A 288,358-nucleotide genomic window follows, 5' to 3' on the forward strand; every position below is an offset into this window, starting at 1 on the left:
CAGCTATAAGTATATAATATACATCAAACCTGTCCCTTAATATGTACATACAGAATCCCTTTTCTCCATAAGCTGTCTTAATTAATCATCAAATCCCAGTATCATCATTTTATTTTGATCTTTCGACAAAAAGTCTAAGAGAGGCTTCCAATCCTTAAGGAATGTATCTGTCGATTTTTCTCTAAGTAAACACGTCAATTTATCCATTTCTACTAAGTCCATTAATTTCAGTAGCCATTCTTCCATTGTTGGTATTGATTCCATTTTCCACTTTTGTGCATATAATAATCTTGCTGCCGTAATCATATATAATAATATTCTTCCATATTTCTTTTCTATTTGTTTATCCATAAAACCCAGTAAAAAAAATTCTGGTTTTGACTGAATATTTATCTTTAAAATTTTTTGCATCTTCCTACCTATCTGTGCCCAGAATAATTTCGCCTTTTTACATGACCACCACATATGATAAAAAGATCCTTCTTGTTGTTTACATTTCCAACAAACATTAGAGACATTACTATACATTTTTGACAGCTTTTCTGGAGTCATGTACCAACGGTACATCATTTTATAAAAATTTTCTTTAAGATTATAACATAATGTAAATTTCAAGCCTTTTTTCCACATATTTTCCCATTGATCCATTTGTATGTTATGACCAAAATTTTTTGCCCACTTTACCATGCACTCTTTTACTTGTTCTTCCTCCATATCCATTTTCAATAAAAGTTTATACATTTTTGCAATTATGTTTTCATCATTTGTATACAAACCTATTTCAAAATCAGATTTACTTATTTCAAACCCATACATTTTCTTGTCCATTTTATATCTTTCTAACAATTGTAAATAGGCAAACCAATGAAAACTATATCCTTCCTTTATCAATTGTTCTCTCTCTTTCATTGTGTATTCTCCATGTACATTTTCTAATAGTTCTTGATAAGTTAACCATTTCTCTTTTCCAGACATTTCTCTTCTATAAAACGCTTCTTGACTTGAGACACATAATGGTATTTTCGAATAAAACCTTGGTTTGTATCTATTCCATATTTTCAACAGAGAACGTCTTATAAAATGATTGTTAAAGTCTACGTTTACTTTTACTTTGTCATACCATAGATATCCATGCCATCCCCACTTCAGATTGTGGCCCTCCAAATCCAATAGTCTTTTATTCCTCAATAAGATCCATTCCTTTATCCAGACTAAACAGCAGGCAGCAAAATAAAGTCTCAAATTTGGTAATCCCAGTCCTCCTCTTTCTTTAGCGTCTTGAAGTAATTTAAATTTAACTCTTGGTTTTTTTCCTTGCCATACAAATTTAGAAATATCTTTTTGCCATTGTTTAAAAGGTAAATCAGAGGATATTACAGGTATTGTTTGAAACAAAAACATCATTCTCGGTAATACATTCATTTTTATCACAGATATTCTACCCATTAATGACAGTTGTAGTTTATCCCATCTTAGCAAGTCTTTCTTAATCTCTGTCCATAATTTTTCGTAATTATTATGAAACAGCTTTGAGTTTTTATTTGTCATGATGATGCCTAGATATTTCAACTTTTTTTCTGTTGTAAAATCTGTCTTGTCCATTAACTCTTTCTGTTCCCTTAAAGTTAAATTTTTCACCAACATCTTTGTTTTTTGATTGTTGATCTTAAATCCTGCTAACGGTCCAAATTCTTTTAATTTGTCCATCAATATATGAATTCCTTCCAAAGGGTTTTCTAGTACAATTATCAAATCATCAGCAAATGCTCTCAATTTATATTCTTCTTTTTTTATTTTTAATCCCGAAATCCTTTTATCTTGCCTTATATCTCTAAGCAGCACTTCTAAAACCAGAATAAATAAAAGGGGAGATAATGGACATCCCTGTCTTGTACCCTTTTGTATTTCACATGAATCCGTTAAGTCTCCATTAACAATTATCTGGGCCTTCTGTGATGTATAAATCGATCTGATCCATTTTATAAAGTTGTCTCCAAAATCCATTTGCTCCAAAACCTGGAACATAAATTTCCAATTCAAATTATCAAATGCTTTTTCAGCATCTAAAAAAATCAAAGCTGCTTGTTTATCATTTCGTTGTTCTAAATATTCCAACACATTCAAAACATTCCTGACGTTGTCACGTAATTGTCTTTTAGGTAAAAACCCTGATTGATCTTCCTGAATAAATTGTTGCAATATTATTTTCAATCTTTCAGCCAAAATCATTGTAAAAATTTTATAGTCATTATTCAGTAGAGATATTGGCCGATAATTTTTTGTTTTAGTTAAATCTTGGTCCTCTTTAGGTATTAATGTTATATTAGCATTTTTCCAACTATCCGGTATCTTTCCCTCTTGCAAAATAGAATTCATTGTAGACTGTAAGGGTAGCAAGAGTTCTTCCTCCAAACATTTATAATACTTTGCAGATAGCCCATCTGGTCCTGGCGCCTTTCCTAATTTAATTTTATTTATAGCTTCAGATATCTCTCTTGACGTAATAGGGCCATTAATAACTTGTCTCTGAAAATCTGTAATTTTCGGCAAATTCTGTTTAGATAAATACTCTTCTATTTTTTCAGATGGAATTTCTTGACACTTATACAATGTTGAGTAATATTGATGAAAAATCTTTTTGATTTTTACATTATCTGTCAGCGTCTCATCTCCTTCTTGTATCTTTAAAATAATATTTTTTTGACGTTCTTTTCTTAATTTATATGCTAACCATTTCCCAGGTTTATTTGCAAATTCAAAAGTCCTTTGTTTAGCAAAATTTAATTTCCTTTCAATTTCTCTAACTGTCAACATTGATACTTGCTTCTGTAACATTTTAATTTGATTTACAATAGAAACTTTAGCTGGATTCTTTTTCAATTCTTCCTCTTTTTGTTTTATTTCTTCCAAAATTAATTGCATTTTCTGTTGTTTCTTTTTTTTTAATTCAGAATTACATTTAATAAAGTATCCCCTCATAAATGCCTTACTAGTATCCCAAACAATATTTTCACTTGTTCCTTTATATAAATTATATTCAAAGAACTCCTTTAATTTCTTCTTACATTCTTGTACTACTTTATCATTCTGTAATAAAGATTCATTTAGTCTCCATCTAAATCCAAGATTTTTTTTTTTTAAAGTTAATATCACAGGATTGTGGTCCGAAAAAGTTTTTGGTAATATATCCATTTTAAAAATATCCTTCGCTAAAATTTTTGACATCCAAATCATATCAATCCTCGAAAATGTTTTATGTCTTTCTGAAAAATAAGTAAATTCCTTTGCATTATCATTTATATATCTCCAGGTATCCACCAATTCTAAATGTTCCATGAGTTCAAAACAAATCTTCGGTAATTTACCTTGTGTCTCTTTGATATTTTTTTCAGAAAGCCTATCAATTTTTGGTGAGATTACCCCATTCCAGTCACCCATGACACACCAATGCTCATATGAAAACTCTGACAATTTTTCCATAAGTCCTGTATAAAACCTTGTTTTATCTTCATTGGGGGCATAAATACCCACTATCAAAATGTTTGTACCTTGTAAAGTAATTTCAACCCCCACAAATCTACCACTATCGTCCAATAATACCAATTTAGGAAGCAATTGTGGGTTAATATAGAGAACAACTCCATTTTTTTTTTTTGGTCCAGCTGAAATAAATTCTTCACCCAAATTTTTACAAATCAAATATTTGGAATCTTTCTTCTGAATATGAGTTTCTTGTAAACAAATTATATCCAATTTTAATTTTTTCAAATAATGAAACACTTTCTTTCTCTTCTGCGCCGTGTTGGCTCCATTTATATTCCAAGTTAGGTATTTGTAATCCATCATTAAGCGTGTATTTTAAAATTTGCCTGATGCTCCTTTTGATCCATCATCTTCCTTCCCCTCCTCTGCATATCCTTGTTGACTTTGTTTCCCAGGAACTATATCCATATCTTTGAGTTTATCTTCTTCCATATCTTTTGAAGCTTTTCTCAAGAAGTCCCTTGCTTTTTGAACAGTATTCAGTCTGTATTTCTGTTGTCTGAATGTAAAAATCACTCCTTCTGGAACGTCCCACCTAAATTGAATTTTGCATTGCTTAAGTTTTTCTGTAAGGAAAGCATATTCTTTTCTCTTACGTAAAAGTCTAATAGGAATTTCCTTCATCACCAGTATTTCCTTACCATCAATTTTAAAGGTATATTTAAAGTGTTGCTGTAAAACCATATCTCTGGTCGTCTTCTTTACGAAATGAACAAGCACGTCTCTTGGGATTTTTTTCATTGTTGCATATCTGGAGTTAATTCTATAAACTTTGTCTATTTCAAATTCCATCCTATCTTCATTCAAGTCCAGAAATTTTACTAAAGCATTAACAATTTTATCTCTAATGTCTTCACCTGTTTCCTCAGGGATTGCACGGAATCTCAAACAATGCTCTTTATTTCTCATTTCAGTCACAGCTAAATAGTCCAAATTTTTTTCTAGTTCCAGATTTAGTATATCTGTTCTATTCTCCAAGGTTTGTACCTTTTCTTTAGTATTTTTTGCATCTTCCTTTATTTGCCCAATTGTCCCTTTAATCTCATCCACTTGTGTTTTAATATAGTCTTTTATATCTGTCAATTCAGTTTTCATTTCCTGTTTCATTTCCTGTTTTATAGCATTAATCCCTTCCATTATTTTTTGAAACATTTCTGGGGGTATATCCTCTTCCTGTGTATCAATAGAACCTCTTCGCCCCTGGGCCTTGGTTGTTTTTTTAGTTGTCATTTTCAAAAAGAGGCCTTTAATTTCTAATATTAATCACTGTTTCAGAACCTAAGGGCAGTCTATTTCTTTTCTTTTTTTCCCTCCACCAAAAAGAAGAGTTAATATTCCAGGCCTATTATTGAAATCCAGCCAGCACAACACAGTCCTTATCTGCTTCCAAGAATGCAAAACAATTCTGGTTGCCAAGACTAAACAATTAGTAGCATATACGAGCAGCGGATTCATCCAACAAGAAATAGTCCAAAGAGAAAAATAGTCCAAAATATAATAATTACCTCTCATCCGTTTTTAAACTTTAAAAGTCCAAATTCAAGCCAGCTTTTTGTCGTAAAAAAAGTATATAAGTTGTTTATATTTTCTTTCTTCCTTAATTATATTTAAAAGAGAAAAAGTATGACTCACCCAGGTTTCTCAATTGCTGATTCATAAACAAATCCCTTTTATTGCAGTAATTTAAGCCGAATGATAAGGTTTAGGCAGAAGTGGGCTCGCTGGTTAAGAACGTTTTTTTTTTGAGAGAAGAAAAAACGCTTCGCTTTATTCCAGTTCAGCTTGCGTGGAATTCCTGACTCCATCTTCAGCCGATCGGCTTGCCTTCTTATCTCAGGAATTTCCTGATCAATTCCAGCCGCCGACAGCTCAACGAAGTCTTGTGGAAGATCTGATCGGTTCTCCTATACCTTGGAGAACATTTAAGCCAGTCCAAGATTCCTCTTGGCTGGCTTTTAACCTGAAAAAAGCTTCCTCTGAGGCAGAGCTCCCTCAGAGACAACCACCAGCCAGCACCACTTCCCGGAAGTCCTCTTACTTGATATCTCAAGTAAGTCTTTTGATGCCATTGACCATATCCTGCTGGACTGGCTTTGTGGGATGGATATTAAGGGCACTGTGCTATAGTGGTTATGTTCCTATTTGCATGGCTGTGTCCAGGATAGCATTGGAAGACTGCACCTTGGGCCCATGGCAGTTATGTTATGTGGTCCTGCAGGACACTATTTCTCCCCAGTGCAATTTAACATCTATATGATGCTGTTAGGAATAGTCATTAGGAGTTTTGGGGCAAGGTGTCATCAATATGCTGAAGATACCCAGTTCTGCTTCTCCTTTACATCTGATTCAGGAGAGGCTGTGAAAGACTAAAACTGGCACCTAGATGTAGTGGTGGACTGGATGAGGGCCAATAAGCTGAGTCTGAACCCTGGGAAGAAAGAGGCTTTCTGGGCGAGTGTGTCCTTCCCAGAGTGTTTCATTAGAGTAACATCAAAGGCAATGTGTTTCATAGACTCAGCTATGCTAACTCACTACAGTCCCTAACTAAGCTACCTACGCATACTCTGCAGCATGTGAAGAAAGTTGACTCAGCAACTGTGTCAGGGGGGCTCCGCCTTAAGTAGGGAAGGTCTTCGCCCGTAATCTCTGACTCCATCGAAGTCCCACCTTCTTACGGCATCTCGTGCGGGGCAAAGGTGGGCGAGCCTCCACCGGCTCATCTGACAGTACAGGCTCTATAGGTGCCTCAGGAGGCGGGAAGGCATTTGGAGTGCCAGGCAGGGAATCCTGGGGGGATGGAGCTGGCGCGCCCGCCCGGTCATCCCCCAATGGCTCTGTTGGGACGTCTGTAGGTGGAGCGTGGTCTGCTTCGGTGGGAGAGCTATCTGTGGGAACTGGCAGGCTGTCAACTACTCCCCCTCCCTCATTGTCCTCGAAAGCCTCGTCTACCTCTGATTCCTCTTCCTGCTGTATCTGAGGAGGCTGGGGCTTGACCAACTCCCCTCCCTGATCCCCCTGGGAGAGCTGGGGCTCCATGCACCATCCCCCTCCAACCCCGAGGTCTAGGCTTTCTCGGGTAGGCATGGAATTCTCTCACCAAGTCTGGTGCATGAACGTCCTCCGCTGTTTCCCAAGAACATTCTGATGGATCATACTCCTTCCAGTGTGTTAGATACTGGAGTCAACCCCGGCACTTCCGCAAGCCTAGGATATGTTCACTCCGCCAGGAGCAGGAAACCCAGTTATCCTGTTGGTAGTTAATGTAACAATGCAGGTATTGCTCCAACATCGCATTAACCCTCTCCGTCTGCCCATCTGTCTGCGGATGATGGGAAGAGGACAGCCGTAGTTCACTTTGCAGAATTTGCCACATCGCCCGCCAAAAACAGGCTGTGAATCGAGTTCCTCGGTCGGAGACCAGGCTGTCTGGGAATCCGTGCAAGCAGTACACATGATGCACATAGAGTCGGGCTGTCTCTTGAGCATTTGGAAGTCCTGAGCATGGAATGAAGTGTGCCATTTTCATAAAGGCATCCACTGCTACCAACATCGTGGTCTTGCCCTGTGAGGAAGGCAGATAGGTGACAAATTCCATGGTGACCATTTGCCAGGGGCCTTGGGGAGTTGGAAGGGGTTCTAGAAGCCCCGCTGGCCACCCAGTAGCATGCTTGGCCTGGGCGCAAGTGGGGCAGGATTGGACATAGTGCTCCACTTCTGATTTTATCCGAGGCCACCAGAAATCCCTGATGACGGCTTGTAGAGTTTTGGAGACTCCAAAATACCCCACAGTGGGGGGGCCATGACACTAATGCAGCACCTTGGCTCTCACCTCCCCAGGTGGCACATACACGGCCTCATGCCAGTATAGCACCCCATCCCTCAGAGCAAACCCTTCACTACTCTCTGCGGTCTGTGTTGCCAGCTTGGAGCACATCTCTTTGGCAAAGGCATCCTGCTGTTGCTCTGCTTGCAGCTCTGACACCCAGGATTCTTGACATGCCCCCACCAATATCTTTTCGGGGGGGATGATCAGTTGTGAGAGTTTTGGGAGTGGGCTCTCTAGATATTCTGGCTTGTGGGACAACGCATCTGCTTGTTTGTTCTGCGCTTGTGGGATGTAGTGGATTTTGAAATGGAAGCGAGGGAAGAACTGTGCCCAGCGCACCTGTCTCTGGTTTAGTTTGCGAGCGGTCTGCAAACTCTCCAAATTCTGATGGTTGGTGTGCACTTAGAGCTCGTGCTGCTCTCCCTCTAGATGATGCCTCCAAGTTTCAAAGGCATCCTGGATGGCCAACAGCTCCTTCTCCCACATGGTGTAGTTTTGCTCAGACCTGGTCAACTTCTGTGAGAAATAGGCACAAGGTCTCAGACCTCTCCCTTTTTGTGCTGGTTGTAAAAGCACCACTCCGATGGTGACGTCCGATGTGTCTGTCTCCACCACAAAGGGGATCTGCGTGCTGTAGGATGGGCTCCAAAGCAAACTGCCCCTTCAACTCTTCAAAAGTTTGCTGCGCAGCTTCTGTCCAGCGAAAAGGACCTGGACTCCAGTCCATGAGAGGTGCCATTTTGTCAGAGTAGTTTGCGATGAACCGGTGGTAGTAATTGGCAAACCCCAGGAAGTGCTGTAAATCCTTCTTGGTGCGAGGAGGTTGCCACGTGAGAATGCAATGAACCTTGCCTGGGTCCATCTCTTCCACCTGGTGAAATACGGTACCCTAAGAAGTCCGATGTGGCCATATCGAACCCGCACTTCTCCAACTTAGCATAGAGGCGATGTTCTCAGAGATGCTGCAACACCGCTTTCACATGTTCTTTGTGCTTCTTGGGGTAGTTCGAATATATCAGGATATCATCCAAATACACAGTCATGAATCGGTCCAAATAGTCTCTAAAGATGTCATTCATAAAACTTTGGAAGACCCCTGGTGCCCTGGAAAATCCAAAGGGCATCACTGGATACCCAAACTGTCCATAAAGGGTCTTAAAAGCGGTCTTTCATTCATCTCCTTCCTTTATTCACACCAGGTTGTAAACCCCTCTCAGATTGAGTTTCGTATAGACCTTGCCCAAGCGCAAACGTTTGAGCATTTCTGTGATGAGAGGCAGGGGGTAGCTGTTGGGGATGGTGATCTCATTTAGTGCTCTGTAGTCATTACACTGATGTAGCTCTCCATTCTTCTTCTTAACAAACAGCAGAGGTGCTCCAGCCAGGGACTGAGAGGGTTGGATGAAATCTCTCTTCAGGTTTGTGTCCAGAAACTCCCTCAGTGCCACCACCTCTGACGGAATAAATGTGCCCAGATGGAATGGGCTCTCCTGGCATCAGGTTGATGGCGCAAGCATATGGTCGGTGGGGGGACAGTTGGTCAGCTTCTCCCTTGTCAAACACATCCCGGTATTCCATGTATTTCTCGGTAGATAAACTTCCTCTGGCAATATCGCGCTGGCTACTATCTCAGGGCCAGGCTCGCCCTGGGGCTGACAGTGTTGTTGGCAGTACTTTGAGGTGAATGCCACCACAGCCTCGTCCCAGAAGATGGTCGGGTTATGCTGGACAACCAAGGCATCTCTAACACCACTGGGAAGTGTGGCAGAGAAGCCACATAGAATGACAGCTCCTCTACGTGTCCTGGGATCTCCACTTCCAACAACTTGGTCGTTCTAGTCACAGTTCCCTACTTTAAAGGCTGCCCATCAATGGTCTTGATAGACAAGGGCTGTTCCAGCATCTGAATTGGAAAGCCATGCTTGCAGGGGAAATTGCAGTCCATGAAACTTGACGATGCCCCACTGTCAATCATGGCTTTGACTTGGAAACTCTGTCCGGTGGGCAGTTTCAGTCAGACCAGCATGAGCAGGGCGGGTTGCGTTGGCAGGGGCTGTTGATGAGACCACTTTGTTGACTCCGCTCCCAGCTCTTGGGCCTCTACAAGAGCTGGGATTTGGAGTTTTCCGGTACCGAAGTCTTCTCGGTCTTGGAGGGGCAACCCCGGGCCAGCTGTCCCCCTTTCTGCAGTACAGACATAACCCTTTCCTCTTGTGCTCTTTTTCCTCTTCTGACAAGCGTAGTCGGGCCCCGCCAATTTGCATGGGCTCCTGCCCCGACGAAGTTGAGGTTCCCATGCTAGGTGAGTGACAAATGTGGGGGAGAGGAAGAGGTGCCTGGGAATGGATCAGCTCTGCACTCCAACCGACGGCCTTCAAGCTGACTGTCTATCTACAGACACAACTGGATTAGCTGGGCCAAGGTGCCTGGTGGGGAAGTATGCACCAGTTCATCTAACACCTCAGGGTTCAACCCACTTCGATAAAAATACATCAGGGCCAGGTCGTTGTATTCAGTCTCTTGGGCCAAGACTTGGCAGGTGTTAGTATAGACCCCCACGGATCCTCTCCCTTGCTTCAGGGTTCCTAGTTGGTGGGCTACCATCTCCTTCTGTTGTGGATCTCGAAACATCTCTTCCATGGCTGCAATGAAAACATTGTATTGTCCCAGGGTGGGGTCGTTTCAGATCAGATATGGGGTGACCCACATGGCAACCTCCCCTTCTAGCAGACTGATGAGAAATGCCACCTTCGAGTCCTCTGTTGGAAACTTGGCTTCCCTTACACACATGTATAATTCACACTGGGCGCGGAACATGGAGAACTGGTCACTTTGGTCACCATAGCGGGAGGGCATCCCCATGGGAGACTTGATTCTAGTGGGCAACATGCCCGCTGGTGCCACGCCTCCCTGGGCAATCAAGGCACAGAGATTCTGGTTCTCTAACTGGAAGTCCTGGGTCATGGCTTGGAGGTTCTGGAGCTCAGTGTACAAGGTCTCGAGAGTCACTGGGATTCCCCCTTCGGCAGTGCCGCTAGCCTCCATGTTCTCGGTCATGGAGTCATCGGAGAAGAGGGATGGTGGCTGAGTCAAGCTGTCCTGCCCAAAGTGTGAATCATGAGATGGAGGCGAGACTGGAATTAATTCCTGTCTTATTAGAGTAACATCAAAGGCAATGCGTTTCATAGACTTAGCTATGCTAACCAGAGCTTGGAAAAGTTACTTTTTTGAACTACAATGCCCATCAGCCCAATCCAGTGGCCATGCTGGCTGGGGCTGATGGGAGTTGTAGTTTAAAAAAGTAACTTTTCCAAGCTCTGATGCTAACTTACTACAGTCCCTATCTAAGCTACCTAAGCATACTCTGCAGCATGTGAAGAAAGTTGACTCAGCAACCGTGTCAGGGGGGCTCCGCCTTAAGTAGGGAAGGTCTTCGCCCGTAATCTCTGACTCCTTCGAAGTCCCACCTTCTTATGGCATCTCGTGCGGGGCAAAGGTGGGCGAGCCTCCACCGGCTCATCTGACAGTACAGGCTCTATAGGTGCCTCAGGAGGCGGGAAGGCATTTGGAGTGCCAGGCAGGGAATCCTGGGGGGATGGAGCTGGTGCGCCCGCCCGGTCATCCTCCAATGGCTCTGTTGGGACGTCTGTAGGTGGAGCATGGTCTGCTTCGGTGGGAGAGCTGTCTGTGGGAACTGGCAGGCTGTCAACTACTCCCCTTCCCTCATTGTCCTCGAAAGTCTCGTCTACCTCTGATTCCTCTTCCTGCTGTATCTGAGGAGGCTGGGGCTTGACCAACTCCCCTCCCTGATCCCCCTGGGAGAGCTGGGGCTCAACAGAGTGGTTCTTGGCTCTGAGACATAACCCAATTGCCTGTCCTGGGTAGGCTTGCACTTCCTCTGAAGGAGCAAATACATAGTTTGGGGGGTACTCCTTGAACCATCTTTGTTACTTGAGGAACAGATGGCCTTTGTGGTTAGGAGTTTCTTTTATAATTTCAGCTAGTACTTCAGCTACAGCTGTTCCTGGACAGGGAAAGCTTGACCACTCTTGTTCATGCACTGGTAACCTCAAGACTGGATTACTGCAATGTGCTCTCTGTGGGACTGCCTTTAGGCTTGGTCCAGAAGCTTCAGCTAGTGCAGAATGCCGCGGCTAGACAGGTGATGGGAAGAGAATACTGCCAACACATGACACTGGTGCTGAAAGACCTACACTGGCTTCCCATCTGCTACCAGCTCAGGTTCAAAGTTCTTGTACCAGGGTACAGTGCCCTGAATAACGCAGGGCTAGGATATGTTAAGAACAGCTTTAGCCCATACATCCAAGTAAATGACAGATAATCAAGGAAGCACTATCAATGCTGCATGGAGGTGGCTGGCTGCTTTTTCCTCCCTTCACCCTTTGGGCTGAGGTAATCTTTCAGCACTGCTAAGCTCAGAAAGCATTTTTGATGTTTCTTGGCAAGTTGTTGCTGTGGTCAAGTCCAGTTTAATGCTGATTTGGTGATTTGCCTTGACAACTTTCACATAAACTCATTATAAACAAAGCTACAAACCAAATAAATATTCACTATGCATTACATAGCAGACACTACTGAACAATAAAAGCAATTGACTCTACCATGTATTTTTAGGACCCACCCTATTGGGGATTCTAGGTTGTTTTAAACTTGTTTTTAATATTGTGTTTTAAAATTGTTGTAACCTGTCTTGGGACCTTTGGGTGAAGGACGGGTAATAAATGATAATGATATTATGCAAGGCCATTCCAAGCATATAATTCTGGCAGCAAATAATAATTTTACAATGCAAACCTAAACATGTCTATTCAGAAAAAAAAGTCATTGTTTTCAGTGGAGCTTATTCCCAGGCAGGTATACGCAAATAATAATAATAATAATAATAATAAATTTAATTTTTGTGTTGCCTATCTGGCCGAAGCCACTCTAGGCGACATACACGTTAAAATAGAATAAAATACAATACAATATAAATACAGCATAAAATACAATGCAGTCAACAATAACCATTTTAAATAGCAGCAGTATAAACAATGTAGGCCAATCAATAGACAATTTTAAACAATTTTAGCCCATCCCGGAGATCCCAAAGGCCTGTCCAAAGAGCCAAGTTTTTAAGGCTCGGCGAAATATATCCAGGGAAGGAGCATGGCGAAGATCGAACAGGAGGGAATTCCACAGAGTGGGGGCCGCCACTGAAAATGCCCTCTCTCTAGTCCCCACCAACCTAGCTGTTTTCGTCGGTGGGACTGAGAGAAGGCCCTGCGTGGCTGATCTAGTCAGGCGGCTTAGTTGGTGGTACTGGAGGTGCTCCTTCAGGTAAACTGGGCCGAGACCATATAGGGATTTAAAGGTTAACACCAACACCTTGAATTGGGCCCAGAAAATAGCTGGGAGCCAATGTAGATGAAATAATACTGGTGTAATATGATCACGGCGGCGGCTGTTTGTGAGCAGACGAGCCGCCGCATTCTGCACCAGTTGTAATTTCCGGACTGTTTTCAAGGGTAACCCCACGTAAAGTGCATTGCAGTAGTCTAATCGAGAGGTGACCAGAGCATGTACTACCAGTGGGAGCTGATGAATAGGGAGGTAGGGTTGCAGCCTCCGTATAAGGTGTAGCTGATACCAAGCTGCCCGGCTCACTGCCGAAATCTGAGCCTCCATGGACAGCTTGGAATCAAGAACAACCCCAAGGCTGCGGACCTGATCCTTCAGGGGTAGACTCACCCCATTAAGCCTCAGGTCAACAACACCTAACCTTCCCCTGTCACCTACAAGCAGCACCTCAGTCTTATCAGGATTGAGCTTCAGCCTGTTCCTTCCCATCCACCCACTCACGGATTCCAGGCACTTGGACAAGGTTTCCACAGCCAACTCCGGTGAGGAATTAAAAGAGAGATAGAGCTGCGTGTCATCAGCATATTGGTGACACCGCAGCCCAAAACTCCTGATGATGGCTCCCAGCGGTTTTACATAGATGTTAAATAGCATGGGAGAGAGGATAGAGCCCTGTGGCACTCCACAAATGAGGGGCCAAGGGTCTGAAACCTCATCCCCCAATGCTACCTGTTGATGCCTGTCAGAGAGAAAGGATCGGAACCACTGTAAAAATTTACGGGCCACCACTAAGAAGGCCCTCTCCCTTGTTGCCAGACTACCAGCTTCCCTCCAAGTAGGCACCCAGAGGAGGCTTTAGATGTTGAGCCTAGTGTACGGGTGGGTTCCTGTGGGGAGAGGCCGTCCATCAGGTATTGTGGTCCTAAGCTGTGTAAGGCTTTATAGGGTAAAACCAGCACCTTGAATCAAGTTCAGAAACATACAGGCAGCCAATGCAAGTGGGCCAGAATCGGTTTTATGTGTTTGAACCGTCTGGTCCCTGTTACCAATCTGGCCACTGCATTTTGCACAAGCTGCAGCTTCCGAACCATATTCAAAGGCAGCCCCACATAGAGCACATTGCAGTAATCTAACTTGGAGGTTACCAGAGCATGGACAACTGAAGTCAGGTTATCCCTGTCCAGATAGGGACATAGCTGGGCCACCAACTGAAGTTGGTAGAAGGCACTCCATGCCACCGAGGCTACATGAGTCTCAAGTGACAGAGATGGTTCTAGGAGAACCCCTAAACTATGAACCTGCTCCTTCAGGGGGAGTGCAACCCCATCCAGAACAGGTTGGACATCCACCATCCGGTCAGAAGAACCACCCACTAGCAGCATCTCAGTCTTGTCTGGATTGAGCCTCAGTTTATTAGCCCTCATCCAGTCCATTGTCACAGCCAGGCACCGGTTCAGCACATTGAAAGCCTCACCTGAAGAAGATGAAAAGGAGAAATAGAGCTGCGTGTCATCAGCATACTGATGGCAATGCACTCCAAAGCTCCGGATGACTGCACCCAATGGTTTCATGTAGATGTTGAACAGCATGGGGGACAGAACTGACCCCTGTGGAACCCCATACTGGAGAGTCCAGGGTGCTGAGCAATGTTCCATAAGCACCACCTGCTGGAGCCGACCCGCCAAATAGGAGAGGAACCACTGCAATGCAGTCCCTCCCACTCCCAACTCAGCCAGTCTCCCCAGAAGGATACCACGGTTGATGGTATCAAAAGCCGCTGAGAGATCAAGGAGAATCAACAAAGTCACACTCCCCCCGTCTCTCTCCCGACAGAGGTCATCATACAGGGTGACCAAGGCTGTTTCCGTGCCAAAACCAGGCCTGAAACCCGACTGAAATGGATCCAGATAATCAGTCTCATCCAAGATGATGTGCCTGCTGTAGAATAAATAGATGGGGGACACTCTGAAAAAGAATGATACTGTTCACAATGTTTTCCTTTTGGAAAGGAAAGGGGCTTCCCCTCTCCTCCCTGCCCACCCACCCAATCTCCTCCCCTCCCCCTCCCCTTCCAATCCTTTCCTTCCTCCTCCTACTCCTTCTGCTCCCCTCTCACCTTTATTCCTTCCCTCCACCCTTCCCTCCCCCTCCTCCTCCCCTATGGTCAGTTTTACCTATCCTAGACATGATTACATGGGAGTAAATCCCATTGAACTCAATAAGCATGCACATGATCAGACCTGCCTTTCCCCTCCTTCCCCTCTCCTATCCGTTCCTCCTTCCCTCTCCTCTTCCTTTTTCCTCCTCCCCTGCCCACTCCAGGCTTCTCTTCCCATGACAATTTTTACCTATCCTAAGAATGATTGCACTGGAGTAAATCCCACTGAACTCAATAAACATGCAAATGTTCAAACCTGCCGTCCCCCTCCTCCCCTTCCCATCCCCTTTGATCAGTTTCACCTATCCAAGCATGATTGCAGGGGGATCCTGCACCAGGGGAGCAGGAGACCTGACCTCCTCTCTAAGATATTGTACTGCCCTACAAATTTGTCAAAATGCAAACACAATTTGGGTTGGTCTTTCACAGTCCAATCCATTTCCTATTTAGTGTGGAAGAATTTGGTAACATGTGCCTCTGAGCAATATTTGAAAGGAAATATTGATAAATGAAATAAAATATCAATATTTTGAAAGTAAAGATTGGTTTAAAAAAAGGAAAGTATTTTTGCTGTCTCCTCCTCTGCTGTGACTGAGGCTGGTCAGTTTTCATGTTAGCATACAAGCAGAGACTGTCTAAGGAGAAAAACAGCTTTCAGTGCACCTCCCCTCCTCCTAGGGCTCATCCACACAGCAATTTAGTGTGTGTCTGGTGCTACTTGCATCCCTTTGTAATTCACATGGTTCACATGATGTTGCAGGCAAGCAGTAGTTATAACACAGTTTTCCCCTTTAAATCCGTATCAACCCAATTATAATGTGAAAAGGAAAGGAAAAACTGTCTCAGCTTCGCTACGCTCCTCCATGTAGGTGCTTTGCTTCAATTTTTTTAGTGGGCGGGCTCTCTTATGCACCATTGCTCGCTCCCTCTCTCTCTGCCACTGGCAAAAGCTGCCGCAGTTGCTACCTACTTTGCCTTTCACTCACTCTCCCCTCTAATCAGTTTCATATAGTTTCATGTCAATTGCACCCCAACACTCTTCTGGCTTCAGCCAGGAGAAGCATGCAATTGACAAGAAACAATGAAACTGACAACCCCCCTTCTCCATTAGCCATATTGATACTCCGGAGAGAGTAAACATGTAAAATTGGGGGCGGGACCACAAGGAAACAGTGATACTAAACCTTTCCAGAGGACCGCCTACTTGTGTGAAAGAAAACAGCAGATTGGAAGCTACCATTGAGCAAGAACTTTGGACCTTGAAAAGCTATTGCGATGGTAAAAGCAGCTTCTTTAGTACGAAGTTAGGCTGCTGTGTGGATAAGCCCCTAGAGTCAACATGGTTGAGACTTGGTTTTTTCCCTTCCATTTGAGGATGAATTATTGGAGTGGTGGAGGTAGCAGAGAGAGGGGGCGGGAGGGAGCTGTGCTGTGAGTAAAAACAGTAAAACAATATATTTGAGGGAATATTCAAGGGGGGGAAATGGTGTTGAGGGAAAGCCACTGAAGTTCTGAGCAAACAGGATCACTCTGTAAAGATGGAGAATATGCGGACCACTGAAAAAACTGGTGCTACTAATTAGATGCCTGTTTTCTTGTCATTTATCCAGTCTGGTTTTCCCAGGTTGTGAAATGAACCTTTATTTTACAGCTGAACACTTAGAGCTTCAAGAAAGCACTTCCTTCCTTTAGAAAGACATCTTATTAATAGCTGTAATTGCAGATTCAAGCCTAAATATAATGGCTGTAATAAGCATGGATCCAGGCCCTCAAGTACACAAACCAAGGCATGCTACAGGGAACTTTCACATGTCACTTAACCCATATGTGTGACCCCTTTGTGCGAGAGAGCATCAGGTTAATGGTATCAGTGATTCACCACTATGGTGGAGACTATGTGTGTAGCAAGACTGAAACAAAACAGGTAAATTCTCTGAGATAATGTGAAAATGTATTTGTGCCATATTAGCATGGACAACCTTCTATGCACATGGAGCCAGGCTTAATGTGATCTGAAAATCTGTAGGATGGGACTATAACCCTGCAGAGATTGAGAAATTCCTGCACAAGTCCTGAAACAATCCATCTCTAAACAAAGTCCCCAAATCCAGCATGGGTTGCAGTTGGGCAAGGATTCAGTGCCATTCCCACTTCTAGTAATTCTTGTTTTATTAGAAAACAATGTAATGTTTGTTCTGCATTGTTGTTAAATGCAGGATGTAAATATTTTAAATTTGTTGTTGTATGCCTTCAAGTTGATTACGACTTATGGCGAACTTATCTTTTTTTGGATGTATTCATAGGGTTTTCATGGTAAGAGGTATTCAGAGGTGGTTTACCACGAGATTGGGCATGTTCAGGGTAGTATGGCCGTAGCCAAATATTTTAAATAAGTACAGCCAAATTGGTGGATAGCTCTAAGCATTTTCCAGAGATTAAATATTCAGTTCATGCTGTGTTTCTGTTGTCGTTGTGTGCCTTCAAGTCGATTACGACTTATGGCGACCCTATGAATCAACAACCTCCAACAGCATCTCTCGTGAACCACCCTGTTCAGATCTTGTAAGTTCAGGTCTGTGGCTTCCTTTATGCAATCAATCCATCTCTTGTTTGGTCTTCCTCTTTTTCTACTCCCTTCTGTTTTTCCCAGCACTATTGTCTTTTCTAGTGAATCATGTCTTCTGGGATAGGGGGAGAATTGGGATCCATTAGCTGGTGCTGCTTCACTAAATTCTAACTGGACATTGGAGTACCACCCCCTCTGGTTTGTGTGTTCGTTATCTTTGTGGATCAGTCTTGTATGCTTTGAGCTTCTGAGGCATCCTGATGCTGGATTTTTTTTTTTTAAAGCAGTGAATACAACATTGTTATCGGTGACATATTTGATCTAAACACCTGTAATGCATATTCCCTTAAACTTTTCTGTCACTGAGGTGATGATGATCACCATTAACATTCATTATATGATTCTTAACCTGTCTCCCTTTGTACCTTTTTTTAAAACTTGAGTTAATCAAATGGCTCAGTTTTGTTCTTTTGTTTACTAGTCTGTTGCCTCAGACAAGCAAAAATCAATCAGGCCAATGCACAGTGAAAAACTGACCTAAGCGAGGTATGGGAGGGGGCAGCAGGGAGAGGGAAGAAATATAATTTTAAAACATGGTAATCATTGCTGTGTTGCTGGTGGATCCAGCATTATCAGTTTTCAGATGGTTAACTTTACAGAGGCTATATGTAAGGGCAAGAACTCAACAGAGAAGAAACATGAAGACTTCAAGATAAATTGGGTTCAGTTTTCAACTTCCAAAATTAAATAACATAGCTGGGGGAAAATCCAACTGCACAAACGTCATTTAATTGTGGCAGGGGAGGCAGATTTAGTTGACTGTCCTCAGACAAATAGTAAGCATGAGGCAAGAGACCTACTTGATGAGCAATTACATAGCTCATTTACTTTTGAATTAAAAACACATGCAGACTATCAGTAGAAAGAATGAAAACAATAACATTATTTTTCAGCAATGAAAAAGGTTGAAGAGATAAAAGCAGCAGATCATAGAAAATGAAATAATATGAACCGTAACCAGCTCCAAGTTGGCAATGACAACCAAACTGGCACCCACAAGCAAACTACATCCTTAGTCATACACAAAATTCTCTGCAACCTCTTAAAAGTTTATTCCTCCTTGCAAAGGACTATTTCTGACACAAGTTGCCTAGAGCAAAATTGTAACGTTAATTGAGCAATGGCTTTGCAGCCCAGGGGTGAAATAAGACACAGACACAATATGCATTGGGTTAAATAATGGGCCACTTTATTAACCAAATCCATATCAGAATAACGAACCTGCAGAGGGGAACATAAGTGTGGGATTATCTTGGTGAGTCAGGCAAGGCCTGCTTGCAGCTATTGGGGCAATTCAACCCCTGCCAGGCAAGGGGGTGCCAATCTGCCAACCCCCTGCCTTGACCACACCCATGTGGTGTGTAGGAAGGCCAACAGGTGTCACCGCCTTCCCCCGGTCCCCTGAAACTCCGAGTGGATGAGACCTGTTGGCCCCAAAGGCGACCCGTATCCTGCCCTCGGGCCGTACAACCCTGAGCTGCAGGCCTCCAGAATCGCCTATCACCTCCAAAGGTGCCTAAAGGTGTCACCTAGCTGCCCTTCACCCTTAACATTTCCACACTTCCTTGCCATAAAGCGACCAATTAAAATATTAAGTCAAACAGCCAAATCAACCTAATAAACACAGAACAACACCCATGCTAACCCTGAGCACCCTCACTGCTAACCACAGTGTGGAGTAGGCAAAAGAAACCCGCCGGCTAAAGGTGCAGGCAAGCCAAAAATTCCTAGTCGGCCCCAAAGCGACCAAATTAATCTGCAGCAGAGGGAGGGTACGTGGGTGCCAAATAAAGAAGAGGGAGAGGAGGAGCCGGCACGAGCTTAAATAGGCCAGGCCGCTCATCCTCTGAGGCGTGTCTTGATGACGTCATGCCAGTTCAGGCGCACCTGCCCTCTTTGTTGATGGCGGCTTGGCTTCACTCCAGACCGCAAATCTCGCCCCGCAGCCCGGTAAGTAAACCGAGCGCAGAGCGGGGGTTCTATCAGGGTAGTCAGTTTGAAGCTGCATTTTATATCCCAATTTGCTGAGAATGTCACCCTGCTAATAAATCCTAGCACATCTGGATCACCCAAGTACACTTTCAGGCTCTGTTTCTCTCTAATTATCTAACAAGAGTGATGGCAGCAAAAAGAAATGTGGCAAAATGGGAAGTAGAATCAGGCAGGTAACGTAAAAGTTAAGATTCACTGGTACATGACAAATCTGCCACAGAATAACATATTGTCCTTGTTATTCCTATTGGGCTCTAAGAAATATTCATTATTCAGTGTTGCAGTCAGTGGGATGAAAAACATAAATTTCAAACACATTGCAAATTAGCAAGACTTTTCCTGAGAGAGTCATGTTCTTTCATCAGAATGGGCTCTGTTGTCCAGGGTTATATCTGATTGTGTTGGGTGAAAGCACCTCAGGATCCAAAGGTGTGATGCCAGGATTATGTTCTGTGAGAAGTCAATTGTACTTACTGTTGGGTGGTCTCTAATGGTATCTGGCAGTTGTAAGAAACAATGGTCCTAAAGAGACCCACAACAAGATTTTTAGTGAAGCAGTTTCAAAAGCTTTTATTATACATTCTTGCAAGAACGGGTGTCCACCACGAGGTAGGCACACCCAACTGACATTGGTACAGCTCTTTTATCCTAATGCCCGGCCATTTGGTTCCCTCCCCTGTTTCCTCATTGGTCAAGTTCTCCAGGGTTTACAGCCTATCCGTGCCGCCTGTTCATGTCACATGAAGTCCTGCCCCTGTTTACATCTCCCTCTACTCGGATTTTACCTCCCCTATACTCTTATTTACTTTTATCCATATTTGGTATGTCTCCTCCTCCCTTGGTTTTCCCCTTCTGACGTTTTTCAAAGAAAAACCCCCTTCTATGTTTGTTAAGCCACGTCTTCTTCTATGCTGGTCAAGCGAGATGAATTCTAACCACAAACGTCTAAACTGCACCTGTTCTTCTGGTTCTTGTCTATTTCTGCTTGTCTCTTAGTTTCGCTGACTTCAGGCAGAAATCCCCTTCTGTTCTACTTAACTACGTGTCTTTTCTAGCAGCTTTTAACTATATTTACACAGAAGGCATCTTTCTATAAAGCACTACATTGTGAGCAACTTCTAACTACAAGCTACACAGAAGGCACATTTCTATGAAGCACTGCATGAAAAGCTATTTTAACTATGGCCTTAGACAAAGTTATAAATCATCCTGCAAAAGCAACATATTTCGTGTATATCACACAGTAAATTATTTTACAATGAATAAAACCCTATCCATTCTTAACACTCCCCTTACAACATATGTCATGTGAAGAAATTATGCTTTTCTCCATAAATAGGTGACATAACTTTGCAATTTCAATTCAATTCAAAAATATTTATTGTACTAGCCAAAGGCCATGACAAATACATTATAATGTGAAAACATAAAATATAAAAACATACAGAAGTATGTAAAAGTATTCAAAGAACAAGTTGTTGCGAACTGTAATATACTTCCCCCCCCCAAATTAGCTCAATTTAAAAATCGGAATCTCCCAAACAGTTTATTGCCATTTTATCTAGTTCTTTCTTTCTGATCTTTTTTGCAGAAAGCGTAAAAAGAGCCACTTTGTATGTCACGTGGCTGTTAGTATCGCTCAGGAGAAATTGTACTGATTCTACTAGAGCATTCCTACTTCCCTGCATAACTTTGCAACTATGGTTCTGCTCTGCCTCCACAGTTGAAGGCAGCATGCTTTGAAATACCAGCTGAGGGAAACCACCGGAGGGGAGATTGCTCTTGTGCTCAGCTCCTGATTGTGGGTTAACCACAGGCATCTGTGAGAACAGGATGCTGGACTAGATGGGCCACTGGCAGTGCCGGATTTAGGCATAAGCTAAACAAGCTACAGCTTAAGGCCTCACAATCCGCAGGGGCTTCAAAAATTTTCAGAATTTTTTTGGGTTTTTTAAAATTTTTTATGTGTTTTAGTTTGGGGGTCCTTTTTGACCCTTCCTTGTCGCTCGAGGCTCAAGTGGCCTCGGTGGCACGGAATGTGTTTTACCACCTTCGCTTAGTAGCCCAACTACGCCCCTATCTGGACAGTGACGATCTCGCCTCGGTTGTTCACGCTCTGGTAACTTCTAGACTGGATTACTGTAATGCGCTCTACGTAGGGCTGCCCTTGAAGACTGTTCGGAAACTTCAGCTAGTGCAAAATGCGGCTGCCAGGCTGTTGACAAGGACCAATCGGTCTGCGCATATAACACCTGTCCTGGCTCGCTTGCACTGGCTACCTATTTGTTTCCGAGCTAGATTCAAGGTGCTGGTGTTGACCTATAAAGCCTTACACGGTGTGGGACTGCAATACCTTGTGGAACGCCTCTCCCACTATGAACCTACCCGTTCACTTCGTTCTGTATCTAAGGCCCTCCTCCGGGTACCAACTCACCAGGATGCCCAGAGGACTGTTACTAGATCTAGGGCCTTTTCTGTGGTGGCCCCCGAATTGTGGAACAGCTTACCAGAGGAAATACACCTGGCGCCTACGGTTCTTTCTTTTAGGCGCCAGGTTAAGACCTGGCTGTACTCCCAGGCATTTTAATGTTTAATGCTTTATGTTTAATGTTTTTAGTTTAATGTGTTTCTCTGTTACTGATTTTATTCTATATTGTATTTTAATCCTGTTTGTACACCGCCCAGAGAGCTATTAGCTATGGGTGGTCTAGAAATGAAAATAAATAAATAAAATAAATAAATAATATATATATATATGGTGTAATTTTTTAACAAAGGGCCTCCAAGCTTTATATAGCTTAGGGCCTTACCAAGTCTAACTCCGGCACTGGCCACTGGCCTGATGCAGCTGGCAGCTCTTATGTTCTTAAGTAACATTCTGGATCAAATATTAACTTAACTTTGTGGTTGCTGGGTAAGATGGCCAGGTGAAAAAGATCATAAGCTACATCTGTTGAAGTTTCCTTTTCTACACAACCGTTAACAGTACGGGAGCCTTTTTTGACATGGACGCTCTATTAGTAGATCTCGGTGTATAGCTTTTATGCTAAATATTTTTAAACTTCAAGGATTAAATACAATGAACCCTGCTTTCCTGTGGTGAGCAAAGAGTTCGTTTGATGTTTAGCTACTTATGCTCTGCTTGAATATATATATGAGTAAATAACCCTTATATCACTGTCCAAATTGACCTTCTTTCCAAGGAAACCAAACCCAAAGTATGCTTTGGGACCCTAAGAGATTGAGGTGCACTTAAAAAAATATCCTGCATTAGAAAACTATACACTTTCCTTTTCAATTTGGTGCCGTCAGATTGTATTTTAAAAGCGGTTTGACTCTGCTAAACTCTGGAGCACAGTTTTCCTTCAATAGTCCAGCTGCACAAGGAATAATGAAGAGCTGGCAGAACAAAGGAATCTGTTTCACTGTCATGGGAGAAGATTTGGGAGGGGAGGAAACACTGGAGAAAAACACGAAGTGGTTGTGAACGACTGTAGCTTTTCTGGCTGCCTTAACGGATAGAAAGAATAAAGGCAAAAAGGAAGCAGAAAGAGGAGCTGAAGACTTCATAAATCATATTCCAGACAAAGAAAAGACTGCAGTCATCTTTGAATCCTTTGCTGAACTTTTAGCTTAAACTGATTGCTTAAGGTAAGCTTTTCAAAGTTACCCTCTCTTGATATTATCTCAGCCTAGGCTTTTAGAAGCGAAAAGGGAATGAGGAGTGAGAAGAACACTTATTGCTTGAACTGAAACACAGTTATTCAGAGTAGTTGGATCTCAACTGATATGTGATTTGAATCTATTAAAGAACACGTACCAACTCAATCAGTCTAACTTGGCTCATTTGTGGATTAAGGTTGCATTCCTATATGCTTCTGCTTGCGAATAATTTTCATTAAATTTAGTGGGAGTTACTTTGAGTATATCTGCATAGGATAGCACATGTTAACCCTTTGAAATCAGCTGCAAAAGGTGATTGGAATGTTTGTGATGTTGTTTATTTAGGTCAGTCTAAAATACATGAATATTTTGCCTTCCTAACATTGAAACAATATCCTGAGCTAGGATTCTTTCATGCATATAAATATGTTAACACGTGATATCATTGTCAACTTGAACAATAAGACCAAAGCTAGAGTTAACCTTATTGTGAAACAGCAAATGCCAAGGACAGCCAAGAATTCTACCCTCAGTGTTGCAATCCCTAAGCAGCTTTACAAAGCACTGCACAGTTTTGACAGCTGTGTTTATTTGGCTCTCTACAACATGACTTGATTGGTTGAAGCTGATCTCTGGCCCATTTATGAATTTGTTTGAAATAGTACTCTCAAGTTATATTTCCTACTTTTCCTTCCCTGTCCTTAATAGAATCTGCAGGTGGCTGAATGTTTGAAGTAGATTTGTTGATGCTGTGTGTGCAATCATTTACAGGCTGGCCAACATGTGGGGTGAACCTTTCATCTCCTTAGGATGGGGTTGCAAGATCACAAACCCAAGATCACTTCTGTCCCTTTGAATATTCCAAGACAGTTGGGGATTACGGAACCATTCTTTCCCTCGTGTATGTTCCTTATTCACTGCCTTTTGCTGGGTAAAATCCACATTAAAAAAACACAAAACAGGATTTATATACTGCTGTTTTACATAAAATGTAACACAACTGATAAAATCAGGTGTTAAAAATATGTCAGCCTAAACGTTTTCAAATTAAAATGACTTTTGGTCAGGCCAGTGGAGAAATAGGATGGGAACCATTGCATACAATGTCAGTGCATTGGAATATTTAAAGGGACAAAGAGGGTCTCCACCTAGAGATTGAAACACTATTGGGAACAGGGGAGAAGAATGCCAGAGCTCTGATGCCTTCCTTTCTCTCTCAGACTATTATTTCATATCTGATACTCAACCATTCTGTAGTTGTGTTTGTGGATGGGTGAGAAATAACTCAGGTTCAAGTGGCAGCAATAGGTCCAGGGGAAGTAGAACAACATGTTTGATGGAGATCCTAATGCATCCTTTAGATCATAAGGCCTGCTGGTCATTGTTCAGTTTATCCCCAATTGTTGCAGGCATCCTAAATGGTCTAGGCCAGACTGTGGCATCTGTGAAATCCATATTAACCTTCCCTAGCCTGGTATCCTCCAGATTATTGGACTGTAACCACCATCAGCCCTGATTCTTCCTGGGGCTGATGAGAGTTGTAGTCCAAAATATCTGAAAAACACCAAGTTGAGAAAGTCTGTTCGAGACACTGCATGGTACCTTCCCATATCCAGGTATTGATCTGATTAGGGAAGCAAACCTACACAGAACACTGTGCAAATAAGGGAGAACTGTGTTGAAATGTTTGCCCAGTGATGCACTTTGCCTAGGGTAAATGACTTCTGACTGTACAGGCTTATTTTTCATTTCAAGCAGGCCTGAAAATGCAAAAACAACACCAGAGAAATAGAACCATGTGTCAACAAACGATAGCACTATTGTGGAAAAATATAATTCTGAAATGGAGGATGAAAATGCAAAGCTTTCAGGCAAGTATAAATTGCTAACTGAGATGAAAGAAAATAAATTGCCAACTGAGGTAAAAATATTCAGCATTTCTTCTGATATTTTTAAATTTAAAGTTGTGAAAATTTGTTAGTTTGAATACAGACAGCTAATTTTGTGGTTTATTGCTAGTGGTTATTATTCTGTTATTGTTTTGTTTTGATTTTCAATTATGTCAGAAATAGAAGTTCATTTATGAAGTTACAGTAGATAACTAGCCTTCAGTGTTCAGTTATCTTTGTACAAAGGACCATGTTAATGGCAGAAGGTTTGTTTGACCCAATACCCACTGCATGTCATTCCAAGGATGTTCTAGTAAGCATACAAGAAAAGGAGGGGGAAATGATATTTTTATTATTATTTTACTGTTATTTACTGATACACCATTTTTTGGTCCAAAGGCCTCCAATGCAATGATCAGCATATTAATATTGATACAATAAACATAAGCATATTAATACTGATAAGTTAAAAAAATCATAAAAGCAAACAACAACCAGTATGGCTATTTGCTATAATTGGAAAAAAGTTCAATTACAATTTATCATCATCTGTTTGTATGCTGCCTTTCTATAGTTAAATCACTCTCAAATAAATGGATCCTATGAATGTGGGCCATAGCATACATGATCAGGTTAACAAAAGTGGTAAAAGTTAAAGAAGGTGGATAGCAGGATAATAAAATTAATTGAGAAATTTGAGTTCCTTAATTTTATTCTGGAATAACAAAGCACAAGATATGAAAAATTTTTTATCTTATTGGGATAAATTTAGTTCTTAACTTTGACATATCTGCAATTTCACCCCCTTCCCATGTCATTTTTAAAAAAAGAATATTAAGCACTGATAATGTTCTGTTCAGTATGCCTTCGCTGCTATGATAACACTGTCAAGATATTATTATACACAAGTCACAATATTGGTATAATTGTGGTTTTGCAAACAATGTAAAAAAAGAAAAGAAAAATAGGGGGAATATTTCTCTCTTGTACTGGCCGTAAGCTGTCCTGACTGAAACAGTGAAAAGTAGGTAGAATTTTTAAGGAGTCAGATATGAGTGGTATATAGATCTTGAAATATGCCACTTTGGCTCCAATTCAAGCTGAGGTCAAAATTGTATTTCTTATGACCAAAGGCCTTTTCAAAAAAGCTCAAAAACAATCTCAAAGATATAGTATACAAATACTGAAATATACTAGGTATATAAAAAACAGTACATAAAAGCCAGGATCAAGGGTTTTGAAAAACCAGGCAATACAACAAAGGATTGGGGGGGGGGGAACCCTGAGCAATAAAATAAATAATAAAATCTTCATCAAACCAGAGCATTACCATGACAATTTATTGCTGTCTCTGAAAGCTCTTTTGCACAGATCCTTGCAGAAGTCAATGCAAAGAAGAAATACCCTATAAGTCACATAAACGTTAGTGTGTGACAATAGATAACATAATTTTCTGCAATGGGTTTTGAGTATATTCCCAATCAAATAGAACCTAGAAATTTAAAGTGGGATTCCAAGTACAAAGGATGAAATAAAATGTTGTTCTTTGCAATGGTCATTTTTAAACAGCCAAAACCACCTTTTTGAGCGTACAGTTATCATTCTATCAGGCAAGATTGTCTTACAATAAAATACGACATACAGTACAAGGAATAAAAGAAGCAATAAAAACAAAATTAACAAGCATACCGCATCTAGCACAGCGCATTGCAATTGCTACATGAGGCAGAAAAAGTGGCCCACCAAGACCCTCAGCAAATTTCAAGTGAACCATTGGGGGGGGGAAATGTTGGGAACTTTTTTAGGTTCCCAGCCATTTGTTTTGAAGAAGGGGATCTAGCAATGATGCCCACTTTCTCCCTTACTCTGCACAGTGATTATTGAACCCCCGGCATCTTGGTAATCCAAGAGTAAGAGCAGTAGAAATTATGGGAATCCACAATGAATAAATTGGTTTGTAGACAACATATCTAAAAGTGGCTATTCTGGAACTGAAGAAAATGCTGACAGATTTTCACAAGGTAGCAAGGTGAGAAATTAATTATAAGTGTGATTTGAAGATCAGAGGCTGATGCTCACAGATGCGAAAGGAGAGTCCGGAGTTGTACGACGCACACGATAGGAACATGGAAGGTGAGAAGCATGAACCAGGGAAAGTTAGAAATTGTCAAGCAAGAAATGGAATGCATCAACACAACAATACTTGGCGTGAGTGAATTAAAATCGACAGGAATGGGACATTTTCAATCAGGCAACTACAAAATGGTCAAAGCTAAAACACCAGACTAAGATGCATCCAAACTCAGAGGAAGGCAATGGTAAACCACCTCTGAATATCTCTTACAACAAAAACGCTATGTACAGAGTATTCAAAATGCAACACGAGATAGTGCTGGAAGATGAGACCCCCAGGTCAGAAGGCACTCAATGAGCTACTGGGGAAGAACAAAGGACAAGTACGAGTAGCACTGTGACTAATGATGCAGCTGGGTCAAAGCTGAAAGGAAGCCCAGAGGCCGATGCGCACAGATGCAAAAGGAGAGTCCGGAGTTGTACGACTTACACAATAGGAACATGGAATGTGAGAAGCATGAACCAGGGAAAGTTAGAAATTGTCAAGCAAGAAATGGAACATATCAACATTACAATACTTGGTGTGAGTGAATTAAAATGGACGGGAATGGGACATTTTCAATCAGGCAACTACAAAATATTTTATGCAGGAAATGAGAAATCAAGAAGAAACGGGTTTGCTTTAATAGTGAGAAGTGATGTAGCAAAAGCAATTAGGAGGTACAACGCAAGGTCTGAGCGAGTGATATCAATGAGATTAAATGGGAAACCTATTAACATAACCATCATCCAAGTCTATGCTCCGACGGCAAACGCAGAAGAAGAGGAATTGGAAAGCATTCATGCAGAAGTACAGGAAAAAAATTGATCACACACCAAAACAAGATGTGCTGATAATCATGGGGGACTGAAATGCAAAAGTAGGGAACAGAGAATAAGTAGAAATTGTGGGGAAATGGGGCTTAGGAGATAGAAATAAAGCAGGGGAAAGGCTTATTGAATTCTGTGAAGCCAATAATTTGTTTCTTGCAAACACATATTTTGAGCAACCAAAAAGATGACTGTAAATGCGAACATCAACAAATGGTCAATATAGGAATCAAATTGATTATATAATTGGTAGCAGAAGATGGAGAAGTTCCATACTTTCTGCAAAAATAAGACCAGGTGCAGATTGTTGTACAAATCATGAACAGGTAATATCAAAAATCAGAGTAAAGCTAAAGAACAACAACAAAGCAATCATAATGCCAAAATACAATTTAAATAACATCCCAGAAGAATATAAAGATCAAATAAGGAACAGATTTGAGGCTTTAAATTTAGTTGATAGAGAACCAGAAGAATTACGGGTTGAAGTCAGAGACATTATCAGGGAACAATGCAAAAAGGGAATACCTCTAGTTAAAAAGAGAGACAGATCTCAATGGATGACTGAAGAAACCGTAAAAGACTAAAGTAATGACAACAGAAGATTTATGTAACTTTAAAGTTGACAATGAGGACATTGAACTTATCAAGGATTATCAATACCTTGACACAGTCATTAACCAAAATGGAGACCATAGTCAAGAAATCAGAAGGCTAGGCCTGGGGAGGGCAGCTATGAGAGAACTAGAAAAGGTCCTCAAATGCAAAGATGTACACTGAACACTAAAGGCAGGATCATTCAGACCATGGTATTTCCGATCTCTATGTATGGATGTGAAAATTGGACAATGAAAAAAGCGGATAAGAGAAAGATCAACTCATTTGAAATGTGGTGTTGGAGGAGAGCTTTGCAGATACCATGGACTGCAAAAAAAGACAAAAAATTGGGTGTTAGAACAAATTAAACCAGAACTATTGTTAGAAGCTAAAATGATGAAACTGAGGTTATCATACTTTGGACACATAATGAGAAGACACTATTCACTAGAAAAGACAATAATGCTGGGAGAAACAGAAGGGAGTAGAAAAAGAGGAAAGCCAAACAAGAGATGGATTGATTCCATAAAGGAAGCCACAGACTTGAACTTACAAGATCTGAACAGGGTGGTTTATAACAGATGCTATTGGAGGTTGCTGATTCATAGGGTGGCCATAAGTCGTAATTCACTTGAAGGCACATAGCAACACTCCTTTAGAGGAACAGAAGCAGCTACAGCAGCTGTCAGGACTGCTGCTCCAACCAAACAGTTTTAAATATCTGAGGACTGTAATCACAGACGTCTTGAGGCAATTGAAAAGGAACTATACCTATACTCTTTAGAGAACTGTTAGACAGAAACTAAGGTCCTGGTGGAGGAGGCACCACTCTAACTTTGGTAGAGTTGCTACCATAAAAATTATGATCTTGACAAAAAATTATTTGTATCCCAGTCTCTCCCTGTACAACTTCTGGCTAACACTGATGGGACAGACTGCTAAAGCACATTGTGCCGAGGCAGAAAAACTAGGATAAACAAACTTTACACAGAAACAAAACATGAGGAGGAGGGATGTCAACCTTTTGAATTTACAACTATATTCTGTTGTGGCTCCAATAAAGTAGTTAATCCAGATGATCTGCAATACCCCAGAAATTTCTTGGGTGGAAATAGAAGTGCCCCCAGGGAAAACAGAAATGTCTCCAAGACATTCTGTTCTTTTGGCACTGGAAAACCTCTTCTCAGGGACTACAATGCAAGCCTGGCAAAGGTGGGTGAAGTGTCTGGCACAGAACCTGGCCCCAATGACAGCTAGTGTGGTGTAGTGGTTAGAGTGTTGGATTAGAACCTTGGAGACCAGAGTTTAAATCTCCACTCAGCCATGAAGCTCACTGGGTGACGTTGGGCCAATCATTGCCTCTCAGCCTAATCTACCTCACAGGGTTGTTGTGGGGATTAAATGAGGAGGAGGAGAACCATGTATGCCACCTTGAGATCTTTAGAGAAAAAGGTGGGATATAAATGTAATGAATAAACAATGTTACAATTTCTGAACCATCTGTGGTTCTGGCAGGGACCTAGGTGGAGGCAATATAGGGGTCTCCCAGCCTACTGTTCCCAGTCTTTAGGTTGGGAGGCTAAGGCACTATACTTGCTAGATCAGGGGTCACCAACTCATCTGTGGCTCCATGGCATACATGAAGGCCTTCAGTGATGACTCCAGCAGGTAATCCAGAATCTGAGTTTTCATTTTTTTTAAAAAAAAAAAGTCTCTTGCCCTCCTAGAAATAAAGTTATAGGGCACAATGTGCAGGTACCCTTTTAAGCAATTTCTGTGACATGAGCCAGCCTGGCTGCTCCTGGCTGTCAGTGTTATCCGCCAATAAGTGAAATCAGAACTGTGACTGACAAGTGAGTTGTTCTGACACCAGACAACTGGAATTCCCAGGATCCTAAAGAGCTACTGTTTTACCTTTCCTTTCAAGGGAAAAGTGCACTTTTCCTGCTTCCATTCTATTTTCTAGTCCTTGGAATCTCCTTAGTTTGCCCCTTTCCCCTAGCAATCAGGATGCTTCTTTCCTCACCTGAAATCAGATAGTGCCTAGAAGTTGTTTTCTGTGCACCCATCTGTGATCCTGATCCCCTCTCCCAGCTTTGCTGTGGGAAGAATGGTTTGTCTTTTGCACCTGGCTCCTACCTTGATGGGGCATGACCCCTGGTGCCGGGTGCAGATGTTTAGTCTGCTGTGGGTGATGTGCAGAGCCACCTGATTGGCTAGCTCTTTCACCCCACCCATTCTCCCGCTCATTGTGGTTTTCGGCAGCGCCCGCCCTGCCACCCATGACCTTTTCAGTGTGGGTTTAGCTGATTGCCACTAGGGAGCCTCACAGACATTTTACCTTCCTTTGTCATTTTGACTGGGGAGGTTTTTTGCCTGTGTAACACTGAATTGTGAATTGGTGGCAGGGTTAGGTTAAAAGGTTGTTTTGGCATGGTCAGTGCAGGGTTAGGAAAAATGGAGTACGTGGGGAAATTGGTGAGAACCTTGAGGCACCTTCTAGAAGGTGGAGGGGGGGTTCCTCAGACGTGTCTATCAAAGCCTCAAGGCCAGATGCTGGGGACAGGAGCCCTTCTTGAGGATTGCCCAGATCACAGACTCAATGCCTCAAGGCTGGAGTTGGGGGTGAGATGGACATGATTCCCTAGCCACAGTTAATGTGCTGACAAGGATGGGCCTAGGAATAGATAGTAAAACTACCCTTGGGCCTGAAGCCAAGGTTCCTTGCCCAAAAACCTGAGGATTGGGGTTTAAGCTTTATATTTATTTATTTATTTATTAGATTTATTAGTCGCCCATCTGGCTGGTTGTCCAGCCACTCTGGGCGACGTACAGAATGAAAACATACAAATACATTAAAACATTAAAAATCTCAACAATAATAATAAAACCTAACCCACCCCAAAAGCCTGTCTGAAGAGCCAGGTCTTCAAGGCCCGGCGGAAGCTCACACTATAGCACTCACATTTTAGGAACCTGCACTGATCTTTAACATTTACAGGCATACCCCGCTTTAACGTTCACAATGGGACCAGAGAGTAACTTTTAACTAACCCCTCATTTTTGGGAAGTGTCTTCTTTTGAAGTCAAAACTGACTATGTTGAATTTTCTTAACAATTGGCTATGCATGCTTAATTTAATAGCACTATGTTGTCAAACTGATTAGGAGCAGTGACCACTTAAATCTCGCACCACGTCCTAAGCACCATTCAAGATTAAGTCCAGAGTTGCCATCCCTCTGGTCAGTTCCTTGACCAACAGTTCTAGGATACAGTATTTAAGGTATCTAGGAATTTTACCTCTTTGTCATTTATTTATTTATTGCATTTGTATACCACCCCATAGCCGGAGCTCTCTGGGTAGTTTACAACAATTAAAAACATATATAAAATTTAAAAGCACATTTTTAAAAAGCCATTTAAAAACACATGCTAAAATGCCTGAGAGAAGAGGAAAGTCTTGACCTGGCACCGAAAAGATAACAGTGTTGGCACCAGGTGCACCTCGTCACAAAAAAATCCCATAATTTGGGGGCCACCACTGAGAAGGCCCTCTCCCTTGTTGCCAGACTCCAAGCTTCTCTCGGAGTAGGCATCCAGAGGATAGGGTTGCCATATTGCCCGGTTAGCTGGGTTTTACCCGGATTCTATGCATGCCACCTGGAGCCCGGCTAGCCCCTTAGGTGGCCTGGATTCTCAGCTTTAATTTTAAAAAAATTAAGTTTCTAGTTGGTCCGGTTCTCGAGATATGCATAAAAACATCAGCCGCCCCCCCGACTGTTAAATCTTTCTTTAAACAGTACTGTATACAGTACTACATCACTTTCTAGCTTTAACCCCACCCGTTCAGCATTGCAGCCAATCAGAGAAGCCAGGATTGTTTCAGTTTCATTGACCTGAGGCAGTGTCTAGAAAACAAAATGGTGGTCCCCCCCCCGTTTATCTGAAAATCTCATAAATTGGGCAAGTATATACATTTCAGTTTCTTTTCCTCTTGTGTGCAGGAGTCAGATCTTGGGCAGTGTTTTGAAAACCTTCCCAATGCTTGATTTTTGTAAAAGCAATGCTAATCCCATATGCCCAGAGTAAATCCCATTGAATTCAATAGGACTTACTTTTGAGTAGACATGGTTATGAATGTGCTCAAAATCAATGGGACTTTGGAGTGAATGTAAAAAAGAATTGTGTTTGTGTTCTAACTCTTTCTGCCCCCTTCTCCAGTCCTATTTTAAAGCAAGTAGGCAGGGCTTACTTAGGTATTACAGTTTTTATTCTGTAGGAAAGTAATACTGATTTTTTTAAAACTAATACTGATTTTTCTGCAATGACCAACTGGTTTGACAATAAACTATTATATGGGCTGTATGTATTTGTACATCTGCAGTGTGTGCGTGTGTGTGTATGGAGTCTTTCCAACACCCCTGTGAGGTAGGGTTGAAAACCAAGGCAGCTCACAACAAGAAATAAAGCCATTTAAAATCCAATAACCATAAAAACAAGTATAAACAGTTGCAAAACAGCGTAAAGTGGCATGATTCGGAATTTTGGGTTGCGTGAATAAAGTTGTTTATCACTTGAGGTTGCATTTCTGTCCCTGTTTGAGTAAGCCCCACTGAATACACTGGGACTTGCTTCTGAATAAATAAACCTAGGATTGCACTATAAATATCTTTACAGTTTGTGTAAATAATAAATATATTTGATAGTCATGCTTATATAAATATTTCTTCATTTATCATTTTTTTGGTTTTTGGTTAGGAATACTGACTGGTTATGAGATGCTTAGTTTTCTGCCTTACTCATAGGAATCTTGTTGTGGTTGGTATGGTATTACATTTAGGAAAGTGTTACTGCTTTCTGTGTTTTTTTTTCCTATTTGCATTTCACTTATCTTTAACCTCACTCCGTTACAGCCATAGAAGCAACAGCAGCATATGCAAGATAATTAACTCCCATTAGTGATAAGAGCAAGAATTTATAATTATTATTTCAATTAAAACAAGAGGCTTCTCAATACTTTGAAGAGGATCAGATATTTATTTTCTTTCTGAGCCCAGGACTGGGTCTTTTATGACGCCCGGGGGGGGGGGGAGCAGGAGAGTAGTCGATAAGACAGACATCCTGGCATTGGTAATCTAATTAGCAAGGTATGTGTGGGGTTGTTGCACACTTCCAGGCCCAGTTTCATTTTGAGTATGGAGGTGGAACCTGTGTAGATGTGGTTGAGAAATTTTGAGTTAAGCAAAGCTCTGCTTTTATAAAACCTAAGAAACATACAGATACTTTGAATGTCTGAGTGCCTGCATCAGTGGAATACTGGAGGAACTTGTAAAACTTGCTGCAACAGTATTTAGAACTGAGCATGTGGTGTGAAAGACTCCTTTTCCTAACATTTTGGCTTCTTGTTTTTCTCCACCCACCACATCGCTGAAATATATCGTATATGGTTAACCGTACTGCTGCCCTTACTTACTTTATGTTTGTTGCTATTTTGTGTTTTTATTATGTTTTTATATTGATTGTGTATTTTTATTGTTTTTGTTATATTTGTAAGCTGTGCTGAGCTCTGTTTTTAACAGCAAAAGGGCAGGATATAAATTCTCTTAATCAATCAATAAATACTCCATAGTGTTGGAAACTAGAGTCTAGGCATTTAAGGCTGAAAATGTTGCTTTAAAAAAAAAGATTTCTCACATCTTTCCCTAGCTTTTGGTGGTAATTCCTAGGCACAAAAACAAAACAACTGGACAATCCAAATATTAATATGCAGATATTTGCATAATATGCAAATAACATGCAGATATTTGCATAATATGCAAATAATATGCAGATATTTGCATAATACGCAAATACTTTACATAATATGCAAATTAACCTGCCCGGATTTGTGGAACTGGAATATGGCAACCCTACCAGAGGAGGGCATTGGATGTTGAATGTAGTGTACGGGTGGGTTCATGTCAGGAGAGGCGTTCCATCAGGTATTGTGGTCCTAAGCCATGTTAGGCTTTATAGGTTAAAACCAGCACCTTGAATTGAGCTCAGAAACATACAGGCAGCCAATGCAAGCTGGCCAGAATCGGTTTTATATGTTCGAATTGTCTGGTCCCTGTTACATTTTGCACAAGTTGCAGTTTCCGAACCATATTCAAAGGCAGCCCCACATAGAGCACATTGCAGTAATCTAACTTGGAGGTTACCAGAGCATGGACAACTGAAGCCAGGTTATCCCTGTCCAGATAGGGGTGTAGCTGGGCCACCAACCGAAGTTGGTAGAAGGCACTCCGTGCCACTGAGGCTACCTCAGTCTCAAGTGACAGAGATGGTTCTAGTAGAACCTCCAAGCTACGAACCCGCTCCTTCAGGGGGAGTGCAACCCCATCCAGAACAGGTTGGACATCCGCCATCCGGTCAGAAGAACCACCCACTAGAAGCATCTCAGTCTTGTCTGGATTGAGCCTCAGTTTATTAGCTCTCATGCAGTCCATTGTCGCAGCCAGGCACTGGTTCAGCACATTGACAGCCTCACCTGAAGAAGATGAAAAGAAGAAATAGAGCTGCGTGTCATCAGCATACTGATGGCAACGCACTCCAAAGCTCCGGATGACGAAAGCCAACGGTTTCATGTTGATGTTGAACAGCATGGGGGACAGAACTGACCCCTGTGAAACCCCATACTGGAGAGTCCAGGGTGCCAAGCAATGTTCCCCATGCACCACCTTCTGGAGCCGACCCGCCAAGTAGGAGCAGAACCCCACCATGCAGTCCCTCCCACTCCCAACTCAGCTAGTCTTCCCAGAAGAATACCATGGTCGATGATATCGAAAGCCGCTGAGAGATCAAGGAGAATCAACAGAGTCACACTCCCCCTGTCTCTCTTCCGACAGAGGTCAATGTGATCAAACCGTAAAACAATACGGGATACCTCTAAGTCCTGTCCTTAACAACTTCTACTCCAAAAGCCTGCTGGAATAAATAAGTCTTTACCTGTCGATGAAAGGACAGTAAAGAGGGGGGCATTCTTGCCTCCCTTGGAAGGGAGTTCCAAACCCTAGGGGCAGCTGCCAAAAAGGCCCTATCTCGTGTCCCCACCAATCACACTTGTGACTGTGGTGGGACTGAGAGGAGGGCCTCTCCTGAAGATCTCAGGGCCCGGTCTGACAAATAGCCTTGGCCTAAGCCATATAGGGCTTTATAGGTCAAAACCAGCACTTTGAATTGTGCCCGGAAACAAACTGGCAGCCAATGCAGCTGTTGCAACAAGGGAGTTGTATGATCCCTGTAGCCAGCCCCAGTTAGTATCCTAGCTGCCGCTTGTTGTACTAATTGAAGTTTCCGAAGAGTCTTCAAAGGCAGCCCCATGTAGAGCGCGTTACAGTAATCTAAACGGGATGTAACCAAGGCATGTATCACCGTAGCCAGATCAGGTGTCTCCAGGAACGGGCACAGTTGGCCCGTTCTAGCATTAGCATATAAACATGTGTATACAGTGTCTCTCTTCAAGGACCTTTGGTACTTGTTTTTTGGTCCACACTACTTTGGCCTCTCTGAATTGCTATCCTGTGCCCTATTTAATTTTTCACCTGTTAACCCTGAAAAAGCCTCATGCTGAGCTGCACACACTGGGGAAATCAGAAGTAAGGCCTGAGTTACAGCCTAGGTGGCCAGCCTCCCAGCTAGCTAACTGTAGTGTACACAGCAATATTTCTTTTCCTCTAGGGCTGTTTTCATCCTTTGCCATCAAGTACTCAAGAAAAAATAGCCACTATGATTTTGGAGATAGTGAGTGCTTTTAAGAGTAAACAGTAACTTAGGGTAGATATTATTTGAGAACATGTAATTTATTTCACCCTTTAGCAATAAGCACCCAATCCTGTTCTATTCATCATAAACCAGAGCTTGGAAAAGTTACTTTTTTGAACTACAACTCCCATCAGCCCAATACAGTGGCCATGCTGGCTGGGGCTGATGGGAGTTGTAGTTCAAAAAAGTAACTTTTCCAAGCTCTGAACTGCAGAATAAATAAACTCTTCCCACTGCAGACAAACAAACATGCTTCTTTATGGCTGGCTGGGTAGAGAACACAACTGAAACGGAAAAGCAAAGCAAATGAAAGTCCAAGGGGTGGAGTCTAACTCTAGCCCATAATACAAAGTTCTAGTATTTAACTCTTCAAAGGTCATATTATTATATAAGCTGTTTTCCCCCCAGGATTATTTAAGTAATTATATAAAATGTTGTGAGCATGAAGCAACCCCCCTCAGCCAGGGAAGGTCTTTTTTTTTTTTTTTAATAATTTTTATTCAAATTTTTCCAAAAACAAACAAAACAAAGTCAAAAAGACATAACAATACATCAACAAAAAATGAAAATAAAATAGTTGACTTCCGATTTGTCGCAGATCAGCTATAAGTATATAATATACATCAAACCTGTCCCTTAATGTATACATACAGAGTCCCTTTTCTCCATAGGCTGTCTTAATTAATCGTCAAATCCCAGTATCATCATTTTATTTTGATCTTTCAACAAAAAGTCTAAGAGAGGTTTCCATTCCTTAAGAAATGTATCTGTCGATTTTTCTCTAAGTAAACATGTCAATTTATCCATTTCTACTAAGTCCATTAATTTCAATAACCATTCTTCCATTGTTGGTGTTGATTCCATTTTCCACTTTTGTGCATATAATAATCTTGCTGCCGTAATCATATATAATATTATTCTTCCATATTTCTTTTCTATTTGTTTATCCATAAAACCCAATAAAAAAAATTCTGGTTTTGACTGAATATTTATCTTTAGAATTTTTTGCATCTTCCTACCTATCTGTGCCCAAAATGATTTTGCCTTTTTACATAACCACCACATATGATAAAATGATCCTTCTTGTTGTTTACATTTCCAACAAACATTAGAAACATTACTATACATTTTTGACAACTTTTCTGGAGTCATGTACCAACGGTACATCATTTTATAAAAATTTTCTTTAAGATTATAGCATAGTGTAAATTTCAAACCTTTTTTCCACATATTTTCCCATTGATCCATTTGTATGTTATGACCAAAATTTTTTGCCCACTTTACCATACACTCTTTTACTTGTTCTTCCTCCATATCCATTTTCAATAAGAGTTTATACATTTTCGCAATTATATTTTCATCATTTGTACACAATCCTATTTCAAAATCAGATTTACTTATTTCAAACCCATACATTTTCTTGTCCATTTTATATCTTTCTAACAATTGTAAATAGGCAAACCATTGAAAACTATATCCTTCCTTTGTCAGTTGTTCTCTCTCTTTCATTGTATATTCTCCATGTACATTTTCTAATAGTTCTTGATAAGTTAACCATTTCTCTTTTCCAGCCATTTCTCTTCTATAAAACGCTTCTTGACTTGAGACACATAATGGTATTGTCGAATAAAACCTTGGTTTATATCTATTCCATATTTTCAACAGAGGACGTCTTATGAAATGATTGTTAAAGTCTACATTTACTTTTACTTTGTCATACCATAGATATCCATGCCATCCCCACTTCAAATTATGGCCCTCCAAATCCAATAGTCTTTTATTCCTCAATAAAATCCATTCCTTTATCCAGACTAGACAGCAGGCAGCAAAATAAAGTCTCAGATTTGGTAATCCCAGTCCTCCTCTTTCTTTGGCATCTTGTAGTAGTTTAAATTTAACTCTTGGTTTTTTTCCTTGCCATACAAATTTAGAGATATCTTTTTGCCATTGTTTAAAAGGTAAATCAGAGGATATTACAGGTATTGTTTGAAACAAAAACATCATTCTCGGTAATACATTCATTTTTATCACAGATATTCTACCCATTAATGACAATTGTAGTTTATCCCATCTTAGCAAATCTTTCTTAATCTCTGTCCATAATTTTTCATAATTATTATGAAACAACTTTGAATTTTTATTTGTCATAATGATACCTAAATATTTCAACTTTTTCTCTATTGTAAAATCTGTCTTGTCCATTAACTCTTTCTGTTCCCTTAAAGTTAAATTTTTCACCAACATCTTTGTTTTTTGATTGTTGATCTTAAATCCTGCTAACGGTCCAAATTCTTTTAATTTGTCCATCAATACATTAATTCCTTCCAAAGGATTTTCTAGTACAATTATCAAATCATCAGCAAATGCTCTCAATTTATATTCTTCTTTTTTTATCTTTAATCCCGAAATTCTTTTATTTTGCCTTATATCTCTAAGCAGCACTTCTAAGACCAAAATAAATAAAAGGGGAGATAAAGGACATCCTTGTCTTGTACCCTTTTGTATTTCACATGAATCCGTTAAATCTCCGTTAACAATTATCTGAGCCTTCTGAGATGTATAAATCGATCTAATCCATTTTATAAAATTGTCTCCAAAATCCATTTGCTCCAAAACCTGAAACATAAATTTCCAATTCAAATTATCAAATGCTTTTTCAGCATCTAAAAAAATCAAAGCTGCTTGTTTATCATTTCGTTGTTCTAAATATTCCAAGACATTCAAGACATTCCTGACGTTGTCACGTAATTGTCTTTTAGGTAAAAACCCTGATTGATCTTCCTGAATAAATTGTTGCAATATTATTTTCAATCTTTCTGCCAAGATCATTGTAAAAATTTTATAGTCATTATTCAATAGAGATATTGGTCGATAATTTTTTGTTTTAGTTAAATCTTGCTCCTCTTTAGGTATTAATGTTATATTAGCATTTTTCCAACTATCCGGTATCTTTCCCTCTTGCAGAATAAGATTCATTGTAGACTGTAAAGATAGTAAGAGTTCTTCCTCCAAACATTTATAATACATTGCAGATAACCCATCTGGTCCTGGTGCCTTTCCTAATTTAATTTTGTTTATAGCTTTAGATATCTCTCTTGACGTAATAGGACCATTAATAGCTTGTCTCTGAAAGTCTGTAATTCTAGGCAAATTCTGTTTAGATATATACTCTTCTATTTTTTCAGATGGAATTTCCTGACATTTGTACAATGTTGAATAATATTGATGAAAAATCTTTTTAATTTTTACATTATCTGTCAACGTCTCATCTCCTTCTTGTATCTTTAAAATGATATTTTTTTGGCGTTCTTTTCTTAATTTATATGCTAACCATTTCCCAGGTTTATTTGCAAATTCAAAAGTCCTTTGTTTAGCAAAATTTAGTTTTCTTTCAATTTCTCTAACTGTCAGCATTGATACTTGCTTCTGTAACATTTTGATTTCATTTACAATAGAAACTTTAGTTGGATTCTTTTTCAATTCTTCCTCTTTTTGTTTTATTTCTTCCAAGATTAATTGCATTTTCTGTTGTTTCTTTTTTTTTAATTCAGAGTTACATTTAATAAGATATCCCCTCATAAATGCCTTACTTGTATCCCAAACAATATTTTCACTTGTTCCTTTATGTAAATTATGTTCAAAAAACTCTTTTAATTTCTTCTTACATTCTTGTACTACTTTGTCATTCTGTAATAAAGATTCATTTAGTCTCCATCTAAATCCAAGATTTTTCTTTTTTAAAGTTAATATCACAGGGTTATGATCCGAAAAAGTTTTTGGTAATATATCCATTTTAAAAGTGTCCTTCGCTAAAATTTTAGACATCCAAATCATATCAATCCTCGAGAATGTTTTGTGTCTTTCTGAAAAATAAGTAAATTCCTTTGCGTTATCATTTATATATCTCCAGGTATCCACCAATTCTAAATGTTCCATCAGTTCAAAGCAAATCTTCGGTAATTTACCCTGTGTCTCTTTGATATTTTTTTCAGAAAGCCTATCAATTTTTGGTGAGATTACCCCATTCCAATCACCCATAACACACCAATGGTCATATGAAAACTCTGACAATTTTTCCATAAGTCCTGTGTAAAACCTTGTTTTATCTTCATTGGGGGCATAGATACCCACTATCAAAATGTTTGTACCCTGTAGAGTAATTTCGACCCCCACAAATCTACCACTATCATCCAGTAATACCAATTTAGGAAGCAATTGTGGGTTAATGTAGAGAACAACTCCATTTTTTTTTTTTGGTCCAGCCGAAATAAATTCTTCACCCAAATTTTTACAAATCAAATATTTGGAATCTTTCTTCTTAATATGAGTTTCTTGTAAACAAATTATATCCAATTTTAATTTTTTCAAATAATGAAACACTTTCTTTCTCTTCTGCGCCGTATTGGCTCCATTTATATTCCAAGTTAGATATTTGTAATCCATCTTTAAGAGTGTATTTTAAAATGTGCCTGATGCTCCTTTTAGTCCATCATCTTCCTTCCCTTCCTCTGCATATTTTGTTGACTTTGTTCCCCAGGAATTATATCCATATCTTTGAGTTTATCTTCATCCATATCTTTTGAAGCTTTTCTCAAGAAGTCCCTTGCTTTTTGAACAGTATTCAATCTATATTTCTGTTGTCTGAATGTAAAGATCACTCCTTCTGGAACATCCCATCTAAATTGAATTTTGCGTTGCTTAAGTTTCTCTGTAAAGAAAGCATATTATTTTCTCTTACGTAAAAGTCTAATAGGAATTTCTTTCATCACCAGTATTTCCTTACCATCAATTTTAAAGGTATTTTTAAAGTGTTGCTGTAATACCATATCTCTGGTCGTCTTCTTTATAAAATGAACAAGCACATCTCTTGGAATTTTATTCATTGTTGCATATCTGGAATTAATTCTATACACTTTATCTATTTCAAATTCCATCCGATCTTCATTCAAATCCAGAAATTTTACTAGAGCATTAACAATTTTATCTCTGATGTCTTCACCTGTTTCCTCAGGAATTGCACGGAATCTCAAACAATGTTCTTTATTTTTCATTTCAGTCACAGCCATATAGTCCAAGTTTTTTTCTAATTCCAGATTTAATATATCTGTTCTATTCTCCAAGATTTGTACCTTTTCTTTAGTGTTTTTTGCATCCTCCTTTATTTGCCCAATTGTCCCTTTAATCTCATCCACTTGTGTTTTAATATAGTCTTTTATATCTGTCAATTCAGTTTTCATTTCCTGTTTTATATCATTAATCCCTTCCATTATTTTTTGAAACATATCTGGGGGTATAACCCCTTCCTGTGGATCAGTAGAACTTCTTCTTCGCTCCTGGGTCTTAGTTGCTTTTTTAGTTGTCATTTTCAAGAAAAGCCTTTAATTTCTGATATTAATCACTGTTCCAAAACCTAGAGGCAGTCTATTTCTTTTTTTTTCCTCCACCAACAAAAAAGTTAATATTCCAGGCCTGTTATTGAAGTCCAGCCAGCACAGCACAGTTCTTATCTACATCCAAGAATGCAAAACAATTCTGGTTGCCAACACCAAACAATTAGTAACATATACGAGCAGCAGATTCGTCCAAAAAGAAATAGTCCAAAGAGAAAAATAGTCCAAAATATAATAATTACCTCTCATCCGTTTTTAAACTTTAAAACTCCAAATTCAGGCCAGCTTTTTGTTGTAAAAAAAGTATATAAGTTGTTTACATTTTCTTTCTTCCTTAATTATATTTAAAAGAGAAAAAGTATGACTCACCCAGGTTTCTCAGTTGCTGATTCATAAACAAATCCCTTTTATTGTAGTAATTTAAGCCAAATGATAAGATTTAGACAGAAGTAGGCTCGCTGGTTAAGAACGTTTTTTTTAAGAAGAAAAAAAAGAACGTTTCGCTTTTTTCCAGTACAGCTTGCGTGGAAATCCTGACTCCGTCTTCAGCCGATCGGCATGCCTTCTTATCTCAGGAATTTCCTGATCAATTCCAGCCGCCGACAGCTCAACGAAGTCTTGTGGAAAATCTGATCGGTTCTCCTATACCTTGGAGAACATTTAAGCCAGTCCAAGATTCCTCTTGGCTGGCTTTTAACCTGAAAAAAGCTTCCTCTGAGGCAGAGCTCCCTCAGAGACAACCACCAGCCAGCACTCCTTCCGGGAAGTCAGCCAGGGAAGGTCTTGAGTGAGCCAACTTTGGGAGGCTCTTCCAGATGAGGTTTTTGTTGTGTACTCAGCCTGCCTTATTCACTTATTTTTTCAGAGGGCCCTACTCTTTAATTGCTCCTGTTCTTCAAACAAGCTGTCATTCTTTAAATGGAGGATGTAATTGTCTGTCATGCCATACATTAAAATTAAAACTTAAAAAAAAACATCCTAGGGGAGGCAAAGCACAAATGGGGGGAGGCAGTGCACCCATTTGCCCCACCCTTGTTGCAGGGCTGCGCCCCACTACTGTAAATTAATTATTCATTAATAGGCAAAAAATCTTGCGGTTTAAGAACCAAATTCTTCCAAGCTGCACAGAAAGTGGATTGGCCTGTGAAAGACCAACTCAAATTGTGTTTGCATTTTTACAAATTTGTAGGGCAGTTCAATATCTCAGACAGGAGGTCAGGTCTCCTGCTCCCTTGGTGCATTCAGTATGAAAATGAAAAAATGAAATGGACTGCCTTCAAGTATATCCCGACTTATGGCTACCCTATGAATAGGGTTTTCATGGTAGGCGGTATTCAGAGGGGGTTTACCATTGCCTCCCTCTGAGGCTAGTCCTCCCCAGCTGGCTAGGGCCTGCTCAGCTTGCCACAGCTGCACAAGACAGCCCCTTCCTTGTCTGCAACTGCCAGCTGGGGGGGGCAAATGGGCTCCTTGGGACTATGCAGCTTGCCCACCACTGCACAGGTGGCAGGGCACATAACCCCTGAGCCACTCATTGTGGGAGTGATCTTTAGCTGGCCCTTTACACCCAGGACACACGAGCGGGGATTTGAACTCACAGATTCTGGACTTCCAGCCAAGCTCTCCTCCCTACTGTGCTATCACTATAGCTGCCCAATTTTCCTGCTTTTTAAAATTTGATAGAAATATCTGTTGGCTATAAGTACATTCTTAAACCGCAAGGCTTTTTTGCCTATGAGTGAATTTCCCTGCTTTGTAGTCCGGGAGGTAAGAAATGGGATCCTGTGCAAGTTTGCTGAGAATGGATTGATCATTTGCATGCTTATTGAGTTCAGTGGGATTTACTCCTCTGCAATCATGCCTAGGATAGGTGAAACTGACCACAGGGGAGGGGAGCAGGGGAATGGGATAGGGCAGGAGGGGGAGGGTAGGTTTGATCATTTGCATGTTTATTGAGTTCAGCCGGATTTACTCACATGTAATCATGCTTAGAATAGATAAGTAGGTTAGAATAGGTGAGGAGGGAAGCCTGGAGTGGGCAGGGGATGAAGAAGAAGGAAGAGGGGAGGGGAGGAAGAAGGAAGGAGGAAGGGAGAGGAGAGGGGAAGGAGGGGAGAGGCAGGTTTGATCATTTGCATGCTTATTGAGTTCAATGGGATTTACTCCTGTGCAATCATGTCTAGAATAGGTAAAACTGACCATGGGGGAGGAGGAGGGGCAGGGAAGAGTAGAGGAAAGGAAGAAGGGAGGAGAGGGGAGCAGAAGGAGTGGGAGGGGGAAAGGAGGAGATTGGAAGGGGAGAAAGAGTGTTGGAGGAAAGGGGAGGGGAGGGAAGGGGCAAAAGGAAGGGGAGGGGAGGGAGAAGAAGGGAGAGCAGGCTTGACCATTTGGATATTTATTGAGTTCAATGGGATTTACTCATGCTTGAAAATGAAATGGAATCGATTCCAACTTATGGCGACCCTATGAATAGGATTTTCATGGTAAGCGGTATTCAGAGGTGGTTAACCATTGCCTTCCTCTGAGGCTGAGAGGCAGTGACTGGCCCACGGTTACCCAGTAGGGATGCCAGGTCAGAAGCATCCCATACCCTGATATTTTGGGAGCGGGCCCAAGTGATGTCATGGGGCGGATCCAAGTGATGTCATGGGGCAGGTCCAAGTGACATCATGGGGAGGATCGAAGTGATGTCACAGGGTGGGTCCAAGTGATATCATTGAGCATGATACATTAAGCATCAACCACAGTTGCTTGGCACATACAATTCATACAAAAACATTTATCTGATTGGAAATTAAGATAGAAATCTTAGCTAAAAGATGGAGCCTGGGTAGGGAACATTTAATCTAGCCAATTTGCTTCTGGCAAAAAGGGTTCAAGTGCCCTCAGGCCAGGCCAGGCCAGTCACCAGAAGGCCATTGTAGGAAGAAAGGAGTCTAGTGTTGTGGAGATGTTAGATGGGAGCACTCAGGAGTAAAGATGGATACCCCCCAAAAGCTGCAATTCTAAACACACTCACTAAGGGACTAAGCCCCATAGAACTCAATAGGACTTACTTCTCAGTAGATATGGGTTGGATTGTGTTGTTGGTAAAGCTTGACTAGGGATCCTCTGCAAAGATATCCATATCCAAGTAGGGTTGGCAACCCCCTGCCTGTTATACCCTGCCCCTACCTTTTAACATCCAAATTTCTTTACAGATTTGACCCTTCACTTCAGAAAGAGGTCTGAGTAATAAGATTCTCTACCCTTTTCTGTCTCCCTGTGGGCTGCTATAAACTCACTTTATCAGCCAACCCAATTCCAGTGAATATAATTGACAGAGAGAAAGCACACATGATTTGGTCTACTTTCATAGGCAGCAGCTTGGGAACAAGAACAATTGCAGCCACGCTGCCCAGTAAGTGAATTCTCTTTTACCACTGTTGGACAAGAAACAAACAACAAGGTGCATCATCAGTGGGTTTAAGACGGTTGAGCTGAGCGCATGGAACCACTGTTGTTGCTTCTATGGATGAAAGGGAGTGAGGATAAAGGTAAATGAAATGCAAATAGAAAAAGAACAAAAGACAGTGATGATTTCTTAAATGCAATAGCATACCAACCGCAACAAGATTCCTATGAATAAGGCAGAAAAGTAAGCGTCTCACAACCAGTTAGGATTCCTAACCAAAAACCAAAAATATGAAAAATGAAGAAATATTTGTATAAGCATGACTATCAAATATATTTATTATTTACACAACCTGTAAAGATATTTATAGTGCAATCCTACATTTATTTATTCAGAAGCAAGTCCCAGTGTATTCAGTGGGGCTTACTCAAACAGGGACAGAAATGCAACCTCAAGTGATGAGCAACTTCATTCACGCAACTCAGAATTCAGAATCATGCCACTTTAAGCTGTTTTGCAACTGTTTATACTTTTTTTATAGTTATTGGGTTTTAAAGGGATTTATTTCTTATTGTGAGCTGCCTTGGTTTCCAGACTGCAACCCTACCTTACAGGGTTGTGGAAATATACACACAAATACTGGAAATGTAAAAATACATACACCCCATATAATAGTTTATTGTCAAAACCAGTTGATCATTGCAGAACATTAAAAAAAAATCAATATTAGTTTTCTACATAATAAAAACCGTTATACCTAAGTAAGCCCTGCATAATTACTTTATTTGATTTTAGAATGATGTTTTTGTATTATATTGTATTTTATTGTATCTATGTTCACCGCCCAGAGAGCTATTGCTAGTCGGGCGGTATATAAGTTTTAAAAATAAATAAATAAATAAAATAAATTTACAAAATAGGATTGGAGAGGGAGAGAAAAATATACAACACAAACACAATTCTTTCCTATGTTCATTCAAAAGTCCCATCAATTTGCAGCACAATCCTAACCATGTCTACTCAAAAGGAAGTCCTATTGAATTCAATGGGGTTTACCCTGGAAAGCAAGTACTGGATTAAAGCGTCAACATTACCCTCTTCAAAATTTAAACCTGTCCGACTCCTACACACAAGAGAGAAAAAGACTGAAAGCTTACTTTTTCAATCTATGAGATGTTCAGAAAAGCAGGAAAAAGCACATTTCTGAGCCTTGGCCAGTCACTGCCTCTCAGCCTCAGAGGGAGTCAATGGTAAACCCTTCTCTGAATACTGCTTACCATGAAAATGCTGTTCATAGGGTCGCCATAAGTCAGAATTGACTTGAAGGCAGACAATTCAATTTGACTCTACATTTTTGGCTCTATAATTCCTTGTCAATCACAACCCTGATTTCTTATTGGCTAAAAACCTAAAAGGACAGGGATTAGAGCAGAATTTAGAGCAACTAGGAACTTGTGCCGGGGCAGCTGACATTCTGGTGTATATCTCTGGAACCAGACCACCTAGAAACTTAATTTTTTTAAAATGAAAGCTGAAAGTCCAGAGATTCAAGTGAGTCACCCGGAGACCTGGAGGGGACCCCCAAAAACCAGAGTCTCAGGCTGAAAAACTGAGATCTTGTAACCCTACCACCCAGTGAGCTTCATGGCTGTGTGGGGATTTGAACCCTCGTCTCCCAGGTTGTAGTCCTAGGATAGGTAAAACTGGCCATGGGGAGGAGGAGGGGAGGAGGAGGAGGAGAGGATTAGAAGGGGATGGGGAGGGGAAGGGAGGGGGAAGGAAGCGAGCCGGAAGGGGCAAGAGGAAAGGATAGGAGGGAGGAGGAGGGAAGGGCAGGTTTGATCATTGGCATGCTTTTTGAGTTCAGTGGAATTTGCTCCCGTGCAATCATGCTTAGGATAGGTAAAACTGATCTGGGGAAGGGGAGGGGAGGGGAGGGGAGGGGGAGGAGCTTGGGTGCGTGGGCAGGCACTGGGCAGAGGGGAAGCCTCTCTCCATTCCAAAAGGAAAACATTGTGAACAATATCATTCTTTTTCAGGGTTTCCCCCAGCTTTTTATTCTACAGCAGGCACATTGTACCCTCCCACCCAAATTTAAACCAAAGCTATCCCTGGCCACATCCACACCAGACTGTTATTTCACTTTAGGCAGTCATGGCTTCTCCCAAAGAATCCTGGGAAGTGTAGTTAGTGAAGGGTGTTGAGAATTGCTAGGAGATGCCCTTTTCCACTCACAGAGTTTCTATCAGAGTGGCTGACTGTTAAACCATTCTGGACACTGGAGCTCTGTCAGTGGAATAGGAGTCTCCTCTCAGCACCCTTCATAAACTACAATTCCCAGGATTCTTTGGGGGAAGCCCTGACTGTCTCAAGTGAAATCAAAGTCTGGTGTGGGTGTGGCCCCCTGATTAGCCAAGCGAATCAGCTGTGAACACTGACAATTGGTTCTTACTGAGCATGCCTGACATTACCATTGCATTCAAGCCAGAATTTCTTAAATTAATTAAAAATCAGCCTGGCATTTTTTTAAACTTTTAATCTGCAGATGATGAAGGTCAGAGTATGGGGCAAGGTCAGAGTATGGGGCAAATTCAGTAAGGATTACGGGTACTCTGTGAGTATTGCTGATTTTTAATTAATTTCAACAAATTATGAGAACTGTGACAGAAAACAGTCCAAAAGGGGTCTGGTTTCTCTCTCTCTTTCTTTACACTTTGAACTCTCAGTTCTCTCTGACTGTTTTGTGTATCACCATGAAAATTTAGAGGGTTGTTAAGCAAGCGTTTCTGAGTTCAGGACTATACGTTTTGTAAGGTTTTGTTTTGAAATGAGCTTATGGGAAGGATCAGGATGGCATGGGGGTATTTTCAATTTAACATTGCAGAATGCGAAAAATCCATGCTGGCTATATACAGCCATTCTCGTGGCTGTATAATAAACACAGTATTAATTATTTATTCAGTTTTTATTTTTTTGCCTTCTCATAAAGCTTATCGCTCAATTAGTAACAAAAAAATTAAACAGGAAAGGATCAGAATGGCATGGGGGTATTTTCAATTTAACATTGTGGAATGTGAAAAATCCATGCTGACTATAGTATACAGCCACTCTTGTGGCTGTATAATCATGAGTCCCCAACTTAATGCCTATAATATGAGCTATCTCATAGCATAAGGCTTTCAATGTATTGTTCTAGGTGTTGTCACTGACTTGTTTGTTTTTTCCAGGAGTGGTTCTCGTCACTGGTTCTTGTCTTGGTATTTTTACTAACATCACAGATGGTCTTCCTTGAATTGAATCATGAAATACCTCAGGCATTCCTTGGACAGCTAGATGATCCTTCATTCAATTTTACTGACTTAAAAATTCTTTATACTCCCGGAACAAAGATGGCAAGGAAAATAATGGAAAAAGTAGAAATAATCTCTGTTATGAAAGGTATGTAATATCTATTAAGACATTTTTCTGTATATTATTGTGCATATAGCTTTGATGCTGCAAACTTTTAAGCAGCTTTTAAAAAACTTTTATTTGGGGCTATGTTGTTTTTGAAAAGGCCTTTGTATTTCATTTTATTCATTTCCTTTTAATTTTTTTTAGAAACCTTTCTTAGAAAGGATGGCTTGTTTCTGCTGTGACATGTTTTTGCTTTATACCTTTAAATGACTACTAATACTGCTACCTTTGTAGCTTGTGTCTGTATTGTATTTTTATGATGGATAAATGACCTTGAGTAGCTATGACCCCAAAGGCAGCCTGTAAAAGTTTTAATAAACAAACTTTATTGAATTATGTAATTGTATTTTAATAAAATTAATGGTCCCCTTGCTTGTTTTTCAGCTTGAACAAGAAATTGAACAAGGGCTCAGTGCATAATAATATGTGCATCTATAAGACATTGTCTTTGGGATGAAAAAATATGATGGTAGTTGAATAGGAAGATTTTGCCGACCAGAATGGCCTGCCTTTCCAAGCTTCCAGTTGTTATTGTGACTCTTCCTTTTCACAGTTTAACTCTTTTTCATTGCTTTAACTAGCTACAGTTTAATAGGTCAGAATTCAGGATAACAGTTTACATCAGCTAATCTATTAGTTCCAGAAGTGATGCCTTGGCTAATCCCTATATCTTGTGAGACAGACATGGAATAATGTTACACCTGCATTGCTTGCAACCTCTACACAAGAAGTGATTTCTCTCTCTCTCTTAATCTCTCTGTATGAAGTCTCATGTAGTAATGGCAAAATTTCTGTACTAAAGGTATAAAAGTAGCAATGGTGGAAGATGAAAAAGCGATGGAAGCAGCACGAAAGGAGGATGATGAACTTGTTGGAGTTATTTTTCAAGATGACACTTCCTATCAACTCAGATTTCCTTTTTCTAGAGTGGTTTCTCCAAACAGTAATATCAAGGAAATAGGTAATTCAAGATGAATTTGTTTTTATGTGCTATTTCTTAGATATCCATAGGTATACTGTGAAATTGGATGCAGATCTGGAACCTCATCATTAAGTAAATCATTTTGAGTTTTAAATATAGAATTAGAGGTATACGGATTTATTCTACACATAGATCTATAAGTAATGAATAGGGATAGGATTTGCTGCCTAGTTCCAATCTGCTTGTATTCTGATGGTTCGTTGTTCAATCCTGAGCTGCCTTTTTTTCCTGCTTGCTTTTGCACTTGCCAATTCAATCCACGGTTGTTGTTGTTTTGGCAGCAAAATAAATTTTATGTAATTTTTAACATAAAAAGGATGTTTTTATTAAATGTTGAAGACAAACACAAACACACTCACTTCTTTCAGAAAGCTAACAAAAAATTATACTTACAAGTCTTCAAGGAGGGATAAGAAAAGAAGGTGACTTTACCAGCAAAGGAAAAAGGACCACACCCAGATTCACCCAGCAGAACAGAATAGGGAAAAGGCCGGATGACCAAAGAGTAGTGGCAAAATAGCCCCAGGAACATTTTCTTATACTATTCCATACTTATTTAAACATATCAATATTCATGATTTTGCAAGTTATGTGGTTTACACTGATGGGCTAAAATATAATACCTCCTTGATTCTGGTAAAATTCTTCCCCTTATTCCAGTAAAACCAGCCATCTTGTGACACAGGTTGTTTATCACAAAAAGTCACAAAATGTCCTGCCTGGCCACAGCACCAGTTACTACTGGCCTACTTCTCCTTACTTCTCCATTTTTCTTCTTGGAGCCATTTAATGATACAGCCAACCAAAAGATGTTCCTTGGACATGACACCTGACCAGTTGTTTGTTCTTGTCAGTCAGAGTGACTGGAAATGTACCTTATGCATCATTTCCAGCATGTCTCTGCTTATGTCAAGCTGAATCCTACATATCTGTGGGTTTATCCTTATCTGATTATCCTATGGAATATCTTATGGCATATGATCTATATATTGTATGCACTGACACTATGCTGAGGCCTACAAATAAAAATTCTAACATGTTTAAAACTCTTCCATGAACACACACGCACACCTTTTCCCTAGTAGTTCAGGATACCTTTGATCAAGCACTGACCAGTGTATGAATATTAGTGACCTTGATATCAATTTAGTAGACAGTTCAACCTTCCTTTCTTCTGCTGGAGGGGTCAGCATGGAACTAACCCCTGCTTGGACATGTACACGGCCATTACTTACAATAGGAACTGGGGTGAACCTCCTGTAATGTCACCTACATGTTCCTCTCCTCTGTCCCTGCTCTGAGCGTGTGTAACTTGTAGGCCACAGATCTGTGGAAGAGTAGAGTAGGCAGTCTATGGTCTGGTAACTTCATTACATTTTGCTGGTAATAGAACGAGTAGTAACTTCATTACTTTTGAGGAGTAATTGTAATGTTTCCAGCATTACTTTTGTGCATTACTTGGGGGGGAGCAGGGGAAGTCTTCTGCTCCTCTGATTTGTGAATAAAAATCATGTGCTTCAAATTGGGCTTCTGTGCAGCGTTGTTCTTCCTTTATGCTCTATGGATGCTTAGGAGGCGACGAGGGAGGAGGTGGAGAGCGAGACGGGGTGGAGAAAACAATTGTTTAAAAATTGACAGGAGTGGAAGGAGAACAGAGCTGGAGGCAATAGATATATACAAAAAATATGTGTGTTGGAGTATCATCATTGCTGGGGGTGGGGTGAGGGGATGTGAGATTCTGTTATGCCATTCTGTTAATCTTATGGATAAAAATATTTACTACCCTCTGTGTGTGTGTGCTTATTTTTAATGTTGTTTTAGGCTACTTAGATGTGCAGCAGCCAAGGCCAGCACCTTGTAGGCAATTTTTAAAAAAGTAACTCAAATGTAATTGTAGCAATTACTTTTGAGTAAAAGTAAAGTAATCAGTTACTTTCAGAGCAATTGTAATTGTAACAGTAATTACTACTTTTGAGGGGCCATGTAACTGTAACTGTAATTTATTACTTTTTAAAAGTAATCTTCCAAGCTCTGCTCCATATGATGTGCCTAAAGAGAGGGAATGAGGGTGCCAATCAATGCTCATGAGAGTGAAGGATATGGTTTATGCCTTTAAAGATGAAGGTGTGGATTAGGTATTTCTGTGGATTAAGATTTGCCTACAGATGTATCTGGTCACTGCTAGCTGTCAAGTCTTGGCCACGTCAGTGCATTCAAATTCGTCAAGCCAGGGAGCAAACATCTTGTGCCTGCCTCAACTGTGAAGTGGTCCAAATTACTAGGGAATATCTTCTGCTTCCCAGCTGAAAAAATGAGTATGAAGTATTGGAATTTTCAGCTAGTGTGGGAGAATAGAGAGACTGGAAATACTAGTTGTCCAAACCCAGTAGGGCACAATCATTGGCGCACGGGAAATTATCAACAGTGAGCTCAGTTGAAACATCTTCCCTCCCTTCCTCGCTCAGGTCTGCTCTCAGACTCTCAGTGCACATGCAGGGGAGTACACACCATATAGTATATCAACCAGATTAGGAAGCCTGTTTCATCTCCTGTATGCTCATCCACAACCATCCCTTCCTTCTCTGTTGCCAAAAACCTCTATTCACAGAGGCTAAAACACAGACAGACTTTTAAACCTCAGCCCTATTCTGTGCTTTCTAGGAACTGCAAGATGTTTCTAAGAACGTCCATTGTTTCTGCGTATTTTTATTTAATCATTGAGGCATCCTCATTATTTATGTATTTATTTATTGAATTTTCTATTTGGGGCTATTTGGGTTACCAGTGGTTTGAGCACGTTGATGGTATTCTCATATATCCTGAAGATGTCGGCTGGGGTGTCAAAAGCCAACAGGTGAAGCTCTAACAAAGTGGTTGACTCTAATAATCGTCTTACTGCCAACTCAATTCCTATTGACCATTTAAGGTGCTTTGACCCATGCAGACTGTCCAGCATTGGGACAGATGTGAATAAATGTGAATGGCGGGAAAGGCCACTGAGGACAAGTCTCAGGGGGAGGTGGTCGCTATCCGGTCTGGCTTCGACAGAAAATTCTTTGACGAAAGCAACTAAGTGAGGTGACCCAAGATATAGTCCACTACGCTGGCGCCTTTCCCTGAAATAAAAGTATAAAACCCATAAGAGAAGTCCAGGTACGAGCCGTTGAAACAAATTAACTGGGATCTAACAATCAAGTGAAACAAGGCGCACCCATTTTTGTTGATAGTCTTATCCCGGGACAACCGAGGTAAGGTGGTCAGATCATCCGATGAGGCCCAAAAGTTATTTTCTAAGCAGGGGTAGCTGACACCCATTCTTGCATTTAAGTCCCAGCTAATAAGCAAAAGGTGGGACGGATAATCGCATAAAAGGTTGTCCAAATAGTTCTCCAGTTCCAACCAGATGGACAAAGCTAGACAGGAATGCAGGGGAGGAAAATATACATTTAGACATATAAGGGGGGGAAAATCAGAGGCACGTATTATTAAAGGCAGGCAAATGTCAGGGGCTGCTCCCTGAGGCTCTATGACAAGTACGTCCAATGTAGTAGCTATCAGAGTTGCTAAGCTGCCACTACCATGACCCACAGCTGCAGTTCTCTTTGCCGGCTTCTCCCAGATCTTGGAACCCTGGAGGGAGAGGGAGTTAGTGTCTAAGAGCCATGTCTCTTGGAGACAGAGAATATCAAATGATTGTAAAAAGCCAATCAGCTCCAAGTCCGCCACCTTGTTTTTCCATCCTGTGATGTTCCACGAGAGAAAGTTTGTATAAGGGCCCTGCATTTCAGGACAGCTCTTAGAGGTTTTTTGTTTTTCTGGCGGTGATAGCAGCCCAAGAGGGGTCAGCGGAAGGGTAGAATCTTTAAATGTTTGGTTCCGTCATTGCATTGGGTTACTCAAGACCGAGATTTGCTCAATGTCCGGATTTAGGATGCTGACATTTGAGGAGATTGGGCCATGAGGGCACGCCGGGGGGGCATGATCGAGGCACAGGCTTCCCTGGGGATCCCAGTTCATCGGTGTCCAAATAGTACATATTGAGCCAGGAGGGGCCTCCAGGGGGCTTAACTCAAAGGCTTGAGTGCCTGGCCAAGGTCAGGCTCACCGGGCTTTGGGCTGCGTTGTTAAGAGAGATTGAATTTATTTCAGCCATTACCTGATGGATTGTACGGCTTGGGGGTGTTATGCTCGGAGGGTTATCCGAGTTTCCAGTTTGAGCGGCAGAAGGTGTCAGAGATTTAAAGTGCGACAGCCCTCCACTATGGGAGGGAGTGTTGTTACCAACTTGCAGATTTCCCAGGAGCATTTTAAGGCGAACCAATCTAAGTACGATGTTTGTTTGATCATTCTTTGGTAAGCCACAGAAAGACTCGATCAACTGAGTTTCCTCCGGGTGGAGTGCCTCAGTGAAGCAGACAGATGCGGGATCTGGGTCTTCCGATGAGGGAATAGTGCAAGGAGCCGGCTCTGTGTGGGGCATGTGGCTGGACAGGCTTCGACTGGCTGCCAGTGCCATGACACTCCTGTGGGTGGTTGGAGCTAGGCCAACAACTCCTAGTGGTTGTGGAGGAGCCACGTTTATGAAGAACCATGTGATTGAGATCCTGCTATCCACAAAAGCGGCCCTGCTATCATAGACCATTCTGGCTACGCTTGAATTGAGACGGCACGAGCAGTCCTATAATTATTAAAAAGATAATCAATGTGTTTGATGTGGGATGTGCGAAACTGCCCAGGGAGAATAGTCTCCAGGAGGTCCAGAAAATGAAGTTTCCAATGGTGTTGTATTTGGAAGCCGGGCAGCTTTGGGTAGTTTATTAGAACTAGCGTATCCGGAATCAAAGTCAGGTTCCAATGTGCTTTAATTTGGCATCTCTGGTCCTCCGCCATGTCTGATCCAGAGATGGAGGGAGTGCAATGACCCTGAGAATGCCCCAATGCTTGGACAGGTGGTAAAGAGGGGGAATCAAGCGCTTGCAAGGGTGATAGAAGGTTAGCCTCTTCCGAGGAGTTAGTTTCCACGTTCCCCTTTAGCGGCTTTTTGGGAACCTCAGCTGGCTGTGTCTTGGGGGGCTGGTTGGCAGGATCAATTAATTTGAAAAGTGGTTTATAATTCAATTTCTTGTACCGGGGTAATGTTGGGTTTTTTATGTTCTTTGACTTTTTTGAAATTTTCTTTGGGCGTCCATAGTTGATTTTGTACTTAGGAGATCTTAACCTTGTTTGTGAGTGCTGACTGTTGGTAGGGACCGCCTCTCTATCTCCATTCCCTTGGGGGACCCTCCCGATGGCATTTACCAGGGTACTCAGCAGGCTGTTACATTCAGTAATTAAAGATTTAATAAGATCAAGTTCCTCCAAGATCAGGAAAGACCAGCCTGCTAGGGGGAAGTTTTTTGTAAAGGGTGGAGGAGAGCCCGGCATTTTTTCTGGAGTTTTAGGGGTTTCCTTAAATGAATCAGTCCTTGTAGGTACAGAATTTGTTGGGGCCAAAGCTTCTATGTGTACGTTCTCCTTGACCTGGAAGTGAGGCTGGAAATCTGCATCCGCTATTTCTTTAGCTAAGTTCGATAGGGAGGGGTCATCACTTAGCCTGAAATTATCACTTTTATAATTTAAGGACCAATCAAGAATGGAGCCCAGTGCCGGTTGAGGAGAGAGCTGCAGCTCCTCCTTGGGTTGAATCTCTTCGTGCTTTGGTGAAAAAAATTGTGTAATCTTAGCCTGCCGATCGTTTGAAAGGGCCTCTCCTGTTTGAGGCATTATGCCTAAATCTTTATACCTCTTTCTTGTAAGTACCATAGTAATATTGAGCCCTTGGCTCTCTGAAAGTCGGCATGGAATACAAACAGAAAAGAATAGGAGAAAACTGTATTAGGGTGTGGCGAAACTTTGTCTTTTCCTTTAGCTGTCTTACGATAATAGCCGAGTGGGAGTCCTTCTGCATCGATTCTGCTAATTAAAAGCTTTTCTTTCTGCTGACTTTCACTTTTCACCCTACAGCTGATACCAAATTAATTTTATTTTCTTACCTTCGAGTCTTCTTCCCCAGCGTGTAAACTTGCTAGCCGGAATGGGAGGGTAGATAGCTATTAAGACTTCAAAGGCTGTTCGGGAAGCCGTGGGGGTAGAGGCCTTGGAGATTGGTGAGGCAGATAAACAAAGAAGCAGGCAGGCAAGAGAACAGTCCCTTTTAAAACAAGACTGGCTTGTGTCGGCCACTTTAGACAGATCTACTGGTACGGACTGTTGAAAATATTGAGATTGATAGAGCTGTTAAAATCTTCCAGGCGATGGAGGAAAAATAAACCAACCAGTGATGCTTGCTGCCATCTTACCAACTCCCCCCTCTCCTGTGTAGAGCTCATACGGCTCCATGGTATACCCCAGAGCTGAGAGTAATGAAACAATATAGGAGACAGCTTGAGTGCAGATGGAGGCGAACTCCTGGTGTATGCAATTATACACTGGTAAGTGCCTATGGTAAGCTGTATTAGGGGCAGTGAGGGCAGCGAAAAAACAATATTTTGCTGCCACTATCAAATCATCAATCTGCCGCCCAGTGGAGCTCTTCAGAATTGTCCGGGGGCTATTACACTCTGGCCCCAGGGACATGGTAGTACCATCTGAGGCCCGCTGTAATGAATTTGCTAGGCACTTCCAGGATAAAATCTTTAGCATCTGCCACGACTTAGACTCCAGTGTTATAGCAGGTGAATCAAGCGAGGTATCCAGAGCACAGCCTTGTCCCGATTTCTTGGATGAGTTTCAGTTGGTGCAGCTTGAGGATGTTGACAAGGTGCTTGGACAGGTTCGTGCAACCACTTCTGTGCTGGATCCTTCCCTTCTTGGCTAATAAAAGCTGGCAGGGATGGAACAGCTGGCTGGGCCAGGGAAGTGATTAATGCCTCTCTGCGAGACGGGGTGGTCCCTGGCTGCCTGAAAGGGGCGGTAGTGAGACCACTCATGAAGAAACCCTCCCTGGACCCAGAAAATCTTAATAACTATAGGCCGGTAGCAAATGTTCCATTGCTGGGCAAGGTCCTTGAATGAGTGGTTGCAAGCCGGCTCCAGACACTCTTGGATGAGACTGATTATCTGGGTCCATTTCAGTCAGGTTTCAGGCCTGGTTTTGGCATGGAAATAGCCTTGGTCACCCTGTATAATGACCTCTGTCGGCAGGACCGGCTCCAGGAATGCCGGGGCCCTTGGGCATCAGCCTGCCCTGGGCCTCTCTGCTCCCCTTCCGCAATCCATGGTACGAGCTGCACCGCGGATAGCAAGACAAGAGCTTCCGAGCCACACGCCACCGCTGCCTGCCGCCCGCCGCCCGCCACCATCCCCCCGCTTCACCTACCTTTCTCTGTTCTCTGCAGCTGGGCGTGCTGTGTGCGCAGGGTTGCCATGAATTAATATGGCGGCCGATGTTTCCTTAAGGGCCTGAATCTTCTGCTGCCATTTTGGTTGATGGCACGCAGTGCGTGCATTGCTGCCATCAACCAAGATGGCGGCAGAGGCTTCATTCCCTTATGGAAGCCTCGGCTGCCATCTTGATCGATGGCAACCCTGTGTGCTCAGTGTGCATAGCTGCAAAGAACAGCAGAGAAAGGTAGGTGAAGCAGGGGGATGGTGGCAGGCAGCGGGCGGTGGCAGCAGGTGGCTTGGAAGCTCTTGTCTTGCTATGTACGGCACGGCTCATGCTACGGATCGTGGAAGGGGAGTAGAGGGCTCGTCAGGGGTCCCCCAGGGGCTCCTGTAGCTGCGGGACCCTTGAGCCAGTGCCCAACATGGCCGCCCATTGGAACCGGCCCTGTCTGTCGGGAGAGAGACAGGGGGAGTGTGACCCTGTTGATTCTCCTTGATCTCTCAGCGGCTTTCGATATCATCGACCATGGTATCCTTCTGGGAAGACTAGCTGAGTTGGGAGTGGGAGGTACTGCATTGCGGTGGTTCCACTCCTACTTGGCAGGTCGCCTCCAGAAGGTGGTGCTTGGGGAACATTACTCGGCACCCTGGACTCTCCAGTATGGGGTTCTGCAGGGGTCAGTTCTGTCCCCCATGCTGTTCAGCATCTACATGAAACCATTGGGTGCAGTCATCCGGAGCTTTGGAGTGCGTTGCCATCAGTATGCTGATGACACGCAGCTCTATTTCTTCTTTTCATCTTCTTCAGGTGAGGCTGTCAATGTGCTGAACCAGTGCCTGGCTGCGACAATGGACTGCATGAGGGCTAATAAACTGAGGCTCAATCCAGACAACACTGAGATGCTGCTACTGGGTGGTTCTTCTGACCAGATGGTGGATGTCCAACCTGTCCTGGGTGGGGTTGCACTCCCCCTGAAGGAGCAGGTTCGTAGCTTGGGGGTTCTCCTAGGACCATCTCAGTCACTTGAGGCTCAGGTAGCCTTGGTGGCATGGAGTGCCTTCTACCAACTTCGGTTGGTGGCCCAACTACGTCCCTATCTGGACAGGGATAACTTGGCTTCAGTTGTAACCTCTGGTAACCTCCAAATTAGATTACTGCAATGTACTCTATGTGGGGCTGCCTTTGAAGACGGTTCGGAAACTGCAGCTTGTGCAAAATGCAGTGGCCAGATTGGTAACAGGGACCAGACGATTCGAACATATAAAACCGATTCTGGCCCACTTGCATTGGCTACCTGTATGTTTCCGAGCTCGATTCAAGGTGTTGGTTTTGACCTATAAAGCCGTACATGGCTTGGGACCACAATACTTGATGGAACGCCTCTCCCGATACGAACCCCCCATACACTACGTTCAAGATCAAAGGCCCTCCTCCAGGTGCCTACTCCAAGGGAAGCTTGGAGGGTGGCAACAAGGGAGAGGGCCTTCTCAGTGGTGGCCCCCCAAATTATGGAATGAAGTTGCTGATGAGGTGTGCCTGGCGCCAACACTGTTATCTTTTCGGCGCCAGGTCAAGACTTTCCTCCCAGGAATTTTAGCATGTGTTTATTTTGTTTTGAATTTTAAAATTGTGTTTTAAATTGTTTTTAAAATATGTGTTTTAAATTGTATATTTGTTTTAATGTTTTTGATTGCTGTAAACCTCCCAGAGACCTTTGGCTATGGGGCGGTATACAAGTGCAATAAAATAAAATAAATAAATAAATTTGGCATTACAAGCAGCAGCCTGCTGTATAGGTTTTCCCTCCTGTAACAGTTTTGCATTAAAATTATTTTGGTTATGTATCATCTGTGTGGTCCTCTTTGTAATGGAGAACTGAAACTAAAAGCACAGTGTCTGAAAGCTGATTCAGGCAGTTCCTGGTATGGCAAGTCAGAAGGGCCAATATACTACAAAAAGCCCAAAGGATTTTGATCTCAAATATTTGAAGGAGTGCCCCTCACCATATCTGCTGGACTGAGCCTTATAATCTGCTGGAGAGGCTCTTTTCATGCTCCCATTATGCTTCATTATGCAGTGATGTGAAAGATCATTCTATGTTGATCTCGGTCCCTGTGGAATACAGCTGTCTTGGTTGATTTCTTTTCTCCAAGAGCTCAAAACATAAAATGCTGTTGCTGAGTTTTTGAATTTGGTTTTGCTTACTGATTTTATCTGTTTTATTTGTTTATTGTATACTAACTACACTGTAACCCTGCAAGATGAACAGGCAGTTACAAATACTACCACTACTACTACGAATAATAATTTGTATGAAGTGTTTTAACTGATATGCACAGTCATGTGCATTGGTAAAACACTGCACACAAAGAACGTTAATGCAATCCATACATACTATCATTTCAAGTTTACTTTTTTGCAGAGTTTTTATTAATTTCACATATACATAAGAACTGTAGAAGCAAGGAGAGACAAATGAACTGAAGGAACTGAAACTAAATGCAGACTGCTCTGTCAGAAATTTGGCAATAACAAAGAGAACAGTATAGGATTTCTAATGTATATGGACCTTTTCAGAAATGAGACTAGGTAATTCAGGGCTTCAAAATCCAAAGAAAAATTCAGAATAGGCTAATTTTGGAAGCCTTCTGACTGTTCATAAGAGGATTTATTGAGCTAAAACATCTTTTAGAATGTATGATATTCCTTTGCAATTAAATCTTGTTTGATCAAAGTTTTCCAGCTACAGTGGCATCATTAATTTTCAAGATAATGCGTATAATACATTGTTCACTTCTTTTCTCTTGCTTGTAGATGTCTGTTACAACTATACAGCATCTTATTGTAGTAGTCCAAGATACTGGTTCAAAGGATTTCTGTCATTGCAATCTAGCATTGATAGTGCTCTTATTGAAGTAAGTAGCATTGTTTCATTTGAGAGAATAGTGTGTATCTTCTATTTCAATTGCATTTTTTTAATTTGATACATAAATTTTGTTGTTTATCAGATTAGTCTCCATATTAAATTATACATTAAATATATTAATAGTGGAATGTCTTTGTGTTAACCAAGTCTTCCTATAACCTAATTCCTAAACTGGGGTGGGGAACTGATGACCTCCAGGCCAATCATGGATCCCCAGGGGGTCCAATTTGTCCCACAACATCATTTTCTCCAAACCACACCCACTAGTGACGGTAGCTGATGGAAGGGAAAACAGGGTTTAATGTTGCATTGGCTGCACAATCCTGTTTCCAGTAGGGAACAATCTCATGCAGCCAAGGCAACAGGATTTAATCCCCACTAATCAGATGAGCAGGGATTATAGATTGAAGTAGTGTGCATGAGAGCTAAATTCAAAGAGGCTTTTGCAAAGGCTGTAAAACAGCTCCTGAGCTCCTGTTTGCCGAGTCTCCCTTTTGCAAGTCTCCTACCCCTCCCTATTTAAGTCTTGATTGTGGGCTTGAAAAGAAAAAGGCTTTCGCAAGTCTCTCCCCTCCCCCTTAAGTCCCTGCTCTCAGACACTTAAAGGGAAGTGCAAGGGATTTTGGTAGGAACTAGCCACGGATGAGGTTATGTGAAAGGAGTGGGAACCACATGAAAGTAGGGATGTTAGAGAATTCTGATGAAAAGGAACAGAAATTGCTGATGTTTGCTTATTTGTTCCAGGGCCACAATGGAAATAAATCTAGTGAATACAATTGGTATTTGCTGTTGCTACTGTTGCTTTCAGTCTTCAAATGATGCTTAATTGATTAAGTTTTTCTCATTTGCATTGTGTTTCCTTTGCATTGAAACGAATGGGGTGGAATAACATAATGACAACGTAAATTATATAATTTAATTAATTAATTAATTAATGCAAATTTCAAAGGATGGCTGTAGTTCAGTTTGTATATTGTTTTAGAAAGTGAGGATTAGGTATGTTCACCTTTAAATGCAAATTGAATAAAATTTCTCCCACTTATCTAGCCGCAACTAAACCTGGAACGAAACCTAAGCATATGAAACTGAAACAACTGGCTACTCCTTCCCTGTTTGCTCTTTCTTTCCTCTCCTTCCTCTGTTATTACCCCATGGCTGAATTGTATATTTTAAGCTGCAAGTACCTTGCACACTGATAGTGGCATACAGTATAAGTAAAAAAATAGATATTTTTTCTTAAATCAATCATAGAAGTCTGACTGTCTAATTATTATAATACATCATGGTTCTTGAGAGTGCATAATGGGCAGGTTCCTGCCCTGAGGAGCTTACCATCCAAAATTTGGCACAGATGAAACAACAAAGAAAGGGGAGGCAGGTCATATAGTTGTTTCAGGTTCATGTGTTTAGACTTTGTTACTGCTGACTCATAGTATGACATAGGACCTAGGGAGAATGTGAAATAGTGGGGAAAAGTGGACAAAATGAAAGGCAATTATCACTAAACTTTTATTTTAAAAATGATTTGAAAGCAGTAATATTTTCCCCCAAACTGAACCTCAGACAGGAAAACTGGGAAACACCATTTTCCACATTTTTCTGGGGGTTTTCCTATTATTTTATTTATTTATGTCAATATTTAAAGGCTGCCTTTCAGGGTTAACTTTCTGAAGGTGGCTCACAACATATTAAAATGCAATCTATAAGAACATATAATCAAACACAAAATAATAAAAGCATAATCTGAAACATACAAACACAGTTAAAAAATATTGTCACCGCAATAGATAAAAACGATTATAGTAGAATAAAATAGCATAAATGATGTCTTCACATTTCTCCTTAAAGGGGAGGGGGACCTCTTCCCACTTCTTCTCCCACCCACCCCCACAAATTTTATTTTGGGCCCCCAGAAACCCACTAATTTTAGCTGTGGTGGAGTGGAGGCATCTGATATATTTGTGGAAGCAGTGAGGGAAAAAACCCTGAACAGCATTTAAACAGAAGTACTGAGGGAGATGTTGATGTGACTGTGGCAGCATCAGTGCTCCAGCAGGCTTCTTGCTTCCCCAGGACCTTCACCAGCTTTCATCCCCTTCCAGCCTTGTGTCAGGGTGTTCTAGCTGAGGCTTCTCTTGCAGTTCCCAAAGTAACTGACACTTTCAGAGTGTTCTGCAATGACTGCAGCACCCAGGTGTAATCAGAAGGGGGAAACCATCATATTTTCTTGTTAAACATGGTAATATAATCTCACACATTCTGCAGACCTCTTAACCTTTGATACATCTCTGTAAAATGGGAATACTGGCAGGCTCTTCTAGCAATGAGGATTGTGAAATGAATAACAACTTGTATGGAAATGATCAATATTTTTTTCTAAAAATTTTGCCCCTTTTTATTTTTTAGCTTGTCACCAGTCATTCTGTTTGGGATGAAATGAAATCCATTAGCGGCATACGTATGAGAACGACATCTGTTACACCTATAGAAGAAATAGAACTAGAGGGGCCCTTTTTGCTTATAACCATGTGCTTTTCTCCATTTATGTACTTCTTGTCACAAAATGTTTCAAGAGAAAAAAGGAAATTAAAGGAGATGATGAAGACAATGGGGCTACGCGACACAGCATTCTGGTGAGCTATGAGGCTGGCTATAATAGACTTTTCTCAGCCAATAGCTTCATATGAGAAAAAGGAGAAAAGAATGATATGAATCCATTATAACTGAATTTAGGTTCTTTATACTATTATTTCTTACTATGAATGAACGAATGAATCTTTATTGCTCAGAGCCATAGGCTACCACAATTCAACACATGTAAAGGGAAAATACAAAATACATATTAAAATACAAGTCATATTTCAACAAAACACAGTTCAACGTACAGTAAAGGAACAACAATACATTTCAAATAAAATTTCCTCTCCCGAGTGAAAGATACACTGACCCACCCCATGACTTAATGTATATATCCTACAGTCATAATAGTGCCAGGGCACATCCCACTCACCCTACAAGGTGTTTTTGGTATCTAACTCTTAATTTTCCCGCAGGTAGAGCAAATTTTGCCACCTGGGTGGTTATAAATATACCATTGCCTGCTAGCAGAATGCATATCTGCTCCAGGGAAGGTCTCCTGGACAAGGAGCAAAGGATACAGGAAATAAATTTTAACCTTGGGACTTATACAGGGGGTCATTCATTCATTCATACTATTATTTCTTAATAATAATAAAAACTAGACTGCTGTTGCATTGGGCACTTCTAGGGCAGAATAAGAAAATAGACAGGATGTGGAGCTGTGGCTGAAAATGGCGACCTCATTTGAGATCTTTCCCCTCCCCATCACCTTTAGGCCTACTTTCCTCTTCCCACTCTACATCATTGGCTTCCATGGGCAAGGGTGGAGAACATGGTGAAATCTGCCTAAACATTCTATCACATTCTTAGAACAGAATGTTCAAGGATGTTGCTGTACTTTGCTCACATGCACTACTTTTGAGTGTCGTCTTTGTCCTCTCTCATTCTGCAGTGCCTTATGCTAATAATGGGCCAGAGTTCAAATTGTCCAGAAGGCTAACAATGTCTTTTTGTTTGTAGGCTGTCCTGGGGTTTGCTGTATGCTGTGTACACTACAATTATGTCCTGTCCACTGGCATTTATTTTGAGCCTTTTCTTTTTGGCCACGAGCAGCTTTTCTGCGCTATTTATTCTGTTCTTCCTGTATGGCATATCATCCGTAAGTCTATGGACTTTATTTTATAATCCTTAAAAGCACTTCATTCGGGAATTAAAATAGCTGCAGTTAAGGGCAGCAAAATGTTATCTGTCATGATTGGGAAACATTCCAAATATTTTTTTCTCCTCCACTGGAGGGTGGTATCCAGAGTGGCTTCGTCCTACTGGCAAGGATACCCTCCATCCACTGTTGAAACGTATGGTAAGTTAAATGTTCCTTTCAAAGGTTTTCCCACTGTTTCTCTCTTTTAAAAATAACAACAAGCAAACACCCCTTTGAGAACTGTTTGAAAGAACTGATCCTGTTGAGACTGTCATCTCACTGCGGCATGGTGAGATGTGGGGGACAATTGACACAATCGCTCCTGAGCACCCTCTCCAGCACTGTGGAGCTTGCCATGCCCCCTGGTATTCTAGGGAGCTGCACATGATGAAACAGGCTGGATGACGGCTAGAGCACTGATGACATGGAACTCACCCTGAGGCTGACTGAACACTGGTTAGAGAGCATAATCACACCTGTGGCAATAGAGGCAGCGAAGAAGGTTTACTTTGCAGCCTCTATTGCATCCCTCAGATAACTGTCCAGCAGAGCTCTTCTGGGTTATGCAGAATCTGGTCTCACCTGCTGGTGGGGAGGGGCCTCTGAAGGCAACAGAAGCCTGCTGTGACCATTCGGCCCATCATTTTGAGAATAACATTCCTCAGCTCTACAGCAATTTAGATGCTACCGTTCGGCTCCAGATCCAGCGGAGGTGTCCAGTGCTTCTCCAACTTTGTGGGATCACTTTCACTTTATAAGCCTGATGATACGGACAGGATGCTTGCAGAAATGAAGCCAACCTAGGGATGGGCAAGAATTTCGATACAGTTCACATTTCAAGCCACATTTATCAAATTCAGACTTTCCAAAACAATATAAGAACTGAAACAGCCATCCTTCAAAATTTGCATAATTTGAATTTTGCAATGCAGTTCACCAACCAACCAATGTTTACAAAAATGCATATGTTAGAGGGAAGTGTGCCTAAAAATGAAAATATGATTGAAAATAACATGCAAAAATGCATTATATGACAAGAAATTGCTTTCAAAAAAGTATACATTAGCCAAAAATGTGTTTATTAGGAGAAATTTGCACTAAAACGCTGAAGAGTTTTCAGGAGGATTTTTTTTAAAAAATTGCAAATTGCTGCAGAAATGTGGAGAACTGAATTTAAGATTGGAAAAAAGAGAAACTGAGAGAACCAAATTGACAGACCTTTTCATCCCTTGTCTAACTACATGCCCTCTCGACCCCTGCCCATCATGGAGGGCTAACCAGGTGGGTCCAGAGAGTGGCAAACTCCTCTTTGCATTAGAGGGCGGTGCCTACTGCCTTAAAAGAGGCAGTAGTGGGCCACTACTGTAAAAAAAACCAAGAAACCCAGCCCTGGACCCCATGGATCGTAACAACTTTTGTTCATTCACAAATCCTTCCTTCCTGAGAAAGGTGATTGAGAGGGTTGTGGTGGAACAGCTGCAGATATTCCTGGATGAGAGTAATTACCTTGATCCATTTCAGTCTGGGTTCAAGCTTGGGACCCAATCAGCCTTGCTCACCCTGATGGATGACCTTTATAGAGATAAGGACAGGGAGAGTGCAACCCTGCTCCTCTGCTCAATCTCTCTGTGGCTTTTTATACCATGGTCAATGATATTCTTTTGGACTGGCATTGGTGGATGGGCGCTGATCATTTTGGATGGGCATTGGTGGCACTGTGCAGTGGTGGCTCCATTCCTATCTGCAGGGTCATATCCAGAGAATAGTATTGGGATAGTACTCTTCAGCCAGCTGGTGTTTACACTTTGCAGTGCCATAGGGTCTTGTTCCCAGTACTTTTCATCATTTACATGACGCCATCATCAGGAGCTTTGGAGCAAGGTGCCATCAGTACGCTTATGATACTTAGGTCTTTTTCTCTGTTGCATCTGAATCAGAAGAGGCTGTGCTAGCCCTAGACCGGTGCCTGGATGCAGCGGTGGATTGGATGAGGGTCAATACACTGAGCTTGAATCCTGGAAAGATGGAGGCCTTGTGGGTGGGTGGGTGAGTGGGTGGTTCCTGTGTCTGGGAGATAGGTCAATGGCCTGTCTTGGATGGGGTTGCACTCCCTATGAAGGAGCAGGTACATAGTTGGGGGGTACCTCTTGATCAGTCTTTGTCACAAGAGGCTCAAGTGAGCTCTGTAGCCAGGAGTGTTTTCTGCCTGACTACAGTGGTCCATGCATTGGTAATCTCAAGACTAACATGCTTTAGGTAGGGCTGCCCTTGTATCTGCTCTGGAAGCTGCAACTAGTGCAGAATGCAGTGGCCACATTACTCACAGGACCAGATTACTGGCAACATGTTACCCCACTGCTGTAAGAGCTACACTGGTTGTCAATTTGCTACTGGGCCAGGTTCAAGTTACTTGTGTTAATTCACAAAGCCTTAAACAACTTGGGCCCAAAGCCTGGCTCTCAATGTTCCATCTTGATCACTGAGATCTTCTGCTGGGGCACTTTTAGTGGTTCTTCACGGCCATGAGATTTGGTTGGTCTCCACTAGGGACCAAGACTTTAGTGTGGCAGGCCCTGCCCTGTGGAACTCCCTACCAACAGCGATTCAGCAGGAACCATCCCTTCTTTCTTTCAGGCGTCTCCTGAAAACTGAACTTTTAAAATAGGCCTTCTAATATGAATTTTCTTTCCAACCAATGGAGTATTTATGGATGCTTTTATTGTTGTCTTTAACAATGTTTTTATTGGTTTTTAATTCTATCATATTTTTGTATATTGTAATGCCGCCTTGATATACACTTATGAAAAGTGTGGTTTAAAAACATTTAAATAAATAAAGTAAAACTTGGAGTCAATATGGGGCAGGACTATATTAACTATGTTATTTTTCCCCATCTTGTTTGCCAACAATGTATCAGCCTCATTACCTTTCTCAAAAACTCACTGTTTCAGGAATCTTTTTTCTCAGTCTGAATGCAATTGAGAAGTTCCAAGTGTTGGTGTAGCTTCCAATATTTTATAAATTCTGTTAGATCTAGTTATTTTATATATTCTGTCCAGGTCACTAATATAATCCTTTACTTCTTTCTTTCTTTTTTCTCATTCTTTCCTGAACTGAGCTCTTTTGTTGTATGAAATACCCTCTTAAAACTGTCTTAGCAGCTTCCCAGAGTGTTATCTTAGACCAGTTGTACTAGGGTTACCAGATCTCTGGATTTTGGCCAGAGTCTCCGGTTTTTGGGAGTACCCTCCAGTTCTTAATCTCCAGACTCTCAGCTTCAATTAAAAAAAAATTAAGTTTCTAAGTGGTCTGTTTCCTGAGATATACACAAAACGTCAAACGCCCCCCTGCGCGACTGTTAAATCTGTTTTACAGATCTTTATAACAGCTCCTAGGTCTAACTACAACTCCCATCAGCCCAATCCAGTGGCCATGCTGGCTGGGGCTGATGGGAGTTGTAGTTTAAAAAAGTAACTTTTCCAAGCTCTGGCTCTAACCCCGCCCTTTCAGGATTGTAGCCAATAAATGATGCCAGGGTTGTGACTTGTTGATCCAGGCATGCCTAGGCTTAATTTCAACGTCAGAAAATGGTGGCTTTGAGATTTTGCAGTTTGCGTAAGTAATATGGCTTAAAGTTTTTTTTCCTCTTGTGTGCAAGAGTCAGACCCTGGGCTATGAAATATGAAAATATTTAATCCAATACTTGCTTTCCATGTACCTGGAGTAAACCCCATTGAACTCCATTAGGACTTACTTTTGAGTAGACATGGTTAGGATTGTGCTGTAAATTAATGGGACTTTTGAGTAAACATAGCACAGACTTGTGTTTGTGTTGTAAATCTTTCTCTTCCTCTCCAACCCTATTTTTAAAGCAATTAGGCAGGGTTTACCTAGGTGTCACAGTTTTTATTATGTAGGAAACTAATACTGATTTTTTTTTTAAAAAAATGTTCCTCAATGACCAACTGGTTTGAAAATAAACTATTATATGGGGTGTATTTTTACACCTGCAAGTGTGTGTGTGTGTGTGTGTGTGTATGGAGGCTTTCCAACAATCCTGTGATGTAGGGTTGGTGATTGGAAACCAAGGCAGCTTACAATAAGAAATAAATCCCTTTAAAAACCAATAACCATAAAACAAGTATAAACAGTTGCAAAACAGCTTAAAGTGGCATGATTCCAAATTTTGGTTTGGGTGATTGAAGTTTATTTATTTATTTTTATTTATTTATTATTTGATTTATATCCCGCCCTTCCTCCCAGTAGGAGCGCAGGCAGGCAAACAAAAGCACTAAAACCACTTTAAAAATCATAAAAACAGACTTTAAAATATATTAAAACAAAACATCTTTAAAAACACTTTTAAAAGCTTTAAAAACATTTTTTTTTAAAGAAAAGGTTTAAAAACATATTAAAAAGCAATTCCAACACAGACACAGACTGGGATAAGGTCTCAACTTAAAAGGCTTGTTAAAAAAACAAGTTCCTTATCACTTGAGGGTAGTTTCCCTGGGTTGAGTAAGCCCCATTGAATACATTGGAACTTGCTTCTGAGTAAACAAACATAGAATTGCACTATAAATATCTTTACAGGTTGTGTAAATAATGAACATATTCAATAGTCATGCTTATATAAATATTTTGTCATACTGTGTCCCAATAAGTATCCGATTTCACACTATGGTTGTACAATACTTCCTCTACATTTTAAGTATGCCTTGGGGTGGTCATGGTTCTCCATTGTTTTCATCCTGAGGGGCAGATAGGCTGAGAGATGGTGAGTAGCCCATGGTCACCCACCACAGTTTATAGCTCATTTCCATTTTGAAAAATTAATTAAAACAATTTACATGCAGGCAAAATTTATTAAGTGGATTCACACAATACATTTAAAGCACATCCAACTCGCATTTAAAGCACACGACTTCCCCTAAAGAATCCTGGGAAGTGTCATTTCCCCCTCACAGTTATAGTTCTCATCACTCTTAACAAACTGTAGTTCCCATGATTCTGTGGTGGGATTCATGTGCTTCAAACGGGTGTTGAATGTGCTTTAAATGAATGGTGCGGATCTGCCCTAGGTATGATGTTTATTCAAGAGTGAATTGAAAAGAACAATTTTAAAAGATACTTCTTAGTCTTACTCATTTCTCAGACCTCTTTCTGAAGTGAAGGGTCAAATCTGTAAAGATGTTTGGAGCAGCCACATTAAAAGATAAGGGCAGGGCATTCCAGGCAGGGCCTGCTTGGAGATGGATGTCTCTGCAGAGGATCCCTAGTCAAGGTTTACCAACAGCACAATCCAAACTATATCTACTCAGAAGTCAATCCTGTTGAGTTCTATGGGGCTTAATCCCTTAGTAAGTATGTTTAGAATTGTAGCCTTCAGGAGCATCCATCTTTACTCCCCAATACTCCCATCTAACATCTCCACAACACTAGGCTCCTTTGTCCCTACAGTGGCCTTCTGGTGACTGGCCTGGCCTGAAGGCACTTAAATCCTTCTTGCTGAAAGCAAGTAGGCTAGATTAAATGTTCCCTACCCAGGCTCCATCTTTTAACTAAGATTTCTAGCTTAATTTCCAATCAGATTTTTTAAAAATTATATGCTCCAAGCAACTGTGATTGATGCTTAATGTATCTTGCTTAATGACATCACTCGGGCCCACCCCATGACATCACTCGGACCTGCCCCATGACATCATTCAGGCCTGCCCCATGACATTACTCAGGTCTGCCTCCATGACATCACTAGGGCCTGCCCCTCAAATCTCAGGTTTTGGGATGCTTCTGACCTGGCAACCCTAAGTTGTACTGTTATATTAGACATATTCCCTAATCCATCAAATTTATTGAACTATCACTGGGTTCTGTAGTAAAAGATTATCTCATCTCCACTGCTTACTCTTTTGATTTTTTTCTTTCCATTCCATAACTATCAGGGCATGATTCGCATAAACCTGGGCATCTATTTCCACTTTGTTAATAAAAGGAGGGCATACTAAGAATAAATCTATTCCTGACTATGAGATATTTGGGTTGAGAAGAATGTATAGTCCTTTACACAGGGATGAAAGTGTCTCCCAGCATGTAAAATATATCCTTTAATCCTTTGTTGACATCTTTTAAGAAGGTCCACCTGAGTGGTCTATTCTAGAATCTATAAGAGCATTACAATCACCTCCCAACAGCAGTTCTTTATCACCCTCAATCAAAAGTATGCCGTTTATTTTCTAAAATATTTTTAAAAATTAATATTAGGTGCATATATGCATCTAAATATGATGTTCCATCCTACCAGATTCCCAGTCCCAAAGACATGTCTCCTCTCTAGGTCATATGCCCAGTCCAAAAAATTAAATGGAACATTTTTATTTATAACAAATTGCAACCCCAGCTTTCTTCCTTTCTAGCATGCTGTCTTTACTTCCCCCAGTTTCAGTTGCTCCAATACCATTTTTTCACCTTTCTGTATATGGGTTTCCCCCCCGAACAACACAATATCGGCATTTTCTTTTTTCATTCATCTCAAAAAGGAATTATCTTATTTAGACTAAATTTGGAAACCATTTTTTTTTAAAAAAGTTGCCAAACGTTATGACATCATTAATGAAATGAGGTCAATTTTATTATGTTAACTTCTCTGGGTGTCTGACACATTGGCACTGTGGCAAATCCAAACAATCAGAGCAGGCATAAGTTTGGATGGAAACACAAATGATAATATAAGAATGTTGTTTGCCTGAAGCAAAAAGTCAGACCACACTGAATGGCGGCGGCGGCGGGGGGGGCTCAGGACATCACATAATAGCAATGAGAGAAGCTGAAGCATAAAAATTAATGTTCATGGGTGCTGGTTGACTGCATCCAGCTTCAGTATAGATCTCCTGAGGTTTTCAGAATTATTATTATTATACTTATATTTAATTTATATATTAGTTAATGCCAAAATAGGCTTCCATGTGGTTTACAAGCATGAAAACTAATTACACAAACATTAACATATAAATATCTACAATTAAAATACACATTAAAACAGGATGCATGCATGTTATCATTCTGGTTAGTAGCAGAGGTATAGTCATCCAGGGTCTTAGGGGATCTTAGACCCCTTAAGTTTTTGGGAGCAGGGTTCCAGCAGGGTTGCTATGTCTCCAGCACCCTACAAGCCAATCAGCATAAAAGGGGAGTGTGGTAGCCACTGAGAAGAATCTTCTAACATGCTTCCTGGTTCTTTCCTGCTGATTGGGAGTCAATTAGAGTGAAAGGAGATGAGTCAGCCACTGAGAAGGCTCTTCTCAGTAGCTAACAGTCTCCTCTTTAATGCTTATTGACTCCTATTGATGTCTGTTGTTATGGGAGAAGGCATTAACAAGGATCTTATTCTCATTCCTGCCACAAAAAAAGGGGGGGTATGGCTGTGACTAACATGAAGGGACCCTGCACTTCTGAATTTGCCACTACACTACTAGTTAGTAGTAATCAGTGCTTTTTTGTTATTGTTAAAAAAAGAGGTGCTGGTACTCATACTGTGATAAAAGTGCTGTGGGTGTTAGCACAAAATGGTTGTCATGGGCAGCAAAAATAAGAGTTGGCAATACTCCCTAACAAAGAGTACCATCACAAAAATAGCACAGGTAGCCATAGACATGCCTTTCCTTCTAGAATATCAGTGCAATTGTGTTCAATTGGAATTACTCCCAGGTAAGTCGATATAGAATTGCAGCATTTTTTTTATTCTACTGATCACCACTAACCATATTCCATGACTGTTCACAATAGAACAATCCTTTTTTTTAAGATCTTGAGGGATAATTATTTCTAGATAATATATATTATTTGATTTAACATATCCAAATTAAGGTATGCTTTGGAACCAAAACCACTGTTTAGTAAAAACTGTGTCCTTGATACATCAGCATAAATGCACATGCAACCACAACATGTGACCTTCTGATGGTTAAACAAATGAAGCATGCCATGCTGCCTCACAGGGTTGTTGTGAATGATGTGTGGTGGCTGCTGGATGTTTGAGAACTATTAAGTGTATCACTCAGTTGGATGCTTGGGAAAAGGGTTCACACTTGAAGAGTCAAGTCGTAAGAACACAATGAGTGGATTGCAATCCAAACATTGAACAACATATTTAGGAAAATCATACAATCACCAAACAGTTTGCCAGGGTACCGGTGCTGATAATAATCAAGTTGGAGTAGGAGTAAACTTTCCATGTGTCCCCCTTTCAGATTCACCACAAACCTGCAAGGTAGGCTAGTGTGTTCAGTTTCACCATCGCAAAATATTTAAAAATAATTCTGCTCAGCTCAGCAAGTCTTCTCTTCCTCCTCCTCCTCATTATCATCATCGTGACTGGGGGTGGGGGTGGGGGATGGAAGGGAAGACCAACCATGCTGTCTGTGTTCTTCCATAATTCATGTCACATATAATGAATCTATGGGCAGATGGCTACTTGATGTGCAGTTGGTTGGCTCACTAATTTGTGAACAGAAATAATCAAGAAACATATGGAGACAAACAGCAGTACTGGACGTTACAACATTGCCTATATAAGAGACCATTAAACTATTGTTAGAGACCAAATGTGAGTAGTAATGTTAAATTCCGCCACTATAATTCAGCAGGAGGTAAATATTTGCTAATCATGAACAGCTACAGACCAGGAAATATAAATGGTCCATCAGACTGCATGCGGGACAAAAAACATATAGTGAACTGCATCTCTACTCCTCAGAAGCAAGTCCTATTTAATTCAGTGGTGGTTGCTGGTTTGTGGAGTTAGGATTGCCGCCTTATTCATGATTAAGTGTGTTGATTTCAATAGATATGCTTGAAGCATGACTTAGTTGGACACAACCCACAGTCTACTGAACTGGTAGTTTCCTCTTTTGCAGATATGCTTCTGTTTCATGATGAGTTCTCTCCTAAAGAAGCCTAAAACCACTTCATTTGTTGTCTTCCTCTCCATTTTTATGTTTGGAGCAATCAGCATTGTTTCACTCTTCAATATAGTTCCTGCAGCTTTGGAATGGACTTTGAGCTTCTTCTGCCCTTTTGCCTTTGGTGCTGGAATTTCAAAGGTAGACTGCTGTGTTTTATTTGGGATGGAAATCAAAATTCTACCTCCTAATTTTGGTGAAGCTTATTGTTAGGCATGTTTTCAGTGGAGAGAGATCCCAGGCACAGTAACAGCACAGGCATTTTCCAAGGCCGGCCCTACCATAGGCAGAGTGAGCAGCTGCCTCAAGGGGAGGTTGTGCTGTGTTTTGCCACATAGCCTGTACTCTGTCTCCTAAAGTACCCTGCTGCCATGTCACTAGTATTGAAGTAAGAGTTGCTGGTCCAAATGGCTTCTGTACGCAGAAGAGCACCAACTTACCCTTTGCCTTAGGCAGCCAAGTGTGTTGGGCCAGTGTTGGCATTTTTATTCATCTTCCCAAGTTGTTTTGAGAATGAATGTATAGAAATCTGTACTGATACAGCTGGTACTAGCCCATATTTTATTTTATTGCCTCGTTTTCTCAACTGTGATCCACACTTTAGTTACCGGGAGGGGGGGTTGCTTTTGAAAAATAAATGGACTTTGCAAGGAATTTATTGCATTTCAAACTTTTCTCATTCTACATCTGGCTTTGACCCACAAGAATTTGTTCTTTTTTCATACAGGTTTTCCATTATAAAAAATATGGAAGAGACTTCAACTTGTCTAGCCTAATGTATGAATCACACATGTATATCCTGCTTTTTGACAGTGCTTTATATATGCTGCTGGCCATCTATTTTGATAAGATCATCCCTGGTAAGCATACCATAAGTATACTACTTGTATAACCCCTGTTTTAAAACATTTTGTATTATTTGCTACTTTGTTTCCAGGCCCAATTCAAGATGCTCATGTTACTGTTTAAATGACTTAGATCCCAAATATCTGAAAAACTGCCTACTTCCCTACAGACCATCTTGGATGTTAAGATCAGCAGAGGGAGCCCTCTTGGTGGTTCCACTGCCCTCTGAAGTGGGGGGGATAACCCAGGACAGGACGTTCTCTGTGGCAGCCCCTAAGTTGTGGAATTCCCTCCCCACAGAATTGTGTCTGGACCTTCATTATGTAGTTACTGAAGATGCACCTCTTTACCTCGTCTTTGACACTTGAGTTATATATTTTAGGGCCCACCCTATTCTTATGATTGAATTTTGTTTTAAACTGTTTTTAATGTTATGTTTTAAATTGTTGAGACCTGCCTGGGGCCTTAGGCTGAAGGGTGGCTAATTAAATAACAATGGTGCTGCTGCTGCTACTACTACTACTACTACTACTACCAGCAGCAGTAAATAGAAAATGCCTGGTAGCTTTAAGATTGCTTCTCTGCAGATTGTATTTTCTTATCTCAGATTCATCTCTTTGGGATTGTCTTTTGTAATTTAGGGAGCCCCTTGGTGTGCATAGTGGCATTTTTTACAGAAATGACTCTTCCTTGGGAAGTATTGGTTTATAAATTCAGTTTAACATACTGAAAACAAAAGTATTATCCAAATAGACACCATGAAGATGTATTTAAAGAAATTATTCAGTTAGCTTTTAGTTCCTAGCCCTGCTTTCATCTATAAGCACAGTTTAAAAAACATCTAGTTTGGATTATATAATCTCATTGTATAAAGCCAAGCGATGAACGAGACTTTTGCTCATGCATTCAGCCCCTCTGCGTTTTCCTTCAACATGTAAGCAATCAAATTAGGAAGTCTTTGATTAACCATAATTTCTTTTTTTGTTTGAACTAGGAAACTATGTTTACCAGCTTTAGAACAAGGCAAGATCCTAAACCTTCATACTAGCTGCGTACACATCATACATTAAAAGCACATGATTTCCCCCAAAAATCCTGAGAAAAGAGCTACAATTGTAGCCCCTCAAAGAGCTACAATTCTCAAAACCCTTAATAAGCTACAGTTCCCAGGATTCTCTGGGGGAACTATGTGTTTTAAATGCACTTTAAATGTATGGTGTGTATGCAGTCACTGTGGTTTATGATTCTGTTTTTTTCTGAGGCTAGTAACCATAGTTTCCTACTTGAGATGAAACACGAAACTATGATTAATTAGAGATGACCTCAGATAAGACATGAGCTCCCTCTACTGCTTTCAGGCAAGATTGTAGCTAATTCAGAGATCTTTGCTTTGGACTAACCAGACCTTACTAGTTTTTACTCCAGCCTTTGTACTAAGAGGTTCTGTCCTATGAAGGGGAGACCAAAAGGGATGTGTGCAAAAGGAAAAGGCTTAATAAATCAAGATATTATCACCTGAATGCAATCAATATATCTACTCATTTACAGTTATTTCATGTACAGTTATGTAACTTGTTCCCCTTATCCATCACTCTTTGAACAAATGATTCTTTAAATAATCAACAACATCCATTTCTCCAACTTGTCAGTGAGACTATACTAGTATAGAGGGTCATTGTTGACTGATAAATTTGAAGGAGGTGACATGTTTAATGCCAAGCCTAGAGAATTTACAGAAGAATAAGAGGTGTTTTTTTTAATCTATTAGACAAATATGGAGTGCCCTATCCTCCCTTCTTTTTCCTGAAGAAGTCCTACTGGTTTAAATCAAGGGGCAGCTATACTGGCAATGTTCCTATAAATGAACCAAGCCATGGTAATATCTTCAGTGACAACATTGAGCCTGTGCCCCCTGAATTTGATGGGAAAGAAGCCATTAGGTAAAAGATAGTCCTTAATTATTATTATGTTTTAAGCAAATTGTAGAGTTCTTTGACTAAGAAATCCTGTCGCTGCTCGAAGGATCTGTATGCAAGCCAGAATATTTTTGCTTTCGGAGTGTGTTGGGGAAGGTTATATTCTTTCTATTGCTGTTCCTAAAACACCAAGGAGATTGAAATGTGTGGATCAGGTTGTATATTAGGATGGGATGAACATGTGTCTAAGAAAAGTATTTACCCCATGTGTAATATTTATAGGAAAAGTAAATATGTTAAATCTGGCCTGAATTTTTGAAATAGCTGCAAGGCAGTACAAGTTGTACAGAAATGATATTGTGAGAATTGTGACTAAAATTCAGTAATGTACTATTAATTACTTCCAATCTTTTAGACTAAATAACATTAAAAAAACATATAAAGTGAAGAGCATGGAAACAGAAGCTTTGAGAGGTGAGATACTTTTCATAGTGTTCTCTCATACGTTTCACAGTGGGCTACATGCATGAAGTTCTGTGTGCAGATTCTATGTGTCCACCATCTCCTGGCAATGGATTGTGAGCTTGAAAGCATGGTAGATTTAGCTCTCCAGGATGATGGTCTTATTAGCAGTGGTGGGCGGAACCTTTCATCTTCTTATTTGGCCATTCAACCTAGGGGTGTGGCAAACAGAACTGTCCTGCAAAGAGGCTGAAGGTGGAAGAAATCTGACAGACAACCTTTTACTAGTGCTTACCATGTTAAATGTACAAGAAGGGCAAAAGTCTGTTTTCTGGTTTTTCAAAAGCCTCCTACCCATGTGCACTGCAGTGTGGGGTTTTTCTCTCAAAAGCTTACCTGCCAGCATTTCTAGCACTGCCTACGCTGATCATGTGTGCCACAGTGCGATCACATGATCAGCGTAGGAAGTGCTGACAGTAGGGAAGCTTTTGAGAGGAGAGCCCTGGGCTTCAGGAGCTCTTTCATAAAGAGTGAAGATTTTCATGAGAGTGGGGGACAGAGTTTGGCCGAACATTCTTCATGAGCTCTTCACCTTAAGACTTTTCAGCTGGTTTGCCTGTTTTAAGCATTGTGACCAATGTCTAACCATATCCCGTATGGCTACATTTAACACTGACTGTTACAGTGTGGGATTTTGTAGGGGTGAATGGATTTCTCCTCTTCTGTTCCTTCATTGTTCCATGGGCTGGCTCTGCTCTGTGTTCAACTGGTTCTGAATTCCCATTGAGCTAGAAGAATTTTTAAAAGTACTTCCGCCATTGGAATTACTTTTTAAAATTACTTTGAATTTTTTAATTACTTCCACAATAACTTGCTGAAAATCAGAACAGAACAAAAAGTGTGTATTGTTATAGCAATTAGCCATTATACATAATTATGAATTAAAATCAACCATTACAAAAAATAGCAGTTATGAACCAGGCATTGCACAAATCTAAAACAATATAGTCAGTCAGGAGTTAAATGCTTTCCCCATACAACCCTTAAACTTTGCAGCATGTGTCTGCAAAGCATTAACAAGGAATTTGGTAGTTCTAAAAGATACATATTTATCCTTATTATCAGACAATAAAAAGCTCGCTTTTACGAAATATTACCTCTCCTTCAGTGAACTTAACAGAGGGTAGATACATTTAACCCTAAGATCATTATAAATAGGACATTCCAGAAATACATGTACAAAGTCATCAATTGATAGAGGGTTACAGATGCAAACTCTATTCTTCTTAGGGACTCCCTTGAGTCGCCGTGCCCAATCTGCCAAAGGAAAGACTTGGGCAAGAATCTTGCCCAAGTGAATGCTGTTCTCATTTTGATGTTTGGAAGATCAACCAGATATTTTGGGAAAGATAAATCCAGAGGAACAAAAAAGGCATAAAACGTATTAGATTGGCAGTTGTCAATCCCAGCCAACTGTGATTATATCTTAGTATCTGTAAGCTGTTGCATCAATATTAATTTAGCTCTATCATATCCTTGGGTTAGAAAAAAAGAAATACACAATCCTAAATTCACAATAAACAGTTGCATTTTTTTTTACTTCCATGAATAAGCGCCTGTCTCTCCATTGCCGTCAGCATAAATTCCGATACTCTTTTAACCCGGAAAGCAAGGCTAGACTAAGGGCTTGCTGCAAATATAATTTCCTTCAATTTATTAATCTCCCCCCCACAGTCCTGATATGCATGTATGCATCAGTCATAATTTATTTATTTTTTTAAATGATGACATATATATGATCATATCAAGATTCTTTCTGTGCTCCCCCCATTTGCACATGAAAACCCTAGACACAAAAATAATCTTCATAAATTAAAAACCTTTTCACTTGTGAAAGATGCAAAGAGGCATCATGTATAGAAAGTGGCTGTAGCACTGGCCCAACCCTGAGGCCACATGGCTCCTTGGCACTGCCCCCAATGTCCATGTTGGACATCTTCAGGAGAAAACCTATAGTGGAGGTGGTCAGAGAAGGCAAACTGGGATCTAATTGGATGTAGTAATATGAACACCTCAGGCTTGTTTTTTCTGGATTATTTTGTGACAAGTGCATGTGCATTGGTAAAACAGATGCATATGGAACAAAAGAAGTTTCCTTATACTGAGTCAGACCCTGAGTCACCTAGCTCAGTATTGTCTGCACTGACTGACAGTGGCTCTCCAGGGCTTCCAGGGCATGCTGGTATTTGAAAAATAGGGAAAGGACAAATAAATTGACACCAGACTGTACAAGCACAGTTCTCTGTACATAATTTGGATATAAAAATATGTAACAGTGGGGGGGATACCTTCTTAATGCTTTGATTCCATGCAGAAACAAGACTCCATAGTATGGAATTCCAAAACCCATGGAAAAAGTCAAATGGAGAGAATTTTGGTAGCATTATTAATGCTTAATGTGATGCATTAGAGGAAATGAAAGATGGGCTGAGGGGGCAATCCTGTAGGTTTACTCAGAAGTAAGACCCATTGATTTCAATGGAACTTAGTAAGAGAAATTAGGAATGCAGCTTCAGTACACCTGTCACCTTTAGAGCTAATATCACTTTTTCTGCTAGGCTTGTCTTTGGATATTTATGAAGGCCAGATCACTGCAGTACTTGGTCGTAGTGGAGCTGGGAAAACGACTCTGCTAAACATTCTCAGTGGACTTCTGAAGCCATCTGATGGTAAGAATTAAGGCTTTAAGAAGAAGGAGGCTGCCAAGAGCAGGAACAGGATCACTCCAAAGGCCTTTGAAGACTAGCTTTCAGTCCCACAGTAGGCCACAGCATGCCACTAGGAAGCCCAGAAGCTAAACATAAGGCAATAGCCTTTCCTCTCATCGTTGCAATTTGTATCCAGAGGCACGCTGGTTTTGATCTAGCCATTATGACTAGTAGCCACTGCCTTACCCTTTTTAAAGCCATTGAGGTTGGTGGCCATCAGTATGTCTTATAGTGGTAAATTCCATTGCTGAATTATGTGGTGTGTGATGAAGTGAGTTTCATTATTTTCAGTGAGGTTGTGTGACTTCTCAAACAATCATACCTAGAATTCCAGTCCGGGTCTCATTTCTTTCTCTCATCTTTGCCAGACAGTGGTTAATAGTGTATGTCACAATGCTTTTCTACATGGAATTAGCCTACCTACTTCTAAAATCTGCCATGCCTTTTCTTTATTTATGTGTACAGGCTCTGCGGCTATATTCAAGTACAATATATCTGAAAGGGAAGATATGGAACAAATTAGAGAAATAAGTGCTGTGTGCCCACAATTCAACATTCAATTTGAATTTTTAACAGTGAAAGAAAATTTAAAGACTTTTGCTAAAATAAAGGGGATTCCATCTAGTGATGTAGAAAATGAGGTAGGTATATATTCAGCTGGCAAGAATATCTGTTCTACAAATATCTAGGTTTGTAAACCATCTTCATGGCATGGATTATTGCTTGAGCTTTTGTATTTTATGCTTAGCCAGCATTCAGAGAAAGTAATTTATGCTTAAGTTCCACTGAAATCAATGGGACAATTTTGTTGAAACCAACTTAAATCCCATTAATTTCAATGGGAGGTGTGCAATAAATTTTCTTTGGATTGGAGCTAACTCAATATCTGACCAATATATGTAACAGCATTGTGAGCATAGTGATTTATACAAATGGGAATTCTTCTAGGACCATCTTTGTTATCATACTATGGAGCATTATTTTATACTGCCATAGGAATTATTTGAAGATGCTTTCTCCACTTCATCTTGAGATGAATTGAGATTCTTGCTGAAGGCATACATGTTATAGGGACCAACTGTGATAATCGAAACATTATTATTTAAGCATTATATTCAAGACTTTTCAATTACATGAACTAAAAGTAGAACTGTAAGTAATTAATAAAATAAAAAATGGCATCTGTTGGGCTAATAACTTGAAATTTGGCACATATGATCTACCTGGTGATGTCTACGAAAATGCCAAATTTCAAAGTGATCCAATACAAATTACCATTGATACAACAAATTACATAGTGCTGAAGAGTGACACTTTGACCTCTTTTTTCCATTTATTAAGAAAGCATATTGTATATTTCTTTCAAATTTTGGTGAAAACTACTGATGTACTTTATCCAGGCTTGTTGCAGAGCAGACCTTTTCATTGATTTGGTGAAGTCCTGATCAACAGTTCAAAAGTTATTAAGCTTTTCCTGTCCCACTAAGTCTATGGAAAACAATACTGTCAAAATAATGTTGTGCATGACTGAATGCAAAAGTGAGGTAGTATTTTGCCATGAGGCATGGAGGACAGGGCTATCAATGGCTACTAGCCATGATGGCTGTGCTCTGCCACCCTAGTCAGAGGCAGCATGCTTCTGAAAACCAGTTGCTGGAAGCCTCAGGAGGGGAGAGTGTTTCTGCTTGCAGGCTTCCCCCAGGCACCTGGTTGGCCACTTTGAGAACAGGATGCTGGACTAGATGGGCCACTGGCCTGATCCAGCAGGCTTTTCTTATGTTCTTATGAACTCAATTTTTGCAGAGGGAACCACCTAAGGGATGCTATGTACAATGCCTATTTAGTTAGTTATTAAATATCACAGTGTGGTGAGAAAAAGGTAAATGCTGGCTGTTGAAAAACAATATTATAGGGTGTGTGACAGCAGCGGTGTAAATAGTCAGTGCAGATTAAAACCATAGCGTTCTTGTGTTTGGTAGGGAAGGGGGGGCTTAATTTAGTTCCTCATTCCTGCTTCTCAACAGCTGTTTTTTGGAAGTTTAAACCTTCTAAAGGCTGCTTGAGTAATCGACAGGCAATGCATCCAAAAAAGCTGATTTGTTTTTAAAAAAACGTAGGAGGATAAGCAAGTGTGCACCCTGGAATACAACAGTCTGGAGCAATGTCATCTGGATTCTTCAGAAAACCTGAGTGTTCTGAGCAAATGATGTCAGTTTCAGGGACAACATCTAGTCTGAAAGTACTCTATATTTCAAATATGAGAGGCTGAATAATATTCTAAATAAGATAACTGGTAGCTTTCAACCAACAAAGAGGCTGAAAGACAGGAAGAAATCCAAAAGATCCAACATCCCAGTGCTTGACACTTGTATTTATATACTTTACAGGTGCAAAAACTATTGACTCTCTTGGATATCAGTGCCATTCAAGACACCCAAGCTAATCGTTTAAGTGGTGGGCAGAAACGGAAATTATCTCTTGGGATTACTTTCTTAGGAGAACCACAGGTAGGTAAAACAAGATCAGACAAAAAGGCTTATTGTACATATTGCATTTGTATGTTGCCCTGGACACCTTTGGGGAGAAAGGATATGATATATTGTTGTGTGCCACCCCAATCTCCAAGCAGTGCAAGACTTCCAGGGATTCCTGTGCCTACCCAGGGTTTGGTTTCCTTGGAAAGGTCAGTAGAGACAGTGATGTCTTTATGATATATGGTTTATTTACACAGATTCACAGCCTGAGCGTAAGATGGCGGGGTTCACAGCATTAACAGTCCTTGCTTTTCCATTAGGCTTATAGAGAGGTACCCTGAAGTCATTGTGCAGACAGCAGGCCTCCCTGTGTGTCTTCCTAGTTCTAAGCTTCTCTCCCCAGCACTAGACTAAAACACACAAGTTTCTCCTTCGTTCCAGGATGGGGGGAAGAGGGCCTCTCCTCTGACAAGAATTCCAACAGTAACAGGATCTCTCTTGACCAAATCCCCTTGGATATGCAGGCTGACCATTTAATAACTCCATTAACTCACAGGCTGACTTGGCTAAACTATTAGATTAACAAAAGAAACTAGTCTGACCAGTGGAGTGGATTTCTCCCACTGCAGATGCCACTTCCAGATTCAAGGTTACAGACCTGAAGGGGATCCAAAGAAATCATCTCAACCCCCAAACCCATAACAATACATTTAATAAATAACAATCATAAGTACTCTGTGTGGTATTCAAAGCTAGTCCTGTTCAGAGTACACCCATTGAAATTAATAGACAAAAATAACTTAGGTTCATTAATTTCAGTGGGTCTACTTACTGGTCTATGGTTGGTCATGGAACAGATTCTTAAGAATACATGTTGTATGTTCCTCCCTACCAGCATGTCCTTCTCTTGCTTTACCTCCCTCGGGAGAACCCACTCTCAAAACTTTTTGGGCTTTGTGTGGAAAGTAAAGTGTTCACATTTACTATCAGCTTTGATAGTATTTACTATCACATTTACTATCAGCCAAAAAGAATTATAACTTTTCCCCCAAAAAACATTCTTTTCAAAGCTATATAATTGTGTTTATATCACCATAAAGAAAAAGGTGTAGTGGTTAGTGTTGGACTATGACCTGAGAGACCAGGGTTCTAATCCCTACACAGCCATGAAGCTCACTGGGTGACCTTGGGCCCGTCACTGCCTCTCAGCCTCAGAGGAAGGCAATGGTAAACCCCCTCTGAATACAGCTTACCATGAAAAACCCTATTCATAGAGTCGCCATAAGTTGGGATCAACTTGAAGGCAGTCCATTTCATTTTTCAAAGAAAAAGAATCAATGTCAACACTAAATGCTAACTGCTAATTTCTGAATGTGATTGAATTTTAAAACAAAGCCACATTTTCTGCTTGCAGGTCTTATTACTAGATGAGCCAACTGCAGGGCTGGATCCTTATTCTAGGCACCAAGTGTGGGCCCTCCTAAACGAGCGGAAAGCAGGTCGAGTAACTCTGCTCACTACTCAGTTAATGGACGAAGCTGATATTCTTGCTGGTGAGTAGAGTTTCTCATGGTAAAGCAGTTTAACAAGAATATGCATAAAAAGAGAGAAATGGCAGAGACCATCCCACTTGGGAACTTATGGTGTTATTATCCCCCCCAACCCCCCCCCCCAATCTGCACTGTTCCTGTTTCTAACTGTTTTAACAAAAAGGTCTTCCACTGCACTGCACAAAGCAGCTGGTCAACATAGCATCCCAGGTGCTGGTTCCTTCACATCTTTCACTATGGGCCAAGTGTCCATTATTCCATGAATAAAGACATAAATCAGTACTGGCCTTAAGCATTCTAATACTTTGGTGAAATGTTAGGTTATATCTCTCCAACATCTGTTGATGGGTTACAGCTGCCACTTTTCCACCCAGTCTTCACAGCTGTTTGAGGCCAACTAATCTCCTGTCCCGTCCCATCCCTTCAGTAGCTTTGGGTCCTTTGCCTTCTCTCTTTGCATAGCATCAGCTGCTCTGTCCTTACTTTACATTTGGCTATAAAAATCATGTATACCAGGATGACTGGGATGAAAGGGTCCCTCCCTCCCACCACTCCTTGAAGGACAAGTGTTTGCACCTTCCAGATCTAGTCTGGCTTCACCTGGATAATATGTATAGAGGGCTTCCTTTTCCAGGTGAGCCTTGCTTGACAAGGTCTGCCTGAGCAAAAGTGTTGTTTGTATTTCTTGTCTGGCTTCTTGATCTTGACTTGCAGTTTCCATTAGATCCTGATTGTTCCTTGACCCCCAGTTCCTGCTTTTTGAAACTGGTGCTTGTGGCCAAGCCCTGATATTATGCTGGCTCACCCCCTACCCCAATGAAATACATTTGTTTGCAAGACCTGCTATGACTGTTGTACAGCTTACCTCTTTGTGTGTGAAATGCCCAGCTATGATTCCTCAAGCCGTGTCCCTGGAACTCATCTTATTCCCTGTATTTCCCCTTTTAAATATCATCTCACTGTAACTTCCTTTCAGACACTTCTGTTTGGTGATTGGGATATGGCAATGTGTCTTTTTATATTACTGAATGCAACATCTAAAATGAGAACTGTTATTCTCTTTCTACCCAGACCGGAAAGCATTTGTCTCACATGGCAGGCTGAAATGTGTTGGCTCATCTTTATTCTTGAAGAAAAAATGGGGTATTGGCTATCACTTAAGGTAATTTGAGTTTAGCAATCTTGTGCTCTTACCTATTTGCAAACTATGATATGCAATGACAGATATTTATTAAAGTTATTTATTTAAAATTGTGTTAACTATTTAATTAAAATACTAAGTGGTGTACATAAAATATAAAATAATTTTCAGTCATGTTATGGATTATTTATTCATCAGAATAATATTCTGCCTTTCCATTTCTGAAATGGAAATGCTGAAGGGAACTTGCTTGTAATGATTTCTTAGTCAGAACTAACAATTATAAGCAAAAATCAAATCAATCAAGAAACAAAAAACAATATAGAAAAAGGCACCAGACAAAAATAAGTAACAATCTAGAATATATGAGCAAGAGAGAGAGAGAGAGAGAGTGCATCATGTAAACATTAAACTAGTTTGAACAGCACAACCTTTAGTAGAACCTATTGTGGAAGGGAGGTAAACATCCTGGATGCCACAACAACAAAGCCCTTCATACCTCAGAGGCTGGCAAATGTGCAACAGGGTCTCCTCAGATTAGGGATGGGATAAGAATTCAAAGTAGTGGTGGTCATTCTTTCTGGATGGGTAAAGACTGAGAGCAAAGGATTCTACACCCTGTCAAAAATATTGCCCATATCCTCAGGTTGTACAAGCTGAAAAGAATGTACAGTGGAAACTCATTATAACATGGTTTGCTGTACTGCATGTTTTGAAATACCATTGGTATGACAATGTCCCCGAGTACAATATTGTATACAGTGTTGCGGTTTTCGTTATGACACAGAACCCCTATAATGTGGGTGCATCCTTTGTCCCCTGACACCCATGTTATAATTAGCTTCCACTGCATAATATCAGGACAAAATGCTATTGAAGGAACATCAGTTGAAACTACCAATGTGAAGACCAAGCAGGAATGGATGACTTTACATACAACGTTTGCAGAATTTGATATTTGGGAATTCTTATGCAAATTGACCTGAATCATACCACCCCCCACTCCCAGGGTAATATATGCATCAGAGCTTATTTATCTTTCAGTTTTGCACTTCCCAAATGTTCTAAGGCAGTTCTCAGCTCAAAAATCATATTGAAACCTGCACTTTAAGAGAAAATAGTATAATTTTTAAGCAGATTAAAAGAAATAACAGATTAAGCCAAAACCATGATGGGATATGATCAGTGAAAACATGCAAAAGTGACATGAATCAGAAACAGACTGATTCAGCCCTCCCAAGCACAACTGAAGAATCCGCCGTCATTGCCAAAATAATTGTTGCCTGTGCTTTGTTGTATTGCCACAGGTTTTCAGCCATTGCTGATCTAGTCATATCCCCAATAGTTTCATCTCTATCAGGTCCCCAGAAAATTAGGGAGCTAACTTGGATCTAAGGAGGAGGAGGAAGAGGACGCTTAGGAGAGATCATTTATTATTTTACTTCTTAATTTTATTTCTTCCATTTAAACTGCTGTCCCATAAAAAGAGTACTCTGGGCAGATCATGTTGCAAAGAAAAAAAGGGCAAACAAACAAAAATCCAAACACAAATCATTAAAAGTTGCAGAATAATAATAAAAAGGGAAATTAAAGAAAAAACTGAAGCACAATTAAACTGCAATGTAAAAGTGAGAGATACAGGCTGTTTTTTAAAGTCTGGGTGAATAAAAGGGCATGAAAACGAGCATGAAGATGGTGCAAGGCAAGCCTCTCTGGGAAGACTATTCTATAAACGGTGCTGCTACCAAAAAGGCTCTCTCCTAGTGGTTAACTGCCTCACTTCGTATGATGGGTGTACTCAGAATGAGACCTCTGAAAAGAGTCTTAAGGTTCAAGGAGGTACATATGAAAGGAGGCATTCTTTCAGGTATCCTGAATGATCTGAGCTGTTCTAATGGTTGACCGAAGCCTTAGCACATCAAACAAGGAAACAGAAATCCCTCCCTCTGAGCCCTCAGGAATCCATTTGAAGGCATAAGCCTTTGATGGTGGACCATTTTAATAGGTCCCTCATCATTCCAGTTATTAGGTACCCTAGTAAGTCTAACCTTTATCAGTCAGTGTTCTGTCCATGACAAAAGAGCAGTCTCAAACTTCTCTATACCCAGTGACAATCACTCCAACCGACTGAAAACACCAAACCCAACATATGTCCTGCTCAATGAGACATTATTTGAGGCAAAACCATGGTTATTCTGGTAGCCATGAAATCCTGAATTGCACCTAACCAGAGAGGGGGGTCAGCATGGTCAATGAAATCCCTCCGCACCTATATCTTCCTATTATGATTTGCTATACAAGTAGCATAGAAAGTGAAGGGATAAACCTAGCAAGAGTTCCTGGTTGATGGAAGACCAGAAAACCTAGTGCATTCACAAGGACAAAAACAGCTGTCCCACATCTAGTTTCCCCATAATGCATAGTATTGAAATATGTGCTGTGATGAAATTATATGTTTTCCCACCATACATGACTGGATTCTGGTAGAGAAAATCACAGTGTGGTGATGTCACATCGCATGTTTCCTTACTGCACAATACCAAGGAGAGGAGAGAGATATCAGGCTGTATAAACATTGAGCTGTTGTTTTTTCAGCAGATGTCCATGGTTTTAGTAATGTCATGTTCTGCCCATAGTATTATAACATTTGGGAAACAATTCTCTAACTGTGGGATGAGGAACCTGTTGTTCTGCAGATGTTGCTGGACTACAACTCCCACTGTCCTGGACCATTAGCCATTAGTTAATGGGAATTGGAGCCCAACATCTGGAAGGCCAGAGGTTCCCCATTCCTGCCTTACATTTGGAATATACATTTTAGCATGTGTTTTTTAAATTGTTTTTAAAAATGTAAATTGTGTTTTAAATTGTTTTTAAAAATGTGTTTTAAATTTGTATATTTGTTTTTAATGTTTTTAGTTACTGTAAACTGCCCAGAGAGCTTTGGCTATGGGGCGGTATACAAATACAATAAATAAATAATATAAATAAATAAATATTCCAATACATGCAGACGTGTATGCTTCTGGTTTGCTTTTGAGACAAACATTAGGTAGAACTATGTCTTGGATACTTGATTCAGAAAATACTCATAATAAATGAGTGGTTGGTGTCATGAATCCCTATCGTCAAGGCACAGGGATTATGCGTCAGACTCAGACCCCCACCCTTAGGGAAATGAGACTGGAACTGAAAAGACTATTACTTCACCCTTGCCAAGGCTGTGTACGCTCACAACAACCTTGCAATGTAGAAGGTAGGCTGCCACCACCCCTGTTTACTGGTCCACTCAGAGCCAGGGGATCTCTGAGCCCAGAAGATAGGTAAAACCAAGGTCCTATGGGGCAAGAGTCACAGTTACACTCCTCGCCTGGCACCTCTGGTTTATCACCTCAAATTCAAGCTTTTAACTTCTTAACCCTCTTTGGTAGTTAGTGACTGAGAATGGTCAAGGTACTGAATCCAGAACCACCCTTTCTCTCAATGAACACACCAGGTTAAATAGAAGTAGCTTTATTCAAATATATAAGTGCACATAAAATATATAGCAGCAAGTAATCCTTTAAGACCATACACCCAACAGGGGTTTAGGTACAAATAAGAGGATTCACAGACACAACAAGAAAATAACAAACTAGCTTACCTAACTACTTACACATGAGGTAGTTGGTTGTAGTGGCACCTCTCCTTAGAGAGATGGATGTTCAACATGAAGCAATGGAACTAGGCATAGGTTACCTCCCATAGGCAACCCTCTGGAACCATAAAGGTAGAAGGATTTGGAACTCTGATGCCCAACCAGCATAAGACAGAGAACAGAGAAAAAAGGCTATGGGTCTGTAGCCCTATACTTAAAGGAAAAGGATCCTAACGGTCCAACATTAATTGACCAATCAGGAATTGGCTGATGTAACTTTCTTCTCGATGTTTCTCACATTTTCGCGCCTTGCAGGCCCCCCTCCCAGCTGTGTTTCCAACTGTACAGGCCAAGGATGACCTTGGGTACCAGGCACTTGCTAATCAGCAAAGATAACCAGGTGCAGCTTGTTAAGGCTTCTTCTAACCGTCTTCAGCTGGAAAATGAAACTCAAGATTGTACATTGGCAGAGGCCTGTCTTTTTCTAACTGCAAAATCTCCCAGAGCCCCTTGCTTGAGCCAAAGTATTGCTTTTAAGATTTTTAATAACTGATGAACATTACAGGTTCATGACAGTTGGCTGTTGGTCTAAATCCATTTTTAATATGAACAGGATGCATGTAAATGAGTTTTGTGACCCTGAGAGAACAACATCCCTGGTTAAGCAATATATCCCTGCTGCCAAATTATCAGAAGAACATGAAAACGAGCTGAGTTATACACTGCCCTTAGAAAATGTGAATAAATTTCCAGGTAATTATTAACAATGATATTTTTACGTACATATTTAAGTTATCATCTATAAGTGTGCTATTGTTGAGTAGTTGCTCAAAATGTTACTCTCCTTAAATTACAATTAAAAGGAATTTCACAAGGCCATAATTGAGACTGAAAATCCCCTTGTCATGTAGATCTGTTCTGTGACATGGACCACAAGACAGAGCTAGGAATTGTTAATTATGGAGTTACCATGACAACTCTGGAAGATGTCTTCTTGAAGCTGGAGTGGAATGAAACAATTGATGGAAAGAGTAATGTATTGTTCCAAATAATGTATTTTCTAGGAATGCTTCATGCTGTAGCAGGGAAAATGTGAGTCTGGGACCATAAATATGGAGGAAAAGAGTACCGTGGGGTTATCAGAACTCAATTGTTGCCTCTTTTTAGATCTGGGAGCAAGATCTGGGAAGATGTTTGAATGATGCGTGGTGGCACTTCTGCCGTAGTTGTGGTAGCAATGATTATTAGGGAGGGGGGCACATGAGCATTAGAAGAAAGGGGAAGAGGTCAGAACAGAGTTTGTACAAGCAAGTATTCTCTCCTTAAACTGATTTCAAAGTTCTGATTCTGTATTTTGAAAATTGTCCTAGATTATGAAGAGGGAGGAAAGGATGCAGCTGAAATGGAACAAGATCTGCTATTGCTCTCAGACACAGGAAAGACAACCATGAGAGGCACAGCACTCTGGAGGCAACAAGTTTGTGCCATGGCAAGAATGCAGTTTCTAAATCTCAGGCGTGAGGGCAAAGTCTGGGGATCCCTGTGAGTGCCAAAATCATTGTTTAAAAGCCCAGTTCAGTCAGGCTTCTGCATATTTGCTGCCAATATGCATGCCAGTCACATTTCTCAAGTAACAGCCTAAAGTTATACACATACAGATTATGCAGATTATCCCTCCATGGAACTGCTTTTATTTTGCCTCACTTTATATATTCAATACGATGCAACTAGCCAGATAGTACCATTGTCCTGTGCATCTTTGTTACAGATTACTCCTTTCTGGAGTTTTGCTAGCACCTTTTCTTGTTCAGTTGGTGTCATTTGCTATTTGGGAGAACCTGCATTATGAAGAGCTTCATCCCAAGCTTTATTTTGAGCCAGGAAAGGAGTCTTTTGGGGGATCTGCTGGACTCCTGATTCTTAATGATACAGGTAAGGGTGAAGTATACAGTACTGAGACATGCATTAGGTTCTAATGAAGATCAACCACAGTGTTGTAGTGAGAGTGATAGTCTATGGCTGAACTGGGGCAACCTGGGTTCAAGTCTCTCCTTAGACTTGAGGCTCATTGAATGACCAATCACTGTCTCTCAATCTAATATCAGGGTTGTTGTGAGAAATAAAGGGGGGACCATGTTTATCAGCTCTTTGAATGGAAGGGTGGGATATAAATGTAATAAAATATTAATCTTTACATTCATTTTTAATATAAGAAAAAATAAAAAGGAATGAAGAAGTGGTATACTAGAAGAAAGGGCAAAGAATGCAGCCATGGAGCAGTTATTGCAGAGTATCACACAATCTATTCTCAGTCGACATGAGCTCTGCTGAATCTGAAGCTGGCATGAGTGGTTTATTCTAGGCATGAGACCTGGCATACACTGCAGAAGAATAAGATTACAGAGTCCTGAGGTGGGAGAATGGATTGCATCACTTCAGAAGGCTAGGTGGGGATATTTGTTTTGAAGGAGAACATTCAAAACGTGATTCCCCTAACTGCAGCCTCAGCTGAAGTGATGCAATGTATTCTACCATCTAAGTATTCTACTATTTTATTACTACCTGCACTCATATACAGTATCTAGCCTCATAATCCTGAGCTAGATGGATCAATAGTCTGAATAAGAAGACAGCTTCTTGTGTTCCATCATGCAGAATGAGGTAGTTAAATGAGTCGATAAAATCCTTGACAGCGCTGTACTACTTCTGATATCACAAATCTGATATCTCCCCCCACCTTGGGTAGTTGATTGCAGGGTAGGCTAAAAATAACTAGAGTGAACAAATACATAATAGTTTCCTTGATTTCAGGTTGGGAAACTATGCTACATCGTACAGGTTTTCTATATGCTATGAGTGGGCAAATACATCAGTTTTGGTTTCTCTCAGGTTCTCATTTTTCCAAGCTTAAGTTCAGTTCTCAATATTTCCATATAGGTTTGCATCTTTTAAACAAGTCCTCATGAAAATCCATCAGCATTTTATTGTGGATTTCTCCTAATATACATATTTTTGTATGCACTCTTGCTTAATATACACATTTTCACATAACATATTTTCCCTAATGTTATTTTCACTTATATATATATATATATATATATATATATATATATATTAATGCACACTTCACCCTAGTATATACATTTTTGCAGAGCTTGGAAAAGTTACTTTTTTGAACTACAACTCCCATCAGCCCAATCCAGTGGCCATGCTGGCTGGGGCTGATGGTAGTTGTAGTTCAAAAAAGTAACTTTTCCAAGCTCTGCATTTTTGTATACCTCACTTGGCTGGAAAACCATGTTGCAAAATACAGGGAAGTGCAACTTTCAAAGGATAACTGTGTTTCAGTTCACTTACTGTTTCAGAAAGTGCACATTGAATCAAATTTCTCCCCCATCCCCATCTATGGGCAAGGACTGTTTTTCCTAAGGGGAACTGAAGTGGTTCTATCATGACACAGGATGGAGCTGTTAGAACTGAAACCAACAGTCCTAGGTTGACTCACATGGACAATTCAAAAGGCAAAGTATAGTCACAGTCTGAAGTCCCAAGGACAACACAAAAGGCAGAGTCCAGGAGCAGTTTAAGGTCAAATACATGGCAGCCCAATAAATAACACAGAGGTGGTAGAAGAATAGTCAGAAACTGAAGGCTTTAAACCATGAACCTTCAGAGACCCACCCATAATACAATACAGGCCATCAGGATTGCTTGAGGAGTTTGGTCTACTCATGAGGAATAGCTTTCCCATGAGTAGCCCCTTAGTCCCGAGGAGTCCTTGTTCTTCAGGAGAGAACTTCCGTGTCTGAGAACTGACTGTGCCTGTGCCTTTAGGAGCCAGCACTCCCTTGGGCTCAGTGGCATCTCAGCCTTCGTCTCAGATTCTGAGCCTGGACCCTCTGTGTCTTGCAGAGGAGGTCTGGGTGCTGTGACCTTGAGGGCCCTGGATTCCCCTGCTGTGTCCCACTGTCTCTGTCTTGACACAGCCTACTCTCCATAATGTTCATTTTGAGGAGCACCAGGTCCTCATCTGGAGGGTATTCCTCCAGCAGGGACTTGAAAGGAGTTTCAGGCAACAGATTGTTAGAAGCAGCAGACTTTATATATGGTCAGTTTGCAAAAATAATGACTGCAGCATAGCAAGAAATGTTTCTTCTAAGTATGCTTCATATACTAAGGTCATAACATAGAGAGTAGCTATAGGTTGTATCAGTATAGTGCTAACACAAGCACTCCATCAGCGCAAGGATTTCTCCTTGCACAACAGAACATTAGCCCCCTTTCCTCCCCCTGCTCCCCAAATCTGTCCTGGGATTTTCCCTAACCCTCCAGAATGTTGGAAGTGGGCAAGAGCAACTCCCGTTTGGGTTCTCTTGTTTGTATTCCAGAAGGGAGATAGAGTTAGGCCCAGCTGGCTAGGCTTGCCTTCGTTTACCGGCGCTGGTCTCTACCTAACTTCCTTCCATTGTAAACTGATATGCTCAGGGAAGCTGACCTGCCCCTCCTTCCTTTGTTTCTTCTTCGACTGTCCAAGGAGAGAGGAGACATCTTTGTCTTTGCTCTCTCTCCTGAGCCATGAGGGCAATTACCCCAGTCTGGGCATTGCTCCTCCAACTTAGTTAGAACAAGGTATGCCTTTCTTATCTACTATGTATTTCTATAAATAAAGTAGCTTTTCTTATTTTACTAAGTCTTTAAGTCTCAGTTATCTAAATGCAGGGTAAAAGCCTGCTTCTAAAGTAAATACACACAGTGGCACACATAGCTCAGACCTCTGAGTATTTCTGCATATATATATTTCCATAGTAAAGGGTTATGGATACCCAGTAAGCCAAACTGAATTGCAAATTGTGCCTGAAAGCTAAAAGAAAGCTATGTGTGATTTACAAAAGAGATCAAAATGAGACTTTAGATTAGAGAAAGAAAAGCAGAGGAAAACATAGGAAACCATGGCTGAAGAATCAACACTTAAGACAAACATCCCAAGGCTGGAGAAGGACAATTATGTGATTTGGAGTCTCCAAATGATGGCACTTTTGGAAAGGGAGGATCTGCATGGAGTCCTGACTGATCCTGAACCCTCAGCAGTGGATGAAGCAGCCACTGCCTCCTGGAAGCATAAGCATGCCAAAGTGAAGTCTCTTCTTATTTCTGTTTTATCAGATGAGACACTAAATGTTTGCATGGGCTGTAGGAATGCTAAAGAAATATGGGGAGACCTTGAAAAAGTATATCAGAGAAAACCTAAAAATCATGTGATGTTTCTCTATAAGTCATTGTACACGCTGAGACAATCTGACAGAGAGGATCTGAATCCAAATCTGGAGAGGTTTACAAGTCTGCTCTGAGGATTAGAAAGATGTGGAAGATCGCTGGACAAAGATTTACAAAAGGTCATACTCCTGGCCTCTCTAAATCAACTTCATTATATAACGACTTGCATACTTCAATAGACAGATCAGAATTTGGCTCAGATTATGGCATATTTGAAAGATCAGTACTATAAAGAGACAGGAACAAGCTCTGTCTGAAAAAGCAAATTTTGCTGTGAGCAGAAACAGCAACCAAAGGCAGGACAGATAGATGAGTTATGCCCCGAAGCCACAGCAAAGTACAAACAAATAAATGAAGAATTGCTTCAAATGCAAATCTCCTAATCACCTTTGAAGAGATTGTCCTAGAAGGGAGACAGGAGAAAGAGTTGATTTAAACAGAAGCAGTCTGAAAGAAAAACACATAGCCAAACTAGAGTGAAGCATTCCAGTTACTATGTATCTGCTGGAAAGAATTATGATTATAAAACCAGATTTTTAATCAATACTGGGGCTACTGCACATTTGGTAAATAATAAAAATATGTTTAAGAACTTTAGCCCCCATACACAGAATGTAATTACAGCATCAGGAAATATTTTCTGTTCTCACGGAGTAGGCACTGTGGAGCTACTTTGCAAAATGCCAGAGAACTTGAACTGAAAAATTGCCTATTTGTCCCAGCATTGAAAGATAATTTAACAAGTGCCACTAAAATAATGCAACTTGGAGATGAACTTTATTTAAGTGACAAAATTTGCCAATTTTAGATGAAGGAGAATTATGTTGTACTGCAAAATTGAAAAATTGTGTTTGGAATATTTTGAAACTATGCATGCAAATACAGCCAAAGAAACCTGTGATTCTGGATGTTTACATGTTTGGCATCAAAGAATGGGACATGCCAGGTTAGCCAGAATCAATCCTCTAGAGAAATTTGGCTAGAGGCATTAAAATTGGACAATATAAATCTACAGAAAAATGTGAACGCTGTATAAAGACAAAAATTGTGAAACCAAAATTTCCTAAGAAAAGTGAAAGGAAGACCACAAAGCCTCTAGAATTAATTCACACAGACCTTTGTGGACCTGTAGAATGCCATCACAGGGTGGAAATTTATACATGCTAACTTTCATAGATGATTACTTGAGATATACTACGGTGTACCTACTGAGAGAAAAGTCAAGTACTTCAAAATTTGAAGGACTATGTCAGAATTGTATCCAACAAATTTGGTAGAAAGCCACAGATTATAAGATCTGACAATGGAGGAGAATTTGTATCCAGGGCTATGCAAGACTTTCTACATGAGGAAGGCACAGAGCACCAGACTACTGTTTATACTCCAGAACAACAGGGGTTGCGGAACGCATGAACCGGACTCTTGGACAGATGGTTCATTCCTTGTTGGAAGATGCACAGTTACCACAGAAATACTGGGGTGATGCAACAGTTACAGCCACCCATCTGCAGAACTGAATTCTGGCAACTGCAACCAACAAAACACCTTTCAAGCTATGGCATGATCGGACACCAAGCATGTCTCACCTTTGTACATTTGGCTGCAAGACTTTTGTACACATCCTGAAACAATAGAGGTCAAAATTTGACAACACTGCCAAGGAAGACATATTCATTGGATATTCTTCAATGCAGAAGGGATGCTGAGTCATAGATCCCAAAACTGGCGAAGTTGGAGTATACAGAACTATCCACTTTGAAGAAGTAAAGTGTGCACACCCACCAGAAGGGGCGCCATACCAAACAGATGACAGTGAAATGGTAGAAGAAACTGAGCTATTCTTCCACAATAGGATCACAATAATACACCCACAGAAGAAGCCGAGGAGTCTAAGCCAGAAGAGGCATCAGAGCCAGAAGGGGCAGCTGAAGGGGCAGCACCCAGATGTTCTGAATACACCAACAAAGGTGTACCACCAGACAGACTTGCTTACCTTGTGAGAGTTGAACTTCCAGAGCCAGAGACCTGGAAAGAGATTGAAGTCTTACCCAAAGCTGAAGATGAGAGGTGGAGGCAGGCAGCAAAGGAAGAGCTGGAAGCTCTACACAAGAATAAAATTTGGACACTGACCAAGCTTCCTCAAGGAAGGAAAGCTGTAGGTTGCAAGTGGATATTCAAGAAAAAGCCAGATGCTGAAGGAAACATTGAGAGATACAAGGCAAGACTAGTAGCCAAAGCATACTCTCAAAAGTATGGACAAGGCTACTATCAAACATTTGCTTCTGTAGTCAAACGACCATCAGAACTCTTCTGAGTGTTGCTGCTAACAAGAAAGTGCAGGTGGAGCACATGGATATAAAAACAGCATTCTTGTATGGAGGAAATAGAAGAGGAAATCTACATGCAACAACCACCAAGGTTTGAAGTTCCAAGAAAAGAAGACCTAGTGTGTAAACTTCAAAAATCTATCTATGGACTTAAACAGGCTGCCAGAGCCTGGAATGAGAAACTGAGCAAAATGCTGTTGAAGGAAGGCTTTGTACAAGGCAGAGCAGAGACATGTTTGTACAGCAGATTCAAGAACAACAGATGGACTTACCTACTGATCTACTGTTGGCTTACCCTCTGGATAAGCAACAACTAGTGAATCATCTCAACAAGGAGATTGAAGTGCCTAGGTGATGTCACTCACTACGTCGGAATACAAATTGAAAGAAAAGATGATGGATCCTTCTTGCTGGGTCAAAGACAAAAGACCTAAGACCTTCTTGAGAGTCTAGGACTGAAAGATGCACATCCAGCACCTACTCCAATGGAAGTAGAACACCTGAAACTGGACCACAACAAATAACTATGGGAAGACCATGAGAGCTATAGACAATCCATTGGGAATCTTCTGTAAATCAGCACTGTTACCAGTCCAGATGTGGCAGCAGCAGTGAGATGCTTGTGCAGAAAAACCAGCTTGCCAACCAAGAAGGACTGGGAAGCAATCAAGAGAGTAGCGAGATATCTGAAGGGCACCACAACCATGAAACTGACATTAGTGGCTACCCAAGATCCCAAACTAGTGGGATATGCAGATGCTGATTGGGCTGAAGACACTACAGATCGAAAATCCAACAGTGGAAATATCTTCTACTATGGAGATTCAGTGATCAGCTGGGCAAGTAAGATACAAGAGACTGTAGCACTCTCTTCCACAGAAGCAGAGTATGTGTCAGCTTCGGAAGCAAGCAGACAGTTGAAATGGCTACTTAAACTGTTCAAAGATTTAGGCACCTCTATACCTGGGTCTATTGTGATGCATGAAGACAACCAAGGATCCATCAGACTCAGAGTCAGAAGAGGTGAGTTCACGAACCAAGCACATAGATGTGAAGCACTATTTCATTAGAAATACCTACAGCAGAGGACTACGCAAGATGGAGTATTGTCCAAAAGAAGACATGACTACAGATGCTCTGACAAAGGCATTGGGCAAAGTCAGATACTGCAATCTGTGAGACAAGACAAACCTCATGGGCTGAACCAAATGTTGGAAGTGGGGCAACAGCAATTCCCATTTGGGTTCTTTTGTTTGTATTCCAGAAGGAAGGTAGAGTTAGAGTCCTCCAGTTGGCTAGGTTTGCTTATCTTTACCTGTTCTCTACCTAACTTCCTTCCATTGTAAACTGATATGCTCGGGGAAGCTGAACTGCCCCTCCTTCCTTTGTTTCTTCTTTGACAATCCGAGAGAGAGACATCTTTGTCTTTGCTCTCTCTTCTGAGCCATGAGGGCAATTTCCAAATCCGGGCATTGTCCCTCCAACTTAACTAGGTTAAAACTAGGTATGCCTTTCCTATCTGCTATGTATTTCTATAAATTAAGTAGCTTTTCTTATTTTACTGTCTTAAGTCTCAGTGATTTAAATGCAAGGTAAAAGCCTGCTACGTAGGTAGATACACACACTGGCACATGCAGCTCAGACCGCTGAGTATCTCTGCGTATTTCCATAACGCAGAACAACTTTCGGGACAGTGGGGGGAGGAGAGGGGGGAATCCCATTGCAGTAATGGTAATCCTTACACGTCTACAATTGTTTCATTGAATACCACCCACTATTGGCAATCCTAAAACCATTTCCTTCAGACGATTCCTGATGTGAAATATGTGGAATATTATCTGAACAGTAAACATCTTAAGAATTATAAGTGTAACTCTCAGCTATAACTAGGAATGGGCAAATCTGTTAATGTAAATTTCTCTCAGTTTCTCATTTTTCCAGTGTTAATTTCAGTTCTCATTTCCACATCAGTTTGCATTTTTTTAAAAGTCCTCATGGAAATTCATTAGCATTAATATGAATTTCTATGAATATTTTTGTATACAATTTTGCCAATTTTTCATAGCGTATTTTCTCTATGTTTCCCCTTGTATAAGGCATCTTAGTGTTATTTTCACTAATATATGCATTCTATGCAGTGTACCTTAATTAGTGCATTTTTGTACACAGTACTTAGCTGGAGAACTACACTGCAAAATTCACAGAAGGGAGTTTTTTTAAAAAAGTTTTTTATTTATGATTTTCCAAAAATGGGCACAAGGCCAAATTTTGAATGATGACTCTTTTGGTTCACACATTGTTTCAGGAAGTGCAAATTAGGTAGATTCACCTTTAAATGTAAACTGAGTATAATTTCTCCCCATCCCTAACTATACCACCACCCATTTTGGCAGCCATACAAATAAATAGGTATTAAATTTCACACATGGATTATTCAAGTTCTGTATTCACTTCATATTGGTACTTCCCTGTTTGAGAAGCCCTCTGGTAATTCTATCAAACCTTCCTGTCCATCAGGTGCAAGTATTGACAATTTCATCCATGGAGTAAAGAGTCAGAATGTCCTGGTGGAAATTGTCTCAGGCAGAAATCTCAGTGACCAACTAGTACACAATGGGGCTATAAAGATAGCCCTTGAAGACAAGGTAACTCAGGCTGTCCTACACTTGAGAATGGTATTGTTCCTTGATATTAGGGAACCTCTCTCCAGTCTTTGGAAGTGAATATTTATCAGAGCATGGTGAAGTTGACATCCTCAAATTAAGGGGAGGGAGAGACAAAGAGTTGCAAACTGAATTACTAACTGGGGTGCCTGGACTTAGTTGAAACTGGGGGAGGGGGCTACTATGAGGTACAGTGAGGTAGCTGCCTTAGGGTGTCACAGAAGGGAGCATAATCATTGGTTCTTCAATGTATTATTATTGCATTTTTACTGCCAGGGAAAGACACTTGTGGGATTTTCTGGTGCAGGTGCCAAAATAACTTAACCAGCCTTTTTACTTACGTATCTTGACTTAGGAGTGGGGGAGCCTGGCTATGTTGGAGTTGCAATTTGGTATCTGAAAATGCTTTCCGAGAATCAGGGACAGAGGTTCTCCTACTTGCTAGCAGATTGGTCTTCACTGTATTCTGCTTGTATATTTGTAATTAAAACAACAGTTGCAAGGACACTATAAGTCTCCAGTACTCTCTTATCCTTATGGGTCAGGCACCTGAAATCTGTACTATGCTAAAAAAAATTCTGTTTTTTTTTAACCATTCTCCATCAATGAATGAGAAAAGAAATGACATTTGACACTAAAAATAAATAATACCAACTGGAAATCAAAGGCATCTTAGGCTGTTGGGCAAAGCTGTTTCACAAATCTGTTTTTTAATACCTTTCTCAAATAATTTTTCATTGAATGACAGCCAAATGAAGGCAGCTGTTTAAGCCCCAGCCAAAATGAACACTTAATGTGATTCACCTAATAGTTTTTGTTTATTTGCATGCCTGCTTCTCCGTCAGGAGCCTCACATGGGTTCATATGACTGGTCCTCAGTAAAAGCAGTTTACTGGGTTACTTGTGTGAAGGGGTAACATGTGTAAAAAGGGGCCATAAGGGCATGCCTGTACCCCCCCCTGAATTGTGGTTCTTCTCAGTCCTGCTATCCACATTTGGGCATCTGTGCCAGGGAAGGCTTTGAGCATAGATGTCTGCATGAGGTTCCCCCAGGTTCTGGAACCCCGGTTGCACTGGGTTCTAGGATCTGGAGAAGCCTACCCATGTAGAAGTCTATGCAAGTAGGCTCCCCACCCCATATGTCACACAGATGTATAGATGGCATTGGCGAGGCTGGGAAGAGCCATGCATTGGCAGGGGCAGGATAACTGGCATGATCCTGTGGCCCTTTTTACATACTTTATCTCTTCATAAAAGTAGCACATGAAGAATCGCTGCTTTCACAATGGGCTGTTGCTTTTTTAGCAGTTATTAACTGACTGACCTGAACAATAACTTCCATCTCCTGTCTTGCTTTGGTTCAGAAATACAGATTTACACTTATATGCCACGTGGAAGTGACTAACTGCTTTCCAGTGCTTGTCAACATCATCAGCAATGCACTTCTGCAAATGTTAAATTCTACTGCCCATATTCGAATCTGGAGCCAAGTATTTATGTATGTAAGTGTCTAAATTGGGTTATAAGAAGAGTTACTCTAGCATCTGTGGGAAGTAGTTGTGGCAGTGAATGAGAGAATATATGAATATGAGTGGATTTACATTCATTTTTAATATTGACAATCTTCCAATCCAAGATATTTCTAATTTTGTCCATTTTTTCAGATCTTCTATGATTTCTAAAAAACATGTAATTAGTTTGCAATATCTTATTGTTTGTTGGTATTAAAATATATTCCAAGGTATTTGATAGAAATATCTGTCCACTTAATATTAATTGCTTTTGTTATTTTAATTTTTATTCAGTATACTAATACTCATCATTTCTCTTTCACCTGAGTTGATCAGAGGCTCTGCTATAACCTTCAGTCAATTCTTGTGGATATGTAACAGCTAATAGTACATCAGCAACACAAAGACTACTTTTAAATAAGCAATGAACAATCTTTATTCCTACAATTCTTAATCATTTTAAGCCTACAAATTATACTGTTTACTTAGCTATCCTAAGTGTGTGTGTGTGTGTGTGTGTGTGTATGAGCTCTGATTAATCAGCTACAGCTGTTTCTGGGCAGGGATAGCCTGACCATTGTAGTGCATGCATTGGTAATCTCGAGGCTGGATTACTGCAATGTGGTCCATTTGGGCTTGTCCTTGGGCATGGTTTGGGAGCTTCAGCCAGTGTGGAGTGTGATGGCTTGTGGTGGGGGCACATGGCCAACAATGTGTGACCATTGTTAAAACAGCTGCACTGGCTGTCCATCTACTACTGAGCTAGGTTCAAGATCCTTGCATTCATTTACAAAGTCCTGAACAACTCTGATCCAGGGTATCTTATGGACTGTCTGAACTCTTATATTCCAGCCTGATCACTGAGATAATCTGCAGGAGTGACACTGGTCACCCCCAGACTTAGCGAGGCACATCTGACAGCAACATGTAACCAAGCCTTTAGTGTTATTGGCCCAGTCCTGTGGAACTCTCTTCCCATAGAGATACAGCAAGTACCTTCGGTTTAAGCCTTTATACATCTGCTGAAAACTTTTCTATGCTAAGCTTATGCAGGCAATTAAGGGAACATCTTTCTGCAATGGCTGATTGATATTCTCTGATTTTGAATGTTTATGTAGTACTTATTGTATATGTGTATGGTTGTAAACTGCTGTGATTTTTAAAAATAAAATAGGAATATACAAATATTTTTATAAATAAATAAATACTGTCACAAAGCAGTTATATACTTTATCTTTCTAATTCTTTCCACAGGAACACAGTAGCATAGAGCTATGGAGCTTCTTTCATCAATTAAGCGTGATTGGGATGTTTTTATACCCTGCTTTTCCAGCACACTTTGCAATGACAAGCATTCGTTACTATAAGGTAAAATAATTAAACACTCATGAGGCATATTCCATTGCAACAAATACAATCATTTGATTCCGCCACTCCAGTTGAAATCAAACTCATTAGATGATATTTAAATGCTGTGTTTGTGTATATGTGGTTGTCCAAGCATCCACAGCAACCTTGATGTTAAAATCTGTGGGGCCTATGACCCCTGCATTTTCATGTTTATGATAATTTATGTCAGTTGGGTATAGATACATTTATGTTTAGATCTTGGAAAATCCCAACACGGAGCTAAAGGATTCCTGTGTCTTCAGTATACCACAATGGAAGAAATAAAGCAGCATTTCAGTTTTATGCTAACACTGTATCCCAGTCCAGATTTCTCTTTGCATGGATAAAGGATAAAAATAAACAAGTTGAAAAGAACCGTAATAAAAAGAGTGATGCAATATGTGTCGCAGCATTGAAACACATTCCAAATTAAGACAAAATGAGCAGACAAAAAAAGGAGAGAAAAGGTAGTATGCAAGATTTTAAAATGCTGGAAGAGTATTAGATTGGGTCTCAGGTGAGCATTTTTGGGGTGATCTTTCCACAACTGTGATGCCACTACTGAAAAGGCACTTTCATTCTTGGCCATCTGCTGCACCTCACCTAGTGGAAGCTAGGAGAACTGCCAGCACTGATGTCTGGGTCCAGATAGGTACATATAGCAAAAGGTGATCTTTGGGTACCTTTGCATTCAGTGTGTAGATTTCACCATTCATTTCAATGGAGAGAGCTGGTGTTTATTTGCAGCATTTCTACACCATTTTCCCTGGCAGGAGGCACCAGGAGGCATTCAGACCACAAAAGATTAACTGTCCCACAGAGAAGGCCAGGAGCATGTGATCAATCTTTGACTAACCTGCCAGCTCCGGAGGCTCCTGCCCAGTTACTCTGCCCTACCCTGGAACAAAGCGCCATCCTCAGCCTTCTGCTCCTTTAGTCTTTTGTTGCCCCCCCCCTCTCTCTCTCTCCCTCCTTCCCTCCCTCCCTCATCTCTCTTGTTTTCCTTGTTTTCTCTTATATTCCAGTCAGACTTTTAGCTTTTTTTGGTTTTTGGTTTTGGCCATGGCAGCATTTATTTATTGCATTTGTATATCGTCCCTTAGCTGACGCTTTCTGGGTGGTTTACAACAATTAAAAACATTAAAAACAAATATACAAATTTAAAAACACATTTTTTAAAAGCCATTTAAAAACACATGCTAAAATGCCTGGGAGAAGACGAAAGTCTTGACCTGGTGCCAAAAGGTAACAGTGTTGGTGCCAGGCGCACCTCGTCAAGTGGATCATTCCATAATTTGGGGGTCACCACTGAGAAGACCCTTCCCTTGTTGCCAGACTCCCAGCTTCCCTCCGAGTAGGCACCCGGAGAAGGGCCTTGGATGTTGAGCGTAGTGTATAGGTGGGTTCGTGTCGGGAGAGGCATTCCATCAGGTAATTTGGTCCTAAGTCGTGTAAGGCTTTATAGGTTAAAACCAGCACTTTGAATTGAGCTCGGAAAAATACAGGCAACCCCTCACAGCCTTATTCCTTTGCAGAATCAGCAGAGAATTCTCAAGAGCCTCATAGACTGCCAGCTTGCTGTGCCATTGGTGTTTGTACCTGCTGAATGCACAGGATCTGCCTACAAGGTCTAGGTCAGCTAAATTAGGGACTTTTAATTTCCTTGTCAATGGTGGTTATTCAACGGCTTCCATAGTCAAAATAAGAAATATTGGGCTCCCAGCAGCCAGGTGGAAGACACACAGTCTTCTAGGTTGTTTAATTCTGGTTACTGCCTCCTGTTGCTTTCTAAGATTCTATCATTTATGGGCATTAAGGCACGTGTATAGTCAACATCAAGAGTGTGATTAGATATGTCTTTTTCTCTTGAGGCTCATAGCCTCAGTAGCACAAAGCCCCTCCCCCCACCTTGCCTCCTGAACAGAGATAACCTCATCACAGTTTCCCACACATGGTTACTTCAACGGTGGATTGCTGCAACATTCTATACATTGGGCTTTCTCTAAAGACTGTTCAGAAACTGCAGCTAGTTCAAAACACTCACATTGGTAATTCAGACTGATTGAATACTAGTATAGTATTGAAACAACTGTACTGGCTCCCTGTAAGTTTCTGAGTTCAATTCAAAATGCTAATCATAAGCTATATAACACTACATGCCTTAGGACCCAGACATAACTGGTCCCAGGTTATGGTGTGAAGGCACATAAGGCCAGCTCCCTGCTGAAGCTAAGCAGGGTCAGGTCTGGTCAGTGCCTGGATGGGAGACTGCCTGGGAACCATATGAAAACCGCCTTGGGTGGGGTATAAATGTGATAAATAAATAAATATTTGTTGGACCATCTTCTCCATCAGTCCACCTGTCCACTGATATTATCATCTGAGGTCTTTCTCTTGGTGTCCCTGCCATCTGAAGTGTGGCGGGTGGTGAGAGCCTTCTCTGTGGTGGCTTTAGAATGCCTTCCTCAAGGAAACCCAACTGGAGACCATTTTGCTATAATTTAGGTGCCAGGTAGAAACATTTTAATTTATCCACACGTTTAAGAACTACTAATGTAAGCATTTTTAACCAGAGCTTGGAAGATTACTTTTTAAAAGTAATAAATTACAGTTACAGTTACATGGCCCAAAAAGTAGCAATTACCGTAACAATTACAGTTGCTCTGAAAGTAACTGATTACTTTACTTTTCTTCCAAAGTAATCACTACAATTACATTTCAGTTACTTTAAAAAAACACCTACAAGGTGCTGGCCTTGGCTGCTGCACATCTAAGTAGCCTAAAACAACATTAAAAATAAACAAACACATACAGAGGTAGTAGAATAATTATTTTTATTCATAAGATAGCAATGGTGGTCTCTCTGCTGGTAAGGGTGGTGGGGAGGGAGGCAGAGGCCACAGCTCAGATCTTTGCATGTCAAACCAAGTGCAACCCCCCCACTTAGCCAGCCAGCATCATCTCTCTCACTTAACCACCTCCCAGACCCTGCCCTGCCACCAACTAAGGGACACTCACTCAAGCAAACATTTTCCCCCGAGATGCAAAAAAGTTAAAATACTGCAAATGCAGCACAGTAGCCAGAGAGGCTGGTGGAGGCCACTTTGTGTGCCAAGTGCAAACACAGTATTCACACACACACATTGTCATCTTTCACCTCCACAGTTCTTTATCTCCATTCTGCTGCTGCCTCCTTCTCCTCCTTTATCGATGTTCTTGACCTCCGGATCCTTTTTATTTATATTTATTTTATTTATAGAATTTATTAGTCCCCATCTGGCTGGCTGTCCAGCCACTCTGGGCGACGTACAACATAGGCATATAATACCTAGACATTGAAAATCTAAAAACAATGAAGATAAAATCTAGAATCAAAAATCCCTCCACTTCATTCTTCACCACCACTATCCGGTTTTTTAAATAATTGTTTTCTCCACTCCACCCCGTCTCACTCTCTGCTTCCTCCCTTGTTGCCTCCTACCCATCCACAGAGCATGAGGAAAGAGCGACACTGCACAGAAGCCCAGTTTGAGGCACATGATTTTCATCCACAAATCACCCTGCTCCCCCCCAAGTAATACCCAAAAGTAATTCTGGAAACGTTACAATTACTCCGCAAAAGTAGTAAAATTACTCCTAGTTCTATTACAATCAAAATGTAAAGGAATTACCCACTTGTTACTCAAAAAAGTAATGAATTACAAGTAATTCGTTACTTGTAACTAGTTACTTCCAAGCTCTGTTTTTAACTTGAGAGCAGTTTGATGTTAGCATCTGTTTGTATGGACTGTGACTGTATTAGTTTGTTTTAATCTGCAGTATGCATTATGTGCTCTATGTTATAATGATTTTTATTACTTTAAAATTTTACTTTTTGTTTCAAACAACTCTGTTAGCTGCCTTGGGGACATAAATCTATGTTTAAGGTGCAGGATATACATTAAGTAAATAAATATATATATTTAACTGCTGCCCCTTCCCAGGGATGGTGCCTCTGGTATTGCCATATCAAGATCCCATCCTTTTCATTTTAAATGTTTTATTAAAAACATAACAGAAAAAATGAAATACTGTAGAACTTTGATATAACCCATCTCAATGTACTGCAAAATCAGATATATCATGGTTATGATCATGTCCCACAGTACAGTAGTTCACACATCTTTTAACTCACAAGATCGAAAAACAAGGTAGGTTCCTGTCCTTCCAAACAACTTTCTTCACTTCGGTGCCTGTCTAGGAACTAGTACTCTACTCGCTAGCTTTAACCCTTAAGGATGAGCTTGAGCTGAAATGCAACCAGGGAAGTTTTCTTGTTCACTCTTATATCAGCCTCACTTTCTACTTTATTTTTTCCTGTGTGTTCTACCTTGTTCTTCATCCTCAGTGTTCCTTTCCATGGTGAATCCTTCAGTTTGCTTCACTGGATGTTTTTGAGCCATTCCCATCCCTGTCTTTTATTTGTTCTCCTGATATTCTCCCCCAAACCCATTTCCCACCCTTTTCCCTTCCTGGTGGCTTTTTTTGAGGGGTCCATCACTCAAGTCTTCTCTGTTTTAGTTAGTTCTCAAGCTCTTTTGTTACTGTTTGTGGAGTTTAATTTGTTAACTTATTCTTCCCTCAGTGTCACTCTTCCCGCTTCTTCCCTTCCCATTCAGTCCCTCAACTGCAGCGGTTGCAGCAATTTTCCTCTTTTCAAGCATTCTTTTTTCCTCTCCTGCCCTGTGTCTGTTTCTGGTTTCCTCTTTCTGCTCCCAGTTACTGTTTTTATTCATTCTGGTTGCATCTTCTGCTTCTGCCCCATTTCACTCATCTGTTTTATTTTAAAAATATCATTCTGAGTGCCTTTCAGTGCAGTTTTCATGATAATGTGGAAGTTCTATAATGCGGTTGCAACCCCTGTGCTATAATGACGTTTTACTACTACTATTACTATTACTACTATGAGGGTAGTAGTAATTCAATAACTAAAGATAATGCAGAAAAAGATGGAGTGCAAACAGACATGAAATAAGGAATGATTAACTTTAAACCAAAGAAAGTAATGAATATGGTCTCATATCTCCCTCAAACTTTTTGTTCCAAAATGATACAAAAAATTGTAAATTTTTAAACAAATTTGTTCTCATAAAATATGTTTTCTCTTACATTGGTGTAAGTTGTATCCCAAATTCTAAAAACAAACAAACAAACAAAATACAGTAAACGGGAAGGGGTAATTCCCCCTAGTAACTAGACACTGATATTGTAGCTGAGGTCAAAAGAATAGTGACCACTTCTATATCCACATTTTCAACATATGCTTCTGATACCCGCAAGGCCAACCCCCTTCTTGTAAATACCCAGAGTCAAGGGTTCTTACCTTCTCCCTTCCTCCATATCTACATAGAGTTCTTATATGTCGAATGTGAGTTCACCTAAACTCACAGATTATCAACAGCAGTCATCCAATGCAGGCGGAGGATAGAGGAGGTCCCACTCAAGCTTGTTTCAGTCTAGGGAGATACCAGAAATTTTCTATTTTGGAGTCAGACCTCAGACAGCAGAATCATCTTTATAATATATGCTATTTATTCATTTTGTATATTTTGCACGCAACAACTAATAAAATATATTCAAGGTGGCCTTACCAATCATTGCAGAAACAGAAAAATAGGAATACATATCAGCATGAAAGAAGTTGCTGGATATCCATTTAACATCAAAGTATAAGACTTCAAAGGCACATCTTAGTTAAAACAAGTTACAATAGATGAAATGCGTGTGATGACACATCACCCATCAGATATAATGGATAGAATAGATGGTTTCCCTGTTATCATTGACCTCCCCCCACTCCAGCAGAGCTGAGGGGTCATGAGTGCTATAAAACCTGGCCTTTTATACACTTTCTTATCAAAGGGAAGGCATGTTCTCATGACCTTATCTACTACTGTCCATTCACTGTGCCTCTTTATACAACTTTTCAAGTTCTTCAAGTCATTAACCAATGCTCCTAGTGGCTCTCCTATCCTCAACTAGCTATCTTAACTTCACCATAGATGGAACTTCCTTATTTAAACAGCCAATGTGGGCTGACTGCCTAGTCTTCCTTATTTCTTTGTACTCTGTTTCATAAGAAAACATTGCTTTGTTCAGAAGGGAGGGCTGGAAAAGCCCATTTTAAAAAGAGAACATTTTTCCTCTATGCAACTAAAAAGCTATAAACTAAGCAATTGTAAGCAAATATAACCAACATAATTATTTCAACACTTTTTCTGCACATATTAATCCAATATCTCGGCTGGCCCATTATACTTCCAAATAGAATTAATAGTATATTTATTGCGTTCTTTGGTAATTCATAACCTGTGATTGAGAGCCAGTGTGGTGTAGTGGTTAGAGTGTTGGACTACAACCTGGGAGACCAGGGTTTGAATCCCCACACAGCCATGAAGCTCACTAGGTGACCTTGGGCCAGTCACTGCCTCTCAGCCTCAGAGGAAGGCAATGGTAAACTACTTCTGAATACCGCTTACCGTGAAAACCTTATTCATAGGGTCACCATAAGTTGGGATCGACTTGAAGGCAGTCCATTTCCATTTTCAACCCGTGATTTCTTTAATATATTCCAGCACTAAACACCAGAAGTTTTCAATTTTGTGGCATTTCCAAAAAGTATGTAAATATGTGGTTCTCACATCTCCATCTATTATTGTAGGGCCACTTATGCATGTGTTTTAATTTATAGGAGATCTATTAATTCATAGATAACAGTGTTTTACATATTATATTCCCTATCCACTTCCAGACATTTTCAAGTATATTAGTTCCTAAATCTTTTCCTAATTTTTTATATTTTTCTCATATAATTCAGTAAGAAGGTTAAAGATTCTACCTACTCTGCCTCTTTCTTTTGAGTTATACAGTATAACATCTGTCTTCAGTCATCTTCTTATTGTTCCATGTTGTCTTATTACGATTTGCAATGCATGATGTATTTGGAAATATTTGAATCTTTGGGGAATGGATGGAATATTTGATTACTCAACTATCCAAACAAAACAATCTCTGTATTATAGGACCTATCTTATGACAGTTACCCCTACTGTTTTTCCTGCTGCTGCCATTCATTTTTTAGAATTATTTCCAACTGGCTGTCTATTGGCTACTGTCTTTTCCACTTTTCTATCTTTGAAGAAAAAGACTTCACCCTCAAGCTGGACAGAAGTGCAGTCCTCCCTCCCCTGGTCTCTCCAGAGTCCTGCCTTGTTTGCTGCACCTGATACCAATTGGTCCTTACATGCCCCACATTCTGTTGCTGTTGCACAGTGGCCCATCATGCTATTTGTACATGGCTGAGTAGGAAGGGAAAGAGAACAGTAGTGACCCCTATTAGGATTCACTATGGACAGATGCTACACCTATGGTATGAATGGATTTAGGGGGTATGAAGGGATGAAAGAAGACATTTGTTTTCTGTTCCACCCTGTATTTGCTGCATGCAGCACTACTTCCGTTCCACTGCAGTTTCTCTTCTGCCCAAACCTACATTATTCATCTTGCTGTCCACAGTAGCAAAATTTCATCACTTATGTAATTAATTACATAAACAATAAATTACATTGCCTTTACGTTATTCCACTTCATTCACTTCAATGCAAACTAAACACAATGCAAATGGTAGGGGAAATTAATCAATTACATATCTTTTGTGGACTGAAAACAGCAACAACAGCGAATACCAGTGGTATTCACTGGACTGATTTCTTTTCCAGACATAGGAAAAATAAGCAAACATTAGCAATTTCCACTCCCTTTTTCACTTTCACTGGAATTCTCCAACATCCCTAGTTAAGACCCATATGAACATTAGATCTCCTACACCAGAACTCATTACTGATAATCTTTACGCAGTTTTAATCTAAAAAATGAAGAGACATGAGATGTGTAGTATTAAAGATGGAACAAGATTCATATGGAGAAAGAAATTGGACAATTGATTGTTTTTACTGGGGCCAAAAATGAAGAGACTGTGATTAGAGTAAGGGAAGAAAAAATATTGGAAATTATTGTTAATAATTGATGGATAATATTAGCATTGTGTATCTTCACCCATTTAGTACTATCACCTGTACTGTCACATACTGAAAGGTATGAATATCTCTTGTGATTTTCTTTGCTAGATAAAAACTCGCTCTCAGCTGCGGGTCTCAGGACTCTTTCCTTCTGCATATTGGTGCGGATTAGCTCTGGTGGACATTCCTCTGCATTGGATTCTGCTTGTTTTTCTGCTTTGGCCATGGTTTAGACTGTTGTCCATTGTGGGACCTCATGGTCACACCATCATAATTTTCAGTTTGGTAAGCATGATTATTTACATTTCTTTTTAAGAGCAGTCTTGAAATAATCTTTAAAATTTATAGACATCAATTACAAATGTCAAGCCATTTCCAATGCATAATAAACTTGAGCTGGAATCCTCAATATATTTATAAGAGAGTCAACTCCAATGAACAGTGAGTCTCACTTCTGAATAAACATGCATAGGATTGTACTGTTAGTAAACCTTTTCTTCACAGGTGTTGGATTGTAGGCTTGCCCTTGCTTACAGACAGCTTCTTAATCTAAAATGGCGCTCACTATCATCAATAGGCTACACAACAGAGACACACAAAAAGAGCATACTATAATAAAACCAGATGCCAACTCTGTACTCATATCTACTCAGGCAACACCATTACAGAATCTCATAACAGGAACTATAAGGTTGAAGCCTTGTCTGCCTGCTCATCTATATATGCTAACACCTGCTAGCAATCCCTTTTCCATTCTCCATTGGACAAACAGGTCAGATTCTTTGTGAAAGAATGATTGGACACAGTTCTGATATAACAAATGCCATCATTCAGAAACTAGTTGGAGAACGTTTTAGTTTCCCAGGAAACTTCATTGCTGTCCTGAAAGTGGCCATTCTCCAACAAATGAGTTTCAAAGGGAGACCACAGTGTGAAACTACTGAATTAGAACTTTAAAATGTAAATGTAATGCCTTCAAGTCGATTCTGACTCATGAGGCTGAGAGGCAGTGACTGGCCCAAGGTCACCCAGTGCGCTTCGTGGCTGTGTGGGGATTCGTACCCTGGTCTCCCAGGTCGTAGTCCAACAACTTAACCATTACACCACACTGTCTCTCGAATTAGAACTTAGACTGAGGGATTTGATTGCAGTCAAGGGGCGAAATAAGACACAGAGACATCAGCTTGGGTTGAACAAGGGCCACTTTATTAAATTACAGCAAACAAAACCCAATTTAAAGTGACCTGCAGAGGGAAACCTAGGTGCGGGAACTGTCTATAAGCAAGTAGCTTGCCACACAGCTCTCGGGCGACCAGCCCCTGCTGGGGCAAGGGCAAGCCCATCTGCTTACCCTTTACCCTGGTCACACCTTGTAGGTGAGTAGGGGGGCCTTCCCACGTCATCCCCACCCGAGGCCGTATAACCCCTGGGTAGATGAGGATAAGTTGGCCCCAGAAGCAGCCCATATCCTGCCCTCGAGCTGTAAAGCCCTGACAGACAGGCCTCCAGAACCACCAATCACCTCCAAAGGTGCCTAAGGGGGCCACCTAGCTGTCCTTACCTATTTCCCTTCCCACACCTTCCCGCCACAAAAGGGGGACAAATCTCTATTTAGTCCCCCTTTACCCCACTGCCAAGAAGCACCTCTCGCAGACACATCTGCAGGTCTCCCAAACATGTTGTTACCTGCATCTGACAGGTGAACGCTGTGATGTTCCTATATATTAGTGTATATATGCTAAGTGCTGGTTGTTTAGAGTATACATGGTAAGTAGTGAAAGAGGAGGGGGAGTGAATGGGCAATAGAATGCTTGATGATTGGCTGAATGTTTAAAATGGCTGACAGTATAAATGAAAGGATGACAGGTAAATCTGGGTGAATGTGAGGTGGTGAACTGTGGAATCAGGGGGGAGAAGAGAAAGAGTGGATTGCTTGGTGGGGTTTAGAGAGTTACCAGGAGGGAGGTGGAGTTCGGATTAGTATTGAGTAAAACCATATGCTTATGTGCCTTAAGAAGAAATCTTGTTAATCTTGTTAGCTTTGTTATCTGTAATAAATACTTAATTTGGTTTACCAAAGGCCTGATCCTTGGCTGGGGTTTCACAGACCAGAAGGGAGGGTAAGGTAATGACCAAGGCTGAAGGGGAACTGTAACAAATGGTGGCAGCGGTGAAGAGAATAACAATACCAGTATTCAGAGTCTCTGGGAATACTAGTATTGGGACGTTACTGGTGGTTGCCTAGCAGGGGGATCTGTTGAGATCTGTGCTAGAGCGGGGAGAGAAATCATAAGAGAGAGCGGTCCGGACTGGTGGAGTCCCTGGTGGTGCCTAGAGACAGGCAGTAACCACGAGCAGGTAGGAACCTGACAGGGAGAGCCAGGGAAGGACGCTTCACAAACGCCATCAGCCCTGTATCATTCACCCTTCTAATGCTGAATGTGGGGATGCGGAATGGCTAACCCCCCATGCCCAAGAAGAGCCAACCGAATCTGCAGGTTAGCCTTCGTTCACCAAACCCTGCGTGGGAGCATGCCCTTAAGTAACTGAGGCCATCGTAGCCTCTCCGCTGCATGTCACACATGCCTGCCAACTGAGGGACTTGGCTTTAAGTAACTGAGGCCGTAGCAGCCTCTCCGCTGCATGTCACACATGCTTGCCAACTGAGGGACTTGGCTTTAAGTAACTGAGGCCATCGCAGCCTCTCCGCTGCATGTCACACATGCCTGCCAACTGAGGGACTTGGCTTTAAGTAACATTGCAGCCTCTCTGCTGCATGTCACACATGCTTGCCAACTGAGGGACTTGGCTTTAAGTAACTGAGGCCATCGCAGCCTCTCCGCTGCATGTCACACATGCTTGCCAACTGAGGTTCTTGCTCTTAAGTAACTGAGGCCATCACAGCTTCTCCGCTGCATGTCACACATGCTTGCCAACTGAGGTTCTTGCTCTTAAGTAACTGAGGCCATCGCAGCCTCTCCGCTGCATGTCACACATGCCAGCCAACTGAGGGCCTTGCCCTTACGTAACCGAGGCCGTTGTAGCCTCTCAAGCTGCATGTTGTCCCATCCCTGCCAACTGAGGGTCTTGCCCTTAAATAACAGAGGCTGCCGTAGCCTCTCAAACTGCATGTCGTCACCTGCCAGCGATCTGTGGGTCTTGCCTCAAGCAACTGAGGTCATTCCCACCCGGGGGAAGGACCACCACTTGTGAAACCGTCTGTACTGAATTATGCTGGAACAAAGTGGGTAGGAGCCTATCCAAACGCATTCCTCTCCGGCCAAGCCACTGTATTGCAGCCCAACTGTGAGCCCATGCTGTATTATAAGGGCTGTATTGCAGCCCTCCTGGCTGCCTAGAAGACCATGCTGTGGCTGCCTATTAGGATGCACGTCTGCTCCGTCCCCATCCAGCAGCCTGTCAAAATAATTATAACTTGTTAGGCTTCCGAATTCCCAGGCCCTCTAAAAGGGGTGAATATAGCCCTTATAAACCTGAGGACCAGCGTCCAACAGCCTGCACCTTTGCCTGGGAAAACCCAAGACCTGCTGCCGTAGAAGCAGCTGTAAAAGCCCGCTTTGTGAGCACCCAAAATTGGTATTTTGTGAGGGGGTCCTTGTGACGCCCTTCCCTGGCTCTCCCTGTCAGGTTCCTACCTGCGCGTGGCTACTGCCTGTCACTAGGCACCACCAGGGACTCCACCAGTCCGGACTGTCCTTTATTTTATTTTTTTCTCTCCCCGCTCTAGCACAGATCTCAACAGATCCCCCTGCTAGGCAACTTCACCGCTGCCACCATTTGTTACAGTTTCCCTGATAGCTGGAGGGCACGTCGAGACAGGTCTCACTTGGATCCAGCCATCACCTTACCTATCCTAAAAGCTCCAAAAAAGCCCAGCATAAGGGCTACTGCCTGGAAAGTCTGGCTTCATAGCCGGAGGAGCATACTGTATTCCCACTAGCTCACCATACCCAATAAAATGTCCAGTGAGAAAGGGCGACGGGGATAGGGAAAAAACCACCAGCCTAGCTATGAAGGAAAGTTCCGCCAGCTTACCTTGAAGTGCTTGGACTAACAGGCCCCTACTCCTGCCATCCACCGGGAATTTCAGCAAGTGACACAACGGAAAAGGCCATTCTGGCACATAGCCCTTGCCGGCCCAGAATTCCTGAATCGCCCTACCTGCTCTGTGGTAGCTGGCGAGCATGCTGGGGGCAATGGAATCTACGGGAAGTCCAGTGCGCAGTTCACAAGAATAGGCCATCTTTGCACAGCCCCTACAGCCCTTTCAGCATTCCGATAGCTGGTGATCACACTAGGGCAATGGATAGGCTTATGGCCATCTCCGACTGGGGCAGATCCTCCCTACTCCCAGCTGTCAAGGGAATCCCTAGGTACATAGCCATACTATAAGCTGTGACCTCAGGTGCTAACATGCATCCCAAAATCTGCCATACCCCTGAACAGCCAATCACACGGATAGTGCCCCACTACTTCTGGGCCCACATGTCTCCTGATTGCCCCCTCCCAGAAGAATCTGAAGCACTCCATGTAAGAAATATAGCAGTCCATAGGCAATGTTCTGCCGCATAAATGCATAAGGCACCTCTGCCACATGCGCGCACCATGTTACATGAAGTGCAGCGCATGGTACCTAGACTATCAGGTATGAACCACTTACAGCCGAACCCCTTCAATAAGACTGGTGGTGAATCAGGTGTAATTTGCATCTTTACACTCTGTCCCTGGCAAATTACTGCCATAATGAAAACAGATCAAAGATTGTAGGCCATGAAGGCCAGCCTGGAGTTGGAGGCCATGAAGGCCAGTCAGGAGTTGGAGTATGGGACTAGGAAACCAAAAGGAAAACACCATAACACAGACAAACCTTCCCTTAAACCGGGTAGCCAGCAAGCAAAGTTCGTAGTGCCTTGAGTCTAACCGGGGAGGGACACATGTCCTTGAGCAGCTTATGCTGGGGGCTTCTTCTTACCCCTTTGAAGGGCTCTTTCCTCCTATCTCACTGTTGCATATATCCTTCTGCAAAAGGGAAGGAAATCATTTATGAGTAAGTACACTTTACCAACTATTAGTTCATTGCAGCTAACCCAGTTCCCTTAAAGCAGAGACTTCAGGTAATTGTTATCAAAAATCCCAACAAAGAAAGGTTTTGTTATTGTTGTAAAGTCATCAGGAAAGGGTGAAGAGTCTGCCTGGATCTTAAAATGCAGCCTCTGTGTCAAAAACAGAGTCTAAGCTTGCATCAAGGCAGCCCTTGTTTCAGTAAAGTCCAAGATCTTGGAAATGAGGATAAGATCCTGATAAGTGATCTGTCTTTCCTCTTTATTGCTATCCACCCATCCAGCCACACTATCATCTGCGAGACCTGCAATTCCCTGCAGAAGTTTGCATGTCCTTCTGTAAATATAACAAATGCCATATGCTTTGTTTTTGATATGAGACCAAATTCCAATAAATGCAACTTCTGTCTCAGAGTTAACAAGGAATGTGTAACTGACACTTGGAAAAGGATCACTGTCACCTAAGTAGTGGTTGTGATTTAGACATTTCCCAGCAAACCCTGTCATCTGTGCACACCATTAGTATCCAAATATGAAAGGCCCAAAAGGCTCACCTGGCCCCTCAAAGGCCACATGTAATATAATAATAGAATTAACTACCTCAACCTACTATATTCCTGGGCCTAGCAGGAAGTCAAAAGCCTAACCAAAGAGCTCCACCCCCCCAAGCAACCATGATGTAATAAAATTAATAGAATAAAGTACCTTGAACCTAATATAGGCCCGAGTCAAGCAAAGGCCGCAAACCTAACCAAAGAACCCTTCACAACAGCCAAGAGAGGCTGCCAAGGCCTCACCCACATCCTTCACTGTCTTGCGCCCCCTACCTAGGCTGAACTCACACCCAGCCTTGGCAACCAAAGGGGGGTAAATAGGGCCTGTTGAGACTCGAAAGGCTTGTGCAGCCTCCTCTCCCATAATTAGTTCTGAGCCTGCAGCCCATGGCTGTTGGGGAGATTTGAACCCCAATCTCCCAGATCGCAGTCCAAACACCTCAACCACTATCAAAACCTATCCCATGCGTATGGGGTGGTGGTGGTTTAAAATTGCCCAAAGGCCTGCATTTTATGAGGGGACCTTTCACACACACCTCTTTTCCTTGCTTGGTTGGCATGACTACTTAAATCCTCCCTGGCCTATAATAAGAATTATGAGACCAATTATAATAATAATTATTATTATTATAAGCCACCAACCGCAGAAACACCAGCACAAATACCAGTATTGTAAGCTACTAACTGTAGTAAGTCACTGTCTGCAAGGTCTGATCCTTTTATTCAAAACCCTGCAGCTCTTTTGCTCTAATTTATTTTAATTACTGATTTATTCCAATTACTTTATATTATATCGCTGCTCTTATACAATATTAAATGTGTGTGTGATCTTGTTTAACTGGCTAGCAATAGCCCTAAGGCGGCGCTGCTGGAGGACACTGAGTGCCTACCTCCCCCAGCCAAGGGGGAGGGGGTTTCCACAGCATTCGGCCCAGCAAGCCCTTAATAAAAGACCTGCTCCAGCCTCCGCCACTCCTCCAGGCTCCTGACTGCCTGCCTCCTCAAACTACCCCCACCGAGGAAAATAACTGACGCCTAATCGGCCACAAACGTGGCCTAACTGGCCCATAAACGCGGCCTGTGCCGCTGCAAACAAGCGCCTCCGAAATGGCGCCGACCATGCGGCCGAGCCAGAATGGCCGCTGCCGCTCTTCTCCTTGCTCTGCTTCGGCCCTTGTCGTCCTTCAATGTCACACTGGCAAAGAGGAAGGTAGGAGGGGCGGCTGGACTTAAATAAGCCCAAAAGCCCCGCCCCTCCACACTGCACATCGCATGCACCCAATAGGTGTGACGCGCCATTGCCCCTAACAAAGATGGAGGCTGCAGCTTCGCCCCCATCTGCAACCATGCCCTGCTCGTCAGCTGCGCAGCGAGTGAGGCATCATTTCTCTCTGTCTGAGCATGAATGAAGATAAGTTTCCTGTTCCAACATAAGTGTTAATTTAATTTAATGATTTTTTAAATTTTAAATATATTTATAGGCTGCCTTTATGAACAAAATTCTCTCAAGGTACTTCAGCAATGATGGGATGATCATGTTGTCATTAATTACTGTTTTGAATGGTTACTTAATGGAATTGCAGACTGTACTTTTTCAATTTCATTGCTATTTGACCTCGTAGTTTAGGTTTTTTCCGTCTACATCCAAATGTATATGTTTCCTGCCAACTGAGAATAATCCTTCATGTATCTGATGACACGAACTCTGTCCATAAAAGCTTATGTTGTAATCACTTTGTTAGACTTCAAAGTGCTACAAAACTCTTTGTTGTTTTCACTTGGTGTCGGAATAACTTAACTGCTCCCCTCTGTTATTAAATAATGTATACTGGAAAACATGCATTCATTTATTTAAAGCATTTCTACCCCCTTTTTCCTGATAAAATGCTCAAGGCAGCCAACAACAGAATCGTAAATTAACAGTTTAAATGCAGACATTAAAATGCAGAAAACAGTAATGTAGTTGCTGCCTTAAGCAGGGACAGATTTGCCGCACCTTCTCTGCCTGGAAAAGACTTGCAAGTATTTCTCTTCCAGGGCAGTGGGTTGGAAGTCCAAGTGAGAAGTGCCCAATAGGAGGGGGAGAGACAGACCAGTATGATCTACCCCCCCTCTTCCTCTTTTTTGTGATTGCTGCTGGGAAGTGAAGATCAGGCATGCACTCCTGCCTGTATGATAATGAAAGGCGCATCACATGGTTGGCAGCCTATTGCGACCAAGCAGCAGTTGTGACCAGGTAGCATCAGTGGCTGGTCAGTAGTACACCAATTTCTTCCTGGCACATGCATTTCCCACCATTGGGACTTCAATTCATGGTGGTCAGCCAACTTGGTTGGGTGCAAGGCGTTCACATTTCCACTTAGCAAGGGCTAGGTTCTCTTATTGGCTGTGATTCTCTCTCCCCCCCGCAATTTTCTGGTAGTCCCCTAGGGCTAATAATAGTAATTATATTAATATTCATTACAATGAGAGCTGACTGAGTGTGCATTATCTTGATGGTTGTTGCTGTGGCTGTGGTTTAGAATAAATAACTAAATAGATAGACAACACACACACCCCAAAAAACCTTGGCTGTTAACTTTAATTTTATGGCAATTGGACAATTCATAATACTTATTCAGGGTTCGTTCACATGACGCAAGAGATAGGTGGGGTGTGCGTGCGTGCATGTGTATTGAAACCCACGCTGTCTGTATGGGGGGGTACCTGGGAGTCCCATCCCACCTGTATGGGTGTGTGTGTATTGGGCTACAGTGCCACAGGCCCAGGGCTGGCAGGTGCCAAGGGTCCAGTCATGCTTGGTGCCAACCCTGGTTTCACCTGTTCACATTCTTTCTGTCAGACATTTTATTACATGCATGTTCACTGATTTATTTTTGTGCCTTCCACTCCACCTGCAAAAGAGGACACAATTTTGCATATGACACAAACATATTCAAATTTTATTCAAATCTCTATCCTTTTTCACAAGTGGGTTAGAGGGCCCAATCCACATACAGCAGATTGGGCCTAGAAAATCCTGTTGTCACCCATGTATATGTTTTCTCTGGTCTTACAGAGATGTAACATATGTAGCTACTTCCAGCATGTCTGGTGAAGCACTCACCTAACTGCTTCATTATGTGCTTACCTCAGTCCAGATACCCACCCTGCTTGTTTTCACAGTTTGGTCATGTGAATTAGTTCCCAGGTAGCCCTTTTTTCCAGACATAGGTATTAACAATAAATAATGCAAATATTTCTGATGTTATAGTTGGGACTGGCACCAGGCATGAGGGGGACCTTGTGCACCAGACTTCAGGAGGCCTTTGACACAGGGTTCTGATGCCCCAACACTCCCCAGTGCAGCTGGTGTGGGCTTAAAAAAGCATAGCTACCCCACCTCCTGTATCACCACATCAGCTTGCTAGTTCGCTGTGTGCACATACCTACTATCAACAAAGATGCAGCATCAGTCCCTTACATCAGGATGCAAATCATGCCCCATGACCCAACACTGGCATGGATCACTGAGTGGGAGCTCCATCCTCACAGCCCTAGCCTATAGATTTATGGGGGGGGCTCTTCTGAACCACAGGGGCCCTCGGCCCATGCCCAACCTGGCCACCCGCTGGAGCCAGGCTAGTTATAGTACTTGAACAACACTGACAGGAATACAATTGTTAAGTGTTAAACATTACATGTATTTGGCACTTAAAGCAAATGAGGTATATCTCTGGTCTGAACATTACCTCACTGTTCACATTGTCTTTTCTAACAGGTGTCATTTCTGTTTGGCTATGGTGCATCAGTTGTCTTATTCCTATATGTATTTGCCTTCATATTTCGCAAAAAATGGCATACTAGCAGTTTTTGGTCGTTCATCTTCATTTTGGTAAGTTTATGGCCAGACCACTGATCTGTTTATTTCTTTATATAAATAATCTATTCTGTCGCATTCCTGTAATTATTTATCATTTTTCATTAAAAAATGAAATGTTCCCCCCCCCAACTTTTCTTCTGCATGGGAACAAACCACCTTCACTTAATTCCCTTCCTATCCCCTATAGATTCAGTAATGCCTGCTAAGCCAGTGGACAAAGGTATAGGTTGCATCTTGTGGGTAACAGGTGATTGCCATCCACCTGGAAGATGAGTGGCTGCTCGTACTATACTTGGTTATTGTATTGTACTTCCTTCTAGCCAGTGCAGGTTCCTGGCAGTGTCTCAATTAGTGTTACATCAGGCAGTATGTGTCTTGCCACACCCTTCATGGGATCATCTACACCCATGCTATTTGGACCCCTTTTGCATGTTTTCTTTTGCAAAGCAACCATGTTACAACCATGCATGCTAGCTGTAGTACAGGTTTATTGATCAGGTCATTTTTACTCAGTTGCAGGAGGAGGATGTGAGGCAGTGCTTCTGTCTCCACCAGCTTAAAGCATGACATCCCAACACATGCTGCACTTGCCAAACCATCTAGGTGACTGTGACGATATCACAGGGCAGGGCATATATACCAAGGTTGGGAAACAGTATCAATGGTGGCAGTGGTGAAGAGATAGTGTAACATCATCAGGTATACAGAGCAACCCAGGGCTGTATGCTTTATAGGCACAAAGATGCAGGGGGATTGTGGCCTGCAAGTGCACCCAGACACAAAGTAACAGTAAGCCAGAAGGAGACTGAGGCAAAGTCCCAAGCAGTATTGTTTACAGGGAGTGGCTGGTGGTGCTGCCTAGCAGTGGGATCTTGCCAGATCTGTGCTACAGACGGTGACAGAACAAATAAAAACCAGGATCCTGACTGGAGGGACCTGACAGGTGGAGGTCTGAGGTGGCTTCCTCACATGTGGTGGCTGTAGCGGTGGGATACAAACAAAAGGAGAGTCCGGATACGAACAAAAGAGAGTCCCTAAAAAGTGGTGTGACTGAAAGAAATAACAAATAAAGATTACTTGTGAGTGTGTGGTAAAAGTGTCTGAGCTCTAAGAAATATGGCTGAGTTCATGAAAATGAAAAGAGAGGAGCTGGTGGAAAAATGTATAGCTTTTCATTTACCACATGAGGCAAAAGGGGTGGATGAATTGAGGGTGGCATTAATAACTTATACGTCAATCCAAACCAAAGAACCTGTGAGAGAGGAGACCCCAGAAGGGTGCTCAAGTAATCCTATATATATATCCTAAATAGAGTATTTAAGAGAGAAGTTAACATAGGAACGTGAGGAAAAAGATAAAGATAGAGAGATTGAGATGGTGAAACTGAGGATGGAGATTGGAGAGAAGGAAAAGCAACGTGTGTTGGAAATTGAGAGATTGAGAATGGAGACTGAGATACAAGTGGAAAGGTTAAAATTAGAAAAAGAGAAGTTTCATTCTGATGAAACAAGAAAAGAGAGAGATGAAGCAAAAATAAAAGTCACTCCAAAAGACTTTGCTGTGTATGAGCCTGGGCAAGATCCACAAATTTACCTCACAACATTTGAAAAGGCAGCTCAGATGTGGGGGCTACCTGAAGATAAATACATGCAGTATTTATCAAATTTAATTAAAGGGGAATTGGCTGAGGTGTATCAATATTTCCCCTCAGATGGGCCAGTGACATATGCTGAATTTAAAGAAGCAGTGTTCAAAAGATTTAGACTGGGGCCTGATTATGTTAGAAAACTGTTCAGAAACTGCCAGATACAGACAGGGACGTCTTTCGTGGAGTTGGGAGCAAAACTGATGGACATATTTGGAAAATGGCTGACAAGTGCTAAAGTTCAGTCTGTGGAAGAGGTGAAAAGCCTCATGATATTAGACCAATTATATCATCAATTGCCATCAGAAATTAGATTGCTGGTCAAAGATCGTTCCCCTAAGTCTGTGGCAGGAGGCAGCAGAACTGGCAGATCATTTTACCTCAAACCCATCTGGTTGGATGGGGAAAACACCAAGAGAATTTAAATCAAAACCAAATAATAATGGCAGAAGAGATGTGGTACCACAGAGAGTAAACCCTCAAATAAAATCAGAAGGGCACAGGACACTTCAGTTTGGGTCTGTGTATCCTAAAAGGGAGGAGAAACTCTGCTACAAATGTGGTAAACCAGGACATCTCCGTTTCCAATGTGAAGCTACAAAGCCTGTCAGTAATCCTGTTCAAGGAAGAGCAGTGAAAGGCGAACTGAGAGAGGGGGAAACAAAGAAAATAGAATTCTGTCAAATAAGCTGGTCAAATGTTCAAGATTTTGACTCAAGCTTGAGAGAAGAAGTATGTGTGCAAGGGGCAAATATTGGGCTTTGCTAGACACTGGTGCTGCTCAGACCTTACTGAGGCCAGATTTGATAAGATCTGAAGAAATTTTACCTCAGGAAAAGTTGGTAATCCAAAGTGTGAGAGGTGAGCCAGAAAGCATTCCCATGGCCCTAGTGAAATTGAACTGGAGAGGAAAGGAGGAGACTTATAAAGTGGGTATCAATGCCCAGCAACATGAACCTGTAATTTTGGGCAGAGATGTTATGGGATCCCAAGGAAAAATCTATGTGGTGACCAGACAACAACTCGGTAAAGCAGCAGAAGCCATTTTATCTGACACTGAACAGAACAGAGTGGAACCTGTAACCGAGCCTGAGGTCGCCATAGCAACCCCTAGTGTGCCTGGAGTGAATGAAACTTTGTTAAGAATGTTTTCTACTGCAGAAACACAACAGTTCAGGGATGAGTTGGACAAGGATAGCAGTTTGAATCCAATAAAGGAACAATCCCTTATACAAATAATCCCATTTACAGAGACCCTGAGGGATCAAACTGTGTGGGAGAATGGTGTACTGTATAGACTGTGGTTACCTAAAGAGAGAGAGAACTGCTGTGAACCAGTTAAACAATTGATTGTGCCTAGCAAATTCAGACCCAGATTGCTAGACATGGCACATGATATTCCTTGTTCAGGGCATCTTGGAATAAAAAAGACAAAGAAAAGGCTGACTGCTCATTATTGTTGGCCAAATATTTCCAAGGATGTCAAACAGTACTATTCCTCATGTGTTATATGCCAAAAAATGGGATATATGGTCATGGCATTCATCCCCAGAAAACACGATAAACTACAAGCCAGTTGGGAGGGACCATACATTATTAGAGAGAAACATGACACATTGACATATGTAATAACAGCAGACAAATTTAAAAAACATAAGGTAGTGTCATGGCCCCGTCAGAGGACTCATCAAACGAGGATGACTCGGAAGTAACAGCAGCAGACACAGAAGCAGCAGACACAGAAGGAGAAATGGAGGAAACTCCTGAGCAGAGCTTGGAAAAGTTACTTTTTTATACTACAACTCCCATCAGCCCCAGCCAGCATGGCCACTGGATTGGGCTGATGGGAGTTGTAGTTTAAAAAAGTAACTTTTCCAAGCTCTGCTCCTGAGAACCCAGCTCCTTCTCCCCCTCAGCTGCAGAGCACCCCAGACACAACTGAAGCCCTTCAGCCAGGCACAGACAGTGAACAGGATACTCCCCCCTCACCTGCAGAACGTAGACAACAGAAGGTCAGGCAAAAGAGGGGCAGGCCTGTCCACTTAAGGCCAAAATGCTGATGGCTCACACCTGCTGACAAACCTGCTCCTTAAAAGTCAAACCTTGGGTTCAGCTTGTTGCTGACTACAATGTCAGGCGTGACCACTGTGTGTCTTCCTATCCCCTGAACCTTGACTTGGACTGATCTCTCGGCAAACTAGACCCGGACCTTCACTGACGTCTCTTCTGGATTTCTGGCTTGGCACGTAAGCTTTGAACGGCCTCTGCCCTTATCTTGCTTCCTCCTTGCTAGCCTGGCAGATTTATAACCAAGCTGCCGGCTGAGGACTTACAGCCTGGCAATTACCAAGGAATCTCCAGCCCTGCCTGCCCCCCCACCGACACTGCTGTCTCAGTGAAGAGCTGACAGGTAGTACATGTGAATATGTTAAAACCTTATCACACCAGGGATGCAAAGGTTTTGCAAGTTACCTTGTTCCCTGAAGGAAGTGGTCCTGATTTACCAGACTTAGTACAAGGAAGCAAGGCAGAAGGTGGGTTAGATCAATTGAAATGGTCGGAGGAGGTAGATGGAAAAGTCCAGGAAGAAATTATGAGTGTTTTGCACAAATATAGGAAACTTTTCAGCAATAGACCTGGTAGAAGAGTGTAGCAAAACATATTATTGACACTGGAAATCATTCCCCAATTAGATCTACCCCTTATAGAGTGAATGGAAGAGTGTTGGGTGAAATCAGAAAGGAAGTAAGAGACATGCTAGAGCTGGGTATGATTCGGGAATCAATTAATCCCTGATCTTCTAGTATACTAGTATAGTGCTGGTACCAAAGAAAGATGGGACAATCAGATTTTATATTGATTATAGAGCTATAAATAAAATCACAGTTCCGGATGCGTACCCCATGCCTAGGGTAGACACCATGTTAGAACTGTTGGGGGCAGCAACAATCATCTCCACAATAGATCTATGCAAAGGGTTTTGGCAGATGGAGTTGGAAGAGCAATCCAGGGCTAAAACTGCTTTTAACACATCTGATGGGTTGTATGAATTTACAACACTACCTATGGGGCTTAGGAACTCACCAAGTTCCTTCCAAAGATTAATTAATACTATTAAGAGGCATGTCAGATTTTGCTGTGGCGTACATAGCGCCTGAACATGTTCAACATTTAACAGTGGTGTCGGAGGCACTTAAAGGCTGATATAACTATCAAAGTAAAAAAAATGCCAGTTTGGGTTACACAAAGTAACTTACCTAGGGCATAAGGTGGGGAGTGGAAAGATAACTCCCATATGGGATAAAGTAGAGGCTATCCAATCTTGGCCTGTTCCCATAAAAAAGAAACAAGTAAGAGCATTTCTAGGTATGGCTGGATTTTATAGAAAGTTTATAAAGAGGTTTGGAGAAATAGCAACCCCACTGCATGAGTTAAAGCAGAAAAAGTGTGCTGAGTGCGTGAGATGGGATGAAAGGTGTCAAAAAGCTTTTGACCAACTGAAGCAAGGATTGTGCCAGAGTCCTGTGAACCATTGGATTTTGTCATCCGGAGCTTTGGAGTGTGTTGCCATCAGTACGCTGATGACACGCATCTCTACTTCTCCTTTTCATCTTCTTCAGGTGAGGCTGTCAATGTGCTGAACCAGTGCCTGGCTGCGACAATGGACTGGATGAGGGCCAATAAACTGAGGCTCAATCCAGACAAGACTGAGATGCTGCTGGTGGGTGGTTCTTCTGACCAGATGGTGTTTGTCCAACCTGTCCTGGATGGGGTTGCACTCCCCTGAAGGAGCAGGTTCATAGCTTGGGGGTTCTCTTAAAACCATCTCTGTCACTTGCGGCTCAGGTAGCCTCAGTGGCACGGAGTGCCTTCTACCAACTTGGGTTGGTGGCCCAACTGCGCCCCTATCTGGACAGGGATAACCTGGCTTCAGTTGTCCATGCTCTGGTAACCTCCAAGTTAGATTACTACAATGCACTCTACGTGAGGCTGCCTTTGAAGACTGTTCGGAAACTGCAGCTTGTGCAAAATGCAGTGGCCAGATTGGTAACAGGGACCAGACGGTCCGAACATATAAAACCGATTCTGGCCCGCTTGCATTGGCTGCCTGTATGTTTCCGAGCTCAATTCAAGGTGCTGGTTTTGACCTATAAAGCCTTACATGGTTTGGGACCACAATACCTGATGGAACGCCTCTCCCAATACGAACCCACCCGTACACTATGCTCAACATCTAAGGCCCTCCTCCGGGTGCCTACTCCGAGGAAATCTCAGAGGGTGGCAACATGGGAGAGGGCCTTCTCAGTGGTGGCCCCCAAATTATTGAATGATCTTTCTGACGAGGTGCACCTGGCGCCATCACTGTTACCTTTTTGGCGCCAGGTCAGGACTTTCCTTTTCTCCCAGGAATTTTAGCATGTTTTTTTAATTGTTTTAAATGTTTAAATTGTGTTTTAAATTGTTTTTAAAAGATGTGTTTTAAATTTGTATATGTATTTTTTGTGTTTTTAGGTACTGTAAACCTCCCAGAGAGCTTCGGCTATGGGGCAGTATAGAAATACAATAAATAAATAAATTGGAGGGGGGCAAAGGAAGGGGGAGGGGAGGGGCAAAGGAAAAGGGAGGGGAGGGGCAAGAGGGAGGAGAAGGGAGGGTGGGTGTGATCATTTGTATACTTTTTGAGTTCAGTGGGATTTATTTCTGTGCAATCATGTTTGAAAATGGAAATGGACTGCCTTCAAGTCGATCCTGACTTATGGCAACCCTATGAATAGGGTTTTCATGGAAAATGGTATTCAGAGGTGGTTTACCATTGCCCTCCTCTGAGGCTGAGAGGCAGTGACTGGCCCAAGGTGACTCAGGAAGCTTCATGGTTGTGTGGGGGTTTGATCCCTGGTCTCCCAGGTCATAATCCAACACTGACCTGAGGGAGGGGCAGGGAGGGTAGGAGGAGGGGGAAGAGAGGTTGGGTGGGTGGGCACTGGGCAGAGGGGAAGCTCATAATGTCTTCCAAAAGGAAAACATTATGAACAGTGTCATTGCTTTTCAGCATTTCCCCCACCTTTTATTCTACAGCAAGCACATGTAGCCTCCCACCCAAATTTAAACCAAAGCCGTCCCTGTTGTGATTTGTGACAGGCGCAGGAAGCGATAACCCAGGAAGTTTCGATGCCAGGCAATAAACCAGTTACCCAGAATAATTACGCGTACACCAGGCTCTTGTAAGAAGCTTTTACTTTTCTTTAGCTCAGTTGCAATACAAGACACTTTCTCCAACACAGCTCCGCTCCACAGCTCATCCCCCACAACTCATGTTTTCTCTGCTCACTTTTATAAACATTTCTGTTCAGGGCCAGCTGTCTTGTGCCCTTGAAACAGCTCCGCACTTTATTAACCCTTTTCTATTCTTTGTGAAAACTTTAGAGCTCACTCATGTACAACAGCCCCCACCTTTTCACAAAGAATTCTCCATTGTTTACTTTGCTTTGTACACGTTTTACAGTTTTACAGTTAATACATTTTGTTACATTTATGAGCATTTTGTTTGTACACATTCTACATACAATGTTGCCCATTTTCTTTCTTCTTCAGACATATGATCAGTACACTTTTTATTTTCGTCTGTTGGCCATTGTCCGTTGTTTGTGTTACAAGCTTTTATTGTGTTTATCTGAAAGCGATCTGGAGGTTTCCCTAAGTTCGACCTTTCTGACCTCCTCAGTGTTATTTGTGACTTTGTTTCTTGTTTGCTGCTTTGCTCTGCTTCCATAATAGCCTGTTCTTCTTCCTCTTCTTTTATATCTTGCTCTATCTCTTTTTTTCTGTGTGTTTTCTAATTCTATATATTTTACTCCATCCCAATTCTGTTCTTGAGCTTTCACACTTCTGCTTAAAACTACTCTTCTCTGTTTGGGTAACCATACCCTATAGTAAGCATTTTGAAATCCCAGCAAATATCCCTTTTCTGCTCTAGGTGCCAATTTGCCCCTTCTCTTGTTCTGTGGTATGTGCACCCAGCATTCTGCTCCAAACCTGATTATCTGTTGTAACCTGGGCTTCTTGTTATGTAGCTTTTCATATGGTGTCATGTTAATGGTTCTATGCAGCACCCTGTTCTGTATGTAACACGCATATAGCACACATTCCCCCCAGAAAGCATTAGGTAAATCTGAGTCCTGTAGCATGGCTCTCGTGGCCTCCTGTAACAACACATTTTTCCGTTCAGCAACCTCTGCAGTTAACTCATGTTTTATGCCCTTCTGCATGAGATATTGTTCAAAAGTTTGCTAGTGAATTCCCCACCTTGGTCTGAGCAAATTCTCCTTATGTGTGTGCCATGTTGCACCTCTATCTTGCGCACAAATTGCTTCAATTTCATTTCTGCTTCATCTTTTGATTTTAACAAGTAAACAGTACTGAATCTGGTAAAATCATCTACAATTACCAGATAAAATCTGGCTCCTCCCTGTGACTTCTGAAATGGCCCTGCCAGATCTACATGAATAGTTTGATATGGCTCATTGGTTTCACTTTTAGCCTCCTTGTTTATGGGCGCTAAGGTGGCTTTTGTTTGCTTACATGTGTCACAGTCTACATGTTTATTACACTCCTTTAATGTCATATCAGCACTGTGGTTTTGCATATTTCTTACGGTATCAAAGTTAGCGTGCCCTAACTTTCTGTGCCACAAGTGTATGCAATTGTCATGAGGTTTTACATTTGTCACCATTGCTGCTTTCTTTGTTGTTCCCAAATCTACAGAAAACAGTGAACCCTTTAATTTTCCTTTAACACATATTTTGTCTTCCTTTCTTATTTCACATACCCCATGTTTGAACAACACATCAAAACCCATTGAATTAAGTTTAGTTACAGATAGTAGATTGTTCTCCAGCCCTTTTACATATAAGACATCTGTCATGATTGTTTGCAATTCACATAATTTGACAGTCCCTCTCCCCAACACAGTTCTCTGTGTGCCGTCTGCCAAAAGTACACTCTCTGTGGTGGGAACCATAGTTTGAAACATGGATTGATCTGAAACCAGGCTATGTGTCGCCCCAGAATCAACCACCCAATTATTACAGCTATTGCCATTGCTATTGCAGCTTTTGCCCACACTCACCAGCTGCACCCATGACTGTTGTCTTCCTTGTGCTTTTCTTCTTCTCAATCCACAGTCTCTTTGCAAATGCGAAAAAGATCCACATATGTAGCAGGCTTTCACACCATACGCTCTGGAACCTGCTTCTTTGAAAAATGTTTTATTGTCCTTTCTGTTGCCTTTTTCCACATGCTCTCTTCCTGCTCTCTCCTGACGTCTTTCCCATAGTCCAAAGTTAAATTTTCGTCTCTCATTGCTTCAAGTGAACTTACAACAGGGTCCCAGGAAACGTCTAAAGTTGATAACAATATGTATACTTGCTGTAGTGGTGAATGTTCCACATTCCTTTCCCTTAATTCGGCAAATAACTTCTTGACAGCTAGTAAATGTTCCGACATAGATGTGCCCTCTGTTAGCTTCATCTGATATAATTTCCTCGCCAGATGAATTCGGCTACTTGCTGTTTTCCTCACATGAATATCTCCCAGAGTAGTCCATATCAGTTTCGCTGTTGGTTTGTCTTGCAAATAAATCAATTGTGAGTCATCCACTCCCAGAATAAGAAATGCTTTCGCTTTCTCCTCTCTTCTTATCCATTGCTCCGGAGGCGGCATGGTGGGGGGGTCATTAACTACAACTTCCCAAACATCTTCTTTTGTGAGAAATGCCTCCATCCGTAATCTCCAGCTCATGTAATTAGTCTCTGTTAGCCTTTCCAGAGGCATTCCTGCAGAAAGTGGCACTGCCATGATTTACAGCCTCTCGTTGCTGTCTGCTTACCAGCCAAGCTTCCTTTCTCACTGCTGCTCGCTGCTGGTCTCCTTCAGCTTCTTTCTCCTTGCCACTGGCTCCTTTCCACTGTGTTATTCTGCTGGTCCTGGGCCAGTCCTGCGTTAGGCCTGTGGTGATCGATGGATCGAAACCATCCTCTGCTACCACTGTTGTGATTTGTGACAGGCGCAGGAAGCGATAACCCAGGAAGATTTGATGCCAGGCAATAAACCAGTTACCCAGAGTAATTACGCGTACACCAGGCTCTTCTAAGAAGCTTTTACTTTTCTTTAGCTCAGTTGCAATACAAGACACTTTCTCCAACGCAGCTCCACTCCACAGCTCATCCCCCACAACTCATGTTTTCTCTGCTCACTCTTATAAACATTTCTGTTCAGGGCCAGCTGTCTTGTGCCCTTGAAACAGCTCCGCACTTTATTAACCCTTTTCTATTCTTTGTGAAAACTTTAGAGCTCACTCATCTACAACAGTCCCTGGCCACATCCACACCAGGCCTTTATTTCACTTTGGACAGTCATAGCTTTTCTCAAAGAATCCTGGGAAGTGTAGTTAATGAATGATGCTGAGAGTTGCTAGGAGATGCCCTGTCCCCCTCACAGACCTTCAATCAGAGTGGCCGACTGTCAAACCAGTCTGGCCACTGGAGGTCTGTCAGTGGAATAGGTCTCCTCTCAGCACCCTTCACAAACTGCACTTCCCAAGATTCTTTGGGAGAAGGCATGACTGTCTCAAGTGAATCAAATTCTGGTGTGGGTGTGGCCCCCTGATTAGCCAAGCCAAGCAGCTGTGAGTCTGGCTTTCAGAACACTGACAGCTGATTCTTACTGAGCATGCCCAACACTATCATTCAGTTCAATGCAAAATTTATTAAATTATAAAAATCAGCCAGGCATTATTTTTAACTTTTAAACTGAAGAAGATAAAGGTCAGAGTATGGGGCAAGGTCTGTAATAGGATTACAGGTACTCTGTGAACCTGGCTAATTTTTAAGGAATTTCAACAGATCATGAGAACTCTGACAGAAAAAAAGTCCAAAAGGGGTGAGTGGGGTTTTTTCTCTCTTTTTAGACTTTGAACTCTCTATTCTCTCTGACTGTTTTGTGTATCACCATGAGAATTTAGAGGGTTGTTAAGCAAGCATTTCTGAGTTCAGGACTGTTAGTTTTGCAAGGTTTTGTTTTGAAATGAACTTATGGGAAGGATCAGAATGGCATGGGGTATTTTCAATTTAACATTGTGGAATGTGAAAAATACATGGTGGCTATAGTATACAGCCACTCTTGTGACTGTAGAATAACAGGACTTTGCTACGGGGACATAAATCAGTAAAGACTGGTGGGGGGGCATAGCTGCCCTGGGCCTGCTGCCTTCAATGGAAGAACCTGCCCCTTACCCTGTTGGTTAGTTTTTTTATCTCCTGAATCACATGGCCAAGCTGTCTGTGGCTCCAATTCTTACTGCCCCAAAGAATACCAAAAGTAATGCTGCCCAAAAGAAGGCCATCTCTGTAACAGAGGTGCACACAGCCAGTAGAGCCTTGAGTAGCTGGCCCAAATCCACTGCCAATACCAGAAGCCTCTTACTCATGTCTGGTGGCACCTCTCTGAACAAAACTTTGAGTGCCCTGCAGACTTCAAAAATCAGCACAGAGATCTAAAAATCTGAAAGCCTTTGGATGGAAGGGCATTGTGGCCAGTTTGCTGCTTATGGCATATGGTGAAAGGCCAGATTGGCAGAGGTGAACCATATATCTAGGGACATTGATCAAGGATTTGCTTATTTGCTATTGTTTATTTATTTGTTTGTTTGTTTATTAGATTTATATCCTGTCCTTCCTCCCAGTAGGAGCCCAGGGCAGTAAACAAAAGCACTAAAAATGCTTTAAAATTAGAAAAACAGACTTTAAAATATATTAAAACAAAACATCTTTAAAACATTTTTAAAAAACCTTTAAAATCATGTTAAAAAGCAATTCCAGCACAGACGCAGACTGGGATAAGGTCTCTACTTAAAAGGTTTGTTGAAAGAGGAAGGTCTTCAGTAAGCACCAAAAAGATAACAGAGATGGTGCCTGTCTAATATTTAAGGGGAAGGAATTCCAAAGGGTAGGTGCCACTACACTAAAGGTCTGTCTCCTATGTTGTGCAGAACAGATCTTCTGATAAGATGGTATCTGCAGGAGGCCCTCATCTGCAGAGCACAGTGATCGACTGGGTATATAAGGGATAAGATGGTATTTCAGGTATCCTGGTCCTAAGCTGTATAGGGCTTTGTACACCAAAACCAGAACCTTGAAATCAACCCGGTAGCTAATAGGTAGCCAGTACAATTAATTCAGCAGTGGGGGTGACATGTTGGTAATACCCTGTCCCAGTGAGCAGTCTCGCTCAGAGCTTGGAAAAGTTACTTTTTTGAACTACAACTCCCATCAGCCCAATCCAGTGGCCATGCTGGCCATGACTGATGGGAGTTGTAGTTCAAAAAAGTAACTTTTCCAAGCTCTGGTCTTGCTACTGCATTTTGCACCAGCTGCAGATTCTGGACCAACCTCAAGAATAGCCCCACATAGAGTGCTTTACAGTAATCCAGCCTGGAGGTTACCAGTGCATGGACAACAGTGGTCAGGCTATCCTGGTCCAGAAACAGCCTCAGCTGTCTTACCAGCTGAAGCTGGTAAAAGGCACTCCTAGCCACTGAGGTTACCTAGGCCTCTAGCAACAAAGATGGATCCAGGAACACCTCCAGGCTACAGACCTGCCCTTTCAGAGGAAGTGCCACCCCATCCAAAGCAGGCAACGGAGCAATTATCTGAACTCAGGAACCACCAACCTACAGTGTCTCCATCTTGCTAGGATTCAGACTCAGTTTATTGGCCCTCATCCAGCCCACCACCGAGTCCAGGCAGCAGTCTAGGGCTTGCACAGCCTCTCCTGATTCAGATGTTACAGAGAAACAGAGCTGGGTATCATCAGCGTACTGCTGACACCTCACCCCAAATCTCCTGATGACCACTCCCAAGGGCTTCATATAGATGTTAAACAGCATGGGGGACAAGATGGTACCCTGTGGCACCCTACAGCACAACTATCAGGAGGCCAAAATACAATCACCCAATGCTATTCTCTGAAAACAACCCTGGAGATAGGATTGGAAACACTGTAAAACTGTAAAATAGAGAAAATGTGCTTTTTAAGTAGATATCTTGACAGTTTAGATTGTACGCTCCTTGGCTTTGCTTATTTTACTGCCTAACTCAACAGCAGAAAGTTTCATAACAGAAGGAAGATAGGTGAGGATTATAGGGGGATGAATATGAGTAAATGCAGTTACATGCATTTCTTTCACTTGGGGTATAAAGGAGTTGTGTTGTAGACTTTATAAAAAAGAAAACTGGAAGAATCAGTCTAATGTTTAAATATATATGTTTCTCTTGTTTCATTTCAGATGAACGTGATTGCCCTGATTATCTACATTGTCATGACTGCATTTTTTACAACATATGTGGATTTCCTGCTAATTTTAATTCTTCCTATATTTCCATCAATAACTTTTTTAATTTCTTTCACAATGGTAAGCTAAAGTGGAAAGTTATATACAGTCTTTCCTGGGGTAGCACCCATAAACACCACAATGCCCTCAGACATCCGCACCCTTAGTGCATACCCAGGCCTCCTGCCCCTCCTAATTTTTCATTGAGGTTTTTTGATTGGGAGGCTTTCTGTTTTTATGGGGTGGTTTTCTGCACTTTTTCTCTTGTGCTGTTCTTTGGGCGAGTGTGTTAGTGTTTTGCCTGTTTTGGTGGGGAGGGGTTCTGAATGTAATATTTGCAGGATTTGAAATGAACCACAAATGCTGGTTAGAAGGAACAAACTTTACTTCACAGTGTGTTGCTGCATAACCAAAATCTCTACTTTCGTTTCCTACTGGTCCCACCCCCAACTGATTCCCCCATACAATTACTTCTAATTCACTTGAGTTCCTACTCACATTACATCTCCCTTTTTTTTTTAAGAAAAAGATAGAAACTACTGTCTATATCGAATTGGTTTTCTGATTACTTTGCCTCTTGATGTAGTAACAGGTAACTCAGAGTCCAAAATCTTCTCTGGTATATCACTGGCACTTTGTACTACAACTGTTCCACTTTTGTTGTCTTGAGACTCTGATAGGTCTACCTCTGATGGAGGTGCAGTTGCAGTCTCAGTAGTCTCATCCATTTTTGGTTTACAACTTGGAGTGCTTTGAAGATCTCTCCTGTTCTGTCTGTAGAGAGCTAAATCATCAGTCTGAACCAAATATGATCTTGGAGTCATGTTTTGTCCAGTCACTCTCGCTGGTTTCCACACTCCATTTTGCCAAACATTAACAGAATCACCAATCTGAAAAGGTGGTAAAGACTTTGAACCTTTGTCAAAGTAAAGCTTCTGTTTTTCTTGTCTTCTCTTCAGATGTGTCTGTATGTCACCTTTTACCTGCTGAGGTAGTAACAATGGTGCTGAGGTAGGCAACCTGGTTCTTAAATGTCTCCCCATTAAAAGTTGTGCAGGTGAGGCTGTATCTACTGTAGGCATATTTCTGTAATCCAATAAACTAAGATAAGGATCTGTGTTATTCAGACTAGATTTCTTAAGAATCCTCTTTACTGTTTGGATCGCTCTTTCTGCCATTCCATTTGATTGAGGAAATAGTGGACTGGATGTTGTGTGAACAAAGTCCCAATCTTTGGCAAACATTTTGAAGTCTCTAGAGCAAAACTGAGGGCCATTATCACTGACAACGTCTTCAGGTATACCATATCTTGCAAATATAGATTTGCAGTGTAAAATTAATCTACTTGTAGTGTCTTCAAGCAAACATATTTCCACATATTTTGAATAACAATCAACCAAAAGTAGATAGTCCTTCCTTTCAAATTCAAACAAGTCCATTCCTAGCTTCTGCCAAGGTCTTCTTGGAATTTCATGAGGTAACATTGGTTCTTTTTGGTTTTTATTTCTGAAGGTGTGACATGTAGTACATGACAGTACCAATTCTTCCATTTGGGCACACATACCTGGCCAATATACAGCTTCTTGTGCCCACTTTTTACATAATTCAACACCCAGATGACTCTCATGTATAATATTCAATATCTCTTTCCTCAAATCTTGTGGTACTACGATTCTGTTACTTTTAAAAATGAGTCCATCATGAACACTTAATTCCTCTCTGTAATTCCAATAAACACATATACACTCTGGAACGTCTACTCTTCTATCTGGCCACCCCTGCAAAATGGCATTTTTCAGGATTTGCAAAATGCTATCATTTTCAGTAGCCACCTGAAATTATTTCAGTTTTGATTCGGAGATTGGTAAATAAGATAACATGAGGTTAATAGCAACCTCAGCTTCTTCAGAACTTATTCCTTCACCCTGTTCAAGATATGCCCTGGACAGGGTATCAGCAATGATTAATTCTTTGCCTGGTCTATAGTGCACTTGTAATTGATATTTCTGCAGTGTTAACTGTCATCTCTGGATTCTTGGAGGTGCATTATGTAAAGGTTTTCTGAAAATTGCCTCCAATGGTTTGTGGTCCATTTCCACAGTCACTTTTTTGCTATAGAGAAATTGATGGAATCTTGTGCATCCAAACACTATTGCCAACATTTCCTTTTCTATTTGAGCATAGTTCTGTTGGGCCGCAGTCATTGCTTTAGAAGCATATGCAACAGGTGCACCTCTTTGCAACAGTACAGCACCTAAGCCTGTAGAACTAGCGTCCACTGACAGTTACAGGTTCTTTCACATTATAAGAACATAAGAACATAAGAAGAGCCTGCTGGATCAGGCCAGTGGCCCATCTAGTCCAGCATCCTGTTCTCACATTTCAAAACAGGAGTTTTTGTTAATAGTTCTTTCAACTGTGTGAATGCTGTTTCATGAACTGACATCCAGCAAAATTCAACATCTTGGGCCAACAGCTGTCTTAAAGGGGTTGTTACTGTTGACAAATTTGGGATAAACGTTGCTAGGTAAGTCACCATTCCTAGAAATCTTTGAAGATCAGCTTTGTTACTTGGACTGGGCATATCAGTGATGGCCTCTATTTTAGATGAATCAGGTTTTAGTCCTTCTTTGGTTAAGATGTGTCCTAGATATTTTATTTCAGTCATGGCAAATTGGCATTTCACTTTGTTCAGTTTCAGATTCCTCTCTTGGCACCTGTCCAGAACTCTCTTCAGTCTCTCATCATGTTCCTGTTTGGTCTTCCCCCAAACCAGGATATCATCTATGTAGCATGTGACCCCATCAATACCTCAAATGTCTGTTGGATCATCCTCTCATAGACCTCAGGAGCTGAAGAGATACCAAATGGCATTCTTGTAAATCGGTACCTGCCAAAAGGTGTATTAAATGTGCATAGCCTGGAACTGTTGTCATCTAGCTGAATTTGCCAGAATCCACTACTGGCATCAAGAACCGTAAACAATTCTGCTTCTGCTAGCTTACTGGTAATTTCTTCTACAGTAGGCAATTGAAAATGTTCTCTTAAAATTGCTTTGTTCATCTCTTTTCGATCTAAACATATTCTTATCTGGTCCCGGCCAGGCTTGTCTACAACCACAATTGAATTCACCCACTCTGTAGGTTCTTTTACCTTAACTATGACTTTTAATTGCTCCATATGAGTCAGTTCCTTTTGGACTTTATCCCTTAGTGCCACTGGAACCTTCCGAGGTGCATGAATTACAGGTGGAACCTGTGGGTTGATTTTGATGGTGTATTTCTCTGGTAAGCAACCTAAGCCTTCAAATACATCTTTGTATTCAACTGCAACATCCCATTGATCTACTGGAGCTCTTTTCATTAAATTAACTCTTTGCACCAAATTTAAATTAGTCACAGCCCGGAGACCAAGTACAGCTTGTGCATCAAAGTCTGCTATGTGAGATTCCAACTCAGCTCTTTGATCTTTATATTTGCAATCCAGGTTACATTTACCAGACACATGTAGTCTTTCTCCAGAGTAGGTTATTAATCTGGCATTTGAATGCTGAAGTGGTTCAGCTTGCAAGGCTTTGTATGTTTTTAAAGACAATCTTAAAGGTCACATACTTGTGATCATTTATGAGAAGATCCACACACCATTCATCTTCCAGAGCTGTAGAATTCAATGTGCCGATGAAGAAATCATGAGCATTTTTAGTTGTATCTGCTACTGAGAACCTTTGTCTGCGTTGAAGTTTTCTATCTCTAGTTTTACACATTTTAGCAAAATGATTACGTTTGCTACGTCTTCTGCATTCCTTCCCATATGCAGGACAACCATTTATGTCATGATGACTGATACCACACTTGTAGCAGGCCTTTGCTGCTACTACAGGCCTCTGTGGCATTTCCTTTTCTTGGGGGCTGGTAGTAGTGCCAGGGCTCCATTTGCTCTGAGGCTGGCTTACTTTTGGCTTTTCAAAGGTACTTTTGCCCTGTAAGGCATCCATTTGTTTTTCTGTTGCCCCAAAATCTTTCATCTGTTTTGCAGTCACTTCTTCTGCCTTGCATATATTCACTGCACACTCAAGGATTAAATCACTCTCTCTCAGTAACTCGGCTCTCAATCTGTCTTTCTGAATGCCACACACTATGCGATCCTTAATAAGAGAATCACACAGCTCCCCAAATTCACAGGTTTGAGCCAAAACCTTCAAATCAGTTACATATTGCTCTATACTTTCTCCTTCACTCTGTATTCTAGTGAAGAACCTGTGCCTTTCATAAGTAACGTTTCTTCTGGGCACACAATATGCTTCAAATTTATTCATCAAAACTTGAATTTTATATTTATCTGCATCATCATCAAAACTGGAAAGTATTAAATACCTCTCTTGCTTCTTCACCTGCCACATGCAGAAATAATGCTGATTGGAGTATCTCATCTTTCTTATCTGCTCCACTTGCAATGCAGTACAATTCAAACCCTTCCTTCCATCTTCTCCAGTTCTCTGCTGCATTTCCTTCAAACACCAACATTCCTGGAGGCTTTAGCTGGTTCATTTTTCACTGCCTTATGTTTTTAGATAGTCTTCTGACACCATGTAATATTTGCAGGATTTGAAATGAACCACAAATGCTGGTTAGAAGGAACAAACTTTACTTCACAGTGCGTTGCTGCATAACCAAAATCTCTACTTTAGTTTTCCTTCTGGTTCCACCCCCAACTGATTCCCCCATACAATTACTTCTAATTCACTTGAGTTCCTACTCACATTACACTGAACATTGCCAGTTTTTCCCTTTGGGATTGTGTTGTGCCAATGGAAGTTGCTTACACTTCCAAATGTATCCCTCCGCTCAGAAGTTTGGAGACCCCTAGGCTATTCCTGTGGAACTGTACTCCTGTGGTGGAAAAAGCTGTAACTTGGTGTGGGCTGTTAGAATTATTGTCTACATCCTCAGCCTGCAATAATTGAAATTGATCCAGCAATACAGCTCCTGCCAGTACTCTGGACTCCTCCATAGGGCTTAGCCTTAACCATGGCATCCAATTCCAAACAAATCTGAGTGGCTTTACCCTCAACAGGTGACAAAGTTCCTAGCAAATTAGTTACAGCAGACCTCTGATGGAATAACATGGTGCCAAAAGCATTGGAAATGCCCAGTGCAAGTGTACCTTCATATTCTATTATAGGTACAAGAAGTACCCTTTGGAATTCCCTCCCCTTAAATATTAGACAGGCGCCATCTCTGTTATCTTTTCAGTGCCTATTGAAGACCTTCCTCTTTCAACAAGCCTTTTAAGTTGAGACCTTATCCCAGTCTGCATCTGTGCTGGAACTGCTTTTTAATATGTTTTTAAACATTTTTTTTAAAAAAATAATGTTTTTAACCTTTTTTTCTTTCTTTTTTTAAGATGTCTTCAAAGCTTTTAAAAAATGTTTTTGAAGATGTTTTGTTTTAATGTATTTTAAAGTCTGTTTTTATGATGTTTTAAACTGTTTTTAGCGCTCTGGTTTGCCGCCATGGGCTCCTGCTGGGCGGGATATAAATCAAATAATAAATAAATGCAGTCTCTGCAAGAAAATGTTGCAGAAACAATCTGGAGCTAGTGGGATAGAGGGAGGCAGAGATTTCTGAAGGGGGAAAGGAAAGGGACACTTTTTTCTTTCCCACCCTCCTGAAAATTCCCCACACTGCTTTATAAAGCATTCAAAGCAGCAGCAGTTGGTGGGTGGCATTGTGTGCCTGGTTTCCCAATGGCAAGCACTGCAGCCGCTTACTGGGAAAGGGGGGCAAGGTACCAGGTGGGCAGCATGGTGCAGTTGTGGTGGAAGGAGTGACAGACTTGCCCTGCCAGCACATGCAGAGGACCAAGGGGTGGGGAGCTTAGTGTGGTACAGACATGGTAGCATGAACATCAGATTGGCTCCTGCTGCCATGCCAACACCACACTGAGCTCCCCACACTTCACCCCTCACCCTCTCGGTAAGTGGCAGAGACATTCCGTGATGGGAAGAGTACTTGTGCTGTCCCATCAACCACTGCTGACGAGAAAGAATCAGGCTTGGAGCTCTAAACCTAAGTGCTTTATTGCTATACATGGGGAGGAGGGTGGCAGTGGCTGGAAAGTGGGGAGGGTGTCCTTTTTCCTTTCCTTCTTTTTTTTTTCAATTAATTTTTATTCTAATTTTCAAAACCAAAATAATACAAAAAAAACACACAAATCAATAACTAATACAATACAAAAAAAATACATATATATAAAAATATTGACTTCCGATTTGTCATAGTTCAGCTATAAATCTATAATATATAACAAACCTATCTCTTAATAGATTATAAAATCACCTTCCTCCAGCGGTTATCTTAGTTGGTTTCAAATCTCATTAACATCATATCATTTTAATATTCCACAAAAAGTCAAAGAGAAGTTTCCAATCCTTGAGATATATATCAATCAATTTTTTTTCTAAATAAACATGCCAATTAATCCAGCTCATCAAATCTACTAAATCCAGTAATTTCAAAACACTATAATTCAACTATAAATCTATAATATATAACAGACCTATCTCTTAATAGATTATAAAATCACCTTCCTCCAGCAGTTATCTTAGTTGGTTTCAAATCTCATTAACATCATATCATTTTAATCTTTCACAAAAAGTCAAAGAGAAGTTTCCAATCCTTGAGATATATGTCAATCAATTTTTTTTCTAAATAAACATGTCAATTAATCCGACTCATCAAATCTACTGAGTCCAGTAGTTTCAAATCGCTCTTCTGTCATTATCCATATTGGGTCCATCTTCCATCTTTACGCACTCAAAAATCTTGCTGTCATAGTCATATAATAAAAGTCTGATAGGAATTTCCTCCATCACAGATATTTTCTTACCATCAAATCCAAACGTAACACTGAAGTATTGTTTCAAAGCCGCATCTCTGCTCCTCTTTTCCACATGATACACTAGTACATTTCTTGAAGGTTTTTCCATTGACACAAAACAGGGATTAATTCTATTAACTTTCTCCATTTCAAGTTCCATGAAATCCTTCCAGTCCAGGAATTTTTTTGAACCGATAATATCTTTATCTCCAATCTCTTCAATTCCTTCAGAGACAGCGCTGTATTCCAAACTGTAATATTTATCTCCAGGATCCGTCACAACCAGGAAATCCAAATCTTTTTTCATGTCCATATTTAAGCCAATCTCCATAGATTGAACCTTGCCTTTAATTTCTCTTTCATCCTTTTTTTGTTTTCCAGATCTATCTTTATTCTCCTTTCTCATAGAATCCTGAGTTTCTTTCAGCTCCTGTCTCATTTCATGAAATTCAGTTCTCCACGCTTGTCTATTATTTCTCAGTTCTTGTTTTATTGAGTTAATCCCATCCATTATTTTCTGAAGCATGTCTAGAAATAAAGTCCCTTCTTGTACATCCATGATCTTCTTAATTGCCATTCTTAAAACCAAAAGAACAAAACTCCTTCAATTTTCAATGTCCCAAGCAAAGAGCAGTTTATTTCTTTATCCAGTTACAAAGGAGTTAATCTTTCCAACCAACTAATGTCACACGCTAGACAGTCCTTATCTCTTAAATGTCCAGAAGTGCAAAAACAGCTTTTAGTTCACAGCGTTCAAATAACTAGTAGCAGAGAGAATGAGCAGATTCGTCAACAACAACAACAAAAAAGTAGATCAGAAAAAATAGTCCCTTATATATATTACACAAAAGTCTTGTAAATCAAAAAGATTTCTTATCTCTCCCAATCAGAAAGCTCTCATCCGTTGTAATCTTTAAAACACAATTTTCCATGTCAGCTTTTTGCAATAATAATAATAAAAAGATAAGCTATTTATATTTTCTTCCCCCTTAGTTCCGTAAATAAAGAAGGAAAGTCTTACCTCATCTAGGTTATCTTAATTGCTGTTACTTTGACAAATCTCTTTAGCTATATAGATAAGAAAATGATAAATGTAGACAGGAGGTTTGCCTGCTAGTCCGTTAAAAAAAAACGGGTCACTTATCCAGCTGAGCTAGCATAAAATCCTCGCTCTGTCTGAACTGCTGGAAGACAGACAATTCTGATGAATTCCAGGCTCCAACAATCAAAACAAAACTATGTGGCAGATCTCACGCTTCTTCCTTATCCGGAAGAAATCATCCCCAGTCAGAAAAAACCCTTCTGACTGAATTTAAAACTGGATAAGTTTCATCCAAGACGGGAGCCCGTCTCAGAGGCAGCACAGGCGGAGGGATCCTCCTGGGAAGTCCCTTTTTCCTTTCCTTCTTCTAAAAGCTCTTCACCTAGTGTGATTTTTAACCTCATGACATACATCTGCCAATCCCCTCATTCCATAGCCTCCCTCCCCACCAGGGCCAGTGCCAGGCATGACTGGGCCCTTGGGTGCCAGCCTGCCCCACGCCCACTGCTTCCAGCTCCCCCTACAGACCACATGAGACTGCATGGGCCCTGGGAGTTCCATCTCTGTGATCTGTGGCAGGGTTGTGAGTCGACCCTGCCAAGGATTGCAGAAGGGGAGCACTAACCCCACACCCTAAGGAGGGGCCCTCAGTCAGGGCCCAACCTGGCCACCCTTTGGCGCCAGCCCTGCTCCCTATTCTCATCACCACCACCCTTTGCTGCTAACATTCAGGCACACTCAATGTAATGAAGATCCTGGAAGCTCACAGGTCCTTGGGTCATTTCCTTTGAAAATCATTTTCTTTTACTTTGCAAACCAGTATACCTTTGAATTTACTGAATTATGTGTGACTTTGTTTTACTTTCAAGTTTATGGGCACAGACGTGACCTAAGTTTAGTATTACAGGGAATAATCACATTTTTTTCTTATAGTTAATGTATGAATTGGCAGAGGATGATAATGCTGAAAATATGAATAGACTCCTGATGTCTTCTTTTGTGGTGAGAAAGGAATAAATCAATATTAATAAGAATTTTAAAAACACAATGCACCAGTAATTTTGCTATTAGCAATTTGTTTCAAAGTAGTTCAAATAATATGACAGGTGAACCATTTACTATCAGCCTGCAGGTCACCGAGTTTCACATTGTGTTTTGTTGGAAGTAGATGTGCCATGTTCTTTTGAGAAATTCTCTTCCACCATTTAGTTGTTCCAAAATTGATCTTTTGTGATGAGAAACAAGCCTATCATCATACAATACATACCATAGTCAGAAATGTAATTGCCTGCCAAACCCAGATCTGGCTGCTAGCAATATAATTAAAGTAAGTCCTAGTTTAATCCTGTTATAAAATCACACATATTCCCTGAATGACAGACAAATTTAACCAAGCATATTTATTATTATCATTATCATTACTACTACTACTACTACTACTACTTGTTAGTCCCTTGTTACCCAAAGGTATCCAAGTGAATTAAAAATATAAATATAAATACATAATACCATAAAATACTGTAATATCATGGGGGCAAGAGTCCAAGACACAAATGGTTTATTTATTTATTTATTACATTTATATACTGCCCCATAGCCGAAGCTCTCTGGGCAGTTTACAGCAATTGATGGTTGCATGAACCTGGCCATGTACCCTGTTCACGTCATCAGAACACCCATTCAGAAGTGTTGGAGATAACTCTGCTGCTTTTACTCTCAAAGTGAGCTTATCTCCAATTTTAATGCTGTGGTGTTTAGATAATCTCTGCTATCTTTTCGGCGCCTTTTGAAGACTTTTCTTTTTCAACAAGCCTTTTAAATTGAGAGCTATCCCAGTCTGTCTCTGTGTCAGATTTGCTTAATATGTTTTTAATAATGTTTTTAACCTTTTTAAATGTTTTTAAAATGTTTTTAACGCTATTTTGTCTTAATGTATTTTAAGATTTGTTTTTTATGATGTTTTAAAGTGTTTTTAGTGCCTTGTTTGCCGCCCTGGGCTCCTGCTGGGAGGAAGGGCAGGATACAAATTAATAAATAAATAGAAAGATAGATAGATAGATAGATTATTATTATTGTAAGTCACTTTGGGTTGCTTTTGTGAGGAAAGTGACTACTAGTAATAACAATAATAACCAGAGATAAGAGATCCCCATAATTGTTCCACACATGACATTGTATGACATCACATAGATTGGCAAGTGGCCACGGTTTGCCCAAAATGGGCTCATGGGCCAAATGGAGACACATAGCAAGCCTAATTAGGCTCACGACCAGAGGTTCCTCACTGGTGGTTTATAGGATTATAGCCTAAATAGAATAAAATTAATTGGTTATAGATCCCTACTCTTGATTAACATAATTGTCTACTTCTGTTTTTATTTAGACTTATTTCCACTGTATAGTTCTCATTTTTTTACTTCGCTATCTGGTGATGAAATATGGCAGGCCAGTTATGAGAAGAGATCCCATTTTTAGGTTTGTACACATAAATACACTTATGCAGACAAGTTTAGTAATGCAAATGTTTTCCTATTTTTCTTATAAAATAATGTCTTCCAGACATAAGCCCTTTTGATATTAATGGATTCTACTCTTTTTTAAATCTAGTTTTTCTAGTTATATTCTTAGGAGCCTTAGTTGTTATATCTCTTCATTTTAGTGGAGATTCCATGGGTTGAAAAGTTTAAAGGGTTTGGCCATATGGTAAACAACGGTTGATCTCGTTCAATTATTACTAATAAAGGAATAGCTCTGCGATGTGATAGTAAAAACAAATATTCTGTTATGTATATAATTGTATTTGTTTTGTTGTGGTCTTTATAATTTAATAAAATCTAAAATAATGTGTTTCACAGTTTTTCAAAAAGAGGAATATCAAGATGAAGCAAACAACTTTGTTATTTTTAGGAATATTTTATTTCATGATGGTAGACTTTTTTCTCTATATAACCAAGACTCTGAAAGGAGGAGGAGAATAATAATAATAATAATCCTAAGTAATACTACACCTAGAAATTTACAAACTGTATTAATTTTACAGATATTTCTACCTACCTCAAAAAGTGATATCACATGTTTCAGACACATTTCTGCAAAAGCAGATATGAAACTTTGTAAGGAACCATTTTCTCAGTTGTATATTATATATACAACTAATATATAATATATTTGTATATTAGCACAGATCCTCGCTTTATTATGGACCATTTATTGCTTTCCTAGTTGAAAACAACATTTATTCCTTGTTATGCAATGCTTTCAACATTTTGCATGTCTTTGATCTGTAGGATTACTCCACAGAGAAAGAGCAGGCGGCAGAATCCTGAAGAGGCCATTGAAGGTGATGATAGAGACGTTCAGGATGAAAGGGCAAGAGTTCAGAGTGCATTGGCCTCTGCAAATCAGAAAGAGGTAAAGCATAATAGTAGTGCTTTTCACATTTTAAAAAGTCCTTATAACTTGCTCTGTGGTTTATTTAGCAATCTGGGTATGAAAAATAACTAAATGCCTCCTCTTACATACCACCATAGAAGCTCATAGGGCTTAAAGACACTTAATGTTGACATTTTTGGAACTACATAGATATTTGCTTATAAAGGTTGCACAGTAGTACTGAGGTACAATGGAAGAAGAGATGTACAAAAATATAGGACTAAGGTAGGGTTGCCATATTCCAGTTCAATAAATCTGGGTAGGCTAATTATACAAATTAAACATATTAATGATTGCATTGTCGTTTTGTCTTTGTGCCTAGTAATTGTCATCAAACAGTGGGGGAGGATGTGAGGAATATTTTTTAAAAAAATAACTTACATTTTCAGCCTTAAATGCCCTAGACTCTAATTTCCAACACTACAGAATATTTATTTATTAAAAGGATTTTTATCTTGACCTTCCCCTGTTAAAATCAGAGCTCAGGGCAGCTTAAAAACATAATAAAAACAATAAAAATAGACAACATAAAAACATAATAAAACACAAAATAGAAACAAACATAAAACAAGTCAATGCAGCAGTATAAAAATCCAGATAAAACAAAAAGCCAGCAAAGCATCAACTAAAAGCAATATCGTGACTTAGAAGTTGTCTGTACCAACAATTAGGAAATGTGAAACGAGCACAACACTACAACTTGTAAAGCAGATAAAAATAAATATTTCAATATTTTTCAGGTCAGTTAATCATCTCATCTGAAGAGAGTAGTGTCTGAGCATGTGAGAAGTGTCTTTAGTACACTGATTCTCACATTCCAGATCACAGAGAGGGGAAACACATCCTTCTATGATAAAGGCTGGAACTTGATGGAAGCTTGAGTGTTGGCACCTCTTTTTAAAAAAATAATTTAAAAATGCAGTGGATTCTAAAGACCTGGCAAGCTGTACCAGCGTTAGACAGGGCAGCTGTTCCATTTCTATTGGTCTTAAGTGAGAAAGGTTACACCCCCACTGCATTGAAAGAATATATTGATAGTCAGACTGACAGACTCTCAATGTGTGTATATATTTATGCACACACACACAAACATCCATCCCTGAGGAGGAAATGAAGTAGGTTGATCTTTGATGGGGAGATGCCTGCCAGCCATGAAAAAGGATATGTATCAAAAATACTTTTTAGCCTTTTCTGAATTACTGAACAGAGCCTCTGCAGGCAACAGGGTGAACGAGGCTGCATTCCATTGCAACTTTACTTGGGAGCAAGCACCATTTAGCAGGGTGAGGGCAGGGTGGAAAAATGCAAATACTAATACTGCAGCCTTTTCCACAGAGACGTTTTATATCTTGTATTTGTTCAAGGAAGAGAGCATTTGGTGGATTCATACCCCTTTATTCCATTCTCCATGATGACAGGCAGACCCTCCCATTGCATTCACCACCTAAGACACATACCCTGAGACACAGAGGCAATTGAGATGAAGGCTGCTTCTCCTTGCTGACTCAACCAGAAAGTCTATGGATAAAGGGTAGAGCTGCATGTGCTGATCAAGTGAGCATGTGTGGTTTTCTAAACTGCTAGATTCTGCTTATTCAGAAGGCAGGCAGACTAAAAAAATATATTTTCCCAAGACAGGTGTGGTGTCCATCATTGGCTAAGAACACTGGAAGGCAGGAGCAGGCTGATTTCTCACAAAATGGGCAGAAACCTGCCTCCACATTTTGCTTTGTTTCTCTGGATCCACAAGGGCTAGAGACTTGCTTTTTTTAATTGAAAGCTGGGAATTCTGGGAATTCTGAGCCACCTAATGGGCTAAGTGGGCACCAGATAGCATGATAAAATGCAGCTAACCAGGCAATATGGAACCCTAGACTAAGGCCACCTAGACAGACAGTGTTCTATACGGGGATGAGATAGTGGTATCAGGAAGAAAGGTTTTGATTTGTTAGGTACTGGGAACTATTCTGAGACAACTTAAATATGTACAAAAGAGATGGATTACATGTGACCTACTGTGGAATCAGACTTTGATGCAAATATGATTTTTTTTTAAAGTTACAGAACAGCTTTTTGAACTTTTGGGAGAAATCTGATAGGACCTGAGGACCATCATTTCAGGATGACTCATCCCTTAGAGATGATGGTGTATCCACTATTCTTTTGTATTTTTTGTGAGAAACTAGCCTGCTCCCACGTTTCAGTGTTTTGCTTTGGCCCCACTGCGAAAAAATCCTGTGAATGCCTATGACTCACAGTGGCCAATCAGATTTCTCTGTCAACAGGATCACATCTACCTATATGCTTGTCAATACTCTCAAAGAACTCTAAAAGGTTAGTGAGATAGGACTTATCCTTGCTGAAACCATGCTGGTTCTGCTTCAGCAAGACCTGTTCTTCTATATGCTTGGTAATTCTATCATTAATAATGTTTTCTTCTAGCTTTCCCAGAACAGACATTAACCTAACACCTGCAATTTCCCAGATCTTTTTTTTAAACATCGATGTTACATTCCTCACTTTCCAGTCATCAGGGATTTAGACTGATCTTAAGGACAACTTACATATTATTGTTATATCAGCAATTTCAAATAAAAGTTATTTAAGAACACTCAGGTGGTTGCAATCTAGACCCAATGATTTGTCAGTTTTTATTTTATCAATAAAGTCTAGAAACTCATCTCGCCATCACTATAAGCTTGTTGTATTGATGTTTGACTGTTGTGAACCGGCCAGAGAGCTTCAGCTATGGGGTGGTATAAAAATTTAATAAATAAAATAATAAATAAATATTTGCCTCAATTCCTGAACTTCCTTTCTGAAAACGTTAGTTCAGGTGCAGTGATCTGCTCTACATCTTCTGCTGTAAAGACAGATACAAATAATCCAGTTCTCTGCAGTCTCCTTTTCTTCCTTTAACACATCTTTGACTCCCTCGTCATCCAAAATTCCAGTTGCCACCTTAACTTGCATACATACTGAGCAAAATACTAGCCAGTCTTAAGAGGTTCAAGAGTTCACACCAGAAGGAAAAGAGAAAAGTGAATCATTAAGAGGTGCTAACCCATCTCCCTGCCCTTCCTCCTAAACGGTTTTCATTGTCGTGTATTCTTCTGTCAGTTTATGCCCTCAAAATATGGAACAAGGACACGGATTTATCAGTCTTTGATTTGTTTACATGGGATATGCCACAAACCACAATCAAATCAGAGACCACAAAAATGATTTGAATGTAGTTTTGGGGAGATCCCATGGAAAGGTCATGAGGAATTGTAAGGATCAGTGCCTCAGATCCATGTTTGTATGGCACGGTGGCAGTAGAAAGCAAAAGATACATGATTTTTATGTTATGTCTGAGTCCATGGACACAAGTGTTGTTGTTTTTTGCGTTTGTCAGCTCTGCACTGAGACAACAGTGCCGGTGGGGGTTGGAAATTCCTGGGTATTTACCAGGGCGGGAAAGTCCTTAGCTGGCAGCCTGGTCGTAAATCTGCCAGGCTAACAAGGATGAAGCGTGATAAGGGCAAGGCCCTTTCCAAGCTTACATGCCAAGCCAGAAGTCCAGAAGCGAGGTCAGTAGAGGTCCGGGTTCAATTGCTAAGGGGTCAGTCCGAGATAAGGTTCAGGGAATCTGGAAACACACAAAACCATGCCTGACATTGTAGTCAGCAACAAGCTGAACCCAAGGTTTGTCTTTTAAGGAGCAGGTTTGTCAGCAGGTGTGAGCCATCAGCATTTTGGCCTTAAGTGGACAGGCCTGCCCCTCTTCTGCCTGACCTTCTGTTGTCTACATTCTGCAGGTGAGGGGGGAGTATCCTGTTCACTATCTGCGTCTGGCTGAAGGGCTTCAGCTGTGTCTGGGGTGCTCTGCAGCTGAGGGGGAGAAGGAGCTGGGTTCTCAGGGGTTTCCTCCGTTTCTCCTTCTGGGTCTGCTGCTTCTGGGTCTGCTGCTGTTACTTCCAAGTCATCCTCGTCTGATGAGTCCTCTGATGGGGCCATGACAGCGTTGAAGTTACTAATAGGAATCAGAGTCCAACAATATCTGAGTGTCACGTGCTCACCACCCCTCTTATAAACATTCAGATAGATATTTGATCTCTGCTGTGAAAAATTGCTTTTAAATGTAACTAATACATGAAATTTTCTCATCCCATTGCACTTACATTCTCGTCCCCTGCCCAGCACAAAAAGGATGTTCAGAGCTGAGCCAGGCAGGTCAGGGAATGTCTCACTAGTTCCGGTTTTCCCCTCCCCCACATATATCAAAGAAAATGCCTTCCTTGGCCAAGCACTGCTGCCACTTCCACAAGAAAGGTAAGAGGGGTAGGAATGCCCTGCATGCCCACAGCTGCACCTCCATATAAAGGAAAAGGCCTTCCTGGGTCAAGCATGGGTTGGCAGGCCGTGTTCAAAGCCCACTCCATCTTGTCACTGAGGAAAAGGCTCTTTGGGCCAAGTGCCACCACCGGTAAATATTGACGTGGATGATGTGAAAACCTCTGTCTGAGACCCTAGAGAGCTGTTGCCAATCCAAGAATAGATGGACAAATAGTCTGGTGTGGTATGAGGCTTCCTATATAACTTCCTATGTTTCTGTCTAATGGAGAATGCCTTATGTAGTTCCTACTTTGGTCAGTTAAAACCAAAGGAGGAGTATGGGGAATAGCAATGTATATGCCACAAGTAAGGATCTATCTCTTCTGTTTCCTACTTAGAGACCAGTTATCCTTGTCCACAACCTGCGCAAGGAATACAAAAGTGAAAAGACTTGTTCTTGTTTCAAGAACAGCAAGGCGCGGGGAAAAGTGGCCACCAGAAATCTCTCTTTTTGTGTTAAAAAAGGTTAGATGGCAAATGTTTACTCTTACGGTTTTATAACTTTTTGACCTGGAAAAAAAATTGTACACATTTGCAGGAAAGTTTGGCCTCTTTGATGAAAACATTTGTTTCCTTTGCACTGTAAGAGACTCAGTAGGAAGGAAAGAAGTGAGTATAGGAGCAGAGCGTTCCTAAGCCTCGCATCTGCTGGCTCTTCTACTGGTAGGAAACCATGTCTGCTGTGGAAAGTGCTGCAGGCATAGATCTACCGCTGGCAGTGTTTTCACTGCTCATATTTATTTGCTAAGACTTTGGGTAGTACCTGGGAAGATTATTGAGGCACTTGATTTAAAAACTCAGAATGCAATAGTTCTTATACATTTAGCTATACAGTACCTATTAATACCAACATTTAAAATTGTTGTTTGTTGTGATCTGGTGTAGTTGTATCCTTAAAAAAAAGATTGAGTACACATGTTCCTTCTAGGAGAAGTTTTGGGGCTACTGGGACCCAATGGAGCTGGTAAAAGTACAACAGTGAATATGATAACAGGAGACACAGATCTAACAGCTGGACAGGTAGGTGTGAGTACTAAAATGTACTGTTCTTTTTCAAGAAGAGATGTGTTAAACTCAGCTTTAACAAGAGCCATATGTTAATGAATAGTATATGCTAATGGCATCATGAGCAGCTTCCCATCTAGGACTAGTAACAGTGGCAGGGGATGGAATGTGGGGGAGGATTAAAGACTCCTTCTCCGTGCACTCTGGTCTGAGTCCTGATTAGGTCCCTCTGCCGTAGATGCTATCTAAAGAACATACATTGGACGTACTTATACATATTTAATGTCATCTCGTGTTTGGTCCCTAGTCTCATTGTTTCTAATCCTTCCCCTACATAATAGTGTCACTGCATCATCCCACATGCCTGTTAGCCAGTGGCCTTTTCCCTGTAAGGACTGATGCTTCTCAGTGAGTCCCAAATCCAAAAATCCAGCCAAACTAAATTACATATATAGAAATGAAATCCCAAACCAAGGTTGATCTACCTAGTTAATTTTTACCAGAAAAAACAGAATAGGAATTTACAATTTCCTTATTCATTGCGGACTGATGTATCTATTTCTGCCTTACTAAGGTGTTATGCTAGGCCTCACCAACTTACTAGGACTGAGTGGTGCTCTTGCAAATTCTCCCAAGCTATTAATTTGATCTGATGTAGAAGACCTATTTTTGATCACATATGCTCCTTGTGAGGCCTTCAATATATCAGAAGATGCACCTGTGTTGAACAAATTTAAATGATATCACAATTCCAGATATTTTGGACAGGTGCTGATAAAAGGGGCTGATGCAGCTGCAACAGAAGAAAATGCTGCTGGTTTCCTTGGCTACTGTCCCCAGGAGGATGCCCTCTGGTCCAACCTGACCATGAAAGAACATCTGGAGATTTTTGCAGCCGTGAAAGGGATACAGAAAGGGGCAGCTGCTATTGCCATCAATCGGTAAGGGCAGCACAAGACCCTGCTTTCATTGTACAATTCTTGTCTCAGAATTTTGGGGTACTGAGAATAAGACTTCTTATTCTATACTTTCCAAATTTGTCAAATTCTGGAAGCTAGTCATCTTCAGTTTTGATTTTTCTTCTTGGGTATAAGAATGTTTTCTTACACATTAAAAGAGCACAGGTACCAGTATTATAACAGCATCCTTGAAAGTCTGCTGCAATCTGTTGTTGTTAACAAATTGTTGTTAGTGCAGTAGTAATTATCACATAAAAGAGATCAGTTTCAGAACAACCAAACATTGTTTTTTCCACATTTCTTTCAGAATAGTTCAAGCTCTAGGACTCCAGGACCATTTAAAAAAGAAAATCAAGACATTGCCTGCTGGATTAACTAGGAAAGTAAGTTCCATGTTGTGTTAGTCTCTAGAACCAATAGCCAAATAATGATAGCTACAAGCCCAGCAGTACTAGACAGCACCATCAGGTGCATGGTCTGCTGCTCAGCCAGTGCTTGCCTTTTCTCTCCCTGCCCACACTACTGCTTCCTATTCTTCATCTACACTACCACCTCTTCCTCCATCTCTTCCCTGCAGTCATTCGCAGGGAAGTCCAGCTCATCTGCTTGTCTGCTGAAGGAAAACTTTAATAGGACAGAGAAGTCAGGACCATCCATAGCCCATCACAAGGAGGGAGGTCCACTGGCACGTGGGGCACAACAAGGGCTTCAGCAAACCTGGAGCCAACCCTAGTTTGTTACTCTACATTATATGCAGATGTTCTGCTGGCTGGGAGATTAGCCTGTCTTTTGAGTTCATTGCATTTGTCAGGTGTGAAGAAGTGGATACAAGAGGATCACAGAGCACTGCAGCCCATGATGAAGACAGAGTGCTGTCTGAAAGCATTCAAATAATATAGTCACACCACTACAATGAACTTGGTTCTTAACAAATCTGCTCTAAATGTGCTGCAATTTATTTATATACTGCTTGAATGTAAAGACCTCTAAGAGGTTTACAAAAAAAAATCTGAGTGATCATTCAAAAATTATGAATTGGAAATCACCCCCAGGAATCCTAATTGCCTTGCTTCCATTGTACACAAAGTTGCCTCAAGGATGAGTGGTCATATGTAGTTTAGTTAACGAAAGTCAGAGTGATTGGTTGTAATTGGAAAACTCTTCCCCTGTTATACTGTAGGAGTATCAAAGAATTGTCTTAAATAATGGTAATGTGTATCCAGGATATTTGGAAATGTCTGTAATCTTGATGCCTTATTTTTGACTTTCCTTCTTTTTCTCTCTTTCAACTGTATATTGAGACTTTCCATTTCCCCCAATATATATTACTGGACAAAATGTTCTGTATTTCCGCAGATATGTAGCATGCCTTTGACCATGTTCATTATCTTATTTAGTTGTTATTATTTTTATTTTTTTCCCTTGTTGTTGTGATCCTTGGAAAAAGAAACAGAAAATTAAGAAAAATGTGTTTAAAAAAATAATTTATGTATATATGTTTTGGGAAATGTAAGTCTTTTTCTCCCATTCCTCTTTTTCCTATTGGGTGACCCTTCCTCAGCTGGTTAAATCTCCCCTCCCCTGCAATTTCCATGATGATTGACCTCATCTATTAAGCTTTTTCCTTAGCAGTTTCCATGATAACTGGGGGAGGGAAGGTTTATCAGGTTCCTCTCCCTGCAACTCCCCATGTGCTGCTCAGTTCACTGAGGAACAGGTAAGAATGGTGGGGGAAAAAGAGGGCTGGACTGAAAGAAAGTAAATCTTTATCTGACCCTCCTTCCTGCTACTGTACTGATCAGTAGGAGGATATGTTGTGGGCCATGTAACATTAGGTAGTGGGCCAGAAGCAGATAGGAGGTTGCAGACTGCACACTTCTGAACAAGAAATAGACATAAAGGCGTATTTATTGGAGACTATACATACTGAGTGGAAAATGTTCAAAATGAGGTGCTATATGTACATTTCCCAAGGTCTGTTGGAGAAGATGTATGTTAATCAGGAAATGTGCACAATTCCCTCTTCATGGAAGGGTTATGTACACATTCTCCATGAAGTCTAGTGAATGTGCACAATGGCCAGTTGTTGTGCATTTTAACTTCTCAACTTACATTCCCCTTAGCATATACAAATCCTCACAATCTGATGGCTTGGACAAGTCTATATAACCTGTATAAATATAGGAATCGTTATGTTGGGGGGGCAGTGTTGTCTTTTGATCAGGCCCAGTGCTAGTGGGCAGCCAGGTCAGGCACTGACTGAGGGCCCCTGAGAGGCCCCTCCTTAGGCTGGGAAGGTAGAGCTCATGCTCCACATTAGCACTGCATCATAGTGCCCAGTGACCTGCCACTGCCACGGTTCGTGAAGCGGGAGCTCCACCATCACAGGAAACACCCCCAATGCAGGCAGCATGGGCTTAAACAGGCCCATCCATCCCACCTACTGTTGGAAGTGGGGCAAGAGCAACTCCTGTTTTGTTCTTTTGTTTGTGCTCCAGAAGGAAGATAGAGCTAGGGTCCTCCAGATGGATAGGCTTGTTTACCTTTTACCTGTGATGCTCTGACTGACTTCCTTCTGTCGCTAGACTGTGACGCCTTTGGGGAAGCTTACCTGCCCCTCCTCCTTCTGCCCTTTCCATTCTTCTCTGGCTGTCCGTGAGAGAAGAGACATCCCTTTGTCTCTGCTCTCTCTCTGAGCATGGGGCTGACTCCTACACCTGGGAGTTATGCCTCCAACTTAGTTAGTTAGAACTAGGTATGCCTTTTCTATCTACTATGTATTTCTCTAAATAAAGTAGCTTTTCTTATTTTACTAAGTCTGCAGTCTCAGTGATGCTGTTGCAGGGTAAAAGCCTGCTTTCTTAGGCAAATGCACGCACACGCTGGCACACTCGCATTTCAAAATCTGCTGTTACTCTCTGCTGCTGTGGTGCTGCTTTTAAACGAAATTAAGCAACACAACTACACACAGCGCAACACCTACCTCGTCTTACGTCACTGCGTCGGTGTGCTAGTGCGCTATGTGCACATGCCTGCCATCACCCAAGATGGTGATGTGGGAGGTAGGTGGGGTGGGCAGGCCTATTTAAGCCTGTGTCACCTGCATCGGGAGGGGATATTGAGGAGCATGAAGACATGGGCCTAGGGCAGTCTGGTGCCCAAGGGCTCAGTCATGTCTGATGCTGGCCCTGCTTTTGATGTTACCAAGGTTTATAACTTCCTAATTTGGAATGTAAATTTCCACCTTGTAATGTGTGCTTGTGGAGTGCCTTTGTGTAAGCCACTTCTTCTCAACCTAACCTGTATCAGAGCACTGTTGTAGACTACAGTGAGATAGCACTCTTGTTTACCACCCTAAAGGAAAAGGGTAAAAAATGAAACATGTTACCAAAATCTCTTGTTGATTTGTTGGCCTGTCTGACCATTTAGCATGTTTTCGTTTGTTCTCACTCACATGCTGATAGAGAATTTTCCAGGTTTCTGCGTCTGGACAGCTGTCACCACAGAGTCCACTGCAAATATTATTTATTTTTACTTACTTTTCAAATTTATGTTCTGCATTTCTATCAAATGTTTGAAGCAACTTGAAACACTTTATACCATTTCCTTAATTTTAGTTATGCTTTGCCCTGAGCATGCTGGGTAATCCTACCTTGATGCTATTAGATGAACCAACAGCAGGAATAGATCCCAAAGGAAAGCGGCAGGTGTGGTGAGTGACCCATACATTTACTATAGAACTGAAGTTGTAAATTTGCAATACATTGCACATTATGTATACCTATTATGATGTGCTCATATTTAGGTATCCAAGTAAACAATATGAATTGTTGAGTGTTTATATATATATATATATATATATATATCAGACAAACCAATATGCTTAAAAAGGTTCTGATGTGGCATAGTGCCTTTCACCCTACAGGTAATCTTTTCTAAAAATCTTAGGGTTGTTTGTACATTTTTGTTTTGCACACTGTTCCTGAACCCAGAAAATGCCTAATCCAGCCTTTCAGGATTGGATTTATTTTATTCACATAACATCAGTTTATCCCAGAACAGAGTGAAGTTTTCCCTAACCCTTGTTACTTCTGAGGCTACCATACTACAATAATATCTCACACATGATGGACTCCAGAAATTCATGGGCAAATTCTAGGTTTGTAATCAGATCAAAATAGGTAGGGCCAGAAAAGAGAGAAAAGAAGTTAATAGTCCCTTTGTTGGACGGGGAAAACCACACAGATGGACATCAGAGGGAGACCACTCTGGAGAAGCATGAAGTACACTTCTTGTTGAAATACACATGCCATGCACTTCATAAAGGGTTAACTTTTTAAAAACGTTCAACTTGTTTGGATACATGGGCATATTGTGATATGGTTAACACGCACCCCTAATTCTGTTGTAGAGAAACTGCAGAACATGAAGGAAGGAAATAGTGCCTGGCAGTTGGGCGATGGATAGCAGCACTAGTATAGTAAGGGTAGAAAAAATTCCAGCAAGATGTTTGTTGGGCTCTGGGTCTGACTGTGAGAAACAGGTGAGTGAGGAAGAGCTCTTTGAGACTTTGAGATCAGTGCTCACTGTCAGGCAAGGAAAAGCAAGGGCAAGACAGAAGTGACCGTGGGAACTGAGGAGTTAAGGATAGTCTTCTGGGTTTCATGAAGCCATGGGACTGGCTGCAATGGGTGAAGAGGGGCAACCAAGTACATCTGGGTGATAGCCACCTGTTAAACATTTTTCCTAGGGGAACACAATACCTTCAAACTTGCCCTGTGATGCATCACTTAAATTTGTGTAAATTCTGAGGCTGAGATCCTAGTTTCACATGGTATCAATATGTTTGTGTAGTACTAATAGGAAAAAGTAATAGAATACATTAAATCTTCCTTTAGTATTCATAGCATGATCCTCCAACTATTTATTCTAGAGGTGCCTCACTGACATCAGTTGACCAAATACAGATTCTGGAAGTTATGGACATGAGCTTCTGGCTCCCTTCCGTGAGAGAGAGAAAGAGAGAGAGATGTAGGCCTAAGAACTCCTGTCTGGTTCCCTCTTCCCTGTGCATTCTGTGGATGACTTTGTGCTCTTCCCTGTCTTGTGGCTTCTTCAGCATCTTGCTCTCACTTTACCTTCTCTTTCTATTGCTGCCTCTTCTGCTCTCTTTGCCTCTTCTTCATTTGGGCTGCTTTGTGGCTACAAGTGGAGTACTCTGTTCTTCTCCGGTTGGTGCTCCATCCATTGACTCAAGCAGGACCAAAACAGTCTGCTAAGAGGAGCCTGTTTTGGCTGCTTCAACACTCCTCCACCCTAATAAATATTATGTTGTCTACAGGAAAGCAATTCAAACTGTACTGAAAGACAAAAACCAAGGAGCCATTTTGACAACACATAACATGGAAGAAGCAGAGGCTGTCTGTGACCGAGTAGCTATCATGGTGACTGGACAGCTCAGGTAACTGCTGAAGCATTTTTGATATGGATTACCCATTTCTGTACTAACCCCGAGAAGAATAAGACAAATACTGAAACAGAATCAATAATAGAGAAGTTCAGACAATGCCTCCATGCATTCAAAGAATGCATAAGGAGGACCACGGGCTGGTCCTGCCACTGGCATGCTCAACAGCTATTATGCTCCTCCATCTTCTCATGATTAACATGAAAAAAGTGATATGTGCAGACTACATACCAATGTACATGTGTAGAAATACTTCACATGAGGGACGATACTGATTGGGGCAGGACCATGGCTGGCTTTTTGACAATACTGGTTGATGCCACCTCCACCTTCAGCATCTCAGAGGTTTAGGAGTATGTGTGCACATCTCCATAGACTTTTCCATCAAGCAGTTAGTCAATGCCATCTGCTCCGACAGTGCTGATTACCTTTGTCAGCAAGTGACAGTTGACAAAGCTGACAGAACTGGCCATTTTATTGGGTCTGCAAGTGAAAGTCCCAGTACAGCAATGCAAACATTGTGTATGAATGCCCCTGTGTTAGATTCGGCAGCCCAGTAATGAGCACTTTGTGCAGAGCACTGCTTGTGCATGTGGTGCCAGATTCTGAGGGGATGCATGTGCAGAATCCTCCTATGCACCCATCACATTTGTAAAATAAAGGTTAAGGGAATGAGTGTGTGAATCTGAGTGAGAAACGTGATATGCACATTGCTCCATGGCTTCAACTTTCATGGGTTGATGTTTGTGCACTTAACTCAGGCTGATACATGGGAGACAAGTAGAGCTCTGCTTTAGCAGCTGGATGCTGTGATTACAAAAAGAGGGTCAGAGTTTGCTGCAACCACCTGTAAAACTTTTAAAAAACTGTAAGTGCCCCCCCCGAAGATTCCACAATTAAATTGATGGTGAGTCCCTGAGTCTGCAGTGCCTCAGTGCTGCACTAATAACAAGTAATGCTTAGCTTTGATATAGCACTTTACATTGTTCAAAAGCATCCAGGAATCCTTACAACATCCCCGCGATAGACTACTGTTATTGGCTTGCATTCAACATAGCACTAAGTCACTGACTCTGTCAGTGCAAGGACAATGTAATGTTTTCCCCCTCTCCTCCCCCCAAGCACCTCCTAAATCTGTTTTGGGGTTTTCCCCAATCCTCCCAAGCAGATCTAGGAATGGTGCAAGTGTGGAAGGAGGGAGGAGCGGGGGAAATCCCATTGTGTTAGTGCAATTATTTTGTCGAATACTGTCCTTTATCCCCAGATTACTGATAGAGGGCTGACGTTAAGAGAACAGTAGCTGCACCACATCCATCCTGTGAGTTCATGGACGAAAAGAGATTGAGCTGTGGACATTTTGGTCTACACTTTGCCCTTTAGGATGCGATCTTCAGAATAGTGACGAACCATAAAGTGTATGAAGTTGCAGGTATTGGAACTGAAAAAACACATTCCTTGTGGCTGCAGTCTAGGATAACTTACTCAGGAAGAGCAAGCACCAGTGCTCATTTCTTAAAGAACTTTCTGCATGCCATATTAAGGAGTCACCAAGACTACTTAAACTCACTTTTTAATTTTCTTTTCTGTTGTCTGGCATATTCCTTCTGTCCATCATAGGAATGCAACTTTTTATGTTTTAATTAGTAGATTGATCAATGAAACATTGTATTCAATGTTGTGCTAAGTTGCTCGTTCTGTCAGGATATTTCCTTGAACAGTGGAATGTTCTTCCCCTTTACTCCCCCTGCCCAGTGCCTCCCTAAATCTGTGCTGGGTTTCTCCCCATCCCTCTGGAGCAATTTTAGGATGGCACAGGGCACCCACACTCAGGAATGCTAACAGGAGTTACTGGGCCCACTACACTGTATGTAGATTGGGCCCCCTACATTTCCACCCATTCTGCAACACACACACTCCCAGCAATCTATTGGTCTGACAAGAACTGCTGCTTGTGTGCATATGTTACAAACAAGAAGAGTTATTTTGAATCCACAGTCTGGATTTAAGATGTATTTATTTTTATAGATTTGTAAGCTGTCTTTCAGAGTTCCTGCCCTCACAACAGTTATACACAGCTCAAAAACTATAATAATATAATTATTTAATAACATTTAAACATAACATTAATAAAATAGGAGCAGCTAAAAAATCTTGTGCAGCTTGACTGAACCAACTCTCAGCCTACCTACCTCACAGGGTTGTTGCAAAGATAAAAGGGGGAGGGAAGATCCAGGAAGAAAAGCAAGGTGCAAATAACATCATGTCATAGTAACAAATCATGCAGTGAGGGGGGGAAAACATATACAAAGGCAGCCCCCCACTGCTTTAAATGCAACATTCCACAGTCCTGATATTTTACAGCATACCAAAACACTTGCCAACACACACATACACTCTAAGCAGCTGCAGCTTGTCTGAACCAACTCTCAGCCTAACCTATCTCATAGGGTTGTTGGAAAGACTCCATACACATACACTGGAGATGTAAAAATACATACACCCCATGTAGTAGTTTATTGCCAAAACCAGTTGGTCAGTGCAAAATGTGTTTTTTAAAAAATCAAATAACAGCAGTGACACTTAAAGAAGGCCTGCCTAATTGTCTTAAAAATAGGATGGGGGAGTTCCTAATGAATTCAATGGAATTTACTCCCAGGAATAAACTGCTTTACTCCCAGAAAAGTGAGTATAGGATTAAAATCTCATGTTGGAAAGGTTTTCAAAACAGGTTACGAGTTAAACAAATGAACTGTGCTGTTCTACAGCCCAGGAAAATTTAAACTTGTATGACCCCTTATATTTAGAAAACTATAACACATTGCAATGGCATCATAAGCTGCATGTACACTTCTTGATTTCTGTTTAAAAATTATTTGATAGATAAAATGTATACTACATTATTTTATTTGCAAATAATAATTAAAAAAACCTGCATGCACACTTTTATTATAATTGTCAATGAAGTTGTTTACTGGGCATGCCTGCCAAGGTCCTGCTGTGCTGTGTGTGCTTCTTTGACCTTTTGGTCCTCATGCTGGTTGTGCACAGAGAGAGAGAAATAGGCTGGCAAGCACATGTGCTACTGCTGAAAGCTATAAGCTAACTCAGCTCACGTAATGTGCACACGCACACCATTAACCAATCAAATTCTAAAGTCAAATTTTAACTGGTGGGGCTGAAATTTAAAGACCCACTTGTTTATTTTTTAAAATTACTTCTGTTCTGGATTGCTAACCATAGCAAGGAACAAAAAAAATGTTAAAAGATGCCTTTTCCTTCTAACAATGAATGAAAGCTTTGATTTATTAAACTTTTAACTTATACTTTTTAAAGCTATTGATGGAAGTATCTGGCTTTTAACATGCAGATTTATTCAAGAGTAATTAATGAAGACTAGATTAATCAACTAAAACTTCTCTAACTGATTGACAGCCCTACTTTGTGAACACATTTACCACACATGAAGAAGAATATCATCTATGGTGTAACAGATTGACTAGTGAAAGTTTCAGTAGTGTCCAAGGTAAGAGCAAATACGTAACTTCGACATGAATTAAACTGACCTTATGTTGTATGCTGTTTCTCATCTTTCTGCAGGTGCCTTGGTTCTATTCAGTATCTGAAAAGCAAATTTGGCAAAAATTATTTGTTACAAATAAAAGTCAAGGGAGTAGACCAAGGGGAGCTTCTGAATACTCATATTCTGCAGATCTTCCCACGTGCAGCTCGTCAAGAAAGGTAACTGCAGCATTTTTCTGCAGCTTGACACAAAATTTCTTTAATTATTTAAGCTGGTATATTTTATGTTCTTGTTTGGTTTGTATCACATTTTATTTACTGTTCTTGAGCTGTTGGATGGGTCAGATTGGGATGATGATGAGCGAATACCTGTCCTTTCCTTTTCCTCAACTTTCTAGGTCCCATTTATTAACCAACGCATGGACTTACCACATACTAAGCAGGAGCTGTTATTTCTGGGGACAACCCCATACTTCCCAATCCAGCTGGCTTCTGTGTTTGTATCCCTTGTTGATGAGGAGCCTCACATGCAGTTCCCTTACTAACCCAACACTGCACATAGAGATTCTTTAAAAATCTAGGGTCCTGCTGGTGGTGGGTTGTTTTTTTGTTTGGTGGGTTTTTGTTTTTTTGGTATTTGCTGTTTATGTAAGATTTTTAACGTATGTTGTATATCGCTTAGAGTTTTGTTTAAACATAAGTGGTATATAAATTGTCCCCCCAAAAATAAAAATAAGAAAACTCTCTGTGCGCGTGTGCATGTTGGATTCAACCTCCCTCATTCCCCTTTCCTGCCAGACTTGGCTTTGTACTGCTTGCTCTACATATATTGAATCAAAGCCATTCTGGTGACTGGATTGCTTTTTCCTCCACTTAGGATATCCACTTTGTTGGCCTACAAGATCCCAATGGAAGATGCACTGCCCCTATCAAAAGCCTTCTCCATGCTAGAGGAAGGTATGACCTTCCCCTCTATATATTGTGCAGTTATTTGTGGAGAAAGATATTTTAAGCCCTAGTTTGAATGGTATTGTCTCCTTTCCTTTGTGCATGGTGGAGAAGAAAGGTCAGACATTCCTACTCACTAGGTAGGCCTTCCCTGCCTCCATCATCTATGTACATGTGTATCATCCAGCACATTAAGGGAATGGAGACACATGTTGCATTCTACATGCAGGTGCGTTCTTCAGTCATTATACCCGCATGTAGACATCTGGGGCTACTGGATGCAGAGAAGTGCATCTTGAGTGAGGGGCATGAAGTGGTGAACTTGTGTCCCCTTATTGTGCATAGAAGAAAGGTGAAAGAGGATATCATAGGAACATAGAAAGATGCCTTATATCAAGGCATCTGGTGGGCCACTCTGAGAAGAGGATGCTGAACTAGATGGGCCGCTGGCCGGATCCAGCAAGGTCTTCTTATGTAAGTCAGACCATTGATCTATCTAGCTCAGCATTGTCTACACTGACTGGCAGCTGCTCTCCAGAATTTCAGACCGGATCTCTCCCAACCCTACATGGAGATGCTAGGACCTTCTGCATGGAAACCAGATGCTCTCCCACTGAGCTACAGCCCTTCCCCTGAAAGGACCTATCATCTGATTCAGGTCAAGTGAACATAATTGCTTTAACTTTATATCCACACAGCTAAACAAAGCTTCAGCTTTAAGGAGTACAGCTTTTCTTTGAATACTTTGGAACAGGTAATGGTATTTTAAAATATAATTGCATTGTTGTATTTGTAGTGGGAAAGAACAATGCCATGCTCACAATGGGAAGTTTTTTTAACCTGATTAGATAAAGCCATATTCACCACAGTTGGATAAAGCCACATTCACCACATGTGCATTCTCTGCTGGATTGGAGAGATATGCAGGTGTTTCCCTAGTCAGTGCTGAATCTCTGCAGATTCCTTCTATTATACTGGGAACTGTGTACATGTGGATTCTTCTCACCCTTGGTTTCTCCTGCATTATATTGTCATGCAGCCATATGATTCTGTTGCATACAAAAAGGGGAGAAACCAACCCAAGCAGGGCCAATATCCAAGGAGCAGGGGAAGCCATTTCTCACAGTTCCTCCACAGGGGAGGATGGCCTACTTTCCCTTTGGATTTTGTTGTTGTGGCATCTTTTCCCTCCTGACTGCAAACTAATGGAGCAGCTTCAGTCCATCAGTTTGAAAGTAAGAGGTAGAAAGATTCTCTCACTTCCTTCATGGGGAGTGTAATATTTGAGCCCTTTGATTAGCTCAGAAATTAGCTCAGTTCTTCCAGGTTTTTTTAGAAGAATTCAGATAATTTCCAAGTCAATCCAAGAAGAGCTTTAGAATGTTTGCCCATCTCCAGTCATTTTTGACAACAGTGATGCTTTTTTTTAAAGAGTGAGGGCTGAATTCTGATGTCACAGGGTGACTAAAGCCTACATCCACCCTCTCTTTCAACTTCAAGATGATGAAAACTGCCAAAGCTGGCAGCTTTTACCATTTGTTGAGCAGTTTGGATTTTGGACTGAGACCGTAATTTACCAAAATTAAAGAAAGTGGCAATTGGCATCTTGGAGTAGGGTACATCTTTTTTAAAAAAGGCTTGTCATAACCATAAACAATTTGATTGACATTTAATTTTGTTGCACTTCAATCAGAATGAGCCGAGTAAGATACATTTGATGCCTTTCATGTTCTCTTCTGTTCTTCTTAGCTAAAGAAACTGTGTTTTTACTATATTATTCAGGTTTTCCTAAACTTCTGCAAAGAGCAAGAGCTTGATTATTTTGATATGGCTCTGCACACAAGTTTTCAATGGAAACGACTGCAGCAGGCTGATCTTTAAGTTTTTCATGGCTTAGTGCAAAAACTGATGCTCACTCAAGTAAGTTCTGATCCCTTGATATAGGACGAACATAAGACAGATATGACAGAGCAATCAATCTCCAAATACTGTAATGTCTAGTTTGGCACTTAAACTGGAAGCCTCTTCAGAAAAGGACTTTACTGTCCATATAGTCCTCTGTATTGATTACAGCTCTGTGTGATTAATGCCCATATTAGGCATATGTAGGATATTCTGGAAATGTTAATCCCCTGGGTTTTTTTAAAAATGTGTTTTTTCAAAAAGAAATTGAGGGGAAATTGAAATATATGCAGTACTTAATTTCATGTACAATCTAAGATTAATTTACTATTTAAAAAACATAAAATACATTATGTATAGTTTTGCCCATAAAATTGTATTATTGATAGATTTAGAAAATTTGAAAAGTGTAAATCCCTTAGTTTTATTCAATAATATTTACAAATATATCCAGTGTTAGAGATGGATGAGGAAATGTTGCAAACTAAGGCACCTATCCCCTCCCCCTCCCCTATTTTGCCAACTGAAAACAGAAACCATCAACACTTAGAAATAGGCTCCTCTTCATATAGCTAGTACTAGTTAGAAACAGAAGAAACTGTGCAAAAATTTGAACGTTCATTTACCAGAGATGACATTGGGTGAGTGGGCATTTCACAAGCAATGACCTCTTTTTCAATCTTTCTGAAAAGTGTTTGCTTCCAGCCTCATAGTATTAACAGTATTAAGTAAATCTGGATATTGAGTTAAACTTGATAACATTGAACTCTTTGGTAGTGTACCATCATTGCACACAGTATGTGCAATAGTAGCTGTGGACAAAATTAGCCACATAAACCCAATTTCATTTAAATTATAAACTTTTGAAAATGCCACACCTCATGCTTCCTTCTTTCATCAGAACTACTTTCTAAAATATAGCTTCTGATTCTGAACATTCACTTTTATCTCTATAGGCATCAGAGAAGTGAAGACTTACATCGACTGAAAGAATTTTCTCTGCTATTTCACATGGTAGCTTGTCTCTTGATTTGGCGTGTGCACTTCAAAGTATAAAGTAGTTGCTCTGCACATATTCTTTTTGGATCAAAGCCATATGATGCAGGCAGGAAGATTAAAGAGTTGAATAAGTCTATGAGATACAGGAATTTTAACTACCTAATAGAGTAGCTTGCCTTACATAGTTATTAGAAAGCATGAGAAGGAAGGGACAGACAACTAATGCGCAGTCCTTTGCACACTTACTAGGAATAACCTCCATTGAAACAGTGGGACTTATTTCCAAGTAAACATGAACAGGATTGCATTACATAACAGTGCTTTAAAATCTTACCTTAAAAAGCACTGCACTCATTCAAAGAGATAAAATATTGCACATGACCATGTAAAGGCAGCAATCCCTCTCCAAAAAATATAGAAAAAGGTTCCTCAGCATGGAGGGAGGAGTGAGAATGGTTCCACTTACCAGTTTTTCTGTGGATTCATCCCCATATACACACATACTTAACCTTCAGATGTCTAATCATATGTCGATTAAATTCAGGAGCAAAGAAAAATGTATCCAATTTTAAGAATAATATATAATACCAAAGTATAAAGAAGTCTGTCTTTAGCTTCATAGATTTTTGCATATTTGTCTGGAAATCATGTTTGTGCATTTTTAGCTAAAACTATACTAAGTTACCTCAGTCTGTGAAGACTTGTAACAGCATGTCATTTCTGTTTCTGACATTGTTATTGATGGATTTGTATTTCTAGAGATTGAGATTACAACAATATAAAATAAAATGGCTATACTTTTACTAAGGTTGTTTCCAAACAAGCAACTACTAGCTAATAATAATCTTTCTTCTGCTGTAAACTGCAGATGACATTGCAGTTGACTTTCCAGGTTATTGCATCTTTTATGTATGTTCATCTTACTATGTTCTGTTCAGTGAACATGACCTAGCTATTGTTGGTAGAGAAGCTCCATTTCACATGAGCAGCCAGTTGAAGCTCAGCACACATAACCTTTGTGGTGGGTTGCTGTTTTATTATCCCATTTATTTTAAACTGACCTTTAAATTGATGCTATATTTAAAAAAAAAAATCAAATGTTAGCAAACTACCACTTAAACAGTATTTATAGTACAATGTATTTTTTTTAAATGATGAAAAATCCCTTTCGGTTGCCAATATTAACTATGTTGCTAAAATGACATTGACATGAAATGTTTTTCCCATTTTTTAAAAAAGGATGATAGCACTCTTTTATTTAAATGGCATTTCACTGATATTTTAATATTTTTAATAGCCAAAAAAGCATTTTGGAACTTATCAAATATCTATTAAAAATAAATAAATAAATGAGGTGATAAAATCATGCCCAATGTTTGGTTATAGTGAAACAGTGCTGAGCTGTTTGATATGCCACTACCGTCAAAACCCCACCTATTTAAAAAAATAAAAGATCAAAACCCATGGAAATTGCACTGCTCTTCTTTTTTGAAAATAACACATGATCTTATTGATATCTGTGCTCTCAGTCCCTGATCTGTGTATCTTATTATTACAAACGGGAACAGAAGGTAAGTTAAAGGATAAAATCATTCAACACATGAGTCCAGGGCAAGGAACATCCACTTAGTGTTTGAGCCCAGTGTCTTTCTTCTCCAGAACCCTCCACAGACTGAGACTCTGCCCCCATTCTTTGTCCCATACATTCCGGTGGTGGTTGCCATAGGGTCTTGTTGCTTGCATTGGAGAGACACACAATGGAATTTTAGAGGTGGCTGAATTCATCCTGTCTTCCCCACTTGTGACATACCGGCACTGGCTGCCATTTGAGTGCAGTTTCTGAAGCTGCATTTTGTGGTGGTTTGGTGGCAAAGGATGAACAAATACTTCAGGGAAGAACCAGTTTGTAAGCTTCCCATAACTGCTGCTATTTCTGTCAGGATGGCAATGTTCAGGCAATATTCAGTTCAAAAAATGAGGTACTGGTTCTCATATACATTACTGATAGAATGCCATGGGTGCCAGTGCAGAATTGCAGCCATGGGAAGCAAAAAACAAGGTGCCAGTATTCTGTACCGGTAAGCACTGTCACAAAAAAAGCCCTGGATATGTTAATGCACAAGGTACACTTCTAGGTGGTTTACAGAATGCAGAGACTTTTCTCATCAATAAATGCCATTATGGATTCAGCAGTTCCCTCCAAAATTTGTTAGTGCTACCATCATGCAATCAGCAGGGGACCACCCTCATCTGCCTATGCCTTTTAAGGCAAATTTGCCCATTGTGAAGGGGCTTTGGATAGTGCAATGGATTCTGAACCCTGCCCTTTCACCTATCCAGATATTTGGTGCCTGTCCTTTGCTCTCCTCACCTGCATAAATATAGTAAGCAGGCCCCTTACTCTTCTGCCCAGAAGAGGCAGAAACCACAGGTTATTGTTTGATGTAGTTGATTACTCAATCTTTACTCAACACTCAGGTATATGCGACAGGGAGATAAGAAGATCTACTTTGCTAGGGGGGAGAGATAACTATCTAAAGGATATTCATCTACAGAGAAGACCTGGACATTGCTTTGGGTGCATGCCTGGCATTAGGGCAAAGGCATAGTCATTTGCCATTGATTTCTCTTCCCCCCCCAAAAAAATAATTAAATAACTCAGTACCCCCCCCACACACATACACACCTCTTTCATATACAGACAGTCTGAGGCTTCTTGACTTACTTTATTTCTCTCTTCCTCTCTAAGCTGCCGGCAGCTAGTGCCACAATTTTTTCTTGCATTCTAGTTTTCTCACTGAGAATCAGAACCATGTGTCTCCTACCTCACAGAGTATGCTGAAAACTGCAACTGGGCAGATTTCAGTAGCAGCAGCAGCATTCTTGTGTGTATAGATCTGGGATGATGAGACCTCTACAGTAAATATTTATCTATAGATCTGTCTTGAGGGCCTATGATTATGAGAGAGCCTAGGGCATACAAAGACTTTAATCTGGCCTTGCTGTTAAATTATGACGTCGTTAGGAGGTAACTTGTCTATCAAGGCATTAAATATGTCAGACTGTTGCCCCCTCAGAAACTGTGAGAGTGAACTGAACTCTCCAGTGAGGAAATTAAGAGTTTTAAGAATTTCTTTTGTAAAGAATTTTGATATGCTTAGCTGTCTGGTGAAGAATCTGTTAACAACAACAACAACGCCTCAATATTTGAATATTGATAGGCTAAGGCTCGCTCCCAGATCACAAGGTTCCAATAAACCTGGAGACGACGAAACAAGTAGTAAAATATGCCAAAGTTTATTAGTACTCTTGCAAGAGGAGAAGCAGCCAGACTGATTCTGCCTTGGCTGGACGCAGCCAGCCTTTTTACTACCAGGAAGGTTACGTATAGAAAGTACAGCAATAAGCACATGCCCATTTCCCCGAAATCAGCCCATTTACAAGAAATCCCATCCGTGTGGTTTCGTTCTCCCCTCACGGAAGACCCCTGTCTGGTTTCTATTTTCCTTATATGGTGTTGTTTTTCTTCTTCAAGTTAGGGCGTTGGTGGGGGTATAGGCGCCATTCCTCTAACATAGGAATGCAATGTCTAAGTAAGTTAAACACTGATCTTTACTACATGAACCTTGCCACACATCCTCCCTAATGCTACAGGATTCCCTACAAGAACTACTTCAAGGAATTTCTCTCAGGGTGATGTGGGCATCTATTTCTTTTAACATCCTAACAAACAACTTATAACAAAATCATTTCCCACAAATCTAAAGGTTTTCAGGACTACTAATGCGGAGAATTTTAGACATTTTTTTCCCTCAGGAAGGAGGGAAATGACCTGTCTGAGCACAGAAAAGGGAGGCTTTTCTAGCCCAGGACTTTTTCTCACTCTTTATATCTATGAAGCCTCTACAGCCTGTTAGTTCCTAGACTGAGAGACACAATTTAATGAAAGAATAAATAAATAAGACTGACTTAATGAATCATGGGGAGTTCAAGGTTTTTCCTTAAGGGTTGGTCCTGAACTATTTTTACTAATAGAGGCTTTCAAGGGCAACAGCAAAGAGTTTGTTGGCTTCTCTCAGTGGCTACAGATTGATTGAATAAATAAAGAATTATCTCATGAACCATGAAGTGTTCAAAAGGTTTTCCCCTAAGGGATGGGCCTGCAATATTTATAATAAGTGTTCCCAAGTTCAACCGGAAAGAGTGTGTTAGCACTTCTGAATGCTATAGTTTTAATAAGTAAAAATTACACTCTGGCTCAAGGGAGGTGGTAGAACCTATGGTTGCTCGCTGTGACCTGTTTGCAAAGCATTTTGAGGGTAAAATTGCATCTGCCAGGACCTTGACTCCACAGTTATAGCAGATGAATCTCAAGAGGTCTCCAGAACTCTGCCTTGTCCTGTGGTGCTGGATGAGTTTTAGTTTGTAGGGCTCAAGGACGTGGACAAGGTGCTTGGTTCTGTCTGGGTGACTGCTTGTGCTCTTGATCCTTGCCCCTCATGCCTGATAAAAACTAGCAGAGGGGGGACAGCCAGCTGGGCCAGGGAGGTGATTAATGCCTTCTTGTGCAGGGGGTCCCCTTCTGTTTTGACCACTTCCATTTAAAGAATGACAGCTTCTTTTAAGAATAGGAGCCATTTAAGAATAGGACCCTGTGAAAAATTCAGTGAATGAGGCAGGGTGAGTGCACTACAAAAGTCTAATCTGGAAGAGCCCCCCCCCCCCAAGGTCTGCTCACGCAAGACTTTTCCGGGAGTTGGAGGATAGAGTTTTCATGATCACATTCACCCTATATTTCATAGAATCATAGAATAGTAGAGTTGGAAGGGGCCTAAAAGGCCATCAGGTCCAGCCCCCTGCTCAATGCAGGAATCCAAATCAAAGCATTCCCAACAGATGGCTGTCCAGATGCCTCTTGAATGCCTCCAGTGTTGGAGAGCCCACTACTTCTCAAGGTAATTGATTCCATTGTCATATGGCTCTAACAGTTACGAAGTTTTTCCTGATGTCCAGTAAAAATCTGGCTTCCTGCAAATTGAGCCCATTATTCCGTGTCCTGCACTCTGGGACAGTCGAGAAGAGATCCCGGCCCTCCTCTATGTGACAAACTTTCATTTACTTCAAGAGTGCCATCATATCTCCCCTCAGTCTTCTCTTCTCCAGGCTAAACATGCCCAGTTCTTTCAGTCTCTCCTCATAGGGCTTTGTTTCCAGTCCCCTGATCATCCTTGTAGCTTTCATCTGAACCTTTTCCAGTTTGTCTGAATCCTTCTTGAAGTGCAGAGACCAGAACTGGATGCAGTATTCAAGATGAGGCCTAACCAGTGCTGAATAAATGGCAACTAATACTTCACGTGATTTGGAAACTGTACTTCTGTTAATGCAGCCTAATATAGCATTTGCCTTTTTTGCAGCCACATCACACTGTTGGCTCATATTCAGCTTGTGATCAACGACAATTCCAAGATCATTCTCACATGTCGTATTGCTGAGCCAAGTATCCCCCATCTTATAACTGTGCATTTGGTTTCTTTTTCCTAAGTGTAGAACTTTGCATTTATCCCTGTTGAATTTCATTCTGATGTTTTCAACCCAATGCTCGAGCCTATCAATTTTGTTTCTGTCTTCCATGGTATTAGCTGGCCCCCAATTCTGTATCATGTGCAAATTTGATAAGCATTCCCTGCACCTTCTCATCCAAGTCATTAATACAAATGTTGAAGAGCACTGGGCCTAGGACTGAACCCTGCGGTACCCCACTCGTTGCCTCCCCCAGTTTGAGAAGGAGCCATTGATAAGCACTCTCTGAGTACAATTCTGGAGCCTTCTGTGGATCCACCTGATAGTTGTTCAATCCAGCCCACATTTCGCTAGTTTGCTAATCAGAATATCATGGGCACTTTGTCAACAGATTTGCTGAAGTCGAGATATATTATGATTAGCAGTTAGTATAGCATTAATAAAGTATAGCAGTAGTAATAGTAGACCACCTCACGTCAAACCGCTACGCCACGCCCCTTTTGAGTTTGATGGGTGATGTCAGCGGAAGCCCCCCGGAAGGCCCACCCCGGAAGGCCCACCCCGCGATTTCCATTTCCCCTGGTGACCTCACCGGATATCCTGTCCCCCAGAAGCCCCAGCCCTCATGCCCCACCCCGGAAACGGTAGCCCTGTGACCCCCCCGGAGCACGTGGTCCTCGCTGGACCAATGGGCGCATTTTTACTCAAAACGGGGTCCCGGATTGGTCCCTATTGGGGCATGTGACCTCTCTATGAGCACGTGGTCTCCAGGGGACCAATCTGAAGAGGTTTGAAACCCCAAAGGTGAAAACAGGGTACCAAAATTGCACCCCAAAGGGGTGCATTTCCGCCCCCTCTCCAGACTGCTCCCTATAGGGGCATGTGACCCCTCTACGAGCATGTGGTCTCCAGGGGACCAATCTGAAGAGGTTTAAAACCCCAAAGGTGAAAACAGGGTACAAGAATTGCACCCCGAAGGGGTGCATTTCCGCCCCCTCTCCAGACTGCTCCCTATAGGGGCATGTGACCCCTCTACGAGCATGTGGTCTCCAGGGGACCAATCTGAAGAGGTTTAAAACCCCTAGGTGAAATTAGGGTGCCGGAAATGGACCCCAAAGGGGTCCATTTCCACCCCCTCCTCTCCAGAGCAGCCCAATAGGGATAAGTAACCCCTCTACAGCTACGTCACCCAAGGGGGAGGTTTTAAATCCCCAACCAATCAGGAGAGGGGACGGAGAGACCTGGTACAGAGGTGTATTATGCATGCCCAGACACGCTCTGAGGATCGAACATGGAACCTACCAGCACCCCTTTGAGTCCTACGGAATTAACAATGCCGCCACCCACAGAGAGGCCTAACCCTCGAAAGTGCTTTATTAGCACAAGTTCTAATGAAGATGAACGTTTTTCACCAACTAAACTGCTAAAAGAGGAAGAGAACAGCCAAATGTGGAACAGCATGATGGAGGCCATTGCAACAGATAACGCTGTAATGCCGGTAAGATTTAAGTGTAATCTCCATGCATGGAGAACTGCAAAATATAGGAGGGGGGTAAAAAATGTGAAAACATGTCCTTACTTTTCTAGGGGTCTTCAGTAACTGAAAACTCTGCTGAAGCTAGCTCCCAGCCATGTCCAACACCCCTGTGGAAGACTGTATCATTAGAAAACATTCACATGCAGGTTTGTAGAGCTATTATATGCATGTGTATTTTAAAAACAAAGGCCTGTGTATGATTTTTTTCTATTTTTTTCTTTTATAGAACTCTGCAGATCTGACAAGAAAGCATCCAAGGCATATCATCCTTAGAAGCATCCTAGGCATTCAAACCCATGAAACAGACAATATTTTACCAAGAAAACGGAAGACAGCAATGAAATGCATTGTCAGAGCAGCAGTGTATGCCATTTTGAAGCATTGTTTAATGCAAAATATGTATAATTCTTGTGAGGGATGCCTAATTCAGGCCCCATCTCAGAAAAGACATAAATGTCTGAACTGGTCAAATCCTGTCCTTTCTAGAATGTTGAGAATTATATGTGGAAAGATCTGTTTTAAAAGTGTGCTCCATGTTGTTATCTTAGCAGCATACAGTCTGAATTGTCTTGTTCTAACACAAGCAACTGTTGATGCAGTATTAACCCTTGTAACAAGGGTAGGCCGTTCCCAGAAGTCTGTCAAATTTGTTGAAAAGATACTGAGAGACACTGACCAGTCATATCTAAGCCATATTTTAAATGTTATTAAGAACAGAAGTTACAAAACTTTTCTTACATCTCTCAATGAATCTTCTGAATAAAACGCTCTTTTGGAAACATAGTGTGTTTTTCTTTCTTTTTTTAAAATAAAGATGTAAATAATCTCCTCCTGTGGAACACATGAATGATTAAATTAGGCAGCCCTCACGGTGGTGATTTAATCATCCTCACCATTTCTGCTTTAATGCCAAAAGTAAATAAATATAATGGATGCTGACCATGAGCAGCTTCCCAGGATTTAATCCTAAATGGTCAGCTTCTCCTAGGTCTTAATTCAAACTGGGGAGATTACGGTTTAAACAGAATAAATGTACAGGATCTGTTTTTTATATCCCTCTAGGTAAATCTCTGAAAACTAAAATATAGGGTTACCCGTGAGCTAAAGAAGCTGCCCCTGCATGCAGCAAGCTTGTAAGATGTAGGGTTTTTATACTGTGTAATCTGAATGAACTGTGTTAAATTCAGGCTTACCAGAGAGCTTCAGTTATAACACCACCACCCCCAACCCCAACCCCTAACAACAACAAAAAAGAGCCACTTTGCAACATACCTGTAATATTGTGGAACCAATCACAGATCAAAGATATCCTGTTTTTTTCAGGATGCAGTTATCCCTGGTTATTTTTGTAAAACACATGGTTTTTGCATGGCATCCTAGAAACTAGCCAGCCATGCAGTGACCACATGGGCCAGAAAAATGGCAGTGACCACATGGGTCAGAAAAATGGCTGTGACCACATGGGCCAGGAGAAAAAAAATGGCCGCAACCACACGGTATGGTCATATGATTCTAGTGGAGATCACCTGGTATTGGAACGACCAATACAGGATGCTCTCTATAGGTAAAAAAAATAGCAGTTCTCCAGGGCGTAGTGTAAACCAATCACAAAGCCAATGTCTGCATACATTAGGTGTGATGATATAAAAGGGCCTACACAGCTCAGGTTCTATCTTTCTTTTATCTGGCATTGGTGAGTATTGTTTTTATAGCACAATTTAATAAGTTTGAGGTCATGTGGCTGTTTCTAGCCCTTTTTAAATCATTAATGCGATGCATAGTTTAAACATCTATTTTTTTCTAGCATGTTTTAATAAGTTTGAGGCCATGTGGCTGTTTCTAGCCTTTTTTAAAAATCTTTTTAAAATAAACAATTTAATCTTCTAGAAGGTAACTGTTTATTTCATTAATGTGATGCATAGTTTAAACATCTATTGTTTTTCTAGCACGATTTAATAAGTTTGAAGCTGTTTCTAGCCCTTTTTAAATTTCTTTTTTCCCCACTGGGCTATATCTCTCTGCAAACACACTCTGAGCTTCTAGAAGACACATGTTTATTTCATTATTGTGATACATAGTTTTATTTCATAAATATGTTATAGTTTAAATGATGTATAGAAAAGTCCACAGCAATTATTTGCATGTATATACAGTTTCCTAGCACAATTTAAAAAGTTTGAGGCTGTTAGCGCTCTGCTGCAATAACAGGGTTTAAATTTACTTTTCTTTTTAAATATAGTATAGAAAAAAGCCCCCAGCATCATAAGAGAATGTCTGCAAGTAAGCTCTTTTTTTTTTCTCAACAAGTTTGCAACATATAGTTTATTTCTGGTCCCACGTGAAGAATTTCCCCATTTTCCCCCACAGATTCTGTTCTTCAGGGTGGGAAAACATCAAAGACAATGCAGCAAAATTCATCCAATCTGTTTGAAGGTAATTTATGCTTGTTATTGGGTTTGTACATTTATTTCTCAGATAGAAATTATACAGGATATATTAAACAGGGAATATTAACCAAAACGGCGGATAGTAATTCTTGAATAAGTCCATGATTCTGATCTTCATATTGTGGAAAGGTCTCTCAAAATGCTTAACAAAACCTTATTCCTGCAATAAAGATAGAGAGTATTTATTGTTATGGCTGAAGGCAGCTAATTTCTCAAACTTAAGAACAATATATTTTTGTTATACTCACCCATCCTCCATTTTCCAAGATCCATTCTGATTTTGTACTTGTGATGTATGCTGTGATGTAATGTATAAGCTGATCCTCATTGCTTTGTGTCAGAGGAACTCCACACATCTGTAATTTTTTAGCGATAATACCTCCAAATAGAATGGTTGTTAAAAGACGACCCCAATTTGATTTTCCATCAGCAAATACAGAATCAACCACTCTGCCAAAAGTATTGCATGCTGCCTCTGTAGATTTAATTTCTAGAGAGTTCAAAAATGGGGCTATTTTTTCTTCAATCTCATCTTGAATTGGGCGGGCAATATTTTCAAAAACTAGGACCGGTTTGAAATGATGTATCTTAGGTACTGTTCTCCCACAAACAAAATTTAAGGAGCTTTGAACCATGATGAATGTATGATTCTCCATCTTTTCTGAATGTGCTGCTAAATCCCAATCATGCTATGTATTGGTTCCAAGGGGGCAGGTCTCAACATGTATTCCTTATCTTCAGAAACTCCAGGGCCAAGCTTTCGCTTTGGTTCTAAACTGAAGAGAAAGATAAGCACCACCCCTGCCAGGATCTCAAATAATGGTATGATAAAGGACTATGAAAAGAACTAATTTCTAATTTCTGTAAAATTCTCAAGCGTGTAACGCTGATATGTTTTCTGGCTGTAGGTAACAGGGTTCAGGAAATTGAGGTGGCAGGACCATCCCTTAAAAAAACAAAGAAAACGCACCACATAGAAGGACCACAGACCTCAGATGGTATAGGTAAATAAGTTATTTCAAGTTGTAGTGGTCATTTAAGGTCAATAAGGAAACCATCAAAAGAGCTAATATGTTTGTTATTCCTCACAGTGTACAACAAACGATCACCAACAGCTGAAGTTACAGACATAGAGATCCAGGCTGTTCCTGATCCAGAACCTATACAGAGAAGGTGTGACAGCCCTCTACAAGCATCACAAGGATCCTTAAAGTTATGGATTCCCACACAGGGGCCTGAGGAGCAAGATCTACATAATTGCGTTGAGCAGTATAGATTGGTATCAAATACATATGAAGCTATTGAGAACATGGTTAAAAAAGCTACGAATATGTTTAAAAAAGCTAGCATGATGATGATGAATGCCAAACAGTATCAAACATCTGCAAATCAGTATTGTAGAGGGGGCTGTATTGATTCACCAGCCATGACATCACTTCTTAAAGAGATTAAAAAACAACAACAGTATCACTGCAGTGCTAATAGTATTGCTAAGCATGTACAAAGGGGTGGCGGTAAACCCAAAAAAAGGTTCGGGAAAAGCAAACCAACCCAGTCCCAGCTGTACTGGAGAAGGAGGATTAAAAAAATACTGTGCATGGCTAAAAAAACACTCTCCGCCTCTAAAAGCCATAAGCGGTCAGGTAAAAAAGGCTGTAAAAATACTACTTCTCTAGGCACAGCAGTTCTAAAACATTTCCAAACACCACAGGATGCAGGGTCTTCAGGTTCACACATGTCTACACAAGCTCAGGATGTCTCGCATTCATCTACACCACCCCCAGATAGTGAAGGTGAATGTGCACCCAGTGATCATGAGGGGCTGGTATATGTAGAACGTGTTGCAACATACCGAAGACATTTTGAAGGCTTCCAAGCATTGCGCGTTACTGAGGTATTTTATTAATCTAGACCGTATCAGATCATATGCCCACGCTGTATCAGAATTATACAATGCCATCCAGATGGTTCTACAGGATATTAATAGTAGAATCGCTCCTGAGGATTTTGTTCAAATAAGGTTAGAGGGTGGGGGTCTATCAGATCCACTATTTTCAGTCAGAAGGAATAGGGATGACTTGAATGCTGAGGACTTTCTAACGCACATGAGCAACCTCTTGCAGAGCAATCCACAAATACTTGCAGATGTCTCTCTGCATTTGGTTGTTACAATTGTGAGGCCTCCAAATGGTGGAGGCCATAGGGCAATAGGTTCTATACCCAACAGTGCAATCATCAGTAAAAAAAGACAATATCTGGTAGATTTAAACTCCTTGGGTAACAATCTCTGTTTTGCTGGGGGTCTCTTAGCTGTTATGGCTGAGAAGTCCCGTACAGATAACAAATTGTTGACAGCAGCAGGGGAGTTGCATAAGGAACTAGGTTGGAGTGATCAAAAGAAAGTTGCCCTTAATGATGTTTCCTTTTTTGAAGACCTTTTAAAGGTCAACATCCAAGTAGGCCACTTCAATAAAAAAAAAGGGATGGAATCTGTATCACACAATAGGACCGAAATACCCCAAAACCTATACTATGCTTCTCCATGATGAACATTATTATGGAGTACACAATGTAAAAGCTGTTTTTGGATCTAAAAACTACTGTGAGTATTGCAATACGTTATACACACACATGCATAACTGCATGTATCGCTGCAGGCTGTGTCTTAGTACAGAATGTGCTAGTAATGTGGGTACACTGCAGAGACGCAATAATTGTAAGATGGTATGCAGATCTGCATCCTGCTTATTTAGACACAGACAATTGGCCTCTAAGAAAAGTGTAAAATATGAGCACAGAATCTACTGTGTAAAGTGTTCCTCTCTCCAGAATCCAGGGCATGATGACCAAAAATGTAAAGGAAGACAATGTAGTGTTTGCTGGGGGTTTATCACATTGGACAAGAATCATCATTGTTACATGGCACCTATTAAGCAACCTAAAGTGTCTGTAAAATACGTGTTTTATGATTTTGAATGTCATCAGTCAACAGGCGTTCACATTCCAAATTATTGTTTTGCACAAGTGTTTGCAGGGGAAACTGTGGAATGTTTTAAGGGTAGGTGCTGCAAGGATTGCAAAAAGAAAAGGGGGAACAAACAGAGGAAGAAGCCAAGCCAGAAAAAGAATGAGTGGCCCCCTGCAGGCAAATCTTGGGAGTTTAAGGGTGAGTCATGCCTTGCTGAGTTTATAAACACCTTCACTAAGGATAGCCAGTTCAGCAACAGCACATTTATAGCTCACAACTCTAAAGGTTATGACTGTTATTTTATAATTAGTCAACTGATCAAGGAAAAAATGGATGTAGATATTGTTGCTCAAGGGGGGAAACTGCTCTGTGTGACAGTAAACAGGCTAGGTATCAAATTCATTGATTCCCTTAGTCATTTACCCATGGCCCTCTCTAAATTTCCATCTGCTTTGGGTTTTGAGGGTTGTAAGGGCTATTTTCCCCATTATTTTAATACTCCAGAGAACTGGAATTATGTGGGACCGATGCCCAGAGTCGAGGACTATGGTGTACATCAGATGATGCCCAAGGAAAGGGAGAATTTTTTAATTTGGTATGAGAAGAACAAATCAAACATTTTTGACATGCAGAAAGAGTTGGCGTTTTATTGCAAGCAGGATGTAGCAATTTTGGTACAAGGCTGTACCAAGTACAGACATGAAATCATAGAAATGACCAAGGCTCAGAAAGCAGCAAAGTCTGGCACTGAATGGCGCGCTATAGATCCATTCCAATACCTCACACTGGCTAGTGTGAGTTTAGCAATGTTCCGGTTTAAATTTCTGAAGGAGGCCACCATAGCCCTACCCCAACCAGACAACTATCACAGACAGTGTAAGAGATTCTCTACCTCTTCAGTACAATGGTTATCATACTTAGAACATAAAGAAAATATTCAGATTCAGCATGCCCTAAAGGGTGGTGAATTCAAAGCTGGTGATTATTTTCTTGATGGCTATGCAGTCATAGACAATAAGAAAACGGCTTTTGAATTTAATGGGTGTTTTTGGCACGGCTGTGTCCTATGTTATCCTCCTGAAAATAGGAATCCTTTGATGGGTAAATCTTACGAGTCTCTTTACAACTCTACAGAGAAAAAAACTGCTGAACTTAGAGGGCTGGGGTATGAGGTCAGGAGCATATGGGAGCATGAATGGAAGCAAATGTTGAAATCAGATGAGGAGCTTAAAAACTTTCTGACTTCAGCAGGGTTTCCTGAGCCTCTAGAACCTAGAGATGCTCTCTATGGTGGACGCACTAATGCTATCAGTCTTTATTATAAACCAAGTGCTGAAGAACATTTAGAATATTTTGATGTCTGCAGCTTGTATCCATTCGTTCTTAAAAATAGAGAATATCCCTTAGCACATCCAGAGGTAATATATGAGAATTTTGAACCCATCTCTAATTATTTTGGGATTGCGAAGGTAAAGGTGTACCCTCCCAGGGGTCTTTTCTTCCCTGTACTACCTGTTAAGATGAATGGAAAACTCATGTTTCCCCTCTGTGCAACCTGTGCAAAAGCACACATGGAATCCTGCAACCATTCTGATGAGGAACGGGCTCTGATAGGAACGTGGTGTACGGTGGAATTGGATGCTGCTATAGAGAAGGGATACAGGGTGGCAGAAATCTATGAAGTGTGGCATTTTGAAAGGACATCCACGCAGCTGTTTTCAGAATATATAGACACGCACCTGCGTCAGAAACAGGAGGCATCAGGGTACCCTGAATGGTGTGTCAGTGGAGACGATAAACAGAAATATGTAGAGGACTTTCTCAAAAAAGAGGGGGTGTTCTTGCGCCATGAACTGATCTCTGAAAACAAAGCAAAGCGTAATAGTGCCAAACTGTTTTTAAATTCTTTGTGGGGGAAATTTGCTCAGAAACCCAATCTGGCTAACACCCAGGTGTTGAGAGATCCTGATGACTTGTTTAACATTCTGTTTTCTGATGCTTTTGAGGTTTCGATGTGTGAATTTATTGATGATGATGCTGCCTGTGTGACTTGGAAAAATTCAAAAGATCATATGACAGTCTCAGGTGGGAAGAATGTGTTCATAGCATGTTTTACAACTGCCTATGCTCGCCTAGAGCTCTACAGCCTGCTTGACAAGGTGCAGGAGCGTTGTTTGTATCATGACACAGACTCTGTTATATTTGTGAGTCAGAAGGGACAATGGGTTCCACCTCTAGGTGATTTTTTAGGGGAACTCACAAGTGAAATCCCTGCAGGTCAATATATCACAGAGTATGTCTCAGCAGGTCCTAAAACGTATGGTTACAAATTGTCAGGAGGGACTGCATGCCTGAAGGTCAAAGGAATAACCTTAACAGCTGATAACTGTACAAAAATTAATTTCGATAGTCTGAAGGACTTAGTTTTTGCCCACGTCTCAGACAGTACAGAGCTGCCACAGCGTGAGATAGTAGTGCAGCAACAGGGTATTGTTCGAAACAAAAGGTCCTGGACTCTTGAAACTAAAACTCTCAAGAAAACCCAGAAGGTTGTCTATGACAAGGGAGTGATTACCAAAGGGTTTAAAACCATTCCTTACAGGTTTTAAAATGGATACACGGTGGCACCACCCCTTCTCGGCCATTCTAGCAGGTCCTAGTAACTGCGGTAAAAGTTTTTGTATAAAAAACATGATGGACAATGCTCACAGCATACTTGCAGCTATGCCTGATAATGTTGTATGGTTTTACAATGTCTGGCAACCGTTGTATCAGGAATTACTATGTAAATACCCTTTTATTAATTTTGTGAAGGGCTTGCCTGAGAAATTTGATGATGACAATTTGCTGCCTCCTAATAAAACAAATTATGTTATTATTGATGATCTGATGAATTGTGCGTCACAGGATCAAGAAGTGGAAAAAGCTTTTACACAGTACGTACATCATAGAAATCTGAGTATTTTTTTCATTACGCAGAATATTTTCTGCAAGGGAAAAAGCAACCACTCCATCAGCCTAAACGCTAAATATATGGTGTTGTTTAAGAATCCCAGAGATAAATTACAGATTGCAACTTTAGCATGGCAGATGTACCCTAGAAATGCACAGTTCTTCATGGAAGCTTTTGCAGATGCAACACAAAAACCTTATGGTTACCTGGTTGTTGATTTAAATGCCTCCACACCAGAATCTTACAGATTAAGATCAGGGCTTTTCCCTCCAGACTGGCCTGTTGTATACACTATGAAAAAGGCCACTCGTGGTTACAAAAGGTGGTAGCTTAACCGCTCTGAGTTCTTTGAGTCTCGTTAGCCAGTTGGTCAACATGTCCAGCTGCGTAAAAAGAAACCTCCCTCTCTTAAATCTTCTTATTAAGGCTCCTCCACATCAGAGGAAAGCCATTTTATGTGCAGCATCAGATGATCTCATTGCTGCAATCTCAGAGATAGCCCTCAATACTTTAAAAGGCAATATTCCTCTGTCTCCCCGCCAGGTGTGTATATTAAGAAAAAAACGCAGCCTTATCAAAAGCCTCAGCAACAAAAGGGTCTCCATAAAAAGGAAGAAACAAATAGTCAAACAGTCTGGGGGTTTTCTCGCACCGCTACTAAGTTTTGCCATCCCTCTAATAACAGGACTGTTAACTAAACAGTGATGGAGTATGCTGAAAAGATGTACCTGGTTCCCAGCCATCAATTAGAACAATTGAAAGGAACCCCTCCTAAGGAGGAAGACATCAGAAAAGCCACTATCTATTCACTCGATACTGAAATGAAGGAAATTCTTCACAGGGTGGATTTATCTCAGGATGAAAAAGCCAAACGTTATGCTGCCCTGCTTCAGAGATATCTAATTCATGTAAGACATAGGGAGGCAGAGAAAGAAAAACTAAACCTGTTTCTACCACAGCCACAAGAGGCCTCTGCAGAACCCCCTGTAAATTCTGATGCAATCATTCAAGAAATACTGGACAGTCTGCCTGCTAGATGTAAGAATCATGCTAGGTTGTTGTTAAACAAAATGCTACAGAACAAGAGTGTTTCCACGTGGAACGACAACGGCGTCTTTGTGTATAAGGGCAATGCTATAGATGGATCCAATATATTGGACCTGATTAAAGGAATCACGCAGTCCCGCGCCCTCTCTGTAAAGCACCGACCCATAGGATGGGATGTTTTTATGACAGCCCTAGCTGAACTAAACATTCCTACATTTGTTGTGGGCAATGTTGCCAACAGGGAATCTTTAGACATGTTAAAGAACCCCTCTATCTCTTCTAAAAAACATGTTGCTGCATGGCTTGACCTATAGTATCTCTGCTGAATGTTTTATAAAGAAATAAAACTTTCAAATGTGTGCTTAACCTTATATGCTGACTGTGTCTGATTGTTTTACAGGTATAAAAACCACCACAACAGTATAAATTATTTAAACCCTCATGGGTGCTTTATTGGGAAACACGGCTATGAAAATCATTGCAGGATATACAGCTCTGGAATGGTTGAAACACAGATGAGAAAGGTCTGGGCATATTTCTCTTGTTTACAATCTGTTCCACCATCTGATCATTTCTCTCTAAATCATAAGAATACAGTTCTTGAACCTGTTTAAATGTTAAACCCTTACAACGCTGTTGTAGAAAAAATACACAGTGGTAGCCACAGGCAACAGAATCTGGGGCTTGTAATTGTCGGGGTTGAAAAGCAATCCTAGAGGTATTTTTCCTTAGAAATTTTATAATGGTCTTGGGAATCAGCAGGTGGTCTGGAGGATGTCCATAGGAATCAAAAAATTCACCACTGTTATCTTCTGTCAGGTAGATGGCCAGCCAATGTTCTCCAGGCATGTTGTTTGGGTGGGTATTGACTACTAGCCCCACAGGTCTTTGTAGTAATCTCTCTTTGGGGAGTCTGTCACAGGGAAACACACCGTAGAAAGGTTTTCGCGTGTAGGGGTTTGAAGAGAGGATGCGTGTTAACTGCACGCTGTCCATGTTTACATATAGTCATACAATACATTTCTTCTGTGATTTATCTCTATCACGCTGTCAAAAACTCCATACACTATCATGTTGACTGTAGCTGGGAGAGCCCTAGCAAATCGAACTTCTGCTCTCAGATTCCCTGTTTTGATCAAAGAATAGTGATCCCCGCATTCTTGGTCTGGAGACAGGTCGAAAGCAAAAAGAGTGTAGCCTCTCGCAAACTCCTCGCAGTTAATTAAAAGAGCCCTATCTTTCATATGTTTGCCTGCTGTCTGCACCAGGCTCATGTATTCTCGAACACAGTTTCCGGTTTCAAATTCTGGCTGATGAGGCTTTGTGGGAATTTGGAAACCATCGACGTACAGAGATACAAAACTGATGTCATAATGCTTGAAGTTAAAAGGGTTTTTATTGTATATTCCACTGAAGGAATCATTATCCACCAACCCTATAACTACTTGCTTGGGTAGCTGGCCCAAAAACAGATTCTCCTGATTGCTGACATGGCTTCCTCCTGGGATGCTAAACACTTTCATGCTGACACGATCCACTGGGTATTTGGCATTGGATGTCAACAATGCCTCTGCATGTCCTAACCGGACACCTGGTGCCACTCTCACCTTCTTTACAAAAAGTGAAGCTGATAAAATTTGCAATTTGTGGCGGCTGTTTGCATCATTTGTCATCAGGCAGAAAGCGTCTTTGTTGTTTGTCAGTTTACTTTTCACATCCGCACCGTTTAAAAGCAATTTTTCTTGAAAAAACAGATCAGCATGGAGATGTCCTAGGAGGTCTATTTTCTGGCTTTCACCTGTCAGTGCAGCCCTTCTAACAAATCCTAAATTATCCCCATCCAGGGTTGCTGTTTCGTGTTCTCCAGGTGTGTCTTTGTAAAATAGCCCTGCAGAGAATTGTGTGGCTAGTGTATCATCACTGTAGTTCAGCACAGATTCTATGAAGGCTCTATAAGGGTAGCAGTTATTGCTCTGACTGATGAGATGGTCTCCCAGGGTCACATCCAGTTGACTAAAGATGGAGGCCAGCGGATAATTCACTAAACCCACATTAGCATCTCTGGCCAGGTTTGTTCCATCATGGTTCACAATTTTGCAGCACACATATAGCATTGTATTGTTTAAATCCATATAATCTTCGCCATTTCCTGCAATGTAGAATTCTAGTGGTGCAGTTTCCGTTAGTGCTGCCAATGGAGGGACCTCGATAAATAGGCTTCTCTCAATACTGGTTTGGGTAGGCCCAATCTGGAATAGATCTAATTCAGATTTAGTGCATTCCTCAGAACTGCAATGGATGAAAGCCATACTGATTTAAAATATATCTCTTTTTCGGGCCGGTACTGTTTGCCTCTTCTTTCTTGAAGTTTTCTGCTTCTGAGGCTTTTTCCTCAACGGCGGTGCTCTTTTAAAAGGTCGAGGAGGGCCTGTTAATTGTACCCATGATGCTTTTCTTTTCAAGGCCTTTCTCCTTTTAATATACATCAGCCCTGAGCCCTCTTGTTGGGGTTGTGGATTAACTCTATTCAAAACTGCCTGAGTAACCTGTCCTACCACATCTTTAGCGATATTCCTAGCAGCTGTTTTAGCATGTGGCTTAATAATCTCTAGGCCTCTTCTCAAAAGTGGTACGGCTTTTCGAAAAAGGCTCCTGAATATCCCCCCGATTCCTGCCCCATACATAACAGGCGTACCATGGTACCCCGGAAGAGCATTTCCAGCCTGGGCCCTGTAATAATTCCGGTAAAGGGTTGGGTCACCGTAGGTTTTCAGTATCACCATTTTTAAAACGGCAAACCTCTGTGTGGGCGAAAGTGTACCTTCACAATCACCTTTCCAAAACGAAATGGTACGTTTTTGTTCTGATCCGTCTTTATTTCAACATTGATGGTGTCAATATGATGCTTACTCACAGGAATATAGTGTGGTTTGTCATAAACAATGTTGACACAATCGTTATTCTGTCCACGCACTGGTACAGAGCGCAATAAGGGTACATAGAAGTCCCCAACTATCTGATGCTCTACGATGTTGGTGTAAATGTATAAAGTGTTGAAGCCTCCTGTAATGTCTGCTGTAAAAGGCAGCTGACGTACATGGATGTTGGGAAACAACCCTAATATGTGGGCTAGTTCTTCGCTGCTTTTAAACGTGCAACCATCATCTGATTTAAGTCTAACCATTCTAGTCACTTGGTCATAGTGTAGGACCATATCGGGGTGCTCGCTGCTCTGGTCTAGTATAAGGCTGTTCGTGTTTTCCAGCAGTTCAGGGATGTTTGAGTAATAACCACGTCGCAGACGATAGGACCATGTTTTTTCTCCATTACCAATTTCAAATCGGGAATCAGATGTTAGATTGTTCCAACTGTGTGGGTACTGTATCTCAACCAGACCTACTTCCCATGCCCCTGGTAGATCCAGGGGCCTTGCTAGGTGAATAGTAAAAGCTGAGCTAGTGTTCTGCGGAAAAACAGTTACACAGGCATTGCTAGGCAGAGTAATGTAAAAACCACTATCCCCCATTCTTCTGTGCAGGTTCACAAAGATCAGAAGCAAGTACCCAACTGTTGAACTTACTGGGCCAACCTAACCATTTCACTAAATGATACTTTTTCCTACCCCTGCCTTTTGTTGATAGAATTGATTCAATCCTGTACAACTTGTCCTGTTTGTTATTAATCTTCTGCAACTCTTCAGAATAGAAAGAACCAATTACAGGCTCCCCAGCATAATCTTTTAACAGGAAGACAGGTTTCCTTCCTCTTCTGATGACCTGATCCACTATAAACAGCTCTATGGTGAAATTTTGTTCATACCCCTCGACAAATGCCCCCTTGCTTTTAGAAATCCTTACGTGGTCTCCTTTCCTGAACAGCGTTGATACCTCTTTTCTGTAAATACAGTCTCCATAAATGGTTTTCCATACCTCCAGGGCGTTAGAATGGTTAATATCAATAGGCCTTGCTCTGATAGTTCTATGAAAACTATGATTATAACTTTTTAAGAGTTGTGGTGGGATATCGATATAACTATAGGTATTGTTAGCTGTAAAATACCTCCACATTTTTGATTTCAGAGTACGGTTAAATCTTTCAACAATAGCAGCTTTTACTTCATTATTGCTGACGAAGTGGTGAACTCCATGCTGCTTTAACAAGGCGTTTACGACTCTGTTTAGAAACTCTTTGCCTCGGTCCGTTTGGAGCTTTCGGGGCTTTCTTCCACTCTGACTGAATATAACGTTAAAAGCTTTAGAGACCTCTTTGCCTGTCTTGTCTTTTAAAGGCAATGCCCATGCATACTTAGACAGAATATCTATGACTGTTAAAATGTACCTATAGTTCTTGTTGTGCTTAGAAAATTGTTGCATATCTACTAAGTCAGCCTGCCATTGGGCATCGATATCAGACACAATAGTCTTGTTTCTTTTAAAATGGATTCTGGCTGGCTTATGCAACGTGTAAGCATCTTGGTCTGAAAGCCATGTCATAACATGTTTCCTTCTTAGTGTTTTACTGTGCTTTTTTGCCTCCTGAAATAGATGGTTCACTCCCCCAAAGCTCCCAGCCTCCTCAAGTGTGTAATATGTGGTTTTTAGAATTTCATCATGCTCTCCCATATTGCTGGTTGATACAGGTATGGACACCTGTGGTTAAAGTAAACTATTTTTATTGGTACCAAAAAAACCCTCCTGCTTCAAGCTTTCAGGGTTCAGGCTTGGGACAGACACATGAAATGCAGGAAATATTAACAGCCTGCAAACTCTCAATGTGTAGATTTTCCATATCACCATCATGCGTCACATCTTCCTATAGAAAAATAAAGAGAGGCACTTTAGCATTGGGGTTGCCCCAAACTGGGAAAAACAACACACTAATAAAAATACAGCTCAGAAACACCTACCTGTAGACACCCTTGCTCCATGCCTTCATTTAAATCTTCCAGCCACTCATTTTCTTCAGCCTCCATTTCCACCATGGGTTTAAAAAGTACACTTCCATCCACAACCTCGGCAGATTTCATAAGTTGTTCTTCCTTCAGGAAATGAGCCTTCAGATCACACCCACAATCACACTCTGTGTTGGACATGGATTCACTAGAATTTGCCTGGAATGAGGTTTCAGGGTCTGGATATTGTCTGGCAGTGAACACCGCTACAGGTAAGTTTGGGGTTGAAACAGACTGTTTTTTTCTAAAATGCTCTGATTCTTCCTTTCCACTGCTAATTTTTATACTCACTGGTGGAAACGATAATCTCCTAGGCTTTACCCACCTTTTTGAGCGCATTTTCAAAGGGGCTAGAGGATAGGAAAAACCTACTAGCCCCGAGGCTGATTCGCACGCTGGTTCCATGTTCGATCCTCAGAGCGTGTCTGGGCATGCAAAATGCACTTCTGTACCAGGTCTCTCCATCCCCTCTCCTGATTGGTTGGGGATTCAAAACCTCCCCCTTGGGTGACGTAGCTGCAGAGGGGTTACTTATCCCTATTGGGCTGCTCTGGAGAGGAGGGGGTGGAAATGGACCCCTTCGGGGTCCATTTCCGGCACCCTAATTTCACCTAGGGGTTTTAAACCTCTTCAGATTGGTCCCCTGGAGACCACATGCTCGTAGAGGGGTCACATGCCCCTATAGGGAGCAGTCTGGAGAGGGGGCGGAAATGCACCCCTTTGGGGTGCAATTCCGGTACCCTGTTTTCAAATTTGGGGTTTTAAACCTCTTCAGATTGGTCCCCTGGAGACCACATGCTCGTAGAGGGGTCACATGCCCCTATAGGGAGCAGTCTGGAGAGGGGGCAGAAATGCACCCCTTTGGGGTGCAATTCCGGTACCCTGTTTTCACCTTTGGGGTTTTAAACCTCTTCAGATTGGTCCCCTGGAGACCACGTGCTCATAGAGGGGTCACATGCCCCAATAGGGACCAATCCGGGACCCCGTTTTGAGTAAAAATACGCCATTGGTCCAGCGAGGACCACGTGCTCTGGGGGGGTCACAGGGCTACCGTTTCTGGGGTGGGGCACGAGGGCTGGGGCTTCTGGGGGACAGGATATCCGGTGAGGTCACCAGGGGAAATGGAAATCACGGGGTGGGCCTTCCGGGGTGGGCCTTCTGGGGGGCTTCCGCTGACGTCACCCATCAAACTCAAAAGGGGCGTGGCGTAGCAGTTTTGACGTGAGGTGGTCTACTATTACTACTTATAGCCCCTGAAATGTATTCTGGTGCAATCCAGTCCTATATATGTCTACTCCAAATTAAGCCTCATTGAGTTAAATGGATACATATATAGGATTGCAGATTAATTTTTACCTCTGAAAGGAACACACTGTCAAACATAGAATTTAAGAGACATACTTTTCTGGACATGTTTGAAACAGTCGGATAGGTGGGAAGGGAGTTGTGTTAATCTAGTTGGGTCTTCAACATAGTGCTTTCCAGATGTTGTTGGGTTACAGCTCTCATCAGTCTCAGACTACATAACCAATTATTGGGGATGATGGAAATTGTAGTCCTACAACATCTGGAGGGCACCACATTGGATATCCCTGCTCTGTAAGGCCCCACAAGTAAGTTTTGTTGTATGCAATACATACAAGAACATAAGAGCCTGCTGGATCCAACCAGTTGCCCATCTAGTCCAGCATTCTGTTCTCACAGCAGCCAATCAGATGCCCTAAAGGGAAGCTCACAAGCAGGACCTGAGTGCATGAGCAGCACTCTCCTCACTTGTATTTCCAGCAACTGTCTCTGACAGTGGCAGTAGGACATAGCCATCATTGCTAGGTGCCGCTGATAGCTTTACCCTCCATAAATTTGTCTAATCCTCTTTTAAAGCCATCCAAGTTGGTGCCCATCACTGCTTCTTGTGGTAGCAAACTCCATAGATTCACTATATACTGTGCAAGACTATATTTTTAATTGCAGGAGAAGGGATAATGTTTATTCTGGTGGATTACTTTTGATATGTGCATTTTCTGTTTACCTATGTTATGTCTCTTAAGTTCTACTCTGACAGTTCAATCATGCATACATGTCTACCCAATGAGTTCAATAGGACTTACTCCCAGGTAAGTATGTACAGGATTACATTACCTCTAAGTTACACATTTGACAAAGAAAAATACAAAGGCAACTAGTAAAATACTAAAGTTTGCATTTTTCTTTGATGATAGGGGATTGCCATATTGATAAAAATGTGTTTTAGTTGAAAGGGATACTGCTGTGTTTTTTGCAGCACAACACAAGCATGCCTTCAAGTGCCGCAACAGAATGCCTGTTAAGTACTAGTGGCAATGTAATGACTGCAAAAAAACATCCCTTGTCTGGCATGCTCTTTGAGCAAAGATGAGACATAACACAAATGTATTGTAAAAGCAGCATTTCAAGTGTAAAATTTGATTTTGAGTGAAAAAGTATATGTATGTTGGGGTATCACCATTGCTGGGGGCGGTGGATGTGAGGTTCTGTTATGCCATTCTGTTAATCTCATGGATAAAAAATATATATTTTGCTACTCTCTGTGCGTTTGTTTGTTTTTAATGTTGTTTTAGGGTACTTAGATGTGCAGCAGCCAAAGCTGGCACCTTGTAAGCACTCCATTTTAAAAAAAAAAGTACCACAAGTGTAATTGTAGCGATTAATTGTTAAGATTACTGTCAGAGCAATTGTAATTACAATGGTAATTTATTACTTTTTGGGGCCATTTAACAGTAATTGTAATTTATTACTTTTTAAAAGAAATCTTCCAAGCTCTGAAATTACTGAAACCCCCTCCCTTGAGAAGTGCAGATTACTATTTCCCCTACATTTAGGAGGAAGTCCTGATGAACCTAGTGGAACTTTCTTCCAAATAAACTTGCAGAGGATAAGGCTGCATAATTTTATATATGCTATAAGAGGAGGAATCCACTACCGCTGTTGGTTATTGCAAAACTAGGCATGGCTCAGTACACCTGTGCCTTGGTCATGTGGCAATCCAAATAATTTTTCTCACAAGTAAGATTTGCACAAGAAATACTGAGTAAAAATCTTGCATGAGAAACAGCCTCCATGTAAAGTTAGATCTGACATTTTAATAACATTTTGTAGGACAGGAAAAGAAAGATTTAGGAGTTTTGAAAACTGAAGTGAAACTAGATTTCCTCTTTAGGAAGAGTCCCTATAGAGGGTAATTATTATTAATTTATTTTGGTAAATTTGGTGGTTTTGCAGCATGGTAAGACAAAATTAACTTGATTACTCTGAAGGAAGCCCTTTCCAAATGAGACATTTGGTCTTACCATGAAATCGGTCTTCTCTGTGCATGTCAAATGATGATATCAGGTGGGTAACTAGCTCCACCTAGCGGTTGAAGGCAAGAGAGCACTGATGAATTTTTGCAGGCGCTTCCTGGTCCAGTCCTGTTCTTGTTTCAGTTTCACAAAGCTCGGTTGGGCCCTCTCTGCTCCTTGGTTCAGGCCTATATTCTCTGTTCTAATTATTCTAATTGTTATTGTGTGCTTATTTAATGATGTTTTTTCCTTGCTGTTTTGTATTTTTCTCCTGGTTTCCCAGCCCTTTTTAAAAAAAGGCAGGTGTCATTTTTGTTTCCCTCGGAGTACCACGGCTTGGAGCCTTCATGAGGGTTTTTTATGTATTTATTTATTGCATTTGTATACCGCCCCATAGCTGAAGCTCTCTGGGCAGTTTACAACAATTAAAAACATTAAAAACAAATATACAAATTTAAAAAACACATTTTTAAAAAGCCATTTAAAAGCACATGCTAAAATGCCTGTGAGAAGAGGAAAGTCTTGACCTGGCACCGAAAAGATAACAGTGTTGGTGCCAGGTGCGCCTCGTCAGGAAGATCATTCCATAATTTGGGGGCCACCACTGAGAAGGCCCTGTCCCTTGTTGCCAGACTCCCAGCTTCCCTCCGAGTAGGCACCCGGAGGAGGGCCTTGGATGTTGAGCATAGTGTATGGGTGGGTTCATCTCGGGAGAGGCATTCCATCAGGTAATTTGGTCCTAAGTTGTGTAAAGCTTTATAGGTTAAAACCAGCACTTTGAATCGAGCTTGGAAACATACAGGCAGCCAATGCAAGCGGGCCAGAATCGGTTTTATATGTTCGGACCGTCTGGTCCCTGTTACCAATCTGGCTGATGCATTTTGCACAAGCTGCAGTTTCCAAACCATCTTCAAAGGCAGCCCCATGTAGAGCGCATTGCAGTAATCTAACTTGGAGGTTACCAGAGCATGGACAACTTAAGCCAGGTTATCCCTGTCCAGATAGGGGCACAGCTGGGCCATCAACTGAAGTTGGTAGAAGGCACTCAGTGCCACCAAGGCTACTTGAGTCTCAAGTGACAGAGCTGGTTCTAGGACAGTGAATTTCAAATGGTGCTCCCAGGCACACTGGTGCGCCCTAAAAGGTGGCTAGGTGTGCCTCAGATATTATGAAAGTATATTTTTAAAATGAGAAGAAACCCATTTGTATAGGGTAAGTAATAGTTTTCTATAGTTTATTTTTATTCATAGTTTAAAATACATTAATATATTTTTAATTTTGTACACGAAGTGTGCCAGAAATTTTTTATATGTTTTACAGTGCACCGCGAACCAAAAAAGTTTGAGAACCACTGTTCTAGGAGAACCCCCAAGCTACGAACCTGCTCTTTCAGGGGGAGCGCAACCCCATCCAGGACAGGTTGGACATCCACCATACTGTCAAAAGAACTACCCACTAGCAGCATCTCAGTCTTGTCTGGATTGAGCCTCAGTTTATTAGCCCTCATTCAGTCCATTGTTGCAGGCAGACACTAGTTCAGTACATTGACAGCCTCACCTGAAGATGATGAAAAGGAGAAATAGAGCTGCATGTCATCAGCATACTGATGACAACGCACTCCAAAGCTCCTGATGACCACACCCAACACTTTCATGTAGATGTTGAACAGCATGGGGGACAGAACTGATCCCTGCAGAACCCCATACAGGACAGTCCAGGGTGCTGAGCAATGTTTCCCAAGCACCACCTTCTGGAACCAACCTGCCAAGTAGGAGTGGAACCATCACCATTCACTACCTCCCACTCCCAACTCAGCCAGTCTCCTTAGAAGGATACCATGGTCGATGGTATCGAAAGCCGCTGAGAAATCAAGGATAATCAACAGAGTCACACTCCCCCTGTCTCTCTCCCAACAGAGGTCATCATACAGGGCGACCAAGGCTGTTTCTGTGCCAAAACCAGACCTGAAACCCTACTGAAATGGATCCAGACAATCAGTCTCATCCAAGAGTGTCTGGAGCTGGCCCACAGCCACTCATTCAAGGACCTTGCCCAGTAATGGAACATTTGCTACCGGCCTATAGTTATTAAGATTTTCTGGGTCCAGGGAGGGTCTCTTCAGGACTGGTCTCACTACCGCCTCATTCAGGGAGCCAGGGACCACCCCCTCTCATAGAGAGGCATTAATCACTTCCCTGGCCCAGCCAGCTGTTCCATCCCTGCTAGCTTTTATTAGCCAAGAAGGGCAAGGATCCAGTGCAGACATGGTTGCACGAACCTGTCCAAGCACCTTGTCAACTTTCTCAAGCTGCACCAACTGAAACTCATCCAAGAAATCAGGACAAGGCTGTGCTCTAGATACCCCGCTTGATTCACCTGCTATAACACTGGAGTCTAAGTCCTGGTGGATGCTAAAGATTTTATCCTGGAAGTGCCTAGCAAATTCATTACAGTGGGCCTCAAATGGTTCTACCATGTCCTTGGGGCCAGCGTGTAATAGCCCCTGGACAATTCTGAAGAGCTCCACTGGGCGGTAGATTGATGATTTGATAGTGGCAGCAAAATATTGTTTTTTCGCTGCCCTCACTGCCCCTAAATACAGCTTACTATAGGCACTTACCAGTGTGTAATTGCATCCACCAGAAGTTCATCTCCATCTGCACTCAAGCTGTCTCCTATATTTTTTCATCGCTCTCAGCTCTGGGGTATATCATGGAGCCATATGAGCTCTACACAGGAGAGGGTGCTCAGGAGCAATCATGTGAACCGTCTGGGTCATTTCTGTATCCCACAGTTCAATCAGGGTTTCAACAGAAGCGCCAGCCCTATCAGCCGGAAAACTCCCCATCCTGATCCATTAGTCTCTGGGGGCGGACCAGCTTAATAGGTCCCCCACCCTTGCAGAGGGGAAAAGCCACTGTAAGTCTAAACTTCAGCAAGCAGTGATCTGTCCATGACAGAGGGACTGATGTAAGGGCCCCCACATTCAGATCACCATCTCCATGTCCAGTTGCAAAAACCAAGTCTAGAGTATGCCCTGCTACATGTGTTGGGCCAATGGCATATTAGGACAGTCCCATGGTTGTCATGGCGACCATGAAATGCTGAACTGCCCTGGATAAGGTGGCCTTGGCATGGATGTTGACATCCCCCAGAACCAACAGTCTGGGGGATCTCAAAAGTACACCTGAGACCACCTCCGTCAGCTCAGCTAGGGAGTCTGTTGGGCAGCAGGGTGGGCGGTACACCAACAGAATCCCAAGTTTATCCCGCTGACCCAACACAAGGTGCAAACACTCCAGACCAGTAGTCACATGGACAGGGTGCTTGCAGAGGGAGATGGAGCTCCTATAGACTACAGCAACCCCCCTTCCCCGACCATCAGGTCTAACCTGATGCTGAACCAGGTACCCTGGTGGACATAGCTGGGAGAGACTGACTCCTCCCTGCTCACCCACCCAGGTCTCGGCTATACATGCCAGATTGGCTGCCTCATCCACAATTAAATCATGAATGAGGGAAATGTTATTATGCACCGATCTGGCGTTTAGGAGCAGCATCCGGAGGTCTGAGAGCTGGCTGATAGGGCAACCAACAAACCTGTGGGTGTGGGGAGGACCGGAACAAGGCACAGTCATTAACTGCCTGTTCTGCATTCCCCTTACCTGGTAAGTCCTCCTCACAACACCCTCTACCCATCACTACACTAATTGGGGGGCCTCAATTCTCCCCACTTGGCTCTGAGTCCTCTCTCCCAGGCACATGACTCAAGACCCGCAAAAAGCCAGGCAATCTGCAAAGCCCCTCTCAGTCATCAGCAGCCATGCACCCTCCTTGCAGCTCCCCCACTAGCCTCGCAGCTCTCTCCTCCCCCCCCTAGAGCGGGAACGGCAGTGGCAGCCACTTTCTCCTTCTGGCAGCCTCTCCGCGAATGGGGCTGCCGCCTGGATTGCACTGCAGCCTTGCAGGCCTCCCGATTATAGCCAGCCTCTTCCCGCATGTCCACGGGAAAGAAGCGCAACAGGGAGCGTCCACCAGTTCATTCTCCCTTCCTGCCGCTGAACTAGCGCGGAGTTGGACTTAAGCATGGCAGTGGCCCCTTTTCACCCAACATGAGGTTTCCACTGCCCCCCACATCTCCTAAGTACCATCTCTGAGGCCTTTTGCCCCTATAAGCCCTGCTGCATGTTGCACCCATGGAGAAAGCAACCCGCAAGATTGAAAACCCCTCTAAGAGGATGAAACCGCTTTCCCCCCTCCGCCAGCATCTGATGCAGCATAGGAACCTTTACCCCTTCAGAGACCAGTTCCTTCATATCCTCTGGTGGCACAGTCAGAGGCAGCAATGGCCCGCCCCTCTACCGGCAGGCACGAGGTGGCTGAGGCACAGGTTATGGTGGGCAGGGTGGCTCTGGATGGCAGGGTGCCTATTTCCTGGCAGCAGGTGTATTCACTAGAAGAACCATATGGCTTCGACACTGGGAAGCAGATCCCACGGCTCGCTCCAATCTCACCTCAGAACCTTATGTGGGAGGCAAGCTATTTGGAGATGATGCCCTGGCTTATGTTTTGGAACCTAAGGAGAAGAGAAAGTCCATGCCATCCTCCAGGAAAAGGGATGACAAGGTATGTTCGGTGTTCTTTCCACCCTTACCTGTCGTCTCAGTCCTTTCATGGCTCCAGGGCATCCGGACGAGCAAAGGACACCTGCTCCAATCGCCCATTCTGGAACAGACAATGCAATCAACCTAGGACACAATAACATTTCTCCGATCACTTGGGTTTTGGTTCCCAGTCGAGGGGAAATAAGCATCAGTTCTGATGCCAACATTCCACCAGTGGAAGGCCATCACCAACACTTTGCTCACCAGTGGAATGACACATCATCAGACCAATGGATATTACACACCCTCTAGTACGGCCTAAGGTTGGAGCTCACCTCCACTTTTCCGGCAAATTCTATTCAGCTTCTCCACACAAGAGGGAAAGGGTCCTGCAGGCGATTTCCAATCTGATTCAGATTGTGGCTATAGAAGCCATCCTGGCAGGGGAGAAAGCTTTGGGAAACTACTCTTTGTTCTTCACAGTCACGAAAAAAGATGGATTGTACAGGGTGGTACTGGATCTAAAGAACCTCATTGAATTCATAAAGTACCGCAAGTTTCGCATGGACTCCTTACTCTCAATCAAAGAAAAGAGGACTTTCTCTCCTCGATCGACCTGAAGGAAGCCTACCTCCATGTTCCTATATTTCCTCCCCACAGGTGCTATCACAGGTTTGTGGTGGGTCGAGACCATTTTCAATAGAGGGCTATGCCATTTGGCCTGTCATCTGCCCCAGGGTATTCACAAAAATCATGTTTTTCCTAGTGGTACACCTCAGGAAACAAGGGGTTCATGTTTTTCCCTATCTGGACGACTTCCTGATTTGGTCCCCATCATTACACAAGGCCTGGGAAGACCTTCACATCACCTTGGCATGCCTGAAGGACCACGGCTTCCTAGTCAACAAATCCAAGAGTCAGCTATTTCCATCTCACAGCATAATTCATCTGGGAGCCACTATAGACTCATGGGAGGGAACCTTAAGGTTATCCCAAGAAAGAGTAAACAAGATACGGGCGATGGTGTCAAAAGTTCTGTTATCCAACTCAGCAGATCTGATGCAATTGGCTGCTCTCCTGGGGCTGATGGTGTCTACATTCCAAACTACACCTTGGGCATGTTATCACTCTCGGGCCCTTCAAGGCACCACCACAGGTACGTCAAGCGCTATTATGGTGAGTTCATGAACCCAACCTGTTAAGAGGAGAGCCATTTCAGGATCCCCCTCGAACCCTGATCATGTCAGATGCCAACCTATCAGGCTTTTTCATCCAGATCCGGGGTGGTTGGCACTTCATGTATGGAATTTGAGCCGAAGCGCCTCGTGAAGAAAGGCATCCCTCCCCAAGCACTGGAAACCATGATGGCTTCTATATTGGTTATTGTATTTTATCGTGTTTTATTGTACGCCGCCTAGAGTGGCCACTGGCTAGATAGGCGGCCTATAAATTAAAGTTTATTATTATTATTATTATTATGTCCCTCCACAGTCAGACTATACTAGGGCACATGGAAGACCTTCTCAGCCTGGTCACAGAAGAAAGGAATTCTTCCACGGAAAGTGGGAATCATTGAGGTACTCTCTTTCTTGCAAGATGGCTTATCAATGGGCCTCAGACCAAACATCTTGAGGCACCAAGCATCAACATTATCATCCATACTCTCCAGATCCGCGGACAATCCACTCGGCTCTCATCTTTTTATCAAACATTTCTTTAGGGGGGCAATCTTATCAGCGCCACCTACTGTTCACCACTACCCGACCTGAGACCTGCACAAGGTGTTAACGGCCCTTCAAAAACCTCCATTTGGACCTTTAAGTCAAATTCCTCTTCATCTGCTGTCTTCTTTATGAACCCCTTTAAAGGTCTGCTGTCCTTTAAAGTGTTGTTTCTTGTGGCCATTACTTCGGCCCATAGAGTGCCTGAGTTGAATGCTCTATGTGTGCATAAGAGCTTGTGTGTGTTTCATATGGATAGAGTAGTCCTTCGCACAGTTCCTTCCTTTTGTCCCAAAGTCCTGTCCACCTTCAACTGTCAACAGAAACTGGTACTGCCATCCTTCTGTCCAAATCTGATTCACCCCACTGAGAAGGTGTGGCACTCACTCGATGTGAGGAGACCCTTTAAGTATATATTTCTAAGACTAAGTCGTTTAGGAAAACAGATAATTTGTTTGTGTCTTTTCACCCAGCGTCTCTGGGGAACAAGGTTTCCACTTCTATGTTAGCTAGATGGATCAAAGCATGCATTTCCTTGGCATATGCCTCACTAAGACTGACCCGGCCAGCCAGCATAGTGGCTCACTCCATGAGATTGGCGGCCACATCAGCAGCTTTTTCCTGCAATGCTTCTCTGACAGAGATCTGTAGGGTGGCTACATGGGCCACTCCTAATACGTTCATTAACAATTATAAGATAGACGCATAAGCATCAGCTGAGGCAGCTTTTGGGAGGAGATGCTATAGGCTCAGCACGTCCTCTCAGACCACTAGAGTTCGCAGCCCAGTGTTATCCCCACCCTACATGGGTCAACTTTGGTATGTCCTGCCTGATAACATCTTTTACATGCACAGAAGAGACATTTGGTCTTACCGTGAAATCGGTCTTCTCTGTGCATGTCAAAAGATGTTATCAGGGCCACTCCCTAGGAGGGCTGGGCTGCTGTGGCAAGCACAAATAGGCCTTTAGCAGATAGTGTATGAGTACTGTTGTCTGCTTCTGTTAATGTGTTCTTCCTATTCTTTTCCTCATTTATTAGCTAGCTACCCACCTGATATCATCTTTTACGTGCACAGGAGAAGGAGGGAGGACCCTGAAACAACAAAAGGAGCCAGAGCCCAGTGGCATTATTAAGAGAGTGTGCAGGGCTGCACGCTACACCCTCCAACCAAAGGCAAAAAGGGGAAACACACATCATTTGCTTGGAAGCATTGCCTGGTTTCCCTTGCCTCAGGGTGCAACTCTGGCATATTCTGATTTTGCTGCAGAGCTCACCTGTATTTGGATGGGCTGAATACATATAATAGGGTGAAATGTTTCCCTCATGCAGTCATCTACAGTCTCCTTATAATTTTCTGTTTTCCAAAACTACTGATTTTAGTCTATATATTAATACTCTTGACTGCTATGAAACTGTAAAATTATCCTTAGTTTTATTAATTATGTAACTGCTGAGAACATATATTTTAATTTATTCATAGAAATTTAGATTGCCTCATGTTCTTTGGTTTAGACTGGCCTATTGAGAGGGATGTAACTATGTGGTTCCTCCTTGCATTGTTTTTTCTTGTGATATGGGTTGGTTTTGTGGCAAAGCAGGAGGATCTTTATTTTTATTTTCACCTAGTAAAAATGACAGGGAATTTTGTGTTCCAGTTGAAGACGAAGGATATAAAAATGTCATTAAATATGGTGAGAAACTATGCATTTGGAATTTCAAACACACACACACTTTCTTACCTTTGACTCGTGTTTATATTGTACATTCACTACTGTCAGAATCAAGGAACATGTGCTGTTAGTCTGGAAATAAACCTTCCAAAACATGTATGTTAAAACAAGTGCAAATCTGCTAGAACCCAGAGTTTAACTGGTTTTAGAGCTTAGCCAATGGCTGGAGTATCTTTAATTTCATAAGCACAGGTGTAAGGTATGGCTTTCATTCAAATTCATTTTCCAGTAGGGGTATGATAATATGATTTCTCCTTTATTCTCTTCACATACCAATCCTAAATTGATTATACGCATTTATAGCAAACAAATGTTTATTCCTTATATTTTCTTGTTTGGCTTGTCAGTTATCAAAACAGTGGTACTGTGGTGTATGGTTATAAATTTCACAGTCAAATGAAGACTTTGAAACCTGAACACAGAAAAGTTAGCTTCACAAACATATAGTGGATCTCATATGTTGACATCAAAATGCTTTAATATCCTGTATGCTAATAAGGAATGTTAAGGGATTTCACTGTTTGGCTTTCATAATTTCTCTCACACAAAGTGAGAAAAAGCCATTTCAATAAATTGACATGTGCATGCAATATATAGGGTTCTCTGGAACTTGACACAGCAATGATTTAGATCATTCAAAATAAAGTGTATAATGGTTATTCTTATAGTACACTATACATACACTGAAATGTATTTGAACATTATTGAATAGCAAGTTGTAATTCAGAGTAGCTTAAACTGGGAAATACATTTTTGTGACTGGACTTGGGGAAAATACTTTCAAGCTAGGGAAATGCTGACTACACCATCTAACCAGTGATTTTACATAGATAACGTGTCTGCTGTTCAGAGCATGTAACCCAAAAGGGAAAAGGGGAGCCATAACAATAGCACAAATGCTTTGTCACTAATTCTGAATTATAATAGTTTTTGAATTATAATAGTTTTTCTTAAGTATTTTAATGAATAAGATGACAAGTAATTCAACACTCAGCATAGCTCAAATAGTGTACGGTTTTATTTTTAAAATATTATGATCAGCTTGAGAACTTATAGAGGAAATTTCCATATGGATTTCCAATAAAATAGTTATTTTAAGAGATAAACCGCTAAATGTTTATGGAACTGCTTTCTCTTATGATTTAAGAAATTGTGACAAAACTTTCAGGGAACTGGCGAAGTTGCAAAAACGGTCTTTAGCAAAATGTTATTCTGGAAAAGGTGCTTAAATAAAGCAATGATCATTATAGTGGAGATCAGTCGCATGTGTGAGGTGGGGCTCTGCCTCCGGCTGGAATGGGGCAGGCCATGAGTGGGGGAGCCACATACACCTGCACCCACCACAACCAACCTGGTGCTCAACCACCCTGCCCAATTCTGGTCCTGGCAAATGGTAGTACTGCTGCAGCTGGGAAAGCAATGCAATGGTGGTGCTTCACCTTACATACTACAACTGCTGGAGATTGCTCTCTTGCCCCCAAACAATGAAATTTTACACTACCATCTTTCAAGTATTACTACAAAGCAAAACAAAAGGACAAATTCATAGGGATTTTCATTTTTTTTAAAAAAAAGAGCAAGTCATAGAATAGTAATAAGAGTATTCCAAAATAAAGGCATTTCATATTATTTATATCTTTAATAAGGCAAAGAAGGCTAGCATTTTCAATTGCCAATGCATATGCTCTGGATTCATAGTGCTATTTGCACAATCTAAAGCAGATGTGGGGAACTTTTGGCCCTCCAGATGTTGCTGAACTACAGCTCCCATCTTCCCTGGCCATTGGGCATGCTTGCTGGAGCTGATGAGTGTTGTAGTTCAGCAACATCTGGAGGGCCAAAGGGTCTCTGCACCTGCTCCAAAGCAACAACAACCAACCCTTTTAAAAACTCGACAAGTGAAGATCTTGAATTCTACAATGTGGAATAAATCAGAAAAGAACTCTCTCTCCCTGGGATCTTTCCCAACTAATTGTTCCGTGCAGTGTTCCAAAATGGCTCTCTTCTTCTTCTTGTTCTTTTACAAGTTCCATAAATACCTAAAACAAATGAGAACATAAATGCATTAAATTACAACCACATTTCATGTGAATTTTGCTTAGTCACAGGCAAAATTGTGCCCTAAGCTAGGGTTCTAAATCTCCACAAGTGAATTATTTCCGACAGTACTGAATTACAAATCATCTGTGCATGTAGAAAATAGTTTTTTTGGGGGGGGGGGTCAGTTCTAGATGACACCTCACATTGTAGTGACAAAACATCAAGAGAATGTAACTAATTAATGAAGGCAAATGACAATTGTATATAAGAAATGTAAAGAGAGGTAGCATGTTTCAAACCTATTTTCTAGGGCTGACCTGATTTGTTTTTGAAAAAGTCTGTTTTAATTACCTGTTCAAGTGTTGCTTGAGAGAAGCTGTATTCTTCAACATTAAAAGCATGTCTTGCTGTTAAAAATGTTAGAAAGAAGTCTTTACTCCTCAATTGTAAGCATCAAAGTGGCTGAGCATGTATTTTAAAACTATTAATGTCAGTAAAGATGATAAAAAGGGGCTCTCTTTGAAGTTGTCATAGACACTATGATAGCAAGTTCTGGCTCCTACAAGTCCAGCCATAACAGCGACTGGAAAAGCCACTGTGCATGTTGCAGCACAATGTGTGCCTCCTGTGTATATTAGGAGCCTCTGGAAGATTTTAATATTTAATTAAGGACACTAGGGTTACTCAAACATAGCTTATGGCTGTGAGGGAATGGCAAGTTAATTTCTCAGGAAGCAATCCTGTACCTCTTTAAAATGCTCTAAAGATTACTGACTTTGCTATTCCTCATGACAGCAAGGAAAGAAGGTAACACACCCAATGAGGAAAATGGCTTGGGAGATGATATAAGCTTGTGAATAACTAGACATTTGGATAAAGGAATATGTTGTTTATATAATGCTGTGGGATGATATGATTATACAGGGGAGCTGACAGGATGAATTCAAATTATTACTATATTGGGACAGATAACGGAGAATCAGGTAATTGAGGCTTTACTTAGTTGATTGGTGCCTCACCTTCCTCCAGTTTAGAAAAAGATACTGCAAGCGAGTGGACATCTTCCTTTGGGATTTTATAAGCCAAAACAGAGGCAAAGCTGCAACATACACAAAATAGACATTAGTACATATTACAACAACTAAGCAGCAATCGATGAGACAGAGTGGATATCTATATGGACTAAATTTCCATATAAAACTATATCTGCGGCAACAAAGGAACTGATGTTAAAGGTGGTTCAAAAATGGTATTTAACCCTTGTAAAATTATCCTATATTTCTAAGACTGCCTCCCCTCTTTGCTGGAGGGGTTGCACAGAGAAAGGCTCTTTCATCCATATGTGGTGGACCTGCAGTGAAGTTATGAAGTTCTGGGACGTAGTGTTTTCAGAAATTCAGATTACAAATAATATATATAAATATTCTCGAATTGGCTGTACTAAATTTGTTTCTAAATGAAAATTTGGCCCTTAAGAATAAGCAGTTAATTGGTTTTATATTAGTGGCAGCCAGGTCTCTTGTTGCTCGATTTTGGAAGGACTTGAAGGGCATCTCCATCCTCTTGTGGTACAAAAAACATTTGGCAGTTAGCATTAATAGAAAAAACTTACACAAAAGATAAAAATTGCAAAAGACAGAAAACAAGAGGACACACTTGTCACAGAATGGTGGACTTTATTTCCTACACTAATGAGGAAGATAGCAATATAAAAGTTCCCAAGGTTTTCTACAGTCTATGGATTTTGTAAAGGTGAATTTTTTTGTGTACTATACCTTTTCTCTTTGTATCTAGGTGCAGAAAAAATTGTGTTTGTGGACACTCAATAAGCAGTCAATATATTTTTAATGTCCTGTTTTTGTACCCCATTGTTTTGGTATAACATAAATAAAATAAAAAAATAAAAAACCAAAATATTTTAAACTAAGCAGAAACAAGAATCGCAAGTGGCTTGAGTAATGTTATAGGAGTTATGAACTGTTGAACAAAGATGTCATGTAGTCTAACAGGAAACAATTATTCTGAATTATACTACAGGTTTTATCTAATAAACATTGGACTAGAGGTTTTATCACCAGGGGATATGGGAGGGTGACATTCAACATGTTAGCCTGGTTGCCAGTGCATTCACTGATTAAAAAGCTTCCAAACATCAGTCAGTGGTGACTCCTTCAGAGAAGGAGAAGTGTTGACTGCCCATATCAAAAATTAAGGGCTTCTTCACTTAAACATTCTTAGATATGCATAATTCCCTCCCATCACATCAAGAAGAAAATAATGAGTGATCCAGGCTGAAGGGGAGGGGGGAGTTAGCTGGATGGTCTGGTAGGTATGAAATCCGAATAAATGCAGTACAGCCTGGTCATGTTATTTCTTCATCTATGCACTGATGGGAAAGTGTGTACAAAGAGCCCAAGGTTTCTTACCCTAGAATAACAGCAAACAGGCTAGAAGCAAACATGACTAAAAGTATAAGTTTGGAGCTGATACAGTAATAGGATCCTGCAATGGATAATGGTTGATATGATTTCCCTTCCACCCCAAAATATTTTGGTATATTTGCAAACATTTGTCAAAGCTTTTGGCATATTACTATTAAGCCTAGACTTTAAAGGTACTAAACATGTTAAACAGACCACTCTAACTTACCATCCACTCAACATTCAGCACTTAATTTACGTGTCATAACCTCATTAAAAGAACCAACAGGTTTAATTATATGGGATGATTTAACGCCTATTCATTTAAATCAACAACAGCTGGAACCAGAGAAGGCAAAACACCTATCTGTTATTCCTCAATCACTAATTTAGGCCAATTGTGATTTGGGGGAACCAGATGAATGTCCTCTTTTTGCTTCCTTGTCTGCACTTTCACAGACTGAGCAGATAAGCATTATAGGCAGACTAAACAAAGTGAAAACTAAACTGTTGAATCTTCTCACAACCAGTGGGAATTTAGCTAAGTCCTATGAGAACGTATTAGCTCCACCACTATTAGCCACTAAAGCACTCTCTCCAGTCTTTATAGTTAAGAGACCTGAGCAATCCAGAGCATTCCAAACTGCTGATCTCCTCCGCAGGAAGGTCTTGAGGTTAGACCCAATTTTGTTAAACCAATTGCTGGTGTTGCTTATTCTAAGGACTGGACTAGTTTCCATTTTCTGGAATCTCATGAAATAGGATCATCTCCTACTTCCAACCTTAATTCTCTACCTATAAATAAGCAGACGTTACCAGTTTAGTGGGGGTTTTTTTAATCAGAAAGGTTTGTTAGAGGAATTTAATCCTATTGACTCCCTGAGATGGAACCATTCTACTCACCAGAAAGGTGTTTCTCTGGGGGCACCAGGACACTTCCGAGTGGGGTATTGTCTTCCTGTCCTATTGCTTAAGGCAGGAAAGAGTTAATACTTTAAAGGACTCTCACCTTAGCCCCTCCCACAGAGTGTCAGTTCACCATTTGGCCAAGCTTGAAAGTATTACACTTATAACACTAACAACATCATGACTCAAAATAACATTGAATTTGCTGAAGCCAGCATGAAACATGAACTTGTAAACTACTAGGTCAGTTCCCCAACCCTTCAAGCTCTCCCCATTTTCCTTGTGTTATTCATCCTCATGTTACATCCCAGGGTGGGCCTTGGCAGTGTCCTGGTGCCCCCAGAGAAACATGGTTCCTTCTCCAGTGGGCACCAGGACACCCCCAAGTGGGATGTTCCAAAGCTGACCTTCTGTATGGGGGGGTACGTGCCCTTTAATGATCTGGCAGCACCTGCTAAGGAGCTCACCTCCCCATGGTTGCCTCTGCAGATGTATAAATGTCCATCTTATAGTGCTTGATAAATGTATCTGGGTTTGCCCAGGTGGCTGCCCAACAAACATCTTGCATTTGTTGAATGTGCTGCATGAACAGCTGCTGCTGTTATTGAATGTGCCATGATACCAGGTACAGAATAAGGTAACCCCTGAATGATTCAGCAGCAGCCACAGAAGCTCCAGCTAGGAGGAACTCACTAATTGATACCTGGTAATTTATGCAACCAAACCTCCTGAGTGCTTTGAAAGCAGCCAAGAAAAGTCCAACTAGGTGAAACTTCTCATATCTACAAAGCAATCCCTGAAATATTGCCATGCTATGAGAACCTGCTGAGTGCCAGTAATCTGAAACTTAAGCTGCTGTTTAAATGAACACAAAGGAACAACCGCAGGCCCGGTAGGCTTAATTTCCAGTTAGTTAAGGGATTATATAAGAAGCATGTGTTTGTCTTCCATTCTGTTGCCCATTCTCAAAAATCTATATAAAAATCTGTCTACTTGTTGAAGATAAGGAATAAAGACCAATTAACTTACACATAAAACATGCATTAAATTTGCTACTGAACTTCCTTGAGGGAGGAAAAGAAACAGAATTGCACATGTGTAAACCTTAACCAAGTTACCAAGTTGTGCAGAGTAGTAAGCCCTGCCACAGTTTAATTTGTTTGAGCAGTTGTAATATCGATCTGTAACCCCTGATCCATGATCCGCAATGGCAGTGGCACAGCGCCTGGCAGGAACGGCGTGTGCTGCAAGTTCTTCTTTGACCACCACCCGGGCGTTTTCGCCTATGAGCTCAACTACTACCGCACGGGCAAGCGCACTGCCCCGCTGATGTCTACGGGCTGCTCTTCGAGGAGTAGCTAGCCTTCTGGGGCATCAACGAGACTGACATGGAGCCCTGCTGCTGGATGACCTACTGGCAGCACCGTGATGGACATCTTCAAGGTGCCCGACCTCATCTCCGGCAAGCCGCCCCCCGAACCGACAACAACGAGCTGACCATCAAGTGCCTGGGCATCAAGGACGTGGGTGCCGTCGGCACCTCCTCCTCCGCCAATGGCTCCCCCCTCGACGGCAAGGGTGGCTGCTGGAAGAGGCTCCAGCCATGAATGTGGGTGCTCTTCAAGGACCCCTATTCTTCCCGAGCTGCCAGGGCTCCTGATAATCTGATATCCTAAGACACAGCTTACTTAGCTTGTGCGTAAATCCAGCACTGGCCATCCGCTACCCCATGTCTTACTATCTGAGCAAAACCGAGCTCTTTGTCGAGTACCTCGCCCTCGAGCAGTACCAAGCCGCCGCTGCCGCCGCAGAAGAGAGGGAAGGAGAAAAGTTTTTCCTCTGTTCTTGTTGCATTGTTCTTGTATTATTTGCATTGTTTTTGTTGCATTGTATTTTTACCTTGCGGTTGTCACACACTCAACTTATGTGGAAATGATGCTGCTGAATGCATACCTGAAGCAATAACCTTTTTTGGAACAATTCAAACTGTGTACCACCTGTTCAGTTCCAGTGCTAAGCGGTGGGAATTACTACAAAACCATATTGGTTGTTCTCTTCATGGTATGTCTGAAACAAGATGCTCAGATCGTGTTGAATGTGTAAAGCCTTTTGCAGCTCACTTGCCTGGCATTAAATTAGCACTGGAAGACCTCCTAGAACTAAATTTGACGGCCAAAACAAGAAATGAAGTCCATGGAGTTTTATTATAAGTGACATCTTTTGCCTGTGTGTTAATGTCAGCCATGTGGTACAAAATATTAGCTGGCATAGATATTTGCAACAAGGTCATCCAAGCTAGAGATGCCACACTGGATGTTGAAGTAGCAAACATAGAAACTCTTCTCACAGAGCTGTCAAAACTTCAAAAGAACTGGAAATGCATGTGGAATGAAGCCAAATTGGTTGTGTCAAACCTAAATATAGAAATAAAACTCTCCCGTAGATGTGATGGAGTTAGGCACAAGAGAGCAAGGCCGCATGACGACAGCACACCTGAGGCTAACTTGGAAGAAATAAATGACACAGATGATACTCCAGAACAGGCCTACTTCAGAAAGTGTGTGTTTTACATTTTGGTAGACAATGTTCTATCAGGATTAACTGTCCGCTTCAATGCTGTTAAGCAGTTGGCAGAAAAATTTGATTTCTTGTGGAAATATCTCACCATGTCCGAAAGTGATGTGGAGAGAAAAGCTTTATCTTTATCAGGGCAATATCCCGCTGACCTTAATGGTGATGATTTTGGAAAAGAAATGCAACATTTACCCTAAGTACATAAAGCAAATTTTGTAAATGCACAGTTAAAGCCATTAGATCTGTTAAACTGAGCAGGGTTACTCAGACCAAATAGTTAATTTACAATTCCACAGACATCAGGAGTTCACTTTGCCAAGGTGGGCTGCTCTTCCAAGTGTGAACCATCTATCCTTCTCCAAAGAGTCAATCTGTTACATATCAGTGGTTTGTCTGCCAATCCTCTGTGCCATCAGCCTCCGTGCTCTACCTCTAGACACATCATGTGGGTCTGGCGAAGCATTGTCACTTGTTCTCTGTTGCCCCTGCTGCTCATTAACAGTATTGTTTAGCTGACTCAAACAAGCACTGTGCTGCAATGTATTAGACGATAATTACTGTTCACTGATGCAGGGTGTGACTGTGCATCTTGCTGTGGTTGTGCAGGTGTTACTTGAAAAGTCTGGTGAAATGCAGCTAGTTCTGCAGAAGTGTCATCCATCAAGTCTCTTCTAATGTGTTTTAATGCAGCAGGAATTAAATGGAAAGATTCCACTTGCTGATTTTCCTGATTGAGACCGGAGATGGCAGCAGAAACCAAATTAACTGTCTGTGTTGAATCGTTATACTTTTGCTGCTGTTTGTATGTCTTTGCTGAATCTGTATGCTGTTGTTGCTGGTTTTGACCAGAAGTGGTAGCATCACGCAATGGCACAGTATCTAAACATGTCTGTGAAAGTTCAGACTACTGGGTGTTAAACCCAGTGAATTCTTCCTCCTCCTCTGAATTTGAGCAGAAAAGGACCAAAGGATCTGGAACCCTTTCATCCTCAGAGACCATCACATCATTTGTTGCCACCCCCTGCTGGCTTTGCTCTCCCATGTCAGCTGCTCTTCCGCACTCTAATAATGTTGTTGGTAAAACTGCGTTTTCATTTTTCTCCTTAGTTTTGGCAGCACTTCCCCTCCCCGATTGCTCTGCTAACACATAGCTTGCAGGATTTGTAATGCTTTTGTGCATGTTACTGGCCACTTTCTGTGCTCCCACAAGAGTTAACGGGCCATCCACTGCCTGTGAGGCTGTTTTCTGTTGCCCAAAATGGCAGCTGCCTCCATGCACACTGCCACAGCTTGTATTTTTAACTGATATCCTTTTCTCTGAGCATGCTGAAGATTCTACTGCACCAACCTTTCCTGCCACTTTCTGTACTGATTTTATTTTTTTAGAGTGCTCTGAAGAACCTTTGGTGAGGACTTCCGGGAAGGGTGACTTAGCCTGTGCCTGCTTTCGAGACGGGCTCCTGCCTCAAAAGAAGCTTATTCAGATATATCAGTCAGTTTTTTCTTTTTTTTTTGACTGATTAAACTTCTCCCGGGTAGGGAGAAACGAAGAGATTAACCTCAAAGCCTATTTTTGTTGGGACGACCAGATCTCATTAATTTATGGGACGAGGTCCAGCCGACGATTTATGGGACGGATTTTCAACAGCAAGCTCTATCTGTTAAAGCGAACGTTCATCTTATCTTCTAAGAGAGAACGCACTAACAGGCAAGCACCCTTCTTTCTATATTTTTCTTTTACTTGACTTAAATTGTTGCTGTTTAAAAGAGATTTGCCAGATTGATCAGTTTTTGACATCTCACTGGGGAGCCATAACTTCTCTCTGCTACGCACTAATTAATAGCTTATCTCTGTTTTTGTTGCAAAAAGCTGTCCTGGATTTGCATTCTAAAGATATACACAGAAGAGGGATTTCTATTCCAGATTTTTATTTTGAAAAATATTATACTGTTTTGAGACTACTCTCTTTTTGGTCTATTTTATTTTGACGAATCTGTTTCTTGACGATTGCCATTAATTGTTTCGATCCTGGGAACTGCATTTTGTTTACTTAACTATTGGAGAGATAAGGCTGTCTGCTCTGTTTATACTGTGATGTCACCAAGTTTGGAGAATTAACCCAATTGTTGCTGAAATAAGAAGTGGTTTTCCTATATTTTTCTTTTAAAATGGCAATTAAGAAAGTGGCTGAAAATCTGGAAATAACTATGTTTCAGAAAATAATGGATGAGATTGAGATAATGAAAATTGAATTGAGTAAAATGAAGCAGGAGATTAAAGATATAAGGGTCCCTGTGAGAGAGGTGACCCTGGAAGGGGTCCCTGTGAGAGAGGAGACCCCGGAGATTGGAACAGGGGTCCCTGTGAGAGAGGTGACCCTGGAGACTGGAATAGGGGTCCCTGTGAGAGAGGAGATCCCGGAGATTGGAACCAACGTGGAACAGGAACAAGATTTGGAGTCTATGGACTTTAGAAATAAAATCTATTGTTTGGAACTCAATGTTATCTCTGAAGAAATGAATGAAGATTCTAGAGTTAAAGTTATCAATGGCATGGATAATCTTCTGGACTGGAATGATGTGATGGAGCCCAATATAGAGAAAATCTATGGAATTAACTGCAGCCATGTGACAATGGAAAAACTTTTAAGAGATGACCCAGTGTATTTTGAAAAAAAGAACAGAGATATGATTTTACAGCAGTATTTCAGCAACCTATTCAGAATGGATGGCAAGAAAATATTTGGGATAGAGGTAATTCCCATCAGACTCTTACTATATGACTATGGCTTTGACAGCAAGATTATTATGGAATACTGATAATGGAAGATTGGATATTGAAATTACTGGACTTAACAAGACTACTGAAGATGGAAGATGGAAAATGGAACTAATAGAGATAATAGAACAATGGCTACTGAAATTATTGAACCTAACAGATTCTGATGTGATGGATTAATTGAAATGTTTATTTTGACTATGGTTATGACAATAAGATTATCATAATTAGTAATGAGATGGATTAATCGATATGCTTATCTGGAAAAAAAAAATTGATAGATATATTTCTTAAAGAATTGAAACCTCTCTTTGACTTTTTGTGGAAAGAATAAAGTAATGTTTATGAGATTTGATGATTAAGTAAGATAACTACTGGAGGAAAGTGATTTTATAATATGACTTAAGAGACAGGATTGTTATATATTATAGACTTATAACTGATTTGATCTTTGACAAATGGGAAGTCAATATTTTACTCTTTATTTTTTATTTTTGTTTTTTTTTTCTTTTTTTCTTTTTGTTTAACTATTTTTGATTTTGTTTTTTGTCTTTGAATGTTTTATGATTTTGTTTTGTATGTTTTATGAAAATCTGAATAAAAATTATTGAAAAAAAAAAAAAAGAACCTTTGGTGAGATCTTTAGCCACTAGCAGGTCCCCCCCACCCCCGAAAAGTCTTCTCTGTAACCACTGAATCAATACATAAAATTCATTAGTTAAAAGAGAATTAATCTGAACATCTCAGCTAATTATCTAGGTAATTAATTAAGGGTATCAAATGCTTAGGGCAATTAATTTAGCAATATAACAAAATTGGCCAACAGACATAATGGACACTTAACTGTCACTCAGACACGCACACAATTCATGCGGAAAAAACTGTAAACAACATTCAAACACAAACCACTCAGAAAAGAATCGAGACACAACAAATCAAAAAAGGTATGGAAAGATTTGGGATTCTAAATAAAGATATAAGCTAGTCAGACTGAAGAGCAAGGCAAAAATAGTACTGCTCAAGCCAGGCAGGAAAACAAACTGACACTCCATGGGAGGGGCTAAGGTGAGAGTCCTTTGGAAAGTTAACTCTTTCCTGCCTCAAGCAACAGGAGAGGAAGACAATACCCCACATGCCCATGTCCTGGTGCCCACTGGACTAATGTAATTCACCATCCTTGATTAGGTGTTTATCTTGGAAGTTGGAACATAGAGCATTGGTAGAGGAAGTTCAGGGACAGAACGTTTACTAATTACATCCAACCCTTTGATATTGTTTTGTTGCAAGAGACTTGGCTTGTGAACAGGTAATATTCAATGGGTACATTGCCACTTTTTTGGCAGCCACTCATTTCTCAACTAGAGGTAGGCCCAGAGCAAGATTACTCGATCTGGTCTCTGCATCTCTGAGTGTAGAAGTAGTTGCACTCCTAGCTGTGGATCTGTTTCTATGTCATTCCTGATTAAGAGCAGTTGTCTTCAAGTTCTACTGTTTAATATCTATCTTCCTCCACTTAGATGTCATCTTGAGAATGAGGCCCAGTGGGAAGAGCTAGAACATCATGTTGAGGCAATGTTTTCATCTGCACAGATTTATATGGCCAGTGATTCAATGTCCAGTTTGGCCCAGATGATTTGGCATTAGCAGAATCTCTCTCTCTCCAAGGAACTGACTATATGATAGGACACTCTTCTTACATTAGACACGCTCAGGATGCCATAATAAACACTGCTCACATGTGCCTGGCTCTTCCAGCATGCCAGCACAATAAAATCATTTTGAATGGAAGAACTCCAGGCAATTTGATGGATGAGTTTACCTGTAGTTCTACATCAGGGAGTACTGCTCTAGATTATGTTTTTGTTACTCAGTCACTTAGGGAGATGACTCAAGCTTTTTATGCTGATGACTGTACAGATAGTGATCATTACCCATTAGTTACATTTATCAATTTTTCCTTAAAGATTCATCTGCTCATTAGAACCCCACAGTTGGACTGTTCCTTGCCTTTTTGTGGGAGGAGGATTAAATGGACAAGTAGGATAGAGGGCAAGTTTGCGTCTTTCATAAACCTGTATGCCTGTTTGCAATTATACCAGAATATGATAGTTTCTACTGATGAGGAGAAGCTGGACCATGATGTACTTATCTCTGATATCCAAAGGACTTTAGGATTAGATAGGATGGTGACAAATACTTTAGGAGCAAGAATTGGTTTGATTATGACTGTGTTTTGCTCAAGAACCAAAACAGCCAGGTACATTCCATCTATCATAAGGAGCTAAATGATTACCTGAAGTTTACTATAAACCAGAGCTTGGAAAAGTTACTTTTTTGAACTACAGCTCCCAGCAGCCCCAGCCAGCATGGCCACTGGATTGGGCTGATGGGAGTTGTAGTTCAAAAAAGTAACTTTTCCAAGCTCTGCTATAAACTGAAACATGACTATAAAGCACTTATTAAACAACAACAAAAAGAGTTGTAGTGAGAGAGAAGTGGAATTTACCAATCTGTGCCACTTGAAAGAAAGACAGCAAATTATTTTGGCATATTGTGATGGAGGTTCTGACAGATCGCCACGAATCCCCTGTCTGTTGTATCTCCACACACATGTGGGGGAGTTATTTTTCTGTAATCCTTCAAGATCCTAGCAATTCTTTTATATACAGCGCTCAACCATGTTTTAATGCCCCAGAGTGGCAGTCTTTAATTCCTGCTGAAATTCTTGATCTGATTGCCCAGCTTAAACCTGGTAAAGCTCCAGCTCCAGTTTCTATACCTCTTGATCTCTTAAAATCTAACCCAGAATGGTGGGCTCCTCTACTTTCAGCTCTTTTTACTTTTATTGACAAAACTGGAAAGGTCCCCATATTTGGAGCAAAGCAATTATAGTACCTATTTTCAAAAAAGTTGATAAAACCAATCCAGCTAATTACCATCCTATCAGCCTTCTTTCAGTTACTGAGAAACCTTATGCCAGGTATTTCAAACGTAATCTTGGATGGAAGATAAAAGCATCACTGGTGAGGAACAGATTGGGTTCAAAGCTGGCAGTTCAACCTTAGACCACTGTGGTGTTTTAACTCATTTGGCAGATAAATATACTTCAGTCCCTAGCGGTAAGCTTTTCACTGCCTTTATTGATCTTAAGTCTCCCTCCAATCTAGTCTCCAGGGAATTGCTATGGTCCAAATTACAGAAAACGTCTATGGATAAACGTTTATTATTCCTCAACAGTTGCCTATATAATCAAACTTCTAGCCAAGTTAGATGTGGACAGCATGGACAAGTTTCTAATGCAATTCCTGCATTAGTCCATTTTCTTTTTAAGCTCCTTATCTCCACAATGTTGACTCTCATGCTCCTAAACTGTCTAATGTCAAAATTCCTCTACTCCTGTATGCTGATGACGCTGCAATGCTATTATTGTCCAGAATAGTTTAAATCATTTATTATCTGCATTTGGGACCTTTTGTTCTGAGAATAGTCTGACTATTAACTATAATAAGACTAAGATTTGGGTATTTACTAAAGTGCAGAAGGAATACAAATGGACTCTAAATGGTAATGCTATAAAGCAAGTTTCTCATATAAAATATTTAGGCATACAAATGCAGAACACTCGCTTTTGGTCTGAATAATAAAAGCAGGCAACTGATTCAGCAAATTTCAGTCAGCAGCTCGTTACAAGATTCTCCATTATACAAGGCGCCCAATTTATTCCTTTGCCATTCAAATTTATAAAGCTAAGACCCTGGCCCAACTTATCTATGAAATTCCCATTTTGATCTCGGGATTTAATTCTCAAGTGGAAAGACTTCATTCTGTGTGTCTTAGGAAGTTATTAGGTCAGCCTCCCTATTTGGGAAACACAGCTATTTATCTGGAAGTGGACATTCAATCAGTCGCATGTAAAGCTTGGACTGATGCCCTCAAATGATCGTTATGCTTACATTTCTTATCTCTTCTTATTGCTCTCAGGCTCATTTGTTAGTCATTGCATGAAAATGATGGAGAAGAAGATATTTAGGCTGAGCTTTTATCCAATTATGGGTTAAAGAAGGCCCAGTTTCTGGTTGCTTAAAGACCAATAGACTTAGATCTACAGCAACTGAGAATTTCTGCCAATAAATCTTTTTCTCTATCACTTTATAATATCCCTGCTGATTATGGAATCATCACAGTTTCATATCTGTACACATTAACCATTCCAAAGTCTTGTTCACTTTAATGTGCTGCCATCAGCACTGTTAAAAGGACAATTTAATAAGACCTTGGTTAAAGAACGGATATGTCTGTGGAGTTGGAGCAGTGGAATCTACTGAACTTGTTCTTCAACACTGTAACCTGTATAGTGAATGTAGAGTATGGTTAATTCTCCCCCTATTAACAGCTTTGCCAGGAAGGTATCTTGTAAATTTAGTGCTATTTTGTCTGCGCTGTCTTTTGTTACTGTAAGGGTTGCAAGGTTTTTTTCTGACCTCGATTCAGATCGGGGGGGGCGGTTTCTTGAGCGAAGGAATTATATACTTTGTTTTTACTTGTTGATTTTCCTATATTTGTATTTTGCTAGTCTGTGACCATAATAAGTGACTTTACTTGATATTACTATTAAATTACTATTAAATTTAAATTGCTTTTTTTACAAATGTGTTTTTAAATTTGTATATTTGTTTTTAATGTTTTTAATTGTTGTAAACTGCCCAGAGAGCTTTGGCTATGGGGCAGTATACAAATGCAATCAATCAATCAATCAATCAATCAATAAAAGTGCATCATTTGCCATCTAAGAGTCATAGGTAAGCTTGATCTATTTTCAGCGGCTGTTGGTTAGGGGTGGGTCAGTCTGACAATTTTGGTTTCTCATTTTTCCAATCTTAAATTCAGTTCTCCATATTTCCATATCAATTTGTAATTTTTTTTTAAAAAAAAGTCCTCATGATTTTTTTAGCATTTTTCCTGTGAATTTCTGCTAATATACACATTTTTGCATCCAATTTTGTCTAATATACACATTTTTGCAAAGCATATTTTCGCTAAAATATATATTCTTCCGAATATAATGCATTTTGTGTTATTTTCACTTTATATGCATATACATTTTTGCTATTTTATGTACACTTTACTTTAGTATATGCATTGTTATACATATTATAGAACCGGAGAACCACACTGCAAAATTTGGAGAAGTGGGAATTTCAAAGGATGGCTGTGTTTCGGTTCGCATGTTGTTTTAGAAAGTGCGACTTAGGTAGATTCATGTTTAAATGCAAACTGGCTCAAATTTCTCTCCCATCCCTTCTGTTGGTAGATACATACTAGCTGTATTCCAGAACCAATACACATGCTCATTGGTTAATTTCTGACTCAGTAGCATCGCAACTCACTTGACCAGATCATTATCAATGGCTACATTATGATCTATAAATAATGTTCTGTAGTAAATATTACACAAAACCAAAGTGTACAAGATCTCTGACAGAAAAATAAGAAATGTATTTTGGCAATATTATTTTGATTTCCTATAATTGTTTTTAGTATAGGGTTTTTCCATGTTTGCATTTTTAAAGAGATTGCTTACAAAAAAATGCTGTTAAACTCATTTTTTCTTTTAATTCCCAGAAACTATTGACTCCTACCTTTTCTGACAACTTGCATTTGGAAATATGCGCAAAATCCTCCTTTGAAGACGCTCCTTCTGTTGTATATCTGGCACTTCTTTTAATTTCATTTCTAAGAAATAGCCTCTGCCGAATTTACTCTTGAGATGCTGAACTGTACCAATACACCTATAAGTTTTTGGGGGGAGAGGGAAGAAACAGATAGGTAAAAATAAATTTGGCATCATTATCTTTATGATATTTAAAAATTAAAAATCTGAGCTTCTTCACCCAAGATGCTGAGGAGATACCTTAACTTTCCAGACACCAAGATTGCGACTCGATCACACACAGCTTCTGCTTCTTCCATATAATGAGTTGTCAAAATAGCTGCTCGCTCTCTATTTTTAAAAGCTACTCGAATTGCTTTCCTACAAAAAATAAAGTTACTAAGTTATAAATTGTTGCTCTTTGAGCGTTTTTCTGTGCGGTTCCATATAAAGGGCATAAGATCATTTGCTGGATCTTCCACGAGAGGGTGGAGGATGAAACAAAGAGTGAGTGAAATGTACTGGCAGTGGTATTACTGTAAGTAGCCATCAGACATCATACACACACACACACACACACACACACCTCATTACATGGTGTCGTTCCACAAAGTATCTGAGAACAAATAGCAGCTGCTAAGTGGCAGACAGTGGAAACAGGCCTGGCGCCAGTGGGCAACTGAGTTGGGCCCTGGTCAAGGGCCCCTGTAGCCCAGAGAGCCCCCTCAAGGGCCCTTCCATAGGGAGGGCGGAGCTCCTGCTCTACGATCCATGCCAGTATCAGGTGGCAGGATCCAGTGACCCAATATTACTGCAGATCGTAGAGTGGGACCAGGTGTGTAGTCATCCAGGGTCTCAGGAGTCTTAGACCCCTTATATTTTTGGAAGCAGCATTCTATGAGCCAAAAAGCATGAAAGGGGAGTGTGTTGGCCACTGAGAAGACTCTTCTAACATGCTTCCTTGTACTTTCCTGCTGATTGGAGACAATCAGAGTCAAAGGAGTTAGTTAGCCACAGAGAAGATTCTTTTCAGTAGCTAACACTCCCTTTCATGCTTTTTGGCTCCTAGGGATGTCTGTTGTTGTAGGAGAAGGCATTAACAAGGATCTCATTCTCAACCCATCAGCAATAAAAAGGAGGTAGGGGTTGGCTGTGACTATCATGAAGGGATCCTGCACTTCTGAATTTGCCACTACACTACTGAGTTGGATCTCCCAGGAACCCCATACAGGTGGTATGGGCTTAAATAAGCCCACCCTACCTCTCACATCAGCGCATGCACATGCCTACCATCACCCAAAATGGTGGTGGAGGCATCCCTAAGGGGTTGACACCCCTGCTGCCATCTTGGGTGATGGCAGACGCATGCAGTCATGGTGCATGGAGCATGCACACTGATGTGGGAAATAGGTGGGGTGGGCAGGCCTATTTAAGTCCTACACTACCTGCATTGGGAGGTGGTGTTGGGGTGCTGTGGGCCTGAAGCAGGCTGGTGCCCAAGCCCTGAATGGGAGCAATCAAACTGTGCATCACCGTGAAAGCAGAAACGACAAACAGGGTGAAAAGGGTAAACTAATTTAGTTCCCCAAACCCTTGAAATGCTAAGCTCTTCATGAGAGGTTTGCTTTAGCCCTATTTATATCAGTTATATACAACTAATACACTAAAATATTAACAGGAAGACAGCTGATAATGTGGTATATATGCTCTAAGGGCAATGTAACAAAGTTGTATTTTTCAGGATCTGTATATCGTAAAGATACAAATAAAAAATTGTATGAGAATCGTGTTCCAAAGCATAAGAGAGATAATGAACTTCTCAAAACTGCTATGCAAAATAAACACACATAAAAATGTGATACTAATTTCCAGATAGTGGCTGCCTGCCATTTAGGGTTACTCACCACATTTGCTGTATTCCTACAGGGTCCATACCAGTAGATGGCTCATCTAATAAAGCAACATGAGGGTTACCAAGCATACTTAGAGCAAAGCTTAACTGAAAAAGAAATGAACATGATAGTTTACTCCATACAGTACACATTGGTTATATTTGCACACTAATGCCAAGTCAAAACCCTGACTTAATCCAGGATATATGCAAGTGATGTCCATCCTCATGCAGCTCCTTTCCTGCTTCTTTGTTCCTTACTTTATTATGAGTGGCAGAATAATTCAAGATTCAGCATTTAACTATAGTTTTGCATTAAGCACACCTGGAAAATATATTTATTAGCTTCAAAACAAGCCAGGCTATCAAGCCATGGTTTTTGGCTTAATATCTTGGCTTGTTTTGAAGCCATTAACCATAGTTTCAGGATTTGCACACAATGGGAAGCTATGGTTCAATGTTGAATCCTGGATTGTTTTGCCACTCATGTGAAGCCAGAAATAAAGCACTAGGAAGCAGTATGTGCATGGATTCACACCAGTTGTGCATATCTTGACTTATTTATCCTGGATTTTTGTCTTAGCATTACAGTGTTGCCATTGTCAATTCACTTTTTCTTACTTTACATACAACAAAAATGTGTCATCATGCAGTCCCCATTGGAGGATCTGTAGTGCCTCATCACAGACCTGGATTTGCATGAAGTCAGGACAGGGTAGGTGAGCAAAAAGTTGCACAACAGCTGTGGCCATGGCATGGGAGAAAGAAGGAAGTACACTGACAGGGGAAAAGTGGTGGTTCAAAACAACATGAGAGGTCTGAATAGACTGGGGAGGAACATTGAGTGTTTTTTATGTTTTAACAAAGAGAAACAGCAGAAATGGGTACAACACAGAAACTAACACAACAGAGCCTTTTCCTAACTCCCTTCTCGTTGTACTTGTTTTAAACCGTGACTTTTTTCTCTCCTGCTTGCTCTATTCAAACCTCTGCCATTGTTTAAAATCATCATTTTCATATCAGTCAATCCCTGCTTTACTCAAACCTTTGCCATTGTTTAAAACAGCCACTTTTCCCCTTTCAGTACCCTTCCTTTCTTGCTTTATTCAAACCTTTCCCTCTTCCATTCCTCAGCTGCCTCATGTGAGAGAGATAAAGGTTGTGGAGTCCTCAAATATTGCATAGCACCTTCACACAATGAATTTCACTCCTGCTAACATGTGTAGTCTTCAACATAAAGTTCCAGCTTCAATGTAGCAATTTTATTAACAAGCAAATACCCATATACGTATAACATCCATCAACTGGACAATCTTCTCTAACTGAACAAGCTAACTGACAGTCTTGCTCTAATTATGCTATTCATCTTAAAGATACGGTAACATTATGGATATGTGTGCGCAAAGAGGCTGCAGAAACGGAAGGAAGCATGGAAATTTGGGTGGTCTGTGAGCAATGTGGAGTTGAGAAAAGGAAGGAGGAGGTAAGAAAAAGGGGGTGAAGGTGATAACAGTGAGTGTGTGCAAAGGGGGGCTGCAGAATAGGAGAGAGGGGAGAAGGCATGGAAATGGGTGTGGTCTGTGTATAGGGAGGAGTTGAGAAAAGGAAGGGGGAGGAGGAAGAAAAAGGGGATGAAGGTGAAAATGGTGGTGAAAAGGTGATTGCAAAAGAGGAGGAAGAGGCATAGGACGATGAAGACGAAAGCAGGCTGTGAATAGGAGGGGACCGTGGCTTTATAACTGGATGGAGGAAAAGCATGTTTAGTAGTTGCAATGTGTGGGAGGAGGAAGATGCAGGTTACCATGGGAGTGGTCTGCATGTAAGAGGTGCAGAAAAGGAGGGGGAAGGAGGTATGGGCATGTGGGTGAAGATATTCACCTTCAGAAATGGGGTTGGGAAGGTGAAAAGACAGTGTAATAGTTGCATGAGGTAGGATTGGAAAGATCTATCAATTTCGATTCTCTTAGTTCCTCATTTTTCCAATCTTAAATGCAGTTCTCCATATTTCTGCAGCAATTTGTGACTTTTAAAAAAAATCCTAATGAAAATTCTCCAGAATTTTAGTGTGAATTTCTCCTAAAAAACACATTTTATAGGCAGTTTTGACTAATGCACACACTTTTGCAAGCAATGTCTCATCATATAATGCATTTTTGAGTTATAAATTTTACACACTTTCCTCTAATATATGCCTTTTTGTAAACATTGGTTGACGAAGTACAAAGTGCAAATTTTGAAGGAGGCTGTGTATTGGTTGTTTTGGAAAGTGCAAATTTGATGAATTCAGCTTGAAATGCAAACTGAATAAAAATTCCTGCCCATCCCTAGCATGGTGTGGGAAGAGCTCTAGGAGATTAATGTGCAGGGAGTAGCAGGGAGGTTGGTGAGTGGAGCTTTTTTGTAAAAAACCACACACAACAAAATACCTTTCGTTTGATTCCTACTCCAAGTTCCTTTGTTCTTTTATGTAGATGTTCTTTGAGGTCAAGTGCTTTGGAAATGCTAGGGGGAAAAGTACAATTTTCTGTAGTGTTCAAAATGGTGTCATACATTGTTAAACATGTAAGCACTCTAAGACAGCAGTATCAGACAACTTCATCAAATAATATGCTCATTAGGTCTTTTTCAATATGCTGGTTAGGATTCATGTGATTTACCTATAGGGTACAGTAATTCCGTAGTGATCAACATAACATTCGCAAAGCTTCTTTATTTTGTGTTTTAGCTAATACTATTTGAACTCTAATTAACATTAAACTATTTGTGGTGTTGATTGATCTTCCCTAGAAAAATAATCAAGAAGTATGCCACATGTAATTTAAATACTTTCTTTTTATTGTGTTTTAAAATATGTGACCAACATAACCGTTTTGCAACCTCAAAAATTTATCTGTAACTTAGCCAACTGTATTCTCTAAAGTATAAAAAATGCACCTGCAACAATATACATAAAAAGCTTAAGTGTTGTATTCAGCTAAGTCCTATTCATAGTAAACCACTGAAATTAATGTACTTAAGTTAATAGTGTCTGTTCAATGGGTCTCCTCTGAGTAGGACCAATGCTGAATACCACCCAATGTTTCATAGGCAAGTGTCAAACTTATGATAAAGTTTATTGGGAATTGGGGGGGAAAGGTTTTCTGGCAAATGACCTGTGACCAACATAAAAAAAAATGTACTGCCTTCAAGTCGATTCCGACTTATGGCAACCCTATGAATAGGGTTTTCATGAGGCTGAGAGGCAGTGACTGGCCCAAGGTCACCCAGTGAGCTTCATGACTATGTGGGGATTGGAACCCTGGTCTCCCAGGTCATAGTCTAACACCTTAACCACTACACCACACTGGCTCTCATAACACCAACATAATCAACATAACATGTGACAATTCACTGACAGGTACACACACAAATGAATGCCTCCAAAGAAAGAGCCTGTGCATATGACACTTTACTATGCATTCACAAGTTGCAGGCCAGCATCAAGTCCATGTGAGAAGTTGTATGCCCACAGAAATTCACACTTACCTGTGGCAATAACCTAATTATTTGTTTCTCTTCAACCCAACATTTATCATCATTTGTAGGGAAGATAACTTCGGGGAAGTCCAGTTTGGAAGAAAATGATTTCATATTCATGAATATTATATCGCATCACCTGGCCAACAAATTTGCTTTTCAATTTCCCTGTCTTGAACACAACAACAAACTTATTGCAAAGTTTCCTTGCTTTTTCTCGCTCTGAAAGTTTTTTCTCCTCGCTTTGCCTGGCATGGCTCTCTCTCTCTTCCTTTCTGCAGCATTCATACCCATTGTGGAGAAATGACAGACCCTCTGGGTTACTGTTTATGGTGTTTATTTTAAAATATGTGAGAAATTAGAAACTGCTACTGCCATCCTTTGTTCCTTGGTTGGACGAGGTGAGATGGTGGCACCTCTGACGGAGTTTTATGAGGGTATGTCCCCAGATGCTGTATGGAGCACCTGTGTGGGTTCATTTGGATATTGCAGCATTGGAATCAGTACAGCACAAGTTCCTATCTAGAGTGTTGGGGGTACCTAGATCTACCTCTAAGGCAACTGTTCGATCAGAGACAGCTTGACACTCAGTGGGAATGCTCACCCAGAAAGTAGCCATTTTCTTTTGGCTTAAAATAGTCTTCCAGCTGGCTTCACCTCTGATTCTTTTGGTATATGAGGACATAGAAAGAGATTCTTGGGCAGCTATGATTGTCACGAAATTGTAACGTTGTTCAAAATGGTTCATTGTAACATGGCTCAGATGCAGAGAATTGTGGGGATTTCATCTTGGGAGGAGATGGGCCTCTGTGTGAGTGGAATACTTTTAAGTTTCGTTTCTTAGCTGCCACTAATTAAGAGCTGGAGAAGCAGCACCTGGTTATCTCTGTCATCTGGTGAGAGCCTGGTACTCATGGTCAAGCGGGCCTGAGAAGAGTTGAGATCAAGAAGAGAGGGGGGCCTGCTAAGGCACAAAAAGTGAAGAAGCTTCGGGAAAATTATTTCATTAGAAAGCCCCCTGATTTGCTGAATCACTGGGAATCGTTATTAGGGTTTTTTCCTTAAGTATAGGGGGTGAGACCCATAGTCTTTGTTCCCCTGGGTTCCATCTAGACTGGTGGTTACCTGAATGGAGTTCCACTGCCTTCACTACCCTACTTATGTCTCTCTGAGGAGAGATGAGATTTACAACAACTACCTCTTCAAGTAAGTAGGTCAGTTAGTTTTGTTATTTTTGCTTGTGTCTGAACTCTCTTGTATGTCATAACCTAAATCCCTGGTTGGATGTGGATTTTGAGGAATTGTTTTGCTACTATTAATTGTGCACTTATATTTTATTAATAAAGCTACTTCTTATTCATCCATGTGTGTTCATTGAGCGAGAATAATTTTGGTTCTGAATCTGGTACCTGACCACTGACCACAAACTACCAAGAGTGTGTTTTGGCTTTACCAGAGGCTTCTGGACAAGGAGTGCCTGTTTGACTCTTGTTCTTAGGAATCCTTGGTTTACCTATATCTGGGCTCTGGGTTTCCCCTAACTCAGAGTGAGAACCAGTTGAAGGGGTGGTGGCAGCCTATCTTCTACCTTGCAAGGTTGGTGTTAGTTTGCACAGCCTTGGCAAGGGGAATTGGGTTCCGGATCAATTACCCAGGGTGGGGAATTGGGTCTGAAGCATGCACCTGGCACCCACGGGGCTCTAGGTCATGACAATGATGTGTTCACTTATCTCTATGCTGGAGTTTTTGCCAACCCACTTGACTACGAGGCACTATAATGGTGCATGTGAGGAGGTCTCTAGATGAAGTTGATACTCAAACCATGATGGCACTTGTAGCTGAGTACGGCTCCAATACAATATACAAAGGTTTTACTACCCTTCCTGGAAAGGTGCCTCCATATTTGTCCTTTTTTGCTCACACGGATTGAGATGGCTCCTGACTAAATGCAGATTGGACCCCTTGCAACTGATGGAGGTGAAAGGATGATATGGGACTAAGTACAGCGTGGCTAGATATTGCCCAGATGGATGCCTGAAGGCAGATGATCTGTACATATCTTAATGGAATGCCCCTTATATCTAGATCTGAGGACTCAAAACCTTGAACCCTTAATTGTAGCAATTCATCTCTAAATATAATTTTATTGCTACAAACTGGTTACAGATTACTACATATCATATAGGACAGCCAAATTTGTCAGATTGGGTCTTGGGGAAGTGGAAGTCATTTATTGTTTGATGATAATATATGTTAACATACACCATTCAGATTTTGCAATTGTTTTACAATCAGATTTTATTATGGTGTAATATGTATGTAATATGTATTCTGAATGTACCTATTTTGTTGTTGTTTTCTTGTTATTATTATGTGTATGTGCATATGGCCTGATTGGTCAATTGGGAAAAAAATTACAAGACTGCCTTGAACCTTGTACAGAATTGTACAGTTCCCTCAGGCAAGGCAAGAGACCTTCAGCTCCTGAGGTGAACTGTTGCATCTCTAGTTGAGCTCACCTGATCAGCCTACCTAGGGACAATCAGGATGGGCCTACCTCTTGGTAAAAGCTTCTTCTTGCTTCAAGAAAGAGAATAGGAATCCAGTAGAAAACTATCAATTTCTAAACTACACCCAGGTTAAAGTTATAATTAACCTAAAATGTTATCTAATTACTAAATATATTAACATATACTATATGTTAAAATATTCAGTAATAAAAGCAATAATGTATGTCCAATGTCCCCTTGTCTAACTTGTCTTTCAGATGGTAAGCTTCTTGAGGGCATGGGCCTGTCTCTTTTTGTAAAGCTCTGTGAGATGCACTACATTTATGGTATGGTACAAATACCCACACATTCCTTTAAAAAGAAATAAATACCCACTCATTCCTCTAAAAAGTAATCAATTACAAGTAATTCGTTTTTTGTAACTAGTTACTTCCAAACTCTGGGTCTCTCACCGTCTAATCCATATCCTGTGTAGCTTGGAAGAATTTGGTAACATATGCCTCTGAGCATGTGGTAAGAAATGGGATCCTGTGCAAGTTTGCTGCGAATGGATTGATCATTTGCATGCTTATTGAGCTCACTGGGATTTACTCCCCTGCAATCATGCTTAGGATAGGTGAAACTGGCCACAGTGTATGGGGAGGGGAGGAGGAGGAAGGGCAGAGGGGAGGAGGGGAATGGGAGCAGGCAAGAGGGGGAAGGGAGGAGGGTAGGTTTGATCATTTGCATGCTGATTGAGTTCTATGGGATTTACTCTTGCGCAATTATGTTTAGGATAGGTGAAACTGACCTGGGGGAGGGGCAGGGAGGAGCGGAGGAGGGCAGTAAGGGGGACAGGGAAGGGAGGAGATTGGGTGGGTGGGCACTGGGCAGAGGGGAAGCCCCTTTCCTTTCCAAAAGGAAAACATTGTGAACAGTATCATTGTTTTTCAGCGCTTCCCCCATCTTTTTATTCTACAGCAGGCACATGTAGTCTCCCACCCAAAGTTAAACCAAAGCTGTTGCTAGCCATATCCACACCAGATCTTTATTCCACTTTAGATAGTTATGGCTTCTCCCAAAGAATCCTGGGAAGTGTAGTTAGGGAAGGGTGCTTCTAGTTGCTAGGAGATGCTGTTCCCTTCACAGGCCTTCAATCAGAGTGGCTGACTGTTAAACCACTCTGGCCAGTGGAGCTATGTCAGGGGAATAGGAGTCTCCTCTCAGCACCCTTCACAAACAACACTTCCTAGGATTCTTTGGGGCAAGCCATGACTGTCTCAAGTGAAATCAAAGTATGGTGTGAGTATGGCCCCTTGATTAGCCCTTACTGAGCATGCCCGGCCTTATCATTGACTCCAATGCTAAATTTTTTAAATTAATTAAAAATCGGCCAGGCATTTTTTTAACTTTTAAACTCCAGAAGATGAAGGACAGAGCATGGGGCAAAGTCAGTAATAGGATTACAGGTACGCTGTGAACATGGCTGATTTTTAATTAATTTCAACAAATTATGAGAACACTAACAGAAAAAAGTCCAACAGGGATCTGGATTCTTTTGAGTTTCTGAGTTGAGGACTATAAGTTTTGTAAGGTTTTGTTTTGAAATGAGCTTATGGGAAGCTGTAAAATGGCATGGAGGTATTTTCAATTTAACATTGTGGAATGTGAAAAATCCATGCTGGCTATAGTATACAGTCACTCTCGTATACACTCACTCCTGTGGCTGTATAATGAAGGGCTACTAACTAATTGTCCATTTTCTTGGAGAATAATTGCAGATTAGAAAATATCAGATAAATTCTGAGCCATTTTGCATGCCACACTTCTTTTACATGCTTTACTCACATATAAAATAAGACAGATGATATAAAACATTATAACTATATATGAAAATGAAAAATGGATTTGTTACCCTATAGTTACCCTATACAGGAAATACAGAAGAACATGATTATGAAGACTATCTACCAAGGAGGAAGGGTAGGGAGGGTGGATTTAGCACCTATTAATTATCTCTTTTCTCTTCTCCTTCCTGTGTGAACTTTTCAACCTCTTAAGATTTCCTGGTTGGCCTATATTGTGCTCAATATATATCTTATAATTTGAATTAATCTAAATGGAATAAACAACAACGTCTGTTTGAGTAGGTTACCAATCAATATTGCAACTGGAGTGAAAGGAAGACTAAACTAATCTGAATGTTGATGGCTACAATATATTAATCTGCCTCATCCCTATCGTGGAAACCCAACCCAGTTGTCCATATTCCTGTAGAGCTTCTCATTAAGTGTAAAGGGCACACATGTAAAAACTTGAACTTGCCTCTTTAAAATTCTCTGAAGTAGTGCTCAGGCCCCCAATTCTAAATATTGTATAGTATTATAGATGAGACCTTTGGTCTTACCGTGGTCTTCTCTATGCATGTCAAAGATGATCTCAGGTGGGTAGCTAGCTCCACCTAACAGTTGAAGGCAGAAAGAGTGCTGTTCAATTTTGCAAGGACTTCCTGCTCTCCGTGACTAATTGCTGTAGTTCCTTGATGACAAGCCGTGTAGACGAGTAAATGACATAACCACAACTACAAAGATTTAAATGAAAACAAACAGCACTCACACACTCTGCTAATGTGAAAAAATGGTGACAAAGGAAGGCAGCCCATCACCCCTTAGGAAGTGGCCCTGAGATCATCTTTGACATGCACAGAGAAGACCATTTCATGGTAAGACCAAAGGTTGTCAGACCTCCTCTCCTGGTCTGGTACCAGCATGGATCTCACTTGATTCCACTGCTAGGCGTCACTGCCTGATACACTGTAAAGCAATGCTACCCTGAGACTTAGCCTTAGTCTCCTTCTTTAACAGCTTGCTATTAAGTGTCTAAGTTGATTCAGGCCACAACCACCCCTGTATCTTTCTGACGTTAAAGACTACAGCCCTGGGTTGCCTTTGGATACCTGCTGCTGATACACTATCCGTTCACTACTGCCACCATAGATACTGTTTCCAGCTTTGGTTTCTGCTCTGCCTAGCCTTCCCTTCTGTATGTATCCAGCCAAGGATCAGGGATGTTGTTAAACCAAAGGAATTTATTAGTTAACACAGGGAATAAACGAGATTACTTTAGGTTCAGTAGATATGTGTGTGGTTACATTTAAATGGTTTCCAACATGTTATAGTTTGTCATATATAAATACCTTGGTCCTAAAAACCTGCCTCACTACCCACTTAATGCATATCCACCCCTCACCCTCTTCAACTCAAAACCCCAGAACCATACTCTCCACACCAACTGTCATTCTCACATATATACCATCAATCACCCAGGTGCTCAGCCAATCACAACACAGCATTCCATAACGTTCCAACACATGTACTCCCCCCTCCCAACTCTCTCTACTTACCATATTTACACTACAAAACCCGCACTTACCATAAATACAGTACAAATATAACGGGGACATCATAAAGGTCTATTTTCCTGTGGACGGAAAGATGATATCAGGTGGGACATAGCAAAGCTGACCCATGTAGGGTGGGATATGGCTGGGCTGTAGGACTTTAGTTAACTGAGAGAATGTGCTGTAGCACTCTCCTCCCAAAGGCAGCCTCTGCTGAGGTTTAGGAATTTATTTTGTAATGCTTGATAAATGTGTTAGGAGTAGCCCACATAGCTGCCCTGTAGATCTCCTGAAGAGACGCATTGCGGGAAAACACTGCTGAAGTGGCAGCCGCCCTGGTAGAATGGGCTAGTATCTTGGCCAGGTGAGCCAACTGCAGGGAACAGTATGCCAAGGTGACACAAGCTTTGATCCACCTAGCTAGCATGGAGGTAGAAACCTTCTTCCCTAGTGAAGCTGGGTGAAAGGACACAAATAGGTTATCTGTTTGACAGAAATGTTTTGTCTTTGAAATATATACTTTTAGTGCCCTCCTCATGTCCAGTGAGTGCCAAGCTTTCTCTGTGGGATGAACTCGGGGAGGACATAGCACAAGCGCTTGCTGACAGTGAAAGGTAGACAACTCTTTAGGATGAAATGAAGTGACAGTATGGAGAACTACCCTGTCTTTATAAAAAATACAGTAACTTTTATCTACAGATAGAGCATTCAACTCAGACACTCGGGCCGAGGTCATGGCCACAACTTTAAAGGACAGTAGGTGGAGAAAGACTTTTCTGAGAGGCTCAAAGGGGGGGTTTGGAGGGCTGTCAACACTTCATGCAGGTCCCAAGTCAGATAGCGGTGCTCTGTGGGTGAAGCGGACAGAGTTGCCCCTCATAGAAAACACTTAATAAAGGGATGGGAACCCATGGGATTCTCTGGGGATCTAGGCAGAATTGCTGACAGAGCTGAGGCCTGATGCTTCAAGGTATTAGGTCTGAACCCTAAGGATAGGCTGTCTTGCAGGAAGGTCAGGAACTCGTTGATACCCACCTTCCTAGGGAGCAGCTTCTTCTGTGCCTAGACATAGAAATCTTTCCAGATGCCCTCATACATCCAAATGGTGGATGGCCGTCTATTATTTATTATTTATTTATTTAATTACATTTCTAGACCGCCCTATAGCAGAAAGCTCTCAGGGTGGTGTACAACAAATAAAATCACAATTAAAATATGAGCAAGTGTGGAAAAAATATATATATATAGTACAATTATAAAACATTAATAAAATTGCCATTGAGATTTAAATTAAGATCATATTAAGTTTAAAATGTTAAATTAAAATATTTAAAAATATACAAAATTTAAAAAGCCTGGGCGAAAAGGTAAGTTTTTACCTGGCGCCGAAAAGATAACAGAGAAGGCGCCAGGCGTATCTCGTCTGGGAGGGCATTCCATAGTTCGGGGGCCACCACCGAGAAGGCCCTAGATCTAGTTGTTGATCTCCGGGCCTCTTTATGGGTTGGGACCCGGAGAAGGGCCTTCGACGTCGAGCGTAGTGAACGGGTAGGTACATAGCGAGAGAGGCGCTCCATCAGGTATTGTGGTCCGATGCCGTTTAGGGCTTTATAGGTAAGAACCAACACTTTGAATCTGGCCCGGAAACATATCGGTAGCCAGTGCAGCTGCGCCAGGACAGGTGTTATATGGTCAAATTTCTTTGTCCCAGTGAGAACTCTGGCCGCAGCATTTTGCACTAGCTGAAGTTTCCGAACCGTCTTCATAGGTAGCCCCACGTAGAGTGCATTACAGTAGTCCAATCTAGAGGTTACCATAGCATGGATAACTGAGGCAAGATGCTCCTTGCTCAGATAGGGTCGTAGTTGGGCTACCAGCCGGAGCTGGTAGAATGCATTCCGTGCCACCGAGGCTACCTGAGCCTCAAGTGACAGGAGCGGATCTAATAAGACCCCCAAACTACATACCTGTTCCTTTAGGGGGAGTGTAACCCCATCTAGGACAGGTCGAACGTCAACCATCTGGGCAGAGGGTCCTCCCACCAACAGCATCTCAGTCTTGTTAGGATTGAGTTTCAGTTTATTAGCTCTCATCCAGCCCATTATCGCGGCCAGGCAGCGGTCTAGTACATCAACAGCCTCACCTGACGAAGATGAAAAGGAGTAGTAGAGCTGCGTATCATCAGCATATTGCTGGAAACGCACTCCAAAACTCCTGATGACCTCACCCAGCGGCTTCATATAGATATTAAAAAGCATGGGGGACAGAACTGAACCCTGCGGTACCCCATATTGGAGTACCCAGGGACTTGAGTAATGTTCCCCCAGCATCACCTTCTGGAGACGATTCCCGATATAGGAGCAGAGCCACCGCCAAGCAGTGCCTCCCACTCCTAAATCCGTAAGTTGCTCCAGAAGGATACCATGGTCGATGGTATCAAACGCCACTGAGAGATCAAGGAGAACCAACAGAGTTACACTCCCTCTGTCTTTCTCCCGACAGAGGTCATCATACAGGGCGACCAAGGCCGTTTCTGTACCAAACCCCGGCCGAAAGCCCGATTGAAATGGGTCTAGATAATCAGTTTCATCCAAGAGAGCCTGGAGTTGGCGAGCGACCACACGCTCTAGAACCTTGCCCAGGAATGGGACATTTGCTACTGGCCTATAGTTGTCCAAATTATCAGGGTCCAAGGAGGATTTTTTTAGGAGCGGTCTCACCACCGCCTGTTTCAGGCAGGGTGGGACCACTCCCTCTCGTAAAGAGGCATTAATCACCTCCTTGGCCCAGCCGGCTGTTCCATTCCTGCTAGCTTTTATTAGCCATGAGGGGCAAGGATCCAGAGCAGAAGTGGTCACCCGCACCTGTCCAAGCACCTTGTCCACATCCTCGAGCTGTACCAACTGAAACTCATCCAATAAAACAGGACAAGACTGTGCTCTGGACATCTCATTAGGATCAACTGCTACAATAATGGAGTCAAGGTCCCGGCGGATGTTCATTATTATTATTATTATTTATTAAATTTATATACCGCCCGACTAGCGATAGCTCTCTGGGCGGTGAACATAAAATAGTATAAAAATACAATGATTAACAGAATAATATTAAAATACAATCAACAATACAATAAACATTATTAAAATTAGATCAATGTAACTTAAAATGCTTCAGAGAATAGGAAGGTTTTGACCTGGCGCCGGAAGGAAAGCAGAGTCGGCGCCAGGCGTACTTCCTCAAGGAGACTGTTCCATAGTTCGGGGGCCACCACTGAGAAGGCCCTAGATCTTGTCATCACCCTCCGGGCCTCCCTGTGAGTTGGAACCCGGAGGAGGGCCTTCGTAGCAGAACGTAGTGCACGGGCCGGTTCATATCGGAAGAGGCGTTCCGCAAGGTATCGTGGTCCCGCACCGTATAAGGCTTTATAGGTTAATACCAACACTTTGAATCTAGCCCGGAAACATATTGGCAACCAGTGCAAGCTGGCCAGAACAGGTGTTATATGCTCGGACCGCTTGGTCCTTGTCAGCAATCTGGCCGCCGCATTTTGCACTAGTTGTAGCTTCCGAACTGTCTTCAAAGGTAGCCCTACATAAAGCGCATTACAGTAATCCAAACGTGAGGTTACCAGAGCATGTACCACTGATGTAAGGTCCTCTTTACTCAAATAGGGACGTAGCTGGGCTACCAACCGAAGTTGGTAAAACGCATTCCTAACCACCGAGGCTACTTGAGCCTCAAGTGAGAGGGAAGAGTCTAAAAAGACTCCCAGACTATGAACCCGGTCCTTTAGGGGGAGTGTAACCCCGTCCAGGACAGGGTATATATCCACCATCTGATCAGAGAACCCGTCCACCAACAGCATCTCAGTCTTGTCTGGATTGAGCTTCAGTTTGTTAACTCTCATCCAGTCCATTGTCGAGGCCAGGCAACGGTTCAGCAAATCGACAGCCTCACCTGAAGAAGATGAAAAGGAGAAGTAGAGCTGCGTGTCATCAGCATACTGATGACAACGCACTCCAAAACTCCTGATGACCTCTCCCAACGGCTTCATGTAGATATTAAAAAGCAGGGGGGACAAAACTGACCCCTGCGGGACCCCATATTGGAGAGCCCGCGGTGTTGAGCAATGTTCCCCAAGCACTACCTTCTGGAGACGACCCGCCAAGTAGGAGCGGAACCACTGCCAAGCAGTACCTCCAACTCCCAACTCCGCGAGCCTCTCCAGAAGGATACCATGGTCGATGGTATCAAAAGCCGCTGAGAGATCAAGGAGAATCAACAGAGACACTCCCTCTGTCTCTTTCCCGACATAGGTCATCGTACAGGGCGACCAAGGCTGTCTCAGTGCCAAAACCGGGCCTAAAACCCGATTGAAATGGATCTAGATAATCAGTTTCATCCAATAGCGCCTGGAGCTGGCCAGCAACCACCCGTTCCAAGACCTTGCCCAGGAATGGAACATTCGCCACTGGCCTGTAGCTGTTAAAATTGTCTGGGTCCAAGGAAGGCTTTTTCAGGAGTGGTCTCACCACTGCCTCTTTCAGACAGCCCGGGACCACTCCCTCTCGTAAAGAGGCATTTATCACTTCCTTGGCCCAGCTACCTGTTCCATTCCTGCTAGTTTTTATCAGCCAGGAGGGGCAAGGATCCAGTACCGAAGTGGTTGCACGTACCTGTCCAAGCACCTTGTCCACGTCCTCGAGTTGAACCAACTGAAGCTCATCCAACAAAACAGGACAAGACTGTGCTCCGGACACCTCACTAGGATCTACTGCTATAACTTGAGAGTCTAGGTCCCGGCGGGGATCTTATCTTATCACGAAAGTGTCGCGCAAACGCATTACAGCGGGCAATTGATGGTGTTATTGCGTCCTGGGGACCAGAGTGTAAAAGTCCCCGGACAACTTTATAAAGTTCCGCTGGGCGGTTAAGGGATGACTGAATAGAGACAGCAAAGTATTGCTTCTTTGCTGCTCTCACTGCCTTCACATAGATACCATCATGGTCTCCACCACTGGAGGTGGGATGCCCTTCTTCAGCAGGCATTGCCTCTCACCCTCCATACATGAAGAGCCAGCCATCCCAGGTCTGGGTGGTGTAGCTACCCTTGTGACAACAGGTCCTTCCAGAAGGGAATCTCCCAGGGATGGTCTACCAATAATTCAAGGAGTTCTGGAAACCAGGGTCTCCTTGGCCAGAATGGGGCTACCTGTAGAACTGTCACCCTCTTGGCTCGGATCTTTTGGATCACCTGGAAATAATCGAGATTGGAAAGAAGGCATACAACTGTCCTGGAGGCCACAGTGACATTAGAGTGTTTATCCCTTCAGCCACCAGATTGACATATCTGGCAAAGAATCTTTTCACCTGACAGTTGAGGTGTGTGGCGAACAGATCCACCTCGACTCTCCCAAAGTGGCCCCTGATCCCCCGAAAGGTTGTTGGGTGGAGCTTCCATTCTTTTTGATGGACTTGCTCCCAACTCAGCCAGTCTGCTTGTCTGTTGTCCTCCCCTCTCAAGTACTCTGCCAGGAACAAGTCCAGATGTGTCTCCATCCACTGGAACAGAAGTGAGGCTTCTTGCTGGAACTGAAAGGAGCGTGTGCCTCCCTGATGGTTCAAATGGGCTTTGGCTGTGATGTTGTCTGTTCTGACAAGCACTGCCCCCAGCTGTCTTGTGCTGACCAGGTCCCTTTCACCATCTGACCATCATACAAGGCCCCCCAGCCTGTAAGGCTGGCATCCAAGATCATGACAGTCCATGGTGGATCTTGGAATGGGACACCCTTTTGCAGATTGGGTTAGTGTATCCACCACAGGAGGGAATGGCGAACATGTGCTGATAACCTCAGTCAATGGTGTTGTCTGGCAGCTATATAGCTCTGAAATGGGAGCAGCGCCGACTGTGAAGGGGTCAAGAGTGCTGATATGCCAGGGAGTTGTTTGGAAGGTTGAGGCCATCAAGCCCAGTGCTGCTGCCAATTGCATGAGGTCCACTGATGGGGAAGCAAGGACAGATAAAATTGCTAAGCGTATCTTGCCAATGCAAGTCCTGTGTCAATGCTATAACTCCTTGCTCAGTGTCTATTGTGGCCCCGAGATGGATGATGAAGTGAGATGAAATCAACTGACATTTGGCATGGTTGATTAGGAAACCGTGGTCTTTTAGACAGGCTAGGGTGACACATATGTCTTCCCAAGACTTGTTCAGTGACAGGGAACGGATCAAGAAGTCATCCAAATAGGGGTGTACATGAACTCCCTGCGTCCTGAGGTATGCCACCAGGGCAACCATGATCTTTGTGAATACCATGGGAGAAGACAGCAGCCTGAAGGGCATGTATTGGAAATGGTCTTCCCCTATCACGAATCTGCGATATCTTCTGTGTGGTTGGAATATAGGTACATGTAGGTACGCTTCTTTTAAGTCGATTAAGGTTAGGAAGCCCCCCATCTCATGACTTCCTTGACCACCAACAAAGTGTCCATTTGATTCTTGCTGTAAGTGATGTACTTGCTCAGGCTCTTCGGATCGAGTACTGCTCTGAATGAACCATCTTTCTTTGCATCTGTAAAGAAGAGAGAGTAGTTTCCCCATACTCTCTCTCCTGGTGGGACTGGCTCTATAGCCGCAATTTGTAGTAGGTGGGAGATTGCCTGATGAATCCTCGCCCTTTTGACTGAGGATGTCAAAATGGGGGATGGTACAAATCTGGGTGGTGGTGGTGATGTGAACTGCAGCCGAACTCTGTGCCATAGGGTTTGTAAGACCCATCAGTCTGATGATATTTCCCTCCACTGATAAGTGAAGCTCTAAAGGTGACCTCCCACCAGAGTGGTGTTGGCATCAGAACTGGTATTTACTGCCTCATGATTGGACCCCAAATCCGACCTTGTTGGAGAAATGTTTCTGGCCCTTGACCTGGATGTGTTATCTATTGCAGAAGGGCCGGCTGGGCCAGCAATCCTTTGCTCTTCCCGATTGTCTGCAGCCCCGAAAGGACTGGGCTGCTTGGTAAGGGTAGAACAATCTCCAAAAGGACCTTCTGTCCTTTCTTTTCCTGGTAGAAGGCATTGACTTCTTTTCTTTTGACTCCAGGACTCTTGTCATGGCAGCATCTCCAAACAATTTGCCCCCTATGTAGGGTTCCGAGGCTATATTAGACCAAGCTGTAGGGTCTGCTAATGAGGAATTTTATACAACCACATATATAAACATAGATATTAGACAATATGTTTTAAAATCAAAAGGAACCAAGCAAAAAATCCAGAGGCCCTAAAATTAGGCTTGTGGGTAAAGAAGCAGGCAGCGGTCACAGGCACCTTCTGTTTCTTTGCCAAGACTTGGCAGATGCATGACTGACATATATTAATTGGTCTATTGTTCTAATTCAGGCAAGCATTTAAACTGGCAAGCAGTGACTGATATATTGATTTTGATCCAAAAAGACCGGTTTCTTGTGTAAAGCAATAATGCCATCTAGAGGAAAAAATATGAAACATGTATTAGAAGTTATAATGAGACAAACAGTGTGATTTTGCAATGATTTTAAAATAACCCAGTGTGTTATATTATATTTACAACTTTATAAGAAAAAGGTACTCTGAGGTGGCCTGCCTCCTCTATATCTGATGCTGAAAGATACTAGTTAGCCAGAGTCACCCAGTCTTTTCCTGAGTCTGTGTGGTTTTAAAATGAAGCTCAGTGTATTTAAATATAATCCCCTCTCTTGGGCTATGTATTTTATAAGAAAGGAAATGGGATTTCTGAGAACGTATAAGGACATAAGAACCCCTATGGCAAAGGAATAGAACTGGGGGTGCTCATACATTCCCAAGCACCCTAAGTTGAGGCAAATTTAACTCAAGGAACCTGTTCAAATATCTCCAGGTGTATCTGGGTCAGTGTGGCCGATCAGAACAATGAGAACAATGAAAGTACAGGGATGCTTGAAAGCACATTCACAATGGTACTGACCTGAAAATTCATTAGTCAAGGTGGACAGCAGAACAATGGTGATATTAACAAGATGGACAGGATCTTGGAATCAGGAGTAGAATTTCATAATGCTTTCTGATTGGTTTGGAACAATTGTAGAGAGGAGGAACTGTTATGTTGTGTGAGAAGGAACTTGTGAGATTGGTTAACTGCTGTCACATGCTGTAACCTGCACACAGTGTTTCAATGCAGTCTCTCCTGGATGTTTCTGGGAGGCTGACCCTGCATATGCTTGTAAAGAATAAAGGCCTACCTTTTTGCTTTAAGCCTGTGTCCTCAAATTTTTTTAAGGACCCCCAGCAAAAGATCCCAATGGAGAAAAATTCTCCATCACACCTCCCAGTGGTGCAACCAAAGGGTCCTTCTAGTATAAATACCAGCCGCCAGAGACCTAGCTGAAAATTGCATGGCATCCATGGATGCATCTGCTGTGAAAGTCACCACTTGGGCAACCTTCAGCAATGATTTTCGGACTCTCGCCGGGTCCTGTTGCAGGCCATCAATCCCAGCTAGAGGAGGGATGCCCGTGCAAACACCGAGGAAGCTAACGCTGCCCAGATTGATAAGGCCCTAGCCTCATGGATTCTTCCAAGTCCCTGATCCATCTTGCATTCTATAGTATCTTTAAGATGGCATCCAACTCCGTAGGGTTCAAAGATGGATTTGGTAAATTTGCTATGGGGACATCTACAAGAGGAACTTTAAGTTGATTCATGAGTGGTTGTTCCAGCATGTAATATTTATTAGCAGCAGGAACTGACTTCTTAAATTGCAAGGGAACATCAAACTCAGATTTGATCGCCTTAGGCAGTAAGAACAGAATTAAGTAGTCTTGACTTGGGTTTTGGATCTGGACACACTGCTGACACTCTAGAGTCTGCAGGGGCTGGGGAGTCTTCCAGAGAATTCAAACTCAGTGCTTCCATCGCCTTGCACAAGAGTGGGAGGAAATGAGCCTCTTGAAAAATCAGGTTGGTAGAGACTTCCTCAGATTCTGAATCTCCACTCCACTCCTCTTCATCCAGGACAATTAACTCATTGACTTGGTCTGTATTCTGATCCTCAGATGAAGGAGGATGTCTACCCTGAGCAATAGCATGTGGATCCGGTGATGTGAAGCTAGGGAGTGGTTGAGGATGAGTGAGATGGAACCAAAGGTTGTGTCCGTTGTGCTCTTGTCACAAGTTGGGATGATGTTCCTGCTGCAGCCATGTCCACTTATATTATTTATTTATATTTATTAAACTTATATAGCGCCCGACTAGCAATAGCTCTCTGGGTGGTGAACATAAAAAAATACAATAGAATTACACAATCTCATAAAACAGAATATATAAAAACAGTACAAACTGAAATCAGATTACAACAATTTAAAATTAAATTAAATTAAATTAAAATGCCTCAGAGAAGGGGAAGGTTTTAACTTGGTGCCGAAAAGATGATAGTGTTGGCGCCAAGCACACCTCCTCGGGGAGACTGTTCCAGAGTTTGGGGGCCACCACTGAGAAGGCCCTAGATCTTGTCACCAACCTCCGGGCCTCCCTATGGGTTGGGACCCGGAGGAGGACCTTCGTAGTAGACCGTAGTGAACGGGCGGGTTCATATCGGGAGAGGCATTCCGACAGATATCGTGGTCCCGCGCTGTATAAGGCTTTATAGGTTAATACCAACACTTTGAATTTTGCCCGGAAGCATATGGGAAGCCAGTGCAGGCGAGCCAGAACAGGTGTTATATGCTCAGACCGCTTGGTTCTTGTTAGCAGTCTGGCCGCCGCATTTTGCACTAGCTGTAGCTTCCAAACCGTCTTCAAAGGTAGTCCTACATAAAGCGCGTTGCAGTAGTCCAGACGCGAGGTTACCAGAGCATGTACCACTGATGTGAGGTCTTCCTTACTCAGATAGGGACGTAGTTGGGCTACCAACCGAAGTTGGTAGAACGCATTCCGGGCCACCGAGGCTACATGAGCCTCGAGTGAGAGGGAAGAGTCTAAAACGACTCCCAGACTACGAACCTGCTCCTTTAGGGGGAGTGTAACCCTGTCCAGGACAGGATATATATCCACCATCTGATCAGAGAAACCATCCACCAACAGCATCTCAGTCTTATCAGGATTGAGTCTCAGTTTGTTAGTTCTCATCCAGTCCATTGTCGCGGCCAGGCAACGGTTCAGCACATCGACCGCCTCACCTGAAGAAGATGAGAAGGAGAAGTAGAGCTGGGTGTCATCAGCGTACTGATGACAACGCACTCCAAAACTCCTGATGACCGCACCCAGCGGCTTCATATAGATGTTAAAAAGCATGGGAGACAAAACTGAACCCTGCGGGACCCCACATTGGAGAACCCACGGTGTCGAGCAATGTTCCCCAAGCACTATCTTGCACTTGAGGATGCTGGGGGGTGGGAGCTGAAGAAGAGGAAGACAGGTCTCTGGCCGGTCCACCAACAAAGATTCCCTTAGGTGTTCTTTCAGTTGTGGGACCATCTGTGTGGAGAACTGAAATTGTAGTGGTTGAGCATAACCACCAGTATGCTGGTATTGGGTAGCCCTCCCCCCATCACCTGCTGGGATGGATGAAGTGAGGAAGCCACTTGAAATCCTGAGAAGGCTTCAGGGGAAGAACTGGCAGAAAAAATATAGTTTAAAGACATGGGTTATCTTCCTTCCTCCTCAGATAGGGTCTCCCTCGAGTCCTACGGACTGCTCTGTGAGTGTCTTCCCATGCAGCCTCACACTGCTCACCCTCATCCTCCACAGAGCTGCCTTCTCGTGTATTCTTCCCTGACGGAAGGTCCTGTGAAGCCATCCTGCCCTCTAAAACACGCGCCTCAACCACCTCCTGCCTGCTGGTGGAGGGGCGAGCCATCATTGCCTCCGTCAAAGAAGTAAGCCCTATGGTTGCCTCTGCTGGATGGCCCACTAGAGGTGGTAGTAATGGTGGTAACATTTCTGATGCTGGGTCGGGCCTTGGTGGAAGTGGCGGGGGGAGCCTAGATCTCTTGACAGGAACTGCTGGTTTACCGGTTGCCTTCCGCATTAGGTGCAGCCGGTGTAGCAGGGCTTACGGGGACAAGAAGCAGAGAAAATAGTGGCTGCCAATGAGGACGGCTCTGTTGCACTTGCCCAATGGATGGGATGAGTGGCCGCTGGTGGGAGAAGGCACTGGGGCAAGGAGCTTTGGAGGAGACTGTGGTGAAAGCTGCTGCCACTACCCAGAGGCTGCTGGAGCTTCAATTGAGTCCAGCATGTGTAGCAGGGCCAAAATGAGAGGCCGCTAAGTCTGAGGCTGCCGGGGCTTAAGTTGAAGCCTTTGTGTTGTGGCCGCTAATCCAAGGGCCACCGGGGTTTAAATTGAGGCTGCCATATCTAGCAAGGCCCAGACAGAAGCACTGTTGAGTCTGAAGCCAGCGCAGCACTGAAGCCACTAATGATGAGACTGCCTGGCTTTAAGATGTTGCTGCTGCGCCTGGGAAGGCAGACGTGGTAGGGCTGCTAACTCTGGGAGGGTGTTTTCTTTTTTAAATAGTAGAAAGAGGAAGAAAGGATCCTGCACCCAGAAGGAGAAACAACACAAAAAAACTAACAGGAAAAGGAAAAACACATAAAACAAATACAGCCCTGAACCAAAGCAGAGCAGAGAGCAGAATCAACCATATTTGGTGAAGGCAGAAAGAGAACTACAGCAATTAGTCATGCAGAGCAGGAAGTCTCCGCAAAATTGAACAGCACTCTTTCTTCCTTCAGCCGCTAGGTGGAGCTAGTTACCCACCTGAGATCATCTTTCCATGCCCAGGAGAATTACACATACATGCCCATCACACTTCATGAAATCTCATGTTTTTTAAAATTTGGACAATAAAAGGACACACTCTCCCCCTCTTTTCTTTCAAAGCAGGACACACTGAGGCACCACCTTCAACAACAACCACCCATGTTAGTCAGACATCATAAAATATCTTCGTAATGAGCTAGAGAACTTACTCTACCCATAAATTATGTGAGCTCTGTGACGATTTTTTCGATCGTGGCCCCCACCCTCTGGAATTTACTTCCATTTGACCTCCGACATGCCTCCTCCCTGATGGTTTTTCGCCGAGCCTTAAAGACCTGGCTATTCAGGCAGGCCTATGGGATTTCTGGGGTTAGGTTTTTATATTGTATTATTGAAGGGATGGTCTTAGATAATGTGATCTTAATACTGTGATTGTTGATTTTATGTGTTTTTATTGTGGTTCGTATTTTATATTGTTGTACGTTGCCCAGAGTGTCCGTTAATTCAGACAGATGGGCGACTAATAAATAAAATTTATTATTATTATTATTATTATATTACAAATTACCTTGCAAACTAGCACAGAAGATTGAGATATAGATATATACCAAGGAATAGAGGGTGCAATCTCAAAGACAGTGTACACTAGCCTAAAAATTAAATGGCGCACCCTTTCACACTATGTTCTAGGTACATCCAGTTTTTAAATATAATTTTCAATTTCCCCCATATACAAGAATCCATGATCTACAGAATTATTTTTAGAAAGTTGAAGCTATCAATCATTTTTAGGGAGACATATTATACTAAAGTAAGAGACAGAAGAAATGTCTGTGAATGTAAATAAAGTATTTAAAATTAGATAGTTACCATGTTATGAATTCTTTCATGTCATTTTCACTCATTCCTTTGATAGCCCCGTAAATTTCAAAATGCTCCTGCAGTGTAATATCAGGCCAAAGTGGATTTGTCTGTGGACAGTATCCCATAAATTTCATAGAGTTATCCTTGTTATTTTCACCTAAAGAATAATCTCCCATCAGCACCTGTGGATATATCAGTCCTTATTTAATATTTTTACATAATGTTTGCAGTTAACATGCAGAAAAGGTGATTGTATATACAGTTAGATTAACTACATTTTACTACATGATCACTCTCTTGTATATCAGGAGCCCTTCAGGGATATCCCCCCTGTGGACATTCACAATATTCCCATGCGTATTCTGACATTATTTCTATATAAGGAGAAGCCTCTGTATCTCATCTTTAGTCTTCACTACAGCAGTTTCAGAACCAAGGTCAACATGCTTCTGGTTCATAATCCTTAATGCTGCTTTTGTTCAGTTCAACCACACATTTTTGTAGTATATGGACTTTTTCAGTTCATAGTTCTAAAAATATCTATGAACCCAAAAGAAGTGAAACACTGAAAATTAATATGCAAACACATTTTTGACAGTAGGTACACCACTCTTTGGTGATACTTTTTGGGTATCTATTTGAAGTCTAGGTATTCATGTGCCAGCTAGAAAGAAGTATCCCCTCCAGCGTCATTCTATTACTACAAATAATATCTAGGAAAAAATGCAACCTCAGCATGAAATAACACTTTTCATCCTATAAAAGGGACTACTGTCTGAGCAGTGAAACATGTTGTGGGTGAGAACTCTTGCAATGCTTAACATAATAAAACTGAGGAGGAACAGGGGACACAGAGGTTGGGTTGCAGCTGAATACCTGGCCTGAAGTTGGTTCTACTTCTCCCACCAATATATTAATCAGTGTGCTCTTCCCAGCTCCATTGGGGCCTAACAGTCCCATAACTTCCCCTAAAAAAGAAAAATAGAACATGCAAAATGTGCAGTTTTCTTTAACAGCATGATGCATTTTATCTTCTACAAAAATGCAGTATTTCAGTAATAACTAATTTAACACTGACCCTTTTTCACACAAAGAGAGACCTGATCTGTTGCAACCTTCTTTATTTTTCTCCCAAGAAGAAAATCTGTCTTTTCATCATAATCTTTATGCAAATTGCTGATCAAAATGGCAGGTTTCTAATAAACAAAAGATAACATAGAGCTTAATTCTGGATTAGTTTGATCACCTAATGCAAACAATATTATTTTTGAATGGGTGAAGCTTCTCCCACGTCTGTCCATGGTCATGTTTTCATGGAACACTAAACCATGGCTTAGTGCTACATGAACAAGCCTAAGCAAAGCCTCAAGTTCATATGCTCCCCACTCCCCTCTTCTCCTCTTGTGTAATCAGGACAATGATTTCACTAGCATTTACTTTCCATTCCCAGAATCTCAGCTTGTCCTGTGTTGACAAGGGATAGTGGTTTATTACAAACTGTGGCTGGTTAAACAAGGTTCATCATCATGATTTGAAACAACCTAGAGCTTATGATGACTCCTACATAAGTGGTCAGTCACATCACATGCTTTACAATAGGATCCTGTGCCATTAGGTTCACAGGGTTAATACGGAAGGGCAAGATTTACCTCCTCAGAGTTCTGGTAGGTTGTCATTTCTTTAACCCTCAACCTCTCAGCCAAAACATCTTCATCCTCATCCTCATCCTGTGACACATCTGGGAATTTCCTGGGCTTGAGTTTCACAGAGGTTCTGAAGTTAGAGAAATATATTTAAACTCTGCTCATGGGAACTCTAAACAGATTACTTCTATGTCATCAGCTCAGTAGGTTAGACCCGGTAAGATTGAAAGCTCCACACATGGAATCCTATTGATATTTTCTTATCCAGTGCATCATTGTGGCACAACTGGATAGACAATAGTTTTTATCCAATGCATCATTGTGGCACAACTAGCTAGACAAGTTGGAACAAGCCAAGCAAAGCCTCAAGTTCACATTGACTTTATCGTCAATAAGTACATTCCCACTCAACAGAAGAGGGTTCCCAAATGCTGAGATTCTGGAAATCATCTACTCAGTGGTAGTTGGTGTTTCCTTATTCAGTGCAATATTGTGGTAGAACTGGTTAGACAAATACTCAGAAACCAAGTGGGATATTTTCCCAGATACAAGAGTGTGACTGGATGGATGAGAAGGTGGGAACATTCATGCTACAATAGCTGTTAATATCCATTCATCCCCATTTCAATTTCTCACGTGCAGCTGTAGGAATGCTCAAGGGCACAACTCTTGGATCATGAACAGAAACACTGTGCCATTGTAAGGATCCTAGGGCAAACCTCTTGGACTGTGGTTGCTTCACAGGCATCCCTAAAAATAAATGATCACTTGAGCCCTCCCTTTTAGCCCTAAAGATCAGCAAGTGGTCACTTTTCCATGGACTCTTGTTGTATGTATTTATGAAGTGCATGCCTTGTTGGAGTTTATAGCTAGCTAATTCTGCCTTAGTCTATGTAGTAATTTCAATATTGATGTTTAAATTGTAAATACAGGCATACCAACCTGAAAAATGGGTCCTTTCTCATTGATTTGCCTCCACATTTCATCTCAAGATAGCGTAGAAGGAAGAGCCAAATGACACACTGCAAGTATGGCTAAAGAAAGGAAAGGGGAAAGTACATTAATTACAATAGATTGGCTCCTTTGCAAAGGTTTCCAGAAGCATATCTGTTGGCTTGCACATTGGTCCACTGGCATCCTACAAAGAGATGTTTAGAATGGGCATGCCAATTGTGCTAGCACAATATTTACAATCCATGGCATTCTGCCAACTGTGTAGTTACGAGATTATGGCTCTTGGATGAGACCAATTATCTGGATCCATTTCAGTCGGGTTTCAGGTCTGGTTTTGGCACAGAAACAGCCTTGGTCACCCTGTATGATGACCTTTGTCGGGAGAGAGACAGGGGGAGTGTGACTCTACTGATTCTCCTTGATCTCTCAGCAGCTTTCGATACCATCAACCGTGGTATCCTTCTGGGGAGACTGGCTGAGTTGGGAGTGGGAGGGACTGCATTGCAGTGGTTCTGCTCCTACTTGGCAGGTCGCCTCCAGAAGGTGGTGCTTGGGGAACATTACTCGGCACCCTGGACTCTCCAGTATGGGGTTCCACAGGGGTCAGTTCTGTCCCCCATGCTGTTCAACATCTACATGAAACCGTTGGGTGCGGTCATCCAGAGCTTTGGAGTGTGTTGCCATCAGTATGCTGATGACACGCAGCTCTATTTCTCCTTTTCATCCTCTTCAGGTGAGGCTGTCAATGTGCTGAACCGGTGCCTGGCTGCGACAATGGACTGCATGAGGGCTAATAAACTGAGGCTCAATCCAGACAAGACTGAGATGCTGTTAGTGGGTGGTTCTTCTGACCAGATGGTGGATGTCCAACCTGTCTTGGATGGGGTTGCACTCCCCCTGAAAGAGCAGGTTCATAGCTTGGGGGTTCTCCTAGAATCATCTCTGTTACTTGAGGCTCAGGTAGCCTCGGTGGCATGGAGTGCCTTCTACCAACTTCGGTTGGTGGCCCAGCTACGTCCCTATCTGGACAGGGATAACCTGGGTTCAGTTGGTAACCTCCAAATTAAATTACTGCAATGCACTCTATGTGGGGCTGCCTTTGAAGATGGTTCGGAAACTGCAGCTTGTGCAAAATGCAGCGGCCAGATTGGTAACAGGAACCAGACGGTCTGAACATAAAAAACTGATTCTGGCCTGCTTGCACTGGCTGCCTGTACGTTTCCGAGCTCGATTCAAGGTGCTGGTTTTGACCTATAAAGCCTTACACAGCTTGGGACCACAATACCTGATGGAACGCCTCTCCTGATACAAACCCACCCGTACACTGCGTTCAAGATCAAAGGCTCTCCTCCGGGTGCCTACTCCAAGGGAAGCTGGGAGGGTGGCAACAAGGGAGAGGGCCTTCTCAGTGGTGGCCCCCAAATTATGGAATGATTTCCCTGACGAGGTGCGCCTGGTGCCAACACTGTTATCTTTTGGGCACCAGGCCAAGACTTTCCTCTTCTCCCAGGCATTTTAACATGTGTTTTATACTGTTTAAATTTTTAAATTGTGTTTTAAATTGTTTTTATAAGATCTGTTTTAAATTGTATTTGTTTCAATGTTTTTAGTTGCTGTGAACCGCTCAGAGAGCTTTGGCTATGGGGCGGTATACAAGTATAATAAAATAAATAAATAAATAAATGGCACTGTCAGGCAGATAAATAAGTGCAAACTTTTATTACAAGAATGCAAGGTCTGTAGTTTTTAATGACAATCTGGTAGCTGATTTCTTGAAAGCATCAGTTCCCTCTCAGATTTGCCAGTTCTTCCCAAGAGACTATGAAGTTCCAATTCCATAAACCTATTTAGGTTGCTAGGGCATAAACATAGATTATTTATTATTATTATTATTTATTTAATTTGTATCCCTCCCTTCCTCCCAGCAGGAGCCTGTACTACTAAATCTGTACTACTAAAGCTAAAGCAGCGTCCTCTTCTTGGCAAGTGTTGGCAAGTCTTGTAGCTCGGCCCCACTTACCATGCAGAAAACGCTTACTAACTCCCCTATTATGACTGAACCAATCCTCAATTCTTGTTTGAAAGATTGTGCCAGTTGGTCACAGTTTTGGGGAGAAATGCTCTGATAACACAAGAATGAACTTTTCAGCTTTCTCATGGCTTCCTTCTGCATTCCTCATGCCCCAAATCTGGGGGCAAGTTCATTACTGCTTTTTAGTCTTTAACTCATCATTTCTGAAAAGTATTAAAATAATACAGAAAATGAAAGCCATTTTCAGCTGTATAGATCTGTACAATGTGCCTTTTCATTTTATGGAAAATTTCAGTAAATTCCAGTACCAGGTTCTGAGTCCATGTGAAAAGTCCACCGCATAAAATGACATTCTTAGACTGGTGGAGCATCTAGACTCTATGACTGTCCTAAGGGTATCCATCTGGAGAATATAATAGATTGCATTGCATAGCACCAATCTTTTAAAACTCAGATGCAAGAACATGATGGTCTCGTAAAATGACAAACAACAGTAATAGTCATAACATATAAAAATAACACCTTGTCATTACTTGTAAAAGTGTATCCAGATAGGCTATTTCTAAAATTCTTAAGGGAAAATATGGCACTTACTGCTACAGCAGAAACCAGTAATCTTTCTGTATTTCTTTCCATATTTCGACCAAGCTTCTGTGCTACCTAACAATATAATAAAATCTTATTTCAATAATTCTCATATTTTTACAGGTCATCCTAAATTAAATTATACTATTATAATTTAGAAAATGTTTTTAATATATCTACAATGCCTTTGAAAAGTGTACCCTTTATTAATGTATTTAAATTATTTCTTCCACAAACCTGCTTTGTGGAGGATTCATCAACAAGATAAAAGAATGTTATTATTGTCTTTGTTCACAAAATCCCAGAGCGAGAGAGAGCATTAAAATATAAGAAGACAATATATTTAATTTAAATACAGCTTGAATAAAAATATACTGACAACATAACTGGATCAACCAGGTGTGGAACACAGTTTAGTCAAATGAATATCCATGCTTTCACCTGGCGTCAAAACTCCATCAATCTTGGTGCTGCTTGCACCAGAGGGGGAGGGGCATTCAGAATCAGAGTGCCACTATTGAGAATGCCCTCGCATGTCTTGCCGTATAATGAATCTCAGAAAACTATGATACTGTAAGAAGGGCATCCTGTTACTAATTAGTGGAGGGAGTACCCTATCAGGTTTGATTGTTTGGAATTATCCAACCTATTTTTTTATTTGGGTGGTTGGGGAAAATAGTTTGGTTTGTGAAAACAGATGGGGGCCGACAAGGCTGGAGGAGATTATGAAGCATTCAGCCTGTAAGCACCTTGAAAACAATGCAGTGATTACTAAAAGCCAACATGGATTTACCAAGAACAAATCCTGCCAGGCTAATCTTATCTCATTTTATGATTGGGTAACCTCCCTTGTAGACTGTCGGAATGCTGTGGATATAATATGTCTCGACTTCAGCAAAGCTTTTGATAAAGTGCCCCATGACATTCTTATTAGCAAGCTAGCTAAATGTAGGCTGGATGGAACAACTATCAGGTGGATCCACAGTTGGCTGCAGAATCATAATCAAAGAGTACTCATCAATGGTTCCTTTTCAAACTGGGGGAGGCAACGAGTGGGGTACTGCAGGGTTCAGTCCTGGGCCCAGTGCTCTTCAACATTTGTATTAATGACTTGGATGAGAAGGTGCAGGGAATGCTTATCAAATTTGCACATGATACAAAATTGGGAGGGATAGCTAATATCGTGGAAGACAGAAACAAAATTCAAAGGGATCTTGACAGACTGGAGCATTGGGCTGAACACAATAGAATGAAATTTAACAGGGATAAGTGCAAAATTCTACACCTAGGAAAAAGAAACCAAATGCACAGTTATAAGATGGGGGAATCTTGGCTCAGCAATACTACATGCGAGAAGGATCTTGGAATTGTTGTTGATCACAAGCTGAATATGAGCCAACGGTGCAATGTGGCTGCAAAAAAAGCAAATGTTATTATAGGCTGCATTGACAAAAGTATAGTTTCCAAATCATGTGAAGTATCCCCTCTATTCAACACTGATTAGGCCTCACCTTGAGTACTGCATCCAGTTATGGACACCATACTTTAAGAAGGATGCAGACAAACTGGTTCAGAGGAGGGTAACAAGGATGATCAAGGGACTGGAAACAAAACCCTATGAGGAGAAACTAAAAGAACCAGGTGTGTTTAGCCTTGAGAAGGAAGACTGAGGAGAGATATGATAGCACTCTTCAAGTACTTGAAAGGTTGCCTCACAGAGGGCCAGAGTGAAGGACACAGAACAATGGGCTCAAGTTACAGGAAGGCAGATTTCAACTGAACATCAGGAAAAATGTCCTGTTAGAGTGGTACGACAATGAAACGAATGAACTAGGGAGATGGTGGGCTCTCCAACACTGGAGGCATTCAAGAGGCAGCTGGACAGCCACCTGTCAGGTATGCTTTAATTTGGATTCCTGCATTGAGCAGGGGGTTGGACCTGATGGTCTTATAGGACAGAATCACTATTCTGTGATTCTATAAAATGTATTGCTTTCTGCACATAAGAGTTCTCCAACTATATACAAAATTTATTAAATGTTCAGTTCACTGCAAACTTACCTCTGTCAGAGAAATCAGACACCCAATAAGAGGATAGATTGGAATGAAGACAGAAAAACAAGTGTGAATTATGATCGCTATTGTGTACCATTGAATAAAAGCTACATCAGTAACAATAACACAAATCAAGGCTACCTGAAAGAGAAAAGAAATAAAGTTAATTACAATAAAATTAGAGCACTTTTGGTTTATTTTTATCCACCTTTTTAAAATGTTATAGATTTTTTTTTTCTTGTTAAGAAAGGTAAACATAGCCTCAGGAATAAATAGTACCCAATTTACATCTAAGAAACAAGACATTAATCCTGCAAAGTTTGCTTTCATGCTCACACACTTGTCATTGGTGTGTTTTATAGGGATACACACAGAGAGAGAGAGAGAGAGAGAGAGACAGCAAGATGTTTAGTGGAAGCTAAGTGCTTGCAGGACTGAAACACAACCCAAATGCAGAAAAATATGACCGAGTCAAAATTTCTTAAATATAAAAATCAATGAATTAGAAATACTGAATTGTATTAACTAGGAAAGACAAATTAAGTACTGCACTTTTACTTACTATTGAAAAAATTAATGACCAAAATTCTTTGGTGTTTTGTATTGTTTTAAAGGTGAAAGAGACGACATAATGGAACAGAATTACTGATGGTGCATAGCCAATAAGGCAAAAAACCTGCAGGGGGGGAAATTAAGTTTCTTTGAGTTATTCATAGCATACTCTGATTAACACAACACACAATCTATCCCTTACAGGGCTCAGTGCAGCCCTTTCTGCCCATACATGTACCCAGTGGTCCCTTTCTCTACAGAGTTTAGTGTGCAGGCTTTTCGTGGTCATAGCCTGCGTGCAGACTTCAGGAAGACTGGGGATATTGGATCTCTGTATGGGAGCCACACACGGGCCTCTTGTGGGTGGTAATGGCATGGGATGTAGCAGAGAACAGTATTATGCACATCTGCAAGGAGGTGGGGGAAGAGATAGAGCTATAGAGCTCTACTTGTTTTTTGTTAGGTGAAAGCTTGTGCTTAATTAGGGCTGCCTGTAAAGAATAAGGGGTTATATCTAATGTTAGTCATACTCAGAGCAGATCCAATGAAATTGGTGGACTCAGCTAACAAGTCCACTGATTTAAATGGGTTTATTCTGACTAGTGGCCAGTGGAAGCCAATTTCCAGCTGTACTTTTACTCCCTTCCAGATACAGCTTGAGACACTGGCCTTCAGATACAAATGCCTAAATGGCTTCAACTCTGACACTACAAAGAGTATCTCTTTTTTAGATTCCACTGTAAAATTAAAGGCCAATTTAAAAAAGACACTAATACATCAGTACACCACAATTGCACAAAAAACATTTTTGGAGGTTGACCCTTAATTGTAGCACCCTCTTCCCATACATATTAATTAACAAAAGTCGTTTTTGTAAAAAAAAAATAAAAAATTACCCTGCAGTTGTAACACTGTTTTTTATATGAAGATATATAAGGAAATAAAAAAGAACCCCTTAACTGTTATATATTGTTGAAGCTCTTCAGTTTCTCCTGTGTGCTCTGTTCATTCACTTTGCAACAGCCTAGTCCTACGCTGATTTAAAAGCCAAGAGATTGATGGTTCTTTTGGTTAAATGCAGAGCAGAAAAACGTAATTGTCCTACAGTATTTTATGTATTATGTTCAAAACATACTTCACAACTGCAATGTGTAAAATGGCAGGCGATGCCATTACATAGACTCTTTCTGTTTTATGTTAACTCTGCTGCTCTGTTGGTTTTAATAATTATGTGGCTTGTGTTTTGCTGTTTTATCCTGTGTAAGATGGTCCGGGAGCCTACAGTCTGAATAACAGGTTATTTTATTTTTTGTAATAAATAAAATAAAAGCAGTGCTTTGGGAAGCAATCCTAACTGGGGTAGGTGATAAAGGATTCCCTTCCACATCCACAGCCCTGCTGGCCTGGGCAGCTAATTTTTAATTTTTTTTGAGGCTTGTGCAGCACAAAGGCCTGGATCAGGTTCCTCCAAGTGAACCAGACTGACTTGGGATCCAGAGGGTTGTATTTAACTAAATCTCACAGTAGAACCACTAAAATGAATAAACCTAAGTTAGGCATGCCTATTAACCTCCATGAGGTCTACTCAGAGTAGGACTAGAACTGAATACCATCCAGTGGATCCATTGCTGCCCCTACTCTGACACTGAAGTGCTCTGGGGATTTCTGCTAGCTGTACCTTGATAACAGCCTGTGCCTTAGGCAGGTACAGATTGGGTTTCCATAGTGCCAGAACTCCTTCCTGCCATAGGGAAATTTCCTCTGAATCCTAACCCCCACCAGAATTGACGGTTAGGATTTCTCTGTTAGTGCACAGCCACTTTACTTTAAAAAGAAACAGGATGCATTCCTCATACACTCGGAGATCTAACGTTGAACTGAATTCCAGAGAATGATAGTGCTAGCAACTCACACCAACGTGTTAATAAGACATTCCCAAAAAGGCAAAAACAGGGCCAATGTTTTATCAGTGAGGGGCACTAGAAAATATGGGCAGGTGGAATGTATCAAAAGCAAGATCTGTTTTTCTGTTGTTGAAGGGAAGCCAGGAACAAAAAAAAACAAATAAAATGAAACTTACCACAGCAAGAAGCTCCTCAGGAAAAAAAATAATTCCATGGTGAACTATAAACAAGATTCCTACCATCAGAAGGAGAATAATGTAATATAAAATAATGTCAATTAGTGCTTGTCCACACCAGTAAGCAGATGGAAAAAGACCTGATATTTTGAGTTGAGTGTAGGCTTTGATCTGCAAAGGTACCAAAAATAAATGAAAATACATGTCAAATACTGTGAATGGCAGCAAATCTAACAATTGTACTTATAACATAGCCCTGATTTTGCTGTCTCTGCTCTTCACCTAGTTTGCAAACTTCTACATAAAATGATCTGGGACGAACTTTTAAAAAATACAACACTAAGTGGACTTCACCACCAACAGATCTGTAGGACTAGAACATAAAATCAAGACTCCATCTAGTTAAACTGAAACAGGACACCCCAGGCATCCTTAACTGATAAAAGAATCCAGATGTAAGAAGAACATATATTAAGAAACAAAATTATGATGATCTACAAGAAGAGTGCAGCTCAAAGAAAAATACAGCAACAGCAGAGAGTCCTGTACACCAAGGAGTACTTACCTACTAAAATATCTTGACTGGAAACAGGGATACTCCTGCACATGAGTGGGTAGGGCTAAGGGTGCAGTCCAGCAGCTCAGCTGTGTGGTTTGGCAGATAATAGTTGGGCCCACACAATCCAGACTCAAATGTGCCACAAGGAAAAAGCAGGAGCTAAAGTGCATGCAAGCAGATAGCTCTGGATGACAAAAGCAGGGAGGCAAGCCACAGGCTACAAGGCAAATCAAATGCATAACACAGACACACACACACATATATGCACTATATTTTATTTATACAATTTAGAGGACATTAGTCCCATTTTACAGTGAATTCTAAGGCACAAGTGCCTAGCCCAAGATCAGTCACTAAAACCATGGCAGAGAATCTTAAACTTTCACAATGAGCATATGCAGTGCTTTCCTCTCACCACTGAGCGACTGCAGCCTCCCTCCCAGAATTAAGGTTTCTTAATCATGATTATTAGTGTATCACACAGCCTTAACATGCTGCAGTTTTTACTGCATTTTTACTATGGTTTTAAAGCTTTTAAAGAGTTTTCATCCTATGTGGCTGGCAGCACAACACAGCGTCAATAGGCCATTGTCTGCATAGTCTTAGTTAGATAACAGAGATCTGGATAATATTGAGGTCAAATGAAATTAGAAGTTATTATTTTTAAAATACAGGATAAATGTAAGCAGTATCTAATCCGATTATATTCTCACATTTGGACTCTCAGTGCAATTGTATACATGCGTTCTTGTTGTTGTTATGTGCCTCCAAGTCAACCACGACTTATGGCGACCCTATGAATCAGAGACCTCCAAGAGCATCTGTCGTGAACCACCCTGTTCAGATCTTGTAAGTTCAGGTCTGTGGCTTCCTTTATGGAATCAATCCATCTCTTGTTTGGCCTTCCGCTTTTTCTACTCCCTTCTGTTTTTTCCAGTATTATTGTGTTTTCTAGTGAATCATGTCTTCTCATGATGTGTCCAAAGTAGGATAATCTCAGTTTCATCATTTTAGCTTCTAGTGATAGTTCTGGTTTAATTTGTTCTAACATCCAATTATTTGTCTTTTTTGCACTCCATGGTATGCACAAAGCTCTCCTCCAACACCACATTTCAAATGAGTGGATTTTTCTCTTATCTGCTTTTTTCACTGTCCAACTTTCACATCCATACATAGAGATTGGGAATACCATGGTCTGAATGATCTGGACTTTGGTGTTCAGTGATACATCTTTGCATTTGAGGACCTTTTCTAGTTCTCTCATAGCTGCCCTCCCCAGTCCTACCCTTCTTCTGATTTCTTGACTATTGTCTCCATTTCGGTTAATGACTGTGCTGAGGTATTGATAAACCTTCACGAGTTCAATGTTCTTGTTGTCAACTTTAACAGTAGCCTCTTGTCCAGAGTATAGGTTGCGCATCAGGACAATCAGATGCTGTGGCACCTCCATTTCAGTTGGAAATCTGGCATTTCTCGGTCCATATATGGCAAGGACCTTGTTGTACAATCTTGAGTATTACTTTACTTGCATGGGATATTAAGGCAATAGTTGGATAATTACTGCATTCCCTGGGTTCCCCTTTCTTTGGAATTGGAATGTATATGGAATGCTTCCAGTCTGTGGGCCATTATTTTATTGTCCATATTTGTTGACAAATTTTTATCAAAATTTGGATAGATTCAGTCTCAGTTGCTTGTAGCATCTCTATTGGTATGCCATCTATTCCTGGTGATTTGTTTCTTCCAAGAATTTTAAGAGCAGCTTTCACCTCACATTCTAAAATTTCTGGTTCTTCATCATACGGTTCCTCTGTGAAAATCTGTCATGCTGGCATCTCTTTTATAGAGTTCTTCAGTGTATTGCTTCCATCTTCCTTTTATTTCATCTCTGTCAGTCAGGTTTACATTTCCCTTTAATTTCTCTAACCTTTTGGAATAGGACTCGTGTTCTACCCTTTTTGTTGTCCTCTTCTATTTCTGTACAATAATGATTGTATGTATACAATAACTATTGTAACAGTTCTCTTTGTTCCTACGTACTAGTTGCTGTATTGTTGCATTTAGGGTTCTAACTGTGTTTCCATCTCCTTTTGCTTTCCTTCTCTCTTTAACCATTTTAAGGGTTTTGTCAGTCATCCATTGAAGTCCTTCTCTTTGCATTCTTCCCTGATAATGTCTCTGACTTCAGTCCATAGTGTTGACCCATAGGCATGACTGCCTTGTGTTTCCATCAAGACTAAAGCAAAGAAGAGCAGAGCAGGGGTTAAGCTGCTTGCAGAGCCCTGCAGAGCCTTGGCGCGGCTGTCAAGGTCAGCACCTGGTGCTGCCAAGGCAACCAAGAGAGATAAAGGCTGGACAGCTCTGCCAGCTGAGTGTGTGGGAAAAGTCTATGGAGGAAAGCGGAGCTGGTGTTTTGTATCTGTCTGAGGCTTGTGTTTTATCTACAAGTAAAAGACTCTTAAAACTTTCTGCACTTGTCTCTGTTCTCTGGTTATTCTTACCGGCTAACACCGGAACTGGGCACGCGCTTATTCACACGAACGACAGGGGTTATGGGCCCAGATTGCCCAGATTGCCCAGTGTAAACCAGTTAAAACCAGTAGAACCATTGCAGTGGTGAAGACTGGAGCCCCGGCTTAGGGGCTGAAAGATGCAAGCGAGCTGAGAGAAGCTGAGGAGAGTGGCCGAGTGTGGAAGAGGTGCTGAACATGGCATTGTTGGCAGCAGGCATGCCTCTTGAGCGGCTAACAGACAAGAATTATTCCAGCTGGAGACTTTGTATGCAGGCTTTTCTGATCAAAGAGGACCTCTGGGAGGTTATAGAGAGAGCACCCCCATCGGCTCCACAACTGGCGTGGACGCAGAGAGACGAGAAGGCGAGAGCGTATATTATTCTTGTGTTATCTGATTCACAGTTGCTGTATGCAAAGGACCAGAACACAGCAAAAGAGGTATGGGAAACTTTGAACAGAATTCATGTATGCCAGACAGCGAGCAGTAAAATATATCTGGCACGTCAATTATATAAGATGAGACTAGTTGAAGGGAAAACTATGTCTGAGCATCTTATGGAATTTCAGAGACTGTTTGCGGAATTGGAAGAGAGAGAAATAATTCACAGCCAATTGCAAAAAGTATATCTTATCTTGTCATCTTTGGACGAAACGTGGGACCCTCTTGTCACTTCGATCGAGGCGATGGATGACACAGTGTTAACAGAGAATTATATTGGCGGAAAACTGCTTCAGGAGTACCAGAGACGGCAGGAATGCAAAGAGAAGAACGTGGCTGAGCGAAGTGAAAGTAAACAGAAGTTGTTCAAAGGCAGAGTCAATGGACTAAAAGTGTGTTATTGTTGCAACTCGACGGATCATCTACTCAGAGACTGTGCAGTGAAGCGTGGAGGAAAACGCTGGAAGCAATCAAGTGTGCAGTTAATTAGCACAAAAGCCCATAAATCAGAGCCAACTGACTGGATTTGTGATTCGGGGGCGTCTCATTGTCTTGTAAAAGATTTACAAATGTTTCATACATCGAGGCCAGTGAAGGAGACGGTGATCTTAGCAGATGGATCTAGACGTGAGGTGAAGGCAAAAGGGACAGTCCGTTTATGTAAGCTTAAGACAATTATTACTGACGTGTTGTTTGTACCAGATCTTGATTGTAACATATTGTCAGTGAAAAAGCTAAATGAAATGAATTACACCATGATATTTGAGAAGGGGAGGTGTAACATTGTAAAGGGAAACAGAGTGTGTATGCAAGGGATTTTACAAGACTCTCTGTTCTATGTGCAATGCAAAAATGCAGAATGTGCTACGCTGAAAGCTAATAGCAAAACACATGAGGACTGTGTACATGACTGGCACAGGAGGTTGGGGCACATTCAAAATGAAGTAATAGAGAATACCCCAAAGCATAGTGAGGACATGAAAATAAAAGAATGTGGTGAATATCATGAATGTGATGCATGTAGCCAGGCAAAATCTACAATTGCTAACGTTAACAAGGAAGCAGACAGCACTACAGATGCAGCATATCAGTTAATTCATGTAGACCTGGCAGGACCATTTGAAAAGTCGCAAGGAGGTGCGAAGTACTTTATGGTCATTGTGGACGATTACACGAGGTTTTGTAATGTGTATCTGCTTAAAAGGAAAAGTGAAGCAGAAGGGAAACTTAAGCTGTTCATCAAGAAAATAGAGACGCAACATGGTGTGACAATTAGGCACATAAGAAGCGATCAGGGAGGAGAGTTCATGAGTAAAGCACTGAGAGATTACTTAGAAGAGAAGGGCATAGGACTTCCGGGAAGGGTGACTTAGCCTGTGCCTGCTTTTGAGACGGGCTCCTGCCTCAAAAGAAGCTTATTCAGATATATCAGTCAGTTTTTTCTTTTTTTTTTGACTGATTAAACTTCTCCCGGGTAGGGAGAAACGAAGAGATTAACCTCAAAGCCTATTTTTGTTGGGACGACCAGATCTCATTAATTTATGGGACGAGGTCCAGCCGACGAAGGTGGGACGGATTTTCAACAGCAAGCTCTATCTGTTAAAGCGAACGTTCATCTTATCTTCTAAGAGAGAACGCACTAACAGGCAAGCACCCTTCTTTCTATATTTTTCTTTTACTTGACTTAAATTGTTGCTGTTTAAAAGAGATTTGCCAGATTGATCAGTTTTTGACATCTCACTGGGGAGCCATAACTTCTCTCTGCTACGCACTAATTAATAGCTTATCTCTGTTTTTGTTGCAAAAAGCTGTCCTGGATTTGCATTCTAAAGATATACACAGAAGAGGGATTTCTATTCCAGATTTTTATTTTGAAAAATATTATACTGTTTTGAGACTACTCTCTTTTTGGTCTATTTTATTTTGACGAATCTGTTTCTTGACGATTGCCATTAATTGTTTCGATCCTGGGAACTGCATTTTGTTTATTTAACTATTGGAGAGATAAGGCTGTCTGCTCTGTTTATACTGTGATGTCACCAAGTTTGGAGTATTAACCCAATTGTTGCTGAAATAAGAAGTGGTTTTCCTATATTTTTCTTTTAAAATGGCAATTAAGAAAGTGGCTGAAAATCTGGAAATAACTATGTTTCAGAAAATAATGGATGAGATTGAGATAACGAAAATTGAATTGAGTAAAATGAAGCAGGAGATTAAAGATATAAGGGTCCCTGTGAGAGAGGTGACCCTGGAAGGGGTCCCTGTGAGAGAGGAGACCCCGGAGATTGGAACAGGGGTCCCTGTGAGAGAGGAGACCCTGGAGACTGGAATAGGGGTCCCTGTGAGAGAGGAGATCCCGGAGATTGGAACCAACGTGGAACAGGAACAAGATTTGGAGTCTATGGACTTTAGAAATAAAATCTATTGTTTGGAACTCAATGTTATCTCTGAAGAAATGAATGAAGATTCTAGAGATAAAGTTATCAATGGCATGGATAATCTTCTGGACTGGAATGATGTGATGGAGCCCAATATAGAGAAAATCTATGGAATTAACTGCAGCCATGTGACAATGGAAAAACTTTTAAGAGATGACCCAGTGTATTTTGAAAAAAAGAACAGAGATATGATTTTACAGCAGTATTTCAGCAACCTATTCAGAATGGATGGCAAGAAAATATTTGGGATAGAGGTAATTCCCATCAGACTCTTACTATATGACTATGGCTTTGACAGCAAGATTATTATGGAATACTGATAATGGAAGATTGGATATTGAAATTACTGGACTTAACAAGACTACTGAAGATGGAAGATGGAAAATGGAACTAATAGAGATAATAGAACAATGGCTACTGAAATTATTGAACCTAACAGATTCTGATGTGATGGATTAATTGAAATGTTTATTTTGACTATGGTTATGACAATAAGATTATCATAATTAGTAATGAGATGGATTAATCGATATGCTTATCTGGAAAAAAAAATTGATAGATATATTTCTTAAAGAATTGAAACCTCTCTTTGACTTTTTGTGGAAAGAATAAAGTAATGTTTATGAGATTTGATGATTAAGTAAGATAACTACTGGAGGAAAGTGATTTTATAATATGACTTAAGAGACAGGATTGTTATATATTATAGACTTATAACTGATTTGATCTTTGACAAATGGGAAGTCAATATTTTACTCTTTATTTTTTATTTTTGTTTTTTTTTTTTCTTTTTTTCTTTTTGTTTAACTATTTTTGATTTTGTTTTTTGTCTTTGAATGTTTTATGATTTTGTCTTGTATGTTTTATGAAAATCTGAATAAAAATTATTGAAAAAAAAAAAAAGAAGAGAAGGGCATAGAACAGCAATTTACAGCCCCGTTTTCCCCATTCCAGAACGGGACAGCGGAACGCAAAAACCGGACGTTGCTGGAAGCCACAAAAGCTATGCTAATAGACTCAGAAATGTCTAATGCATTTTGGGGAGAATGCATGATGTATGCAGCATATATTCAGAATAGGGTGCTGCAGAGAGCCATTGGAATGTCGGCATATGAGAAGCTAACAGGCAAAAAGCCGAGGCTGGCTCACATCAAGAGATTTGGAGCTAAGTGCTGGGTTAATGTTCCTAAAAGCAAAAGGCATGGGAAGCTGGCTCCAAATGCACTACAGGGAAATGTGCTCGGTTTTCAAAATGCGTTTTACAGGGTGTGGGTTCCCAGTGAAAAACAGGTGGTTTTGAGTCGAAGCATAAAGGTATCAGACTCAGAGTGGAACAATGTTGTTACTTTGAACGGTTCATCCAATGCACCCACATTGCCAGGAGGAGCACAGGCAGTAAAAACAGAAGAAGCGCAACCTTTGAGACGTTCAGAAAGGGCAAATTTAGGTGTGCCGCCAGACAGATTTAGGATTGCCACAGTAAAGAGCAATGAGCCATGCACACACAGAGTACTGGATGAGGACACATTATACTTAGAGTGTGTGAAACCTAAAGTGTAAAGTCTGTGAAATGAACGTGTTACTGAAATGAAATGTATGATACAATGTACTGTGGAAATGTAATCTGTGAAATGTAAATGTAACTGGAAACTGAAATGTAACTGTTATATTTGAAATGTATTGCTAAATCATGTGTAGTCTTAATGGAAAGGTGGGAGCTGTTGACCCATAGGCATGACTGCCTTGTGTTTCCATCAAGACTAAAGCAAAGAAGAGCAGAGCAGGGGTTAAGCTGCTTGCAGAGCCTTGCAGAGCCTTGTCGCAGCTGTCAAGGTCAGCACCTGGTGCTGCCAAGGCAACCAAGAGAGATAAAGGCTGGACAGCTCTGCCAGCCAAGTGTGGGGGAAAAGTCTATGGAGGAAAGCGGAGCTGGTGTTTTGTATCTGTCTGAGGCCTGTGTTTTATCTACAAGTAAAAGACTCTTAAAACTTTCTGCACTTGTCTCTGTTCTCTGGTTATTCTTACCGGCTAACACCGGAACTGGGCACGCGCTTATTCACACGAACGACACATAGTTCTTCTGGTTCTCTGTCAACTAGGTTTAAAGCCTCAAATCGGTTCCTTATTTCATCTTTATATTCTTCTAGGATGTTATTTAAATTGTATTTTGGCATTATGATTGCTTTGTTCTTCTTCTTTAGCTTTACTCTGATTTTCGATATGACCAGTTCATGATCTGTACCACAGTGTGCTCCTGGTCTTGTTTTCACAGAAAGAATGGAACTTCTCCATCTTCTGTTACCAATTATATAATCAATTTGATTCCTATACTGACCATTTGGTGATGTCCACGTGTACAGTCATCTTTTCGGTTGTTCAAAAAATGTGTTTGCAAAAAAACAAATTATTGGCTTCACAGAATTCAGTAAGTCGTTCTCCTGCTTCATTTCTATCTCCTAAGCCCCATTTTCCCACAATTCCTAGTTCTTCTCTGTTCCCTACTTTTGCATTTCAGTACCCCATGATTATCAGCATATCTTGTTTTGGTGTGTGATCAATTTCTTCCTGTACTTCTGCATAAAATCTCTTCAATTCCTCTTCTTCTGCGTTTGCCGTTGGAGCATAGACTATATTAATAGGTTTCCCGTTTAATCTCATTGATATAACTCGCTCAGACCTTGTGTTATAGCTCCTAATTGCTTTTGCTACATCACGTCTCACTATTAAAGCAACCCAGTTTCTTCTTAATTTCTCATTTCCTGCATAAAATATTTTGTAGTTGCCTGATTGAAATTGTCCCATTCCCGTCCATTTTAATTCACTCACACCAAGTATTTTAATGTTGCTACGTTCCATTTCTTGCTTGACAATATCTGACTTTCCCTGGTTCATGCTTCTCACATTCCATGTTCCTATTGTGTGCGTTGTACAACTCCGGACTCTCCTTTCGCATCTATGTGCATCAGCCTCTGGGCTTCCTTTCGGCTTTGACCCAGCTGTGTTATTAGTCACAGCGCTACTCGTACTTGTCCTTTGTTCTTCCCCAGTAACTCGGTAAGTGTCTTCTTACCTGGAGGTCTCATCTTCCAGTACTATCTTGTGTTGCATTTTGGATACTCTGTTAACATTTGTGGAAACGACAGCAGAAGACTTCTCACAGTGTGCAATGACACAATATATCGGGAATGGAGTTACACTACAATAAACATGGTGTGTAAAGAAGATACAGGCTGCAGCATATATTTTACTGAACCATTAAAAAAAGGCCTATGCAAAGTCTTGTACAAGAGCTTGCATGGACTGAAATCAGGATATAAAATCAATTTAACAAAGTCTGAATGGATAGGTCTGAACATAAACAAGAAGGTTAAGGATCGAATAATGACACATTATTGGAAAGACTTCCCAATAAGTTATTTAGATGCATATATATACTGCAAGTACCATGGACTGTGAAAGAGACATTGGGTGTTAGAACAAATTAAACTAGAACTATCACTAGAAGCTAAAATGATGAAACTGAGGTTATCATACTTTGGACACATCATGAGAAGACATGATTCACTAGAAAAGACAATAATACTGGGAAAAACAGAAGGGAGTAGAAAAAGAGGAAGACCAGACAAGATGGATTGATTCCATAAAGGAAGCCACAGACCTGAACCTAAATAATCCGAACAAGGTGGTTGATAACGGATGCTATTGGAGGTCACTGATTCAAAGGGTTGCCATAAGTCGTAATCGACTTGAAGGCACATAACAACAATATACTGCAAGATTTAGGAAAGGTAGCTAAGCACAATCATTATAAATTAATGACAGAGATAAAATTGAATTGGATCATTGGACTAGTATGAACATCACATGGATGGGTAAAATGGCAGCAGTGAAAATAATGTTACTTCCAAAAATACTGTTTTTTATTCTTAAATCTTCCACTAGGACAAAAAAAATCATGACCTCCTGGCAAAAGGTTTTAATGGCGTATGTCTGGGGAAAGGAAAAGCCTAGAGTGGCTGTTAAAACTTTAACAAACACAATTTACCAAAAATGGGGGATTGGTGTTCCCCTCTATAATTAAATATTATGGGCCAGCCATGTTAATAAATTTAGTATCATGGTGTCATCAATGCATGCTAACCATATTAGAGAAAATCAACTTATCAATAGAATTAAAAAACACTTTGTGGTACTGTTTATTATTTGATAAGGAACATTATTAAAACAAATCCTTGCATGAAAACTCTGTTGATAGTCTGGACTAAATATAAAAAGAAACTGAGCCTATGACTTTCAGCTGTCATGCCATTTTCTTTGAATGAAGAAATACAATATAATATGCTGGGTAATATTAATTTATGGAAAGCACACAGTCTTATATGATTAAGGAAGCTATTCAAGGAAGGGATGATTAAACAAAGTTTAGCAACGAAATGGGGGATGCACAAACACCATTTTGTGAATACTTACAGTTAAGGAATATGGCTTATACTTTTGTCATAAGACATGGGCATCCACAAGAACTAAAGGAATTTGAGACTGATTTTGAAGGAAAATACTACAAAACCGCTTAGTAAAGTGAAGCTATTTTGAATATAGGTGGCCATCAAAACTTATCAAAACAGCTTTGAGAGAGACCTGGGACAGGAAATCTCATCATATCAATGGAAACGGTTATGGCAGAACATTCCCCAGCAAACTGTTGGAAATGGTTATTGCAGAATGTTCCCCCAGCAAATTGTTAGTAAGAGACTCAGGGAAAGCTTTTATTTGTTTCTGCTCTGTTGGTATTTATCACTACTGCATCTCAGCCGTATTTATAGTACAGTTAGCAATTGATGTTAGAGATGCAAAGCAACTAATGCTGAGATGTATCATATTTTGTGGGTTTGTTCCAAGATTAAGAAATTTGGGGTTAAAACAATAAGTGAAATTGAAATAATAACAGGATACAGACTGCCAATGGACCCTCTTAATTATGTTACGAGGTTACATTAAAGTTAAAATGTTAGCAGTGGATAGAGAACTAACTGTTGCCAGAATAATTATTTGTCATAATTGGAAGAAGATGAGAACACCAACTTTGTAAGAAAGGATTATTAAAATATGGGATATTGTTGCATGGTTAAGTTAAAGAACGTGGTAAGATTTAGAGAAGATAGACATTCTTACCAATTTTTTGTGGAAAAATTGAGTGTTTTCATTATTTACTTGTGTCACGATACAAAATAATGCAGACCCACATAATTACTGGGAACGTTATGATATCTGTATACCCTGTTTGATTTATGTAACAGGGGTTTTGGAGAGGGTACAGCTGGGTATTTGTTTTATGTATGTGGACATATATATCAGATTGACTGTCAGTAGCATATTTACTTTTTTAACTTTTATTACCCATCACTCTTCCATCAACAATAAAGACACTTAATTTGCATTTAGTACTCATGCTTTTAGAAGGAAACTTCAAAGAAAAAGAATCAGCAAGTATATTTAAATACATTCATTTTTATGCTAGTTTCTTTATGAGCCTCACTGAGGCAAACAATTATGTGATCAACAAATCATAGATTATTAGGTCTACCTAAGCATATACAGAGAACAGATGTTTGCTTTGAAGTTTTTTTTAATGATGTCTACTCTCTGAATGCCTTAAAAGAAATGAATGCCTTAAAAGAAATGGGGGTGTCACAGCATCTGATTGTTCTGATGCACAACCTTTACTCTGGACAAGAGGCTACTGTAAAAACAGAATATGGAGAAACCGATTGGTTCCCAACAGGAAAGGGTGTGAGACAGGGGTGTATTTTATCACCCTACTTGTTTAATCTGTACACAGAACATATCATACGGAAAGTGAGATTGGATCAAGATGGAGGTGTGAAAACTGGAGGGAGAAAAATATCAATAATTTAAGATATGCAGACGATATCATACTCTTAACAGAAACCAGTAATGATTTGAAAAAAATGCTGATAAAAGTTAAAGAGGAAAGCACAAAAGCAGGACTACAGCTGAACATCAAGAAGACTAAAGTAATGACAAAAGAAGATTTATGTAATTTTAAAGTTGACAACGAGTGCATTGAACTTGTGAAGGATTATCAATACCTTGGCACAGTCATTAACCAAAATGGAGACAATTGTCAAGAAATCAGAAGAAGGCTAGGACTGGGGAGGGAAGATATGAGAGAACTAGAAAAGGTTCTCAAGTACAAAGATGTATCACTGAACACCAAAGTCAGGATCATTCAGACCATGGTATTCCCAATCTCTATGTATGGATGTGAAAGTTGGACAGTGAAAAAAGCAGATAAGAGAAAAATCCACTCATTTGAAATGTGGTGTTGGAGGAGAGCTTTGTGCATACCATGGAGTGCGAAAAAGACAAATAATTGGATGTTAGAACAAATTAAACCAGAACTACCACTAGAAGCTAAAATGATGAAACTGAGGTTATCCTACTTTGGACACATCATGAGAAGACATGATTCACTAGAAAACACAATAATGCTGGGAAAAACAGAAGGGAGTAGAGAAAGAGGAAGGCCAAACAAGAGATGGATTTGATGTGGCATACACCGCCATTAGAGCAAGGCCTGATGTACATGTCCGCCAAAGCTGCTGTTATCTCTGGCAGTGGCCATTTTGAAGGACAGAGAATGTGTAAAAAGTTGCCATTTAAGCTGTTTACCCGAAAGGGCTGATGTATTCACTTGTATGGGGGTGGCTGTATCTGATTGGCTCTCCTGTTGTTGCTAGGGCTATGTCGTTTGTAAAGCAATAAAAGGCTTGACCTAACAGCTGGGAGGGAGTTAGGGTGCTCCAGTGAAGCACTTCACTGAATAAACAACCTTAAAACAGGCTTCAGCTTCTTTATTGAGTCTCCCACAAAACAGAACCCATCGTAAATTCTATGACAGACTGATTCCATAAAGGAAGCCACAGACCTGAACTTAAAGATCTGAACAGGGTGGTCCACGACAGATGCTATTGGAGGTCGCTGATTCATAGGGTCATCATAAGTCGTAATTGACTTGAAGGCACGTAACAACAACTTTCTGAACTTCAGCTTTGGCCAACATAGACATATATTGTGCAACACACATACACACACAGAGAAAAGAAAGATAAACATTTAAAATTAAGACAAGTAGCAGGTAGAACTTTCCTGAGACTGAAGCAGAGGACAGCTTGGAGGTGGTAGCAAATAAATAGCCTGAGTAAGAAAGAGCAAAGTGACCCATGATGCATGGGAAAATGAAAGTTCCCCAGAATGTTCAGTAAATTCTACCCGAGACCTATCATGGCAAGGAATTTGAGCCAAAATATCCAATTAAGGCCCATCAATTATTATGTTATGTTTCTGATGGGACTCACAGTACTGAATTACTGCCAAGGCCTGTATCGTTTCCTCAGAATAGCAATCCAATCTAATAAATAAGCTCTTGGTTGACAAGTTATGACAGTATATAATCAATTTTAATCATTTAGTAATTAACTTACAGAGAGGAGTTTTATAATTATTTCTGCCATTTCCTTATTCTCATAGAACATTTTTACATATAACCATACATCAGTCCTAAATTGCTCTACTACAATATATGAGATCAGTTAAAATAAATTATAATAGCAAATAGGTGGTCAGGAAATAGCTATGGTCACTCCTGATTTTCCCTCTGTCAACATGATACAAATTTAGCTGTAGGAACCACTGCACTGAGCCAATTTATGCGATATTTTGCATTTCCTTTTACAAATATATTTAAATACAAAGTTACCCTATGATTTTCCGCATTGTCCATGGAAAAATAGGTTGGCATCCCAGTTATTGTGACTCCTACTGTCAAACCTTGAACAACCAGTACCATTATGAAACCTCTGTCAGTAATTTTCTGCAAAACAACAGATTATAATATTAGAATATGAATACAAAACATTGTGAAATGTCATTTTAATGTTCACAGGGATGGTGTGAGTTTTTGGCTATATATAGGTGTATCTGTATATAATCTCACATATTCAAGCTATGAAACTTTAAAGATTTTTGTATTTTTAATTCTTTTGAAAGATATTACAATAAAGGTTTGTTGAAAATTAAAAATAAATGAATAATTCTGTTTTTCTGGCTGACTAGGACTGCAAAACAGGGAGAAATTGGAAGACCACAATACATGACATATAAGTGATGGAGGATCCCCAAGCATCCTGGCCTCAAGCAATTTGGGCCCTTGAAAATGATGAAGGAAAAATGGATTTCTTTCCCTATATTCACACACAACAGGCATTAAAAGCAGGCCTGTGTGTAGGGAGAGCAGGCAATGGTCAAGTTCACCTTGCTGTAAATTCCTGAGCTCTTTCTGTGCCAAGTTTTTGCTCATGCATGACCGGCAGATCATTAATTTGGTATTGTTTTAAGCAAAATGCGTACAATCTTTTGATTAATATACTTTTTACTATTTGATCTTGGAATGCCGTTCCCGCCAAAGCGGGGGGGGGGTGTTTGCCGCCACCCCACCCTCTAGGGAGACTCGTGAGCATTCTTGAAGGGTTTGAAAAGTTGATCACGGGGGGCCTTTGGGCCAATCCGGGTAAGGGAGGAGCTCGACATATAAGCCAGCTCTTCCCTTGAATCGTGCCTTTTTTGCCTTGCGACTCCTGGCGCGTGGCTGAGAGGCTCTTGTGCTTTGGATCCGGCGTGTTTCGATTTCTCTTCTTGGAGCATCAGTTCCTGTGCTGTTCTTTTCCTCGTTCCTGCTCGCTGCGGGTGCTGCGCGATCAGCTGGGTGGCGCATTTGGCCCCGCTGCGTTTCCGTTGCCGGCGGCTGCCTGCCTTGGCTTGCTCCTCGGGGGGCTGCCGGCCTGTGGACCCTGGGTCACGTGAGTTGCGGTTACGACTGCTGCCTCTCCCCTCCCCTCCCCATTTTCCTATAAGTTGATTTGTTTGTTCCTTCCTTTGATAGGGTTGTCTTGATTTGTAAGCTTCTTGTGTGTCTGTTTGTTATAGCCTGTTAGCTATTTAACCCCCCAATTGTTAATTTATAAGGTTTTGTTCTGTTGTTTCTTTAATTTTGTGCACATGTTCTTGGATAGTCGCCCCCCCCTCTTTTTTCTTCTTCTTCTTCTTCTTGTATTATCTTGTTTAACTGGGCCTACTTGGGCGTTTGTTTTGCTTCTGCTTTGTTATTCCCCCCCCAAATTCCTCTTTTTTTCCCCCCAGTCCTTTTTCCTAATATAGTTCAGGTCTGTAGCATTGGGAGTGGTTGTGGGTTGTATCTTTTTTCCTTGGCCAATCAATATATGATTACAGTTTAGAATAATTAATAATAATAATCATAAGTTTATTGGTTTGATATAGTGAACTAAATTTGTTTTTGATCATAGTTAACTAGTTTGACTTATGGGCATGATTGGGTATTGAAATATTGATATTATTACTGCTACTTTTAATAATATACTAACGATAATTGTTGTTGCATTGTGTTGTGTCCATTGGGTATATATTGCTAGTGTCTGTTCCTCTTGTAAAGGGTTACTGCTATTCTTTTAACTTCTTTTCTCAAGTCATATTCAGTTTTATACAGTGCCACAGTGAATATGCCTCCCAGGAAGGTCAAGCAGAAGCGGGGTGTCACAGTTGTTAAAAAGCCGGAAAAACGCCCCGCTGTTCAGCATTGCCGTTCGGATGAAGAGGAAGACGTGAGAGTAGTTAGGGCGTTGGTCGCCAGGGTAGATGCTCTGGAGAGAGAGCGTGCAGCTCCAACTGACCCTGAGGCAGGCACAAGCGCATCTCTGAGAGGCGAGAGATCCAAGAGAATGGCATCAAAAGTGAATAAGGCTTCTTTCCTTTCTGACTTAGTCGCTCGCACTGATGCTTTGGAGAAGGCCTCGACCTCCGCTGCCCCTGTTGCGCTTCATGAGTCTCCATCAGTGCCTTCTGCCCTTCAGCTTGTGGCTTCATCTCCTGATTATCAATCATCGCCAGCAGTCATTTCCTCGATGACTTCCTTCCCCTCTGCTCCTCATCCAGAGTCCAGACAGGGGGCAGCTCCTCACGAGGTCCCAGGGGGGGTGACACCCACTGTGGTTGCACCCCCAGCTACACTGGCAGGTGAGCTTTCTGCACCACAGGCAGCTCTTCCCACACGTACACAGTCAGTTCCAGGACCCCAGCAGCAGATGGCTTATATGGGTGGGGTTTTGGTTCCCTTGCACCCCCAGCTTCCATGGCCAGCTGCAGCTGTGACGCCTTGGCAGCCTAATTATGCCTCTGAGGGGCAGGCTTCTATTCCTCTGCCCTTGCCATCTGGTGTTTATCCACAGGGTGACACTTCTTTACCTTTGGGTGATCACCTTTTGTTGGCCACAAAGGAGATTTGGCGTGGAGAGTATATTAATATATTTACTCTTCTATTCCGCGAGTCAGAGAGTCATAATAAGGAGGCTGCTGAATTTAAGGATAAGGAAGCAGCCAAAAAGAAAAAGGTAGATCGCATTTGGCCTAACTGGCTCAATGCTTATACAGTATATATGGGAGTAATCCTTCAGGCTTATCCATCTCATGCATTGTCCATGATTAAGTATCAGGACATTATTCATCGTGCGTTTAGGGAATTCTCAGGCACAGCTTGCCTTAGGTACGACGAGGATTTTAGACAAAGAGCGGCATTGGACCCAGCGCTATGCTGGGACATTGAACACCCGGGCCTATGGCTACGGTCCATGACCCCTGCAAGGCCCACATTGGGTGATAGAGCCAATGGTGGGCACGTATTAGTGCGTGTTCAGTATCAGGCCCCCAGTTCCGACAGGGGGCCGCAGTGGGTTCAATCCCACCAAGTCTGTTGGGGCTTTAACAGCTCTGGGCGTTGCGCTAGGCGACCTTGCAGGTTCAGACATGTGTGTGGGGTCTGTGGTGGAAACCACCCGTTTTTCCTGTTCGAAGGCTCACCAATCAAAACAAGGAACTGGCGATAATCCACAGCAAAAGAGGGCCCCGGCGGCGGCAGCAGCCCAATGCAAGGCCAGTAGCCCTATCAAACTCATTCCCCTAGCTAGATTGCTACGGCGTTATCCTGATAAACAGGATGCCGAATATTTACTTAAGGGTTTCTCCGAGGGTTTTCATATCCCTTAAGTGGGTCCGAGGGTTCCCACTTGCTCCCCTAATCAGAATTCTGTGAATGACATGGCTACGGTTGTTTGGGCCAAACTCCGCAAGGAAATAGAGGCAGATAGGATTTCAGGTCCTTTTCCCTTCCCACCTTTTCCAAATTTGAGGGTGTCTCCCCTTAGGATAGTCCCTAAAAAACAGCCAGGTGAGTATCGCCTGATTCATAATCTCTCCTTCCCTAAGGGAGATTCAGTTAATGATGGCATACCACAGGATATGGCTTCTGTGAAGTATACTTCATTTGATGAAGCTGTGAGAGTAGTGCACTCAGCTGGCAGGGGGGCCTTAATGGCAAAGTGCGACATAAAGTCTGCCTTTTGCCTCCTCCCTGTGCACCCGGCAGACGTGGATTTATTGGGTTTTAAGTTTCAGAGCCAGTATTATGTGGATAGAGCTATGCCCATGGGTTGTTCTATATCATGTGCAGCCTTTGAGGCATTTAGCTCTTTCTTGGAGTGGGCATTGATAGAGCGTACTCATTCCTCCCTCACTGCACATTATCTGGATGATTTTTTGTTTGTAGGCCCTGCAGGCCATCCACACTGTTCGCATTTAGTGGAGGCGTTTATACCGCTTTCAGAGGAGCTTGGTGTCCCCTTGGCACCTGAAAAGTCAGAGGGCCCCACTTCTTGCCTCACCTTTTTGGGCATCCAGCTAGACCCTGTTGCCAAGTCTTCTCGTTTACCTGCTGATAAATTGACCGCCCTGAGGACTCGACTTCAGGAGGCAGTGGCTCATAAAAAACTTACCCTCTTGCAACTTCAGGAGGTTGTGGGTCACTTGGTTTTTGCTTCCAGGGTGATCTCTCCTGGCAGAGCTTTCCTTAGGCGCCTTTGTGAGGCGATGAAAGGAATACGCTCCCGTTTTCATTATATTAGAGTGTCTTCCGGGATGAGGGAGGATTTATCCATGTGGCTCACTTTTCTGGAAGGTTATAATGGTTGTTCCTTCTGGAGAGACGAACTACTCTTAGAGGATGAATTACAGGTTCATTCCGATGCCACTGGGGGATCCAGTTTTGGAGTTATATTTAGATCTCAGTGGTGCGCAGAGATGTGGCCAGATTATTGGCAGGTGGAAGGCATTACCTCTGATCTAACATTCTTAGAATTTTTTCCCATAGTAGTGGCCATTCATGTTTGGACTACTGCCTTCCAGAATCGCACAGTTCGTTTCTGGTGCGATAATCAGGCCACAGTTTGGGTGGTCAACTCTCAATCTTCTAAGTCTCCGAGGGTTATGCGCCTTGTGCGTGCATTTGTTTTGCAGTGCTTAAAATTTAATATTCTGTTTGTTGCTCGGCATGTTCTGGGCCTCCAGAACAAAGTGGCTAATGCCATTTCCCAATTTCAGATGCAGCGATTTCGGGAGTTGGCCCCTGGAGCTGCACCCGATCCAGTACCGATACCGGCCTTCCTATGGACTCTTGGGAGATAGAAGTTGGGGCTGCCATTGCTTCAGCGCTTGCCCCTAGTACTCAAACGGCATATCAGCGTGGTTTTGACAAATTCCAAGCTTTTCGCAATTCATGTGCTCTGCCTGCTGATTGGCCCATTCCAGTATCGCAATTGTTGCAATTTATGGTTTTTCTTAAAGGACAGGGTAATGCTGTTAATACAATTGCTGGTATCCTGTCCGCCCTTGCCTTTGTTTCTAAGGCAAAAGGCATTTTGGAATATACTTCCGACTTCAGAGTCCGAAAGGTCTTAGAGGGCTGGTTGCGCTCCACTCCTAGAGCTTTGGACCATAGAAGGCCCATTACTCCTGATGTACTCTTGCAAATTCTTCCCTTATTCGTTACACTGTGTTCTTCTCATTATGAGTCACAGTTGTTCACTGCGGTGGCCTTAGTGGCCTTTTATGAGGCTTTTCGCCCTGGGGAAGTACTAGCTTTTTCTAAGATGGATAAGTCTTATAGAGCTTTATGCTTCACTGACTGTATCCTGGCCAATACTTCTGTGATGCTCCATTTGCGTTTTTCCAAGACTGACCAGAGGGGTTGTGGAAGAGGGGTGACCTTGCATTCTTGCACAGTCCCTGGACTTTGCCCTGTATCGGCGATGAGGGCCTTTCTTTCCGTAAGGCCTGCGGGCCAGCATTATCTCTTCATACATCTCAATGGATCCGCCCTTACACAGTTTCAATTTTGGGCCGTTGTTCGGCGGGCCTTGTTGGCCAGTGGGCAAGATGCAGGAGAGTATGGAATGCATTCTTTTCGGATTGGGGCGGCTACGGCCGCAGCCCTCGTGGGCTTGCGTACGGAAAGTATACAGGCAATTGCCCGTTGGCGTTCAGCTGCGTTTAAATCTTATATTCGTCCGTGATGCTAAGTTAACTTGTCTTTCATTTTTTCCAGGTGTTTGGAACCTCCCAGTTCCGGCAAGGATCCTCATGTGCGGGCATTCTATTTTGTTCTGGGCGCATAAGAGAGCTGCCTCTTCATCGGCTGGGACCCAGCTGCGGCTGTCCAGCTGTGCTTCACTTTCATGGATGACTAGGCGTGGCATGAAGTGGGCGGAGCTATTGCCCATAATATTTAGGGTTATGTCTACTCGTCAACAGCCCCATATCTTAGTTTTGCACTTGGGTGAGAATGACCTAGTGCAGCGTCCCACTGTGGACTTGCTATGTAAAGCCCGACAGGATCTTAGCTTGATTCATCGCACATATCCAGACCTCATTATTGTGTGGTCGGATATGCTGGAGCGTCGAGTCTGGAGGGGGGCCACCCGCCCCAATAGGATTGATAGATTGCGTCGTTGGGTCAACACAAAAGTTAGGCACTTGGTTCTGTCACTCGGGGGTGCATTTATTCCCCATCACAGAATTAAGTTTTCTTATTATGACCTTTATCGTGAGGATGGAGTACATCTTTCTGAGAAAGGTTGTGATTTTTTTTGGAGGATCTTCGGTTGGGTCTTAGGGCATTGTTTTCTTTGGGTTGAGGGGAACAAGCTTCGGCTGATCCCCTCTTGTGGCATGGTATTCAGGCAGGTGAGGAAAATGGGGTACAAATTAGGTGACTGAGGCATTGTATTAAAGGGCACTCACTAGGGAACTGCCAGTCAAGCGTGGCTGGTGGGGATCTTCGGGGTGCCCTTGTGTGACCAACTTGCGCATCAGGGTGAACGCCTGTACGGCAGGGCCGGGATGCAGAGGTTGTAAACACGTTATTGACTCTAATGGCAAAGTGGGATAATTTTACCCATATACTTTGCTAGGGAGTCCTGGTCTTTAAAGACTTACATGCCCAGGGAACAGGAGGGATAAAAAACCCTCACAGATAGGTATCCTCACCTGCCCAAAGGAGGTTTAAGTTTGATTGGAAGAATTGGCTTTTATTTATAATTGTTATATTTTTAAATAAATATAACATTATTCCATATCTGTGTCACAAGTCTTCTTTGGTGTGGTGGCAAAAGAGGTTTCTGGTCTCGTATGCTGAAGAGCAATGGCCTCAGCTAAGGGAAGTCTTCATAACAGAATCAAGGTAGAAAGGAAAATAAAATTTGAGCTTGATATTGATTTTTTTTTTTACAATAGCATGATGTGTATAATTTCACTTCATAATATAATATGCGTGTTCTCGAGGTGAGAGGTATTCTGAGGTGGGCTGCCTTCTTCATTCCTCTGTATTTGATGAGGAGTGGCTGATTCAGAATTACCCCTTTTCTTTACTGCGTTCCCTAATCACTCTTTATATTGTGTGGCTTTCAGATATAATATGGTGATTTAAAATTAATCTTTCCCTATAGCAGTGTAATTATAAGTGGAATTTCATATAGAACTTCCAGTCACTCTAAGGAGAACCAAACTTGGCCTTGCATCATGGTATCACTTAAAAGAACATGTTGTAATGTCCTAGAGATGTCCCTGGCCAGCTTGGCTGATCAGAAGCCATGATGGAATGGAATGTATGGAACAAAATAATCAGTAACGTATGACAGTAGAATACTGGTAATATCAGTCAAGGGGACAGATTGACATCAATCTCGGAAGACAAGACAATAGGATAGGAGGTATCTGTATACATGAATTCATTTTATTAAAGTTATCTGGTTGGTTGAAAATATTGCAAGAGGGAGGAACTGTTACATTATGTGGGGAAGAACTTAGAGGATTGGTTAATTACTGTCACATGCTGTAACTGTACTGTATAAAATATCTGTACACACAGTACCTCATTGCAGTCCTCTCCAGACTTTCTGGAGAACTGAAACTGCATATGCTTGTAAGAATAAAGGCCTACCTTTTTGCTTTAAGCCTGTGTCATTGATTACTTAAAGGACCCCCAGCAAAGATCCCACAGGAAAAATAAAAAATTCTCCATCATAAACTGTGCTTGATTTGGGGGCTTCACAAGCCCTGCAATGCAAACAAATTCCAAACTGTTTTGAATTGGAATATGTGCACAGAAAAACTGCACAGCTGCCTTGTCCATAACACTTCATTTTACAACATCAGCCTTCGGACTTTGCATATACTCACTTGAAAGAAAGACCTACTCCAGACATGGATGTTTTCAGTTACATTTAAATTGTGGAGATACAGATTGCTAATGATATTCATCATGACAGGTAAAGAATGCACCATGGTACGGTTGAAGGCAACTGTATAGATGTAACTCTGAAACAACAAAAGAATATCAGCTACAAATCTCAAGCTCTGTCATGCTTTCCCCCCAGCACTTTTCCTGTTGATGGAACAACATTAAGTCAGGACAGTCTAGGGGAAAGAAAATTATGGCTGGGCCATTAAAAATCCCTGTGAGCTTTGATCTTGCTACTGCTACTGCCACAGCTGATAAAGACCTGCTGCCCTGTCTCTCAGATGAACTCCCTCCCCAAATTCAGAACCTGCCTGGGAGCAGAATTCACTCCCCTCACCCAATTGTCTATTACAATCCCACTGCCCACACAGAATGAAGAGTTTAATATAACCTGCATTTCTTCTCACCTTGCCTGCATGAGATACATTTAATCCTCCATTGTGGGGGGCAACTGATGCATAATCACTGCCATTGAATATTTCTGTGTGTATATTCTGCTTCATAAGAGAGCTGATGATGTCATCTATGTCTGATCCTAGGTTAAGACAATTAAGAAAGTTGTCAGGTCAGTATCATAGACTGGGACTTTAACCCTTATCTGAAATAAATTTCATGATGAGTTCAAAGGTTGGAAGGACACTGGAACCCATGCACACACAAAAAAGAAAAGAAAAAGCACAAATGGGAAAACTCCCTCAATTACAAATAATATTCATGGATAGACAAAAAACCTTGTGGTTTAAGAACGTACCTATAGCCAACAGATATTTCTATCAAATGTTAAAAAGCAAGGAAATTGGGCAGCTATAGTGAATGCACCAGGGGAGCAGGAGACCTGGCTTCCTCTCTGAGATATTGGACTGCCCTACAAATTTGTCAAAATGCAAACACAACGTATTTCATAGTCCAATCCACTTCCTGTGTAGCTTGGAAGAATTTGGTAACATGTGCCTCTGAGCATATGGTGAGTGGTGGCAACACCTGCCATCTCCAAAGATGGAGAATTATATTTTTGTATGTTTGTTGGTGTTCTTCTTATTTTGCTTCTTTGCTGTGTTACTAATGTTTCTACAGAGATCTAATCTAGAAAATGTTTCCCTCATTATTCATCTTAGAAATCTGTGTCAAAATTATTTTTATTACTTTCAAAGCCTTTTTATTGGTCAATGTCATATGATGGTGAAGACAGCCTTTTGTGTTTCAAATTGGAGGTTATGTTCTATTTCTATTTTGGGTGCATTAACAGTTGAATCTGAAACTGCAGTTGGATGTAAAATCAGACGGATTACATTATGTTGCTCCTTCAGCAATGATTCTAGCTGTTGGAAAAAAGAGGATGCACGTTTTCAACCTGCTATGTTTAAACCACTTCATTTAAGGCAAGGTGAGCATGGTCAATTAAAAACATACAGCACACCTAGAATCACCTCCCACTGTTTTATCTTGTGCAAATTGAGACACTCCTGATGTCCACTGGAGACTATTTTGCAGAATAGTCAGTGCCACTATTCCACAATTATTTTGGGAGTTATTTTAGTGTAAATTTTGCAAAGTGTTGCTGTACTTCACACATTCACAGAAATAGAAACAAAAGAAAATGATTTCCTATAGGAAACGTCACTAAAATTGCAAAGTGAATCAGACATATTTAAAGTGACCATCTGAGCTATATCAACTGTCTTAATAATGTTGCTTCCTCCCTGCTAAAACAAGATCAGCACAGTACATGTCTTCTTTCTATTATCTGGGCTGATTGCAGGTGTTGCCACCACTCATCATATGCTCAGAGGCACATCTTAACAAATTCTTCCAAGCTACACAGGAAGTGGATTGGACTGTGAAAGACCAATCCAAATTGTGTTTGCATTTTGACACATTTGTAGGGCAGTCCAATATCTCAGAGAGGAGGTCAGGTCTCCTGCTCCCCTGGTGCATTCACTATAGCTGCCCAATTTCCCTGCTTTTTATAGAAATGTCTGTGGACTACAGGTACATTTGTAAACCGCAAGGTTTTTTTGTCTATTAGTGAATTTCTCTGCTTTTTAATCCGGGAGGTAAGAAATGGGATTCTGTGCAAGTTTGTTGAGTATGGACTGATCATTTGCATGCCTATCGAGTTCAGTGGGATTTACTCCCCTAAAATCATGCTTTGGATAGGTGAAACTGACCACAGGGGATGGAGAGGGAAAGAGGATGAGGAGAAGGGAGGGGAGGAAGGGCAGAGGGGAGGAGGGGGATGGGAGCAGGAAGGAGGGGGAGGGGAAGAGAAGGACATGTTTGATCATTTGGATGCTTATTGAGTTCAATGGGATTTACTCTCATGAAATCATGCTTAGGGTAGGTAAAACTGACTAGGGGGAGGGAGGGCTGGTGGACAGGGGAAGAGGAAGAAGGAAGCAGAGAGGGGAGGAGGAAGGGAGAGGAGAGGGGGAGGGGAAAGGTAGGTCTGATCATTTGCATGCTTATTGAGTTCAAAGGGATTTACTCCTATGCAATCATGGTTAGGATAGGTAAAAGTGACCATGGAGGAGGGGGAGAGGGAAGGAGGAGGAGCAGATTATAGGGGGGCAAAGGAAGGGGGAGGGCAGGTTTGATCATTTGCATGCTTATAGAGTTTAGTGGTATTTACTCCCATGCAATCATGCTTAAGATAAGTAAAACTGACCATGGGGATAAAGAAGGGGAGGGAGAGGGGGAAGGGGAAGGAGCTGATTGGAAGGGGATGGGAATGGGGAGGGAGGGGCAAAGGAAGGGGAGGGAAGGGGGAAGAGAGAGGGGATGGGAGGGAGAAGAAGGGAAAGTGGGTTTGATCATTTGTATACTTTTTTAGTTCAGTGGAATTTATTTCTGTGCAATCATGTTTGAAAATGGAAATGGACTGTGTTCAAGTCGATCCCGACTTATGGCGACCCTATGAATAGGGTTTTCATGGTAAGCGGTATTCAGAGGTGGTTTTACATTGCCTTCCTCTGAGGCTGAGAGGCAGTGACAGGCCCCAGGTGACCCAGTGAACTTCATGTGAGGGGGTTTGAACTCTGGTCTCCCAGGTGGCAGTCCAACACTGACCTGGGGGAGGGGCAGGTAGGGGAGGAGGAGGGGAAGGGGAGGAGATTGGGTGAGTGGGCACTGGACAGAGGGGAAGCCCCTTTTCTTTCCAAAAGGAAAACATTGTGAACAGTATCATTGCTTGTTAGTGTTTCCCCCACCGTTTATTGTACAGCAGGCACATGTAGCCTCCCACACAAATTTAAACCAAAGCTGTCACTGGCCACAGCCACACCAGGCCTCTATTTCTCTTTGGACAGTCATGGCTTCTCTCAAAAAATCCTGGGAAGTGTAGTTATTGAAGGATGCTGAGAGTTGCTAGGAGATGCCCTGTTCCTCTCACAGACTTTCAATCAGAGCAGCTGACTGTTAAACCACTCTGCCCACTGGAGCTCTGACAGTGGAATAGGAGTCTCCTCTCAACACCCTTGACAAACTACACTTCCCAGGATTTTGGGAGGGAAGCCATGACTGTCTCACGTGAAATCAAAATCTGGTGTGGCATGGTCCCCTGATTAGCCAAGCAAAGCAGCTGTGAGTCTGGCTTTTAGAACACTGACAGTTGGTTCTTACTGAGCATGCACGACACTATCATTCCATTCAATGCAAAATTTCTTAAATTAATTAAAAATCAGCCAGGCACTTTTTAAACAGCAGAAGATGAAGGTCAGAGTATGGGGCAAGGTCAGTAATAGGATTCCAGGTACTCTGTGAACATGGCTGATTTTTAATGAATTTCAACAGATTATGGGAACTCTGAGAGAAAAAAGTCCAAAAGGGCTCTGGGGTTTTTTTTCTCTCATTTTAGACTTTGAACTCTCGATTCTCTCTGACTGTTTTGTGTATCGCAATGAAAATTTAGAGGATTGTTAAGCAAGCGTTTCTGAGTTCAGGACTATAAATTTTGTTTTGAAATGAGCTTATAGGAAGCATCAGAATGGCATGGGGTATTTCCAATTTAACATTGTGGAATGTGAAAAATCCACTCTGGCTATAGTATACAGCCACTCTCGTGGCTGTATAATTTTAAAAAGAGAACAGGAGCAGGAGATGAGTAGGCGAAAAAAACAGCAACAATTAGCCTGAAAAAAGAAGGTCCATAACATTAAGAAAGAAAACATTAATCAACATAATATTCAATCATAGAAAGAAAACTGCAGCTGATCCCCCCCAAATGGTGGGATTTGATGGACTAGCATCCAGGAGAAATTTATTTCAGGTAAGGACCAAAGTCCCTCCTCTCTGGATGATAGTCCATCAAGTGGGATGTACCAAAGTAGCCTACAATTAGGGAGAGATAACAATGGGTTGGCTGCTCATCCACATGCTGCAGTACACATTGGCCAAAGGCAGCATCAGCCGAGCCATAAGGATCTTGTAGTGACTAGTAAAGGTATTTGGCAAGGCCCAAGTAGCTGTCCTGCAAATCTTCAAGATGGGAACATTCACCAAGAATGCAGCTGTGGTCGCCGCTGACCTCGCAGTGATATTCTCAAGAACAGGTAAATTCAAGGTGGCCTAAGCTAACGATGCAAGCTTGCAACCAGCAGGATAAGGTGGAAGTAGAAACTTTTCTTCTCAGGGAACAGAAAAGATATAAAGAGATAATCCTTCGTGTGGTTAATACAGACCTTCAGGCCCCTCTAGATGTTGAGAGAGTGCCATGCCTTCTTGTAAGGGTGGACGTGGTTTGGACAAAAGGAAGGCAAAATTAATTCCTGCTGAATATGAAAAGACAAATTCACTTTGGGCACAAATGATGGATCTGTGTGCAGAATGACACTATTGTTGTGAAATATACAAAGATGTTTTGCCACAGATAACGCATTCAAGTCTGAACTTCACTGAGCCAAAGTGATGGCCACCAAGAAGGGACTTCAAGGGAATGTATCTCAAGAGAGACCATTCACAATGGTTCAAAAGGTGGTCACTGAAGAGCAATCAAGACCTTATGTAGACTCCAGGAAGAAAATATTGCACCTCTGGAGGACAGTATGCCAACACACCTTTCAGGAAGCACTTGACCAGAGGGTGAGAACCAACAGACTATGATGAACGAAGGGAAAGGACAGATGATAAAGCAGGAACCTGTTTTTCTTAAGCCCCACATGGAACCCTTCTTGGAGAAAACTCCAGATATGTGGTATCCTGGCCTTTGAAGTTGAAGTTGCTTTTGGGAGGACCAGGATGCAAAACTTTTCCAGTTGGACAAATGAAGGCCAAGATGGTGTCTATGACATCTCCAGATAGTCCTACCTTCCTCATATGGCACCACTCAAGCACCAAATTGTCAATCTCAGCCAGGTAAGATCTGGATTCCACATGGGCCCTTGAGTCAGAAGATCCATTTGAGGAGGAAGTTTTTGCAGAGCAGCTATTGGCAGTCTGAGCATCTCCAAGAACACTGAGCTGAGTGGCCAAAACAGGACTATGAAGACCAGTTTGGACCATTCCTCCTGAATCTTCTTCATGGTACAAGTTATGAGAGCTGTTGAGGGCAAGGCATACAGGAGTCCCAGAGGCCAAGAGACTGACAATACATTCATCTCTTCCACTTGGGCTGAAGGATAACAGACACAGAACTGAGGAATCTGCCAATTAGTGAACAGATGCTGAGTACCTGCATCTTCACAAACACTATCAGATGGAGCATCCACTCACCTGGGGAGACTTGCTATTGACTCAGCCAGTCCACAGTTGTACTCAGCTTGCTGTTGAGATGTTTGGACAGGATCAATTCCAGATGGACCTGAGCCCTTGAGAACAGGCAAGCATCCTCATCCTGAAGACTCCTTGAGTATGTGTCTGTCCCTCTCCCCCAGTTCATTTATATAGACTTTTACAATTGTGTTGTCCATATGAAGGAGGACATGGAAAAGTCTGAATCTTGGAATGAAGTGTTGGATGGCCAATCTGGCTACCCTGAGCTCTAGTCAAGTGATACTGTGCTGGCCTCTAAATTGGACCACTGACCCTGTACATTCTCTGATGCACAGAGGGCCTACCAGCTGTGAAGACTTGCATCTGTGGTGATCACAATTTGTTTGGGTTCTCAGAAGGGAAGCCCATTCTGCTGGTTGGACAGTGAACTCCTCAAATGAAGACTCTGGGAGCCAGAAGAAGACGTAGCATGTGAGGCCTGGTGCACATGATATCCTGTTGGTACAGAAGCAGGAACAATTGTACAGCACAAGTATGATGGCATGCCCATGGTACAATCTGAATTGTAGAAATAAACAGACCCAGAGCCTTAGATCTGAAGCGGAAGAAACCAGTTATAGTGGTCTCCCTGATGGCCTCTATCCATTCTAAATGTACTGCCTTCAAGTCGATTCTGACTTATGGCAACCCTATGAATAGGGTTTTCATGAGGCTGAGAGGCAGTGACTGGCCCAAGGTCACCCAGTGAGCTTCATGGCTATGTGGGGATTCGAACCTTGGTCTCCCAGGTCATAGTACAACACCTTAACCACTACACCACACTGGCTCTCTCTATCCATTCTAGAGAAAGAGAAATCAAGAGAGTTGTAGTTGTCTAAGGTCGCACCAGATGCTGAAGCCGCTGAGAAGAAATCAGGTAGCTCTTGATCTCATTAACTAGAAAACCATGAGAGGCCAGAGTCTGCAGGGTGAGATGAATGTCCCGCAATGACAGGGGAGCAAATCAAGTTGTCTAGGTAGGAATAAATATGAACACTCTGCAGGAGAAGATGCACCATCAGGGTGACCATGATCTTCGTAAAAATCCTCAGAACTCATGACAGACCAAAGGACATTGCCTAATACTGAAAATGATCAAGTCCATCAGTAAAATAAAGATATCTCCTGTACTGGCAGCGGATCAGAACATGTAGATAAGCTTCTTTCAGGTCAATCCAAGCAAGGAAGTCCAGAGGCTGCAGGGCTTCACTGCTGATCAGAAGGGACTGCATCCTGAATTTTCAGTAAGACATGAACTGGTTTAATAACCTTAGGTTCAAAATGGCCCTCCAAGACTTGTTGTGCTTTCAGATGATAAAAAGGGACCTTTGGTCTTACCGTGAAATGGTCTTCTACATGTATGTAAAGATTATCTCAGGTGAGATTTGAGCTCCACCTTGTGGTTGAAGGCAGAATAACATGCTGTTTGATTTTTGCAAAGTCATCTAGACCCTCCCTACGTAGAGAGTTCAGTTCCTTTATGGCAAGCCAAGGCAAGAACAAAGTAACAGCGAAAACACAAACAACAAATACTGCACTTTCTGCTCATAAACACAACATGCAATGATAGGATAGTTAGATGAACTCAACAAAGAGGAAGTTAGACCAACACAGTATAGGGAAAGGTCCTGAGATCATCTTTACATGTATGTAGAAGACTGTTTCACAGTAAGACCAAAGGTCCCTTCACCCATGCATGTAAGATGATCTCAGGTGGGACATGCCACAGCTGGTCCATGTAGGGAGGCTAATTAGACTTGTGTAGGAATAGAGTACTTAGCGATCTGGCAGGATATGATGTAGTACCCATCTCCCAGAGGCTGCCTCAGCCAAGGCATAGGTGTTGATCTTACAGTGCTTGCTTAATGTATTTGGCGATGCCAATGTGGCAGTCCTGCACACTTCCAGCAGGGATGCATGAATCGAAAAGGCCACTGAGGTGGCCACAGTTCTGGTGGAGTGCACTAGAATTTTTGATGGAGGTGTCAGATTTAGAGAGTGGTAAGCCAAGTCTATACATGCCCCGATCCATCTTGTTAAAGTGGTAGTAGACATCTTCCCCAAAGAAGAGGGGTGGAACAAAACAAATAGGGCAACAGGTGGACTTGGTCCAAGTGATGTATACCTTGAGGACTCTTCTCATGCCAAGAAAATACCATGCCTTCTCCTTGGGGTGAACTGAAGAAGGACAGAATGAAGGTAGGATAAGTTCCTGCTGGTAGTGAAATGAAGACAGGATTTTAGGTCAGAATGATAGAACTATCCGGAGTACCACTCTGGTCTTATGAAAAGTGCAAAAGGGTTTGTCCACTGACAGTGCATTGAGCTTGGATACCCTCCTAGCAGAGGTGACAGCCACCAGGAACAACACTTTAAGCAAGAGGAGGCAGAGCAAAACTGAGTTTAGAGGTTCGAAAGGGGGCATTGTAATGTTAAGACCTTAAGCAAATCCCAAGAAGGGAACCTGTGCTGAGTAGGGGCTGCAGACAGCATGGCTCCCCTCAAAAAGCACTTGAGAAAGGGGTGTATCCCCAATGGCTTGTCCTGACATTTAGAGAGGTTGGAGGATAGGCTGATGCATGATGCCGAAGGGTGTTGAGGTCTGAGTCCCAAGAAATGCCATCCTGAAGAAATGACAAGACTTCCTTGACATATGCTTTCAATGTGCTATCCTTTTCTTAGCACACCATGAAGAAAACACTTCCCATGTGCTTTCGTATAGTTGAAGTATGGACAACTAACAAAACGCCATCATGGTATTGATAACTTCAGGAAAGAGATCCACCTTTAGCAGTCTCTTCCTCTCAATAGCCACATATGAAGGTCTAGCCATGCTGGATCTGGATGAAGAAGCCAGTCCTGAGAGAGAAGGTCCCTTCTGTGAGGCAATCTCCATGTGTGATTGCAGATCCAGGATTTCTGAAAACCAGGGCCTCCGAGGCCAAAATGGAGCTACCAGTAAGATTGCTGCCCTCTCTTCCCTGAGATTCTGGAGTACCCTGGATAATGGGGGGATCGGTGGGAAGGCATACAAGAGACCCCTGGGCCAAGGCGATACAACAACATCCACTGCTTCCACTGACAGATCAATGTACCTGAAGAAAAACCTCTTGACCTGGGTGTTCTGCTGTGAGGCAAACAGGTCTACGTGGGCAAGTGGTGTATGATGGTCTGGAACATCAGAGGGTGGAGTTTCCATTCCCTTTGTTGAACCTGTGCACGACTGAGCCAGTCTGCCTGAATGTTGCACTCCCCTTTCAGATGTTCCACCATAAGTGAAACTAAATGGGTTTCGGCCCAGTTGAGCAGCTCGGAGGCCTCCAGCTGTAGTCACATTGACCATATGCCCCCTAGGCAGTCATGCTGTCAGTCCTCTCCAAGACTGCACGCAGGCATTTGGAATGGGCAAAGAACTAAAGTGCCAGGTGAATCGCTTATAGTTCCAGGAGACTGATGGGGATAAGGGTCTCCTCTGGAGACCACACCACTTGCGCTATACTCCTGTTGCAAATGGTCCCCCAGCTTGATAGGCTGCCATCTGAAGTCACCAATGTTTGGGGAGGATCCTGTATGGGTACCCCTCTGTGTAAGTTGCCTTTCTGTAGCCACCACAGTAGGAAATTGTGGACTGTAGGTGGAACGGATACCTGTACATGACATCTTGTAGAAATCTTGCAGTGCCCCCTATAGGGGGCAAGATTGGTGTCATGCCCATGGAGTTATTTGGAAGGTCGAAACCATGAGTCCTAAGACTGCTGCCGGTGACCTAAGATCTGCTTGCAAGAAACAACATGACTCTAGTGCTTGCCTGTGCTCTTGCACACAAACCTTGAGTAGTAAAAGGTGCCAGTGAGGGTGGTGCCGGGGACCTAGTACTGGCCATAGTCTCCCTGCCCACTGCTTCATTTGATGTCAAGTCACACACACACCCATTCAAGTGGTGATGGGGGCTGGCTGCAGCCTCTGACTGTGTTAAACTTTGAGCATCAGAGGCTGGGGATGGCAGTGTCTGTTGCAGAAGCTTCCATTTTCTGGTGGGGGTCAGCAGTCTTTTCCTTGGCTTTCTCCATGGCCTTGGAGCGAGAGTGTGCTTAACTGATCAAGCAGGTCAATGGGTGCTTCCAGAGAGCTTTCCTCATCTCTGGGAATAAAGCTGTTTTTGTGGGGGGGGGGGAATGAGGAGGTAAATGAGGAAAACCAGGAGAGCTGAAGCTGAAGACAAACAAAATGTTAAAGGAAGTCAGAAGGGTGATGTGGAGGCAGAGAACACTGGATGCTGAACTAAAATGGGTGATTGAAGGGTGGGAAGGCGAGCCCGGCAGCACTGAATTAAGCAGGCCAAAGGAAGGGTGAGGGTGCAAATCAGGTTGAGGCCACTTAAGCAGAGGGAAACAGGGGTCTAACTGAGGGGGAAGGCTGCAAAGCAATCCAGAGAAAAAGCGGGCTTTTAAAAAAAAACAAGAAAAAATGAAGAACAAAGGAAGGACACACAACAAGTAACTCAATGGAGTTAAAGAACACACAAAGATACAGGCCTGAATCCTAGGAAGGAACAGAGAGTGCTGAGACAACCACTTTGGTGAAGAGAATAAAGAACTGGCCTATCTACATAAGGAGGGACTAGATGACTTTGCAAAAAAATCAAACAGCGTGTTATTCTGCATTCATCCACAAGGTGGAGCTCAAGTGCCACCTGGGATCATCTTACATGCAGGAGAGAAAGATGGAGTAAACCCCTGACAAGCAGCCAGAGGGCTATATACCGTTTTGATAGCCTGTAGTTGTAAAAGATTTGCAGAAAGATGCTTCCTTCTTCACCCTTTCCAACCAGCAGAACTACAATAAGGCTACTTTTATTTTACTTATTTATTTATTAAATTTATATCCCACCCTTCCTCCCAGTAGGAGCCCAGGGTGGCAAACAAAAACACTATAAAACATCATAAAAACAGACATTAAAATATATTAAAACAAAATGTCTTTAAAACATTTTGTAAAAAAAGCTTTAAAAACGTATTAAAAAGCAATTTGTTGTTGTTATGTGCCTTCAAGTCGACTATGACTTATGGCGACCCTATGAATCAACGACCTCCAAGAGCATCTGTCATGAACCACCCTGTTCAGATCTTGTAAGTTCAGGTCTGTGGCTTCCTTTATGGAATCAATCCATCTCTTGTTTGGCCTTCCGCTTTTTCTACTCCCTTCTGTTTTTCCAGGCATTATTGTGTTTTCTAGTGAATCGTGTCTTCTCATTATGTGTCCAAATAATGATAACCTCAGTTTCATTCACCATCTCACCAATATCCCATCTCACCAAGTCGGTTCAGAAGGACACCACGGTCAATAGTATCAAAAGTCACCAAGAGATCAAGTAAGAACAACAGGGTCGCATTCCCCCTGTCCTTCTACGGATAAAGATAATCTTTTGGTCTTCCATTATTCAGATATCAAACTATTTAAAATCTGTTCCGCTAAGGGGACCAAATGCAATGCTAAAAACATGTTCTTTAATTCATTTGTGAATGAAGGGGAGGGGAACTAAACCAGACTTGTTGGAGGGCTGCTATTTCCATCTGCCTTCTGCCAGTATTCATTGCACTGATTATTCTTAAACCTCAGTAGACTTTCAGTTTATTCCCACTGTACATCATATGATTAGTAAATGGAAATGCCAAAAGTTCAAATGAATAAAAGCAAAGAAATTGAAATGTAATTATTCATTTCTTACCAGTGAAGTTTTGAATAAGGAGACTGGTTTTGTATTTATGATGAGTTTCATTTGGTTTAAGAAAATACAAATCTGGAGAGAATGTAATAGGGACCACTGCATTTTTGAAGTATTGTTGATACATATTAAACATATAAATCTCAACACCAAGAAACACTGTGAATAGCAAGATCCTGAAATAAAAAGAAAGTTAAGTATATGTCAAGCTGGTGCAAACTGCTGTAAATAATTCTGACCTTTAGAACAGGGGTAGGTTGGTATCAGTCTTCCATAGTCTTTTATTTAACAGAATTTGTATATCACTTAATTGTAAAAAAAATATTAAGCGGTTTTGCTTTGTTTTACTAGAAACCCAACAGTCTACCAATCTGTATTAAATTTACTAAACACAAGCACATATTCAAGATATTTTAAGACGTAATTGACCTGTATTAAGTAATCCTGAGTATGGACTCTTCCACAAGAACAAAGGAAGGCCCTGCTAGATCAGAACAAGATCCACATGGTCAAGCATACTTTGCAAGAATTCCCTCAAACTGTATACTAAGCGATCCACTGGAAATTGGCTGCATTCTGTCTTCTACCCATACTTGTTTTGAATAACAGGTCATTAAAGAACTATTTCATTCATCTCCATACTAATAGTACAAGCCTGTAAACAGCTGCACTGAGACAGCAGTCCACGTGATCTTGTATTGTGTTTCAATTATATATGGCACTTTAGCCACTCTCAAAGCAAGAACTGCCTGTCCCTTTCCAAAGATATAATGAAATTGAGACAATCACTTGTTTTTCTTCAGTGGATCCCTCTCTTTTATTTGGATTGTTAGAATATGATGCAGAATTGTGTTCCCCAAAGATCATGTGTTAAGCCTGAGATGGCTTGCAGCCAAATATGAGAATTGATTACACAATTTAACAAGACTGTTTCCTTGTGAATGCTCTATCATGTGTACAGATTGCAATTCACCACTTAGTGGAACTTCTTTTTAAACATTTTTTCAGGATGTGACTAGTTACTATCAAGGCACACATAAAAGTATTCACACTGAAATTGCTGTGGGAGAAATCATCTGATGTAATATGACTGAATAAACTGACTTATGAATATATTAAATTTTGTAAAAAAAATTGTAAAAAAATTGAAGAACCTTAGTGTTACTAGATTACAGATTTTAAAGCTTGTTTACAACACTGAAAAACAAGCAAGTAATTCATTTTCCCATGGGTACACTATCTGTACATACAGAGATGGCTCAAAAGAGTCCCATCTATCTCCTGGCTTCTCCTTATCATGCTGATGCATTATTGGGATTGGGAGATATGCATATGTCTCCCTTATCTTTCCCCAGAGCTCTCTCTTTTCTTGATGCTAGTTATTTGAGCTCCATACGTAACTTACACTGGAGATTAGGGAAGACTGCACAGACCTTCCATTCTCCACAGTGATGTAGTGTCTGCTTGCATGTGTGCAGAAGCAGCACGGAGGAGACTGTAAACAAATTCCTACACACACACATAAATGTTGTGCCCACAACAACTGGATCATGCCCCTGAATATGAAATATACCCAAATCAATCTGCTATTAAAAGAACTAAAAATACTCTTCCTTAACTAATAATATGCAGAAAATTCCAGCTTGCCCCTAAACCACCTGGGCTTTTTGGTGAGGATGAATCCACATTTTGAGCTTCTGGACATCAAAGTATCACACCATCATTATCCTCAAATGAGAAAGTCTTACACTTCTGAAAGATTATATGTGACCATTTTGTAAAGATCTGCACTTCTTATTTTTTCCGTATGTCCAAATTGATTGTTCATTGACCAATCAAGCCATACACATTACATAATAAAAACAATAAGATAACACCAAAATAAGTGCATACAAAACACATTAACTAATAATATCTAATTTCATTACAAAGACTCAATGGGTTAATGTATATTAAAACAATTAACGACTTTTGCTTCCCTAGAGACAATCTGACAAATTTGGCTGTTCGATATGACGTGTGGTAATCTGTAGCAGTCAACAGGAATAGAATTATACTTAGAGGGGAATTGTTACTGATTCCTACAGTTAAGGGCTCAAGTTCTCGCATCCTCAAATCTAAACAGAAGGAGTATTCTGTTAAAAAGTGTACCAGGTTTTCTATCTTCAGGCATCCAGCTGAACAATATCTAGCCACATTATACTGAGCCCCAAAATGTCTCTTCAGTTGTAAGGAATTCAGTCTGCATTTAGTCAGGAGCCATCTCAACTCATGTGAGCAAATAAGAGACAAATATGGAAGCACCTTTCCAGGAAGGGAGACAAAGGATTATACTGGAGAGGCACCACATACTGAGTCAGAGCTTGGAAGTAACTAGTTACAAGTAACGAATTACTTGTAATTCATTACTTTTTTGAGTAAGGAGTGGGTAATTCCTTTACATTTTGATTGTAATAGAACTAGGAGTAATTTTACTACTTTTGTGGAGTAATTGTAATGTTTCCAGAATTACTTTTGGGCATTACTTGGGGGGGAGCAGGGGAAGTCTTCTGCTCCTCTGATTTGTGGATGAAAATTATGTGCCTCAAACTGGGCTTCTGTGCAGTGCCTCTCTTTCCTCATGCTCTGTGGGTGGGTAGGAGGCGACAAGGGAGGAGGCAGAGAGATGGGGTGGAGTGGAAAAAACATTTTTTTAAAAAAACGGTTAGTGATGGTGAAGAATGGAGTGGAGGGGAAAGGATCCGGAGGTCAAGAACATGGATAAAGGAGGAGAAGGAGGCAGCAGCAGAATGGAGATAAAGAACTGTGGAGGTGAAAGATGACGTGTGAGTGAGTGAGTGAGTGAGTGAGTGAGAGAGAGAGAAAGAGAGAATATTGTGCTTGCACTTGGCACACAAAGTGGCCTCCACCACCCTCTCTGGCTACTGTGCTGCATTTGCAGTATTTTAACTTTTTTGCATCTCAGGGGAAAATGTTTGCTTGAGTGAGTGTCCCTTAGGTGGTGGCAGGGCAGGGTCTGGGAGGTGGTTAAGTGAGAGAGATTATGCTTGCTGGCTGAGTGGGAGGGGTTGCACTTTGTTTGACGTGCTAAGATCTGAGTAGTGGCCTCTGCCTCCCTCCCCACCACCCTTACCAGCGGAGAGACCACCATTGCTATCTTATGAATAAAAATAATTATTCTACTATCTCTGTATGTGTTTGTTTATTTTTAATGTTGTTTTAGGCTACTTATATGTGCAGCAGCCAAGGTTAGCACCTTGTAGGCGGTTTTTTTTAAGTAACTGAAATGTAATTGTAGTGATTACTTTGGAGGAACTGTAAAGTAATCAGTTACTTTCAGAGCAATTGTAATTGTAACAGTAATTACTACTTTTTTGGGCCATGTAACTGTAACTGTAATTTATTACTTTTTAAAAGTAATCTTCCAAGCTCTGCACTGAGTGCTGTAGTGGTCTGAAAATCAGTTATCTAAAGACCTCCCCTTGGTCATCATAGCTCCTCATAACTACGTGGGCTAACAAAAAGCACAACAATGAAATAAGTGTGCACATCATACTTGTCCAAGAATCGCTTCCCATGTCCTCATATGCCAATAAAACCAGATGTGGAGCCAGCTGAAAATCTATCCAGAGCTTGGAAAAGTTACTTTTTTGAACTACAACTCCCATCAGCCCAATCCAGTGGCCATCCTGGCTGGGGCTGATGGGAGGTGTAGTTCAAAAAAAGTAACTTTTCCAAGCTTTGAATCTATCTTAAGCAAAAAGGCCATGGCTGCTTTCTGGGCAAGCATCCGCATTCAATAACAAGCTGTCTCTAATTGGGCAACTGCCTTAATGGTAAATCTAGGTACTCTCAAAACTTTGGATAAGAACTTATGTTGTACTGATTCCAACACTGTAATGCCTGATTGGGCCCACACAGGTGCCCAGTACAGCATCTAGGGAAGTTGTTTGCCCTTATAAAGCTGTAACAAAGAAGTCACCATCATCCCACCTGGTCCAACCAAAAAGTGGAAAATAGCATTAGCAGTTACATGGTTTATCAAAGAGTATGCAGAACATTATACCCAAATATTTAAAAATATGAACTTCCTTACACATCTGGCTATCCAATTGCCATAGATATTTCTTCCTTCTCTCCCCAAAAACTAAGCTCTTTGTTTTGGCATAGTTAACTTGTAGTGATTTCCTGACACAATAAGATCCTAAAGCCCTTAGAAGTCTCCACATCCCCACCTGAATATTTGACAGAGATACTCATATCCCTTATACGAAGGAGAACTCTGAACTAGAGAGGAAGGAGACTATATCATTGAGATACAGGTTAAATAAAAGAGGTGCTAACAAGCACCCTGACACACTCCCTTTATCACAGCAATAGGATCCCAGAGGTTCCCACCTGAGATAACTCTAACATGTAAACTACGTGGAACTGCTGGATTCTCCCTAGTAGCTTACAATCTATACTCAGAAAAGCCAGTTTATGCCAAAGGTGGAGCTGGGATATAGAATCTAAAGCTGCTCTCCGGTCTACCAAGGCAGAAAAAAAGTAAGTGGTGTGTGGGTCATGTATATTTCCCCACCAGGTGTTGCAACACAAGATGGCAACATGAGCCAGAGCTTTTACTTAGGACTTTGCAGTCTGTTTGAACCTTTTAATTTGTGCAGTTTTTCACTATAATAAATTTTGGGCAAACAAACACATAACTTAGATACTTACACTTCTGTCAGTGACCTAATGTCGCGTTTGAAGTTAAGAAAATGAACCTTTGCCATAGTAGAGACCTGTTTTTTCCAAAGAGATTTACTACTCACTGCACAGGATTTTGTCTCAGATAGCATTAGTAGACTTTGCTCTAACTCATCAATAGATTTTGCATCCATTTCATTTTCAGCTTGCTCTAGGTTAAATGCACTAAAATCTAAGAAAGAGGAGAACCGGTTAGGCAATTTAAAATTTATCCCTTCTCACCAAACCATTGATCTATAAAGCGTGGGATCACATCCACTACAATTATCAATAACACACTAAATGAAATCTGCCAGAATATGCAGAAATATACATATTATTTTGGCAGCACCAGTTATCAGTATCATCCAGGAGGGAGGAAGGTGTTAATTAAACTGTGGGGTTTTTTTTGGAATCTTGGTAAGAAAAACAGAAAAACACTAGAAAGAAATATAAACCTTTACAATACAACCCTCATAGGTAAGTCCCATTGAGTTCAATGCCTCTACCTAATAAACATGATTAGGATTACACTCTTAAAGATATCTCATTGTAAATACTTCATGAGAATATGATCTGGTACAATACTCCCAAGCTGAAAAACATTTTTAATAACTTAATCATGATTATGATATTTAAAAAATAACCACTTCAGAAAGCACTGTAATTGTGCCTCACCTGCTTGGTTAATTTCAGCTTCAACTTCCAGCCTGAGAAACACATCCTCCAAGGTAGTCATGGAAACCCCGTAAGAAATAACACCCAAATGAGAATGAGTGTCTAGATCAGCAAACAGTGCTAAAAGAAGAAAAAATTAAGCTACTACTTGGAAATGGAAATACAGGGAGCTGCCTTATACCATTGATCCATGCAGCTCAGTATTATCTACAACAGAAGTGTCTAGAACCCTTGTGGGCCACTTTGATAGGTGAGTGGAATTGTCCACCTGTCAATCACCTGAAGTCACCTGGGCTCCTGCTGGGAGGAAGGATGCGATATAAATCAATAATAAATAAATAAGTCACCATGATGTCAGATGAAGCATTTTCCTTTGCCCATACTGCTTGGAATCAGCTGATTGGCGGTACCTGCAAATTCTTTTAGCAAGGGTCGTGTTTTTACCTCCTCACACAGATGTCATATATGACATCAGGTGTAGAGCAAGTGGGTATGGTCTGAAGAAAAAATGGCCTCATGGGTCAAATGAGGTCCCCTGCCTGGCCTGAAGGATGGAGGTTCCCCATTGCCAGACTACAGTGACTGATAGTGGGTCTCTAGGATTTCAGACAAGAGCCTTTCCCAGCTTTACCCGGAGATGCCAGGGATTAATCTTGGGAGCTTTTGCATGCAAAGCTTATGCTCTACCACCAAGCTAAATGGCCATTACATTTCTTGCGTATTCCCTTATTTCTTTATGCTGTTTAGTGTGCCAACAACAAAAACTTTTGCTGTCACTATTATTTAATTATTGTTTTCCTTCATTTACAACAGTGACAAAAAATATGTGTAAGATTGAGGGGTTTTTGTTTGTTTTCTCGGAACTGTCTTCCTACTGTACTTTATAAAAAAACTTGACAAGGAAGGAAACAAGATTACTTACATAAATAAATAGAGACTATTTGTAAACAAACAAACAAACAGTTTGGGGTGATCTGTTCTCTTTCAGAATAACTACCAGCTCTTTTCCTCGCATAATAACCCTGAAAAGCGGTATATAAATGCCTTAAATAAAGAACTAATAGGACCAAAGCCTAAGTTATCATTTTCAATTTTGTCTCCCATAGGTTTAATAATTTCCATATCTGCTCCCCACTTTTCACTGGTGTTCAAAGGAGATATGAGTTATACCTGAAAACTTATCCATGTCATTAAACGGTAAGGCATATACAAGTTGCTCTTCATTCTGCTTTAACAAACTGGCTCCAGGGATATGCTGCTTGATCAAAAATGCTGTGCCTTCCGTGTTACAGTATCTGTCTATCTGCATACTAAGGAAAAGCAAAAACACACACACTGTGTTTTAAGATGTATTGTTTATAAAGTGGACCTTTTTATTATTATTATTGAAACTACAATGATAACATTCAGGCATAAGGACTGTGGCAATTACAGCACACAGTGAAATAGGTTTTCAAACTACAGATACCTCAAGCGGTAGCCAATTCCCCATTTGGATTTAAGGAAGAGAGAGGAGCCAAGACATTTCAGCATTCCTTGGGAAATCACAGCTTTCCGATCTATAAACAAGAGCAGAAGGTACCTTCAGTTACACCAGTTCATACAGTGACAACCAAGAGAACAACGAGCTGGATTTAGGGATGAGGGAGAAACTCAATTCAATTCTCATTTAAAGCTGAATCTATCAAATTTGCACTTTCCAAAACTATATGAGGCACAACAATCTTTAAAGATTTGCACTTCTGAATTTTGTGATGCAGTTCTCCAACCAATGTTTTTTTAAAAAATGAATATATTAGGGGCAAGCATACATAAAAATAAATATATTAATGAAAATAACAAGCACAAATGCATTATTTTATGAGAAATTTCTTGCAAAACTGTGCTTAGTCAAACTGCATACATTTTTAGGAGAAAGCCACACTAAAATGCTGAAGAATTTTCATGAGGATTTAAAAATAATAATAATAATAATAACAATCCTTTATTGTCCACTGTTCAGCCAAATATCCCAGGATGGGCTACAACATCCTTAAAATACAGAGTTAAAAACAATTTAAAACAACTAAAATCACAAAATAGGGTGGGTCCTAAAAATATATGCCTCAGATGTCAAAGGCCAGGGTAAAGAGGTACATCTTTAGCATCACCTTTAGGTACACCGTTTACAGTGAGATTGCCAGACACACCTTAGAGGGGAGGGAGTTCCACAACTTAGGGGCCGCCACAGAGAATGCCCTCTCCCAGGCAATCCCCCTGAGCTTTAGAGGGTGGCAGAGCTATCAAAAGGGCCCACTCTGCTATTTCAGCACCCACAAGGGTCTGTAGGGGAGGAGGCAGTCTTTCAGATATTTGGGATCTAAGTCATTTAGGGCTTTAAACGCTAGTGTGTGCACCATGAACAAATTGCAAATTGCTGCAGAAATGTGGAGAACTGAGCTTGTGATTATAAAAACAAGAAAAGGAGAGAACTGAAATAGACAGATCTTTCCATCCCTATTGGTTCTTAACAAACAGGCCTCCAAATTGCACTTGCCAGCAATAATGTCTGCTTCTTCCATGAAATGTGTACTGAACACTGTCACTCGATTGGCTTTCCCATTTTTTAGGAGGTTCCAAACAGTCTGTCGTGAGCATGGATCCATGCCAGCAGTTGGTTCATCTAAGAGTAATACCTAAATATGGCAAAAAAAGAGAGAGATAAAAATCTAGGTATTCGTTTTGAAAGTAGCAAATACTCTTCGCCAATATTGGTTATCATCATCATCATCATCTTCATCATCATCATCATCATCACTTCTCTCAGACATGTGATCAGTTCAACAATATCTAGCCAAGGGTACTCTCCAATATCAGAAAAACATAAGAAACCTTGGTTGTATACACAAAGGTTTTATAAATAAATGTTGTTGTTGTTATGTGCCTTCAAGTTGATTATAACTTACACCGACCCTATGAATCAGTGACCTCCATAGCATCTGTCATGAACTAACCTTTTCAGATCTTGTAAGTTCAGGTCTGTGGCTTCCTTTATGGAATCAATCCATCTCTTGTTTGGCCTTCCTTTTTTCTACTCCCTTCTGTGTAATCCCATCCTAAACAGGATCTCCTTAGATACACTTTCTATTAAATCAAGGGAGCTGCAAAGCTATGTTAACTGTGGGAAAGCTTTTAAAGAACAAGTTCTTTATCAACCCACGTTTTTCTCTACATGGCCACATTATGCTCCCCAACTCCCCTGTACCACAAGTCCCTTTAACTTCACACTCTATAAATGCTTGTTTCCCTGTCTCTCTGTTTTCTCCCAGCAACAATACGGATCTCTCAGAACAGGCCTCTTGTTCTGTTTTTCCACCCCACAGGTGGGCACCCACACTTTCTCCAATTATCCCTTTCTCCCCCCACCATCCCCATAGCACTTCCTCCACCCCACAACAATGATCTTCTCTGTGTTCCACCAGAGAACTCTCTGAATCCAACTGTTGCCTTTTCTTTTCTTATCCTATTTGTTTCTGCATCCCATCCCTCAGTTAACCCTTTTTCTTCCTTGTCCTTGTTTCTCTCTCCATATAACTCCTCCCCCCAGATATTCCTATTCCTCTTCATCAAAATAACAGCACACAGATTTCATTTTCTCAGCACACTGAGGGAATCACAAAATGTGGGTCGCCTGTGCTGTGTGGCTGGTTGATGGCAACAGTCTAGAAATATGACATACATCTCTGAAATCTACTGAAAAAGTAACATGGAGACAAGTGGATTCCTCCAGTTCCAGTTCATTATTATTCTATAGCCCTATTGCACCTTCCATTCTACTTTGGTTCTCTCCCAGCACAAAAACAGAATTTTGGAATGGTGGTAACAGAATCTGTACACATACCCTCCCCTTTAGCATCTACCTCCCAAATGTGCTTGCTTCCCCAAACATGTTTTCTTCAACCGTATTTTGAAATACAAATCACAAAGAACACTAGAGATTCTGGCATTATCCAGTAGTTCTACATTTTCCATTTTCAATAATACAGAAATTGAAAAACCCAGGGGAGAAATTTGGAATGAGAATGTTGGAACTACACCCAGCAATGTATATGTAGTGACACAGGCATTCTCCAGTACTTTCCCCTCTTATGATGGACCTTGGGCGGATCTAGGGTCCTTTCTTATATTATTCTTGAAGTTGCTTCAGCATAGATCTTTTTCACATCAACAGGATTATCAGGAGAAAGCCTAGCCCATATTAAAGCTCATACCGTGGGTCCTAACCATGGCAGCAGAACCTGGGAACTACAGCATAGGCTCCTCTCACCTGTCCTGGGGCTTGTAAAAATATCCTTGTGTATGAAAAGGATCTGCATCTCTAGTATAAGGTGTAAAGAGAGCCTTAGATGTTTTCACAACGTGGTGGGGAAAGTGCTGTGAATAATTGTATTTGTAATTTCCCCAGGGAACTGCAAAGACTCATGAGAGAGGGCTGAAATTGGTCTCCAGGTCTTATGTTATGTAGGCTCACATTAAATATGCAGCTTAGAAAATTTACAGCTGCTAAATTAGCACTGATAAGTAACAATGAAGAAAGTAAAGGTAAGCCCTCTACCCACCTAAGTAGTACTTACTAAGTATTTTAATTCCCTCCCCCCCTTGTCTGTTCTGACTGGTTTTTTCTACGCAGATTTTTTTAGGATACTTTTTTTTTTAAGAAAGGGGATGGAACAAATTTCTGATCGGACCCATACAGAACCAGGATGGAATGGACTTGGGATGATGCTTCAACAATCACCAAAACACGTAGCTATTTTCACTTTAAAAACTATTATTATTATTATTATTATCATCATCATCATCATCATTATCATTATTATTATTACAGGCGGGCCCCGCTTATACAGCAGGTTCCGTTCTGGACGCCCGCTGTAAAGCGGAAATCACCGTAAAGCAGAACCCCATTTAGTATAATAGGGCGCGAAAATGACACGAAAATGCCGTAAAATGCCGCAAAAGTGGCAAAAGCAGCTTTAAAAAGGGGAATGAAAGCTGCCGCATCAGCGGAATGCTGGGAAGCGAAGCACCGGTAAGCGGGGCCCTAC

General features: G+C 41.4%; 2 protein-coding genes across 13 annotated transcripts in view; one reads left to right on the plus strand and one right to left on the minus strand.

Moving 5' to 3' along the window:
• Positions 1-22,468: 22,468 nt before the first annotated feature.
• Positions 22,469-163,189, plus strand: LOC133379760 (ABC-type organic anion transporter ABCA8-like). Of its 5 annotated transcripts, none has more exons than XM_061615631.1 (40): positions 22,469-23,157; positions 24,925-25,040; positions 48,413-48,623; positions 49,444-49,602; positions 59,804-59,904; positions 62,322-62,548; positions 63,516-63,654; positions 72,609-72,794; positions 73,381-73,513; positions 75,268-75,439; positions 75,831-75,889; positions 78,496-78,606; positions 79,111-79,286; positions 81,033-81,152; positions 82,534-82,672; positions 83,741-83,831; positions 88,061-88,200; positions 88,359-88,478; positions 88,818-88,989; positions 89,216-89,379; positions 97,566-97,693; positions 99,076-99,213; positions 100,477-100,590; positions 108,777-108,953; positions 118,064-118,177; positions 131,152-131,277; positions 140,051-140,119; positions 141,501-141,592; positions 142,405-142,528; positions 147,265-147,391; positions 147,855-147,946; positions 148,700-148,872; positions 149,198-149,273; positions 152,508-152,602; positions 154,232-154,351; positions 157,955-158,095; positions 158,754-158,833; positions 159,523-159,578; positions 160,607-160,744; positions 161,683-163,189. In XM_061615631.1, the coding sequence occupies exons 2-39, from the start codon at positions 24,936-24,938 to the stop codon at positions 160,703-160,705; spliced, it is 4,866 nt and encodes a 1,621-aa protein (XP_061471615.1). In that variant the 5' UTR covers positions 22,469-23,157; positions 24,925-24,935; the 3' UTR covers positions 160,706-160,744; positions 161,683-163,189. The 5 variants fall into 5 exon arrangements, 4 of the variants coding, with proteins under 4 accessions (XP_061471615.1, XP_061471614.1, XP_061471616.1 ...); XM_061615630.1 differs by having other exon boundaries at positions 24,928-25,040; XM_061615632.1 differs by lacking the exons at positions 22,469-23,157; positions 24,925-25,040 and adding an exon at positions 47,736-47,799.
• Positions 163,190-194,788: 31,599 nt separating this feature from the next.
• Positions 194,789-288,358, minus strand: part of LOC133379761 (cholesterol transporter ABCA5-like) — a 139,649-nt gene continuing 46,079 nt past the window's right edge. For 6 of the 8 annotated variants that reach the window (XM_061615637.1, XM_061615635.1, XM_061615636.1 and 3 more), the window contains 25 exons: positions 285,811-285,949; positions 284,743-284,833; positions 284,445-284,584; positions 283,275-283,394; positions 282,588-282,789; positions 277,872-278,044; positions 266,806-266,933; positions 266,338-266,475; positions 258,458-258,571; positions 244,729-244,899; positions 242,659-242,772; positions 242,103-242,237; positions 240,051-240,116; positions 237,413-237,504; positions 236,477-236,600; positions 235,906-236,023; positions 235,704-235,795; positions 234,834-235,009; positions 215,209-215,284; positions 212,796-212,890; positions 211,153-211,272; positions 210,881-211,030; positions 197,582-197,661; positions 196,914-196,969; positions 194,789-196,561 (listed from right to left, as the gene is read on the minus strand). In XM_061615637.1, the coding sequence (XP_061471621.1) occupies positions 196,454-196,561; positions 196,914-196,969; positions 197,582-197,661; positions 210,881-211,030; positions 211,153-211,272; positions 212,796-212,890; positions 215,209-215,284; positions 234,834-235,009; positions 235,704-235,795; positions 235,906-236,023; positions 236,477-236,600; positions 237,413-237,504; positions 240,051-240,116; positions 242,103-242,237; positions 242,659-242,772; positions 244,729-244,899; positions 258,458-258,571; positions 266,338-266,475; positions 266,806-266,933; positions 277,872-278,044; positions 282,588-282,789; positions 283,275-283,394; positions 284,445-284,584; positions 284,743-284,833; positions 285,811-285,949 (3,018 nt within the window). In that variant the 3' untranslated portion in view covers positions 194,789-196,453. Of the gene's footprint in view, positions 196,562-196,913; positions 196,970-197,581; positions 197,662-210,880; positions 211,031-211,152; positions 211,273-212,795; positions 212,891-215,208; positions 215,285-234,833; positions 235,010-235,703; positions 235,796-235,905; positions 236,024-236,476; positions 236,601-237,412; positions 237,505-240,050; positions 240,117-242,102; positions 242,238-242,658; positions 242,773-244,728; positions 244,900-258,457; positions 258,572-266,337; positions 266,476-266,805; positions 266,934-277,871; positions 278,045-282,587; positions 282,790-283,274; positions 283,395-284,444; positions 284,585-284,742; positions 284,834-285,810; positions 285,950-288,358 lie in introns of those variants that run through there. The other 2 variants (XM_061615640.1, XM_061615642.1) reach the window with 2 other exon arrangements.

The sequence above is a fragment of the Rhineura floridana genome, chromosome 3 (genome assembly GCF_030035675.1).
Source record: "Rhineura floridana isolate rRhiFlo1 chromosome 3, rRhiFlo1.hap2, whole genome shotgun sequence".
NCBI classification, from domain to species: domain Eukaryota; kingdom Metazoa; phylum Chordata; class Lepidosauria; order Squamata; family Rhineuridae; genus Rhineura; species Rhineura floridana.

Excerpts from the sequence above, each read along its gene's own strand:
- LOC133379760 (XM_061615631.1), top strand. The coding sequence starts at position 24,936 with ATGCAAAAACAACACCAGAGAAATAGAACCATGTGTCAACAAACGATA. Across the intron at positions 25,041-48,412 it reads TGAAAATGCAAAGCTTTCAG|GAGTGGTTCTCGTCACTGGT; the intron begins GCAAGTATAAAT and ends TGTTTTTTCCAG. Across the intron at positions 140,120-141,500 it reads TCCTGATGTCTTCTTTTGTG|ACTTATTTCCACTGTATAGT; the intron begins GTGAGAAAGGAA and ends GTTTTTATTTAG.